Source organism: Haemaphysalis longicornis, unplaced genomic scaffold, assembly GCF_048455015.1.
Source record: "Haemaphysalis longicornis isolate Haplotype H1 unplaced genomic scaffold, Haemaphysalis longicornis Haplotype H1 scaffold_5, whole genome shotgun sequence".
NCBI lineage: Eukaryota > Metazoa > Arthropoda > Arachnida > Ixodida > Ixodidae > Haemaphysalis > Haemaphysalis longicornis.
Window position 1 is genome coordinate 24,692,523 of NW_027526385.1, and position 288,358 is coordinate 24,980,880.

General features: G+C 47.9%; 3 protein-coding genes, 1 long non-coding RNA gene and 1 pseudogene across 6 annotated transcripts; 1 reads left to right on the forward strand and 4 right to left on the reverse strand.

Annotated features, from left to right (window-relative positions):
• Window positions 1–19,711: 19,711 nt before the first annotated feature.
• Window positions 19,712–219,420, reverse strand: LOC144137959 (TNF receptor-associated factor 5-like). Of its 3 annotated transcripts, none has more exons than XR_013315774.1 (2): window positions 218,988–219,126; window positions 19,712–22,395 (listed from the first exon to the last, which is right to left on the reverse strand). XR_013315774.1 is itself a non-coding variant. In XM_077669996.1 (2 exons), the coding sequence occupies exons 1-2, from the start codon at window positions 219,270–219,272 to the stop codon at window positions 199,431–199,433; spliced, it is 1,452 nt and encodes a 483-aa protein (XP_077526122.1). In that variant the 5' UTR covers window positions 219,273–219,420; the 3' UTR covers window positions 198,987–199,430. The 3 variants fall into 3 exon arrangements, 1 of the variants encoding a protein (XP_077526122.1); XR_013315773.1 differs by lacking the exon at window positions 218,988–219,126 and adding an exon at window positions 27,066–27,815; XM_077669996.1 differs by lacking the exon at window positions 19,712–22,395 and adding an exon at window positions 198,987–200,597 and having other exon boundaries at window positions 218,988–219,420.
• Window positions 42,747–66,804, forward strand: LOC144139613 (TNF receptor-associated factor 4-like). The gene is made up of 4 exons (XM_077671909.1): window positions 42,747–43,211; window positions 52,832–53,047; window positions 64,037–64,161; window positions 66,720–66,804. The coding sequence occupies exons 1-4, from the start codon at window positions 42,927–42,929 to the stop codon at window positions 66,802–66,804; spliced, it is 711 nt and encodes a 236-aa protein (XP_077528035.1). The 5' UTR covers window positions 42,747–42,926.
• Window positions 107,404–109,026, reverse strand: LOC144139109 (uncharacterized; annotated as a pseudogene).
• A 20,942-nt stretch (window positions 219,421–240,362) lies between the features above and the next one.
• Window positions 240,363–254,054, reverse strand: LOC144139614 (uncharacterized). The gene is made up of 2 exons (XM_077671911.1): window positions 253,770–254,054; window positions 240,363–241,518 (listed from the first exon to the last, which is right to left on the reverse strand). The coding sequence occupies exons 1-2, from the start codon at window positions 254,052–254,054 to the stop codon at window positions 240,592–240,594; spliced, it is 1,212 nt and encodes a 403-aa protein (XP_077528037.1). The 3' UTR covers window positions 240,363–240,591.
• A 16,251-nt stretch (window positions 254,055–270,305) lies between these two features.
• Window positions 270,306–281,202, reverse strand: LOC144137960 (uncharacterized). The gene is made up of 2 exons (XR_013315775.1): window positions 280,411–281,202; window positions 270,306–270,856 (listed from the first exon to the last, which is right to left on the reverse strand). It is a non-coding gene; the product is annotated as an uncharacterized LOC144137960 (long non-coding RNA).
• Window positions 281,203–288,358: the final 7,156 nt, after the last annotated feature.

Consider the following 288,358-nt stretch of genomic DNA (forward strand, 5'->3'; position numbering starts at 1 on the left):
CCCTGTTTCGCTTAGTACGGGGGCCCACGAAGCGGTCTTTTGTTGAGCACTTCTCCAAGAGTCCGAAAGTAGAGGCCATAAATATTTTTAAAAGTCTCGCCGGGGCGACATTTAGGCAGTGTCCAACATTACGGAAACGCGCCATTAATTTCAGGTACTAACGATTCCCACGGTATTCGGTGCCTGCATTACACGCCTTTCGTGCTTCGTGTCCTGCTAATTGAAATCTAGATACACAGGGCCAGAGCTCTCGGCCGCAGCAAATATGGGTTAAAAAGCACCATTGTCGGCTTGTTTGGCTTGCTCAATTGCATTAGCAAAACAAATACATGCGCTTACAATTTCACACAAGTACAAATATGCACACGTGGCAGAAAAAAGAGTCTCACCTTCACAGGATTCGAGTCGTCGTAAGTTTCCCCAATTTTGCATTCCTTGTAGAGTTCGGTGTACTTCAGATGAAGTGGGTCGTAGCGACGAGCCTTCATGGTAGTTGAGACAGCAATTATTCGGTCCTTTAGGTCTGAGTTGTCAAAGGCTGCTTTGAATAGGAATGCGTTTTGCTTTGTGGAGAGAAAAGAAAAAGGCAGTTTGTTATATTAAGGAACATACGAACGAAGCTGCCTGATCCATACTAAATTACAAAAGAAAGACGAGCGTGAGTTTCCTGCGTAAGTCATGCAATAGATTAGGAGAGACGATCATGCCGACTGAGCAGCCCACAAAGTAAGCAAAAAATATATCTCCGGTTATTCGTCAGCGGGAAGCTCCATAATGTACTTGTTTGGCACTACTTGTACATTAATGCCATGCTTTAGGGTGTTAGAACAGACCTGGACGGTATTATTATCATCACAACAAATTTAGATATTTGATACTGCCGAGGGTACAAGCAAAGTGGGTGAAACATGAACAACCTGCGTAGCACTGCCAAAGTTTTTTTAGTAGACTACGTCCGGGTCGAGGTGGGTTAGGTTTTTATACTCAATTTTGGTGCATTAAAAAAAAGAAAAGCTTGGAATCTCGGTTCGAGTTCGCTTGCAGCAGTCGTCTGGTGTTGGCCGTACCAGCCTGGTTTGTCTTGCTGTTGCAAATTAAAAAAACATTGATGCATAAAAAGATAGCTCTCAGAAACGAAAAAAAGCAGTCTAGTCTTCTTTTTTACAGAGGAGCTGTCGCAGGTTACGTTGCTGGCTGTTTTGGTGTGTGTACATCACACGATCGTACGTCCTCTGTCTGTGGGCACCTTTTCACTTGGGGCACTTTGTATTTTGATATCAGAGAGCATAATTTGGAACTGGAAAACATTTACTGCAATACATTTGCGTTTCAAAGTGAAGCGGAATCTAAGAACATCACTGTAAGTTTGGTCAGACTCCTTTTTCTTGTCGCAAAACTTCCTCGCCAGTTTATTATAGGGCCAGCGCGCGCCAGTGCACGTGGAACTTTTACTAAGGGGGCATGCCGCCGCGACGCGCGCCGCAAGCCGCCGCGATAGTTGCTCGCTCTGGGCATGGGAACACTCACAGAATTTTCACAGCCCGCTTTGCTCTAGCTTGAACGTTTTGAACGATAGTCTTTCCGGCGGTACCTGGACTCGAAATTTTTGGTTTATGAGTGTGTCTTTCCATCGATTCTGCTGTCCTGCCAAAACCCAAGTATATTCTTGGGTGAGGTGTTTACATAGCTAAAGCTAATCCAAAACTGCCGTATCCGCTAGCAATGTTCATACTTGTTAACATTGGTTAACAAAAAATTGGCTCTAATCCAGGCGGTGGCGGTGGTTGGAAAGCATTGCTTTAAACGGCCCCCAAAGCAATTTCACAGGCGACGTCACTTGAATTTACACACGTGGCTCTACAAAGAGTGAAAGTGTGATTCCCAGCCGTTACCTGCCCCCGCCTCTAGAAAGAGTTACTGCCAGCCGTTACCGGGGGATCGCGGGGGCGCCGCCGCTACCGCAGAAGCGTCAGCCACGGCCGGGCTCGAGCGGCGGACGCAGACGCTGAAAGGGGCGTGTTTTGAAGGGTGAGACAGCGGATCCTAGCGATCCTGATGTGCTAGCTGGGGGCCACACCACCACGCGACGCAAGCTCCGACACCGAAGCAATCCGGCATGTGCGCTTAGTGATTACAATTTATGCAGGTTTAAATTAAATAGTTTCGTAAGTTTGATAATTGCAAGAAAGCTGGCGGATCTTTTATAATCATAATTTATCAGAACCAGTTGGTCGATTCGTCTTTTGTAATAACTGTTAAAACACAACCGAACCGCTATTCAGCAATTTAGAAAACGAAGTCCCATTCATGGCAAGCAGTGCGCCAAAGGTGGCGTTTCTGTTGCGGCCAGATGTCTGTGTAGTTGCGTCTACATTTTAAGTGCGAATGCATTTCTTAAGCGACCCTGAACCTGCGTCCACCGGCGATGTCCGCGCACGTGGAGATGGGCGCGCGCAGCCTGGCCGCTGACATGGCACATACACACGTGGGGGATTGGCCAGGAATCTCCTCGTCTTCCTTGGCAACGGGGGGAGATGGGCGCGCGCTGCCTGGCCGCTGACATGGCACATACCCACGTGGGGGATTGGCCAAGAATCGGGCGTGAGCAGGGCTAATTCACCTGCTTAAAGGAGTACTGACACGAAAGTTCAAAGCTGAGATCCGCTCTAGCAATCAAGTACAACGACAACACAAATAGGTGTCTGTGAATAAATGCATCTTTCTTTCTTTGTAGTTGTGTGTGTGTGTGTGTGATCTCTCTTTCGCGAACATTACCGAACCGCGCATATTCAACTCGTGCATTCGCACTTTCACATTCTTCCCCTCGGGGAAATGCGGGGAATTTTTGTTTTCCCGCCCTAAAATCAATCTTTAAAGGGACCCAGAAAAGCTTTGTAAAGGTGGCAATCAAATGCATTCAGGTGGTAGAACACATAACGGAGGATGTTTGAGCCAAGTGTATGTGAGCCCCATACGTTGTACGGATAATTTGTAAACAATTTTTGAACATCGCCTTTCTCAGCCGATGAGCGCGACGCCGCAGTGAGCCGATCGCGGCTGACGCAACGGCGAAGGCGCCCCCTCATTCCCCAATCGCGGGCGAGGTCGGCCGGCGGCAACGTCACTGTCATTGGCTTCCGGCTGCTCTTCCTCCTTCCTGCGTGATCCCGAGGCAAAGGCGGCAAAGGCGGGTCCGCAGCGATTGACGCTTGGGTAGGCGCAACAATATAGCTAGCGCAGAACGGAAGTCAAGCGTCGCGATGTCACATGGCTATTCCCAGTGTTTCCAGCTGCTTTGAAGGAAGCAGAGAGGGAGGAGGAGTCGATTGGCAAGTGGGGAGAGGTGCATTTATTTGCTTCTGGCGCAGCTAATACTGAATGGAGATCAATAATTCCAATGGCACTGCATCGCTATATTCACGCTACGCGACAATACAGGCCTTTTGTAACTTTGACAGAAGGCTTTTCTGGGTCCCTTTAACGTATCTTTGCCGTACTACCACTTAATTCCATCGGGTGAGGGTTACCCAGGAGGTGCTGTCAAACAAGTTCATCAAGTCCTGCGACGAAAGCGTGCAATGGGCGCGAAGCTGCTCGAAAACAGGCCCAACACCGTTGCTAAAGCAGATGACAAAGCCCACACAAGGGTCCCACCGACGCGCCCGAAGGGGTGAGCACGGGGAACGCTGGGTAATACCGCCCTATCGCAGCGCCATCTACGCTGTCCTCCGTGACTGACAAGCGCCGTCCGCCTCCCTAGTCACGTTGGAAGTTTTTTGTCACGCATGCCAGAAAAGAACCCTTGGCGGTACAGGCAGGAAGCTTTGCTTTAAAAAAGAACCATTGGGCCAATTTGAAGGAAGAAGAGAACACATACGTAATATTTCCATGGTTTTCTTATTTTAAAAACCTCAGTTCTCGATTCTTCCGACAGGAAGTAAACACACACCTTAAAATGTCTTCTCATCTCAATGTGCAAAACGAGCTCACTGCGCCACCTGGTGGCCGTTGCCTCACAATTGCGATTCTTGTTAATGCGAAGTTTATGCTCAGCGGGAGCTGCAGCCTTCCCGATGCTGTCCCATAGCTGCTGCGTTTCAAATAACGGCATCATCAGCCAACGCAACACAGTGCGCGAAATTCTCCAGTTACCCTGCTCCACAATGCCGCCGACTAGCATGTCTCGAGCAGCCCCGGGGTACCAATCTCCCCATGACACTATATTCATATTTTTCTGCTCGGCTTTCTGGCTGCTATAAGGTCTATCTTCTCTGTTATTTTCTTTAGCTCGGTTACGAGTCCTACGGAAACTCAGAACCACAGGAGTGGGGCGTTGTTGACCATCGCTCGAGCGGCCTCGACATACCACCATGAATATCACTATCGCCATCTTTCGGTGCCCTGTTCGTTAGCTCGGTTACAGCGACGACGGCGACGACGGGAAACCATAGGAATGGACAATTACGTGCAGCTCTTTAAAAGCAAATACGCATCGTTCAGAGTACTTCAGAGTACACAATTATTTGTTACACTACTGTAGTGGGTGAGTGGCCAAGACTTTACACTGCTAAGCGCAAGAACGCCGGTTTAATGACGACCACTGTCGCTGCATTCCTGACTGAGGCGCAATGCGAAAACTCTGTTATGCACACATTTTGGCAAAAGCTAAGGGTCCCCAGGTGGGCAAAAGTAGTCTGGAGCTTTTTATTACGGCCAGCCTCATACCCCACATAAACATTTGATGACATAATCCTCACCATCAATCACTCAGCATTTCATACTTCAATTGTGCTACGATGCAGAAAAATCTACCAAAAACTGATACTGACAAGGAAAGCACAATAATATTGTTGTTTGTGCCATTTGGTACATATTTGAAAGGATTTAATACAGCTGCAGAAAGATTAGGAATAGAAACATGGAAAGTAATGCTTCATGGTGTACCTCCACGGCAAAGCTTTTTACCGTTGGAAATGTCCAAGTCCAAAAGAGAAAAAGTATACTTTGTCACATACACAAAAACCAGCGCAACAGACACAGGACAGAAAAAAAGTAGAAAAACAACACTGAATTAAAAACTGGCGTGTTTCGGAAAAACATCATACTGATATGCTTTGCAGGTGAACCTGCAAACTGTGACTAACGTTAAGAAATGAATCTATAGATAAAAACTGATATTCTTACGAAGACATTACCACCAAAGAACTGCGTACGCATTCTTGCTGATTTCTGGTTGCTGACGAGGTTAAACTGGGAATAATTCAGGCAATCGCTAAACTGCTTCCCGTTCCCCAGCCTAATGTAGTAGTTGGCTGCCTCTGCCGATAATTACGATACCCAGCAGTTTGCGCGGTATGCATTTTTCTTCAGTACAATGGCATTGATTACACGGAACCCGCTGCAGATGCAATAAATCTCGTCTGAATGTTTGCCTTGCAAGGATCCGCTTCCGGCTGTGCAACTATGATTTTTCCACACAAACCAGAAAATTTACGGAGCTCTGGCACTCTTTACACGTAAGGCTAATTTGCTTCTGTGCCACTGACGAAAGTTGTTCGGCGCTCCTTCAGCCAATCATCAGGGCACACACTGCTTAGTCCAATATAAATCTTTGCCCAGAAAAATAGAATTCAATCAACCACAACCACTCCATGCCGTGTTGAATCTCGATTTGTGTTTCATCTTTCAAGAGTCAGCTTCTCTCTAGTTTCAAGAAATTTGGGCACAAAAACCAGACTATTTACGGCCGAATCTGGCAGATTTTTACACCTAATGGTAATTTGCTTCTCTTGCAAGTGCCAAAAGTTGCCCTCTGCTGCCTCATGCGATCAATAATGCACCCACTAGTTTCTGCAACATGTTTTCCACTGCACAATGCAGTTAAATTGATCACACCTACTGCGGACGCACTGAACCTCGTATGGTCGTTTTCTTGCAATGATACGCTTCGCGCTGTGCACCTGAGATTCGGGCACGAAAACCAGAAAGTTGCGGGGAGCAGTTTACAAAATTACAGTGTCAGAGTTCGTAAACTATTAATATTCCAAGTGTACAATGAGAGTTGCTGCAGTGTGATTCGGAATAAATGCAATAGATTCATTTCTTTCATTTGAATGTGCAGCCGTAGGTGAAAACAGAACACACAAAGTAAAAAGCGCAAAGACAGTTTACAAATGCTTTTACCGGTGAGCCTGGGAACAACGCAAGGTGAATTTGCAAGCACGTAAAGGTACTAATAAGGCATAATCAGAATTTGTTCTGCGACGTTTCATGCGATAGGTCGAGGCAGTGGTCGGTTGTTCCCTCTGGTCCTGTTCCACACCGTCGACTTTGCAATTCCCTTCTGAGTACTCATGCTCTCCCACTATGCATTTCCCTATTTTTTGTACTACGCCACTTCACTTCGCCTCGACACTAACTCACCCTTTTAACTGATACAGTTAAGTACTGGTAATGCCATGATGCACAGTAACTCTTCTACCTGATTCAAGTGTCAAGCAGACAGGCTGACAAATATACCGACAGCAAAAGAGACAGACAGACAGACAGACAGACAGACAGACAGACAGACAGACAGACAGACAGACAGACAGACAGACAGACAGATGAAGACAGACAGGTTAAGCATTTAGTGTTTAGGTAGTCGCGCAAAAACATCCTGGTAACTATACACAGCAAATGCACCATACATGCAAATTTGCGGATTTTGACACTTTGGGTACTTACGATATTATAGGTCAAAATATCAGGCAGCAATGGAGGATTCTTTAGAAGATAACTGAAGGGCTGCATGATGCAGGTTTTTAGTTGACTGCTAGGCACGTTCACATGGGCAATTAAAATTAGTACGTCGGGTACAAGTTGCCAACTGGAAAAGAATACGACACCAGTAAATTTTGCGGAAGTGAGATGCTGCTAAGACGATGTTACAAATGTGGGTGGCATAAATGACAGGCAAACGGAGGGAAGTGATGATCGGAGAGTGGCGGCCGGCCAGGCCAGTTGTGGAAACTATTTACAAGATTTGTTCACTAAACCCTAACTCCGTTCACGCCATACTCTAAACGTAAAAAGTGGCCACGAGGATCAAGAACGCGGCTGGTTCCCGCCTTTATTGACTACCGGCTACAGGGCCCATTTATGACACAACCCACCATGAAGAGTTCTGACAAATTATATATGATGCACTGGTTGCACGCACCTGAATGAGTGAGATGACTCAACGGACTTCTCTTGGCGGGACCTTTACTGAAACAGCGCTTTCGTAGAATTTTTACGATCACTTATTTTCAAGATACACGCATGTACTATTGACTACTCTGAACACACACCTTCTTTTCCTAACCAGACAAAGCCCGGAAATTAATCAATGTTTTATGTCGCTGAAAGAAAGAAAAGTCCTCCACATTGAGAACATGCGGATTAAACCCGTAAAACACATCCAGTGCGTATCAAGTCTTTATATTTACCCGTGCATTCCAGACCGCCCAACTTCCATACAAAATGAAACATGCAAAAGCGTCTCTTATATTTAAGGATGGTTACAAACTAATTATTGACATATCTGTCCTACTTGTACCATGTAATAATTTCGAGAACAACATTTTGGCTCTATTTCTAGGCTTTTTTTTACGCATAAAATCCTGTCGGGCGCCAACATCGTTTCCCGATATTTCTCCACCAAGTCTGCTCCCTTCTTACAGCGAGAAAAATATAAAAAATATAGAAGGATCTAATTACACTTTGAAATATTCGTCCAGTGCACAAAGGCATTTGATTCTCTGCATTACAAAACGATTCTGCAAAATCTTCCCAAATATAAATTGTGAGGTGTTTTGCTGGAGCTCCTACAATGGTATATGTCTAGTCGGGAGCAATGTGTGGTACACAAAAGCAATCAGCCTTCCTTCAAAGAGAAATTGTGTGGTGTGCCACAAGGAAAGGTTCTAGGACCGGTTCTATTCAATAATTATGTTAATGATGTGCTTGCTATTGATACACAAGCCGAATATAAATGTATGCAGATGATACTACTGTATTTATTTGCTCTCTTGATGTGTGTTATCATTTTCTGCCACCAATTCTACCTTAACTACTCTGCAAGTGTAGTCTTACGAAAACTGTTTCAGACCTAACGCAATGTAAACTAAGTGCGTTGGAAGGTGGCTTTACCGATTTAGCTGTTTTATTTTAGTATGGTAGGGTCGCCCGGTGATTACCCTCAGGGCCTCCAGGTACAAACTTTCCAATTTGCTAATCTGCACTTCGTAAGGCGGTAGTGAATGGCTCCGTAACATGCCTGCGATACCAGAGCTTTTCCTGCACTAGTGTACGTGCAACGTCGTTTGTGGCGCCCCAAAAACTTGTTACAGGTGCACTTGATCAAGTGTGCTAGTTTCTTCCACGTTGGTGTCAATTGGTCAAGCATGTTTTGCCTCCACCTTGCGCATGTGTCGGTATACCAAGGATTCGGATCCAACCGTAAGTGGGTTGTGTTAAGGTGCGACCCTGCAGTGTGAGGGCCACCTTTTCTTTTTCGATTGAGTAGCCCCCTGCCGTAAGAAAGTGTGTTTTTTCAGGTGAGACTTACTTGCATGCCAGCTGGGCCAGTTGTCTGTTCAACTATCAGACGTGCATTCTGGAGTTCCTCGCATGCCAGTTTCATACTTTCGTAATTGCCTGATTCTGTCCACAGTGTTATATCGTCCGCATATATTGTAAAACGTACTGTGGAATCCTTCTCAAGCGCTGTGGCAATTCGTCTCACGACCACGTTGAATAGGATCGAGGAAATTACCGATCCTTGAGGTACGCCGACATTGTTGCTGTACACTCGTGAGGTTGTGTCCTCATTATGTACCTCGTATGTACGGCCACATAGGAAGCTCTTCATGAAGTTGACCATTTGTTTCCCGGGGTAGGCATCTCCAGGAGCACTCAGAATGGCTTCACGAGTGACGGTATCGAATGCCTTCTCAAATCTACGGTGACCAAAATGTGCGGTATCTTTCTTTTATGTTTGCCCAAAATCCTTCGAAGTAGAAAAAGGCTGTCAGAGGTGCCCATGTTTGGGCGGAACCCGGTTTGTGCAGGGTGAAAGAAGCTGATACTCTTCCAGATGGTGGTCCAGACAATTGACACACATTCTTTCAATGAGTTGGAATATGGTGGGGGCAAAGAAAGTGGCCTCAAGTTAGTTACTGTGCTCGGATCTTTGCCTGCTTTAGGAATCGGCGTGACGACGGCATGCTTCAGGGGTGGTGGCAAGTGGCCAGTGACCCACACGTGGTTGATCGATTTAAGAAGGGCTTGTTTACTGTCCTCGGAGAGGTTACAAGAGTTGTCCATGTAATACCGTCTTCCGCAGGTGAACTTCTGACACGGACTTGATCCAAAGCACGGACTAATTCGGCCATCATGAACGGACTCTCTAGAGGGTTAGTTTCATCTACATCAAGGTCCAGAGAATAAGCAGAGCCAGGAGGGAGTGAAGCGGGTTGAGGGAAGAAGGCTTGTGCGGCGTCGTGCGTGATTTCCATGATCGATTAGTTTTGCTTCAGTGCAATTCTGTGAACGAGATTGTGAGTCTGATTTCCCTGCAAAGCCTTGAAGGTATTCCACAAAGTATGTAGTACTGTCTTGTTGCCGAATGATCCACAGTGGGTTTTCCAGTTGCCTTTAGCGACCATTTTAGCATCCGTCTTATCTGTGCATTTTTGGCGCACTTTGAGGAGATCTTTATACCTGCAGCCATTGACAAGATATTGCGCATGAAGTTGATTTGGTGTCTCCCATAAGTTTAACATGTTTTTGTCTGGGGTGGCAAGTTTTTCGGGAACGTCTATTTCTTGAGTTGCAACAATCATCGCTCGCTGCATAGCCTCCATGAGTGCACTGATCTCACTATAGATGCAAGAGGGGTCGGCTAGATGCTGCGGAAAAAGATCTCAATCCGTGCAGCGGACTTTGCATTTACGCTTTTCAAGCCCATGTTTTAGCGAGACCCATACAGGGTAATGGTCACTGTCCCCTGGGTCATTTTCACAGGACCACGAAGAACAAAGGTTATGCGATGTCCATGTGAGATCCGGTGTGGTACCCTTTTGACGAGAGTGCAGTGCCTTTCTAGTGGGAATGTCAAGATCGTTAATCAAGGTAAGGTTGGCTGGTTAGGCTTCACGCTCCAGCTGAGCTCACCAGGGGTTATTTCGAGGGTATCCCAGATAAAGTTAGGCACGTTAAAGTCCCCTCCAATGAGGATGGCGTCACCGGGAAAAAGAGAGCGTAGATGCGTCATTCAAGCGAAATCACCCCTGTTGGAGCGGCCCGTTTCGGGACGTCAGTATACGGACATTAAAATTACCTTTTGGGGCGAGTTCAAGTCAATGCGTACTGCTACGACTTCCTGGAAGGCCGTGCAGTATGCTGAAGTATCCAGCTGACAGTGCCGAATATTTCTGCTGATAAAAACTGCAGCTTGTGCTGTGGGTATTCAAATTTTTTTTATTATGAAGAATGCTTAGCTGAAAGTGCGCGGTATTCATTTATACTGCGTGTTGTACACCTGGTATCTTTAGGTAGAAGTGCCAGAGGTGGTGAATGCATGGTCCGTAACCTTTCGCTCAATTCAGCGCCGTTAGTTCGGAGGCTATGGCAGTTCCATTGCAGGACTCTATTGGCTGCGGTTATCCTGGCGGCGTCGAGGTGAACGAGAAAGGCTACCGTACGAACGCCGCGTTCCCGGCGTTCCAGGGTTGATTTAAGATGGCCGAATTCCGAAGTCAGCGTGTCCAGCTGCGTCAAAATCATTTCAAATTTGTTTCAAAAACTGTGAAGTGCTTCCGTTGCCAGTGCTTGCTCCTGAGTAAGATCTTGAAGCACTTGATCATGTTTCTGACGGGGGCTGATTTGCTTTGTACAGTCGGCACCTCAGAATTCAATCGTTCATTAACTATTCCTTCATCGTGTGTTTTTATATTTGTTTCAGGGGCTGCAGGCTGCGATGACGTTGACTTGTCATGGCTGTTCCATGATTTCGTACCTGCTCTCTCGGAAGTACTAGGTTGGTTCGGTGTAGAACGCCGTGGTTTTGACGAAGATATTTGTTCCTTCGCTCGCACCAGCTCAAGGGGGTCACCTTGAGGGCTCTGTTGTTCGGTGTCCCGTGTTTGGTGAGGTGTTTGTATAAATACCTGCTGGGACAGGAGCTGTGTGAGACGCCGAGGCGTTTCCTCTATTGTTTTTCGTAGAGCAGCGATTTCCCCTTTTATGTTGGCATGGAGGCCCATGGAAGCCACTGAGGCGTAGCTATCTTTGTCGTTCGCGAAGCTGAGTGCTTCGGGAGTTTAGACACCATCGCTCCGGAGAGTACGGGATAGCTATCAAGGCCTTGGGAGCCCTGCGGTGCCATTTTGGAATTGGTGGTTCTTCCACGAGAGCGGCTCCGAGAGCTGCGTTCCGGGCGGCGTTTGTTTTCTTTCAAGCGCTTCTTTTTTTCCGGGCAAGTGGCGTCTGTAGCCAGTTTACCGTTCCCCTTACACGTGACGCAGTGCTTATCTTGTCTTTCACACTGTTTTTCGGTGTGACCGGTGCCACATCGACTGCATATTTCGTCATTGGGGCAGTATTTTTGCATATGGCAACGGTATCAGATCAGCATGCGTGCAACGTATGGAGTAACGTTGCATAATTCGCTGCAGTATTTGATTCGCTTCGGCAATACAGGTGAATCAAATGTAAGGAGCGCCCTTCCGCTTTTGCCCATCTGCTTTGCCTCCAGCAAATTAGCATTTTCACATCACAGCACACTACGAAGTTCCTCGTTGGTATCATTAGGGTCAGTTGTGATGACGCGTATTGAAACATTATGGCCATAAAGACAAAATATTTCCACTTCAAGTGTGGTCCCGTCCGTTAATTGGAGGGTGCTTACATTGCACAAGTTGTCGGCGTGAAGTTCGTCGTTGAATCAACTTATGAAGCGTCAACCTTTGGAATGGCAGTTATGGAGCGCTGATCTTTCGGGCGGATGAGGACCGTTGTCCGTTGAAGCTTTGTGCGTTCCACATCTACCTTGCGGTAGGTCTGCCGGGATCGCCGGTGGCGACGGAATTATGCGTCCTGCCAGGGTCCGTCATCCACTTATTCTTCATCGCGTTGCTCGTTCATTTCTTCGTAGGTGGTTGCCTCCTTTTCGTAGACCTCGTCGGTAATCTTTCGTTTCTTTTCCCGTTCTTCAGATTCGCTGCGCGTGACGAAGTGAATCACGGCTGGCGAGCTGAAATTCGGGGATGAACTGTACTCGATCAACGCAGGAGAGGAGCTGCTGAAGGTCAATGGGAGAGACCTTCATCCTGCGATTTGCCTGAGTAGGTTTAGGATGATAACGATGATTATGAGCGCTTCAAGCGAACAAGTATTGTTTCATTTATTTCATGCACAACGCTTCATCCTGCGATTTACCTGAGTAGGTTTAGGATGATAACGATGATTATGAGCGCTTCAAGCGACCAAGTATTGTTTCATTTATTTCATGCACAACGCTTCATCGTAGCCTGCATATGCGTGTACGACGGGTACGCCTGTAGAATATATAATGCAATTTAAAAGCGAAGTAATGGGCGTAATAACGAAATAAAACCATCTGAATTTTTTATCGTAAACCGTGGAACCATTTCGCACGGTAAAATAGCAGACCGGTGTTCAGCGTGACTACGCATTTCCCTACGATAATACAGTCAGAAAAAACGTAGTAGCTGTTCGTCATATATTTGGGGGTGCTAAGGTAAAGCCTACTGCACACACGTTATTCAAGCAACGCTCAGCTCAGCAGCTCAAAATACCGCAATCCAAACAGTTAACAGCAATGTCCGATGCAATGTTGGAAGAACCTGTCCTGTCCTTTTTCTTGGGTTCATCTATTTTAGTGCTAAAACAACGTCGCAAACGTCCGATATGACGGGGGTGGGCCTCAACATACGTACTTGTTATTTGTAATCCTCGTTGCATGTTAAGGAAGCCTAATTTGATGAAGCACAAAGCGTTGGACTCCACTTTGTGGGTTCTAATGTAGGGGTAGAGGCCTTTTTATTGGCCGAATCTGTTTAATTGGACGATTCGCCGAACGCGCGGCGGATATTACTGAGAAAACACGTGTAGGTGAGATCTGTAGTGCGGCAGAGATGTCCCGCTGTTCACCATCTGCGATGAACTGGAGCGCCGGAAATCAGCCACTGCGTCCACCTCGGCTCGGCATTCCTTAGTGCATGAAACTATACCTGTTAGCCTGAAGAGGCGAAAGGGGGTCTATGCGGCCCATTTGTGCAGTCAACATGTGAATAGGGGACAATGAAGATTTCTGAAGGATGACCACTGCGCGATTACAGATAATGAAGAAAGCATGGACACACTGCACGGCGGAACCGAAACCGAAGCTGTCTCTGACTCCCCCAAAATGTACGACGAAACTACATTCCCACAATTTCACTTCATGCCTATAGCACTGGCTTTTTCCTAAAGAAAAAAGTAGCATTGACAAAAGCGCAATGGCGTATGCATGAAATTTAAAACGCTAAACAGCGTCCAATCGTATTTCAAGAGAAGTTGGCCTCACAGGAAACGTCACCCGATGAGCTTGGACGTTGCCCAAGATTTTAACCTTCTGTATACGCAGTTGTGCATTTAAAAGATATACGCTTCCCGTGGTAAGAATCTAACCTAGCTCCCTCGCGTTATGGTAACCGGCAACTATCCGATTGAGCTATCTTCGCATTCCGGATGCACAGCACTTCGTTTAGGTTCGTAGCCCCGGTGGTGGCTTTGGACTTGGCCGCGGGTATTAGTGCATGCTAACGAGGTACACTTCGGGAGAAATGTCAAAGCCTGCGAACGAAACGATACGGGCCTGCGGGTTATGGAGAAGTTTCAGCGGCAAGTTTTGATAGAAATGTGAGGTACAACAGCCGGGTCTCCGAAGAAGGCAGAGGGCCCTATACCTCTGCTGTTTCTCCACCCTTACACCACGAGTGAAAGCTGCGCCATTTTATTTGTTTTTTCAAGAAAACAACTTTTGGGTATGCAACTTCGGGTTTATGTTCCGAGAATAAAGTAAATGTAATTATATAAATGAACTCAAAGAAATTATTAAAAATTAGCTTTCTGCCATAAAGAGCAATGCTCTCACACTTACACACACAAGCAGCCAAATTATGTTTCCCTGCGAACCTTTTATCTCGCTTCAATTAGTGTTTTAATCGTTCACCTCCCAGGGAAAAGATTTTGCAGTAGATAGTTCAGTTTAAGAGACTCTGCAACACTTCCGATCGAAGCTTTCACTCTTTACTTCGCAGCTGGAAGCACTGCGAAAGATCTAGCTATCGCCAGCACAGAGCGGCAGCGCGTGATTTGATTGTCGCAGCAGACGCCTTCCATTTATGGTTTGCTTGCGTGGATTGCTTTTAACAGTTTAGCTGTTTAAGCTTGAACTTCGTCCAGTGGTGTAAGCAAAATAGAAATACCAAGAATAAAAAAATTCCCCGCATTTCCCCGAGGGGAAGAATGTGAAAGTGCGAATGCACGAGTTGAATTTGCGCGGTTCGGTAATGTTCGCGAAAGAGAGATCACACACACACACACACAACTACAAAGAAAGAAAGATGCATTTATTCACAGACAGCTATTTGTGTTGTCGTTGTACTTGATTGCTAGAGCGGATCTCAGCTTTGAAATTTCGTGTCAGTACTCCTTTAAGCAGGTGCATTAGCCCTTCTCACGCCCGATTCCTGGCCAATCCCCCACGTGGGTATGTGCCATGTCAGCGGCCAGGCATCGCGCGCCCATCTCCCCCCGTTGCCAAGGAAGACGAGGAGATTCCTGGCCAATCCCTCACGTGGGTATGCTATGCGGACATCGCAGGTGGACGCAGGTTCAGGATCGCTTAAGAAGTGCATTCGCACTTAAAACTGCTCCGCGAGTAAAGGGTGCACCACCGCAGATAGGGAGTTGAAACAATGCGGCAGGCTTCGCACCAGCTCGAATGGGAGCACATGGGGCATATGCATATGCGCACCCCCTATCACCCCATTTTAAAGGTAATAGCATTTCTTGCTAAAATATTGGCGCACGTTAAATAATTGGCGCAGCATACATTAGTGATGAAAGGCTAGAGAAATAGCTAAGCTGGTGGTCGACATGGCTTCTTCCTACCTTGAATCCGCTAACAGTGTGCATGGCGGGCCAACCGGAATGGCTTTGTGAATTTGGCTTAACTTGGCCTCACCCCTCAACACTCAGCCTAGCCTTGCAAGAACATCACAGAACAAAAGAACACGAACGAAACTTAGTAAAACGTAGCGAAACCGCAAGACGCAAGGTCGAACCCATGCTCCTTTCTACAGCCTTGCCCCACTTGTGCAAGCATTGCAATTTATTTTAAAAGTATAAATCGAATGCGTTCATTGCTGCAGCTGAAGGAAAGCTGGCCAATAGCCAGTTAACTGTTGTAATGACGTAATTTCAGCGGGCGAACAACGCCAGGACCAGAAAAAAGAGACAAATCTTTTAAGCATTTCCAAGGTATCTGATGGGCATAGAGCAGTAATTTTTGTCTGTGGCACTTTACGACCCCATAATCAAAATACTGGATGTGTTGATTGACTACGTTCTGGAAGCATTTGAGATTTCGAAAAAAAAATTCAAAAAAGTGTTCCAGGGCCCCTTTAATGTGGCCAAATCATAACATTTGCTGAAATAAATGTGCAATATGCATTTGTTTTTCTGCCGACAGGACACAGAAACGAAAACGCAGCACTAAAAAAATCGAACACATAAAACACTCCTGTTTTTTTTTCTCTGAACCTGTTTGAACCGGTTCGGACAGGAACAGAATGGTGCTCCGGAACCGAACCCGGAACTGAACTGGAAAGTCTGGGATTATCATCGCGCAGAAATTATGACTCGGAAAGTGATTATGTTGCGGTCAGCTTTCTGCGCTGTCTTCGTCCATTTCGCAACTTCGAACCGCCACACAGCGACGATGTGCTGGCTCGTCGGCGATTGCGCGCTACTGTGCAAGCATTGGCCCGAACCCGAACCGAACCTAAAAAAAATCCGCTTCGTCACCCTCGTTACACACCACAGGTGAGAGAGAGAGAGAAATATAAACTTTTATTCGGTTGAGCCCCATACGGGAGTCCCAGGAGCCAAGGCGTTGGAGCCTGAGCAGAGGGCCTCAGCCGGGGACTAGGTTGCCGAGCGCCCTCACCTCAGCGACCAGTGCGGGCGCGTCCAGAGCCAGGCGGACCGGTCTCAGTTGGGTCTCACAACGTAGGTCATCTGACAAGATCTGACAACATGACAAAGTAGGCCTGTTCCTGCTATTCAGCAAGATATGGCCCGTAGGCCACCCTGTCTGTGGCTGTGTAGACATCACGAAATACAAACAGATGGCGGAAACATATGCGTCCCACATTGGAGAATTCAGACTGCGTAGAAAGCACGAAATGTTTCGTAGCAGGTTGCAACTGGTGGCTGCTATCGCCCTGAAATCAGGCACAAGTCATTACTGACCTTCAGCACCGGGAAATCCCAGTGAGTTTGCAACAGGCGCAGCTGCGCACGATGAGCGGTTTAAAATTGTTTTGTATAAAAGACGCAACGATTTTGAATGTTTCCAAGTCAGCGATAACAGCGTATTAAAAGAAGGTCCCGTATTTTGTTCTTATCTTTGGCAATCTTCGATAGGATGGTGTACTGGATTGAAGCCTATTTACTGAATTGTACTAAGGTTGTTCAATGTAAATCTGTCTGATCTAACCATATCAGTGTCATATTCGGAGTTCCTCAAGGATCTGTGCTCGGACCATTATTATTTTTGATATTTATGAATCACATTGCTGCTGGTATTGATACCGTTACTGTGGAACTGTTCGCTGATGACTGTGTTGTTTATTCGGTTATTAATGATATCTCAAGCAAGATAACGTTAAATGAGAGCATTTGTAAACTTGCGGACTGGTGTGATCGGAGACAAATGCGGATCAATTTAACTAAAACAGTATTCAGGACAATAACAACACAACGAAATTTTCTACCGTATGTGTAGAAAATTGGTGAACAAATATTTCAGGATGTCTTATCTACGAAGTACTTAGGATTAATGTTTAGCAGCAATCCTAAATGAGATGCCCACATCGACAATATCTGCGCTAAAGCGTTCAAGAAACTGCTTTTTGAGACGGAAATTGAGAACATCATCTAAAAAGGAAAAACTGGAAGCCTATCGCACACTGATCAGACCAGTCCTCGAGTACGCCTCCATTGTATGGTATCCTTTCTATTACAAAGATATTGCCCGGGTTAAGAGGATAAAATGATTGGCGGCAAGATTTATAATGCATGACTACTGACCCTCGTCATCTGCTACAAACATGTTGGAGCAGCTGGAAATGGAAACACTTCACCTGCGTCGACAGGTTGCAAGGCTTAATTTTTTTTTCTTTTGTATAGCAGTAACACTGGTTTATGTGGAGATAAGTAGGTACAGTGGGGTCCACTGCCCGGAATACGTGGAGCGTTTATGCGACGAATAGTCGACGAACTTCGCCCGGCGGCGTCCGCTGGATGCCCGGCCGCGGAAAAACATCCTCCGCCGCCGATCTAGCCGGGGCAGAAAACGTTCGTCGCCGTCGACGGCAGCGGCAAAGCGTTGCCAAACATGGCGGCGCCCTCTCCGCCCGCTTCACAGCGATAACAGCTTCATCGCTAATCCCTCAATGCGATATCGTGTTCTAAACCATTTTCTTCGGATTAAATTTGTCCACTCTTGCCCTCACATCAATTTTCAAGCGACAAATAGCCTTCTTTTTTTCAGCTAGAAGGGCGTTTTTCTAGCTGTTAAGCCTGACGCAGTAGCGTTTGTCGTCGTCATAGCAACGGTCTCGCGAGATGTGGGGAGACATTCCGTTCTCTACGCCCGCGCCCCGACTTTCTGCTTCCGCGCGCGCCGCGTCCCGTCCCGTGCCGTAGCAGCGCAGCGGCGCTGCGCAGCACAGCAGCGCAGCGGCGAGGCGGCGGCGGCCGCCGTACTTTGCTACATGTAGCGCAGCCCGACGAACATTCGGCGTCGTGACGCGGCTGGTCTTCCGCCGCGCGAACTTCGTCGTGAAAGATCGCTCCATGTATTCCAGCTTTTAAGGGAAACGGCGAGCGCGTGGCCACTGCGCTCCGCGAAGCGCCGGCGCCCAGAAGTGGCGAGAATCGGAGACAGCCGGCACATGCGCACTGACTGCATGAGGTGGCAGAAGCCACTCTGTCGTCTGCTACGGCACTCCGCTGCGCCGCTCACATCTTTGAGTGCGAAATCCCTCAAGCTGAGCGTCACAGCGGAGTGCCGTAGCAGACGACAGAGTGACTTCTGCCGCCTGATGCAGTCAGTGCGCATGTGCCGGCTGTCTCCGATTCTCCCAACTTCTCGGCGCCGGCGCTTCGCGGAGCGCACTGGCCACGCGCTCGCCGTTTCCCTTTAACAGTGGACCCCACCGTACATCCCGCACCACTCAGATCAACCAGATTAAATCACTCTAAAGTTGTACGCCCCTACTTTAGCCGAAGTGTTTTCAAATGTCGTATTTGCCCCGCACAACTGAACAAGGGAACGCGCTACCTGAATGTATTGTTCAGTGTACTAATATTAACTGTTTTGAAAAATTGCGTCCACCACAGCTGCAACAACCCCTCTCCTGCTATGGCGGCAGTGCTCCATGCAGTATTTGTAAAGAAATAAATAAAATAGCAATTATTTGTTTCACGTAACCTCAATTTAGAGGGCAGTAAAAGCGTCTCCAGTACAAAAACTTAACGCATTGCGTTTGTTCACATACCTCCTAGTAGCCTGGTAGGTCACATGGTCGAATTCAAAGAACGAAGAAAACTCACTTTTTTATTCTATGCTGCGCTGATTGCGTTCCGGCGTGAAGAATGAGTTAATTGGAGGAATCCGTACGGACTGTTATCAGTCGTAGCGTTTCGCTGTCCTTACTGTTTTTTTCGGTGGTAACGAGATAAACTTGTAACATAGCAGCAGACGATGGCTGGCGGTGGTATGGCTGGGAAGGTGATAAGGTAACAAACACCTTTTAAGCTAACATTGAAGTAGAGGCCCAGCTATGTATATAAAAATGATTGAAAGAATAAATTGATACGGAAAGAATATATGTTGTTCTTTAGCCTAAGAGATGCATTTTTCTCAATTTTGCATCGACGTTATTAGATAAACTTGCGGTGTTGACGCCAATTTTCGCACCAAAAATATTTTTGCTAGCATCACGGGCCGTATTAGGTCTTTAAACTATGTAGCAAGTGTTTTTATATCATTTATCCGCAGTATATAGTATACGGTCATAATCCTTGTGAGCCAAGTGTCAAATTACACGACATTCGTCGAAGCTCATTACATGACATGTCGATCAGTGTACACGTCACTGATTGCTAAGTTTTTCCTATGCAAAAAACACAGCAAAAGCCCGGGGAATTCACTGAGTTGAAAATAGGGCACATAAAGCTTTGCCTCAACACCACAGAATATTTATTTATTTATTTATTTATTCATTTATTTATTCACTTATTTATTTATTTATTAAATTCATTCATTCATTCATTCATTCATTCATTTATTTATTTATTTATTTATTTATTCATTCATTTATTTATTTATTTATTTTGAGCACCCTAAGTGCCCGTCAGGGCATCACATAAGTGGAGGGGGATGTGGTAATACAACACAATTGCAAGGCAGAGGAAAGCAAGCAAAACTACGGTTGAATGAATAGGTGTAAGTGTGAATACATGAATAGCGCACCGAAATCACAAAAGCAGAGAACAAGGCGAACTAGGGCTGAAGTTTGAGGTGAGAAGAAGCTCAAAATAAGAAATTGTAAATATTTCCGCATGAAGGAATGCGAGTAAAGCGGCCTCAAAGCTGGATCCGTTGCAAACAGGATAACCTGATACTATGTCTATGGATGATAATATGCCCATGATATGCCCATAATATGCCCTGGTGGATGGTAATATGCCCACAATTCCCTGAAAATTTCCAGTACTGCTCACACAGCGGATTTACAGGGCATCGGGTAAGTACGCTTAGTGCTTTCTTCCTAGCTCTAACTGGGGCCAATCATGCATTGTGTGGTTTCTCGAAAATACCAGGATTGACCAAGATGTGCGATAATTTCTCCGAACATCACTGTTGATTTAAACCATACCCCCTCCAGCTTTTATATAGCTGTATTGTTTATTTGTGGCACGCAACCTTAGATCACGGGTTTAATGCTTTGGAGCATTTCTATTCCCGGTAACTGATTCGCAGCGTAGAGTGAGAGAAGCCTGGCAGGAGCCTGGTGTCCTTGGAAAGTTGTGCATGGTACTAGGAGTGGACGAGCTGTTAAGCGAGGTAATGTCAACCACGGTCGGCGAAGGCAACCGTTGATCATTACATTCCGAGTCTCCAGGCCTTTGTCATCATGTTAAATTTAGCGCGCTTTTGAGGGCACATTCTTTGACAGTTATTCGCCCTTCAAATGCGGCTCTCTGCCCTCCGTTCAGTCGAAATCACCAGAGTGCGACCGAATACGTTAAAACAGCTGTTACTTGCGTAAGTAGTACAAACCCCACAGTGAAAACCCATGTTGGCGCACTACTTGCACTATTTATCTCTATAGCCAAACACGGCTCGGAATTTCTTATAGAGGAATAAATATCAAAATGGATTTATGACGGATTGGGTGAAGTTCGGTGAGAAATACACGCAGAGATAGATAGGTACTTCCTCGCTTACCTAGAACAAGAAACAGCCTTGCCTTCGAAACTGGAAACCACAACAGTCGTGCTGCGGAGTCTGACTAATTCCCCACTTTAAAGCCAGCGAGTGACAGTTTAAACTGTGCACTTCTTTCTTCTCCGGGATACTTAGCTTTCCCTTCTCTTGAGAAGTAAGACATCACCCCTGAGAGGGCATATCATTGCTACAAACTTTATTTTGAGCAAGTCGATCTGAAGTACGTTCAATTTGAAGGAAAGCATTCTTTGTGTTTCACTGTACAATAATTTCTCAGAGCCGTGTTTCTACCATACTACCTGTGCAAACGTATTCTTAACGCATGAACGTAGTAAACTTGCCGATTATTTCTAAAATTATCTTCTATTCACGAGGCGTTTGGCATCAGCGGGGTTTCATAAGACACTGTGCGTATGGACATACCCTCACTAGAGCACCTCGAGCCTTAGTAGCAACTGATCCTCCTCAACATAACCATCACGTTCGATGTCACTTGACTGAAACCTCGCTTCGGGAAAATATACGGGTTGGTTGCTACTGCCCCCTATTGGTCTACAATAATTTGCCTTATTATCCTCCGCGGTACTAGGCATCCCGCCAACGTGCAGTTCCTGTCTCGTCTTCGGGTGGATGAGGCTGAGATTCATTGCTTTTGTAAATGGCCAGTCAAGGAACTCGTCCTCTGTACCCTCGTGGAGCTCAATGCGCAAAGCAATGTACACGATGTCACCCTCTTTAATAAAAATAATTCCCCAAGAGATTAGGTAGCGCTGGAGATAAACTTTGTCGCTCATGGTACGAGAGAAACCTTCTTTTAGTGCTATTGCTTTGAGGGCCGCATATCCCTTTATAACCTGCTGATGCGTTTTTGGGTAACTTGGAACCGATCCTAATACCGAGGTTATGGCGGTAATCAATGCTTCACATTTTTCATTGAAAACGGCTTTCATCTCAGCTGCGTTGCGATCTGAGGCAGGCCCAAACTGTTGTGTTAGCCGATTGATGTCCTGGCAAAGTTTAGTAAGTTTTCCGCTCTTAGAGTCAGTCTTCAAGGACAATTGAGCAAGCTTAGCGTCAAGTTCGCCTACTCGTTGTTCGATCGTTTTTTCCTGTGCTAGCAGCGCTTTTATCTCCGCTTCGTTACGATCGAAACGATCGCGAGTTTGAGTCGAGGCGGTCCCAAAGTGATCTGTTAGTGCTTCCTTTAAATGATTTATGTTGTGGCAAACGTTAACGAGCTTGTCATTCTGCGAGGCGCTCTCCATGGACAGTTGAGCAAGCTTAGCGTCTAGTTTGCCTACTTGCTGCTCTACCTTTCTTTCAAACGCTGCGAACTGTGTATTTTCGCTGTTATCTGTCCTCTGTTGTGTTAGAGATGCCGAATGCAATACAAGTGCTGCACATTGAGATTTCAGGTGTGCACAAATGTCGTGGCTCAGCACAACTGCTGAGCAGGTGGGGCAGCGGGTCACGTGGTGCCGGCAATCGCCGTTAACATGCTGGGCGACCTGGGAAGCCGGGAGGACAACACGGCAGCCGTTGGCTTCGTTCCAGCAGTGCACCTACGTGAAGGAGAGGAGAGAAAACGGCGAGACATATAGAAAACGACATAGTGTAAGTTTCAGTAAGAAAAGGTCCGAACAACTTCACCGCCAGCAGCGCAACTAGGAAAAATTGGATTGAATTCAGAACATTCTTTGCGTTTATCGTGAGACCAGTGAGACTGGAGGAGGGCAACAACGTGAGAGGTACGCGGGGAGAAACCACAAGAGTCAGATACGTGGCATAAGTCGTAGAACTCGTCGTTCGACGACATCTTCACTGACGTGTGAAGTTACGTGGACATGTTTTGCACGTGTCATTTTTGTAACCCTGCACTTATAGCGAGGAGCACCATTGGTAGCAACATTTACACAGAAATGCGAAGGTTAAGTTATTCCGCACCAACGGTCACAAACATTTGCCTGCCTAAATTTTCCTTGCGACGGGGTGGTTACAACGCCGTTTTGCGATCCAAATGCAATTGTGGTACGTGAATCGTATTTGTGGGCTGTGGGCTGTGTGACAAGTTATTCCAAAACTGGCGGCCAAAGTGAACGGAGGTAAGGTCAGGTCATCGGGTGTCTGTAAACATATATTACGGAAAGTGTGTGAACGGTCAAGTAATCTATTGCATTTAGTTGCAGCGAGAACATGCCGCATCTGGTTAGTTTTTTTTTTGTTTTGTTTTGCGTTAACACCCATTTACGCTATGAACAGGCCGCATAAGTGGCAAAGTGTCAGGTGACGACTTGTCGGCTCAAAGGTGCAGCTAAATACCGAAGACACACATGCACACGTTAGTTACTTTTAGAGTCCTCATATCCTTATTTCAATGTGCAGGATAGGTAAGCTGCCCGGATTGCGGCCTTAATGCCGGTTGTCATCTGCAAGCTCGTCGGTATTTCTTTCGTGGAGGAAAAAAGCAACGCACAACTCGAATTTTAAAGATGTGCAGCTTGCACGTTTTTTCGATGTATGAAAGGCAAGGATAACAACCATGTTAAGCACATTGCTTTGGTTGTTGAAAATTTTTACTCACAGGCCTGTAAACGTTCGCTGACATTTGTCGCACGTACAGTAGTTCATGGCCTGAACCTTCGTAGCAACATAGAACACTGCGAAAGCTGAACCTACACACGCTGATTAAAACATAATGGAGTCGAAGGTTGCACAACAGAGAACTAAGGGGGCGCGTGGCAGTCTGTGGAGGCGCCACCACAGCCACTGGATTTTTGGAGTCGTTCAGGTTGTGCGGGAAGGGGGCAACAGGTGCCTCGTCATGCGTAGAGGCCACCACAGTATCCACCTAGACGCCACCTAGGCGCCATTTTCCAGAACAGCGGGTGCCTAGGCTCATGCACGCTAGCCGGTGGAGACAAACCCGCGACATCGGCATGTGGCCTTTCCTTCGTACCAAATATATGTGTTTCTCTCAAAGCGCTCAAAGCGCGCTGTCAGCGATGTCTCACAAGCGCTGTCAGGGGCCGCGATTATGCTTTTCACATAGGTGGTTCAGTCTATGGGGGTCGAGCTTGTCCTGTACGACTGCACCCATCGGCCGAGATTCGCCGCACCCACCGTTCGTGTCTTTATCAATAAGAGACTGCCTTAGCAGCCACGAAAGCATTTCCAACAACTGGCTAATGCGCTGGCTAATGCGCTAACCTGCGGAATAAACGTTTGATTCCTCCATTCGTTCTCTCCTCCTGTGTGCTGATGGTTGGTTAGACAGACCACACCCGAGTCCTTGTGATTAACAAGCAGCGCCCCCCAATTTCGTTTTTGCTGTCTGGCGCCCGGAAGATACGCAAATCATGCTTGCGGCGGAACACGCTGCTCGAAAGTGACGAGCAGACTTTGGCTAAGGATCAGAAATCTCCCGTGTACATGCGTGCATCGGTGAAAGGAAGGTATAACCAAACAGTTTTAGCCGCCTCAACAAAGGAGACAGCGAGTAATAGTTATATTAAAGCCTGAGGTGCTCTTCCCAGTGTCCCGCCAGGTAATGACGTTACTCCTCTACAACCCTCCCCTTTCGCTTCCCTTCCACAAGTTCCTACGTACTAACCCGCCTTCTCGCCTCCCTCTACGACCCTCGGTCATTGTACCCTCTCTTCAACTTCACTTTTACTTCCTTTCTTCCTAATTATTCCTAATCATTCCACTCTCCCGCCCATAAACGCAGTCTCGCTCATATGTACCACGCAAGGCGAAACCAGGCTTGAACAATAAGGCCCTCCCCCCGTGCGCTTTAAGTCAAGGCTCATGTTTACTCCAGTACTTCACGAAGCTCGAGTAGAACACACGACTAGAATACACGAGTGATTACTGCCAGAGAACGTTTGCGGGGAAATACGGGAATCCATCGTAGGAAAGAACTCAGGCGGAGCAAATGAGATTATCATTTTCACGGCAACGGCTGGTAGCATCCCACATGAGTATGTTCTACGCCTTTAGTTGCGTAGGATGCTGCGTGGACAGGTGCAATTTTTAAAGCAAAGCTTTCTACCTTTCCCATCCGACGGTTCTTTCGTTGCTGCGGGACAAGAAACTCCCAACGCGGCAGGGGGACGGGCAGAGCGCTTTTCACTCACGGAGCATAGTGTAGATGGCGCGGCGATAGGCCGCTATTGCCCAGCGTTCCCCGCGCTCACTCCGGCGAGGGCATCGGCGGGACCCTTTCGTGGGTTCTGTCGTCTGCTTTTGTGACGGTTGTTTTTGGGCCTGCTTTGGCGCAGTTTCGCGTCCAATGCGCGCTTCTTTCGCACGGCTTGATTAACTTGTTCGGCAGCCCCTACTGGGTAACCCGGACCCAACGGAATTAAGGGGTGGTACGGGAAAAATACGTTAAGGATTGGTTTGCAGGACGGGAATACAAAATGTAGAGACCCCATTCAGACATCTGGCCGCTATAAAAATGCTATCTTTTGCGCACTGCCTGCAATGAATTGGACTGCGCTTTCTAAATTGGTGATTACCAATTCGGTTGCGTTTAAACAAGTCTTACAAAAGGCGAAAGGAACAACTGGTTCTTTTGAATAGCGATTATAAAAGTTCCCTCAGCTTTCTCGCAATTCTCAAACTTACTAAACGAACTACTGTAAATCAGTATAAATTGGAATCACTAAGCGCACATGGCGAATTGTTTTTGTGTCTGCGCTGGTGGTGTAGCCCCGCGCTAGACCATTAGGATCGCTAGGCTCCGCTGTCGCACCCTTCGAAAGACGTTCCTCTCCGTTTCCTTTCGCCGACGCTTGGCTAGGTTACAGCGGCGGCGTCCGCCCCTCTAGCCCGTCGCGGCCGACACTTCTGCTGCGTTCGGAACGCCGCCCCCGCGAATCCCAGGTAAAGGCTTGCAGAATATCTGGTTTCACTCTTTTTGGAGCCCATGTGTGGATTCAAGCGACGTCGTATGAGCAATTGTTGTGGGTGTCGTTTACAGCTTTGCTTTCCAACCGTGGATTGGAGCCAATTTTTTTTTTTTTTTTAAACCAGCTACGCCTAGACTGTAGAAGCGTCGAGAGATGGTGAAATTTTACACGACTGCGTGCATCGAAAGTCATGCCTAATAATGCTATGATGCCATTTATACAGTAGGGCCTGTAGACCGTACGCAGAATGTTGGCCGTTCCATGAAATTCAGTGAGAGCAAGTGCGTCGATTTAACCCTTTCAGCCCTGAATTTTTTCTTTCTACTGGAAAGATTTTTTCTATGTGGTTTCTTTAATATTTGTACCCTATTAGTTTACAAACAAAAAATTGAGCTTGTGATGCATGTAATTAGCGATCTACTGGCATGAGAACTCATTAGGTCATTAGGCAATTAAAATTTTAAATTCGAGTAGAGAAATATTTTTGCTTGTTTTCCTGAATTTTGGAAAGAACTTAACCCACATACAAAAATTGAAGATGGTAGTGCAAATATTTTTCGATTGACAGCCATGTAAACTAACTATGACTTCAGTCCTTGGAGTCACCCTGACGTCAATTTGGTCTTCACTGCAATGCCGGCCTCTTTCATGTGTTCAGCTATAGCAAAAAACGAACAATAGTTATATCAATCGGAAGGGGCATCCTTAAAGAACTATTTCCAGAAAACTATCTGTTTTCGTTTTGTTATCAAATTGCTAGAAGACTTTTGGTTAATGTCCTAAATATAGGACACCAGGGCCGAAAGGGTTAAATAACGTAGTTGTGAATCAAAACCTAAAGTAAAACGTTTTGCTTTCTCAAAACTAAACAAATATATCAAGCTAACTAACGCTAAAATGCTTAATTTTTCGCCTCATATCACAAATTCACTAGCGCAAAACCGTGGAACGGCGAGCATATCAGGGCTGTACGGCGGCTTGAAGTCGCGCAGTGGCCGCTGCGTTAGCCGTTTATAGAAATCTAGCGAGATATGATTGCTTTCTGAGTTCCCAATTTTTGCGCGATAATAATTACAGGGGCTTTACCGATCATGCCACAATAATGCATTCACATCCACACAGGTTGATGGATTCACAACTGCGCACATCCGCAGTTCTCTCAGGCAGTTTTGGATTGCGGTGGAACGATAAATTTTATGCCTGATCAACGGAAATTGAACAGTAAGGTGAGACCTAATGCTCGTTCTTGTTAGTATAAGAGCCAAGCCTTCCCCATAACAATCCGTCGTATGGATCCGCCCCCATCCATGAGTCCTCACCTTTCTCCTCAGCAGCTGCTCCGCCCGGTATTCCTTGCTGCTGACGTCGTCTCTGTCACAAACTTCCCCGTCTAGCGGACAGACACACTCGGATGGGGTCGCGCAGCCCTCGTAGCAAGGTTCGCAGAGGGTGTGGCCACACATGAGAGTATACATCAACCTCGGAATGTTGCCACACGCGCCGCAGATTCTGGACGGCGGTATGGGCTCCACAAACTTGAGGGGCCTCCTTTCAAGGTATTCCGAATACCCGACCAGCGCGAACTCCTGTCTGCCATGAGCCATGTTCAACGGCGTGTAGAGACCGTGGCCGTACGCTGTCACCGCAGTCGCTACGAGAGCGTCTGGTCAGCAGGACGGCAATCAGCCGCCCTCCTGGGTCTTCGCCGGACGCGGTTTATCTGCCTTATGAGATAAGCGCGTCGATATGCTCCGGTGGCTGCACCGTGCACGGCCAATTTTACTAGATAGGATAAAGGCCACTTGAAAGTGCCTGAACGATCGTACATGGCATTCTGCTGTCACTCACATCGAAGGCGTGAAACAGAAAAATGGGAAGCCAGTTCTACACCTGTGAAATATGGTGCAAAAGAGAAGCAGAGCGTCCCGCTTGAAACATGAGTCGGCGCCGCCTTGCGTCACGGGTATCTCAATGCGCTGGTGTTTCCGTCCCGTTTGTGTTGGCAAGGATTATCCGCTTGCGTTGCACTTCCGCTTGTTTGTTACCAACTTCCGGATTTGCTGCTCTGCCCTGGCGTAGAGCCTCCGCTTCGGTCTTCCTTGCTTGTGTTCGTTGCGTGGTTGTTGGCTGCGGAATTTGCCTTTGGTTCAGTTTGCATGGGAGAAGGCTTCGCGTGCAACCATTCTAGCTGACGAAATGGGATTTAATTTTTGGGGGGTTCTAAAGGAAGCCTAGGTGGACACGAATCATGATCTCTAAACGTTCTGACTTTTCATCATAATCAGCGGGTTGACTTACCAGCAGTGCGTTTCTGGTGGGGCACTCGCCATTACTGAGGCTACCAAAGCTTTGCTCTGGAGAATGTGTTTCATTCTAACAACAAATTCTATGGCTCATGAATTCGCAGGGTCCTTTCGTAAGTAAACCGTAAGCAATCTGTGACGTGTGCACATAAAGCTGTGATGACTTGCAGTGCAATTTGACCCTCCGCTTATAAAGATGACAGCCAAGTTATCAGATATGGGACATAAAAGATGTAAAAACACTTTGTATCCATTAAAAAAATTATGGCAGCAACCGCGCATGACCAAAGAAACACATTTCTTCAGGTTAAAATTGGCGTCAACATCCCAAGGCGACCAAGTAACGTTGATCCAAACGCAAGCAAAATTTAGGACGGCAGCTCATGCAGGTACGAAAAACACGTTTCTTAAGGTAAAAATGTACGTCAGTTCCACAAGGCGATCAATTGATGTTAGTCGAAAAGTGAGCGAAAGGCGAGTGTTGCGCTAGAGAACCTAAAACAATCTTTTAAAGCGAAGCTTTTCACCTCTACCCTCTGCGTACGTTGGTGTCAACAGAAAGCTACCGCGAAGGAATAAAAGAAGTTACTGGCACCGCCAAGAATTGAATCTGGAACAAAGAGAGAAACGTAGTGAAAGCCCGTTGTATTGCCGATTGAGCTACCAGTCCACGCGGAGACGGCGTAGACAGACAGCGCTCTTACCCAGCCCATCTGCAAGTTTACCCCTTGCGTTCTCGCTGAATGCCACGTGATAGCTTCATACGACCTCTCCCGCCGCTGTGCATTCTGCCCACGGCACGTGTAGCGGCCGCGTGCGCGCCATGAGTAATAAAAATTAAGGAAGCTCACATCAACGTATGGCATCTCACTTCTCCGTCTCTGCCGCCGATCTCATCGTATCCGTCGGCGGCGGCAGATACAGAGGAGAAGTGACATCGTCTAAGACCGGGTTTGAGGTTCCTTTAATTTAAAAAAGGTGTTTTCACTCATGTACTAAATCATCCACCGGTAATGAATCAAGCATTGATTTACCCTAGGAAAGAATATCTATTTGAAGTAATAAAGGGTTCGCATAAAATTCACTTCTCTCTGGTTTAACTCTTTTTAGAGCCATGTGTGCGAATTCAGGTAACGTGGCATGGGTAGTCGTTGTGGGTGTCGTTTACAGCCCTGCTTTCTGACCACCTTCACAGGGTGCATTGGCGAGCAGTTCTTGCGTATCTATTTCTATTATTAGCTTTTTAACATAATTTATCTGTCTTATTCAACGCAAGCTCTGCTGAGTTATCATCTTCCCTTCCGTCACCACCGCCACATTATCCTCTGCTGCTATGTAACAAGTTGACGGCGTGACCACAGAAAACGAGAATCGTTATTATCGGTTGTATTACGCCGTAGTGATGGCAAAACACTACGTCGGAAAACTTCAGAGAGTACTGCTGCCGCCGATTTGCTCATTCGTGAAGCTGGAACTCAGTTATCGAAGTAATGACTAAAACAGTCAGTTTTATTTGTTATCTTTCCCTCGAATTAGACCCCGTGACCCGAAAGCTTAGTAGGAGGAGTTTGGACATGTGCCATGTGTCGGGTTTTTTGAACAGCGCTTGTAGGAACTTTTTTTATTGCTGCTACGCCAAACTAATATCTTCTGTATTATTCCTAAACATAAAAGAAAACACGGGACGTTATTACTCCGTTATCGCTGACTTGGAACAAGTGAAAACTATTATTTTACAGCAAACCTGTACACCTTTACCTCACAACGATTTCATCACGTGGGGAAAAACGATATCTGTTGGCAAAACCGCCAAGGTACTAAGACCTAAGACGCCGAGCGCATGGGTCAGGCTAATAATGCATACAACATGCAGCTCAGAATTCATGTACGGAAACCACAAAGCAAGCATCCAAATAATATGGATGATAAGGCGCCTATGAACAATGGGACACCACCACCATGTGTTCCTGGTAAAGATTATGTTTGCAGAGTATCTCTGAAGCCTGCGCAGGACTAGTCTCACTAAACAGACCAGTTCTTGCCCAGGTCACCGCAAGCATGCGTCACGCTGGGTAGGGCCCTGCATTTGTCGCATCTTTGGACACAATTATGCTGCTGAAATTCCTTTACACGCGGTATCTTTGATTCGGATTTGGAACGACGTCAGTCGTGCGTAGCCGCAGAGCAGGGAGGACAAGCTAAGCTTACCATAGTTAACCGACTAATACGAAAAAACAAAAATATGGCGGCGCCCATGAACCGTATCTTTGTAAACAAATGTCACGTAATGCGAACTGATCAATTATCATGGCTGCGGCACGAACCAATACGAGATACGAGAAAAGAGCGCCGATACTCGGTAAGCTTATCTAGTGACACTAGCCGAGCGCAACCGACAAAAAAAAGCCTGCCAAGACGACGAGAAACATTTAATACCCTCCTCCACCCCATTTACAGTAGTTTCCAACCGCTTTGCTGGATATCCACTGTCGCACACCTTGATGGCCACCAACTTTTTCAGTCACTAGAAAAAAGTTTTACACCGCGTGACATGCGAAACAGCGCCAGCTGCTAATTCACGGGGATTTCAGGTCACCGATTGGATGTGAAATGTTTTGCCCTATTTCAAGGCGACTTCAGCCGCCATTTCGAAGCTGTTACGTAATATCATATCATTTTTATTCAGGCATAAATTGTCAATGTGTGCCGTAAATGTCTCTGCCAACTGAACATACTATGTCATTTCTAAGCCAGTCATGGAGACAGCGTGACCTAGAAGCCATATTGGGGCCCTGTGGCCCAGAGTTACTCAATATAGACAGTTGCGAAACTCCGCTTCAGAATCCGGGCGGCGCTAGCCCCCCCACTCCGTGGAAGCTGAGGGGCAAGTCGACGCGCGTGGAACCTAGGAGATAAAAACGGAACTTCGCTAAACTATTATTATTCAAAATTCTTCTGTAAAATCAAGATTGCTTTTTAAATTAAAACACAATAATTACGTAAAATTTACTTGTGTTTTTGCGGCTTTTCTTTTTATGACTTACGGCAGCAGCCGCAAGCACTTGAGTACTGCTTCAACCTCCTGCCGACAGACGACAGGCTAGTCAACTTGCCCCGTGCTTGCCCCGGCGCAGGGGGGCAACCGAAGACCGGCTTTCGATACATGGGGCCTATGGGGAGTTTCGCAACTGTCTATATCCAGTAACTCTGCTGTGGCCCTATTCTCGACTGCACTAATTCCCGGAAAATTCGCCAAGTTTTTTACGTAAGCACAACGTAAGCAATCAGTGAGGTGATGCACGTATAGCTCTGAGAACATGCAGTGTAATTTGACGCTTCACTCATAGAGACCTCACCCAAGGTGTAAAATATTGTGCATAAAAGATATAAAAACAATTGACATTGAAAATTAAGACTGTAGCAGAGGCTGGCAAGAGAAACACATTTCTGCAGGTCGGAAGTAGCGTCAACACCACAAGGCGATCGAGTAACGTTGATCCAAAAGGGAGCGAAAGGCAGATGTCGAGCTAAAGAACACCACACAATTTTTTTTACTGTACTAATTATTTATTTCAATCGCTTTTAGTAACATAGTTGCGATCTCTACTTCAATGCAAGCTTTGTTGCGTTATCACCTACCCGGCCACCACCACCGCCACGCCATCGTCTGCTGCTATGTTACAAGTTTATGGCGTGATCACAGAAAAAGACGGCCGCGACGATCGCTTGTATGACACATTAGATCAAAAAAGCGCTACGCCTCATAATCGCAGAGCGTACTGATGTCCCCGATTCACTCATTCCTCAAGCTCGACTTCAATCAGCGCCGTAACAAACAAAAGAGTCACTTTTCTTTGTTATTTTCTCTTGAGTTTGATCATGTGACCCAGAAGCTTACTGGGACAAGTATGGACAAATGCCACGCATTGGGTTCTCTTTGTCATGGAGAGGCTTGTACTGCCCTCTTATGTTTATTTATTTATTTATTTATTTATTTATTTATTTATTTATTTATTTATTTATTTATTTATTTATTTATTTATTTATTTATTTATTTATTTATTTATTTATTTATTTATTTATTTATTTATTTATTTATTTATTTATTTATTTATTAGAGTACCCTCAGCGCCCTTAGGGCATACAGAGGGGGTGGGTACAACATTTCATAACTGCAAAGGAATAAACACAAGGAAAAAAACAAAGAAAAGAAACAAGTGTGAGAAACGCAAATTACGAAGGCAACATAAATCAACTGAAAAAAAAAGAGAATGCCTTTGTAGTAAGAATTCAATGTAGTAAGAATGTAGTAAGAATGTTGTGGTTACGCCAAAAAATCATTTTTATTTTCATGCCAAACGTAAAAGCAAAATACTGCACGTTATTTGTATGCTGCATGATCGCTGACTTGGAAACAGTCGAAAGTACAATTTGTTTCGGTATAAAACATGCTTTAAACGGCGCGTTATGCGAAACTGCGCCTGCTGCAAGTTCGCGGGCATTTTGCGACGCCGAAGGTGGGAGAAATTTTTTGCGCTATTTCGCGACAAAAGCAGCCGCCATTTTCAAGCTGTTACGTAACATTACGTCCCTTTTACGCAGGTTAAAGTTCCCAATGTGTGACGTGATTGTTCCCCCCCAGTTGTTTAAATTACGTCACGCCTTCTCAGCCAATCACAGAGAGGGGTGTATTACAAGCAATATTGTTGTTGAATAGCAAAGACAGGCGTACGTTGTCATGTCCTGTGCATTTAGTGTAGTTTTTCGTTGGCGACCGAGAATTGTCCGCTTCACGTTGCGAGAATAAGGCAAACTGTAGAACTGTTGACAGTAAACTTCATAAAACGTCAAGATGACGACAGCACTCGCAACCGCTTTGTCAACCGGAAGCCCGTGACCAAAATTGAAAGCCAGTCAGAAAAAACTGCCGGCAAATTCCCCGATTTCCAAGGAATTTGTACAGTCAAGAATAGGGCCCTCGTTCTTGAATAGCAAGAACAGGCCTACGTTCTTGTGTCTAAAGCATTTCGTCTGTTTTTTTTATTGCCGGACAAGAATACTGCGCATTCAGTAGAGGAAAATATAAAACTTGGGAAAACTGTAAAGCTCTAGCAAGTAAACGTCACAAAACGTCACAATGATGAATGCACACAGGCGCATGTCAGCGGTAAGCACGCGACAAAAACTCAAAACCAATCACACAACGCTTCAAGCGAATTCCCAGTTCACGGCGCATACATGGAGTCGAGAATGGGGCGCCTTAAGGAACTCTGCAACTGTGGTAAAATCATACCCGCAAAGTTTTGTGCTTGAAAGCCGTCCAAAGATGTAGTTATTGCCTCACAAAGCGTTTCCGTGTTAGTTGCTCGTCGGAGAAGATACGCTTTCCAGTTTCTACTTTGCTTTTGTTGCGATATAATTCAAAGTGGCTATAAAATGCGTCCATTGCTTAAATATAAAATGAGCCGGCCAATAGCCGGCACATCGCTGGAACGACGTAATTAGTGCACGAAGACAGCGCCAACTTCACGAAATAGAGAAAAGCATTTCAAGCAAGTTTTTAAGGTATTTGTTTGGGATAAAGCAATAATTTTTACCTGGGGTACTTTGTGACCATCATTTATGCTGCATCCTCTTCTTGTCACCAAAGCAGCGAGCGAACACTCGTAATTTCTGGAAGATCTGTTCACTACTACCCTTCAATCATCGAAACCTGATCTGATTTTGTAGCGTTCGTTTTCACTGCCAAGAGGGATTATTTCCCCGGCCGGCCAGCACGCGCCTCAACATTACAGCTCAATTTTCGTAGCGGACCTCATGTTGTCAAGTCCATCGCAACCGGCACTTGACAAGGACAAACGAACGTCTCTTGCTGGCCCATCGCAACAGTTGCATCACAGATCACGTCACCTGGGCGCATCAATTTGGGCAAGGGTGACCGCCGGGGTGACGGCCACGGGGAGTAAGAGCCATCGGCGCAAAGTGCCTGCTCTGTCAACGCAGGATTTTTTCCGTGCTTTCGGACTGCCGAGAACCGCTCCATGATACGTCGCCCAGACGCCACCGAGAGAGCAGCGAGCGACTCTCCAGAGTGCACACGCTAGGTGAACGGATACTGTGTGCACAATTTTTCTGTCGCCGGCAGGATTTCCTTTGCATTCTTTTCTTTGTTTTTTTAATTTTCAGGTGGCAGGAGAGATTTTTAGTTGGTATATTGCGCCGCACATTGCAGATTCTGTTTCGGCATTATTTATATTGTTTCTATATCAGCCCCTCTGAAATGAGCCTCCTGCCGCATTGCGCTACCCAAATCATGAGAGCTTTCGTTATGTTCGGAGTGCAGCGGTTTGTGGCACCCTGGAAACAATGCTTCGGTATTAGTGAAAACACGTTCAAGGCTGTGAGATAGGTAAAACGTGGAAAGTGGCGTTTCCCTACATGCCGGGAGTAGCTCACGTCAAAGGACTCTGCGCCTCAACCGGTGGTAACTAGGCTAACTTCGGTTGAGGAAAAATTGACCAGAGTCCTGTAGACTATAGGACTAGGATTTAAAACTCGTTGCTGCTGCCGAGTCAGTTCCAGAGTCTCATCAAAACAGTTCATAGCGGCCAAACCGCTACGGCGAACGTAAAGGCATCAGCGCAATTCGTGTCCGAGCGATACGATCACCTTTTGGAGATTTGGAAGAACACGAAGGTAGCCAAAGATTTTGAATAAAACGTACCATCTCTCGCATGGAGTGTGGCTTTGCAGGGTATAATATTTGCCCGTTTTCTGAAGGACATAAGCGAAACTGAGCCAAACAGCTGCCTATTCGACGTGAAAATAAGACCGTTGGCAGTTGGTGCCGACGAGGATCACTAAAGTAATATGGCTGACATTTCTGAGAAGCTAGAAATAATTGAACCTAACAGGGAGAAGCTAATTTCCTTTCACTGGCACCTACACGGCCTGACCGGATTGCTACTTTCCATATAAAGCTTTCGTCTCTATCGGTGCGAGAGAAATGGCTGAGTGCTACGGGCCAGTTCCGTATGCTTAGTAAGTCTGGCAAATTGCCTGCAATCTTTATCAACGATAACCTCTCGCGATCAAACAGTGACTTCTTCTGGAGGGCCAGTGTGCGAGGAAAGAAAAAGTCGTACAGGTTCGTGTGAGTTTCCAAGAATCTTCGCCAGAACAAAAGACGGTGCTGCCTTGATCAAAATCTCTTCCCTTGACGACGTGTATCGCAACCTGTAAGGCTCAAACTCACAATGACGAAATCCACAAATTTCTAGTCTGTAGTTGAGAATTGTAAACACGATAAAAATGGGTTATTTACGATTTTGAGGGTTAATATAAAAAGCCTGAGGAAGTACTTGGACCAATTCAGGGTAATCGCTTGTACATTATACCATGACGTAGACATACTCGCATTCGCGGAAGGTAATATAAACGATGTTCAGGCTAGCGCATTCTGGCTTCCTGGTTTTGTGTAGTTTTAAAGCGAAGCTTTCTACCTCTACCAGCAAAGGTTTCGGTCGCGACCGTCGGCGTCAACAGAAAATTCCCGCGAACAAAGAAAAAAAAATATTTTCTGGCACCGCCTGAACCTGGACAAATGCACGTTGTCTTACCAACTGAGCTACGACCGCATGCGGAAGTGGGGGAGACAGACGGTGTACTCACCAACCACAGCTGCGGGTTTATCCACTGCGTTCTCACTGAATACCACGTGATACCGTCACGAGATCTCTCACGCCGCTGTGCGCTCTGCCACGGCACATGTAGCGGCCATGTGCGCCCCTTGCACATGCGCAAGAAGTTGGTAAAAAATTAAAGCAAGCTAACAACAACACATGGCATCCCACTTCTTCGTTTCGGCCGCCCATCTATGGGTTACTTGCGTTTCGGATATGCAGTAGACAGGCCAAAGATTCATTTGTACGAAACAAACTAGAAAAAGTTTCAATTGGGTTCGTCGCAGTCGACCCCCAGGTGTTGCGGAGCTCCACAGGTGCTACAAAATATAACTGTGGTGAAATCTCAGAGTCCGAGTCTATCCCACCGATCATAAGGCCGTTCTGAACGTCGTGCTGAAGTGAAATTAAATAGAGTGTGTTATAGGTACAGTGTAGCGCGCGATTACCGAAAGCTGGCAGTAGTCACCCTGTGGTAGGGGTGTATAAAGCTTCGCTGCACAACCACTTCCACAAGATGGATTAGGCGCACTTTTTTAGGGTCAAAGCCCCTTAGGGACTCGGGCTGTCCGTGTCTCGTGTCGTCGTCATCGTAATCGTCGTCTCATGTAGTAACGGCACTAAAACACTATGACACTCGTTTACGCCTCCCGTTGGAACGCTTCGTAAGGCGTACTAAAAATACCGGAACACTCGTTTTCGCGTCGGCCTAGAACGCTTCGTACTTCAAAGACACCAGCATTTATACCAAAGGTGTGCATCTCGACCCCCCAACGGTGTCATCTCCGTTGGCGAAAAGGCCAAGCCACCAAGAATACATTTGTAGACTGTATACTTTGCCTCTCACCATGTTCTACGTTAGTGGAGAAGGCCCGGGATTTTTTGAAACACAAAAAACTCGCACAGAGGGAGGATTCGCTTTCACTTAAAGGATTCTTGGTCAGTTTCGAAAGTGAACGTAAATTTTAATGCAGCGGAAGTTATAGCTTTTCGCATAAGAAATACCACGTGTCATCAACCGTAGCCCCGTTAAGGTAAACATATCGCCCTGCTTCCAAAAAATACCACAAACATTTGTTGGGCAGGTTGACTACGCGTGCGAAACCCAATTTAGGAGTGGTCACTTATCCATTCTTGTTGATATAATACTTATTTATTGAAAGCGGAGCAATTTAACACGTCGCCCTACCTTGTCATGCCTTCTGACCATGGTATTGAGTTACTTCTATCTCAAGCTTCCCGAGAATAAATTATCATTTCCAAGCTTTTTAACAGCTGCACTGATCACGCGAATGTCCCCTCAAGCTACCTTTGATCCGTCGCGGTGACTGTAATCACGCAGAAGTTGGCGAACTATCTTCTTATGTGTAATCTAGTAAAGGATACTGCCCCGGCCGAATTAAAGACTCATAAACAAGCCATTTTAATTTTTGACCAAAAACAATTCGACAGAACAGTCGCCTCGTTTGACTGTAATAATTTTATAATGAATAATAACTCAGAGACTCCCATGACCACTTCGTTATGATAATAAACAAATTGAAAGAAGAATGTAAAAGAACTGTATACATTGAAAAGCGAATGCCCAGATGCCCATGATTGTCATATGACATTTTGGCAGCTATAAAGGAGGGGACACCACACCGCTTCGACAATGGCATTCACCATTTGCCTTCAAGCAGGTCCCCCTACTATGTGCCATCCCTTCTTGGGATGCTGAAATCGGGATCACCCGCTCCGGCCAAAACTGGACAACCACGGGACAACTGGAGTCCTGGACGACACAAGCTGCCGAAACTCGACGTAAACGCAGTTCTCGGCTGGCCACACTGGCCAGCCACTTCAACGCACCGAAATGGTATCGGCGCGGGATTTACGTGCCCGCTACACCGTTACAACAATGACGCATTCACTATTTGGCTTCATGACAGTTAGTGACTTGAATCAAGAATGTTGTAAGAGTAACAATTCCTGTTTTATTGTGGTGTCGTGCCCAACCAAAGTGAGCGATGCAGTCAAGCGAGTGTTTGTCTTCCGACGACGTGTACGTGCTGCTTTTTTATGCACTGCTTGTGCCCTCAGGGGATGTTGAGACGAACCCGGGGCCTGATGTGGCCGTAGGTACTGACAGGCCTAATAAAGAAACGCGCTGTATTGTCTTTTAAACACTGTTCCCCGAATCGAAGCAGGGTAAGAAACAATATTGATTGAAGTAAAATGTGTTAACGCAAAGCAAAAAAGAAACCGATACCAAAATAAACAATTAACCTATAGGGTAGCTATACCCTTGAATTAAATTTCGCCTCGTTGAACCCTACCGCACCCAGCTGTCCTGATAATGCATTTTCTATCATGAACAAAGAACTTCATACTAGACAATCTTGGTGCGAATGCGCTGAGAATAGGCTGCGACGATCTAATGTGTTGTTTTTCGGTGTGTAAGGCGAAGACAATGAAGACTTGAACAGCTCTGAGGCAACAATTATTAAATTTTGCTCCGAGAAACTAAACATTAGAACCACTCCTACTCAACCAGAAAGTGTTCACACCCTGGGTAAATTTTCTCCCGAAATACCGAGGCCCATAATAGTCACGCTAACTTGCTTCAAAGACAAACAACGCATTCTCTGTTCGGCGCACAAGCTGAAAGGATCAACATTTGCCGTTTGTGAAGATTTTTCTTTAGATACGTGGCAAACGAAGAAAAGGAAGTCGAGTTCGCCAAATCGCACAAACAAAGCCTTTCACGTTGGCAGTCGATGGCTACGCATGGATAAGAAAACCCTTGCAGGTGACCCTGCTTCCACCGCTGTGCACTGTAAAAAATCGGTATTTTTATGGAGACAGCCTACGTAAAAAAACGTAAACTGCTTCCGTATTTCGGAAAACGTAGGGAGTTTCCATAAAAAAACGTATACAGTGTCGTATTTCAGAAAACGAAGGGAGTTTCTGTAAAGCAGGATGAGAGAAACAGAATTGAATCTGGCTTAACTGAGATAAGATGTTAGCAGAAGGTAATATACCTTTTTTTAGTAGCGTAGCCCTCTTGCGGCGGCCGCCCGAACACCACTTGGGGGATTCTAGAACATGCCGCTGATTTTTCCGCCTTTCCTGCGTGGTAGAAGGATTTCACAATCCAATGGAAGAGAATAAACAACGCCTTCATTACACTCAACAAATTGTTCCCGGTGTTTCTCCCAGTGCCTCCCACGTGCCACCCGGAGTTTTGGTGACAGCCGTAGCGCTCTCCTGTCGGCCGCTTCCATGGCTCAAAAAACGAAGCAGCACTTAGTTGGCTCAGCGCTCGCAACTGGCTAATCCAATATGGCGTCGTTTTATTTACATTTTGCCCCACAAGATTGGTGGATCGGTCGCTGGGAAGGAGAATAGCGCATGCGCAGGGCGCTACTGGTAAAAGGTCCATTGCGTAACCTGCAGTCATGATGTGTACCCCCTAAATGTATTGTCAAGTAGCGAACAACGACGCATTTGTCATGATGGAAAAAGTTTATTCGAGCGAACTTATGCTCCCCTAAAACGAACAACTCAATGAATACACAGGTGGCGAAGCAGCAGTCAACAAAGTGACGTGCGCAGGAGAGTGTAGAAATATTGAGTGCTGCGGCGACTGCTCTGCGGGCATTTATCTGTTGGTGCGGGTGTTACTCGAACCGTTGAATTACATGGGGAACACTGTAGCTCAAAGAAAACTATTCCAGGCAGTGACGCTAGGGCTAAAAATTCTCCCTATCGAATGGGATAACCCGTGCGGCATAAAAAAGAAGGAGTGGAACACGCGTTTCAATTGGGACGGAGACAACACAACCCCTTGCAGCCGGGCGTTAAAAAAACATAAATAAACAAATCCCATGCATGGTTCGCGGCAGTATTGTTTGTCTACAACGCTCCGCAGAAACAAAATTCAAACGTGACCTGCAATTGCGGTGACGCTGGTTAGCGCACCTCATCGCTGGCTGCACTCTAGGGCCCTATTCTGGACTGCACAAATTCCCAGGGAACTGGGGAATTTGCCGGAAATCTTTTCTGATTGGCTTTCTGTTTTGGTCACGTGCTTCCGGCAGACAAAGCGGTTGTGTGTGGCTTCGTCATTTTGACGTTTTATGCCGATTACTGTTTACAGTTCTAAAGTGCGCCTTATTTCTATATACTGAAAGCGCATAATTCTCAGCCGGCAATGAAAAACTAGACTAAATGCACAGGACATGACAACGTAGGCCCGTCTTTGCTATTCGGCAACAATGGGCCTTTTCGATTTACGGGCATTCTGGCAGCCCGCGGGGTGCCAGGCGCTTGCTCTCGGGCAGGAAGTTGCGTCATGATTACGTTGTTCAAGCGCCTCAGTATGCACCGGAAGCCGGGACCGAGCGCTGCACAACAACTTTTTTTTCGGTCGTCTGCTACAGTTTCAGCGGCAAAATGTCGGACGAAGCACGAAGTGCGCTTGCTGCTCTCCCCGACGACTAGTTTGCGGACCGCCGTCATCTTGAAGGTACGATTGCGATTGCGAAGAGTACGATTGCTAAGCCGAAGTTTTCTATGTGTGCGTCGTCCTCGCGATGGTCCAGCGGGAAGAACGGCGAGTGTTGTGCCGACCTACCCGGAGTTCGAGTTCAGGAGACTGTTTCACCTGTCGCGGTGTACGGTGGTAGCCCTGTTTGCCGAATTGTACCCCGAAGACCTGCGAGGACGCCCCGAAATGCCTGCCCAGAAGACAGTTCTGATTGCCCTATCGTAAATCGGTACACAGGGTACCGTCTACATGATCGCGAACTCGGCGTGAGCGAGTTATCTGTTCACGCTGCAGTCTACCGAGTCATCGGATTTGTAGATTTCTATCAGCGGGCGAGAAATATTCTGGCCCGACTGAGCAGTATTGACGCTAAACAAGCGGGCGTTCCACACTCTCGTTCGTCGAGGAAGCGGAGGACTGCCGGTCATGATCGGCGTGATTTATGGGTGCCGCATTTCTAGACCCTCCGAGTCCGAAGGACGCTACTACAATCGCAAGAAATGTCACTCCATCGTACTCCATGGGATCTACAATGCGAACATGGTGCTCATCGACGTGTTCGCCGGCTTTTCTGGAAGAGCCCACGACGCCAGAGTGCTGCGGGAGAGCTTTTTTTTTTCTTTCCGGAGGAATAAACGAAAACTTTCATTTATTGAATGCGAACAACCAATGTACTCGCAGAAGTAATAAACACAGACACGGCTTCATCTAGAATTGTGACGCCGTCCTCACCCACCAGCTCAAATAGGCCCTTCATGTCTGTCGGAAGACGAACCACAAATGACCGTTTAGGCGCGAATCATATGCCATTTCTCTTCTCGTTAAAAAAAGCGGGTGTTTGAATGCGAAAAATAAACTGAAATGTGCGCAAAAGTGATTTTTCATATCAAATAAATAAACTCCAAACCATCAAATCCGAAAGAACGAGAAATATTCGCAATTTTATTTTGAAACTCCCCGAGCCGCTCTCCTTTTCTCGTGTTCTAGCAGCGTCGTCTGCTATCTGCCAGATCTGTGCCCTCTCGCCGCCAGACCACCAACGCCCGGGCAGCTCTGACAGCTTGCGGGGAGCCAGAAGTGGCCCACTCAGAAAAATCGAAGACGATGTGGCGCCACCGGAAGTGACGTTTTGGCCTGCCCGAGAAAAACGAATGACCGGCTCTCGCCTCTGGCAGCCCGCGGACAGCCTCGGGCAGCCAGAAGTGGAAAATTAAACAGGCCGAATACTGCTTGTACTACACGCCCTCTCTATGATTGGCTGAGAAGGCGTGATGTAATTTAAATAGTGGACGGGAACAACCACGTCACACATTGGCAACTTCATCCTGCTTTAAAGAGACGTAATGTTACGTAACATCTTGAAAATGGCAGCTGCTTTTGCCCCGAAATTGGGCAAAAACTTTCCCCCACCTTCAGCGCTGCGGAATGTCCGCGAATTTGCAGCAGGCGCAGCTTCGCATGACGCGTGGTTTAAAGCGTGTTTTCTACAATAAGAAATAATAATTTCGACTGCTTCCAAGTCAGCAGTCATGGAGCGTACGAATGACGTGAAGTATTTCACTTTTGTGTTTGAAAATAAAAAAATTGCGTAACCGCAGCATAACAGGGCACGACAAGCTTCTCCATGACAAAGAGAACCCAATGCGTGACATTTTTCAACGCTCCTCCTAGTAAGCTGCTGGGTCACATGATCGAACTCAAGAGAAAAATAAAAAAGAAAAGTGACTAATTGCTGCATTAAAGCGCTGATTGAAGTCTAGCTTAACGAATGAGCGAATCGGCGACATCGGTGCGCTCCTTGGTTATCAGGCGTAGCGCTTCTCTGCTCTTATGTATCATACAAGCGATGTTAGCGGCCGTCTTTTTCTGTGATCACGTCATAAACTTGAAACATAGCAGCAGACGATAGCGTGGCGGTGGTGGCAGCCGGGAAGGTGGTAACCCATATCATAACGTAACAAAGCTTGCAATGAAGCAGGGAGCCCAACTATGTTTCTAAAAGCGATTGAAAGAAATAAATAGATACGGTAAAACAAATTGTGTGATGTTCTTTAGCTTAAAATACGCATTTCCCTCGCTTTTGGATCAACGTTACTCGATCGCCTTGTGGTGTTGATGCCAAATGTGACCTGCAGAAGTGTGTTTTTTTGCCATCCTCAGCTAACATCTTACTTTTTATCGTACGTGCCAAGTGTTTGATATCTTTTATGCGCAATATTTGATACCTTGATTGTGACCTTTATAAGTAACGCGTCAAATTACACTTATTGCTGCCATGTCTATACGTGAATTACGTCACTGATTGCGTACGTTGTGCTTGCGCAAAAAACATGCCGACTTCACTGTGAATCTATGCAGTCGAGAATAGGGCATTTAGTTCAGCATTGCCGTGTTAGCACTCGCCGCCTTCTCGCTGAACGGACACCTAATGGTTTCTACGATTGTTCAGAACTTCCCCGAAGCCCTTATCTCATCTACCAGGCATTGGGTTTGTGCACGGCACAGCCATCAAAGCATATCGACGCGCTTATCTGAGAACGCAAACAACTCACGTCAGCTGCACACCACGAAAGGGGAGTGATTGTTGCCGAGGCCAGACAGCAGCCCGCAAACGAGTACGATACATGTAGCGTATACGCCCTCCGTCTTTGCACGCCTTTGAACATGGCTCATGGCAGCGACGAGTTTGTACTAGTCGGATATTCAGAAGCCCTTGAGAGGAGGCCTCTGAAGTTCGTGGATCCCATTCCTGCGACCTTGATCTGCAGTGCGTGTGGACACATTCCCAGGCTGACGTTTTCTCTTCTGTGTGGGCACGTGTTGTGCGAACCATGCTACCAGAGCTCCGCTACAACTTCGGAGTGCGTCTGTCCACTGGACGGGGATGTTTCTGGGGCCGACCATGTCACCAGTAAGAAGTATCCACCTGATAACCAGCTCAAACGAAAGGTGAGACGTCGGGGTCGGCACGTGCACAACTGATTGTTGGCAGATTGGGGTGCGGTATTCACCACGTTGTAACAACAATAAGCGTCATAGGTGCGCAGTTGTTACAGCTAATCCTTGATTATTCTGTGTCCGCTGGGCCGTGTCCTGTAAGCCGTTCGTTCATTCTTTCTTCTTCGAATTTTATTGATGCTGCTCTTGAACATGTGCATTAAAAGGGTCTGGCTAGTTTCGGACAGTTGTGAGAATCTGGAGGAGGACCGGCTTCGCAAATGGCAGTGAGCATCTTATACTATTCGCTGATCTTGTAGGACATTTAAAAATCGCAGCTGGTCAGCAGTGAGAAGCAAGAGAGGCTGTGAATCTTTTCGTTTTAATAACGCCCGCTACGGCACATCTTCTCTGGGTGTGTCGGTGGGTATGCCTCTTCGTGCCCACGGAGTGTGTGCCGAAATACAGCGCATACGCCCGTTGCAAGGACAAAACTACTGGCGCTTCTCTGCTCCTTTACCCCAACCTGCCGACTGTACAGTTGACGCGCCGCGGTGGCTCAGTGGCTACGTTGTGCTGCTGAGCACGAGGTCACTGATTCGATTCCCGGCCGCGGCGGCCCCTTTCCTGATTTATTTATTTATTTATTTATTTTGTAACAAAGATAGTGAGCGACCGTTAGAGCACCAGTCTCACCGAGCGGGTATGTGTTCGGCTAAAGCGGAGGCTGACCTTCTGAGTGGCGTCAATCCCCCAGTGGGTATATGTCCCCGTAGCGACACAGCGGCAGCTCCATCGACAGTGCTTCGGCGCGAGACCTGCGCGCGGACGCCAGACCTCGTTTGGACTCTGAAACGGCCAGACCTCGTTCGTGCCTCTTGCAAGACCTGCCAATAAACCCCATTATAATTTATTTATTTATTTATTTGTTTATTTTTTATTTATTTATTCATTAATTTATTTATTTCAAAAAAACCCTAAATGCCCTCCGCTGGAGGGTATTACATGAGGTGTACACCCGCCCAATGTTTTACCAATATCTTCGGAGAGTCAATCGTTCGGTCGATCAGCGCCGCGGGATGGAGTGATACGGCAAGCTCGGCGAGAATAGCCACATGCGCATTCAGCAAAGGCCGCTGCTGCCTTCCTCTGCTAGGCTGTTCCAAGAGCCGAGGGCAGCCACCGATTTTTGTTATTCGCCTATCACACCGCCTAGCTATACGAGAAATCATTCTGCAAGACCAGGCGCGTTGCGCCAACTGAAAACAGCTATCGGCGTCGCCGAACGCAAGGTTCGTTCAGCGCAAGGTTCGTTCGACAACGCTGATTACTGTTTTCTGTTGGCGCCACGAAACAGGTCTTGAAGAAAGATTTCGAGTATGGCTAGGCAGTGTGATGAGCGAATAAAAAAAAACATCCCCCTCGCGAGGGGCACGATCAAATGCAGGGCATTTCCGCGGGGGCGCGCCTGAAAGTCGTATGGATTACGTATTGCTTGTTGTTGTTGTAGTAATTGTTGTCTTCCAGCGTAGACATTGTCGATGGTGAAACGTGCCGTGATCCCCCTGCCACGGCTATGACGCAACATGGAGCGGCTATGACGCAACGTGGCGCGGCTATGACGCAACACAATCCACTTTAATCCAATCCAATCCAAATCCAAACCAATCCAAGCAGAGCCAAGCCAATCCAAGCCAATTCAATCGAATCCAATCCAATGCCCCTCGCGAGAGTGTTATAGCGCCGAAATCGCGCCACCACACGAACGCGTGATGTTGACGTCACGATTACGCCACAGATGTTAGCTACCGGAGCGCGCGCGAACGACATATGTGGTTTAAGCGCGAACCTACCGCGGCGAGAGAGCGCTTGCGAGCGCCCCCACCTGTTCTTGCGCGCGAACCTACTGTTGCTCAGCGCGAACCCAACGCGGCGAGAGAGGGTGTTGCGCACGTCCCCACCTGTTGTGCGTCCGAACCAAACGCTGCGAGAGAGGGTGTTGCAAGCGGAGAGAAGGCGAGGAGGACGCGAGGGAGAGGGCGCACCTGTGGCCGACGGTTGAATGAGTCAAGGATATAAGGCGCGTGCGTAACCTTCCATTCCGTGTCGGCTTTGTGGCGCAGTCGTTAGAGCACCGTGTACCTTACGCTACGCCCGCAGAGTCGTGGGATCGAAACCTGGCGCCGGTAGGTATTATTTTTTATATAGTGTAGGGGGAGCGATGCGGACTACGGACGTCAACGCGGGTGACATCTTGAGATACTGAAATGGTCTGCATTTAAAAAATCTGGGGCGGTCCTCTGCTCTTGGATCAGCCTAGCAGACGACGGCAGCAGCGGCCTTTGCTGAATGCGCATGTGGCTACTCTCGCCGAGCTTGCCGTATCATTCCATCACGCGGCGCTGATCGACCGAATGGTAGACGCTCCCGTGATATTGCTAAAAAATTGGGCGGGTGTGCATTAGCATCGCAATGGTAGAACGATAAATCCAAATGTAATTAAAACAAAACACAAACGCAAAATGGGCAAAATAAATGACCGTGCATCACGTAAAAAAGAAAACACTCGCAGAGAGGACACACACATAAAAAGTTCTGGAAGCACCATGTCAAAATTAATACGTCGTCACAGGGACATTTACTAGTGTGCCGAAAGAAAGATCAGCAAAAAAAAAGAACAAATGAAAAAAAAAAATTATATATTAGGCAGTAAAATGGTGTTAGTTTTACATATTTCTGTTTAGAGCATCTGTACATTTCGAGACATTTTCGAAATTTCGAAATTTTATGGCCCCAAGTAATTAAAATATCCGTTGAATTCGAGCAATTTTTGGAAGATAGGTTCTGATTTGGCTGTTACTGAATTAAAACACTCAAGTTGATGCGCATTCTCGTAAAAACTTTGGTGCAATTGACTTTTGATAATGGTGCAATTAGGCCTTCGCGGAAATGCCTTTTACATATGTAGCAAGGCTTCAGAAACGGTAGAACTATCTATACATTTCATTTCATTTCATTTATTAGTTCCTTAAGGGCCCGAAGGCATTACATAAGGGGGGGCAAATACATATAGGTAAGACAACAAAAAAGAAAGAAAAAAATAGTGACTGTCATGCATCAGTCAGCACAACTAACAACAACAACAAAAAAAGCAGATCACAGAAAACTAATACCAAATTACCAAATACACATGTTCAGTTATAAGACATAAAATCACAGAAAAATGAAAGACAAGCATGAACAATTGTGCAGGTTCAAAGTAGTAAGGATCTATGTTATGAATCAACATTGATGTTCGGAGTGGTGATAATGGTCGACCAATTTGTTTCGAAAAGATGCGCGGTTAGTGCATGATACTATATTGTCGGGTAGCGAATTCCAAAGGGTTATTGCATTGGGAAAGAATGAACTTGTGAATGCCGATGTTCGACCGAGTAAGTGTGCTATTGGCTGTGTGTGATTTAGGCGCGCTGACGTGCGGTGGGCTGGTTTTAACAATTCATGCCTGGATTTTGGATGATAGTAGGCCCCATGAAGTAGGCATAAACGTGCGATATGACGGCGCGATACAAGTGACGGAAGGGAAATGGACTGTTTTAAAGATATGACGCTGGTACCGGAGGAGTATTGGGAGGTGATAAAGCGAGCTGCGCGATGAAGAGACGCTGAGGCCTATCGACACCATTCGCAGCTGTTTTAGCATTCTTCCGTAGGGCACTTTCTCGGGCACGCCTGAAGACAACCACGAAGTAAGAAAGCTCTTGATTCCGTTGCCAAGTATTTCCAAAACACTTCACAAAAAGCCACCTCATATCTTATTCTTCACCCTAATTAGGAGCCGGGCACCAACAGAGAGGGGGTATTTGTCATAGCTTGATAGACGTGGCCAATGTATTAAATACATAAGTGGTAAATGTGTGAGTAAAAATAATAATAACCAGATTTACTCTGTAGGAACGGGGGGAAACGAGATGTAACGATTGTTTCACATTTCTGTTTAATTTTATTTCCTCCTTCTGTTCACCTTGCCGTCGACATCGCGGACAGGTCCTTCGCCGACCACTTAATTGCTGTCTGAATTCATATACCAGCTCCCAAAAGCAAAACAAAAATCTTCTGAACACGCTGACCAAACAGGTCGAACAGTCAAGCAAATGCCGCAATTATCTTTACCACTAGAACCTGTCACATCACCGACACCCATACTCAATTCACACGTCTAAACCAACTGACAGTACAACGTACTCTCGACTGACTTGGGACAGTTGTGATCTGGCGTTGTCGCTGACGCTCGTTCGGGCAGCCAGGAAAAGCGCAGAACCACGTCGTTGAAAGAAACCCCGGGCCGGCGCCGGTGCCCGCGGAGGCCGCAGACGCGGCCGCGGAGACGCCAGCGCCCCCGCCGCGGATCCTCCCGCGGCGAAGTGCGAGGAGGTGGCGCTCGCTCGTCGGCACCCCAGCAAAGAAAGAACTGAAACTAAAGCGTGGCAAATTGTTCGCATGACGACGCAGTGAAACATCCCCCTTGCGAGGGGCACGATCAAATGCAGAGCATTTCCGGGGGCGCACGACCTTAAGTAGTTTGCGTTACGTTAATGTTGTTGCACTTGTGGCAACTGCTGACGAGAGAGCGCTCGTCAGCAGTAATTTGAATGAGTCAACGATATAAGGCGCGTTCGTAGCGTCCCATTCTGTGTCGGCTTTGTGGCGCAGTGGGTAGAGCACCCTGTACATTGCGTTCCGCCCGCAGGGTCGAGGGATCGAAACCAGGCGCCGGATAGTATTTTCTTTTATATAGTGTAGGGGGAGGGGTGCGGACAACGACTGTGCGGACTACGACGGGACAACGCGGGTGACATCGTGAGTTACTGAAATGCTCTGCATTTAAAAACCAAACCCCATTGGGGAAATAGGTTTGCCGTATTTTGATCTGCACCGCAGAAGGATATCGCACTTTTTAGATACGAACCACCATGTTCGCACACGTTTCCAGGCCATTATCTCAGCCATTTTCTTGCCACCTTTTTCCTCTGAGAAAGCTACCGAGTTTTAAAGACGATAGTCTTTCTTGGGCTACTTAAACCCAGAAATTTTGGTCTGTCTGTATGTCTGTCTGTCCGTCTGTCTGTCTGTGACTCGATTCAGCCACCCGGCCAATGTAAAATTGATATTGCGCCATAGTCTTATATACTCACCGCCACATGTAAACGTCTAAGCCCGGTTTATATGTTCATTTTTGTCAACTTTGTTGAACAAGAACAAGACATTACGCAAATATAAGACAGGAAATTACTACACAACGGATATTTACAGTGTTCCTTTATTAAAAAATTCATGGATGGTTAGTTTTTCGATAGCAAATGATATTCTACAGCTACTGCAGAAAACCGCCGCCTCCTGGCGGCATATGAAAAATCACGCGGCAACAGCAACGAAAGGCTCTACTAGCTATACTCCGTTTCATACATCAAGTGCAACGCTGTCAAAGCTAGCGCTCTTGTTTGCGCTGTGTGCTTGCGCGACCAAAAGTAGTGGGTTGCTTGCGGTGAGCCAGAAACAATAAATGCTTCGCCGGCAACCTTAATGCATAAATATTCATCATCAGCTTGACAAAAAACACCCGTATTGCCGGACAAACGATCGAAATATGCGAGTTTGTATTTTATGTTTGTCGCTTTCGTATCAGGTTTTCGCTCTCCGCGCAACCTTGAACGCCTTTTTTTGTTTACTCTTTGAGGCAGCGTTGAAAAAATGGCGTCCAGCTCTCAGGCTTCGGTCACGTCTCCTGCACGCATTTTTTCGAGGGTTTGCACATCAAGGTTGTCAAAGAACGCCAAGCAAGTAATTGCAAATGTGTACGCCCGTACCAGGATGCGTTTCACGGCGAAATGTGTGCAGGAAGTGCTGAGTGTTGTGAGCGAGGACACTGGAGTATCTCCCCGTACCGTGGCGAAATTGAAAGATGAGTGTGGGCGTGGGAATTTGGTGTCTCCAAAGAGAAGACCTTTTGACGTGACGATATCAAGCACGCGAACCGTCAAGCATGACAGCTCCATAGTCCATGCTATCCGTCTGAAAGTGCAGAGCATGTACGCCAAGAGGAAGATCCCGACACTGGGCAGTGTGCGAAAGGCTGCCAACGAAGGCGACGACTTGCCGAACTTCACGAAAACCACCTTGTAGAGGTTAATGAAGGACATGGGCTTCACCTATGATAAGAGAATACAGAATCTTGACATCATTGTTTGGCACCGCAGGTACCTGCGGGCGATCAAGGAATTCCGAAGACAGGGCAGGGGTAATCATTGCTGAACTTCCCAGGAATGTGTGACCTCTCAGTGGCGGCTTTGTTCATGAGGGGAAACTGGTGAAGCTGGAGCGTGGACACCTTTCTGTGGAGCCTCCTCGCGCTGCTTCATGCTGAGCCGATTCCCCGAGAAGGCTTTGTTACCGCGACAAAGCAAACTGTGTTTCCTCAGTAGCGTGGAAATTTGGGCTTGTTGGTTCCTCGTTTCCTCGTTGTGTGGTTTTGTTTGTGAAGTTTAACGTCACCAAGTGACCCGCGCTATGAAAGACAGTACATCGTAGTGCTGTCCTGTTCGGTCGTGAAGTGTATACAGCCGGAACAGTCATATAACTTCTGCAAAAACTGGGTGGAAGAAAGGAACGAAAGGAAGAAGTCGGAACCCACCAGGAAATCGACCAGAGGTGCTCTGCTATAAATAAAGTTGGAGTTTGTTTTTTAAACCGCGAAAGTCAGCCTCCTCTTGCAATATTTGTGTACGACACACAATCCGTATTGCCCCTGTATGCATTTATGTATGGCAACAAATCTCCGACTCATGAGCTAGTACTGTTTCTTGTCACAGCATTAACCTATACCATAGACATTTCCTTAACACAGAAAAAAAGGCCATATCAAGGTTCGGTATGTAAAAACAATTGACCTATCTATGATTCTCTTGCGAATAAGAGCCTAGCTTAAAGAGCTCCATTTTCAATCACAAAAGAAAATATAACTCTTGCTTCCGGGGTGAAACATTCTAGTGAAGAAATAAATAAATCACGCACAGGAGTTCACAAAAATGTTGCATATATTCGGACTGGAAAGGGGCGAATAACAAATTTAAAATATGCATTATGCGTTTCTGTGCCAGAAATCAGTATTCTAGGTACAGAAATCTGCTTTCTGGCCTTTCCCATGAATAACAAATGATACGTTATTCGCACCAAGTGCTTCGGGCTACTCCACAGTGCAATGCCAAAGTCGGTTCCACGCTGTTTCGGTAAAAACTGAACCCGTTGCTCTGCTGGCGGCCCGGTATAATCAATAACATGCTGAGTGTTTTAAGACAGGCCCAGAAAGAAGTGGATCATCAGGGCAACGGCAAAAACGAAAGTTGAAAGTGAACACCTGTTGGTAATTCACCCTGGTTGGAACAGCTGTGCTAACTAATCAATGAATTAACGTTTTTCTTGGTACACAAAGTTCCCGATAGTATCAACGAGGTAAACTGACGATCCTGCAGAATTGCGACAAAACCGCCACTGCAGGTGAAACATCGGTGCGAGCTTGTTTCGGCCCGCACAAATGAACACAGTATGCATCCAATGAACCCATACGTGCAGTTCATTTCGGCGTGTGCGCATTAAGTTACTGGGAACGAAATAAGATTTAGAATTGAACTCGCAGAAGATGTGATAAAAAAATAAAAAGAAACGTCGGAACGCGGTGTCGAACCCATGCACTTAAAAATTCAGCGTCTTTTCTGCAGAGCGACGCGTTAGACCACACGGCTACAAAACCGCGCGTAGCGATACACATTCTGTTTTTGCGGACTACTTGCGTAGCCTTCACAGCGTTGCACTTGATGTATGAAACGGAGTATAGGTTCCACGTTCGGCTTGGAACACACGTGGAGCATGGCAACGCGGCTCTATAAACCTTCTAGTCGACCGCATCCATTCACGCGCATCTCCGCCGTACTGCAGCGCTGACATCGGGGAACCCGGCCTGCAGCAGTGGAACGCGGTAAATTAAAATCGCCTTGCGCAAACCTTTAGTGTGTTTACCTTGGAATGAGCGCGGCGATACAGGAACAGCATGAGAGGTGAGCGGGAAAGCAAAGGGGGGCATTTCTTTGGCAAATGTCTACAAAGACTATCGTCTTTTGACGACATTTGCAACGAAAGTAGCAGATACGCGGCCAATTTTTTTTCTTCTGAGTTCAGTTTTATGACGTTTCTGTTTGTGGATTCGGTTTACTTAAAAAAAACGTCTTGCATGTATTCATGGAAGGCAGCAAGCAGGTTGGTAGAATCTTGGTAGAAGAGTGGGGCTTGCAAATAGCAACGAAAGTCTTCTCGCATATCCTGCTCTGTGCTGTGGTAGGGACTCCAATAACTGCAGTATCAGGCAGTAAAAAGCGAGAAACGGACGATTAATGTTCTCGTTTTAGCATCGCATCCCTACGTACAAAACGGCACATGGAGTCAGTGCGTCATTGGGCATATCATCTTCGTACACACGAGAAATGTGCCAAAGTACAGCGCGTAGCGGCGTTACAAGCCCAGAAATCCTCGCCCTTCGCTTCTAGCTTTTCCTTGCTGGCAGACCTGGGCAAGTTTATATCAGTAGTCGGCTATACAAGTATGGCGGCGTGTTTGACGCATCGCGTCATGATGCGAGGTATCACCTAGTTCAACCACTGCGCGGAAAATAAATTTGGGCGGTTAGCTATGTGGATACGTGGCTATCCTCGGCGGTGTCTTCCCTCCGATCAGCCATCAGGCTCTGGCACTGACACCTGTAGGCGCTTGTCGCTTCTCTAAAGGAATTGGCAACTTGCACATAAAGACATGTAAAGCTTCGCCTTAAATGTTTATGCGAAGCAGCAAACAAGGTTTAGGATGCGCTTCTAGTCTGATTTAGCAGTACCGAAACCAGTAACAACACTAAAGCATAAACGGCTTTTGACAGAGATGGCGAGGTGAATGGAGTTTCTGATCGGCTTTCTCCTTTGCGACGAAGGAGAAAACCGGCTTTGCCAAGATGGCAACGATCGAATGAAGTTGGAATCCGGCTCACTCAGGGTGTTTGTGACCTGCGCTTCAACGCACAAAAAAACAGGATAGGAGCGACGCACAGAAATGCAATCCCTTATTATTTATTCATAAAAAAGGCGTCCATTGGCGTCTAAGAAAAGCCGAGAAAGCTACGAAGCACGCGGTTTATTCAGCCTGTATTGTTTTTATTTGAACCACAGCTCACGCTGACGGTCCCGTTTCGTGACCTACAGTCGCACTACTACGACAATCACAAACTAAATAAACTTACCCTGTACGATGAATACTTTATGTGCCCAGCCAAAAGAGCCAAGGTATGGGGCATGAACAAACTTATTGAATTTATCGCAGGACCAAATAATTATGGCCACCTAGGCACCAAAATTTATGCCCGCTTGGAATTGTAACGTTTGCGCCCAAGTAATGCAACATTATTTTATTCTTGCAGCCCGGTGGCGTCTTTGGGTCTTTGCGCTACAATTACGAGGTGACAAAGTGCCTGAAAAGAAAACCTACACAATGTCTTATTCGTGTTTTCTTACTGCTTCTTTCTTTCCTTCACGTAGGTGCACTGCTGGAATGAAGCCAACGGTTGCCGCGTCGTCCTCCCGGCGTCACATGTCGCCGAGCACGTTCGCACCGATTGCCAGCACCACGTGACCCGCTGCCCGACGTGCTCTGCCGTGGTGCTGACCCTCGACGTGTGTGCACACCTGAAATCCCGGTGTACAGCGCTTGTATTCCTTGCAGCATCTGACCCACAACAGCGGACAGACAACAAAGTAACGACAGAGCTGGTAGCGTTTGAAAGAAAGGTAGAGCAGCGAGTAAGCGAACTAGACGGCAGACTTGCTCAACTGTCATTGGAGTGTGGCTTGCAGAACGAAAAACTAGTTGAACTTTGTCACAACATTAATCACTTGAAGGAGGAACTAAGACAACAGCTTGGGACTTCCTCGGGACAAACTCTCGATCGTTTGGATCGGAACGCTGCAGAGGTCAAAGCCCTGGTAGCACACGAAAAAACGGTAGAACACCGAGTACGCGAAATAGATAATAAGCTTGCTAAACTGTCGTTGGACAGCGGCTCTCAGAGGGACAAACTAGTTGAAGTTTGTCGCAATATCAGTGATTTGAAGGAAGCACTAACAGGACGGCTTGAGCCAGCCTCAGTTCGGAGCTTCGCTGAGATAAAAGCCCTTTACACCGAAAAAAGCGATTCCTTGATGACCGCCCTAACCTCACTATTCACAGCGGTTCCAAGTGACTGTAAAACGCATCAGTGGGTTCTCACGGGATATGCGGCGCTCAAAGAAAAGGCACTGAAATATGGTCGGTGTGAAAGCTGGAGCGACAAAGTGTACCTACGGCGTTACCTCATGTCTTGGGGCATTAGCTTCATAAAAGCGGGTGAAAGCGTAAATTTATATCTGATACATAAATTACACGAGGGTAGAGAGGACGGCTTTCTTGACTGGCCTTTTAGAAAAGAATTGAAGCTCACATTCATTCATGCCGACACGCGACAAGAAATGCATCGCGCAGGCAAGACAGATTTGTCTGAGGCTACTAAGCCATCTTATTGCAGACCGATAAAGGGCAGCAATATCAGCGTACGTTTTCTTGCTACTGAGGTTGCTTCAGGGGACATAGAACGCGATGGTTACGTTAAGAGCGATCAGCTGCTGCTAAGGCTAGAGGTGCTCTTGTGAAGGTAGTAAAGGTGGTGCCGTTGCTTGTGAAACACTGCTGAGACAGAAGAATCTGTGCATAACAAACTTTCTACACGAATCAAACGCTTAGAACGGAAACATGGTACACATAAGTTTGCATCGGTATGTTGATACAAATACCTAGCTTCCTAAATGTGACACATTCAAAATACCAAGCACGCTGTCACAGAATAGACGTGCAGGTGCCGTTAAAAGGGAAGGGAACGCGGTCTCATAAAAAAGCAGCAATTTCTTCTTCCGGAAACTGCTGGCTGCATAGTGGTTTATTTAAAGAAATCCTACCTAATCAAAAAACCTTCCTATAAATGGGTAATGACTGTCACATAGCCAGTAAGACAAATATTTTGTTATATTCACAAACGCTTCTTGCATTTACTTACTATAACCTGTACGTTTGTCCGCTTATTCTAAATATATTTTGTACTGTTGACGTGCTTTCTCCCGCGTGATTGTTCCTTCCGAAGCAAACAAAAAGCTTTGCGATTCCAATAAAAATAATAAACAAATCAAGCGCTTTCTCGCAATGTGTGTCTGGAGAATAAGTTGAAATTTTAATGGTTTATATCTTCCTCGGAGCAGAAATGACTTAAGGTGCCGGAACGAGGCTCTTGTGTCGAGATTTGAAAGACGATGCCGTTCTCTAGATTACGCGTAAACGATGAAACTACCCTCTATCTGTGCATATATTGCTGACAATTCATCCCATAAACAAGGGGTGCCATAGAATTGCAAGAACTGTCTATAATTGCACGGTATTGTTCGGCTAAGGGTCATTACTGAGTAATGCGTACGCAAGTCTGTGTGCGTTTGTTTGTGTAAGCATGGGTGTACGTGTGACGTTTTTTTTTTTTCTCTTATTGAATTCGGTCGTGCAGTACTGCATTCGATGGGTTAGAGGGCAAAGGCAGAGACAAGCAGGCTAAATAACTATCAGCAGCAGCCAAAAGATGTTCTTTTTTCGCCAAAGCAATCCCTTGAAATTCGGATAATTGTTTACAAATGCGTAGTATTCTGATGCCGCTTGTCTAGAGTGTGAGCTCTTCACGGACAAATCAATCAATCAATCAATCAATCAAAGTTTTATTTCCACGAATGTTTTTACACAGGTGAAAAAAGCGGACGGCGAAAAAGCTGCAACAATACAGCTTGACCGGGCACCGTCCGCCGACGCGGCAATGACAACAATGACGACACAGCAATTTACGGTCACTTACGACGTACATTGACGTACATTGAAAAAACGATTATACAAAATATATAAAACAGTGAAAATCTACAAGTAAAACACCTACAAAAACATATTCAATATGCGGGCATCATTAACAGTCACAATGTCAACGTCCTGTCTGTGCAAGTGATTTAGTGTATTTGGAAGTGTATGCTTGAGCAGCTGCATCCCATGATGAGTCCGTGATGATGGAATCTTCCAAGGTGGCTTATATCGGTGTGAATATACATTTACGGTTTCCTCTAAATGTGCTAGGTCCAGAAAAGTGTCTATTTTGCCTCGCTTAGCAGATCCATATGTGCGGATAAGTTTATATTGATATATGTATTCGGCCTTTACTATTTGGTGTTTTGAAAATAAGTCCTTAGTGTGTGCTAGAAAAGGAACATTCTCTATTGCCCGAATGGCTTTCTTTTGCAGTAATGTTACTCTGTTTAGGTTTTTCAAGGTGGTATTTGCCCACACTAAAGCACAGTAGTTAAGATGCGAATGAAACAGCGCCTGGTATAAAAGTCGCTTGATGCCAGTGGGTAGGAAATGACGACACCTATTTATGATTCCGGCGGCCTTTTGCGCTTTCGAGCAGAGCAATTTCACATGCTCGTTCCACGACATGTTCTCGTTAAAAATGATCCCAAGGGTCTTTACACACTTTACAATACTAATTTTAAATGGGCCTAAAAGCATACTGTGGGGTACAACCATTGTCGTGCCTAAAGGGCGGAAAAGTACACCTTTAGTTTTTGATTCGTTAAGAGTTAAGTAGTTTTTGTGGGACCATTCTTGTATTTTGTAACATATAGAACATGATATAGGTATTATAGTCTCTAAATGTTTCCCAGAAACAAATACAGTGCAGTCGTCAGCATATATGATAAATTTACAATTTGTCTGTATGCGCGTAATATCATTTATGTAGAATAAAAAAAGAATAGGTCCAAAAATGCTGCCTTGTGGCACACCAGTCTTAATGGGCTTAATTTGTGATTTATGGTTATTTATTTCTACGTATTGTAAACGTGTCCGCAAATAAGACTGCACGAGATTGAGGGATGCACCGCGAAAACCGTAGTTTTCTAATTTAGTAAGAAGTACTGCATGATTAACACGATATAACGCTTTACTGAAATCTAGATAAATACCTAGTGTAAGTAGTCTTTTTTCAAAATTTCCTAGGATAGTGTCCTTTTGCACTAATAGAGCACTTTCAGTAGAGCGTTTCTTTCTAAAGCCGAATTGGCAGTCAGTTATAAGGTTGTGTTTCTGGTAGAAGACTTCTATTTGATTACAAATAATTTTCTCAAGGCATTTAGAAAAAATTGGTAGTACTGAGATTGGGCGATAATTATTAAGTTCATTCTTTTCCCCTCCCTTATGTATTACGCTTACTTTTGCTGTTTGCATGCGTTCTGGAAAAACACCGGTTGAGAGTGCAGCATCACAAATGTGTGTCAACACTTCCGCTATTAGATCTAAAACATGCTTAACCGGTTTAATTTGTAGACCGTCAGCATCGATGCTGCGACTGTTTTTAAATTTACTGGTGGTATCTATAACTTCACGCATACACGTGGGTTGAAGAAAAGTAGTGTTAGGCAGGGATCCAATGTTTTCAATGGTTTGGTTTCTGTCACTATCATATCCGAGTTCTACGAAGAAATCATTAAATTTGTTCGCGAGATCATTTCCACTGACTACGTTACCATCTACCTTGAGACTATCTATTGTAGTACAGCCAGATTTTTTGTTCAGTAGTTCATTTAGCTTTTTCCAAACAATATCACTTCGCCTCAGACAATCTTCATCAAAAATACGGTTGTAGTACTCGCGTTTTATGTTTTCTTTTTCTTTATTAAGGTTGTTTCTAAAACGACTTGTATTCCGCCCACTTGTTTAGCTCACGAGTTTTCACAAATGAATGGTATAGCTTGTTTTTCTTCGTGATTTGTTTTCTTAGGTACCCAGTAATCCACGGCTTGCGCGACTTTCTAGATGGTCGGTATGTTAGAATTGGAAAAGACGCGAAGTAATGGGATTAAAAAAAAAATTCTTCGGCACTTTTGCGAGTGGGTCTGTCTTGTCGGTCAGTGAAAAAGAATATGGGCATGTGGTCACTGATGTCGGTGCTTAAGATTCCTGACGTAGTGTTTTCCGTGGCGTTGTTTGTGATAAATACGTCAAGTAATGATGCTGTTGTAGTTGTGACACGCGTTGGCGACGGGATGACATTACTAAAACCATGGCTTTGGATTATTGATAAAAGCTCTGTGACAGGGGGTGTGTTTTTTAATAGATCAATGTTTAAATCACCGCTGACTGTAAGTCGGAAATTTTTTTCATTTGCGTAGGACAATAAGCAGTCAAAGAATTCGAGAAAAACAGGAAGGCTACCACAGGGCGGGCGATATAAAACAGCAAATAGGTTTTTGTTGGCTTGTATACATAAAACTTCGTAATCTGCAGTGATAACACTATATTCATTTACTATTTCACATAACGGGAGCCTAGACTGAATTGAAACCCCACCTCCTCTACCTGCCTGGCGGTTCAGGCAGAAGTGAGTGTATTCAGGCAGCAAAAAATAATCTTCGTCGTTTTTGTACCATGTTTCGGTGAACATTATTACATCAAACTTTGTGTTACATGAATCTAAAAGTTGTGTGACATCGTCCCGTTTTTGCCGCAGTGAACGTGCGTTCATGTGAAACAGTTTAAACATTTTTGTTGGGTTATTTTTCACAACGTTCGTTATGTCTTCAGGGGAAATACAACCCGCGAACATGATTGCGTGAAGTTCTGCGTTTCTTTGCTCGCGGCCTGGCGCATTACACGGAGATATCGGCGCAGATTTTATTCAGATCGTTTTCACAAGTGATAGCTAAGATACGCGACGTCTCAGTCCGGCGCGCGAAGACGCTTCCATCTCGCGTCCACACAAACTTCCAACCATGCTCACGTTTGCATGCCACAGCCCTTCCCAATATTGCACTTTATAAGCGACCCCAAACCATCCACCGCCGGCGGCGGCGGCGTCGGCGTCCGCAGTGCTCCTCTATATTTAAAAAAGAAACAGCATCCGGCGCCAGGTTTCGATCCGAGGACTTTCCGGCCGCAGCGCGACGCTCTACCGACCAAGCCACGGACGCGACGCTGATATCAGTGTTAGTGACGCGCCTTATATCTTTAACGCATTCAAACTACGTCGTCAGCGGCGTGCGTTGGCGACTCAGCGGCGTTATAGCGGCTTGATAACTGCGTGGTGTACACGTGATACTACAAACCCGATGGAAGAGATGGAAGAGAAGGCGGCGAGGCGGTGGGCTGCGGGGGCCGAGGTCAAGCGCCGCAAGCGGGCCGACAACCGTGCATTCGCACTTTCACATTCTCCCCCTCGGGGAAATGCGGGGGAATTTTTTTCATAGTGGGGCACAAGTGCTCGTTTATATAAACGGGGAAGTCTTTGGGGAGGCCGAGAAGTGTTGTTGTTAACCGTTTATTTCGTGCCATTTGAAGCACTTTATCGCGCGTTTCTCGGCGCTGAAACTGCACAATGATGTTGGTTTTTCCTTCACCCCTTGTTGGAACTCTGTGGCATATGTCGACATCGCTTTCCGTTATGGGTTCCTCAAGTTTTTCGCCAATTTTTTCAAGTAGCTGCTTTAGATCCTCATTTTCCGTTTGCTCTATTCCTTTGATTTCGAGGTTCCGGTTTCGCGTGTATTGCCCAGATTTGAGAAGGCTTGCTTGGCTCTCGACCAAATCTTTCTCCAGAGTAAAAACTGTGGTGCGGAGGGATTCATTCTCTTTTTTCAGCTGTTTGTTTTCGCATAGGGTGACCTCAAGTCGACGATTTGCATCATCGAGACCCTTACTTATGAAGTTCAGGCTCGCCTTCATTTCGCCAAGTTCCGTGCGCAAGCTTCTCTCCTCTGACCGGACATTGCGCTCTACAGCGTCTTTGAAGTTTTTCAGCTCAGCTTTTAACTCTTCTTTTAACTCTAGAAACAGTTTAGCAAGGTCCTTGGACATATTCAATGCTCTTTCGTGCGACAAAGACACAAAGGCACAGCAAAACGATGCAGGGCAGCAGTGACAGCGGCAAGAGCAACGGCACCAACTACTTTCTAATTAAACTGACTAACCTGTAAAAATGCAGGAGTGGTTATCAGTCCGTGCGTACTGTCACTGTCACTGTCACATGCGCTGTCACTGCTGCCAAAATGCGGGGTTTCCGGGATGGCGCCGACTTTATAGCAGCTCGGTGGCTTCAGGTCCAGCAGTCTTCCGTCAGTCGGCGCTTTTCCTGTCAGCACGATGACCCGGCCACGATGCGCAGGAGCATAGCAGCAAACTTCGGACTGCGGCGGTACTGTAAAAATGCAGGAGTGGTTATCAGTCCGTGCGTACAGCGCTGTCACTGCTGCCAAAATGCGGGGTTTCCGGGATGGCGCAGACTTTATAGCAGCTCGGTGGCTTCAGGTCCAGCAGTCTTCCGTCAGTCGGCTCTTTTCCTGTCAGCACGATGACCCGGCCACGATGCGCAGGAGCATAGCAGCAAACTTCGGACTGCGGCGGTACTGTAAAAATGCAGGAGTGGTTATCAGTCCGTGCGTACAGCGCTGTCACTGCTGCCAAAATGCGGGGTTTCCGGGATGGCGCAGACTTTATAGCAGCTCGGTGGCTTCAGGTCCAGCAGTCTTCCGTCAGTCGGCGCTTTTCCTGTCAGCACGATGACCCGGCCACGATGCGCAGGAGCATAGCAGCAAACTTCGGACTGCGGCGGTACTGTAAAAATGCAGGAGTGGTTATCAGTCCGTGCGTACAGCGCTGTCACTGCTGCCAAATTGCGGGGTTTCCGTGATGGCGCAGACTTTATAGCATCTCGGTGGCTTCAGGTCCAGCAGTCTTCCGTCAGTCGGCGCTTTTCCTGTCAGCACGATGACCCGGCCACGATGCGCAGGAGCATAGCAGCAAACTTCGGACTGCGGCGGTACTGTAAAAATGCAGGAGTGGTTATCAGTCCGTGCGTACAGCGCTGTCACTGCTGCCAAAATGCGGGGTTTCCGGGATGGCGCAGACTTTATAGCAGCTCGGTGGCTTCAGGTCCAGCAGTCTTCCGTCAGTCGGCGCTTTTCCTGTCAGCACGATGACCCGGCCACGATGCGCAGGAGCATAGCAGCAAACTTCGGACTGCGGCGGTACTGTAAAAATGCAGGAGTGGTTATCAGTCCGTGCGTACAGCGCTGTCACTGCTGCTATGAGTAGCAAAAGACGCTATGAGTAGCAAAATGAGTAGCAAATTTGAGTAGCAATATGAGTAGCAAATTTGCTATGAGTAGCAAAAGACGTTGGACTATTTTATTATTGTAAGGTTTTCTTTGTTTACTTTCACCAAAAATGTAAATATATACCATTTTAGCGGTGAAGTGCCTATAATTCCCTAATTATGTTTTTATTCGCACTTGCAAGGCGCACTGCCGAGTTGGTCCATTTACGCTGTGGTATTCGTTTGCAATGTTCTTCTTAGGACTTCATTCGTTTATTCCTCCGTTTTAGGGGGTATGTATGAGATGCATAGTTTTGATTCTGAGAGATATATTTTGTCAATTATATTTTTGCTAGTTTTGTTATTTTGGGATTTTCCAAAATTCTGTACAATCACTTATCTCCATTTCGGCTACTGTAGCGGTTAACGGTAGGACTTTCACCAAATCTGCATTTTTGTGGACATGCACGGCATTACGTTGTTCTTACCTCTTTCGCCATTTTTTGTTTCGTATTTTAAGCGTTCGTTTGCGGACCTTTTTGTGTATTATTCGACTTTAAGGAGAGATGTTCAAGAAGCATATTTTTCATTTGTTATACCTTTTTGTTAACATTTTATATTTACATTTTTCTGATTTTTTTATTTTTCAAAACTCTGACCGACCAACCATCGCCGTTTACGATGTTAAAACGTTTGAAGGTGGAACTTGCGCGAAATCTGAAGTTTTGTGGAAATGCAGTGCTTTACACGGTCCCGGCTGTGCGGTCACTCGGGAAATGGTAGGCACTAAAACCACCCCGTATTTGTCATGTTGGTATAGATGTGCTTATCAGTGTTGGCGCCAGGGGACCGCTGTTTCCTTTATCACTAGTTAATACTTCTTACACTGTGTAGTGCAGTAAGCTGCGATAGTGCGCTGGGCCAGTTCAGAGGAACGCCACCTTTACAACTTATCGCTATTTTCGATTTTCTTTTCTTAATCTTGTACGGTCGCGTGAGTGTGTGTCTCGCTCCCTGCGCAAAAAGAAGTAGGCGCAGCTTGCAATAGTGGTGCAAGGCTGGAGAAACAGCAGTTCTGGCGACCCCTCTCCCTTCGTTGGAGACCCGTGTATTGCACCTATCATGCAAGAGGAGAGAAATCTGAGCCAGTTGATTAGGCTTTATTTTCAGCAGCGCAAAAAACAGGAGAGAGGAAGAACACACAAATTCAGCGCTAGTAACAACACAATGATATATTTAGACGGAAAGAACACACGAGGATGTGGGCGCAAGTAAAAAAATGAGAAATAAAGATAATAAATACCACACTGCCAAAATCATACTTTCTCAGTGAATGTCGCCTGAGAGTCAAGCAGCGTGATTGGAGGTGTGCTGATGGAATTTTTACCGTTATCCAAAGTTGCAAAGACTTCTTCTGTTTCAGTTGTGCGTGTATTGGCGTGTCCGAACTCGAAAGTTGTGCGGAGAAATTCAGGGCAGCCGATTTGCCTGCAGCAATGGACAGACAAATGGGAACGTGGCTTACCTTTATTGAGTTTTTCTACTCCCGCAGACGGAAGTAACGCAGCGCCCTGTCTAGCGCACATAAATGTTGCCGCAAGTCAAATGGAGGGAACACACTACGTTGCGTTTGCACGAAACAAACTGGTTTTGTTGTATACACCACACACAGCCCTCGTCACTTTACCAGCACCCAAGACTTCTTATCAATTCTTGAACAGAGGTTTTGTAGCTTATTCTTTGCAGAAAAACACATGTCGACGCCAAACTAATTCGCTATGTTTTTTAATGCGGTGCAAAATTTCATGAATATATGGAATCACCGCCAGTCTTCTGCACTTACTGTCTTTTTTTCTTTTTCTTTCGGCGTTCCATTTTGCATTTTCAGCTTACCGATAACCTATTGCGAATGAAACACACGGGAATCACCAGGAAAACTCGCATGTCTGAGCCGTTAAACCTTACAGCGATTGCACAAGACTGGCGGTGAATACATATATATTCATAAAATTTCGCATCCCATAAAAGAGATACCGAATAAGTGTGACGTCAATGTATGTTTTTCTGCCAAGAATAAGCTACAAAACCTCTGTTCAAGAATTGATAAGAAGTCAGCGTGTGCGCGTAAAGAGAATAAAGTTAATAGGCTGTGTGGGGTGTGAAACAACAGAGCCAGTTTGTTCGGTACAAACACAACTCCGTGTGTTCTCTCGCTTTCAGGTGCCGCAAGGTGTTTGTGGGGCAGAAGGGGTGCTGCTTTAAACTTAGTCCGGGGTAGCACGAAAGGTCGTTAAAGGTATGCCACGTTCCCATTTGTCTGATTATTGTTGCAGGCATGGCTGCTGGCCTGAACCTCTCGGCAGAACCTTGGAGTTTGGACACGCTGGTACAGGCACAAGGGAAATATATTCGAACCACGGTAATTCGAACCCTGAGAGAGAGAGAGAGAGAGAGAGAGAGAGAGAGAGAGAGAGAGAGAGAGAGAGAGAGAGAGAGAGAGAGAGAGAGAGAGAGAGAGAGAGAGAGAGAGAGAGAGAGAGAGAGAGAGAGAGAGAGAGAGAGAGAGAGAGAGAGAGAGAGAGAGAGAGAGAAATCTGTTCGAATTATCCGGAGTTCGAACTAGCGGGGGTCCCTTCGAACGGCGGTAAAGCGAACGCTACCACTATTATAAACTCACGCGCGATAAAGTCTACGGTATTGCACGCCCTTCGGAGTGCACTTTCAATAACAATTACCTGCTACGAAAGGACGGCATACATGAAAGTAAGGCGTTCGACCGCGCCCCCGCAAGAGCGCGAAGCGAGGCCGCGTGATTTTACGCCAGCTGCTTCAGTGTACGCGGAGCAAGCATGCGTTTACGAGTTTGGGAAGCTGTTCGGCTAGGTAAGCATGAAACTTTGGTCTTAGGCTTAGAATTTGAAGAAAGTAGTCTATGCGGATGGGCAATATTGTTCTAATTAACCGTGGAACGTGTTTCACTTTCGCATAATGAGAGTTTACCGCCATTTAAATGCACGTCACTTTCGAAGAACCAATGAACCAGTTCGAATTATTCATTAATTCGAATTAGGCGACTTCGAACTTACGAGGTTCGAATGCAGACAAGCCTTTGCAACCTTACAAAATTGTGACAATGTCTTCGAACACCGCCAATCATTCTGCTTGTATGTGAGGCGGCATTTCTTGAGAAAATTTCATTTTGTCAGTGTGATATTTATTATCTTTATTTATTATATTGTTACTTGCGCGTACATCATCGTGTGCTATTTCCGTCTGAATATATCATTGTGTTGGTAGTAGCGCTGGCCCCGTGTGTTCTCCAGCTGGTCCTGTGTTTTTTGCGGGGTTGAAAATGCAGCTCACACGCATGTCCGCACTTGCCGCTGAAAGTTTTCCAAGTCTGGCAGGCACGGATAGTTCTGTGCGCAGCCCTTCACTTATTTTCTGGAGTTTACCGAGTTAGCACGCGCTAGAGTCCGCAGCAACCGCCTTCGCGAACTCGGCGTCTGTAGAACTGTCTCGGCGTCCGTGATCCCCACTTCAGGAGCAGAGGCACGTGAACTGGCGAGAAGATATCCTCGCGACAGATCACGGCGCAAAGGCTGGGCAGAGTGTCTTCGAAGATCGAGGTGGCCGACGCCGGGCGTTCCTCACAAGGCGCACGCTCAGGTGCTGTCGGTATTTTTTCATGCGTCGGTATTTTTTCTTGCTATTTTTTCTGTCGGTGTTCTTTTATTTATTTATTTATTTATTTAGTCAGTTATTTATTTATTTATTTATTTATTTATTTATTTATTTATTTATTTATTGTTTGTTTGTTTGTTTGTTCATTGGTTCGTTTATTTATTTATTTATTGATTTATCTATTTATTTGTTTGTTTGTTTGTTTGTTTACTTTGTTAGTTAGTTAGTTGTTAGTTAGCTATCATACTCTAAACGTCCGGAGGGATTACGGAGGGGAGTGGCAATTATTACGAATAAATTCGTCGGCAATATTCTAGCAGTTAGTGGCGTGGGTAATGGCAGCGCGGTAGGCAGGAACGTGGTTCCAGTCATTCGTCATCTGTGGTAAAAACGAATGAAAATGAGCATTGGTGCGACGGGCGGGAACTTCAACCTTGAAACCATTATCTGTGCACCACGATGTGTGCGATCGCGGGATGCTTTGTTCACTCCTTGGGATCTCGTTGAAGTAACAAAAATGCAACCGAAAACATTTGCGATGTAACTCCAGATTTGGGAATCAAAGAGTTAGTTTCATCGACGAAACACTTGCACAGCGACAATAATTACAAACACTAAAACGAGCAGCTCGGTTTCGGATGGGATCCACAGTACTTTTCAGATTGCCATGACCGAGATTGCCATGACAAACCTCCAGAAGGGGTATGTGTTCGAGATTTGTGGCCCACGTTAAGGATCCCGAGCTGGGCAAAATTAATCCGGAGCCGTTAATCCGGAGCCGGAGCAAAATTAATCCGGAGTTGGCGCGTTAAGCCCCACAATCAATCAATCAATCAATCAATCAATCAAACAATCAATCAATCAATCAATCAATCAATCAATCGGATAGTTTGTGTACGTTTGAGGTAAGTTATGCGGAATGTAAATACCTAGATACACCTGCGAGGAGACAGATTCTATAGTTATATGGTTCATGCTGTACGTAGGAAGAGGGGTACTTTACAAGCACAAGAAATACACATTGTCTTACACTTAGTAATGCTAAGCTTCCCTTCTGATTTAGCGCACCACGAGGTTACAATGCCAATATCTGATTGAAGAGTATCGCAGTCACCAATATTAGAAATACCATGATAAATTAAAAATAAAAGCGGTCCTAAGACAGATCCCTTGGGTACTCCGATGGTAACATGAGTAGCGGAAGAGCCATGTTAGTTAGCATAAACGAACTCTGAATGATTGAACAAGATACCCTTACTTTAAGCAAGTATACACTTGGATTGATGTTTAGTTTACTTAACCTAGCCAGAAGTAATGTGTGTGAAACAGTATCGAAAGCTTTGGCGATATCTAAAAAAACTGTCTACACTAATGTTACTGTCCATCGGTAGAAATAGAGCACTTGTAAATTACAAAAGCAGGCTTAACAGAAAAAGCGTTTAATAATACATGGTATTGCAGAGTAAAAATAAGGTAAACTCAAGTATTAAAACCAGGTATGGATGGATTATGGGCTCCATTAATTTGCACGGGCCTATTTAAGGATATAGGCCTGTAATTAGGCCGAAAGAAACAACTAATAGATTTGTGTACGGAAATTACCATCCCTTCCTTTCACTCGCTCGGAAGAATGCCCGTTTGAAGTGACACAGCGCACATTTCTCGCAAGCTAACAGAGGAATTAGTAATGGTATCTTTAGTAAATTTCTAGTTGATACCATGAACACTAGAGCATGCATAAACTTTTAAAGTATGAATCAACTTGACGGTCCAACAAAATGAATAAAAATTGCGAAATTTTATTGTCGCGTATATCAGAAAAATCCGAGCGAAAGCAGTGCGCAGATTTTAAAAAATGCAGAAGTGAACGCGTGATTCACAACTTGACAACAGATGGTGCGATCCACAGGTACATTGTTAGAATCGCATAGTTCGATGACTCATTTTTTACTGTTGACCACTCTACGAAATTTCTGGGGGCTATCGTTTAAAACGACAGCTAACGCTTGCTCATAAAACGTTTTTGTAGACTCACCGGCAGCAAATTTATAGTGGTTCAAAGCTATTCTGTAGTCATTACAACGCTTATCACTTCCAGAGTTTTTTTGCACATCGGAAAAGCTGCTTTTATTAAGTAAACGACTAAGATGCGAGTTCAATCAGGGTGCGCGAGAATCAGAGGTAATACGTTTTTGACAGTATAAATTGTTTAATCCGCTAGTTAGGTTTTGCTTTATGCAAAAACATGTTACCCTTGACAATTTTTGAATGGAAATTTCTCATGTAGTCAGCGATGAACAATTCTAGTTCATTATTTTCCCGCATCCCACTCTTGCGCCGTACTGCTATCCAAAATTACGTATTGGAGAGAGCGAGGTCATTCAGGCCCATGGACACGCATTTCAAAGCGGATTAAAAGCAAAACAAATCTCCACATTAAAAATACGTACTTTGGTCATGCAGCCACAGGGCCCCAAAGGGAACCTGACCTTGTTGGCGCCCCCATGGAAAACTTGCTCTCTTTTTTTGCCGTAACCCCTTAGCGGCATGGGACTCGGACAGAATAATTGGCCAGGCATTTGCGAGTGCCAAAAGGTGCGCATTGGCCGCAAAAATCAGAATGAATGAATGAGAAAGCCCGGTCATCCCTTTTCCTGTAGTGCCACAAAATTGTTTCGCTATTACCAGGCAGGAGGGAAATCCACAACTGTACTAGTCTTAGCCGTAGGTACAAGTATCCCAGGATTGCAGAAGACCATATTAACAGCTTCGGCAAAGCTCGGCCAGAAAGAGTGGAAGCTGCCTTCACAGAGGACTCAAGTTGTTCGTTCTCAGTAAGGGTCGAAGGAGAAAACAAATTTAATACGAATGAACCAAGTTTATGTGACCCACGGCGACAACTGATGGCATACGGCTATGTGATTATTATGGTTTTAAATACGATATTCATTGCTCTAACCAATTCAACCAGAAATTTTTTTCTGCATATCAGTCCATCTCTTTTCCTGTACCCCGACTGAGCCGGCCAACAGAAAATTAAATGAAATAATTTAACGAGACGTTTATATAGGCAAAATTTTTCAGAGCTAAATTAGGTAACAGAGATAACATTGTCAATGTTAGTTAGCAAAAAGAAAACACGAGGAGTATTAAGGTAAACATAAAACTTCTACCCCCAGTGTTATTTTCAGAAAATATAAAGTAAATTTTCAACAGCCTCGTAAGATCGATGCTTGATTATGGTAGTCTAGTGTATCAGTCAGCCCCAAAAGCTGGTCTGAAACTACTGGATACTGGGTCCTGTCTATCATTTAGGCCTGCGGTTGGCGGCGGGTGCATTTTCGTACGAGCCCGATAAAAGTTTGTATGGGGGATCTGACATGTGGTCAATGGAAAACCAGTGCGCTTACACATCCTTGTTATATGGTGTAAAACAACCTCAGTCATAAAGCACCCATCAAACATCTTAATTCATGACACATCCACTGTATCTTTGTTCGTTAAGCAGCAGTATCTTCCGCAGCCCTATCCAATAACAGAAAATACAGCAGCCTCCAACTTTGACATTTCCTTCAAAGACACGTACAAAATCTCTCTAGCTGATGTTATAGCCCCATGGAAGCTATCGCCTGTAGCATGCGACATGTTTTTTGCAAGCATAAACAAAAACAAAGCACCTAGTTCCCTAATTCAACAGAACATTTTAAATCTTCAGCATAACTATCAATGTGCAGAGTTCTGCACAGACGCGTCCAAAACAAATTCTGCAGTGTCATGTGCCGTACTTGGACCAAACCTCTGGGCTTCAAAAATCCTACATCCTCGTAGCAGCTTTTTCGCAGGTGAAGGCCAAGCAATTGCCCTGGCAATAGAACACATAATACAGGCCAAAATAGTTTGCTCGGTTGTATACACTGATTCTCTCAGTGTGGTGACAGCCCTGTCGTCAGCGAAGCCGCATAACCACGCAGTATTCAATTCGCTCATAAACGCTATCATGGCAGCTTATTCGATGGGGCTCAAAATTACTGTCTGCTGGGTCCCTGGTCATTATAGAATAGCGGAAAATGAGGCTGCTGATAAAGACGCACCTGCTGCTCTTCGTAGAAGTGTGGACATTATCTCAGTTCCTTATTGTGACCTGAAATCGCTTATTAAAAGTAAACTCCAGGAACGCTGGCAGAAACACTGGGACACGCAAACAGAAAACAAACTCCATGCAATCAAACAACAAATAGGTATACGCATAACCAAACAACTACACAGGCCTGTAGAAGTTGCTCTCTGTCGTTTAAAGGTAGGGCACAAACATGGCACCCTTGGATACCTCTCCAGTGGAACACCCCGACCGACATGTGACAAATGTGGAGGAGATCTTTCTGTACTCCACATACTAATTGAATGTAAGTCACACGAAACAATCAGACAAAGACATTCGTTAGTATATACACACAACACATACCCATACACCCGGCGCACTTTTTCTCGGATGAAGGAATATTCAGTTAAAGAAAAGGTTTTGACGACTTACCGAGGTTGATTTTTAAGAAATATTTCTTATCGCACATGACCCCAGCATGTCCGTTAGTATTGAGGACACTGCTGAGGTACTTTTCCGTGACACTCAGGGGCCTCATCTTTTTTGTACTAGGCAAAACTCTTCCCGAGGCACCCTGATTTTTAGCCTAAATCTTGTTCTACTCTCTCAACTAGTTTTATTCGCTTTTTACTGACAATCATTGGCCCTATACCCCAGTTTTACATAACCACCTTTGGCGAAAGCTTGCAGCATATTGCCACGAACCATGTATTGTTTATTTATTGGTTATTTTTACTGCCGGGCCACGCCCGGCTGTGTTATCTGCGTTCCAAGCTACGCGTGGCTTCCATTCTTTATTTTTATGCCGCACGGGCTATCACATTCAGATAAGCAGACTGTTTCGCCCTAATGTCGCTAGCCCAGAATAATCATCTGTGATCTATAATCTTCTGGATGTGAATCGACGGTTCCAGAAACAATTGCGCCGAAAGATAAAAGCCTGCAGAGCAGACGCCGCGGCATTCGATTTGACGACACTCGCCTGTGCAAGTCACTTTGTTGTGCAAGTGCAAGTGCAAGTGCAAGTCACTCGCCGCCTCTGTATTCTTTTGAGTTGTTAGGGGAGCACAAGTTCTCTCCAATAAACTTGTTTCTCCTTGAAGACAACTGCGTCGTCCTTGCCTTCGTGACATCTGGTGGAGGTGCGGGGTACTACGCCTTTATGCTCTCTACGACGTCTGGAAGCCGCCAAGCCCGTCCAACCAGAGAAAGCCACCGACTGCAAGGATTGCTACCCGAGTTCGGTCGTCTGCCAGAAGGGCCCAAGGGAAGGAACGCGGCAACCAACACCATGGTGCAAGAAACAACGCCACCAATCGTCCTGCAGCAGCCCCGGGAACCGCTATCGTTCCGGGGAGCCCCCGCTGAAGACCCCGAAGAATGATTGGAGAAGCTGGAGCACGTCCGCATCTTCAACAGGTGAGACGACGAAGAAACTTTCCGGCTTGTCTTCTTTTACGTAGAAGATGCTGCTCGAACTTGGTTCGAGAACCATGAGAGCTCTTTGACCGACTGGACTCAATTGAAAAGGGAGTTCCTTAAGACCTTCACTACCGTTGTGAGAAAAAGTCGAGCTGCGCTTCTGCTTGAAACTCGAACGCAGCCCCCCAACGAAGGTGTCGTGATCCTCGTTGAGCAGATGAAGCGACTTTTCGCCGTGCGGACCCCAAAATTACCAAAGGAAGGAAGCTCAGGTTTCTAATGGGAGGAGTGAAGCAAGAGATGTTTGCTTGTCTAGTCCGTAACCCGCCGAAGACGGTGGCGGAATTCGCGTCTGAGGCGGCCGCGATGGAGAAGACGCTAGAAATTCGAACGAGGCAGTACGAACGCCCTATCAACGCACTGTTCTCGGACGGAGACCATCGGTGCCGCAACTGCCAGCTCCGATACATTGCGGGAGACCATCCGAGCAGTGGTCAAGGAGGAGCTTCAGAAGGTTTTTCCAACGACGCCGCAACCTCAAGTAGCTTCCCTGACTGACGTCATCCGAGAAGAGGTTCAACAGGCGCTGGGGACTTCTACGCCTTCAGAAGCAGCCCGTCAGCCCCAAGCGATTACCTACTCCGCAGCTCTTCGTCCACCCCGCCCTGCTCCAACTCGTCGTCAAGAGGCCGAACACAACACAATCATCATCATCATCGTCTGACGGTAAAAAGTGCGAGATCGAAGTTGTTCTGATATGATGCCTCGGTGATGGTGTTTCTTTGATTTTCTTCGATAAGAGTGAGCTGGTGGTACGACAGCCTTTGCGAAATCTGGACGATGATCAGTGCCTGCACGAATATTATTATTTCCACTTCTTTCATTCTTGTTCTCTCTTCGTTAAGTGTTTCATAATATGAGTAATTGATTGAAGATTTTGTCTATTTTGGCGAGGTTGATATCGGCTCTGCCGATTCACTGTGGAGTCATGCCGAGCATATTACTTGAACGTTCTTTTGGAGGGCTACGTGGCCAATTGTTGGGGTGATTTTTGACTTGCCCGCGTAAATCGACCGTCGTTTTACAAGCAGAGCTTGCGGCGGAAAAGAACCCGGTAAATATGGAAAAGTAGTTTTGAAATCTGTGTAGTTAGGTACGTTATACTGTATGTCATTTTAGTTCGTCTCTGCCAACACTCTATGCACGCGTTCGTAGACTTTCAAGAAACTGGCGCTAATCTTTAGCCCCATGTTTTCGTTAGGTGACCCAGTCTTGGTGCCGGCATCAGTTTCAACGAAGAACGCTGAGGTAGCTCAGTGGGTAAGGCACTGCGTTGCTGAGCCCAAGGGCGCTGGTTCGATTCCCGGCCGCGGCGGCCGTTTCCGTGATGGAAGCAGAAAACAAACAACACTCGTGCGTAAATATTTCGGTGCACATTTATCCGGAGCTTTCACATTTATCCAGAGCACTCCGGCGTCACTCTTCGGTAGGTGAATTACACGAAGTTAAAATTTTTGACCTCCCGGTGGAGAGGCGCTTTCTTGCAATGACGTCAGGTGCTGCCACAGCTGGGCGATGAAGTCTGTTGAGTGCACGACCACCGGCAGGGAATGCAAGGAGCTTCCATGAGCAGGCGCGGTGCCAGCTGAAACTGCGTAATCGTTCGGCTCCACTGTTCCGCTGAGCCATACTCCACGTTCAAGGAAGGCCTCACACATGCATGGCTGCCTTAGTCGTAGCTTGGGGATGGCAGCGATGACGTATTTCTGCCGACACTTCATGGGCACGGCTGATAGCTGACGGCTAATTGCAACAGGTAAATCGGAAAATAAGCTGAATTACTCAATCGCGTTAATAACGTTGTGCAGCCTTCACTCATCCCGTTTACTTAATATTCGCACACTACTTCAGCTTTAATAAGCTACTTTCACATTCAGAAACCAAGGACCCTACCAGTAATCAATTCCGTCGTCCAGTGCGGTCATAACTCGTCACACCTGATGTCACTAGACAAGGATGCAGAGTATCGGCCCTCTTTTCTCTTATCCTTCCGTGCCGTTGCCATGATCATTGGTCAATTCGCATCACGTGATATTTGTTTACGTCGTGGCAGTCCATGGGCGCTGCCATTTTGTTGCTTATGCGCTTTAGTCGGCCCACTCTGATAGGCTTAGCTTGTCCTCCCGGCTCTGCGGCTGCGCGTGACTGACGTCGTTCCGAATGCGACTCAAAGATAAGGCGTTTAGCAGCATTTCAGCAGCAGAAATGTCCAAAGATGCCGTTTTGCTGCACCTACAGCAGTGTTGTTAAAAATTACCCGGTCGAAGTTAACGGCCAGGCAGTAGATTCGGACAACTCGCAACAGTGGTAAACACCAAAATGGCCGCCGTTGCGTGCCTCAGCGGCGGCTCTCTGACACCTTACCTAATGACAGTAGTCACACACATTGAAAAAAAAAAGGCGAGGTGCCGTGCAAGCAGCACACTTTTAACTCGAGCGCAGTGCCGTAAACTAGTGGCCTTCGTCGACTAAATTTGTGCAATTAGTATATTGCCAAAGCACACTCCGAGGCATGTAACCTTCGCTTTTGTCTTGCTACCCCGTGCTGCCAAAGCGCTACTGGCTACGATTTCCAGACGACAAAACGACTAAAAAATTATGCTACGTTGTTTTCTTCCTTTCTCAATGCTTCCTTCCGTCTTCCTAGAATAGGTTCACTGCTCGAATGAAGCCAACGGCTGTCATGTCGTCCTTCCAGCATCACATCTGGCCGAGAACATTCGCCATAATTGCCAGCACCACGTGTCCCGCTGCCCCTAATGCTTGGCACCAGTACTGTGGGGAAACCTGCGGGCACGAATTCGGTCAAGCGGCATATATCGCGACGACTACGTTGAGATCAGTGCGCTGCTAAGGCTCGAGGTGCACTTGTGTTGGTACTTGCACAGGCACACTCTCTCATTAAATCCAGCTGACAGAAAACAATGCTTGCAGACAAGGTAATTTCAGAAATATACCCCTCGTTCAAAACTGCATTGCGTTAATCATGCGTTTGCAGAGATTGCACCGTGGAAGCAACAACTTACAAAAGTAATACGCACAGAGAAGACAAAACACGCTGTGGTTCAGAAAAGAACTACTGCCGGCAGTCTTGCTCAACATAGAGTTTGCAGTAATGGCAGCTCCTTCAGGTGTGATTTCGTATTTCGTTAGCAAACAGAAAACTCGGAATTCCGAACCAGAGATAAATACGCAAATTAAGCGTCTGCTTGTCGTGTGTACCCCGAGAATAAACGAAATTTGGAGTGCTTATAGCGGTCTTGAAGGCTTGGACCATTCTAGATACCGAAACAAGGTTCGCGTTCAGTGCGCGGACGCAACGCAGGCGATGAGGCGCGCCGTATTGGAGGGCTCCGGATTAGTTTTGACCACCTGGGGATCTTAACGTGCGCCGAAATCTCGAACACACGGGCGTTTCCGTTTTTCGCCTCCATAAGAAAAGCGGCCACTGCAGCCGGGAATCGAATTCGCGCCCTTGTGCTCGGCGGCACAACGCCCTAGCCACTGAGCCACAGCGGCGGGTGAAACACGGCTCTTGTGCCACAGTTGAGTGACTGCGATCTTCCATAGGTTCGGTGAACAATTAAATTCTGGTCTATCGATGCGACTTTTCCTCACCGTAGGCCTCACAAAAAAAAACGTGTGCTACATTTGTTCAGTTACTATGTGCAAGTGCAAATCCTTTTTCCCTAGAAAAAAAAAATAGTGTTATAGTGCACCCGCACGTGCTTCTGTATGTGTGGTACGTTCATTACTCATGCAACCACTGTTGCAACGTATCAACGCGCACTATGCTATACTCGAGCGATGGGAGGCCATAAGGCCAGATCGGCAGGCCTAGGTAATCTTATTAGAAGCAAAAAAATCCCCCTCCCCCAGAAAAAAGAAACAAACAACAATAACTCCATATCTCTGATGCTGGCATACGCTCGGGAAGAGGGAAGGTGTTGATCAGTGTCCAGCTCTCCGGAATGTGGTTGATACTGCCACTGCATGGTTAACGGCTCTTAGGCTCCTTAGCGTCTAAGGCTGCGTTGATGCCAGGGACGAATTCACACACACCTATTTTCACAATATTCTGCTACAGTGACTAGACGCGACGGAAGGCGTTGTACGGATGTGTTCGGATGACCTATGACAACTACACTCCTGAAGCAAGTTCCCAGGCAGTGTGGGGCCCATCAATGGTGATGTGCGCTGCAGAATAACTACCTTAGTGGGGCAATAACTTGCCTGGCTAGAAATTACTGAATGCATTATTTTGGCTTGGTAAGGCTTTTTTTAACCGGAAACTGCATAATGTCAGATATTCGAAATGTCAAGATCCGTGGTGTCAAGATCCGTGCTGGATAGCCTAGCCACGGCTATTAAGAAGGAGAAGGAACACACGCTGAGGCTGTTTTTCGCGGCGAAAACCCACAAGCCGGGGGTACCCTTCCGTTCTATCGTTTCAGAGCGAGGGTCGTGGCAGGTGGCTGTTTCGGATAACAGGTGGGGGATAACAGATTCGGCGTCAAGGTGGTGTTCTCGGCCAGGAACAAGCTGGGCAGTTTATGCGCCATGGTGAGCAACGGGCTCGATTCCCGGGGCGATTCCCCCCCACGAGGTTGTTTGATAAAACACGGGCTCCAATTTGTTCGTTGCATGACTAATGTTGTGTACTGCATTCCCATGTCATGTGGCCGGGTGTACGTCGGCCAGACCGGCCGCTGTCTTAATGTACACCTGAGGGAGCATCATTCCTCTTTGAAAGGAAAGCCCTACACACACCTGGCGCAGCACTGTTCAAAATGCGGTTTTCAGCCACGTTGTCAGCCACTCTTCACGGACACGGTAGTAGTTTTTAAGCACAGAGACCGTGCCACCAGGGAACTTGCAGAAGCCTTCCATATCCGGATTAAGGGTCCTGATTGCATGAGTCACCCGTCACTGAGTATTTTAGATAAAGAAGTGCAACTTCTCAAGGAGAGGGGGTAGAGGATGAGGGAAAGGAGAAGAGAAAAGGGAAGGGAATGAGGCGGTTCTCTTGTACGGCCGTACGCATGTGCGAAGGGCACACGTGCTGGGTTGTTCAGTCTGGGGGTGGTATAAATGTGTTTCGTTTTCATTAAAACTTTCAGTTGATAGTAAGATAGATAGTGTCGTTCCCTTTCTCGTCCCTGTGAAAAATTTTGCGCTTAAGTTTCACTCATGGAAATAGCGAACCAACTAGCTGATCTCTCCATTTTGCTTCAGTAGAAGAACAGTTTCATGGGCTTGAGTGAGTGTTTTCTGCTGGTTATTCTGGGCAAAATAAATGCTCACAGAGTTTATATTTAAGGTCTCCCGCACGGCTCACGTTTTATTAGGGGATAAAAACTCAACCTCAGAGGAAACAGTGAGCCAATGCGCGTTTTCGCCCTAATAATTGGTATTATACCCAGCGCTTGCAGTGTTTGCAAAGTTTTGTGAAAGCTCTAGAGGCGATGCACAAATCAATATATAGGAATTGTCAGGCGTGTTACCACTGATGTGCGGGCCAATTTCCAGTAGGGTGGGCAATTACAGATGTCGAAAAAAAAACTACGTGTACAACTTTTTTATGGTATGGTGGCCATGGCAATGTAAAGACCAATGTGTGTGGTATTTAAAGACTTCGCCGAAACTCTGTAATGCAAGCGTTTCAAGCCATCTGTGTGAGACTTTAAGGCATATATTTTCGCTATTTTGGAAAAAACAAAAGTGGCCATTAGTTCCAAGTGCGTAATAACGGGGGAAGAGGCCTAGTGGGGATGCTTGTCCATGTTTCAATCTGTCACGTTCGTTGCTCGATTCTCTTTTTCACTTCACATCTTCTAGGACACATTTTTACAGGTGATAGGGGGGTACAGTTCAAATTATGTAGATTTCTGTGGTAGTTAAAACCGTTTTCTAACGGGATAGGTACATGCTAATTACAGTAACATCTTCAACGACATTTGTTTTGCGATTTTCCTACTTCGTAGGAGGTGACTGAAATTGTGCTTCACCTTTTTCCCGTTTTGAGGTACTGTGGTTACGCCTGGGACTCAACGAAGAGTATAGACTTTCTAGGGTCATCTAACGCAACAATTAAGCAAAATGTTTGCCGCACACCGAAACTACGCCTGTGATGTTGGTTCGCGCCGCTACGGATGGCTATGCAATATTTTACCCCTCTGGGGCCCTTTCAGAGAAGCCGAAATATCGACTTCTCGCTTTTATGTATCCATTCTAAGAACGGTTACACCGGTTTGTCTCAAACCACATAAACAAATTCAGCAGCACAGCGCCTTCGCCATTCAGGATCTGTCTGTCTGTCTGTCTGTCTGTCTGTCTGTCTGTCTGTCTGTCTGTCTGTCTGTCTGTCTGTCTGTCTGTCTGTCTGTCTGTCTGTCTGTCTGTCTGTCTGTCTGTCTGTCTGTCTGTCGAAAACGTGTCGCAAACTTTGTTTTAACCCCACAATACAATTAAGGATTGGGCCGAGCTTCGTTCTCGTGCGAGGCCGGGCTCATACAGCGTGAACACATGGCAAGCCAACAGTACGATCGCGGGAAAACTTCATTTGCCTGGACGGAGACAGAATGAAATAGCATGAGATGTGCAAGGGGGACGGAGAGAGAGAGAGACAGAGGAGTGGCATTTACGCGGCTGGGCCGGCCGATGACTTTCTTCTTTCCGCGATATTTGCAGCGAAGGTAGCGGATGCGTGGCTCGTCATTGATTTGTTGATGCAGCATCAAGCAGACACCTGTTTGTTTTTATAACAATGGCAATGCAAATACTAGTTATGTATTGATGTTCTGTGTTAAGCCTGCCTGATGCCTTTTTTTACGAACCATTCTGCCATATATGAAGCATGCCTCTACATTTCTAGATTGAAAATATTTTCGCTATACAAACGTGTTCAAGAATTCATTTTAACTTTAATGTATGCGGCTGCCTCGAGGAACCAGAGTACGGGCAAATCTTTTGAGTTACCATAGCCTAAGACAGACTATTGTATGTATTAAATCCAAATGGAAAGAATGGGCCGCACCGCGAACATGCTAGCAACCGGCCACTAATCCCGTGAGGACTGCCTGGACCGAGTTCGCGTGATTGACAATCCTGACCAACTAGACGCACCAATACTGGCGCCATCTACTGGTTCGATTAGATCACTCCTGCTATTTCGTTGAGTTACTCCTCAGCGATTTCTGCCAATTTACCTCACTTGACTAAGGCTACAGTCGCATGTTTTCACGCTAGCATCCCGTATTCCAGCACGAGTGATAGATGTTTCGTTAAAAAGACAAGTTATTTTGATGGAACAGGTTTTTTTTTATCAACTTTGCGCATTATTGCGGAAAATATGGATTTTTTTTTGTTTTTCAGGTACGTTTACCCTACCAGCAAATTAATTACTTATTTGATTCTTCTAATACGTCGAGAAAATGAGGTAGACGTGGGGTTCGGCTAGGCAGCCAGGTTTTCTCAAACACATGCGCCGGCCGAAGACTGCTGGCGCGCGTCTCCCGTCACGAAACATCTAAAGACATGTGGGACATTGCCAAACATCTAAATCAAGTAAACTTCACACATTTCCGGCAGCTAAATGGTGGCCGAAAAGGAGCTTGCCTGTAAAGCGGTTCTTTTAACCCTTTACGCCCTGAATTTTTTCCTTCTGTATGAAAAACATTTTACGTGTGTTTTCTTTATTATCTGGATGGTACAAGCTTACAAACTGAAAATTGAGCTTCTAATGCAAGTATTTAGCTATTTACAGGCATGATATCTAATTAGGTAATCAGGTAATTAAAATTTAAATTTTCAGAAAAAACTGTTTTTTTGCTTGTTTTCATAAATGTTATAAAGCTGTGAGCCCACACACAAGAAACACGGCTGGTGGTGCAAGTGGTTTTAGATTTTCAGCTATTTCATCGAACTGGGACTTCAGTCCTTGGTGTCGCACTGACGCCAGTTTGGTCCTCCCTGCAACGCCTTCCTCTTTCTAGCAATCAGCTTTAGCAAAAAACGAACAATGGTGATATCTATCGATCGAGGCATCCTTGGAGAACTATTTCCCAGAAAACTAGCTGTTTTGGTTTTGTTCTCAAATTGCTAGAAATTTTTTGGTTAATGTCCTAAATATAGGACGCCAGGGCCGAAAGGGTTAAAAGGCAAAATAGAACGAAAGCGGTGCGCATAATTGTAGTGCGCCGCGAGAGAATGCAAGGAGCCTTTTTCTGTTAATGTGGATATATGATCTTACGCCGCGTGCGCATACCTATTTCCTGCTCTTACCAGGGAACAGCATACCAGCGCTGTTGTAGTCGCCCCGGTAATTATTTCTTTCAACCAACCTCCAAGGAGTGCGCCCGAAGAGAAGCCAAGAAGTATTGGGTCTAATTTCTCCCGGAGGTGCGCTCCTTGTTAAGCCTGGCTGCCGATGTTGTAACGTTGACATACTAAGAAGCCGCGCACATGGAGCAAATTCTACGACAAACTTCGCCCGGAGCCAGCAGCCGTCAGGACGCGGCGCCACGATTCTTTCGCCTATTGATTGATTCTGGGTTTCAACGCGCCGACGCTACACAGACGATAAGTCGCGTCGTAGTGGAGCGCTCCGGATTAATTTTTACCACCTGGGAATCTTTACGTGGGCCGAAATCTCGAACAAACGGGTGTTTTTGCTTTCCGCCTCCATCAGAAAATTTGCTTGAATTTTGAAAAGTCAGAACGTTTAGAGATCCCCAGTGCAGCAGGTGCGGATAGGCCCTATCCGTAGTGCATATACTAATCACATGCAAGGCACTTCACACAGCACGACACAAACACTTCAGAGACCTCTACAGACAACATATTCCCCTACATCCATCGTTTTTTCTAGGTGATGATGCCATTGTTTCCGTGAAACGTGTGTTTGAGTATTTGTCAGATGTCAAGTTTTTAAATCTCATTTCCTGTCACGCATAATGAAATCTGGCCCTATACACCAGCCATGCTCATTGTCGTTTTGTGATTTTACTTTTGTTTTCACTGACTATACTTAGTGTTTAAGGTTTCACCCCTCATATATGACTATTGTTTTGGCGCTCTTTGCCCCAGTTGGCCTTGCGCCATAAACATCCAACCATCATCACATTTGCTACCGCGGCGGAGAATCGGGCGTGCGATGCTATGTTCACCAGCACAACACCATAGCCAGTTATCCACCGCGGCGGGTTTTTCCGCTATAGTTCCGATATTCTAATTCACTCTACCATGGCGGAAATAATACTTTCTTCTAGGTATCGCGGACTAACTGCCCTTTTGGTTCTCCTAGCGGCGTTCGTCTATGTTTAGATTCATGTTCGTACAATGCGGCACCGCTTGGCAAGACCAATAGAATAACTTTTCGAAAACGTATGGAAATATCTTGTAAGAGAGGAGGATTCCGCATCCGGCTCCAATGCTGTTTTTTTTGCGACGATATAAGCTAGCCACGCAGTTCCGCAAAGTATTGATGACGATATTTTTAAATTCGTTCCTGAAATGTGAGCAAAACGCGGGTGGTTTACATGCTTGTTCAAAAGCTCTGCCAATGCTTTCGTCTTATCTAGGAGGCGTTGCCTGCACACGGGGCAGCCGTCGGAACATATCTATCCGCTTATCAGGAAACGAAAACAACTCCCATCGGCCGCAGTCATCGAAAGGCACCGATTGCCGTCGTGCTGCGACAGCGTTGCAAAGCGCCGGGTGGCGGCAGCCTGTGCCCTCCGCCGCTTCCCGCGTATTAACATGGCCCATGGGTGCCAAGAGTTTTCACTAGTCGGATATTCGGAATACCTCGAAAGGAGGCCACTGAAGTTCGTGGAGCCCATTCCGGCATCCAGAATCTGCAGTGCGTGCAACAGCATTCCGAGATTGACGTACACGCTCCTTTGTGGCCACACCTTCTGCGAACCGTGCTACGAGGGCTGCGCGACGACTTCGGAGTACGTCTGTCCACTGGACGGGGATGTCTGTGACAACGCCGATGTCACGAGGAAGGAGTATCCTGCCAGCAACCTGCTGAGGTGGAAGGTGAGGCGTGGGGGGGCGTATCTGCGACTGATAGCTTCGAAATAGGCGTGTCTTAAATACTAACAAGAACAAGGTGTTGAGTAGCGTCTGTGCGTTAATTTGAAGGCGTAAACAGCGAACGTATTGACGGTTTTGCACGCACAGGAACACGCTCATTCCTCCTGCTTCTCCTTATTGAACTGATTCTTCCTTCGGACGTGTTGAGGGAGTGTTCCATGGAAGAAGGCGGCCAAGCGCCGACCTCCGCCATGTCATCTACCGCGGTGTGCGAGAGGTTGCAGGGGATTTGCCTTTGTTCTGACGATGAACAGCCAAGTTCCGGTATCCTTTAATTCAGGGCGATTGGAGAACAGCGATGGTAAGGGAAGCAGGAAAACGATGTGCTTAAAGCATGACAACACGAAGGGGCAGAGCAACGCTACCATCAGAACTCGATAGAGCTCGAGCAAAGCGAGTACTTATTACAACCATATTTCTCAGCGATGAACAGGCGTTAGTCGTGTTGTGCACGGCACCAAAATGCAGAAAAGCACAAGACTATCTCGACAGGTTCCTTTAAACATAGCCTCCTGTGTAACGCCTTGTGCCTGCTCAGTGCTAGAAATTCCGCCGTTTTCTCTGGTGGCGCCCTAATCATAGGGTCTCCTGTTTGCCTTCACCCCTGGCAACAATGGGTGGTTTTTAAAAAAAAGTTGTCAAGGCAAACAAAAATATTTGTGTTGTATTGCGGAGGCTCTGGCTCTAGCACTGACGGGCAGCTCCTTATTGAACAAAAAAGGTATAAAAATTCACGAGGCCTTTCACGAAGCAGACAAATAAAACTTGACTGCGTTAATTACATAAGAGATGGTCTTTCTTGGGCTTCCTTGTTCGTTTGTAAATAATTTAACGCACAAGTGGATTTCTGCGTTTCAGTCGAATCAGCCAGAAATGTTACCTGTGAGTTCGCTAGTGGGTTTGTGACCCAGTGTGAATTGATTGCTTATTCGGTATCTGATTGGTGAGGGGAGAGTGAGTGTAACGGGGACAAGTATAGAGAGAAACGAGCTTAGTGCATGCTGAATGCTTATACAGGGGCCCTCGAACACTGAGTATCGCCTGAGCGACAGCTTGAAGTCGTCATTCCTTTTAGGCACCCCGGCATTGCCGAATACCGCGTCGTCACTATATCTACTACATGCGCGATGACAACGTGGACCAGCGGCGGTGGAGAAATAAAGGGGGGAGGAGAGTAGGCGCGTACGCCTTCGGGGACCGTTATTAGGTATTATCGGCCGAACGAGACTCAATAGACTTGTCAATAAAAAGGGGAGCTCAACGGTTTGGACTTCTTTAAACAAAATTTAATTCTGATGACTCAATTACCAGTAAACACCGAATCAAGCATGATTATTTTTCACTTATGAACCCCTATAGAGTAGCAGAAAAGTTAACTGCCTCTGATCGCAATGAAAACTACGAGGTCATGTATACATTTTGCTGGGAAACTGCCGTAGCAAACACAATGGGGCGAGCATGCAGGCGGAAACCGTGCACTGAACGCAGTTTAGTAGTTCTGCGACGCCGCGCATAAAGCTTCGGTCTTTAATTCTTGTTCATGAAGTTCAAAGTCGCCGTTTTGGGGACTTTTGTAGCTGGAAGACGCCTACGCGTAGCAGACGACGACGAGGTGCGTTTCAGTTCCCCTCCGCCTGAAACAGTGGTTCGCATCGGCATGGCCATCGAAAAACCTGGGAACTTGGCGCTCCCACAGTGAATAGCCTGCTGCAATGCGTTTTGGGGCGATAGAGCAGGCACAGTAGGTTATATGGGAGGCTATGCTTAAAAGAGGCCGGTGCACGCTGTGTCCGGGAGAGGGCGGGAAAGGGAGAGTACAGCTAAGGTCCCTAAAATTACTAAGGTAGCGCCAACTGCTTCCTCCTTCTCTGCTGCCCTCCTCTTTTTTTCCCCTTGCCCGCGGCGCCGCGGTCCCTTTAACTCCGTGGTGGTGCCGCCATTTTTGTTGGCTGCTTCAGAGCAGACGCAATCGCAACGCTTTGGGCCGCTCGCTGCAGCTTTTCGTGCAGTTTGCTCTTGTTTTCACGCCGAAATCGCTATTTGGTAGCATTTATAGGATTTCTAGACCCCCGATTTACCAACACGCGCTGATTGAGGGTGTTTTGTTGTATATTTTTGTCTACAAGGGGATATTTGCGGGGTGGATGCTACGCACAGCGCAGTTTTCGTTTACGTGTGCGGCATGCTGTAACATCTCAGGATAGCTCGTGGACATTTCAAACTGCTCGAGCGTGGACATTTCAAACTGCTCTGTTACGGTAGTTCCGTTCTTGCATTCTCGTGACTGTGGGAATGCAATCACTGGACAAAGGGCTTGCGCACGGTTCGCGGCAGTATACAGAGCGCTTCATTCGCAAATGCCGTCGTTCGAGCGCTGCGCTGGCGTCCTTGCATTCGCCTTTCTTGCGGTGGTTATGAATCATTAGCGGCGTTTACGGTGCGCACGCTTTTACTAACGACCTACATCCTTCCTTAATTTCGCGCAGTTTAGAGTGCTTTGCCGTTTTTGAAGAAATGTTTCTTTCACCTTCATGTCGTTATAGGCTGCTGTGAATAGACTAAAAAAATATACACATGCTCTTGTGCGTGTGCACGTACAGCAACGTGAAAAGTCCCTGCTTCCCCTACTTCGCAGCCGGGTACACTAAACTTCACTTGCGGCCGTATGTTCATGTGCGAACCGAATGAAAAACGCAGGCTTGTAATTCTCGGAATAGGCGCCAGAGAAGACTGCGATCAATCGATCGGGTAAACTGAAATTGCAGATTTGGTGGCCTCTTATTTCTCATACGAACCAGATATCGAGTGCCTGTAGGTACAAATTAGGCAACTAATTACTACAGTTAATTAATCATACAGTACGTTTGTTTTTACCGGGAGCAGTCATTTACAGCCGTTATAAATGGAGGCGCCTGGACAGAATTGTTTTGTGCTGGAATATATTCTGCCATATTTGTACACTGCACTAACACAGGAATACACAGGAAAGACATTCGAAAGAGAACCAATGTCACGATGATTTTCAAGAGAAAACAATAAGGTATATTACAAAAATGAATTGGTGCCACCAAAAAGATATTTTATTGGAACAAACGTCCGTAATGACGTCGTGCACGTGGGTTGCGCTGCTCACGTGGCTTCCTGCGAGAAAAAAATGAGGGAGTGGCATTTGGGTTTAGTTTTTTAACGCCAAGCTTCTCCAATATCCTTTGCTCAAATTGATCCGTAAAATAATCCTATTGAGAAGGGAAAAAATGTCACCAGCGAGTTTGAGATGCGCCACAAACACTCCGCAACTATAGGCAACAATGCATTGCAGAAGAGAGTTAGTGACCGTTCTACCGTAGCATGGTCAAATTCGCGATCGCGCATCTGCTCAGTGCCGCTCCCACGCTCAGCTCGCTTACACTAAACCCGTTTAAGAAGCGCTTTGCTGGACAAAAATAGGTCTGCTGGAAATAATATAGTCACCCAGTGTGTTTTGGTTCAAATATCAAAGACTGGATACGCTGCGCCGTTGAGTACTGTTGCGACCGGGCGGGGGCACCCGATCCGGGCTCCGTGGCCTCCGACATACGAGTGGTAGCGTGTATGATGCGAGCGGCCAGCCGCTGTTGCAGCCGTGAAGAAGTCCAGAAGCCGTCGGGTAACGTAACTGTTTACTTCATAGCGAGAGGTGAGCCGAAGCCAAAGAACAATGCCCCGACGGGCGAGGTTACAATACAGGACTCGAGCAGAGCGACAACATTGATTCGCTGCTCTAACAGGAATGGTTTACAACGCTTGGGAGCTGTATTTATACCCGAAAGCGGTAACGGTCAAACGCAACACGTGGGAACACGCACTACACTCTTTCCAGAGTTCGTAAGCTGTTCATAGCCTCGGGCACGTTGAGTCCGAGAGAGGGGAGAGAGGAGGACTCCGTTGCGATCACTGGGGCCTGCCTCTGTGTCCTTGAAGAGCGTGGAGACGAGCCGTGCAGGCAGCCGCCGAATGCGCAGAGAGCGAAGCGTCTGACGAGGCGACATGATTGCGCCTGTTTTCGAAGGAGCACGAGTGGCTTCGCCGCACAGCCGAGGAGTGATGCGGGGAAGTACTGCGGCGCTGGCCGATTCGTAACAGTACTAAGGTGAAGTAAGCGCGCACACTGCAAATGTACATCATCACGTGTAATGCAAACGTAAGATGTAATTAACGGTCCTCTGTGCATACAAGGAAGAAAGGGCGTATAGCCGTTTCGGTGCGAATATGTATTTCAAGTGCCCATTCAAACGTGCGCAAATTTAACAAACCAATAACAGAAATTGCGAATCAAACTTGCGTCAACGGCGCTGTCACTAGATTAGCTGACCTTAAATAATTTTACCTAGCCGCATTTTTTTCTCTCGTAACAGCCTCAATTTGCGCCGCACCGACCAAACAAATATTACGCAGCAAATCACTCCAATGTCATAACGACGGGATTATGATACCACCCGGGTCGCTAACACACAAAACATGACTTCACGCCACAAAGAGCTTACACGCACTCGGAACGCACACGCTACATGGTCAGGCGCAAGCTGCTGTCGGCCAAAACAAGCGCGAATTCAGGTGAACAATTCTCGCGTCTCGAAAATCTTACGACAACCGACTGAACATGCTACGCCGCTGATAAATATGCTAGAAGTTAAGCGCGCACATGAGAAATACCCGGCCTCTTATCCAAAGCAATGCTTACGACAGCGCGAACTCGCCGCTGCGCGCAATGCTTACTCAGAACAAAGGGTGGACGACGGTCGCGGAGGGAATAGGCCTCCTGCGCTGCCCAGGGGGCGCTGCGCAAGCGGCTTCCGGGCAGTACTTCCGGGTAGTACAAAGCTGCGTGGGTCCCATAGGATCCCGTGTTGACAGGAGCAAAATGAGCTCGACGCTCCCGATTATTTTGCGACGTGGTCACCAGCTCATCCCCGACGCATCCGATCTATTTCAGTGATCAACTTGGCATTAGGGGAAAAAGCTTTGCAGCGCTAAACACGTTTACAGCGCCGACGAAAGTGCCGGGACCGTGACGGCGTCTGCTACTCGCAGGTTCACCGATCGATGGTCGTACGAAGTGAAATTTTAAGTAAAATTTCTAGTTTAAACTAATACTCTAGGTGACAAAGACTTCTCAAAAAACAGCCCATCAAAAAAGAAGAGTGACACAATCGGCGATGATCACGCTTTAAAAAGCCAGCGAGTCCGGCGGACCGCAGGCTCGCCTGCTGCGGTGCGCCGCTCTTTTGCGTACCTGCACACTATGCGTGCACTTTCATTAAACAGTGCTCGTTTGCGTCACCGTTACGAATACACGGTGCAGCGTTAGCTTGCCGTTTTGTTGCGTGTCTCAGTGACAAATTGCCGCGACCGCCAGAAGCGTGAAATCTGTTTTGCGATTCCGAATTAGTGGCCGTAAAACAAAGTGGTCGAGCGAACTATATATATGAGGCCGCTCGCTTTCCTTGTTTGCTCTCACTTCACTTAATTACGCTCTTGCATCATATATTCCCAGTTCGCACTTAATAGCCTAGAATGAGGGTCAGCAACGGCCGAGTTCCATGCAGCCGACACGGCGGAGGGCTGGACGGCAAATCGGGGGGAGGGGGGGGGGAGGAGGAGGAGGAGGGGGCTTTGAATGCAAAGAGAAAAAAATCAGCGAATTTCTAATAATATTTGACAATATTCTGGCGAAGTGTGAACATGGGGGGGGGGGGGGCAAATTCAACTGGAGGACGCCAATTCTGTTCTTGTCTCGCTGTCTAACTCCATTTGAAGTCAAAACTGACGTGTCGACGTTAAGATTCGCCGACCCCTGCACTAGAAAACCAACACAGTCAGTGATGATCGTATGTAAATATTCGGGGCCCCGCGCCGTGTATGCGGCTGTGTTATGTTATGCTGTGCGTGTTATTTGGTGCGTGTTTTGCGTCCTTTATTAATAGCGCTTAATTGGTTTATTTAATTGGCGCTATTGCCTCACCTTCTCGCTAGTATACATGTACCCTGCCGTTCGTAAATCGTGCGGCGTAAACCGTTACGCAAGAATCATTTAGTTTGCGAAAATACGAAACAAAATTTCCACTCGTTTCAAAGGCAGTGCCAGGCAAGCGGTGTCAGCTGAGTCGGCTGCGCAATTCTTGCGTTCGCTTAAAGCTCCCAATGAAGCAACCTTTTGCAGTTACCTCAGGATCTAAGATGAGCAGCGCTCCGTGTTTATACTACTCGTGAACTTTCCTTTGTCGACCGCACGCAAGAAGAAAAAAACTGTAACTGCCGTCAAACAGTTAAACCACCCGACCTGGCGATACTGTCCCACGCCGCGACCACCGCGACAGCTCGCTCAAAAGAAAGCCGACAAATCGGCTTCTTTTAGGGTATATTATTTTGTTTAGCCTCTGCAGCTACTTTAAGGGCTATTTCATACAGTATGCAGTCATTTAAACACGCCGCAAAGCGCCACAACCAACTTTCATTCTGGCTTGTAATTGAAAACACATGGAGGGCGGCGAGGGTCGTCTGCTTTTGTACTACCCAGAGGCGTCGGCCGCTAGGGGCGCTGCATGTCGCCAAAACTCCAGCGCAGGAGGCCTATACTCATTTCTTCGTAAGTGACCGCTCAAGCTTGCGCAGAATTTAACAGAGCAAGAATAAGCAATCAGAAACTTACCTCGAAAAAGAGTGATGGCAGCGTCGGCCTGAAGTGCCGTACTTACCCGATTCTAACGCGCCCCCGATTCTAACGCGCACCCGATTTTCGAGGCAAAAAAACCGAAAAAACTTGCACCTCCTATTGTAACGCGCACGGAACTTTGCGAGCAAGAAAAACAATGCGAGAGAAACAGGCGATTTATTTCCCGAAATCTCACGCATCTCACTCCTCGTCGCTCTCCGAGAGCTCCTTGTCGCCTTCCGCTGACCGCGACATCTCGTCCTCGGTGCCATCAAGCGCATTCGCGATGTCACACTTCTGAACGAACGTCCACCCATGGTCGATGAGATCGTGGCCCACGCCTCGCACGCCCATCCTGCCAGCTTCTCCAGAGGCGCACGCTTCAGCGAACCGCTCGTTGTGAACGCGTGGGAGCCGCTCGTAAGCAGTGGAAGCGCCGCACCTTCGTTGCCGCTGCTCCCATTGCTGTTATCAAGCGCGCAAGTGGAATAATTTGACGATTTGTGTGAACGCCGATAGAAAAGTCTAGGCGCCTAGATGCGAAAAAGGGTTGCTAAAAGCTCTGGCGCCATCTTGAGATGGCGATATAGATGGGTGGTACGAAATTTCGGCAGTTTCGGTTTCGTATCCGATTCTAAGGCGCATGCAATTTTTCGGCCTGTTTTTCCGCAAAAAAAGTGCGCGTTAGAATCGGGTAATTACGGTATGCCCGAAGCTTGCGCAGAATTTAACAGAGCAAGAACAAGCATTCAGAAACTTACCTCGAAAAAGAGTGATGGCAGCGTCGGCCTGAAGTATGCCCGTTCAAATCTATGCAACCAAACTTTTCTCCTTTCTGCGTCGCGTTTCCCGGACGGGATAACGAAGTCTTTAGCCCTCCCTGACGATATTCGCGCTGCCTAAGGCACAACACATCGGCACCGGGAAGCAACATAAAGCGGCACCTATACGACATTTGTTCAGAACGAGCAGCTAATTCTTACTTTGCTATTCGCTGGCGCCTACGATGAAGCCGACACTGAAGCTTCGCTTCCAAACATGGCTTCCCACAAGCGGTGTTTCGCAATGTCCCCGCCGGCGAGCCGACCCAGCGGCGGAGACAGAAGAAAAAGACCAGGTGACGTTTGTGTTCGCCAATGCCGGGCGGTGCTGGCCGGAGAAAAAGGAAATTGCAAAACACAGAGGAGGGAAGGTTCGCGGATGAGGGCAAAAGGCGGCGAGATCATAGAATGGCGCTACCTTTGAAATTTTAGGGTCGTTTTATCGCGCGCTGCAAAAAAAGCTGCACTAAAACTATCCACGGGTTCGTCGCGACGAGCGTACGCTCCACTCTACGCCCATGAATTCGCTAATGCCCGGAACGCCTAACTAAATCTGTCTAATTGCCGGCAGCCAAGCGCTCAGTGTATCGCGTTTCAATCGCCGAGCGCTGTACATTTATTATGTATAATCAGCGATCGCTTAGCTAGTCACAGCCAATATGCATAACGTATTTCTTGGGTTCTTCTCTCTCGTACTAATGCGCATGGTGTTAATGAGGCTCCTACGCTTCCAAGTCGTAGATCATGCAGAGTTCAGGTAGAGGTATACAGCTTTGCTTTAAAAGTCCAGTCTTTGAAGCGCGAAGCATTATAGCGTGACGGCGTTGGAAAACGAGTGTCCCAGTGTTTTAGTTCCGTGAGTACAGGAGACGATGAGAGGAGACGCCGGCAGCCCGAGCCCCTAAGTTTTTTCGCCCCTAAAAACTCACATTCGGGCTAATTTCTTTTGTGTGTATACGTGGAGGTAAAGTGAAACGGTTAGGAATAGTGGACCGCCGGTATAGGCTTCAGTGCCCGAGAGGTAGAAGGAGGGGAGGAAAAAAGCGTTTAAAACATTCAGGGTTAGGATGGAGTATGGTGAAGAACGTGGAAGAGAAAGACAAGAAGTTAGTCGAAAATAAGAGGGAGATGTGAGGAAATTCGAGGTCTGCCGGAGACTCCGACCTCAGTCTCAGTCCTAAATTTAGGCAGGAAAAAGTTTTTAGACTGTTTATAGCTGCATCACGAGATCTCCGCCTTCATGTGGAAGCCCGATGCTGCCGTTAGCCCAATATGGTTACCAACGGGTCCGGGACAGTTCATCGAACGCCGTTTTATCGAACACCATTTCATTGAATGCATGTCTATTTCATCGAAGCCGTTCCATCGAACGTGGTTTTATCGAATCTGCGAAGCCTGTTTTACCGAGAAGTACACACATGCCATCGGAGCGTAAACATTTTTCACATGAATTTTTCCCGCAACCTTGCGGCTAAATTGAGACTGTGGCTTCATCCCAGTCTACTTCATCAGTTGAAAGCGTTTTGCTAATGCGACCTCAATGGTAACCGCGCATGGCGTCCTGCCAATACGATTTGCCGCAGCAAACCGACGAAGTTTAGACAGAAGTATACAATACATTGGTTTTATTAAAATGAAATGGGTGGTGTAAGAAATGACGCAAGATGGGCAAAAAAGGACCAGTTACAAACGAAGGGCGACAAAATTGACACGCGCAAAAAACTTGTACAGCGTTATTTTCTACTCCTGCCTCTGATTATTTTTCCATCTTTCTCGTAGGTGCACTGCTGGAACGAAGTCAATGGCTGTCCGGTCATCCTTCCGGCTTCACAAGTGGCCGAGCATGTGAACCACGATTGCCAGCACCACGTGACGCGCTGCGCCAGGTGCTTGGCTTCGGTGCTGTGCCTCGACATGGGCGCACACCTGAAATCCCGATGTACAGCACGTGTACTGGATACTGCACCCGAAGCGCAACCGAGGGCAGAGGACAACAAACGGAGACATTTTCTGGAATTTGACAGAAAGATTGATCAGCGAGTACACCAGCTGGATGCTAAACTTTCTCTACTGTCCTCAGAGATCGCCTCGCAGAGCGAAAAACTTGTTTCACTTTGCCACAGCAATAATAACTTGAAGGAAGCCCTAACAGAACAGATTGCGACCGCCTCAGATCAAACAGTCCATCGTTTGGATAGGAACGAAGTTGAGATTAAGGCACTGGTAGCGCACGATAAAACGATAGAAGAAAGAGTAGGGCAACTAGATGAGAAGCTTGCCCAACTCTCCCTGAAGAGTGACTCTATGGGAGACACACTGACTGAAATTTGCCAAAATCATACATATTTGAAGAAAGCACTAACAGAACAGTTGGAAAGAGCCTCGGGTCAAACGCTCGATCGTTTTGATCGGAACGAAGCTGAGATGAGAACAGTAGTAGCGAATGAAAAAACGGTAAAAGAACGCGTAGGCGACGTAGATGCTAAGCTTGATCAACTGTCCCTGGAGAGTGGCTGTCAAAGAGACCGAGTAGCTGAAGTTTGCCAAAACGTGAATAACCTAAAAGAAGCACTAATAGAACAGTTTGGAGTAGCCTGTTCTGAGCTGAAAGCCTCTTACACAAAAGAGCGTGAATCCTTGATGACCGCTATAACTTCAACATTGGCATCTGTTCCATGCGACCCCAAAACGTCTCAGAGGGTTGTTACCGGATATGCAGCACTCAAAGAAAAGGCACTCCAACAAGGCTGGTCTGATAGCATGAGTGACAAAGTATACCTACTGCGGTATGCGTTGTCTTGGGGAATTGCATTCAGGAAAGAAGGTGACGGCGTGTATCTTCATTTGTACGTCCAATTACATGAAGGTAAAGAGGACGATTTTCTTGACTGGCCATTTGCGAAAGAATTGAAGCTCAGCATCATTCACCCGAAGACACGAGAAGAACGGCTGCTCCGCCAGACGCCAGATGTATCTGGGACTGCCAGGAAGTTCTATTGTAGGCCAGTAGGAGGCAGCAATGAAGCTCTATATTTTAATATTAGCAGAGTTGGCACAAGCGACATAGAAAGTGGAGGTTATGTTGAGGGAGATCGGCTGCTTGTGAGGCTGGAGGTGGCCTTGTGATTGAATCTGAACAGAAACACTTGCCTATGAATTCCTGCTGGATAGGTCATTTTAGAAAGATTCACACGTTTAACCAGTTGCGTGGTCAGCAGAAGTCTTTTTTTTTTTGGTAGAAAGATACAAACTCGGATCTGCACAATGTACACCAAATGCATAAATCACGCTGATATTCTGCATGGACGTATACTTCGGACCGACCTGTTCGCAATAATGTTCATAGTAATGATGTGATATCGGTAGTGTCAATTATTTTTTCGCAAGCAAAAAATAAACTTGACGCTCTGCACAATAATGAAATTCACAAATCTGGTGTTTTCTGGCTGTGTATTTATAGAATAGGACTTGCATTGGCCCTGCGGCAGGCGCGATGGTAAATGGCAGAACGAGGCTGGTGTTTGAGTAAGGTTAGAGAGACTATTGTGTTTAATCGGCTATTTAGAGTAAAACTTTCGGGATTTCTCAGCTGAATGCTCTTGAACAAACAAGAACTACACCCTCAATTGGATTTTTACCCACTGGCTAGTAGAGTACTGAAAAGCGCTGTTTTGAGACATCCAAATAATAAAGTAGCGCATTCGCATGCGGGGGTGAGCGTGTTCGCGCATGCGTGAGTGCGCGCGTGGGTGCGGTACATTAGTTACTGCAAAAAGCTTCTATGACGTATTTGACCGCACTTCGATGTATGTGAGCGATGGGAGGCCAGACAGCCAGATAGTCTGGTTTTTGAAACCCGATTACTAACCAAAAAATTCAGGGACGCTTGCACTCAGGCGCAAGACTTGAATGACGAAGCTCTTGTAGGGGTGCATCGCCGGACACATAGTTAAGTTTGTGCATCACTGTTTGTTTGCATAGTTTCCGTTCTACTAATCGTCGTCAAATGCACCGAAGAGGTCGTTGTCGTCTTCGCCGGGAATGGTGGATGCGGAATTATGCTCAGCATTGTAAACTTCCACCAGCTGTTTGTCATCGACTCAAGGCAGCGGTGGCGGAATCTGCAGCACGTCTCGAGAAGGATTGGGCCACTCGTGGCCACGTCTCCAATTATCCACAATGGCTTAATGCTGCAGCCGCCGTGACCTCTTCAAAGCTGGGTGTTTTGTCATCTTTAGCATTAGCTCTGGAGTTTTTTTTAAGATTCCAGGTAGCGCTTGACGTCACCACAAAGGTTTTTCTTTTTTTTTGCTAATGTCACTGCGCGAACCCGGGGCTTGGCGGTCACCGCGGGGCACGCGCTCACGTGCGCTCGCCATTTTCTTCGCATCTTCCTGCTGCCCCGAACTTACGAATTGTGAAACCGCCCCGCTGTTAAAATTGCTGCGGAAAAACAATCGCTACATTTGCTATTTCGGCAGGGGCCTGGAGGTACAGAATGTGTTTAACAATGGTTAAAGAAACCCCAAATATGCTAGCGTTGCGCGCATTCCTGGAGGACGCAATCACGCTCCTCACAAGGAGCTCGGATACACCCGCACAACGCTCAAGGGCAGGGAACTACAGACGAGGCGGCGGACGCGGGGTTCACCTTACACACGGACCCCTCGGCTCCTACCCGAATCGGCACGTCGGTGACCAGGGACACGAACCCGGACCTCGCGTTCGTCCGCGCGGCCAACACAACCAAAGGAGGCGTAAAGTGGCGAAACACGGGCCAGAACCTGGGCAGCGACCACTTCGTGATAGAGATCGAGCTGCCGACGTCCGTACGACACCGAGACGAGCGCGATCACCGCCGATAAATGATTACGGATTGGAATCTCTTCCGCGCGCGAGTCGAAGAAGGGCCCGCACGAGACATCACAGACATCGAGAACTGGACCAGCGATGTCGTTCGCCTAGCGAAGAACGCGACGACGGAACACGACTTAGACGAGGACTGCCCCGGCATGGACAACCGCCTGGCGCACATGCTGGAAGCCCGCCGGTCGATGCAGAAGAGGTGGCGGGGAAGGCGCAACAACCACCGCCTCCGCAAGAGAATAGCGACGCTCGGCGGCGAAATCGAGAAGTACAGCAGCGAACTCTGCACCCAACGCTGGCACGCGGTATGCAACGAAGCGGACGGCCAACTCCACAAGGGGAGAACGTGGAAGTTACTCCGCCACCTCCTGGACGCGAGACCGGCACCAAGGGCTACCAGCAACACCGCCTCGCGCAGGTAATAAACGCGGCAACCAAAGCGCTGGGAGAAGATGAGACGAGAAACCGCATAGATACCAAGTACCTCCCAAGCACCCCCGTTGAACGACACGGCGAATACGCGGGCATGGACAACGCGGCTCTCGACCGCCACAACGAGGAGTGGGAGGTCCGGGCTGTGCTCCAGAGCATCAATTGCAAGTCGGCGGCCGGACTGGACGGGATAACGAACAAGGAGGTCCTACGAAACCTCGGCGACGGAGCCATCGCGAACTTGATGACATACTTCAACCGCTGTTGGCGTTCGCGAACACTACCGAAGCAGTGGAAGACGGCGAAGACGGTACTCATTCCAAAGCCGGGCAAACCGCCGAGCATAGAGAACGTGCGCCTAATCTCCCTAACGTCATGCGTGGGGAAGATCCTAGAACACATACTGAAAGGAAGGTGGCAACGATACCTAGAATCGGAGAGACTCTACCCGGACACGATTCTCGGCTTCCGGGAGAGACTGAGCACACAAGACGCAATGATTCAGTTACAACATGACATTCTGGACGCGTCCGTACGCAACCACGACAACAGGGCCGTGCTGGGGCTGGACCTGCAGAGTGCGTTTGACAAAGTCAAGCACTCCGCCATCCTCGCGCAGGTCAGCAGCCTCGGCATGGGCAGAAGGTCCTATGAATATATTCGGGACTTTCTTTCGGAACGAACCATCACAATACACGCGGGCGACCTACAGATGCCGCCCAAGAAGCTAGGGAGCACGGGAACCCCCCAGGGCTCGGTGACATCACCGCTGCTCTTCAAGCTAGTCCTGATCGGCGTGGCACGCAGGCTCTCGGAGATCCCGCAGGTCCGCCACACCATCTACGCGGATGACATCACGCTGTGGGTCGCCGGGGGCAGCAACGGCCACATCGAGGACGCGTTGCAGACAGCGGTGAACGCCATCGAAGACCAGCTCATCGGCACGGGACTACGGTGCTCGCCGCAGAAGTCGGAGCTGCTGATCGTCCCACCACCGGGCAGGTACCACAAGAAAGAGGCAGAAGAATCGGCAAACATCCACATACGAACGAGGGACGGCACAGTCATCCCCAGGGTCGCCACTCTCCGGGTCCTCGGCATGCACATCGAGGCCAGAAAAGCAACAAGACCGCGGTGGACCGCCTCGTCACCAAGATCGGCGCGGCGGCCCGACTCATCCGGAGGGTGTCGACACGGCACAACGGAATGGAGGAGGCCAGCCTCCTCCGCCTGCGCCAGTCCTTCGCGATGAGCCACGTCGCCTACGTCGGGGCGTTCCACTTCTGGCTGCGCCAGGAAAGGGACCGCATCAACGCGGCCATCCGCAAGGCGTACAGGACGGCCCTGGGCTTGCTAAATAGCACCAGCACGGCCCGGCTGCTCGAGCTCGGGGTGCACAACACCCTCGAGGAGATCAGCGAGGCCCAACGAACGGCGCAACTCGAGCGCCTCGCCACCACGAGCTCGGGAAGGCGTATCCTGGAACGCCTCGGGCTGGCGGGCACGTCGTCGCAGTAGAACGAGACAGCGCAGCAACAGAAGCAGCAGCTGCTCCAGCCGGAGGTGATGGGGCGACTCCGGATCCACCCGCTGCCCCGCAACGTCCATCCCGACCGCAACCGCGGTCTCAGAGAGGCGAGGGCCCGCGCTCTCGCCGGAACGCACGCCAACGACACGGACGCCCTGTACGTGGACGCCGCCCGGTATACCGACCGACCCGGCGCCTACGTAGCGGTGGCAATCCGCGCCACCACGGAGAAATATACAGCGCCTGCAGCGTCCGCGTGCCGTCCGCCCGCCAGGCGGAGGAGACGGCGATCGCGCTGGCGCTGACGGATCCGCAATGCACCACAGTGCGCAGTGACTCGCGGTCGGCCATCGCGAACTACGCCAAGAACAACGTATGTGAAAGTGCAGTGCGCGCGGTGAAGTGCAGTGGGGTGAGCAGTGGAGCGGTGCCGGCCACCCACCTTCGGTGGTTCCCGGCGCACACCAACATCAGAGGCAACGTGGGCGACGGTCTCCCCAACCGCAACGAGACGGCGGACGCAGCCGCGCGAGGACTGACCAACCGCGCGGCGGCGGTCTCTTCCCCCCTGCCGAGCTCCGCGACAGAGGGAGGCCAACGCGTAGACAACGAAGACGAAGACGACAACGACGACGTGGAGTGGGACCGGGAGCCCCTCCTCACGTACGGGGAGGTGCTGGAGTGGTACAGGCTCGGCCGGCGCCCCGCTCCGGCGCCCCACCCGGAACTAACACGACAGCAGGCAGTGCTACTACGCCAACTACAAACACAGTCAGTGATCACACCGGCGCTCGCGCGTCACGTGTGGCCGGACGTGTACGCCAGTGACGTGTGTAGTGTGTGCGGGCAACATCGCGCAACTCTGGGCCACATCCTATGGGACTGTGCAGTGCACCCCGTGGAGGCTGCCGACCTCTACGGCCGGTTGCCGGACACCATAACGAGTGCCGTATATTCGACTGACCTGGACGCACAAACTCTAGCCGTCCAGCAGCTCGAGGTTGCTCCCGCCAGGCAGAAGCGGAGCGAGTCGCAGGAGGGGGCGGGGGGGGGGGGGGGGGAAAGGGACGAACTCCCGAGTACCTTTCGCGCACCGCTCACGCCGACGCCGGCGGGGCCTAGTCCCGAAGACGCCGTGGACGTGGGTGGGATGTGGAGGCTCTGCGCATCTCGACCTCCCACTCCCTGCTGGCCATAAATAAAATCTTTCTCTCTCTCTCTCTCTCTCTCTCTCTCTCTCTGTCTCACACACACAACATATACCAAATATTGAACCTCGGCGTAATTCAGGCGACGCACAAACGTTCAAAAAATATCTTTCTTTCTTTCTTTCTCTAACTGCGATACCTGCCCAAAACCATTGTTCCCCAGCGTCTGTTACGTTGCTGGCGTTGAAGTCACAGCACCGCTATTAGCGGTTTCGGGAAGATGCTGCGGCCTGTCACCTTTTCAGGCCCCCAGAGAAGCCGCTGGTAATTCAGGTGATTGCGGCCGCCGTCTGTGCGAGCGACTCTCATTCACGGCGCCTATTTTGGCAGGGACCAGTTTCGGTCTCCGCTATCTGTCACAGCAGCTTAGCTGAGCTCGAAGATATGGTCGGTCGTTTACACGAAATTTATATCTCTGAGAAGCATGATACGTCTTTTCGGGCCGGAAACGTCCACGTCTGCGTGCGACCGCTGCAAGCATCTGCCTGTGCGGTAGGCTTGTTCAAGCTCGAATGGACCTAGGCCGCTGCAGCTTAAACTTGCCGCCAACCGCCAGAATGATATTGGCGAAAGCGAGTTCACACATGCGTGAAACTAGATGATAGTGTGTGGGAAAAATATCGCTATGAACGGCCGTGGCAGTGGCTCGTGAAAGCGGCGATCAAAAAACAGCGGGGACTCTAAGCCTTGTCAAGGCTGCCAACTGCCGCATGGACCGTATCGGCGCAATAACAACGGATGTGAAATGGCTGCTAGTTGCTGGTGGAAGTCTTCGAAAATGGTCGTGAGCGGCCGGGTTGTGTTTACAAACCCCTTTTCTCCGTCGCGCATCTGCCGCTAAAATAATTCGCCCACAATTCGAAAACTAATGTATCTACAACCGGTCGCAAAAGTTTGCGGGATATGGAGTGCGGGGCGCAACGGCGAAAAACTGCATTGCTGCGCCATCTTCCGCCACAGACGGCCGGGTAGACGCTCAGGAAACTTGCTCGCCAGGAGTGCGTTGTGCATGCCTGTCCTTCCTTTGTTATGAGCATCTCTGGTCACTCGCTTTCCCGTGCCATGCTTTCAATATCCACCGCAGCAGCTGTGGCGCCGCGTGAACGTCGCCGCGGGTCAGCCTTCCCAGGTGCCGAAGTAAGATGGCAAGTTGGGCTAGTTGGTACAGATCAAGATTCGTGGTAAAAAAACAGCGCAAGGAACACATCGACAAAACAAGAGTGGACGACGCAGAGCGCTGAACTCACAACTGAAAGTTTATTACAAAGAAAACACGTATTTGTACACAAAACACCATAGTGTCGCGTGAACAGATAACAGGGACAAACCGTGTGAGCGATAACAAATTGACAACTTTAAACAATGTGGCACGCGACGAAATTCGTCATCCAAGAAGTTACATCATCTGCTAGCGTATAAGGAATTGAAATTCCTTGTCAAGTAGTGACACAGAAGGAATACTAACGCACATGCCCTCGTTCTTTCTACTATATGGAAAGCCTCTATTATCTCTCGGACATGCCTGTTTTTATGATTGGCTCCTACTTTTGTGTCCTTAAAACCGGGAAACAACCTTTACATTTTTTGCAGTGTTGTGCGACGTGTAAATAGTCATCACTCTTCAAAGAACGTCTGTGCTCCATTAGTCGAATGTTAATGCTTCGGCCCAATTCTCCGATATAAACTTGACCGCAGACAAACACGATAGTATGGGTTTTGTGTATAAATGCGTGTTTTCTTTCTAATAAACTTTCAGTGGCGAGTTCAGCGCTGTGCGTCGTCTACTCTTCTTTTGTCCCTGTGTTCCCTGCGCTGTTTTTTCACCATGAACCTTTCCTGGTGCAACAAATCGCGTAGCCCGCACCCGTCTTTTAAGCATTGTCGAAATCTATGTTATTTACCAAGTGACGGGCTGGTCGAACATGTAAGTTATAGAGCTGTTATATTCTGGGTTCTGGCGAGAACTGCGTGCATTTACAGGGTGTGCAAAACAAAATTTATTATTGCGGCAAATCCAGCTTTCTGGTCAATGCTCTGTGGCTAAAAATTTAATGTACAGGTCCGCGCAAAAGTAAACGGAGCACGGGAGCGGTGGCCGAACTGCATCGCTGCGCCGCGTATGGGCGCCGAAGGGAACCATGGAGCGCCGGTCGAAGAGTGTGTTCGCACTGCCCCCACCGCCCTATCTGATATGTTTAATCGCCGCTCTGTTGGCGTGTCATGCTCGGCGAGGCGGTCTTCAAAAGGCAGCGCTGGGCTATGAGAGGGGCGCTGGTTGCATTGGCGCTTTCAGGCATCAGCGGCGACCGAATCCGCTGCTCATGAGCTGGACGAAGCTGGCGCTGTTGCGACGCTGATTCCCCGAAAACCTGCCGTTGACCCTCCGTCATCGACTTGCCACGAACCGGCGTATTCACAGTGGCGAACTTTGCGCCTACTTGAACTATGAGCCTTTCAGCGACCTCGTGGCTTCTCAAAGCGCCAACCGGCCAGCGGCGGTGCTAACAAAAGCAATGCTGGGAGCCCTGCACAACAAGCCTCGGCGGCGTGCCCGCGCCTCATTGTCATGCCCTCTTGTGGCGTGTTGTCTTCAATAAGCCACTCGAAGAATATTTCCACCGAGGGATGCAAAGCGTCTTCGTGGTAGTGCAACATCGCCAGGACACAGGAGGGCTCTGACCACGGCGAATTGCCACGGCGGGAGCAACCTGGCGCTCACCTGCCAAGGAGAGGAGGGGTCTCTCGTGCGTGTGCGCGTGTGTTTTGCATGGTGGCGCTGCTATCAGTGCCATGAACTCCGTGATTGGTGCCTCCTGACGTCAGCTGGAGAAAAAGGGTGAAGGGGAAGGGACCCAACGTGCCTATTTAATCTCGCGCGCGCAGGAGCGCACTGCCCGCTCTCATACCAAGATGTAAATACTTGTATTATTGTATATAAAGTTTTCTTCTTCGTCAACTTGCCCATCATGACTGCCCCGGCACTTCACCAACCTCGGCCCACATCGACCACGCTACCATGGTTCGCAACAGTGGAGTCAGCGGTGAAATTCCCAACAGTGGAGTCAGCCCCTGGCTTCCCAATAGTGGTGGCAGCGGTGGGATCGGCCAGCGTCGGCACCTTGGTGGGGTGAGTGCCTGAAGTTTTACCTCTCGTTTTGCCAGACCTTGCTAGCGCAGCGTCGTGCGTTCTAGGTTTTGACTTTGCTTTCTACTTTGTTGTAGCGAGTAGGCGAGGGTAAACTATTCGGGGTGCAGTATCACGATGGACAAGTTCAGAGTGCGGGACCTCCTCGAAATTTGCGAGAAGTTGGGTCTTTCTGTTGGCCCCGCAAAGCGGAAAAAACAGATCCTCGAGCTCATGGAGGCAGATGAGGTAACTCTAGAGGAGGTCCAGGAAGCTCATGAGGAGATTCAGCGGCGGGCTGAAGGCCAGGCGCGGAAAGGGCAAGAGGAAATTGAGGCCAGGGAGAGAGTTGCCGAGAGAGCGCAGGAACTCAAGATGAAGGAGTTGGAGTTTCGGATGTCCGCCGAACACTCTGCTCCATCCTTAGGGGAGTCCGCGAGCCTAAGAAACCAAGACCTTCTGCAGCCGTTCACGGTTGGCGAGGACATCGCTGGTTTTCTGGTGGATTTTGAGTGCGCTTGCGAGAAGGCAGGTTTCTCTTCCGACGTTTGGCCCCAAAACCTTTTGGCGCTACTGCCGTGTTGTGTCGCCAATGTAATCGGGTGGTTGAGCAAAAAGGATGCCAAGGTGTATGACAGGGTCAAAGCAGCTCTCCTGCGGAGTGGGTACCGCCTGTCGGCAGATCCCGCAGCGCGAGCTAAACCCGCACCCGCGCAAGAAAGTAGCGAGTCGACCGCAACGGCAGATCGCGAAACGCGAGCTAGATCCGTAGCCCCGCACCGAAGTAGCGAGCCGATTGCGTCGGCAGGTCGCGAAGCGCGAGCTAACCCCGTATCCGCTCAACAACGTAGTGAGTCGACCGTCTCGGCAGATCGCGAAGCGCGAGCTGAACCGGTAGCCGCGCAGGATAGTAGCGAGCCGATTGGGTCGGAAGATCGCGATGCCCCAGCTGTATGCGATGCCGCTCGAGATAGACGCGGTCTGATCGCGTTGGGAGATCGTGAAGAGCGGCTTGAGCCCGTAGTCGCTCAGACTAGAAGCGAGCCGTTCGCGTCGGCAGATCGCGAAGCGCGAGCTAACTCCGTAGCCGCGCCGGATAGTAGCGAGTCGGCCGCGTCGGCAGATCGCGATGCCCCAGCTGTATGCGATGCCGCTCGAGATAGAAGCGGTCTGATCGCGTTGGGAGATCGCGAAGAGCGGGCTGAGCCCGTAGTCGTTCAGACTAGAAGCGAGCCGTTTGCGTCGACAGATCGCGAAGCGCGAGCTAACTCCGTAGCCGCGCCGGAGAGAAGCGAGTCGGCCGCGTCGGCGGATCGCGAAACGCGAGCTAACTTCGCAGCCGCGTCGGAAAGTTGCGAGTCGGCGGCGTCGACAGATCGCGAAGCGCGCGCTAACTGCGTAGCTGCGCCAGAAAGTAGCGAGTCGGCCGCGTCGGCAGATCGCGAAGCGCGACGTAAGTCCGTAGGCGGGCAGAGAAGTAACGAGTCAACTGCGTCGGCGGATCGCAGAGCGCGAACCGAACCAGTAGCCGCGCAGGTAGGCCCGGGCAGCCAGAACATGCCCCACACGTTTGACTGCAAGTCGCCTGGGATCGGGGCATTGCCGCTCGAATGCGCCGCGATACCCAAAAGAAGAAAAAGGAGGCGGCAGAAAAACAGTCAGCGTAAAAAGGCAAAGAAAGTAGGCGAGCCTTTTCACTTTGCATTCAAGGCTGAGATGGCCAGAAGCAGCAGAGCAACACGAAAGGTCAGACGTCTGAGGGAAACAAAGAGGCCGCTCCCTAGCCGTGACAGAGGCCGAGGGGCACTATGCCAGAAAGGGCAGAAGGGGGTGACTGGGTTCCGCAGGAATTCTCGGAGAGCGAGGGAGAGGACGTCTCGGGGAGAGTGCGTTCCCCGCCGACGCGTTCGTCATGGTCGGGCGTCCCATTCTTCTCTGGGTTCCCTTCACTTCCGTACTCTCCCCACGCGTTGCGCTCATTTTCCCCCTCAGTGTCAAAGACCTCCCCCGTACACTGTGTGGTGTACTTTGCAAAAGATGAGTAGAGCCGGTCGGCCTAAGTGGCAGCACCGTTTCAGCAGGCCACACCCAGAAATGTTTGTTTTGACGAGGGCTTAGGATTTTTCCAAGGATTCAGACGAACCCACGTGCGCGTGCGTAACTGCGTACTTTACTCATTCTGTTTTGTCATTCAAGTGTTTACCGTGTTTCCGTAAGAGGAGGACGTTAAGCCTGTGTTTCGTTTGGTTACCAGTGTGTCAATCGTCATGCTTTAACGTCGCGTAGTTAGACTTGCTTGGCGTTGTAGAAGTTGTTATTGTTAGTGATCGAACTCACCGGAAGTAAGCGTAACTTTTGTGTGTTTCGATTGAAGAAGTGGTTCATGTGCGTGATCTAACACTGCGTAGTTATACTTTTTGTTAGGCGTTAGAGGAGTAGTTATTGTTCGAGGTCGAACAGAGCGTGAGGTAAGCGTAAATTTTGTGTTGTTGGTTGGAGAAGTGGTTAATGTTTGCGACTTAACGCCACGTAAGGTAGGCGGAATCTGCGTGTCAGTGTTCATTTCGTCTCACCCTGTTGGAGTGTACGAAATTGTTGTATATAAACACCGGAAGTAGTTGCGTTTAGTACTAAGTGTTTATGGTCAGTTTTGAATATTGAGGCATTTGTATGTGCCAGTTTGGTTGTCTTGCGTAAGGGTGAGCCCAGCGCAATTTTATGGTTCAGTATAAAGAAGGAAGCTACAGATTATTGTTGATTGACGTAGCCGAGCTCTGTGAGCTAGCTATCTATAGGTCATCTTTCAGATAAGTGTTCGTATATCTGTGGACTTCCATGTTATGACAAGTTTCATTTTCGTAAATGTATGTGCGAAATGTTATGTTTTTCAAAGAGTCGTGTAAAGTCATACTTTGTTTTGCTGTACCGTCGTATCGGTCTCGTAGTTTTGACTTTTGTGCTGTAGACTGTGGCGAAAGGCATGCGTTGCCTCGGTTGCCTCGAAGTACGGTAGTTGCAGCTGAGTAGTTTTGACAAATGGTCACGGGCAAAAAGGGGAATGCCTTTAGAGCTCCTGTTGGCTTCTTCGCTCGTTTGCGTCATCTGCCTCGTAGAGCTCCTATAGCCCATTCATGATTCTTTGGTACTGTTGTAGTTGTTGTTTTAACAACACCCAAAATTGAGGTCTGATTCTGAGCTTGTGCCAAGAGATGAGCGCTTCGAATCGTTTCAAGGGGTGTAATGTTTTAGCAGTCAGGTTGGTTTTGTTTTTTTATCATGGTCTGGCATTTCGAGTGGTGTTCAGAGGGCGCTTTCCGCATCGAGTGTGGTTCGACAATGGTTGTCCTGCCGAGTTCGTCATTTCTGCAGGAGCCTTGTGTTCGTGCCTTCTCTGGGTTCACTGAGGAGACCACAGAAAGAAGGCAGCACTTCGGAGAGCTCCACCTCAAGCCCTGGATGGACCTGCTGACTACCCGCATCATTCCAGCCGAGCCGCGATGAGCCGCTCGTCATCCTGATGCATTGTCTGGCGGCGGGGGTGCTGTTGCGACGCGGATTCCCCGAAAACCTGCCGTTGACCCTCCGTCATCGACTTGCCACGAACCGGCGTATTCACAGTGGCGAACTTTGCGCCTACTTGAACTATGAGCCTTTCAGCGACCTCGTGGCTTCTCAAAGCGCCAACCGGCCAGCGGCTGTGCTAACAAAAGCAATGCTGGGAGCCCTGCACAACAAGCCTCGGCGGCGTGCCCGCGCCTCATTGTCATGCCCTCTTGTGGCGTGTTGTCTTCAATAAGCCACTCGAAGAATATTTCCACCGAGGGATGCAAAGCGTCTTCGTGGTAGTGCAACATCGCCAGGACACAGGAGGGCTCTGACCACGGCGAATTGCCACGGCGGGAGCAACCTGGCGCTCACCTGCCAAGGAGAGGAGGGGTCTCTCGTGCGTGTGCGCGTTGTTGGGAAATGACTATCCCACCGCTGCCACCACTGTTGCGACTGGCCATCCGAGCGCAGTCACCGGTGTAGCGATGTTGCCTTGCTCCGTCCGCTATCGACGCGGCGCAGAGCAGAGCGACGAAGTCCTCGAGCCGACGAAGAGTTGAAGTAACATTTATATACAGTATTTACAGGGTAAGCAAACGTTACATCATTCGCACAAAGGCGACAGCACCCTTTCACTCGGTGCTTCCGAAGAGACTGGTGCCGGAGAGAAGCCGCCGAGGAATGCCGACGATGAGAGCCTCCGGGCTTCTTTTATAGCCCGGGAGTTCGTTGTGGCCCCAAGAAGTTCGAAATGCTCCAATCAGGGCTCTCGCTGCCTGAAGTTTGAATTCCGACGAATGGTAGCGAAGCGGTGAGTCAGCTGCGCCGCCAATGGGGAAAGGGAGAGCGATGCCGCCGCCGTCTCCGTGACCTCGCCTCCGGGCGTAGCGACATGCGCTTGTTTGGGTCGTTCTCCGCTGAGAGATTCGGCCGCGCCGCAGCGTTTCGAGATGCAGGAGTCGGCCGCGCCGCAGCGTTTCGAGATGCAGGATTCGGCCGCGCCGCAGCGACAAAGGGAGAGGCGTGACTCAGCCTCGCTGTTGGCGCGTCGCCTCGTGCAACGCCTTCGGGCCAGGCGCTCTGGCACAACAGCACCCCCGCCGCCAGACAATGCGCCGTGAAGACGAGCTGCCTCCACGTGGCTCGGATGCTGGGCGCGCTCGTTCGCCAGGCTCATCCAGGTACACCTCCAGTGCCCCAGGAAAAAGGGCGGCTCCACCAAGTTCCTCTCCTTGAACAGGTACCACCTGCTAGGTCCGGATCACAGGTACCTCCTCGCCGTGCTGCCCAGGTGTCTCGACCAGCTTCGTCCGGCTCTTCCGGTCTGTCCTCAGCACCGGTTGCTCATCGTTCTGGAGCTTGCAAAGAACCGACTGACAACAGGCAACACCCAGCGCAAGCAAGCACCCTCTGTCCTCCGTCAGAACACCAGACTCTAAAATGTGACAAACTCTCCTAGCTAAGTGTCTATCCCCAAATTTGGACCCTCTACACCAAGAGACCAATGCAGGATGTAAAACTCTTAAAAGAAGAACTCACACTAAGTGTCAAACGTAACACACGACATTAAGTGATCTCAGCTAAAGTTGATTACTTGAAATCACGCGGTGCGGAAATAATCAACTGAGGCAGCAAATGAGGGCAATAATTTTGCTCCCATCTACTTGCTACGCTAAAATCTGCTCACGAAGAGGCGAAACGAAAGACACGAGGAGGACGAAGGCCCGGCTTAGTGCGTCTGCGTTACCGGCTACAGAGCACGCACACTTCTGCACTGCCACACGACGCAGCCACATTCCTTTCCGGAAGTACTCTGAGCCTCTTCCCGGCAAGTGAACTTGCAACTTAAGTACAAACTGGCGGTTCCCGGCCGTTCGCATACTCTTGGCATAGTACAGCTTCCACGCCACGATCGCTCGATCGAACTGAATAACGAAACTTTCGAAAAGTCGGGGACCGTTAGAGCTGGCTCCTCGCTCAGGCTCGTTTCAGCGCTTAAAACGCGTCCTCCTGCTTTGTACCCCATTTCACCTTTACTGGCACAGTCGTTCTAAGAGCATCACTAACGGACTAGCCAGTGTGCAGTAATCTTTCACATATGTCTAGCCATATCTAGTCAAACCCGAAAAGTCCTTATCTCTGACTTAGTCGTTGATCGGCGATAGTTTACGACTGCGGCCACTTCGATTTCCGACGGTCTTCGTCGGCCGCGCTACCACAACCACCTGCCTTACTTCGGCGCAACCTATGTGACACTGACTGTCTGACTGATAGCCCTGCTTTGAGCCTGCTCAGCACGACTCGCAAGTGCTCTACTTGCTCCTACCATGTGCTAGAAAAGCTGGCGCCATCGTCGAGGTAATGGAGCGCGCACTACGACAGGCCACAAAACACCGATCCATTAGTTTCGAAAAGCAATACGGCGCGTTCTTGAGACCGAAGCTCAACATGACGGGACGGAATGTTCCGAACGGGGAAACGAACGCAGCGTATCTGCTGGCACGCTCAGAGAGGGGCACTTGCCAATAGCCTCGTACGAGGTCTAGTGTGGAAATGTAATTCGCCTTGGATACGGTCTCCACCCGCTCCTCGAGGTTCGGAATCGGATACGTCTGGTCTCGGGTTATCGCGTTGAGGCGCCGGTAATCGACGCACGGCCTGGGGTCCTTTCCAGGTACTTGAACTAGTATTAGAGGGGAGGTGCAATCGCTCTCACTCGGGACAATGACCCCAAGGTCACACATGCGCTTGATCTCGTCCGCCATAATCTGTTTCTGTACGGGAGAACATCGGTACGGCTTGCTACGAACCGGCTCGTCCCGCGTTAACTCAATGTCATGCTCGATTATCGTAGTCTTTCCGGGCCGATCAGAGAAAACATCCTCAAACTCGAAAATTATTTTCTCCAAGTCCTTCTTTTGCGCTTCACTTAGAGAGGGCTCTAACCTCACTTGCTCCCGCAGGAGATCCGAAGTGCCTTCCTTCAGGTCCGCAGAGGTCAGAATATCTGCGCCTTCCTCATCCTCGGCATTCAAAGCTATGTTCACCACAGCATGACGCTGAATGTAGGGTTTCATCAAATTGCTGTGGTAGATTTTGTTCTGCCGTTTGCCTAGCTTTACTTCGTAGTTTGTGTCAGATAGCTTCGACACTACTTTTGCTGGCCCCTCCCAATGAACTTCTAGCTTATTTTTCTTCGAAGGGCGCAGCAGCATCACAAGGTTACCCACTTCGAACGTACGTTTCCTAGCCGACTTGTCGTAGTACGCCTTCGACAATGCTTGTGCCGCCTTCATGTGGCTCTCAACAAGGTCTTTACTTTTCCCGAGCCTCTGCAGAAGGTTAAGAACGTACTCCACCACGTTTGGGTCCTCACTGTAACCTTCCCAAGACTCGCGCAGCATTCGCAGCGGGGTTCTGAGACTCCGGCCGTACACCAACTCCGCAGGGCTAAACCCCGTACTTTCGTGTGGAGCAGACCTCAAAGCGAACATAGCGGCAGGTACGCATGCTTCCCAATCACGTTTTCGCTCAAAGCAGAGGGCTCGCAGTATTCGCTTTAACACTGAGTGCATTCGCTCCACTGGGTTGGATTGCGGGTGATAGATAGAGCTGTGCACCACTTTGATCCCGCACCTTTCAAAAAAAGTCGAGGTTAGGCAGCTAGTGAAGACGCTACCGTTATCGCACTGAATTTCAGCAGGAAATCCGACACGAGCGAATATTGAAAGGAGCGCGTCAACCACTTGAGGAGAATTGAGCTCTCTGAGTGGCACTGCTTCCGGGAACTTTGTCGCGACACAAAGGGCGGTTAGAATGTACCTACAGCCGTTCTCGGGCAGAGGCCCAACAATGTCGATCACCAGCCGACGGAATGGTTCAGTTATGACTGGTACCAACTTCATAGGCGCCTTCCACTTATCCGTACTCTTGCCGACCCTTTGGCATGTGTCGCAAGAGCGCACAAAGCCTTCGATGTCTTTCCAGCATCTAGGCCAGTAGTACTCTAGCGCAAGTCGAGCTTTTGTCTTTTTCAGACCGAGGTGCCCTGCCCACGCGTTTTCGTGCGCGAGTTCCAGTAGCTGACGGCGATACTTTTCCGGGATCAAAAGCTGCTCGTACTTCTGACCCTTGGCATCCGTGTAACTGCGGTACCACAAGCCGGACTTCTCATGAAATGAAACGTTCTTCTTCTTTGCGCCCCGTTTCACATTCTCCAGCAAGGCTTTTATCGAGCTATCATTTTGCTGTTCTCGAATGAACGTTGCTCGATCCACCTTGATTAACTCATGCCAGCTGTCGGAGACTGGGGACAACGTATCGTTCGCCTCACACGGCGGCGCCGCTTCGGCTTCTCCGCCGAAAGGGGTGACGCAATCCGCTTCGGCCGCTGGCGGTTCAACCAACCTATCGCGAGAGTGTGCGGTCGGCTCGCAGCTCGGGCTACATTTCTCCCCCGCCTTTATCGTTTCGCTCGCTGGGGTAGTGTCAAGTTCCTGGGAGAGCTTCCGCGCCTGCGATCTCGTGAGTGCCATGCACGCCAAACTGGTAAAGAACGATTTTCCCTGTTCTTTGAGCAGTTGCTCCGAGCTATTAGAGAAGAGATAAGGGAAATGCTCGGGGAGCGCTGCGGACACGGCCGCCTCGGTGTTTAGCTTACCAAAACCGCCTTCAATGACGACCCTCGCAATCGGCAAGCAAACGCTCTGCTCCTCGGCAACTTGCCTTATCCACGCGCATTCTCCTGTGCAGTCGTTTGGAGAAACTAGTGACGGGTGGACTACGTCCATAGTTGCTGCGGAGTCTCGGAGTGCTCTGCACTTCTTGCCGTTCACGTTTATCTCCTGCATGTAGGGCTCGAGCAACCGCATGTTCTTTTCGGTTTCTCGGATCGTAGCGAATGCAACCTTCTGTTTACAGTTTGCCGCGATGTGCCCTTCCTTTTTGCAGTTGTAGCAGATTATCTGCTTCCGCGACTCAAATGCCCGGGCGGCATCCGCGCGCTGCTTAGCATCGCTGTTCGATTTTCGAGACTCATCTATGCCTTCCCCAACAGTTTCTTTCGTAGGAGGTGAGTCTTTTCGAAAACTGCGACGCTCTAGCTGTTTCCCTTCTTCAGGCTTCTTCCTAAAAGCGTCCTTACCGTGCGCTTTTTCAACGCGCACCGCCTTATAATGCAACTTTCGGCGGGTGTAGTACTCCTCAGCTAACTCTGCTGCCTTGTTAAGCTTTACTTCTTGGAGCTTATCCTGCAGCCACAACCTGACGTCGTCTTCGACGCAGCGGTAGAATTGCTCAAGCGCTATGCACTCAACCACTTTGTCGCGGTCGTCATAGGCTTCCTCGCCTTTGAGCCACTCAATTAGGTCAGCCTTCAGACGAAATGCGAAGTCTATATGCGACTCATTGCCCTTTTTCGCGAACCGAAACCTCTGTCGGAAAGCCTCAGGCGACAACCTGTATTTCCTCAAAAGAGCCTCTTTGACCTCGTCGTAGCTCTCGAAGGCCTCCTTCGACAGGCACGTTATCACGTCCGATGCCTCTCCAGGAAGCAGGGCTAACAAGTTTTGCGCCCACAGAGACCGTTCGATATCGTTTCGCTCACAAACGTGCTCAAACTTAACGAGGTACTTCGCCATGTCCTCGCCAATAACGAACGGAGGCAGTTGGTCCCGAATTCTCGGACCGTTCGCAGGAGCCGTTGGAGAAGCTACGCTAGGCGCCGGCGAGCCCTGCCGGAACTCTAACCGCTTCAACTCGAGCTGCCTTACGGCTTCCCGTTCCTGCCTTTCGGCTTCTTCCCTGCGTTCCTGCCTTTCGGCTTCTTCCCTGCGTTCCTGTCTTTCGGCTTCCTCCCTGCGTTCCCGTCTTTCGGCTTCCTCCCTGCGTTCCCGACTTTCCGCCTCCTCGCGCTCACGGCGCTCCTTCTTTTCGGCTTCCTCGCGTTCGCGGAGCTCTTTCTTTTCGGCTTCCTCGCGCTCACGGCGCTCTTTGATTTCAGCCCTGGCCTCATTGACTTCCTCAGCCGTTACGTTCTCCTTCCGCATGATCTCAAGGATCGCATGCTTCCGTTTCGCACGGCCTAAGTCAAGGCTCAGCTCCTCGCAAATTTCGATGAGTTCCTTCACTTTAAGGTCCTCCATCGTTTGCACTGGCCTCTTGCTGCTTACCCGCTTTAGAATTCCCTTGCCGTACCTATACTATCGAGCTACTAGTAAGGCACGCGCAAGTAATTCTCTACGCTCCTTTGTTTACCTCTCGGCACTAGCTCTGGTTTCAACACACTCTCTAGGCATGAAACAATCAAAGCTATACACAGTGCTTTACACAGCCCTTCTCTAAACTACTTTAACCTGTGCTAGAGAAGTCTGGTGAACTGAGAGAAAACGTCGAGCGCTTACCACACCAGGTAGTAGCCGTTGCCGGTCGATCCCACCGCTGCCACCACTGTTGGGAAATGACTATCCCACCGCTGCCACCACTGTTGCGACTGGCCACCCGAGCGCAGTCACCGGTGTAGCGATGTTGCCTTGCTCCGTCCGCTATCGACGCGGCGCAGAGCAGAGCGACGAAGTCCTCGAGCCGACGAAGAGTTGAAGTAACATTTATATACAGTATTTACAGGGTAAGCAAACGTTACATCATTCGCACAAAGGCGACAGCACCCTTTCACTCGGTGCTTCCGAAGAGACTGGTGCCGGAGAGAAGCCGCCGAGGAATGCCGACGATGAGAGCCTCCGGGCTTTTTTTATAGCCCGGGAGTTCGTTGTGGCCCCAAGAAGTTCGAAATGCTCCAATCAGGGCTCTCGCTGCCTGAAGTTTGAATTCCGACGAATGGTAGCGAAGCGGTGAGTCAGCTGCGCCGCCAATGGGGAAAGGGAGAGCGATGCCGCCGCCGTCTCCGTGACCTCGCCTCCGGGCGTAGCGACATGCGCTTGTTTGGGTCGTTCTCCGCTGAGAGATTCGGCCGCGCCGCAGCGTTTCGAGATGCAGGAGTCGGCCGCGCCGCAGCGTTTCGAGATGCAGGATTCGGCCGCGCCGCAGCGACAAAGGGAGAGGCGTGACTCAGCCTCGCTGTTGGCGCGTCGCCTCGTGCAACGCCTTTGGGCCAGGCGCTCTGGCACAACAGCGTGTGTGTTTTGCATGGTGGCGCTGCTATCAGTGCCATGAACTCCGTGATTGGTGCCTCCTGACGTCAGCCGGAGAAAAAGGGTGAAGGGGAAGGGACCCAACGTGCCTATTTAATCTCGCGCGCGCAGGAGCGCACTGCCCGCTCTCATACCAAGATGTAAATACTTGTATTATTGTATATAAAGTTTTCTTCTTCGTCAACTTGCCCATCATGACTGCCCCGGCACTTCACCAACCTCGGCCCACATCGACCACGCTACCATGGTTCGCAACAGTGGAGTCAGCGGTGAAATTCCCAACAGTGGAGTCAGCCCCTGGCTTCCCAATAGCGCGCCCGCAAACGTGCCTTGTTGCGCGCTGTAAAGGGCGGCATAAAATTGTAGGCCGCTGCGGTTTGGCATAGCATGTCATTGCGATATAATTAATTGTACGCTGGCAACAAAATTGCCATGTACAATATAGAAAGCACATTCACAGACATTCAGACATTTTCCTTGTTCGGAAAAAAAAATCTCGCTTACAAGATTTCTTCTTTAATTTTGGGTTTGTCCAAAGTTATTGCTGCCGGTCAGTCCTGGTGTGTTCTGAAGAAAGGAAAATAGAAAATGTCCATGCGGTGGAAATTCTGTATTAGAGAACACCGTAAAGAATAGGTATAATCGTTGGTGCTATTACAGCGGGCCTCATACGGCGCATATTTTGTTGTCGCATTACCCCTTTCGCTCCCATTGACGAGGATAGCCGTCATAAGATTTTGTACCAAATTAACCGATTAACAATATGGTGGCCATCGGCCATGACGACTAAACTCGTCATCGGTCATTTTGGGGCCTTGACGGCGCTTTTTGCAAGACATTGAGGCCACGCGGTGAAGCCATCTTTCAATTCAATGCGGAGTTTTATTTAAACCTGCAACACTTTCTTAAATAATATAAGGTGCTCGTTAAAAATAACAACGTCCGTTTTAACGCGACCACAAAATATGCGCCGTATGAGGCCCACTGTATAACGGGCAACGATTGTACCTATTCGTTACGGTGTTCTCCAATACAAAATTTCCACCGCATGGACATTTTTTTATTTTCCGTTCTTCAGAACACACCAGGACTCACCGGCTGCAATAACTTGGGACAAACCCAAAATTAAAGAAGAAATCTCGTAAGCGAAAATTTTTTTCCAAACAAGGAAAATGTCTGTGAATGTGCTTTCTATATTGTACATGGCAATTTTGTTGCCGGCTTACAATTAATGATATCGCAATTACATGCTATCCAAACCGCAGCGGCCTACAATTTTATGCCGCCCTTTACAGCGCGCAACAAGGCACGTTTGCGGGCGCGCCCAGCTTCGTCCAGCTCATGAGCAGCGGATTCGGTCGCCGCTGATGCCTGAAAGCGCCAATGCAACCAGCGCCCCTCTCATAGCCCAGCGCTGCCTTTTGAAGACCGCCTCGCCGAGCATGACACGCCAGCAGAGCGGCGATTAAACATATCAGATATGGCGGTGGGGGCAGTGCGAACACACTCTTCGACCGGCGCTCCATGGTTCCCTTCGGCGCCCATACGCGGCGCCGCGATGCAGTTCGGCCACCGCTCCCGTGCTCCGTTTACTTTTGCACGGACCTGTACATAACGCGTAAAAACGGGATACTAAAATTGTTCGCTAGGACGACAAAATGGCACTGAATTACGGACTGATCACTACGATACGAACCACTTCTACCTTCCTCCGTGTTTTGAAGGGAAAATGGGAACTCTTACATGTGCAGTAAAGCCCGCTTATATCGAACAGCGTGAGGATTGTAAAATAGTTCGATATAGCAAAAATTCGACATAGAAAGTGAAGCAAAAAAATCTCACATGAGAGCAATCTTGCCCACGGAGTCACGAGCTAACGCCGGCTCTTACCACCCTGCAGTTCACTATTGAAACGCCACTTTCTCGGAAAGAAAACAGTCATTTATTGGGGCGGAAAAAATGCGTGAGTGTAGCCTGCTTCTTGGAGCGCAACGCGTTGCTGCTGACCACTTGCTCCACGGTATGTAAAAAGACGACAAGCACAAGACCGCTGCCCTCAATGGCACTGCAGCATCGCCGTAGCAGGGCCACAGCAGCGACGGCTTCGCTCGCGCTCGGAAGTAATACGGAGTCTTTAGCATCTTCGACAGAGTGGAGACAAGCATGGATACAAGCGTATAATGGCGAACCCAGCGAACCGGGCAAGTTCGGGCAGTGAGTGATCCCGCAGCGTCTAATGTAGCGCTTTCGGCGCCAACGGCATGCATGCGTGGAGCTGGGGCCCTATTCTCGACTGCACAAATTGCCGCCAATTTGCCATGGTTGCCAGCAATTTGCCGGAAGTCTTTTCTGATTGGCTTTCAATTTTGGTCACGTGCTTCCGGTTGACAAAGCGGTTGTGTGTGTTGTCATTTGGACGTTTTATGACGTTTACGGGCACCAGTTCTAAACTTTGCCTTATTTCTCTTTACAGAAAACGTACAATTCTTGGCCCGCAATGAAAAACCAGACTAAAAGCACTAGTCATGAAAACGTAGGCCTGTCTTGGCTATTCAACAAAAGTAATGCCTGTAATACACGCCCTCTCTGTGATTGGCTGAGAAGGCATGACGTAATTTAAACTGTTGGCGGGAACGATTACGTCATGCATTGGCCACTTCAGCCTGCGTAAAAGTGACGTAATGCTACGTAACGCCCTGAAAATGGCGGCTGTTTTTGTCGCAAAATACAAGCAAAATCGGCCAAAAAATTGCCCCGGCTTTCGGCGCAGCGATATGTCCGCGAATTTGCAGCAGGCGCAGTCTCGCATGGCGTGCAGTTTAACGCATGTTTTCTACCGAAAGAATTAATAGTTTTGACTGTTTCCAAGTCAGCGATCAGGGAGCTTACAAATAACGTGCAGTAGTTTGCTTTTGTGTTCGGAAATAAGATAAAAATTATTTGTTTGGCGTAACCGCAACGTAAGAGGGCAGCACAAGTCTCCCCATGACAAAGAGAACCCAATGCATGGTATTTGTCCACGCACCTCCTAGTAAGCTGCTGAGTAACGTTATCGAACTCAATAGAAAAATAGCAAAGAAAATTGACTCGTTTGTTTATTACAGCGTAGATTGAAATCGATCTTGACGAATGAGTGAATCGGCGACATTGGTGCGCTCCGCAATTATCAGGCGTAGCCCCTTGGTGCTCTTATGTGTCACACAAGCGATGGTCGTCGCCGTCTTTTTCTGTGATCACGCCATAAACTTGTAACATATCAGCAGACAATAGCGTGGCGGCGTGGGAAGGTGATAACGCAACAAAGCTTGCATTGAAGCAGACAGCCCAACTATGTTACTAAAAGCGATTGAAAGAAATAAATAGATACGGTAAAAAATTGTGTGATGTTCTTTAGCTCGACATCCGCCTTTCGCTCGCGTCTGGATCAACGTTACTGGATCGCCTTGTGGTGTTGACGCCAATTTTGACCTGCAGAAATGTGTTTTTCTTGCCAGCCTCAGCTACCGTCTTAATTTTTATAGTACATGCCAGGCGTTTTTATATCTTTCTTGCGCAATATTTTATACCTTGATTGCGATCTTTATGAGTGAATCGTAAAATTACACTGCATGTCGTCATAGCTATAGGTGCAGCACGTCACTGATTGCTTACGTCGTGCTAGTGCAAAAAAAGAAAAAACATGGCTGAATTGCCGGCAATTTGTGCAGTCGAAAATAGGGCGCTTGGTCCACTCTTCCACGGCCGGTTTGGACGCGCTCCAGTGCGCGCGGGAGTCGCAAGCGACTCCCGCAAGACCGCTGCGCGCCGATGTATTGCGGGAACGCCTGCCGCATGCCTAAGCTAGGAGAGCGAAAGTCCGGCGTGGGAGAGTTCGATATATTGTCACCTAGCCAGAGACGACGCAGCTGTCTTAAGGAAAAAACAAGTTTATTGGAGCGAACTTGTGCTCCCCTAACAACTCAAAGAATACACAGACGGCGAAATAGCAGTCAACAAAGGGACGTGCGTAGACTGGTGTCGGCGATTAGAATGCCGCGGCATCTGCTCAGCGGAAATTTATCATTCGGCGCGAGGGTTTCTGGAATAGTCGAATAGAATCCAGAACACTGTAGATCAACGAAGATTATTCTAGCAGTTTGCATTAGTTCGGAACGCTCTCCCTATCAGAAGAGATAACACATGCGGCACAGAAAGAAAGAACGGAACACGTGCCTCCCTTGGCACAGACAACACCGATAACACAGACCGGCGCGGCCGGATGGCAAAAGCAAAACACAAATAAACAAACCCAATGTATGGTTCGTGGCATTACCCCCCTCTAAGAGTGCATCGACCCGATGCTAACACAAGCGACAGTCCGAACAAAAAATTCCCCGCATTTCCCCGAGGGGAAGAATGTGAAAGTGCGAATGCACGAGTTGAATTTGCGCGGTTCGGTAATGTTCGCGAAAGAGAGATCACACACACACACACACAACTACAAAGAAAGAAAGATGCATTTATTCACAGACACCTATTTGTGTTGTCGTTGTACTTGATTGCTAGAGCGAATTTCAGCTTTGAAATTTCGTGTCAGTACTCCTTTAAGCAGGTGCATTAGCCCTTCTCACGCCCGATTCCCGAACAATCCCCCACGTGGGTATGTGCCTTGTCAGCGGCCAGGCAGCGCGCGCCCATCTCCAACCGTTGCCAAGGAAGACGAGGAGATTCCTGGCCAATCCCCCACGTGGGTATGTGCTATGTCAGCGGCCAGGCTGCGCGCGCCCATCTCCACGTGCGCGGACATCGCCGGTGGACGCAGGTTCAGGGTCGCTTAAGAAGTGCATTGCACTTTAAAAAAATACAAGTCTGTCATCGTGCGTAGAAAGGTTTTAAGCGAACCACGTGGACGACTTCGGGCCGCGTGCATCGTCGTGATGTTCCGGAATCACCATCGCGGATCACATCGTAGGTAAGGTGGCCAACCCGTTGTAGAATCCGGTAGGGTCCGAAATACCGTCGTAGAAGTTTCTCGCCGAGTCCGCGTCGTCGGGTGGGAGTCCGAACCCACACACGATCCCCTGGGCTGTACTCGGCGTCTCGGCGTCGGAGGTTGTAGCGTCTCGCATCCACCAGCTGCTGGTCCGTTGTGCAACCTCGAGCGAGCTGTCAGGCCTCCTCCGCACGCTGAAGGTATCCTTGGACATCGGCGTTGGGGTCACCTTCTTCCACGTGGGGAAGCATGACGTCAAGCATCGTATTCGGCCGTCTTCCGTAGACATGCTCGAACGGTGACATCTGTACGGTTTCCTGGATAGCTGTGTTGTACGCAAAAGTGACACACGGAAAGACTTCGTCCCAAGTCTTATGTTCAACGTCGACATACATAGGCAGCATATCCGCGATTATCTTGTTCAGGCGTTCCGTTAGTGCGCTCGTTTGGGGGTGGTATTCCGTAGTTCATCGGTGATCCGTGTTGCTGTAGCGTAAGATTCCTTGCATAAGCTCCGCAGTGAAGGGCCTTCACTGAAGGCCGTTGTGCGGTCCGTGATTAGGACTTCAGAGGCTCCATGTCGCAGCACAATTTGGTTTATGAAGAACTTGGCGACTCCTTGTGCAGTCACCCTCGGAAGAGCGGTTGTCTCTGCGTAGCGCGTCGTGCACTCTGTCGCTACGACAATCCACTTGTTGTGTGATTGTGACATAGGAAACGGGCCTAGAAGGTCCATTCCGATCTGTTGAAATGGCCTCGACGGGACGGTGATCGGTTGCAGTATACCGGCTGGTCTTGTCGGCGGCGTTTTTCGTCGCTGGCAGTCACGGCAGCTCCGGACGTAGTGGGTGACGTCGGATGCAAGGCAGGGCCGGTAGTACTTCATCTTGATTTTCCCAATTGTGCGAGCTGTGCCGAGATGTCTGGAAGATCGGTCGTCGTGGCACGCTTCCAAATTTTCGTCACGAAGATCTGCAGGGACGACCAGAAGGTAAATCGCTTTGGTTCAGGGGCTGAAATTCTTCTTCATGAGGACGGAGTTTTTGAGGCTGAACGCTCGTCAGTTCCTCTTGAACGCCCTAGGCACGGCGACGTTGCGTCCTTCGAGGTAGTCGATCATGACGCCCAGTTCGGGGCCGGCACGCTGCTTGGCGGCTAGATCGCTCTCTGTCACGACTCCGAAGACCGCGCTGTCTTCATCGGTGTCTTGTGGTGGTGGGTCGACGGGTGCGCGGGACAGGCAGTCGGCGTCGGAGTGTTTCCTGCCGGATTTGTAGACTATTGTAACGTCGACCTCTTGCAGGCGCAAGCTCCACCGCCCAAGACGGCCAGAGGGATCGTTCAAATTGGCGAGCCAACACAGCGCATGGTGGTCTGCCCATATGATAGCCAGACACTCTTTTTCGGAGGCAGAGTAGTTTTTTTTCTCCTTCGACAGACCACGGCTTGCATAGGCGATCACGTTTTCGCAACCGAATGGCTTTTGGACGAGGACGGCAACCAAACCTATATCGCTGGCGTCCGTGTGCATTTCCGTTTGGGCGTTTTAGTCGAAATGAGCGAGCACGGGCGAGTTTTGCAGGCGTTGTTGCAGCTCGCAGAATGCTTTTTCTTGGGCGTTTTCCCAGGCGAAAGGGGTACACTCCTTTGTCAGGCTCGTGAGTGGCTCTGCAATGCGTGCGAAGCTTGCGACAAAGCGCCCGTAGTATGCGCATAGTCCGATAAATCTTGGCACGCTCTTTTTGTCTTTCGGTCTTGGGAAGTTCGCTATGGGTGATGTTTTCGCCGGGTCAGGCAGGACTCCCGCGGCGTTGACGATTTGTCCCAAAAACTTGAGTTCCTCGTAAGCGAAGTGGCACTTTGAGGGCTTCAGCGTTAACCACGACGAGTGAAGAGCCTCGAGTACAGACTCGAACCTCGCAACGTGTTCGTCGAAAATCCGGGCGAATACCACAACGTCGTCGAGGTATACGAGGCAGGTGTGCCACTTCAGGCCAGCTATCACAGTGTTCATGACCCTTTGAAACGTTGCGGGCGCCTTGCACAGCCCAAACGGCATCACCTTGGATTCGTATAGAGCTTCTGGGGTTATAAATGCAGTCTTCTCTCGGTCTCTCTCGTCCACTTCAATTTGCCAGTAGCCCGTCTTCTGATCCATCGATGAGAAGTACTTCGCGTGGCAGAGGAGGTTGAGGGCGTCGTCGATTTGTCGCAGGGGGTACACGTCCTTTTTGGTGATTTTGTTCAGTCTCCGGTAGTCAACGCAGAACCTTAAAGGGACACTGAAGTGATATGTAAACATTGCGGGATTACTAGCGCAAATGGACCCTATGCGAAATTGCTTGGTGATCTAGCAACACTGATGTAAACAAGACCGTCCGCCATATTGGTACGGGCGACGATCGCGAAGTCTCGCATTGTTTACTGTGGAAAAGTAGGTGACGGTAACGCGGTATGGCTCAAACTGGACTGCGTTTTTCGGGTCCCGACCACGGATTGTGGACGAAGGACTCGTCTGCGCTGCCGACTGTGTCTGAGGACTCACACCACTCGTGGTGCCGCGCCGAAGACCCATCCGAGCCCAGCGCAGCAGGCATGCCGCCTAGCCACCGAGCCGCATTGCTCGCCTTCATCGGTGCGGACAAACACGTGCGACTCGCAGTAAGTAAATCTTTGTTTTTTACTTGACGCGAGTTAACCGGTATGAGCATTTGTACAGCACTTTGTTCACCGTTGTTTACCATGTAAATGCGTAGCGGGGACCCTGTTGCAGTAACCCTGAAAGAGGAAAGCGACAATCGCCAGACCGTACCGCTAGTGGGTGGATTAGGTATTTTCAAATGCTGTACATCGAATTTACGGGACGATTTTTGGCGAAGATGTTTACGGAAAGGTTGCGGCCGTTTTCCGTGACGGTCGTCCGCCCGTGCGTTTGCCGCAAAGCATTCGTGCTTTGCGGCGAAGTCAACTACAAAAGTGCACATGCGCCTTGAATTTTCGTTTTTGTGTGTGTTTTCATTATTTATTGCGCATGTCCTGCCGCAAAAATCTGTTTGTGCGTCTGGCTTGTCCTTTTTTGGCAGTGGGGTGGTTGTGGTAGCTTCTAAAGCGCATGTTTTGAGTGTGCCCGAACAGATAATACCGTAAAACCTCGTTAGCTCGAACTCACTGAACTAATTTTTTTTTTTTTTAAATTCGATGGGTCATCGGTATAGCCAGAATGTTTACCTGTTTATCTGGAAAGGTTTTGGAAGTGAGTTCCAGATAATCATAATATTGCTTGCTTAAGTTATGACGAACACGAATATGCGGGTACTGGTATCATTACCCACGGTGAGGTTCTCTTGAAAGTACATTAACAAATCATGCAGCGATACTTGCACGCTCGAACTTGAAAAACAATTCTGACATCATTGCTGTTTGAGGTGTAGATTATTGCCCTTGCAACAGTGTTAAGCAAGACACCAAATCTGGTCATTTTGAGTCGAGATGTTCCTTGCGGCCCCTGCTTTCTGCTCTGTCTCTGTAGCATAAACTGTAGCGGATTAGTCCTGTTCTTCCCTGAGTGCTATTTACTGTTACTCTCTCCGTTCTTGCAGGTTGGGCCTCATCCATGTGGTCAGCAGCTGCTTTCGCTCCCAGAGAAAAATTGACCGGCCCTATGTTGTGTGCCTCACCTCTGAGACGGACAGTGGGGCGATGGTGGAGGCAGCGTGCGAGTGCCCGGCGGGTTGCAGTGGAGCATGCAGTCACATCCTGGCAGCTGTACTCGTCCTCTTGCAAGCCCAAGGTTTTAAAGAGGCGCCACCGGAGCTTGCGTGCACAACTGCCACAACAGTGGGGACGTCTGAGACAGCAGGGCATCAAGCCAGCGAGTGTCCAAGACATTGACTGGAGAAGCCCGCAAGAAAATGGCCCCTCCCTTCCCTTGCCAATGCGTCTGTTCGGCGCACGTCAAGTGCAGGAGCAATGCGAGCAGCAATAAAGTGTCTTGCAAGCGCTCGGGAGAAAACTTGGTAGCCTTTGGAATGGGTTTTTTTGCCTCAGTTTTGCTGGCCTCACCCCCCCCCCCCCACACACACACACACACAGTAACAGAAACGAGGACTGGCATGTCACCTGGAGGGTCACCTATGAGCTACCAGCTAGCATTCAAGCAACATCACGCCGTGGTCATCTCGCGAGCACGCAGAGGCTGGGCAATGTCGTGTTTACTAGACCGCTGCATGCAGGGGTGCGCGAGAATGCTGTTCCATTTATATCCACAGTTTGCTATATTGCACGCGCTATAAATCAGCGAAGTATTTTAATTTACTAGGATTTTCACTGTGGATACAAAAAAAGCAAAACCACTCAAGCTGATGCGCGGTGGACTAATGCAACTCGGGCCGTTTTTTTTTTTTTTTTTTTGATGAAAACTTGAACATTTCCTCACCTACCTACATCAATGGCCACTATCATTACGCCGGAGGCATGCATGCAGTATGTGACAAACTAGAGGAGTGAGTGTGTATTTTAGTCGCAAAATATTCGACAGTAAATACATCGCGGCTGAAATGACAATGGGCAACAAGTTAACTTGACGTAAACAAACCTGTCAGCCCGGCAAATCGGGAACCAAGTGCAGAAACTCGAATTTTCCAACGTCAGATCATCATAAAACAGTGTACGCCACTTCCGCAACGACAGGCGGTTAAATGCACCGAAAAGAAACTAACAACTTACTCCGATACCGTGCGCGCCCGCCACAGAGGAAATTTTCAACCGCGCCGTGACGGCGTAGTGCGGCAAGAAAAGTTTACAGCCCTAGGTAAGATAAAGGCTCGTGTAGGGGCTAAGCGGTACCATTTAACAATGAAATGAAGCGGGCGTAGAGCCACAGGGACGAGTGAAGAAATAAAGCCTAATTTTGACAACGTGTGGTACTGTTTCCCCGCTCGAGCGCCGCTGTCAGTCATAAATAGGTGACGCACGCTCAGGCTTCATTTATAATACAAAGGCTGAACCACGGAACTCCAACGCAGCTGTATTTTTCATCCGGACAGCGACTACGAAATCCCGCGCTTAGCGAACCAATGACAAATACTCGCTCCCAGCGCAACGCGCTCAGCGTGTCACAAAGGTTGCTCGCGCCGGCGTAGTTCGCGTCAGAAAGTTCGTTCAAGAGCGTGGAACTTCACGTGCCTTTTCTCCATCTGGACCGGTATTTCCTCGTTGCGTGCACTGCGGCACGCAGCAATGCTACGGCATTGTAGTCCATCAACAAGTGCGGTCAATGCCCGCCTTCTATGTTTTGCTACTTGGTTTCGGTTTCAAACGACCGTACCAAAATGGCGGACCTAGTTACCGGAGTCGACGTGAGATGGCGGGGCGCATTTTGCATAGGGTCTATTGTAGTCCGGAGTCGCCAGGCCATGTTTCGACCACTCTAGGCGCGTTTACGCGATTTTGTTTAGTAGAAAAACTAATTCGAAAACGCTGTCCTCCTCTCTTTACGCTCGCCCATTTTCTGTGGCGTTTTCGTGTGACGTCAGGAGGGGATGAGCTGGCAATTGGCTGCGCCACGGCTGCGCTACTGCACGGCTCCCCGGCCGACAGAGTCAGTCGGCCCAGCGTTTCGTCCGCCGGCCGCCGGCGGGTCGTCGCAATCAAGGAAGTTAAAAAAAATTGCTTGGTCGCAATTCGTTCGCTTAGTTGAAACCAAGCCAGGACACGTTTGTGAATGGAAGAATGTGCCTTTCTTTACTTGGTTTGTTTGTACACTGTATCTAGCTCCAAGTCAAGGTCGCTTCACACAAGCGCTGCACATGCGACGCTTCGCTGACTGGTACGCCAGTAGGAAAATATAAGGCCTCTTGAAGGCGGGAGAAGAGTCAGCGAAGTCAATATAGGTACTAAGCAAATAAAATCAACTGATATTTTTACCGTACAGCGTAAAACTAGGGCGCGGGAAGCACTTTTTTGCGCTGGGCGAACAAGCACAGCGGTCAGCAGCACGACTACGCATCTGCGAACGCTTTTCCGTCTACGAAATGCAATTGCTAGACGTGAGCTACTGTGGAAACTCGGGCGACGCTTACTGCACGATCGCAGTACAACAAATAGTCACCTAAGCGGCTTGAAATGCCAAAACTAAATAAAAGTGTAAACCGGTTGTACAATATATACCCTATATTAGCAAGGCCTTCGCGTCCCGCTCCGTAGCCTAATAGTCTGAGGCACTAGGAATTCATTGCAGATGTTTTGCGAGTCACGAGTTCGAATCCCCGCGGGTAAGTGCTTTTTTTTTTTTTTTGTAAGTTAACTTTTTTGTTTTCCGCCGATGTTTTCTATATTGAGTTCACCTTTTTTGGGGCCGCAACGTTCATGGCTACACGAACTAGTTCACAAAACGCGCGCAGGCTGGCACTGGCGCGCGAGCGAGTTCTCGTTGGCGTGCTGTTGCCATAAGCACCGACTGCTTGCAGGCAGTGGGCACAGGCCAGAATGAACAGACCCTTGGCCTGGTGCGAACACGCTTTTTACGATACAGGCATGAGGGAGGCAAGCTCCAAATATGGGGGAAAAGCGCATGACATTTGGGCGTCTGCGGGTACGCGGAGGGCGTTCATGCACTGCGTAGGTCTCGGCTAGTGAATGCTACGACTACAAGCCGTCCTGGGAGGCTTATCTTGTGCATTTTACAGCCGACAACATGGCAGAAGCGCGGTACGATGATTACTGAGATATTGAGAATGCCCATCCAACAAAGCCATTGGTTATGTTTTACAGAACCGAAACCGAAACCGAAACTTGTGTGATTGCTAACCTTGGGCATCGTCCAATCACGGCGCCCCTCCTCTCAACGTCAAAGCCTTAGTTGGTCCGGCCGCCGTAAACCGCGCATGGTAGTTTTTCTTCTTTCGCGCTTTGTAAAATAATTACCGATTTGTCAACCGGATAAACGATGAAAAGTGTGCTGATTTGAGCCAGTCTACGCAGTGCAAGCAAAAACGGGAGCTTGACAAATTCACTTCAGTGTCCCTTTAAAGGGACCCTGCAACACTTGCCATCGACTACTAGTAATGTATCTTGGGATAAAGTCTATTGTCCCAGAAATCTTCTGCCGCAAGAGATATGAAAATCCGTTCACAATTAACGAAACTACGCGCGATGAGAAATCGCGCATAATCGTTCCCTCTCAACTCGACCGCGGATAACGCGACGAAAGCTGCGCGCTCTCTCCCGGAGAGGGGTGCGGCTCGCGGCGTTCTCTTCGGCGGCCTTCGAGATATCACATGCCGGGTAGTTTTCTCTTTTTCTCCGCAACGCGGAGGGGCCTATTTCCGGTCTGGTGCCACAAAAAAGCAGGCATGAGTGCCTGCTCGCAAGTGCGCGATCGGGCTGGTAGGGCGCTTTTGAAGCAATAAACGTTTGTAGTCCAGTGGTCCCGTGAAAGGGAAGTATTGAGCTCATCACTCAAACTCCGCGCGCACTCAAAACACAAAAGAAACGGCAAAACTGTGCCTACAGGTTCAGGCATAGAAGAGGTTCGTACACAGCTATGACGACGACGTAAATGGGAGAATCTAGTCGCGAAGTTGACCAATGACAGCCGATCGGGCAGCCATGGCCTATGTGACGTCCCTTAGGCCATGCCAGGGGTTGCATAATGAGGACAACTGAAGAGAGAGCGGTTGGTTTTTCCGCGTCTTTCACATCGATTTGCGCGCTCGCCGCTTCACGTGCACGTGTAATATTTCGCTCAGGTATTCCTGGCCGTGTAATCTAAACGTCGCGCAGGTTTACTTGCACTGCTCAAAGAGTGTTGCAGGGTCCCTTTAAAGTGCCGTCTTTTTTCTTCACGAGTACAACGGGCGCAGCCCACGGACTTTTAGATGGCTGTAATATGTCGTCGCTGAGCATGTCGTCTACTTGAGTCCGGATGGCTTCGCGCTCGTGTGAAGACAGGCGGTACGGTGTCCGTAGGGTAGGTCGGGCTCCATCTTCAGTTATTATCCGGTGCCAGAGGTCTCTGACGTAACTTTGAGTTCGACGAAAAACACTCGCCGTAGCGATGACGCAAAGCACATATCTGGTTCCTTTCTTTTTGCGGTAGCGACGGATTCAAGTCGAAAGGATGCGGGAGCTTGAAGGTATCTTCGGGTGCGCGTTCAAAGTGGGCGGCTGCGATTACGTCACTTGCTTGTTGCGTTTCTTCGAGGAATGCAATTGCAGCGCCCTTGTTTAAATGCTGGCACTCCTCGGTAAAATTGGTGATCAAAACGTGGGATCTGCGTTGCTTCAACTGCACGATGTCTCTTGCGACAGACACACTGCGGTCGAGAAGCAACCTTTGGTAACTTTCCACAATAGCGTCGACGTCAAGAGCAGCACCTGCAGTAGACGGTGATCATCAAGCTTGCGCGAGGTGGCAGTTGACATGATCGTCGGCGATCCTTACAGCTGCACTGTGTTCGGGGTTCGGTTCCGGCGTCATGGAGTGATCGGAGGAAAAAGGTATCGACTTTGTCTGCAGGTCAATTATTGCGCCGTTGTCCGTCAAAAAGTCCATTCCGAGAATTACGTCGCGGGAGCAGTTAGGCAAGACAACGAACGCGGCAGGGTACGTCGTGCCGTCTATGGTGACGCGGGATGTGCACGTTCCACTTGCCGTCACGAGGTGGCCTCCTGCTGTGCGTATGTGCGGTCCGTCCCATCTGGTCATAACGTTGTTCAGCTTAGACGCGAATGGTCCGCTCATTACTGAGTAGTCGGCTCCCGTGTCTACGAGGGCGACTACATCAAAGCCGTCGATGGACACCTTGACGTCGGACGCCGCCTTCCTCGAGTTCCTGGTTCGTCGGGGCGTCACATCTCGGCTTCTGCGTGCGTGTTGACAATCGGGGACTGTGCGTCGTCGTTGTCGTCGTCTTCTCAGGGGCAGGCTCGGTCATGTCGGGTACGCGTCGCGCCTTGTGGCTATTGTTGTGTGCGGGTGTCAGGTCAGGGTTAGGTCGGGTTGTCGGGAGTCGTGAGTCCGAGTCTTCGGATAATCGTTGCGTCGTTGGAGGGTTTTCGCTTTTCCGCCGTTGTGCAACTTCGCTCCAGAAGTTGGTGCCTTTAGTTTCCCCCGCGTGGGCTGGGAGACTTTCTACGTGCAAAGTCAGCACTGCTACGGCGGTCGGGCGACTGGAACGGGTAGGGCGACGGCGAATGGTTGAAACGGGCTGGTCCACGGCTGGTGTTGGACAGGTATTCTTCAATCTCAGATGGGCGCTGGCCCGGTCGGGGGCATAGTGCGGCGACGGAGAAACCACGAAGTCCGAGTCTCTTGTATGAGCAGCGACGGTAGATGTGGTCGCCCTCTCCGCAGTGGTAGCACAGGGGATGATTATCCGGTGTTCGCCATACGTCAGTCTTCCTCGGCATCTGGTTTGGTACTACAGGGGGTCGGGCGGGCGACAGTGGGTGTCGGTGGGTGGGGCCTCTTGACAACGTGTTGGAGCAGGGCGGGGTCGACGAACATCCGCGGAGTACGTCATAGCCTGTGGCTCGCAGAGTACTTCGGATAGCATAGAAGTTCCTGAAGCGTTTTGAATTTCTTCCCGAATCACGTCAGTTAGGTAGGCGACTTGGGGTTGCGACGTCGTCGGGAAAAGTTTCCGCAGCTCCTCCCTCACCACTTCACGGATGGTGTCATGTAGTGAGTCGGAGTTAATAGCGTCGGCACCAATCGTCTCCGAAACCAGCACATTGATTGGGCGGTCGTACTGCCTCGTTCGGATTTCGAGCGTCTTCTCCATCGCGGCGGCCTATGACGCGAATTCGGACATGGCTTGGGGGGGTTGCTAACAAGGCACGCGAAGAGCTTTTGCGTCACAGCTCGCATCAGAAACCGTAGTTTCTTTTCCTCTGTCAGTTCTGGGTCCGCACGGCGAAAAAGTCGCTCCATCTTCTCGACAAAGATCATGACCCCTCCGTTGGGATGCTGCGTTTGAGTTTCCAGCAAAAGCACTGCGCGTTCTTTTCTGACCACGGTAGTAAAGATCTTCAGGAACTCGCTTTTGAAGCGAGCACAGTTGGTCAAGGAGCTCTCGTGGTTCTCGAACCAAGTGGGAGCTGAATCTTCCAAGTAAAAGAAAACATGCCGGGACGTTTCTGCGTGGTCCCACCTGTTGAAGATCCGGACGCGCTCTATAGTTTCTCCAACCATTCTTTTGGATCTTCTGTGGGGGCTCCTCGGAAGGATGGTGGTTCCTGTGGCTGCTGCAGAACGATTGGTAATGTTGCTTCTTGCACCATGGTGGTTTTTCAGTTGTCGTTCTTTTGGGTCCGTCTGGCAGGAGAACAAACTCGGGCGGGAGGCCTTGCAGGCGGCGGCTGGCTCTAGTTGGACTGGCTTGGTGGCTTCCAGAGGTTGTTGGTAGCATAAAGGGTGCGTACCCAGCATTTTCACCAGATGTCACGTAGCCAGAGACGACGCAGCTGTCTTGAAGAAAAAACAAGTTTATTGGAGCGAACTTGTGCTCCCCTAACTACTCAAAGAATACACAGGCGGCGAAACAGCAGTCAACAAAGTGACGTGCGTAGACTGGTGTCGGCGATCAGAATGCCGCGGCATCTGCTCAGCAGGAATTTATCACTCGGTGCGAGGGTTTCTGGAATAGTCGAATTGTATCTGGAGCACTGTAGATCAACGAAGATTATTCTAGCTGTTTGCGTTAGTTCGGAACGCTCTCCCTATCAGAAGAGATAACACATGCCGCACAGAAAGAAATAACGGAACACGCGCCTCCCTTGGCACACAAAACAACGATAACACAGACCAGCGCAGCCGGACGGCAAAATAAAAACACAAATAAACAAACCCAATGTATGGTTCGCAGCAACATCTAAAGACAGGCACGAAAAATTGCGGTTTTAGGCGCCCATATTAGGCACTGAAAGTGCGATTTAGCTATTTATAGGCACCAAATACTGTTGTTAGGGCACATGTAGGCTCAATTCGTATTTAATTCAGCAGCATATTTTACGATAAATTTATGACTTGCAGTAAAAACAGCAGACAATTTAAGTCTTGTACAGTGGGAAAGTAATTTTATTTTATTCATGAAAATCAGCCACACAAGAGTTGCTATTTTAACAGATTTGCGTGAAATGCAGGGTGATTCGCCCACAAAAGAAAAACATAAAAGCAATGGCACGGCACAGCAATCCCAATTATTTGCAGCCTAAAGTTGTACCTCATTTCGGTCGATAATTGTGTGCGAAAAAACAACTGAACGTTCACTGAAGTTGGAGGAGCGTGCTTGTTCTTCGGGATGCTTCTTGAGTCCATCTACAATATAATTATGTTTGGTGCTCAGAACCTTCGGCAGCTCTTTTAGCACAGGGAATCCAGGAATTTTTCGCCAGACAGAATGGCAGATTCTCATGCAGGAATGGCTCTATCGGAAACCGGTCCTTTGGGGTTTGTGGCGGGTATGCCCTCGACCTTCGAATTGAGCCCAGCATTCTTAGTCAGATTGGTGCAAAAGCTCTCAGCTGCGGAAATGCTTTTTGCTAAGAGTGTGAAATAAGCACAAAAAAGTACCAAGTCACGTTCAAGTGTAGTGGGGTGTAAACAATTTCGGCTGCGACGCTTTTGTCGCCTGCAATGGTGTTAGAAGTACCGGCGAGTGTATTTATAGTAAATTTCCGCCCTTAGCCGAATTTTTAAGTCGTAGCAATAGGACATGTGGCGGAACAGGCACATTCGGTAACTGCTTCTTGAAGACACAACTGCAAACCGAAGAAAAATCTTAACTGCAGGTATTTATTCGTTGACAGAGCAGAACGACCTGACCTGCTCAGCTGTTCAAGGCACCGTTGAATCCCATTTATTCGACGGTGCCGTGGTTTTTACTGCGTTAGCAATGGAGGGGGCACATGGACAAAAGTTCTCGCCGTTGGTCCGCGGACACAGCGCGTCAGAAGGACATACAACAAAACAGCCCGTGTGGACAAGGGTGACGTCTGGGTAAGGTTGGCTGCGGTTGGCTGCGTACGGACCTCTGGCAGCTCGGCCGATGTGACGAGGTCTAGGTGGCGGTGGTTTGTGCACGGCTTGCGTTTCTGGGCTTGTTTGGCACAGCTCGCGTCTTTCTTTTGCAAACGGGGTGTGACAAACACTTTTTTGCGGGTTCCTGAAGCGAGAACAGTCCGTGCAGACCAGTGACTCGAAAAAAAAAAGGCACATATATCACAAAAGCATTTTTCGGGGCTAAAAAGCCCATATAGACCCTTAAAGGCAAAATAGGCGCTAAAAAGCCCATGTAGTCAAAATAGGCATTATAGGCACAATAAACTATTTCTTAAAATGCTCCCCTTCGCTTAGTTCATGTTTATATGTTAAATAGGCTTGATACGGACTCAAGAAAAAAATAGGCATTATGCCTAAAGTTCCGGTCTCTAGATATATCCATTGTGAGCAAAATTACGTTTGATATAAAAAGTTCAATATGCATGTAATTTTTATCGGGTTCGATACAAGGAATAATTAGATATAACCGTGTTCGATATAAGCGGGCTTTACTGTATAGCAAGTATTCCAGTTCGTACGCAAGGTTTTTCCTATGATAACGAGAATGAGCACGGGTTGTAAATGGAGGAACACACACTTCAGCTTAGTTGAAAATACACAAATAAAATCAGTGCTTTTGCTCACGGTGAAAAAGGATAACCACCATATCTGGGAGCAGTCCAAGAAGTGCACGAAACGAACAAGTTGTTTTTTAAGTCATGATTGCGCATATTTTCTGGATAATTAGCTAGATAAACTCTGACGAACTAGAGTTTCCTTAGAGTGGACAAATATGGGGCTTTACGTTTTCCTCCCCAAGAATCCCATGTATTGACAATTGACGGTAATCGCACAATAGTTTCTACTACACCATGAACTGCGTTATTATATAAAAAGTCAAGGAACCTCGGTGTATTGTTAGAGTCGCCTTTACGGATAATTGCCGTGTAAACTACGTTATTATGAAAACAAAATATAAAGGAAAGCGTGGCGTAATGTTCCAGTCGCTTTTGTGGTTAAATGTGATATAATTCGAATTTGGATAGTTATACGATAAACTAGTTACCGCCGTTTCCTGTAATCATACACATTCCGAAGACTGCCATAACCGACACGGATTGTGTAACGTCTATATCTTCACTGTGAACTAACGGATTATGACAAGGAGTAGTAGTAGCAAGTATTGTTGAATAAGGCGGACTTAGCCATGCTTAGCGGCCGGCAATTGCTCCGCCTAATCGTCCCCAATATCATATAAGAGACTCTCAAAGTCATCACACCTCACTTAGCCTTAAAATAACAGACACACAATGTCACCACACCTGACTTATTCCTGTGGACTGCAAGAATCCGAATAGGAAATGAGACACATCTCTTCGCACAATCCAGTGGTCCCTAGAAAAAATATTGCCCTCCGATGTAGCATGGGGCACTCCTAACTTCTGGAGATCACGAAAAAAAGTTCGTCGGAGCAGCGACTATGACAAGTAGTTCAAACTCGGCAGGATAACAGTGTTGTCCTAGTGGACAATTTTGGTATGACTTTTTTTCAAGGATATCTACATTAGATTTTCGACCGACAGAGCAGTCACTGGAAAGTTGGCTTTGCCGAAATAAGGAATTTTGTCGACCCGTCTTTTTTCTGCACACCCTGTAAACACACGAAGTAAAACAGCTCGATAACGTAAATGTTCGACCAGCACATCACTTGGTAGATAGCATATATTTTGACAACGTTAATCCCCGCGTAAAAGGCGGGTGCGAGCTACGCAATGTGTTGCACCAGGGAAGGCAGACCCGCGGCGCTGGTCACGCGGCGCACAGTTGCTGCCGCGGATACTGAAAGCATGTCACGGGGAAGCCAGTGACCAGACATGATGATAGCACAGGAAGGAGAGGCATGCTCAATGCGCTGGTGGACAGGAAGTTTCCTAAGCCGCAATCCTGCCGACTGTGGCTGAAGATAGCGCAGCAATGCAGTTTTTTTTTGCCGCTGCGCCACGCACTCCACATCCCACAAAATTTTGTGGCCCACTCTACACCCTTTGTCAAAAGTTTCTAGGCCAATCCTGAGACCTCGCGACAACAAAGAATTAAATGAATAACCTTTTAAATTACCGTTAAATTTGTCACAAATATTTTATGACGGTAAGATAGAACACCGCTTTCTCCAGCTTAACGGCATAAATTGTTTCAGCATCACACGGGACACAAACTTCTGCATTGAATTTTTCGCGGCCTCCTATTTCCTGCTTGGCCTAAAAAGTTTTGCCAAAGACGGCACTTATTTTTTATTTATTTATTTATTTATTTATTTATTTATTTATTTATTTATTTATACATACTGCAGCCCCATGGGGCTATCGCAGGAGTGGGGCATACAAAGCATACATCCCTCGTACAACGTACACGGAAATCGTTCAACAGAACCACAGAAATGAAAAGATAACAAGCTCTCCAAATACACACTATAATGACACAGTGACGGCATGGATATATTGGTGCGTATTAAGAAACAGCAGATAGAAATGCAGACAAAGAAACAGAGCGGGTGGAGTCAGCAAGTAAGTTCCATTGCTCTACAACACGTGGAAAAAAGCTGTATTTGAAACTGTTGGTGCGGGAGAAGTAGGGGGTCAGGTTTAACTTGGACTGGCTTCTAGTGGTGCGTAGTTCGGAAAAAGTTGTAAGGGAATCCTGTGAAAGGCGACGGGAGTTATTTATGATGCAGTGTAGAAATTTCAGGGCTTCAATGCGCCTGCGCTCCGAGAGTGGTGTCAAATTCAAAGAAGACAGTGTTTAGGACGGAGAAAAATAACGGTCCTAGTGGTGGCAAATAAATCGTACAGCTTTCTTCTAAATCCCCTCAATTTGATTAATTGATCAATTTGAATAACCTTACGCCAGCACGTCTGCGCTCCCCTGTAGTAGGCGGACGACGCGTGTCAGCTGCTTTGAAAAAAATTACCCCCCCTTCCCGAGGGGAACCCTGAGTAGGATGCGGAGCATCGCGGGGTTCACCTACATTTCCCCCAAACCCAACTACTAACACAACGGAACGCAACGGAACCCCCGATGGGAATGTAGACGTTGTTGACGTTTACAAACGGCTTCCCGTTCTCGAAGGTTCGGTTCCGCCGCTCGCTTCGTACGTTTGCGTTCCACTTCACGTTGTCGAAGTTCCGGTACCGCCGCTCGACGTTCTCGAACCGACGCTGCTTGACGTTGCCGAAGCTCAGGATCCGCTGCTCAACGTTGACGCTTCGAAGCTGCTTCGCGCTGACGAAGTTCAGGGTCCGCCACTCGCTTCAAGCGTTTGCGTTCAGCGTCGCGTGCCCTTCGCTTCGCAGCTTTGTCTTGAGTGGACGTAACGTTTCTATTTGTGTTTGGGCTGATGCTGAAGCGGGCTTGCATCAGCCCACTCACTGACGGGACTGTTGCTTCCATCACACTTCATCGGAAGCATCAACGGAGTCAACCGAAGCAAGCGCTGCACTGAACGCGCGCAGCGCTCTACCCGCTTTATTCACACTTGAAGGAGAGGACACTAGAGGAGGAGAGTAGCTCATGCGCCGCGAGAGCAGAAGCGAGAACGCAGGAGAAGCGCAAGCAGGTGGTAGGAGAGAAGTGGAGAGAGTAACGCGCAGCTGTTGGAGAGCGGGAAGGAGGAGAGTTGCGCATGCGTAGTGTGACGCCGGACGCCGACGCCGCGGGACATACCCCCGAGAAAGAGATGCTCCGCATCTAAAACGGCGCAGCTTGCACTGGTGTTGCAAGAGGGGAGAAGAGAAACAGCGGAGTGGGTTGACGACCTACCTGCTTGCAGTTTTGCATAGTTGTGCTAGTCTGCGGCGCGATACTCGCGGTTGGGTCGCAGCCATCTCGTATATTCTCAATTTTCTCCATTAGGATAGCGTACGCGCTTCGCTTATCCTATCTCGGGAGTTATATACTTCTTCGGCAAAGCAATGTTGTGCGGCAGCGTAACCTATGTGCTCGGCGCGGAGTCACGAGTCACTGTGGGTCGCCGACACAGTGACACCAAGACGCATTTCGCGGCTGTTAGGTCATGGCTAGGCGAGGCTTGGCTCCGGCTATGGAGCTGCTCGTTTATGTAGAAGACTATGCAGCGTCGGAACCATGCACAATCATCAACTTATCAAAATTGTATACAGCTCTTGAGCCCACCTCTGGCTAAATTTGCTAGCCGTAAAGATGTGGAGAGTTTTCACAGAAGGTACCAAAAGGACGTTCTGTTTGTAGGTCCCATGCACGTGCTGCTGATCCCTTAGGTTTCACGCCACACGTGTCTGGACTGATTGCCGGGCAACGCATGCACTGGTCTTTACTGTTTCTTTTTTTCTGCCAGGGTAGTTGAAAACCTCATCTTGCTCTATGTATGGAAAGTGGGCGCACTTTATTCTCCTAGACAACAGTGGCATGTTTCTGGCCGTGCGTCTTACAATTCCTGAAACCTTGCTCACGTTGCATGACGTTTAAAGATTCCCACAATTACGTCGCATTCATTCTTTGCAAATACAATCCTGATTCCGCTTAGGTTCAAGTGCCTTCTATATAAAGTCGCCCGGCTCCCACTAGGCAACCACAATTACCCCCTGACGCCTAAGCCTATCTTATCCAAGAATATTCATTCTTTCGAGCATGCGAGACTCACCTTTTGTGTACTTCTTATTCGCCCCAAATAGCATTGATTTGTTTGTGCGCTGAAAATGAACGCACAGTTCAATGCACTGGCATGAGTAGTTAGATTCCTGGTATTTTCCGTGCATGCAACATAAACGAGCTAGTTGTCTCTACACTTGTAGGATCATATTTCTTGCTATCGATTACATCTGACTCATTTAGGTTTCAAGGAGTAAGACATTGAACTTGGTTCCCCCAGTGCTGTAGTAAACATAGCGTTGCTTGTACATGCGGAGAGTTTCCCCAATCAACTTTGTCTTGAAGTGTTTCTTCACGAGTTTTCGCACGCCATCACGTATAACCAAGATGATGTTCGGTTTGGCTTTGCGTTGAGAGCTCCAGATATGTCCAAATGTGTTCAAAATGTGTCAAGTCCTCCTATTGTCAAATATTTGAGTTTATAGAGCGGATGCAGCGCAGGTAGACTTCCGGTGTGAACCGATCGAGCGCGTTGGTGATATGGATTAGCAGGGTAAGTTAAAATAGCATATCGAACTGAAGAGTTTCCGCATTTTAAAAATCCCGCGGAAGGTCTAAAAACTAAGTCTGAGGGAGATCATTCCCTGTTGTTAACATCTGCATGTATTTTTACAGTACGTTCCAGCGGTACTGGATTTAGAAGTATGGAGCGCAGTACATACCTCAGTATCAAAAATGATGCGAGAGAGAGAGAGAGAGAGAGAGAGAGAGAGAGAGATTAACCATTATTCTGCAGCTCAATTATGAGCTGCGGAGTTGTCAGTCCTTGGAGGAAGGGGGTGTTCCACGGTCCTTTGACGGTGGCGGGCTTGGCGGGGGTGCAGAAAGAGTTTCATTGTGGGCAGCCAAGAGGGACCACAGGGCTGCCCGCAGGTGTTTTGGGGGAGTGCCCGATCTAGACCTAGAGTAGAGATTATCAGGGGGCAAGGGGTTGATGGAATGAAATGTGGAAGACGCGGTCGCCCGTACACAGAGGCAATATGTATGTTAATTGTCCGGATAGCCACCGCATACCTGACAGTGCGGACTAGCCCGGTGACTTCTGTATGTAGTGGAGAAACAGATCACAGGGAAGGGACAATGTATGACCCTGTCTAATATATGCAGCGTGTCTTCGTGAGATCAATTTAGATGGGGAGGGAAGTACCATTCTTGCTGTGCGGAGGTTGCCGAGATGTTCGCGGTGCCTTTTGAGATGCATTCCTCTATCCTCTTTTGGATTGTATTCCTAGGGCTGCCCGGGAAATTAGTGTCACGGGCCAGAGCCTCAGTTCGTTCATTACACTCTATGTCATTGTGATCAGGGAGAAAAACGTGTACGTGGGAATGAGCGTTAATTCAAACCAAAGTAAATTTCGCTGTGCGCATTTTGGGCGAGTTTGAAAAATATTGTATTAGCGCGTTTTTACTGTTTAGCTGACCTTAACAGGTTTGTCGATTTTTCACCCAATCAATGGACTTTGAATTGGGCGCAGGATGGTTGCTGTGGTGGCAACGTGGACATTAAAATTACATTTTTTTATTAACTTCTCGCCTATTTTATCCGTAAAGGGATCACTGGTGTTTTACACAAAACATACATAATATATACAAATCGGACGGAAGTCGCTTTCATTAGAGTACGTCGTGAGCTCTACGCGCATGAGCCCTTGCGCGCGAACTGAATCCTTTCTCGCACTGTGCGCGCTCCACGGGCAAAATAACGCAACGTATATTTGATGATTATGTCTCAGTGGCTAAGGCGTTGCGCCGCTGACCACAAAGTCGCGGGTTCGACTCCCAGCCGCGGCGGCCTCTTTTCTGATGCAGGCGAAAAGCAAAAGCGCCCGTGTGTACGAGATTTCGGCGCACGTTAAAGATCCCCAGGTGGTCAAAATTAATCCGGAGCCCTCCACTACGGCGCGCCTCATCGCCTGCGTTGCGTCGGCGCGTTAAACCCTACAATCAATCAATAAACTCAATGTTTATGTCGGTACTTGTAAAGACCTATATCTTGGGAGAATGTTAAATAATGCGAAATGGTATTTTTTGTTATAGCTCCTAAAATATGTGTTTTTTAAGTTTTTTCTTCAAATTTGCGTGCCCGTTGCATCTTAACCGGACATTATGCAATTATACTATTCAGTGTGTTTCTTTGCAATTTCAAAGAGCACACGTGAGTAAAATTAGAAGGTTGTAATTCAAGCACTTTTTTGTAAAATTTAGACGCAAATTTCGAACAAAATTTGACGAATTTGACATTTTAGTCAGAAACACTGACAGAAGAAATCTTTTTAAATAAACGTACACCAGGCATACATTGGGCATGAAATTTACGAATTGCCCTTCACAAATATTTTCGTAGCTATACGTCGCTAAAATTGGCCGAGGCATATGGGCGTGTAGGGGGGGTGTAGGCCCGTTCGTCACATGGCGTTTCGTCATACGCCGGTTCCTAATAGGCCGTTTGGTCACATACGATCGTTCGTCATAGGCCGGTTCGTAATAGGCCGTCTGGTCACATAGGATCATTCGTCATAGGCCAGTTTGTCACTTAGGAAAGTTCGTCACAGGAATGCAAAAACAAAATTCGTGGCTTTTTGTTAGACGTAAGTGGTGATGAGGCATGACTATAGCTACTTTGCACACCTTTTCGCAGTACCGGTCCTCTTTGCGGCCGCTACGGCGACCTTATACTTGCAGTAAGGCACGCCCCAAAAAAATGTTTGGCTTTCGGGGAACCCGTGCACGAATTATCCTGGTCCTGCGGTCCAGACCGCTCCTACCCGTTCCCCTTGCCTTTCACATGAATGTCAGGGTACCAGGCGCACGCTCGCGTGACTAATTTGCAGTGGCCGTAGCACTCCTTTTACTTCACTTTTTTTTTTCATTTTCGTTGCTCCCTCACTGGTAGCCAAGTGCTCACAGCGTGGTCATTTTTGCCCCTTTCCTTGGAAAGCCTTTTTTCTGTGCACATAACAACTCACTCGAACTGTCCGAAAGGAGGGTATAAAAACGCGCATATCCGCTCCCCAAGCAGCTAGCTGAGGGGGCGCCCTTTTGATTATTTTGCCCGAGAGCTACTGCCAAGAAGGGCGGACCGGCGCCCCGCTTATGCGCAGATGACTTTAGTTGCACTACTGGTATTAAACCACTAATAAGTGACACAAAATGGAGCATGTGAAATTTTTAAGAATGAGCAGGTCGTTGCTACCACTTTCCCTATTACGGGACCACTTAGAACTAGACGCCTGGCCTGTCTTCCCAGAACTTTGTTGGGCTACGTCCCTGTTTCACTTTTCTGTCTTGGGTTGCTGAACTCGTATCTATAATCTTGTCCGAACACGTCACCCTACTTGCCCACTCTGGCTTGCATTGTTTGTTGAGCTTTGCTAGATGTACGGCCCAAAGTACAAAAAAAGGACTAACTAAACAAAAACCTGTGCCTCGCTTCTCTTTTTCAAGTCGAAAAACAACACGTAGACATTCATTTTGTGCACCTGTGACGAACTTTCCTATGTGACAACTGGCCTATGACGAATTATCCTATGTGCACAAACGGCCTATTACGAACCGGCTTGTGGCGAAACGCCAAGTGACGAACGGGCCGTATCCCGTGTAGCGGGTGTTGTGCCAGAGCGCCCGGCCCAAACGCGTTGCACGGGGCGACCACACCGATAGCGGGGCGACTCACGCCTCATCAGAACCAGACCAAACCTACCAAACCGCCCGCGGCGGACAGGCTCAGACATGCAGCGCCGCAGTAGAGTGAACTAGAAGTATAGAGTGGTTCAAACGGGCCCTAAAATGTGAGTAAAAAAATTACGCCCACCTCCCCTCGCGGGAACCCTGGTGTGATGCGACGCTCAGGGGGTCCAATCGCATGCGGAGAGCAACCGTCGACCGAAAGGCCGCCGGAAAGCGGCACACCGGTTATATGCGCAGCGCGCCCGAAGGAGAGAAGACCGCGGAGAGAGAGAGTACTGCACATGCGCAGCAACGCGCGCAGCGACGCCCACCGGCGGAGAGAGAGCGCGCTGGGCCGCACACCCGCAGATGTTGAGAGAGAGTGTTCGCTCATACCTGGGCACGCGCCGGCGCCAGTGCGTCTGCCACGGCTATGACGCAACACAATCCGACACAATCCACTTTAATCCACTCCAAATCCAATCCAAGCCAAGCCAAGCCAAGCCAAACCAATCCATGCCCCTCGCGAGAGAGTGTTCGCTATCGGAGAGCAGAGGGGGTAGCGGAGGAGAGGGCAGACGCCGATGACGACGACGACGGACGCATTCAGGAAGGAACGGGCCGCCGACAAGCGATGCTCTCAGCGTCGCATCTAAAAAAAGGGGTCGAACCGTTTAGGGCGCTGCTAACGTTACCCCTCCGTCGTAGCTCAGCGGATACAGTACTGGGCTCCTACGCACAGAACCTGGGTTGAAATCCCGGCTGGGCTGTCGTATGTTTTTTTTTTTTTTCGTGATACCTCATAATGCATACCAAAGCGCCTAAGCTGTACCGTATATTGTTGGTGTGCTCTAACTCATTGCCTTCTTTATATTGGGTGAGTGTTAGTTGAGGGGGCGGCCATTTAAAACAACCAACAGATACTAAAACTTTAAAAATAGCTACACCGCGAAGAAAAACAAGAACAAGTACAGTCGGTAAAACGCTTGTCTATAACAGCGATTTCAACTTCAACCAGCTACATCCGAAAACTGCCGAAACATACTCGTTCCAAACATGTCGGAGGCAAAAGCGAAGGGCTAAGAGCTCAGTATTCCGCAGTAGTTTTATTCAAATCCCGTTCCGGCGGGGCAGGGTAGGGCTGAGAGTACGAAAGCTGTGTTATAGACAAGCCTTTTACCGGCTGTACTACCACATTGGCCATGAACTGGCTGAAATTACTTCTGTAGCTACCCTGCCTACTGCAAACGCGTACATAGCCAGACTTTTATAGTTCATGGAACCATCGGTGCAGCCGCATAGGCCACGCGTTGCTTATCACTTGTTGCTATAAAGCGAAAAAAGCTGTAAGAAAGACATGCAGCATAAACGGAAGGTTCGGTCACAGACGAGGGCGTGCCAATAAAGTTTTATCGCCACTAATGAAAGGCTAAAGACCCAAGCAATATCGCATACTTCTTCTGCTACATCTAACCCGAAGAACGCTGCAACTAATAAATAAAAAATAATTCCGGTATTGCTATGAAGAACTCTCTGTGTGAAATATTTGTCAACTAAATGATGTGAATAAATCAACCGGAACAGGTCTTGTTACGCTGTAACGTTTGATATTGTGCTTCAGCCATGAACTCGTCGTCTGCCTTTGTATGTGCTTCCTCGCTAACGCAGACAACACATGTTCTCGACAATAAGAAAGAAAACAGAAATGCACAATTTGTGTTTGTGTGGCCAAATTATTTAATACTATGAGCTAATTGCACTAGAATTCGCTAAATGAAAAACAAATTGAAGATTAGCTCATCTGTACTCGGTGATGATCGTCTGCTTTGTCCGCATGGCATGCGCAAGCCGTGCTATGGCAGTCTGTTCATTTCACATATCGCCTTTGCAACTGACTGACAGAATGCAAGGACAATCTTGTCATTGTAACTCTAAATAAAAGAGAATGCCCTTGTTTAGGGTTCTGATCACCGTGTACGCTGTATGTAACTCGGCGCGGTTACATTAAGCAACTTTTAATTAAGCTATAGCTTGCACGAATCGCGAATTTTTCTATGTCGATGCCAGTGGTCCCGTTTGGAAATTAAATGTTCGTGTTGTCTCTGTTCGAATTTGTGTAATTTCAAAAGTTTACACATGCTTCTTTGGTGCGTATAGAGACGCAGCTTAACCAGGCACATACAGAAAACAGTGACAGATATTGTTTCGCAGAAACGGCTTCATCACTAAACTCTTCTATTGAAATGTGTACCGTGATATTCGTTTGTAAGTGACGTGCATGAATTCAGATTTTTTATACCTTTCAAAAAGGCATTAGTGTAACTGTTTTGCTACACAACACCGGTTGCATGAGCACCGCAATCACGGCACACGCTAAAGTTATGTTTCTGAAGACAGAATGCGAAAGGCCGCATTTTGATTTGCATATGGTGTGAGCTTATGTTATCTTTCGTCCATAGTAAAATAAAAGGCGCTGGCTATGTTACAGATTTAAAAGTTTAGACAACCAAAAAAGAAAAAAAAATGTCCTTGAGGGGGATTTGAACCAAGGTATTTCGCGTAGGAGTCTTGTACTGTATCCGCTGGGCCACGATGGAAGGGTCACGCTCGCAGCGCCCCTGAACGGTTCGCCCCTTTTTTGCCTCACTTTTAATACGTAGGCCCTATGGGCGTTTGAACCATTGTATCTTCTAGTTCACTCTAGCCGCAGAGTCGGCTCATCCTTCTGCGTCGCGAGTGCTCGGCCGAATCTGCCATTGGGTGAACAACCGGCAACCGACAGGCTGCTACTTGCCTGGAGGCGGCGTTGCGGAGACGGCGTGGGCGTCGCCCTCCATTTCTCCATCGTGGCGTCTCGGCTGACGCAACCGCTTCGCTTCCATTTGTCGGAATTTCAATTTCGGCCAGTGAGAGTCACGATTGGAGTGACTCAAAGTGTTATCGCCTTTGTGCGAGCCCTGTAATGTTTGCTTAACCTTGTACATACTGTACATAAATATTGCTGCAACTTTTCGTCGGCTCGAGAGCTTCATCGCTCTGCTCTGCGCGGCGTCGATAGCGGACGGAGCAAGGCATCGCCGCTACACCGGTGGCTGTGCTCGGATGACCAGACGCAACAGTGGTGGCTGCGGTGAGAGGATCTACTACTCCTAACAGCGGTGACAGCGTAGGGATGGCTGATTCCCGACATCGGTGACAAGCTGGGATGCGGGTCGCAACATTGATGTTAGTGCTGGGAAGGTCATTCCCAACACGGCGGGGATACACCTTGTCGCGTTCCAAATTTTTTCACAACTAGACAATATTTTTCCCGTGAAGAATATTGCTCAATCTTCGCATTAGGATATTCAGGATATATTTAAAAAAACATGACCACATTGAAGAGCTCCACCGGCCCCGTTCAGTTCGATCTTGTTTTAACTTACCCGATGGATGGTGGATCTAATCGAGATTGCTTACGGCTCTTCCAATCCGTGGTGAAGTAAGCTGTGGTAGTGCTACGGAACACTTCACAGAGACACCACCAGCACGGCTCGTCCCTTTTTCTCGACGAATCGGTTAGTGCGACTAAGAGTGGCGGAAAATGTTGTAGGAACATTTCGCCACTTCCTTTATAAATACACGCTACAGCGTGTTTAAACTAACAGGAAGTGTAGCGCATACCAATTTGCGGTAAATGTGTCATACCAAGTGGAGTACTGGATTTAAAGAAATGTATGGATGCGCGTTTTCGGGCTCATTGAAAGCATGCATGAGGTGCGTAATGCATTCGCCCGTTGTCGTGTGAAAATTCATTACGGCAGAGTTCAAATTTTCAGCACCTAACAGGGCCAGATTTGAATGAAGTATTTCTCTCTCTATCTATCTCTCGCACGCGCTACTCGCGCCATTTGCGAGCAGTGCGAGTGGTAAGGGTGACTGGTGAGCGTGAGTGTGAGTGAGTGCGTGAGTAAGAAATGGCTGCGGCTCAGCTCAGCTAACCTTGGATATGCAAAGCAAAAGCGTGGATTTGTCTGGTTCAGTCTTGGCTTCGCTTGATTAACCTTTGATGTAGTTGTATTGCCGACCATGCCCCAAAGCCGTTCGGTTCCGTGCAACGCTCACAAGAGGACAGCGGGCGAATGCGGCTTCATTCACGGCGAATTCACCCGCTTCGCCGGACGCGAGACAAGTCACGTTGCCGACACGACCCAGCGCGGCATGCCTGTGGACGCTGCGGGGGTGGTCAGCTGCCTCGGCCACGGCGGCGGCGGCGACCGCTGCTTGTTCTGCGCAGAACGACTGAAAACGTGGCCTTGTGCGCCGCGCCGACAGCGGGCCCCGCGAATCAGGCAATGCGCTTCGACGGGTGTGTCGCCGGTGCGTCTCTGGGCAAAACGTGACCTTGCACATCCTCCGCGATATCGCTGGAGGCATGTGGTAAAGCTTTACTTTAAAATATATTTTTCTGGGTGAGTCTGAGTGAGTGGCGCGCAGTTTTGCCGAGGTATGGCAATGCCTGTAAGCATTGCTCACCGCTTAAGAGCCAATGATAATCGGGCAAAGTGGTTGTCTGGGCGGTCCACCGGCAACACCGACTGTGTCTGTTCTTCCTTCTCAGCCTAGGTAGGAATGTTGGCACAAAGGGATCAGAAAATTGTGTCATTCTTGAATGGAAGCAGTTGTTTTAGTTGAGTACGGACCGAATTTCAAATGTACGCTCATTTTGTACTCATGTCAAAAAATAATTGTGAACACCCATCGGTGGATCCTTAGAAATGCGTTTGCATCGTGTTCCTTGTGACTCCCAAACATCATGCCGTTTCTTTCGCCAGGTGTACGAGCCGAAGACGTGAACTGTTCGAACTGTGCTTTGCGTTCGGCAGTTCTGGCCTGTCGCTTCTTTCGTTTTATAGTTGTCTCCAAATCCCGTCCTTCCCATTCCAGCGTCTTTTGGCGTTTCTTACTACATTTGAAACCACGTACAAAGTGTATCACCATGCATCAGGACGAGCCCGACCAACTGGTGTCGCATACCCTGGGGAGACGCCTAGCCCAGGCGGCCGCTACATCCTTGTCAATGCTGCAGTCTTTCTTGCCTCTCTTGACGTCAGGTGTCCTCACACAACAAAGATTGGCTGTTCCTGCCCTACGTCACTCGCCTCTGCAGTAGTCCCACTCCCCTGCTTTCCTCTCCTCTCTCAGCTCTCAACACTCGCTTATTTTATTTTAAGCGAAGCAATGATATTTTGTTGGCACGATCGTCCTATTACTAACAAATGAAACCGCCTACAATTGATCCAAAGACTGAAGACTGAACCACAGAGAAAACAGTACTCCCCTAGCATGTGCAGTGAACTAGGGCGCTATTCCAGAATGCCCGAGATAGCCCGGTCCCGCGTTTCCAACTGCTCGAGTTAACAAAGTAGGGATAGTGCAGCATCCGATAAACCTCAAGCGATACCGGCGTAATCGCGCAGAGCACGCCTAGCATTATCAGCGCGCACAGTTGAGGCCGCTGACGTTGAAAATCACAGCTTGCACGAACATCCGCGTGCAGGGCCGTCTAGAATCGAGTTGCAATATTCACTCCGTTATGCAAAGTAGATAACCCAGCTATTCCTCTTAAAACTCCGGCCTGGCCCCATCCTTCTTTTAAAGCTCCACTGCAATCTGTTTTCTACGTGGTTTGAGGGTGGCTCCACTGCAGCTCAACACAAAGCCAATACCAGTAAGCGAGGAAGTTCACTGCAGTGAAAGGAACGCGCCCTTCTCCCGACTGTCAGACCGACCGGCTTTGTTTACGTGCGGACGGCGAACGTAGTATCAGTACAGTGAACTAGAATATAGGCCTCCTGCGCTGCCCAGGGGGCGCTGCGCAAACGGCTTCCGGGCTGTACTTCCGGGTAGTACAAAGCTGCGCGGGACCCATAGGATCCCGTGTTGACAGAAGCAAAATGAGCTCGACGCTCCCGATTATTTTGCGACGTGGTCACCAGCTCATCCTCGACGCGTCCGATCTATTTCAGCGACCAACTTGGCATTACTGGAAAAAGCTTTGCAGCGCTAAACACGTTTACAGCGCCGACGAAAGTGCCGGAACCGTGACGGCGTCTGCTACTCGCAGGTTCACCGATCGATGGTCGTACGAAGTGAAATTTTAAGTGAAATTTCTAGTTTAAACTAATACTCTAGGTGACAAAGACTTCTCAAAAACAGCCGATCAAAAAAGAAGAGTGACGCAATCGGCGATGATCGCGCTTTAAAAAGCCAGCGAGTCCGGCGGACCGCAGGCTCGCCTGCTGCCGTGCGCCGCTCTTTTGCGTACCTGCACACTATGCGTGCACTTTCATTAAACAGTGCTCGTTTGCGTCGCCGTTACGAATACATGGTGTGCAGCTTAGCTTGCCGTTTTGTTGTGTGTCTCAGTGACAAAATGCCGCGACCGTCAGAAGCGTCACTGAAATCTGTTTTGCGATTCCGAAATTAGTGGCCGCAAAACAAAGTGGTCGGGCAACTAAGAGGCCGCTCGCTTTCCTTGTTTGCTCTCACTTTACTTAATTACGCTCTTGCAGCATACATTCCCAGTTCGCACTTAATAGCCTATAATGATCAGCAACGGCCGAGTTCCATGCAGCCGACACGGCGGAGGGCTGGACGGCAAATCGGGTGGGAGGAGGAGGAGGCTTTGAATGCAAAAGAAAAAATTCAGCGAATTTCTAATAATATTTAACAATAATCTGGCGAAGTGTGAATTTGGGGGGGTGGGGGGGGGGGGCAGTTCAACTGGAGGACGCCAATTCTCTGTTCTTGTCTTGCTGTCTAACTCCATTTGAAGTCAAAACTGGCGTGTCGGTGTTCAGACTCGACGAGCCCTGCGCTAGAAAACCGACACAGTCAGTGATGATCGTATGTAAATATTCGGGGCCCCGTGCCGTGTATGCGGCTGTGTTATGTGATGTTATAGAAGTACACATCTCTGCAGGCAGCGGGCGTGTGATTTGGTGCATGTTTTGCGTCCTTTAATAGCGCGCAATTTGTTTATTTGGCGCTATATATTGCCCCCCCCCCCCCCCCCCCTACTCGCTAGTATACATGTACCCTGCCGTTCGTAAATCGTGCGTAAAACGTTACGCAAGAATCATTTAGTTTGCGAAAATACGAAACAAAATTTCCACTCGTTTCAAACGCGGTGCCAGGCCAGAAGTGTCAGGTGAGTCGGCTGCGCTATTCTTGCGTTCGCTTGCATGCTCCCGCTGAAGCAACATTTTGCAGTTACCTCAGGATATAGGATGAGCAGCGCTCCGTGTTTATGCTACTCGTGAACTTTCCTTTGTCGACCGCACGCAAGAAGAAAAAACTGTAACTGTCGTCAAACAGTTAAACCACCCGACCTGGCGATACTGTCCCACGCCGCGACAGCTCGCTCAAAAGAAAGCAGACAAATCGGCTTCTTTTAGCGGATATTATTTTTTTTAGCCTCTGCAACTACTTTAAGGGCTATTTCATACAGTATGCAGTCATTTAAACACGCCACAAAGCGCCACAACCAACTTTCACTCTGGCTTGTAATTGAAAACACATGGAGGGCGGCGATGGTCGTCTGCTTTTGTACTACCCAGAGGCGTCGGCCGCTAGGGGCGCTGCATGTCGCCAAAACTCCAGCGCAGGAGGCCTATTGTAATAGTGGCAAAAGCGGCACAGGGAAATTGAAGCCAGAAATACGGAAATCCGCTAGGGGCGCTGCTGCGGAATACTGGACGGGGCGTAGTGTAGTGGATAGAGTGTCCGCCTTCAAATCAGCATTCATGGGTTCGAATCTCGGTGTGCGACAACTTGTTTTTTTTTTTTTTGCATATGCATGGGGCGCACGAACAAGATGCCTAAACCACACTTCAGGTCAGGATGATATGTCCTTTTTCATAGCGTAGCTGTATTACGTTACGATTTCATACATTTTTCGATGCCCTACGTCGCGGGCACTGCATGTCGCGGCGGCCCTATGAATTTCCGCCCCCCCCCTCCTCTTCCTATTTTTCCTCTCTCTCTCTCGATGCCCTCACATCAAGACGCCATGCGGCAAAGCCAACTTTATGCGCATGCTTTTAATGCGCGAGGCGTCAAAAAAGCGAGAAGTTCATGGCTGTGCGCCTATTTCAGAGGCTCCAAATGCGTTGAAGCGCGAAACTTCCTGAAACACGTGCTTGAACCCGGCAATGGCCTAAGGAAACAAGCAGCGGTGTAACGTGTAGGAGATTGATCGAATGCATTTGTAACCGGAAGGTGGAAGGAGATCGCGAAGCAACCTTAGAGAACTTGGGGCGGTTAAAGATGATTCAGAAAAAAAGAAATAATTTTGAACAGAATTAAAACACGAAACTATAAATGAAATCAATTTAAACCTTAGATAAAAACTTCGCTCTGCCGTCGATGTGCGTTTCAAGTCATGTTTTCTTAACACGGATTCGTTCATTGGCGCTCCTTCGCGCAGATATCTTGGCGCCGCTAACAAGAACGTTTTGTACGATGACGGATCAAATTGTGGTGGAAGTAGGAGTGTAAGCTCTCTTTTGTTGCATCGATTTAAAAAAAAATAAGCCTCGGTCGTCATAAGGATGGGCGTGCCATTCTTCCATCCACCCCCGAGAAAACCAAAAATTTCGGGAAACAGAGTGACCCGTCGCCCCTGCAAAACTATTCCTCCATTAGGTAGAGCTCATCATGCTTTGTGAAAAAAATGCTCGTGCCTGCTATGGGATGTCACAAGAGCTCAAAAGCCTGAACGTGCGTGCGCCCTGAGCCACCATTGCTGCGAAAAAGGCTGCGCGGCCCAGTGTTCCTTTCCCTCCACTTCATTTTTGTTTCAACGCGAGAAGGAAGGCAGATTGGGAATGCCACAAAAAATGTAGGCTATCCCGAATGAGAGCTTGTCATAGGAGGCCCTGAGGATGAATTTTCTTCCGAGCGCAACTTTGAGAAGCGAAAGCTGCTTGGGAACAGTTCAGTCAAATACTCCATATCTCTTACAAGTAGGCGCCATTGGTAGGGGAATAGAGGCAATGGCAATTGGGGAAAGCGTACAACCGTCGTATCTGCTTACGCCCCACTAGACCACTTGGCCGAGAGCAAGACTATGCGACTCTCAATGCCCAAGATGTAATAGCATTCTTTGCTGAGTACCTCCGCAGCCAGGACCAAGTAACCCCCTGCATTCCCACCAAAATACAGATTTGTCGAAAAAAAAAAAACAACTTTCATTGTTACAATAGCGTAAATGGGGATAATTTGTCGGATAGCATTTCAAAAAACAAGATAAAAAAATAAAAATAAAATTTTCACAAACATTATCTCACAAAATCAAAAATATGCATCTTATACATTTCCTCCCACAACCGAATAATAAACTAAAAAGCCCGCAAAAGAACGTCAGAAATGCTCATAAAAAATAGCGTAAACGCTCCAATTCTGCAGTACGCCTTGCACCTTCGGATAAAGGTATTATCAGCCAGCTATAAGGCGCTTCATCACTATAATACTAAAATTTGCATTAATCGGGAAAAGAAACAAACAAAACTTAAAAATAATGAAATAAACCAACGGCTTTCGCTACTCATACTCGTATTTGGCTACAAAGAACTCGCACTCAATACAAGTAGCACAAGAACGCTAGGCATTAAAGGGACACTGAAGTGAATTTGTCAAGCTCCCGTTTTTGCTTGCACTGCGTAGACTGGCTCAAATTAGCACACTTTTCATCGTTTATCCGGTTGACAAATCGGTAATTATTTTACAAAGCGCGAAAGAAGAAAAACTACCATGCGCGGTTTGCGGCGGCCGCACCAACTAAGGCTGTGACGTTGAGAGGAGGGGCGCCGTGATTGGACGATGCCCAAGGTTAGCAAACACACAAGTTTCGGTTTCGGTTTCGGTTCTGTAAAACATAACCAATGGCTTTGTTGGATGGGCATTCTCAATATCTCAGTAATCATCGTACCGCGCTTCTGCCATGCTGTCGGCTGTAAAATGCGTAAGATAAGCCTCCCAGGACGGCTTGGAATCGTAGCATTCACTACCCGAGGCCTACGCAGTGCATGAACGCCCTCCGCGTCCCCGCAGACGCTCAAATGCCATGCGCTTTTCCCCCATATTTGGAGCTTGCCGCACTCATGCCTGTATCGTAAAAAGCGTGCTCGCACCAGGCCAAGGGTCTGTTGATTCTGGCCTGTGCCCACTGCCTGCAAGCAGTCGGTGCTTATGGCAACAGCCCGCCAACGAGAACTCGCTAGCGCGCCAGTGCCAGCCTGCGCGCGTTTTGGGAACTAGTTCGTGTAGCCATGAACGTTGCGGCCCCAAAAAAGGTGAACTCAATATAGAAAACATCGGCGGAAAACAAAAAAGTTAACTTACAAAAAAAAAAAAAAGCACTTACCCGCGGGGATTCGAACTCGTGACTCGCAAAACATCTGCAATGAATTCCTAGTGCCTCAGACTATTAGGCTACGAAGCGGTACGCGAATGCATTGCTAATATAGGGTATATATTGTACAACCAGTTTACACTTTTATTTAGTTTTGGCATTTCAAGCCGCTTAGGTGACTATTTGTTGTACTGCGATCGTGCAGTAAGCGTCGCCCGAGTTTCCACAGTAGCTCACGTCTAGCAATTGCATTTCGTAGACGGAAAAGCGTTCGCAGATGCGTAGTCGTGCTGCTGACCGCTGTGCTTGTTCGCCCAGCGCAAAAAAAGTGCTTCCCGCGCCCTAGTTTTACGCTGTACGGTAAAAATATCAGTTGATTTTATTTGCTTAGTACCTATATTGACTTCGCTGACTCTTCTCCCGCCTTCAAGAGGCCTTATATTTTCCTACTGGCGTACCAGTCAGCGAAGCGTCGCATGTGCAGCGCTTGTGTGAAGCGACCTTGACTTGGAGCTAGATACAGTGTACAAACAAACCAAGTAAAGAAAGGCACATTCTTCCATTCACAAACGTGTCCTGGCTTCGTTTCAACTAAGCGAACGAATTGCGACCAATCAATTTTTTTTAACCTCCTTGATTGCGACGACCCGCCGGCGGCCGGCGGACGAAACGCTGGGCCGACTGACTCTGTCGGCCGGGGAGCCGTGCAGTAGCGCAGCCGTGGCGCAGCCAATTGCCAGCTCATCCCCTCCTGACGTCACACGAAAACGCCACAGAAAATGGGCGAGCGTAAAGAGAGGAGGACAGCGTTTTCGAATTAGTTTTTCTACTAAATAAAATCGCGTAAACGCGCCTAGAGTGGTCGAAAGATGGCCTGGGGACTCCGGACTACAATTTGCGCTAGTAATCCCGCAATGTTTACATATCACTTCAGTGTCCCTTTAATAGACAATTCTGTGAATTTCTGCAGATTTTTTCGCTGCCAATAATCAACAGAAGCATTAAATCAGTCGGTGTTTAGCACAGAGCATTTGCTTTTATTCGTGTTCCTGGGTTTGAAAAAAGAAAAAAAAATGGCACACGCCAGGATTCGAACCCACGGACAACGAGTGGCAGGCGGTGACTGTATCCACTACACTATTTACCCTCTAGTAATCGATGGGAGCGCCCCTTGCGGATTTCCAGTTTTTCGGTCTCACTGCCTCCCATTGAAAATGCCCTTGCTTTTGCCACTCTTCCAATATTCTAGTTCACTCTAGTATCAGTGTTGTACGGAACGGCGTTACAAGGAACGGCGTTCCTGGAACTATTTTCTTTTTGGAGGAACGGAGGAACGCCACCGTTCCGTGTGTACTACAGAGATATAGTTATATATAGGTATATTATATATAGATATATAGGCTAGTGTACTACAGAGTTATAGTTGACCACGATAGACTTGAAAGGGGACAATACCCAGCCCCAGACAAGACACTGAGCAAATGGCAATCAGTAGCGTGGCGACGGTGGCAGACAGATTGTTTCCCAATCCAGTGGCTTACAGCGGATGTTACCCAGGGCTCTATTCAGATAAATGCAAGTCGTGCGGTGACAGGGCTGACCTACATCACATGGTATGGTCTTGCTCTCTCCGGAGAAATTACCCGCAAAGCACTAAGGCAGGACAGCCTGCACTCAACATAAGTTCGAAGGAGCAGTGGGAGACCGCGCTACTCAGCTCCGACCCGGGTGTCCAGACCCGGCTCGTCCAGATGGCCACGACCGCCGCCAGGGACCAAGGACTCCTGACCGACGCCGTTAAAGCGGGATTCACACGACGGAGAAACCCTCTTTCTGGCCCGCGGGACCCGCCCACGTGAGGAGTTTTAGGCTCCGCCCCTCGGTGGGGATCGTCCGCGGATGCTCCGGGAAACAAAATGCCTCCGCATCTTTTCGCTTGGGATGGAACCTGTTTTTCGCACATAGGCCGGCAATGAGTCTGGTAGCGCGTGGTCATTGCGGCCACGTGGTTTTATGTCGAAGCGGGCGGAAGGGCGGCTTTTTCGACGTGGTGTGGTCGACACGTTGTGAAGTGATAGGTGCGGGCACCGCTTGGAATATCGCTATTACTGCCGGTGCTGTTGTCGCGAAAACAGGGACAAGAGCGCCTTGGCGTTTGGGGGCGCTATGGGTGAACAAAAGCAAGTAATTCTTGCGCGTAGGTTTCATGTGAGACTACGCTGTTGACTTTAATTTTTTTCTTGTTATCGTCTTCTGACTTAAACTTGTATTGCGAACCTCGTAGCCATTACTTGTTCTGCTGCGTTTTGTTACTCGCAAATTAGCGCTTTATGACCCGCAAAGCTCAGCTGATCCGCAAAGCTCAGCCATCGCCCCTATTTAGCATGTCATGGGCGTGATTCACCATTTTACAAGTGCGTTTTAGACGTTGAAGGTGTGTCACCTGTCGTCGATTGTGTGTTTGCTGTCTATGAATACGGCTGCCGTGGGAAATTCTTGTTGTCTTGGACGCTCCTATCGTCCGGACTAGAGCGAGCACTTCGTTCGGACCGAACTCCCCCCCCCCCCCTCCTTCCCCCCTCTCCCTCGCACTGTGGCAGCATTTGACTGACGGTGGCCTGAGGACGACATTCGTTCATTGCTTTCTGCTAAGCTTTGCTACCGGAGCATCTAATGCAAGGCCTTCGTGGCTGCGTCGCTACCCAATCGGCGATGTGGACGCCATGGCAGCCATAGGTTGGTGGGGCTTCGGTCGCTACGCCTCGCCCATGAATGGGCTGGAAGTGGGTGATTGACACGAGAACTCGGAAGAAACTCGGGAGAGATATTGCGCGGCCGAGTTGAAATCGTGACGCTCGTTTTGGCTGCTGCTGCGGCATAAATCATGGTTCACGGTCGCCGTAGCAGACATACATCTATGCCGACACAGTTTTTCCTTAAGCGGAGGAGGAACTTCACGCCCTTTTTCGTCTCTCGAAAGTACTGTGCATTGGCTGGGCAGCCATCTGACACCCGACCCCCTTTGCGACGACTTTAAGGCGGCTTTCGCTTCATAACTGCCGAGGAGCAAGTGTTGCGTGTGCTGCGGTTTTACGCGATGGACACCTTCCACGGAAGCGTTGGTAGTTACCGCACCAGCGACCGCCCTCAGTCGACAGTCAGCCGGTGTGTGCGCTATAGGATTACTGCAGACAAGTTTTTCGCCTTTTTTAGGTGGTTAGCCGTGCATGGCTTCCGCAGGTTCTACCATGCGTTTATCCGCCTACAGCCACAGCGTACGCTTCACTCTTGACCACGGTCGCGACCGCTCGATGGAAAGAAGGCTTCCATTGAGTGGCCGTGCGTACTTCCGTTATCGTCTACGAGCAAACCTTTCCGATGTGGCGTTGCATGACCTTGCGCTTCATTTATCGCCAGCGCGGCAGACGGCTTTATTGAGGTGTTTCGTGTCATACCCTTCTTGCGAAAACTTTACTCGCAGGATATACATAATCAATGGCGTGTGTCTATTATCGGAGGTGATCTTTACGCCTTTCAAGGGGTTTTGTCCAGCTGCTTTATCGTCTGGCTGAAAGCGGATCATGAAAACCTTGTAAAGGGAAGATTGAGACCGAAAGGGACAGCGTGAAGGTATAGTGTCCATAAAAAAAAAAAAAAAAAAAAAAAACTACTGTGGAGAGCTTCGTCAAACAAGAGCTGTGAAGAGCAGAGTGAAATAAAGGAAACAAATTTGAAAAGCTGTGGTTGTTACACTTTCTTTCTTCGTAGCACATGGCCAAATGGGTGACTTACCCGCAATTGAGAGCTTTGAGGAGCGAATGGACTCCGTTTTGAAAATTCACAAAACTGTGAATTTGAAAATAAAAGTTGTACAATAATCCGTGACACGTGAACGTGATGGCACAGGAGAATGACAGGTACACACCAGCCGCGCAGAACCACGATTGTAGGGAGGCTGTGCTGTGTGTGTCTTCTGGCTGACGAGTTCACTACGAAATGAAAGAGAACAAACTGCCGGAAACGCGGTATAGCAGAACAGAAGCCCGTCGAATGCCAAAATTCATGCCGAAAGACAATGAGAGGAAAAGAGAGGAAAAATACGCAAGTGCAATATATCAATTAAGAATTACCGCAAGTACAATTATCAGTTGCTAATAAGTATCGCAAGTACAATGTATCAGTTGTTATTAAGAATCGCCAAGCTTTCACCTTCAAATCACGTAAGCAGGCTGAAGTGGTTCTAGGACATTTCGTATCTGAAAGCGGGCGGAGGGTTTCGATAGCACCGAGCAGAGAGTAGTTTGAATGTGGCGCGTTTCCATCACTCGCTTTCTTTTTTTGCAGGTCGGCATTAGTCACGTGATTGCATTGTCGGCCACCGACGGCAGAAATGGGCAGAAACCGCTGCTTAGGACGGCAAATTTCAAACAAAAAGCTCATAGGAACGCCTAAAATAAAAAAATAAATGGACTTTGTAGTGAAATACAGATTAATAAAATAAACGCGCGGTAAAGTAATGTAGGTGGATTTTCTTTCCCCAAGTAGCCACCGGTGCAACAGTGGAACGAGAGACAGCAGTGAAAAATGCGCCAAGCCCTAGTCGCGCCTCCTTCGAACGTGTGGCTCTGGACCGATTACGTCACCCCAATAATCAGCAAATAGCATGAATTGCCTTTTTAAAGCGCTTAAACTCCGCCTCGAAATATTATTATTACGCTACGTGGGCGTCGCTAGAGCTCGTTGTTTGCAGAATTTCGCTCAATCTCGGGCCGTTTGGAATAACACCCCTGCTTAAGGTGTGGCGGAAAGCACATCCTGTTTGGCTGCCCGATCTCCTGCTTTCCGACTTGCGACAGTCTTGAGAGACGCTCGGAAATAGGCGGCTTGCTTCACTACAATCCTAAGATGCCTAGCGGATTCAAAAGAGTGGCGTTAGGGCGTCTCCAGAGATTTGTTTTCTCCATCACGGCGACTATCCAGTACGAGCATTGCCGTTTTCGGCTGTGCTTTGTTTGGCGCTGACAACATTCAGGTTTTACAATGAAAACTGGCCTGCGAGCTCCCAGCTTGCAGCGCGCATGTTCACGACTCTGACGGTTCTAAATGCTGTTCGAGAATTACAGCAACTTCGTTGTTATTCCGCCCTCACGTTGCAACTTTTATTCGTTGTTCCTTTTGCTTTGGTCCGTAATTAACGATGAAAATGCCTTAATTCGAGAACCTCTCCATCTTCTGACCTGTTACTCATATTTATGGGGTGTCGTTGCTTGCTGCGAAACTACGGTTACAAACTTCGCGCTGAAATTGTGGGCGACTGAGTGCTACATATCTAAAACACACATAAAGTGTACATCCAAAGTGGCATCGCTTCCAAGAATAGCCATTTGTTTCCACGTGGATTGGCTTCTCTTAACCGGGCGCAACAAAGTAGACGCTTTGCTTTTTTTTTCAAGACTATGCGTCGTGGTTGCTTGAATGGCTGTAATATTGAAATGCATGCCAAGTCAATGTTTTCGAGCAACGCTACAGAAGTGTGAATGTCCAGCCAAGTTGCTTGCCGAGCGGCTTGATAGTTTGCTAAGGTTAGCAGTCTTCGAAGGGGGTAAATGGCGCTCCGTTTCCATAGCTGGCTCCTTTCCAAGCAAGCGACGATTTTCTCGGCGCCGACATGTGCAATGATGGTCTCAAGGACATGGTAATTACGAAGGTACCCTCTTTGTACACGTGCCTCATTGGCAGTCACCCCAGCGCCGGTTGTTTGCACTACCGGGGATGATTATGATGATGATGATGATGCCTTAAAGGATGCTGCTGGGATCCCGGGGGGAAAATCAGGAAACTTTGCACTCGCGCAAGAATTCAATGGCGAAGCTGTTGTATGTGAGCGTTGCCGGATACATAGTTAAGTTTCACTGTTGTCGTTTGTTTGTATAGTTGCGGTTCTGTTAATCACCTTCATACGTATCAATGAGGTCGTCGTCTTCTTCGCGGCGAGTGGAGGATGCAAGGCCATCCTCATCATTGTAGACATCCAACAGCTCTCCATTAACTCAAGGCATTGGTGCGGGATCTGCAAATCGACTTGGGAAGGAGTGGCACATCCGTATCCATGTCTCCAATTATCCACAATGGCTTCGAGAGATTGCGGCAGCCGCGGCGACCTTTCCCAAGCGGGATGTGTTTTAATCATAAAAATAAGGGCTGGAGTTTTTCAAGACGCGGGGAATTGCTTGACAATATCGCAGGAGGGGTTTTTCTTTTTTTTTTTTTTTTTTTTGCTGCAAACACTGCGGCAGCCGGGTACTGGGCAGTCTCCGCGAGGCACGCGCTTGCGAGCGCTCGGAGTTTTCTCAGCATTTTTTTCCTGCAACGGCGAACTTGCGGCTTCTACAATCGTTCCGCTGTTAAAACCACCAGCTATATAACTTACTACGATATGATACGCGACAGCCGAGAGGATATCTAGGGAATGCGATCCTTAAAGTAAGCAAAGAGATGTTGCACAACAGTGCCAAAAATTGCACAAAACTTCGAATTGTCAACTAATCCGTAAGCATGCTTCCACCCGCTGTGCTACACACCGAGATGTTTTAAAGCCACATTTACTACAATTTACCAATGCATAGCTGCCAAAACATTTTCTCAGAAGCAATCCGGTGCGCCACAATGTAGGGAAGCCGGCAAATGGCATTTAGATGGAGTGCAGAAAATTTATATTATCTCGGGATTCATATCGCAGGGTTACTTAAAAGAAAACGACCTTTGCTTAGTTTTGTTTGTGGACAATACTAAGCAACTGTCGGTTTTCCACATGAAATTCGCCGAGGAAAATATTTCAAAATGTTTTGTGCTTCTCAAAATTTTTAATTCATGCCCGAACTAGAGGCTCATCTGACTAGTAGCACAACTTCTAAATCAAGGTGGCGGCTTTTTTCTGCCTCTTATATATTCTTTGCGGCCTTTCCAAAGAAGTTAAAGCTCTGCGCAGGGTGCTGCGACGGTCTCCTTAAAACTCCGTAGTAGATCGGCGGCGACTACGACGGCATGTTGATGATGATGATGATGTCCTCAAAGATTTTGGCCCGTACCCACAAGGGGGGATTGGCCATGGCTCAATCGGCTGTTGAAATACGTGGGGACCTTAAAATACTAAATTATTTCCGGAAAGATGCCGTAATAAAATTAGTTATGAATAAAACCCCATTACCCATTAATTAGGAGCCTTCAGCAATTCATGTGTATGTTTTGATGGTATATTTCAGGTGAGAGACGTGAGGGCATTGTTCAATATTGCGTCTTTCGGTAGAATGTACCATACTGCGCCTTAATGCACATAAGGAGTATAATTGCCGTAGTAAACTCTACCGACGAACTCGCACGCATGCGTGAACACATGCACATGCGTAAGCGATACTCGTAGTAATTCTCACCAGCCGCACAATGCCTTGCACATGTAGACGATTATTCGAAATGACTTGACCAAGTATTTTTTCCCTGTTCGGAAGAAGAGCGCTGAGAAATGGCCGCACAGACAGATGGGATTTCTTTCGCTTACCTATAACTGACGGAGAACCACCATTTCTCACTCCTGGTCAGAGCTGTATGTTTATTTTGCGGTCTGCAATGGTCCCTGCCTAGCAGGCCGTTACAATCCGTTGAAAAATCCCACCATTCTCTAGGTTCACTGGGCCAGAAAGAGCTTAATTTGGTTACTTTTTTCTTCTTTTAAATGGAAAGGTTTCTCCCATATTGCGAAAGAGGGTGTCACACCACACGAACAAAACATAATTACGAACTTTATTTCGCAGCAAGTCGGCTAAAATGTACGTCTTCTCTGACTATCAGCGTGCTTTATCTAATCATACTGCTGATGTACACGTACGTGTACAATACCGACGCACACGTATCCTTTACACTCTGCCGTCTTACAGGTGTGAATAACTGTAAAATTTTCTTTCATGAACACACGCTCTTCCCTCCCCAGGATTTGATTACCGATTGTATACCTCTATTATTACACTCACACGAGCACCTCGAACCTTAGCAGCAACTGATCTCTATTAACGAAACCATCACGTTCTATGTCGGCCGGCTCAACCATGGTCCCGTAAAAACGTATGGGTGTGTTGCTGCTATCCATCGGTCTACAAAGAGTCCCTGAATTTCCCAACAAAAGCTGCTGTCCTTTCAACGCGATGCAGTTCGTTGCGCGTCTCGGGATGAATGATGCTGAGCTTCAATTCCTTGCCGAACGGCCACTCAAGAAAGTCGTCCTCTCTGCCCTCATGCAATTGAATGCACAACTGAAGCTTCACGCTGTCACCCTCTTTTTGAAAGTGAATTCCCCAAGAAATAAGATAGCGGCGTAGGTATACTTTGTCGCTCATGCTCCGAGACCAACCGCTATTCAGCGCCTCCTCTTTCAGTGCTGCATATCCCTTCAGTACCCATTGATGCGTTTTTGGGTCATTTGGAGCCGACGTCAACACTGACTGTATGGCGGTCATCAAGGATTGGCTTTTTTCGGTGCAAAGGGCTTTTATCTCAGCTGCGTTACGATCTGATGCAGGCCCAAACTGTTGTGTTAGGGCGTCCTTCAGATTGTTAATGTGTCGAGAAACATCAACTATTTTGTCGCTCTGAGAGCCGCTGTCCAAAGAGAGCTGAGCGAGCTTAGCATCCAACTCGCCTACTCGCTCTTCTATTCTTTTTTCGCGCATTGCCAGAGCTTTCATCTCAGCTTCGTTCCGATCTAAACGATCAATAGTCTGAACTGATGCTCGTTCAAACTTTTCTGCTAGTGCTCCGAACTGTTCTGCCTGTGCTTCCTTCAAATAATTAATGCTGTGGCAAACTTCAACAAGTTTGTCGTTGTGGGAGCCGTTCTCAAGGGACAGTTGGGCAAGCCTGACATCTAGTTCGCGCACTCGCTGCTCTACCCGTCTTTCCAACGCTACGAAATGTGAATTTTCGTCGTTGTTAGTCCCCTGTGGCGCATCAGGTGCAGTGTGCAATACAAGTGTTGTACATCGGGATTTCAGGTGCGTACACACGTCGCGGCTGAGCACATTTGCCGAGCACGTAGGGCAGCGGGACACGTGGTGCTTGCAGTCGTGGCGAACGTGCTCGGCGATCCGCGAAGCTGAAAGGATGGCATCGCAGCCGTTCGCTTCGTTCCAGCAGTGAACCTGCACGACAGAGAGAAGAAAGAGGCAATCAGAACACATAAAAACGACATATGGTGTGTGTTTTTTCCACGTGTCACCTTTCTCGCAGTGTGTTCATAGCCAGGTGGGCCAATGGTTGCACGAGGCCATCGTCCAACCTGCATGGGTCACAAAATTTTGCCTGCATAATTTCGGTGCCGACGGGGCCCTGATGCTGCTGTAGTGGGAGCAAGTTACAAGTGGGGCGCGGAAGTGCAGCCCTAACGTAAAATTTGCGCTCCTCTTTTCATTAATCACGGACGAGTCCGAGGTACCTTGCGGCCGGCGTACGCCTGGTCCGGCATTCGTGCCTTCGTCATTATGGAGCTGCCCTACGAGCACCACCAGCGTTTCCCCCAACAGATTGAAGTGCGCCTACACTGAATGAAAGCTTGATTTTGTCAGCCATTTCTGTCCCTTATGTATAGCAGACAACGTCAGAGTCCTTTTCTTTAGACGGCAGAGTTTCCCATTTCATTTTCGCTGCCTGACGCAACAATGCTGCGCCAACCGGGCTTGTGTTGTGACGGGCAATGCAGAACTAAAAGGGACGACTATACTTTGGCCAAGTGTTAAAAATCTCCAACGTACATAACTACTTCTTCGGAATGGAGGTTGCCGGAAACAGCGCTTTGGCTCCCTTTACGAGGGGTATAGAGAGTAATCTTTGCTTTAAAGACTGAAGTCCTAGTCTCATGCGGACTCCTTTGCGAGGTAATGGCGCTCCTGGAGTACGCTCTTCCTCTTCCTTCCACCTCCCTTTTTGTCCTTTCCATCTGCGGCTTCATCCTTCCTACCCTGCCTTCTTCCTTCGTTATTGCCTTCCTCAGCCGCACTACCCTCCACCCTCTAATTTGTTCCCTCCCCCTACCCTTCCGGCATTGATCCCCTCTTCTAGACTTCACTTATACCATCTCCAGTCATTTCACCTCACTCCCTAAAAACGGTTTGGTCGCTCACAAAAAGCGAAACCAAGGGCGCAATTCTCTAAAACGAGAGGTCCTCGTTTTGAAACGACGGGGTAGCGCCATGAAAATGCATGTGTTTTGGTGTTGGGGCGCCGCTTTGAGCTGTTTCAGGACGTGGGAATCCCTGCAAAAACACTGTGGCAAGGGCGCGAAAGGACAAGCGAAACGGCGGGGGCCAATCAGTGTACCTTAGCGCCCTTGCCACAGTGCTTTTCTGCAGTGATTCTCGCGTCCTGAAACAGCTCAAAGCGGCGACCCAGCCCCAAAACACATGCATTTTCAAGGCGCTACCCCGGCGTTTCAAAACGACTTACCTTTTTTACTGAATTGGGCCCGAGGCCTATACACCGAGGCAAGACCAGGACGCCGACCACGAGTTCTTTCGAGTTTAAAAGGAATTAACGTTTCGGCTTCCACGCGGAAGCCTTGGTCACAATAAAATCTTGAAGGGAAATATTCGCCTTAAGTACGTTTCACAACTCTGCGCAGACAACTTGCGTAGATTGAAGGCAGACTTCCAGCGTTTCTATTCAGCGTTCGTTCTGTCGTCTGTTTGTGAAGCGATTCCAGTAGCAGCCGTGAGGTAGCATTCCTTTCTTTTGCGAGGACACGTGCAGCAGACCACTTGATTGTGTGCGATGTAGTATCGCAGTGCTCGGCAAGGGCGCTTGTCGACACGTGGTTCTTATTTACATCATTTCGATGTTGCTGCAGGCGCGTTGCAAAGTTTCCAGACTCGCCAATACACACATAATAGCAATCTGCACAAAGAATCACGTGAGAACTCCCGGTTACCTCTCTGTACGGAGTTTGTCCTTCACGTTGACAAGTTCATGCCTTAGTATGCGAGACGGCACATGCGCAGTTTGCACGTTGTATGAGCGGAGTATGCGTAACAGAGCCTCGCTGATGATGGGCGCGTACGGAATTGCCGCCCGCTTATGAGGTCCGACGTCGCTGCCGAGGGCGCTGCCCCTGAACCGAGTCGATGAGGTAACCGCAGGGTAACTCAGGGTAACCGCACGATGAAAGCTCGTAGCGAACTGGCGCATTGTCCGCCATCCGGTCCTCTGGCTTGCTGCAAATCCTGTCCGCTCTGCGGAAAGGGGAGGAGACCACAGACCGCTTCTGTGCTGCTGGATGCCCCGAATTAAAGTGTAGGTACCGGCCTACAGAACTCGTGGTCGAAAGAAAGAAAGAACTCGTGGTCGGCGTCCTGGTCTTGGTTCTTCAAAATGCATCCCGTCCAGACGGGCTTCCGTCATACCCTTGATTTCAACTACACAGAGGCGTCGCTCCCTAGTGATATACACGTGTGAGGTTAACATCAATCTACATATCATCACTCGAATGAATGAACGAGCTCAAGTGTAATAAGCGATATTATAATAAAAAAATAATGTTGCCGGAAATACAGAAACAGTGTATAATAAATCAGCTTAGTTAAAAGAGAGAAGTGAGGTGATCATTTCTACGCCAATCGCTTCACGAGCCCCTCTGGTTGAGCTTACTACGCCCCGCCGACCCCGCTGAGAGCAAGGTACACGAGACAAGCCCTTCCGCATTCCTCCAGTCAATAACTATTCACTATAGGGACCGGGCAGCCGGACGGGTGGCGCCACCACTCGGCTCTCCCCTCGTCAGTGGAATGAGCCGGTGCATTGGACTACACAGCCTCCCGTTGTTTTTGTCGTATTTGCTTCGGTGCTTTGAATGTCTTGATGGTGTTCTGAGCGTATATGTGCGGTGAAACAAAGTCTAGACAGATTTGTTGGGTTCTTAGATGCAGTAATGACTACGTAAACTTGTCGGACGCTTCTAAAGTTGGGTATCGGCTGCAATGGCATGAACGCATTTTGCGGCGATTGCGCTTGGCTACACCCGTTATGAGTGCGAATAAAACTTCTATTAGTAGTATTATTTTCTTCTTAAATGCACTAACGGCTACGCAAACTTATCGGATGCTTGTAAGGTTGGGAATGGGCTACATTGACACGAGCGCTTTTTGCAGCGCTCTGCGCCTGGCTCCGCGCGATCTGAGTAGGAATAAAACTATTAGCAATATTATTATCCATTTGTACAACTTTAAATTATCTTCACTGGTTTCAATGACTACGGTTTCCACACCAGCCTTAGCGCTGGGATACCCCGATACATGTGCTTTAAATGAAAGGCACCTGCATACGAGGTGGATTACCGTGTAGCCGTAGAAATGTTGCGGTAGTTTACACTTTCTGTAACCGTGAGCTTTGTGCCTTCGGTTTTGGTGAGCGACACTGTGACAGCATGGGAGCCTGAAAGCTGAAGTGTAAATCCCACATTTGTGGTGGTCATTTTATCAAGAGCCAAAGTTATTCACCAACTCAACAGCCCAAGCTACAAACCATCCAACATCCCTCCTCTGCTTCCCGTTTTACCACCTGCGTAGAATAAAGGCTGGCACCGATAGTTAAAAAAGGTATACCAGCGTTAACGTCAGCCGGTGTTTTTTAATGCATAGGTATTCTTTACAGAGTACCTAAAATCAGCGTGTAATGCCTAGTGAAGACACCAAAAACGCGGGATTAGTTGCCTCAAATATGGGTGCATCAGCCCGAGTCCTCCAGCACAGACACAGTTCCGACACGCTGGACAAAGTTTAGATTTGGAGAGGGGGGCATGGAAGTTCAAAATTAAACAGCAATATCATCTAGCCCTGCGTCTAATGACTATGATGGTTGAATGCAAAGCTTTCTTCCTGCGAAATCGAATGGGAAATGGTCAAAGTCAAAGACGCTGCGATCAAAAGACCAAACTGCGTGCTGGTCAAATTCGACGCTCAACTAGTCAATGTTTAAATCCAGAAGGCAACCAAGGATACCCATACGATAGAGCTTTGCGATCAACCCTGATCGTCGTTACACGAAGGTGTGCATGATTTTTCAAGAGTAGGTGGCAGCTTCTAAACCGACCGCAGCATATTCAGTTGTGAAGCTGAGTACAGGTTTCGGGCACACTCCTGTCTTGCGTCCTTCAGTCACGCAGGAATTGGTTTTTGAAAAACCATTTACCAACTAGCCAGCAACCATTGCAATTCTTGTAAAGCAATGCTTCTCCACGACAAGCAATAACGTTCTACTATCATGCGGTATTTATTCTATCAACGATTCCCGATGACTGTAGTAAGAGCATTTCTGCGAAATTAAACACGTTTCAGCCGTAGGTAATAAAGTTACGGAAGCGTCGTCCATTACAATTTCTGTTTTGAGGTAAATCTTAGAAGACACCCTCCCCCCCAACTTTGTCTTTCGCTTGTGCACGACGTCGACGCCGTTTCGTCATCAAATGCCCAAGGCAAGCGCCGCAGCATTCCTAGATCGGTTGCACACACCGGCTTTGTGGGAGCATTTAGCTGCAGTATACTCCTCGATGCGCGAAACTACATGCAGGCATTAAAAATTGCATGAAGCAACGAACTTTCACTTCCAGCTTGATTTCCAGCTTGGCGCATTGAGCGTCGTCTGCTATTTGTAAATACTGAGTATGGGCGTAAATCACACACAAGGCATGCCTCGTAAAGGTCACATCCATGCTCAAGATTTACCGATCTGAAAAATGCACGTGGGGTTACGTACGCTTTTCAAGCCGCAAAGCAGAAAAACGACAGAAAGCCATGCACAGTTACGCTGCGCTGACCGTCACCGGCATTCCACTGACGAGCGGTTCGCCACGGGCGGCGCTGTTCGCTGAAGCGACGGTGGTGCCATACAACGGCCGCCCGGTCCCTATAGCCGCTTTTCTCTTAGCCTTTTTGGAACTTACGCACGGCGTTTTCTCTGTCTGTCTGTCTGTCTGTCTGTCTGTCTGTCTGTCTGTGCGTTTGTGCGTGCGTGCGTGCGTGCGTGCGTGCGTGCGTGCGTGCGTGCGATTCTGGCAGCGGTTCTGGCAGCCTTGATGCCAAGGTAGCATAAGAGAGTTTCCCGCCAGTTACCCGCTTATGACAGGCTGTAGACGTTCGCGTCACGCCCCGGGGGTTGAAAAGAAGGTCCCCTTCTCCCCGTGAAGTCTGAGTGGCGCTGGCTACCACCCTCAAGCGTCAGATACAGTTGTAGTAAATATAAATACCCCAGAAAGTGAAGGAGAACACAGTCGCCCAGATAGCCGAATTGGTAAGGCATTCGAGATCTACGAAAGGCGTGGGTTGGGTCCCCACTCTGGGCGCGTGTTTGTCTTTCTTTCTCACGTAATTAATAATAATGAAAAATAATAATGTAACGTCACTAACGGTAAAAAAATAGTCTAACCATTCCCCTATGCCTTCTTTGGTGTTGTATATATATATATATATATATATATATATATATATATATATATATATATATATATATATATATATATATATATATATATATATATATATATATATAATTTTTTATTATTTATTCCTGCATAAAAAAAAGGCAATCATACCTCATTCGGCACTATAAAAACACTGTTAAAACGCCAAACAGCACTGACAATAAAGACTGCAACTTTGATATGTGTCCTTACGGAATCCCTCGTCCCGTACGTCTCTGTTCTACAACAAATTGCATTACGAGGGTTCTGGCTTCAGCAGTCTGAAATGTCTTTGGCTATCCCCGACTTCCGACCACGTCTTACGTGCGGCCGCTGGGAAAAGACGTTCTACTTCTTCCCGCGGTGGTCGAGGGGCGGCGCTAGTTAACCGGGCTCTGAGCAGTCGTAAATACAAAACCCCGCGGTATAGTCGAGAGGGGAGTCGCCGCGGAACTAGCTCAATGGTAGAGCACCTCACGCGTTATGCGGAGGTTGTGGGTTCGATTCCCGCTTCCGTAAAAAACGGCGCACTTTTTCTCGACTTGAATTTTCTATTTATTCCTGCATAAAAAAAAGGCAATCATACCTCATTCGGCACTATAAAAACACTGTTAAAACGCCAAGCAGCACTGGCAATAAGGACTGCAACTTTGATATGTGTCCTTACGGAATCCCTCGTCCCGTACGTCTCTGTTCTACAAAATGCATTACGAGGGTTCTGGCTTCAGCAGTCTGAAATGCCTTTGGCTATCCCCGACTTCCGAGCACGTCTTACGTGCGGCCGCTGGGAAAAGACGTTCTACGTCTTCCCGCGGTGGTCGAGGGGCGGCGCTAGTTGACCGGGCTCTGAGCAGTCGTAAATACAAAACCCCGCGGTATAGTCGATAGGGGAGTCGCCGCGGAACTAGCTCAATGGTAGAGCACCGCACGCGTTATGCGGAGGTTGTGGGTTCGATTCCCGCTTCCGGAAAAAACGGCGCATTTTTTCTCGACTTGAATTTTCTATTATTTATTCCTGCATTAAAAAAAAAGGCAATCATACCTCATTCGGCACTATAAAAACACTGTTAAAACGCCAAACAGCACTGGCAATAAGGACTGCAACTTTGATATATATATATATATATATATATATATATATATATATAGAGAGAGAGAGAGAGAGAGAGAGATATAACGTCACCCACGCGACTCACTCTGCAATCAGCAACCCTTTTGTACCTATTTAAAAAACCAGTTTCTATCACTGTCTTGTTAAAAACTGGCACTGATTCACGACATTAGCGACAACCTAGCTACATTTATGTTTGTGAGTCAATTAACCAACGCAGCCAAACTAGTGCGTTCGTAATTTTGATATGAATTCATTACTCCTCAAACACTAGTAGCTTTTAGAGACTTTTTAAGTGTAGGAAATTGGAACGATGTTTTCGCGGTTAGCGATTCCACTTAGCACGTGACTCGTTTATCATAAAGTTCACGAAACTATACTTTGAGTGTTTTCCCGTCAAGACGTTTTAAACATGCAAAAAGTCAGAAACCCTGGAATAATCAAGAATTCTTCAAGCTTATTTGAGAATGGGACCAATTGTTTAAACCGTTTATAGTGAGTAAATCCCACGAAGCTCTCAATGTATTTCAGAAGTATAGGTATTTGTCAATAAACACCTCCGTGATGTAAAAAGGCAATATTTTGCCACGCAAGTTAGCTAAACACAAGGACACACAGCAAAGGTTTGGAAGGCACTTAAAACAGCAGCAATGCGGTAGAGACTAACCAAAATCGTTATAATGGTGTCGACATTCTGGGCCATCAATTAGTCAATGCATTTAACAGCTTCTTTGAATCAGTTGGTGACAGTAGCACCACCCACTGTGACCCAACGTACATTACGGACAGAATAACCACAATTATTGTTTCAGAGCCAGTGTCTGAGAGTAAGTAGCAATAGCAGAGCCGTGGACGCTGACTATATTCAAATGAAACCTGTGAAATTCGTCATTGATATACTGGCACTCTGCCCTACCTTTATTTTTAATATGTGTTTAGCAACAGGCATTTATTTTTTTATTTATATTTAGTACATACTGCAGTCCTCTAAGGACAAAGCAGGGGGGCAGAAGGGAAAGTTACAGGTATCGCATGGTAGCGGTGAATACATATCAATTACCATGCTTTGGTCACACGCACAAAAAGTATAAATATATAAAGAAATACACACATACTTTTTATTTAGTATTATTATAATAATACGCACATATTATTTATTTATTTCCCCCGTAATATGTCGAAATCCAAAGTAACAGCGGTGTATAAAAAAGGCAATAGAAGTGAGATGTCTAAGTACAATCCCGTATAAGTTCTGCCAGTGTTTTCAAATGGGTTCGAAAAAATAATTTTGACACGCCTAACCTCTTTCACTAACCTCTTCAACTTGATAAATTCTGCACAGTATAGTTTCCGCAGGAAAACGTCTACAGAACATGCGCTTCTGGCTCAGAAGGAACTAATTCTAGGCAAATTTGTCCTAAAAAATATTCTACTTGGGCTGTTCCTAGACTTCTCAAGAGCCCTCGACCTCATTAATAAAAAATTTCTTCAAAAGCTTGATCATTAAGGCATAAGGGGCCTTGCCACAAGTTTAGTTTCTACATGCAATACAGCACTCAATTTATTGGCACTGAAGGGAAGCCTTCTACAATAAAAGTAATCAAAACAGGTGTCCTGCAGAGGGGCATCCTAGGTACGTTTTGATTTTATACTTCATGTCAATTAAGTTGTCCCAATTGGTAAAACGGTTCATTATGTAATATATGCAGATGATACTATTTCACTCTTTTCATTCAAGTCATGAGTTGATTTAGGTAATAGCGCGAATCGTGCGTTCGCTGAAATTAATTCAATGGATATAAAACTGCCTAAACCAATGCACAATAAAACGATGGCTGTTTTATTTCATCCCAACCACACACCCGTTGAGTAACCCAAAATTAAGTTAAACACACAAAGAACAATTGCAATGGTGAAAAACTTCAAATCACTCAGTTTGTATTTCAACATAAAATTGTACATAAAATGATCACGTGCACTATATTGTTAGTAAACTATCTAGGAATTGGTATAATGCGTCGCCAAACTAACTATTTGCCTACCTTTGTTATCATACTCGTATATAACGCCTTATTTTATTTTCTGCTATATTATCCGTTCATTAAATGGCCAACAACAACATCTGAACATTACCCGCCGCGGTGGCTCAGTGGCTAAGGCGTTGTGCTGCTGAGCACGAGGTCGCGGGTTCGATTCCCGGCCGTGGCGGCCGCTTTTCTGATGGAGGCGAAAAGCAAAAACGCCCGTGTGTACGAGATTTCGGCGCACGTTAAAGATCCCCAGGTGGTCAAAATTAATCCGGAGCCCTCCACTACGGCCCGCCTCATCACCTGCGTTGCGTCGGCGCGTTAAACCCTACAATCAATCAATCAAATCAACATCTGAACATTTGTAGGCTTACCGTCTCGCAAAAAATAGCTTTAATTTTAGCTTGTAAAGTGCCTTATCTTAACCAAACCGGTGACTGATTTAGGCAATACCACACAATTCCGGTTACTTCAATGTATGAATATAAACTATTATAAAGTAGGTTTATTGACAAATATTGATGCCGTAACCGGCCTAGCAAATTTAGAGAAAGTAACCACGCCTTATAACGTACGCCATCCTGAAGTGTGCATGTCGCTAAATGCGGAAGAAATTATAGAAATCAAATATTAAAATTTCAATTACCTACAGTTTTAAACCTTAAAGTAACCGCAAGAAACAGACGTATCCTGTATATGAGAAAACTAACTCCGCCTACCCCCATAAAAATGTTTACCGAGATTTAATATACTTGTTATAGAGATTGCTCAAAAGAATCCTACAAACATTTTGTCAACTTTCTATAGAATATTTCTATTGAGTTTCCATTACAAATTGAACACCGCGTTTTAATTAAAAGTCTATAGAGCCAAGTCAACAGACCCTATCGGTTTTGAATGTTGTTTCTTATGAGTTTCTTACGGGGTTTTTATAAAAGAAATTCAATAAGTTTTCTGTTTCCCAAGCCTGTTCCGTGGGAGTCAGGTTTGAATACAGCTTCTGGCGGATTTTTATGAAATATATGAAAAATTGTTCTTTATAAAATTCTTATTGAGTATAGCCGCAACATCCTGTTGCGTGTGAATAAAGTTTGAATAGAATTTTTGATGAGTTTTTATTAAATTTGCTTGCATTTGCTTTCTAAAATTGTTATTGAGTATGGTCGTAACAACCTGTTGCGAGTGAGTCCGCTTTGAATATAGTTTCTGACGGGTTTCTATTAAATTTATCTCAATAATATTTCTATAACATTCTTATTGTGCCCAGTCATCACAACCTGTTGCATATGAGCTAAGTCTGAACAGAATGTCTGATGAGTTTTTTTTTAAGTTTATGTATATTAGCTTTCAATAAAATTCTTATTGAGTATAGTCGTGATATCCTGTTGCCTGTGAGTCATGTTATCTTGCAAGTTTTAACAGAGGAGCTTTGTAAGGGCTCGAACTGTTGGGCGGTGATGTCCGCCATACCAGGCGCCACCGCTCCCAAGTACTCCCAAGACGAAGTGATTGGACGTCCATCGCGCGATCTTGGTTGATGGGGCGGGGCAGGCGGCGCAATAGCACCCCACATATATGCACCCATGAGCTACCGGATCTCCGTGGGTAGGCTATAGAAACGCAATACAGAGTCTATTGAAACTCAACATAATGGAGGCAATAAGATGCTTGCTGCGTGTTCGTTAAAAAAAATTATTGCCTGTCTAATGACCACAGTCCACACATTAGGACTTCGATCGACCCTATAGAAAGGCAATACAGAGTTTGTTAAAACTCGATGTAGTGAAGGCAATAAAATTCATGTTGCATTTTTGCAATAAAAAGTTCATTGATTTTATATTGGCCGCAGTTTTTAAGATGGCAGATTTGTTTCACTCTATAGAAACGCAATATGAAGTGTATTAAAACTCAATGTCTTGAAGGCAATAAAATGTTGGTTGAGTTTGTGCAATACAAAGTTTGTTGGCTTTTTAACGAGCACAGTCTATAAGCGATGAGTTTTAATTGACTTTTTATTTACTCTATAGAAACACAATAGGGGGTCTATTAAAACTCAACGTCCATTTTCATGAGGGTAATGTTTGTATAATGATATGCTGTGCAGACTTCTTGTGCGTGTATCTTATATAACTGTTCAAGTGACAACGCAACACCTCAATAAGTTTCCCGAAGTGGGCCAACATCATTTAGCCGCATGCTTTGTATGTCGACCCGTGTTAGGGGGTCAGGGCCTATTAAGCTCTTTTCACAGCTTTTACATGTACTCTTCGTAACATTTTATTGTTGCGGAATCAATTTCAATTTCAACTTGAATTTCGGCGCAATGCTCACACTACGAGCTTTAAGTGGTATGTCGCGATGCGTTACATGTGCGCTTGTCTATTCCGTTCATATTGCAAAGGCACCCGTTCCTGTCATGCAGGGGCATACCAAGAAAGACGAACAACGGAGGGCCAATTTTTTGATGCATAGCGCACAACATAATTGACAGAGTTATAAATTCCCGGCTTCTTCTCTGGCTGTTGAAACTCCGACCTTCTGCTAAATCTAATGCTTGCACAAAGGAGTGACACTGCATACTTATTTAGTTTCGCATTTCGGTGCCAAGCGAATTTAGGTCCGCAGCATGTATTTACGACAAACGTACCCTAATTTCCGCAACTTCCATTTGTACTCGAGTGAGGAAAAAATTAGCAAACATTATCTTTCCAGAAACAAGGGTACGCGCGACGCCTGACCTAACTGAAAACGAAAACGACAAAAATCAAAACGCCTATACCGCAAAAAGAAAACGTGAGCAATTCTGCGAAAACAACAACGCTATGACCGAAATGAAAATGCGAACCCACCGATCGGCCAAAACGGAAGCATTTATTTCTGAGCTTCACCCAAACGCTAATTTGAAAACATTATTGTTTGGTGTACGTTATTGTAGATCATTCTTCTGCGATTATCGGGAACGTTTACGTTCTTCAATGGCTGCCTGCTCTATCGCGTAGCGAACCGTGCGCGGCCTACCCATTCTCAACGAGAGTGAACGACCGCACCTGCGACGTGGCTTAATTGGAGCTACCAGACTGACTGGCTTGAATTGGGGCGTGATATAGCGGAAGGCTTGTGCACGCACGCACGCTCGCTCACGCCAACTGCGAACGGGGATCTAGAGCGGCGCCCGCAGGGCACGTAAATCTATAGGCTGCAGCCAGGGCACAGTCAACACTTTATGACTGGCCAATTCCATCGTGTGGGTGCATGCCAAACAGTTTAGGAAATCATTATCATCGTCATTAGAGGACGCGAATAAAGTGACTTCGGCCTAAGTAAATCATAGACTCAAACACGGGCACAGTCAACAGTTTATCTCTGGCCAGTACCCCAAGTGGGTGCGTAAGTAACTCTAAAATGACATCATCATCATCGTCGTCGAGTCAATTAGAGCACGTGTATAAAATTTGCTGCGGGGAGTTTTGGCGTACGCAACCACCGACGGCGCCAGCCAGCCAGATCGACCTTCGCTCAAAACGCGGGCCCAAACCGTACGCCTAACTTCGCACTCCGGTTTTGAATAAAGAGCAACAGAACAGCATTTGTGCGAGAATTTCAAGGTAACTACGAACTACTCCCCGCTAGGGCCCACGGGCTCCTGGCCGCTAGGGCCCACGGGCTCCTGGCCGTGGGCTAGGGGACTGCAGTGTGCCGGTGCCTCATTCTATCCAGCTTTGGATAAACAAAGTTTTTACCACCACTACCAACACAACTCCTATTTGGCCCCGCAAGCAGAATATACTTTTTCTGATACGAATAACCGGTTGGCCGGAAGCTTGGCTTTGCTGTTGCGCAATGCTTTTGCAATGCCCGACTAAAGAGTTTCAAGGTCATGGGTTCGAGTACCGGCAGCGGTGTCTGCTTTTCTGATGGGGGCGAAAGGCAAATACGCTCGTGCGTGTAGATTTTGGCACACGATAAAGATCCCCACACAGTCAAAATTATTCCAGAGCCCTCCACTACAGCGCGCCTCAAAGCCCAGGGTTAGTTCCGGTGCGTTAAACCCCGTGAATAATCGACTAAAAATCACCCAGCGTCGTTCAATTATGAGCAGTTATTCGCTCTCATATTTGGCCGTGATCTCAAGAGGGTTAGCGGCCAGCGCATCAACAAATATATCGAATTTGGATGCAAGAGTACGCATACGTTTCCCATTCTCTGAGCTGTGTTCGTATTTTTTCAATACACTCTGTACGCATGGAAGCACTTCAGCCTCGAATTCATTCGTTTTCCTTCTGTCGTGAATTTACAGCAGCTGATGTTCCAGTGAGTACAAGCCGGTAAGAAACAAATACTTCCACAGCGAAATTGTAGTTTTTGTAAGGCTCCATAAAAATACAAAAATCATTTACAGAAAAGCAAAATTGCTGTAGGTCGTCTTGTTGGTTGTGGTTTGCAAAACCAGAACTTCGATTTTGCTGTAAACACGCGCCTCGTGTACGAAGATTCTCCGTGTTCCCGTTGTCCTCCACCTGCTTTTCCTCAACACCTGCCGAGCCAGCATCAGCTCAATAAGAAAAAACAGCTAGAATGAGCGTCTTCTCAGACACACAAAATCGTCACTACTTTCTCTGGTGTCGCCAAAAAAAAAGAGCAGATGCAAGTGAAACACTTCCTACTAAGTCAACGTGGCAAGCCTATCTCTAAACTATCAGTCGTGGATCCGCCCACATCCTTGCGTGCTCACCTTTCTCCTCAGTAGCTGTTCGGCCGGGTACTCGATCCTGGTGACGCCGTCTCTGGCATAAACATCCCCGTCCAGAGGACAGACACACTCCGAAGTGGTCGCGCAGCTTTGGTAGCATGCTTCGCAGAAGGTGTGGCCACACACAAGCATAAACATCTGCCTCGGAATGTTGCCACACGCACTGCAGACTCTAGATGCAGGAATGGGATCCACGAACCTCAGGGGCCTCCTTTCAAGGTCTTCCGAATAGCCAACTAGTGCGAACTCTTGTCTGCCATGAGCCATGTTGAACGGCGAACCGAGACGGACGGCGTGTGCGGTCTCCGTACTGGTTGCGAGGGTATCTGATGAACACGGCGAAAATCAACCGCCCTTCGAGCTCTGCTTCTGACGCGACTTGTTTGCCTTCCGTGATAAGCGCGTCGATATGCCCTCGTAGCTGCACTCTGCGCAGAAAACAACTGGTAGATATGATAAATGCCTGCTCGACGAGTCTGAACAATCATGCACAGCATGGTGCTTTGGTTCACAGTGAAGGCGGGAAGCAAAAAAAAATGTCATTAATGCAATGTGAACTAAATCATTATCTAATTCTTTTTAGAAAAAAAAAAAGCGAAGCAAGGATACCGAAGCCTTCTTGCCTACAAGATATTCGCATACCGTTGAGTAACTCTGATGCTCGGCATGCGCATAACCGTTAATATCATTTCCTTTCGGCGACGAAGCATTCAGCCTCATCCCGTCAGCTCTATTATAAGTTTGAACAGAACGGCTGTACATTAGACCATTATACATGGCGCCCGCTTGGCCACGGGGAATTTTGGCGTATTATTCGGCTTTGAATGTTGTGTGAACTCTGCAATGAATCCTTTCTGATTGGAGCTTTGAACACAAACTGCACTCCATTTATTTAGATATTCTTAAGCCGCAATAATTTCTGATCCAGCATGACCTTTTGCGCGCTTTGGCTAAGGCGTTGCGCTGCTGTGCACGAGGTCGCGGGTTCGATTCCCGGCCGCGGCGGCCGCTTTTCTGATGGAGGCGAAAAGCAAAAACGCCCGTGTGTACGAGATTTCGGCGCACGATAAAGATCCCCAGGTGGTCAAAATTAATCCGGAGCTCTCCACTACGGCGCGCCTCATCGCCTGCGTTGCGTTGGCGCGTTAAACCCCACAATCAATCAATCAATCAATCAATCTTTTGCGCGCTTAGAACCCGGCCGCGTTGGCCGCTTTTCTGATGGAGGCTAAAAGCAAAAACGCTCGTGTGTTCTTGATTTCGGCGACCGTTATAAGTTCCCAGGTTGTCAAAATTAATACGTTAATCCACATTAAACCCTCCAATACGGCGTGCTTCATCGCCTGTGTAGCGTCGGCGTTTTAAACCCCACAATCAATCAATATCACCCAGTAGCGATGATATTATTACTAGCGTACATTATTAGCTTATTTTGGTAGCTGTTCTGCTGGCTTATAAATCATACCAATGTAATGCCATGGCGCAAAGGTCACCTTTGCTTGTTAAACCAAGCACGGTACGCTGTTACCTACTCTACTAAATACGTTTCCTGGTTTTGTTGCAAACACATGGGTGTAACGTCTACAAACAGGCGGCGGAATACGTGGTCGAACGGTGAAGGCACCCCGTTTGTGATGCTCTCCAACGAAACCTTAGTACGCCTAAGAAATAAAACTTCCTGAGCTCCCTAATCGACCACAGTAAGGGTCGGAGCAAAACAGGCAAGATGATGCGAGTTTTACAACAATTTTAACGGCACATCAAAGTCCTCATGCGGGAGCGCAGGCTAGATATATAACCCCTACACCAAGGCTGCAGCCGCCAGAGTCCGTAGAAGCTTTCTATGCAGACACTGGAGGTCTTATGGTAGTACTATTGCAGCAGAAAATTTCGGGGAGACCGTGAAGGTAGTACTTTCTGCGCCTTGTATTCTGATATCTATATGTCGTTAGGCGTAGAGGCCGAAAATTCCCAGCTGCAATGATGTCTTCGGGAAGCCATAAAGGCGAGTGCATTTAGAAGAAAGTATATTGTCTAAGGTTAAATCCACGAGCAGCAATGATACGAGCCTGGGGACTAAGTTGACGCTGGTAATCTTCATGACGGACGCGTTTGGACGTTGCAACCAGAATTTTCACATTTTCGTCAGCACATCTGCTATGGAAGTTCTAATCCTTTCGTACTACTTTTTATAAAGTTTTAGAGCACCTTTGTACCAAATATGAGCATCCTAGCACGAATAGTTGTAGAGTTCTAAACGTTTTTTATATCGCCCCGTCGGTGGCCGGACACACTCGCTGTATCACAGGCCAGCAAAGAAAACCTAGCAAACTCCTGCCACGGGGTGACCCCTTGACGGCCATACTCGCGTTATCGCATTGCTGTTGCGATAGTTTAACAAGTTAAACCAGCTCGCTAGGCGCATTTTTGGTAAAGCTACTGTCAAAACCCGAAATATAAAACATGCCACAGTCGCCATAGCCATAAACGGGGTTGCCGCCAGTACAAATTACCGAATAATCAGGGACTTTTAAACAAATGCGATAGTCTAAAAAACGCTTCCGCTACATCGGACAGGCACTCAAGAACAACGAAAGGCCGAATAATACCAGACGATGTATAATTAAAATTAAAACGCGATTTATATATAAAGACGATATAAATAAATATATGAACACGATATAAACAAACAGCCGCAAGCCTAAGCGAAATTAAGCAGTGTTTCCTGTCTCACCCACAAACAGTTTCTACCCCTGTTTTCGCGAAGTCGGGAGCTATCGACTGACCCCAGACTTCAACGAAAAGGAACGTTTTTCACCGAGTTATTGAAAATGAAATATTCGACGCCGGCATGGCTAAGCTAAAACGCACTAGCGGTTCGCAAAGCCTACCACTCGGTGTTCTCGCCGAGCACGATGGAGGAAGGCACGGCGACGACGTCATCAGAAGACGGGCCATCGAACCAGATGTGCGTGCAAGTCGAAGGGGAGGAAATATCGCCAGAAGACTTCAAGAGCTCGGCCTGCTGGTTATATATGGGCGACCACGACAGGAAGAAGAGGCTGCAGCAGGGCCCGGAGAAACGAGACGCCCAGGGTGAGCCGATCGACAATACCGATAAAACCGAGTGTAACGACAAGTTTCACTGATTTTTCTTTCCTTGGTGGGCAGTGGAGGGAGGGGGGGAAGTGTAACGCGCCGGCAGAACGCGGTTAATGAGGTGCGCCGTAGTGGAGCGCTGCGTAATAATTTTGACCACCTGGGGATCTTTAACGTGCGCGGAAATATCATACACACGGGCGTTTTTGCTTTTCGCCTCCATGAGAAAAGCGGTCACGCCGGCCGGGAATCAAACCCGCGACCTCACAACATCTTAGCCACTGATCCACCACGGCGGGTTCGTAACAAGTCTTCTAGAGGCACGAGCGGAATAAAGGAGGGGATTCAGCCCGCCCGCATTCGGAATATTCCAGCGGAAGAGATTGAGATTGTACTCAGGCTCCGCGGTGGGCTAGACATCGCGACAAGAGGAACCGCGTGCGTCGAGGGGAGACATCATGGCGGCCGCGGGCATAGAGAGGCCGGAGCGAGCCGAAGACATGGCGTGCCCCAACGACCAGCAAAACATCATGGTGCTCAGTACGCCGAGCAGAGAACGCGCAGGAAAATATGTCCGAATCCGCCAGATTGAAGTGCAGGAAAACAAGTACGAAATTAACGCATACGAAACGGCTGCCCACGGTACAGGGAAGGGAGTGGTCAGAGGGATAACAACGACCACAGTCAAAAACATGGCGGCAGCGGAAGACCGCTGCGCTAGGCTGAAAGAGGTGCTCTCCGCGCTGAGGGCGTCTCACTGGAACCTGTGCGAGCTCTTCGATTTGTCGAACAGACGCAGGAGATAATGATACGCAACCCGTTTTTCGCGCCACAGTTAGTCGATCATTCCTACGTACAAGAATAGGTGCAGCAACCGACGATGCCATAACAACAATGCTAAGACAACGCACAGTACAGCCGCAAACCAAGCCGTTTACGATCTGGAAATGGAACTGTCAAAGGTTCGGAAACAAAGCGGCGCTGCAGCAACACATGGGAGCTCAGAAAATTCTTGCGTGTTTCGCTTTGTTTCAAAGCAAGAAACGCAAATGCTTGCGGAGTTGTTAACTAACTAACTAACTGAATGACTGACTGACTGACTGACTGACTGACTGACTGACTGACTGACTGACTGACTGACTGACTGACTGACTGACTGACTGACTGACTGCAACGGCTTACTTGCACGAATGCTTTGCTCTGTGGACAGCCAATATACTCGCCATTTGTACAAGTGCGGCACGCACACACACAGCTGGCTGGTGCCGCATCTTTTCAAAGTGTTACGAGTTGTGCCGCGCCTCCGCAAGATGGCGCCACGGGTCCCGCGACCGAGAGAAGACGCAGTGAAACATCCCCCTCGCGAGGGGCACGATCAAATGCAGAGCATTTCCGGGGGCGCACGACGTTAAGTAGTTTGCGTCACGTTAATGTTGTTGCACTTGTGGCAACTGCTGATGAGAGAGCGCTCGTCAGCAGTAATTTGAATGAGTCAACGATATAAGGCGCGTTCGTAGCGTCCCATTCTGTGTCTGCTTTGTGGCGCAGTGGGTAGAGCACCATGTACATTGCGTTCCGCCCGCAGGGTCGAGGGATCGAAACCGGGCGCCGGATAGTATTTTTTTTTATATAGTAGGGACAACGACGGTGTGGACTACGGACGTCAACGCGGGTGACATCGTGAGTTACTGAAATGCTCTGCATTTAAAAAATTACCCCCATCTTCCCGCGACAGAACCCTGATGCGATGCGCCGCGACAGGGGGGAGCGTTCGGACTGACGCTGGTATTGGATTGCGTCAGTCCACTCGCTGAAGGGACTGTCGCCTCCATCACGTCTTCATCGGAAGATCTTGCACGGAGGTATCGTCAAGCAAAGTCAAGTCAAGTGCGAGAGCGAGCGCTGGACTTATCCGGCACCGTGCGCTGCCCCGCTTATATTCCAGCTATTGAAAGGAGAGCAACCGGGGGGGAGAGTCGCGTGCATGCGCACACATGCGCGCACCCAGAGCAGCGAAGCGCACACACGCAGCTGTTGTTATGATAATGAGACAGAGTGAGAGTGTTGCGCACAGCTGTCGGAGAGAAGAACGGAGGAGAGTTGCGCATGTGCAGTGAGCGTGCGGACAAAGCCGCGACGACGACAACGCCGATGGAGGGACATGCCCGTGAGCAAGACATGCGTCGCATCTAAAAGCCGGACATCATCACTGTGCAGCAGACGGTGGCGCAGGGCCCGAAAATATTGGGGTACACAGCCCACGCCAACACGTCCGGTCGACGAGGCGCCTGCGCCTTTGTACAAAAGGATCTGACCGCAATAGAAAGGAAACTGAGCAATAAAACCAAGTGCGAAATCGTCTGCATCGAAATCACCCCGGGAAAAGGCTGCAAACGGGGTCTGTACCGAGCAGTATTAGTGCATTACGGCGTCAGAAGGCCATCCAAATGATATGCCTAAATCAACACACCACCAGAGAATTATTTCTGGGGTCCTCCATAGCAGGAGATCAGTGACGAGATATTTCCGAAGCTAAAAGCAATCCTACCGTTAGCAACCATCGCCGCGAGCGGTTTCTGCGACTAATAGCCAATAGCGAGTACAAGCACTATATAGTAGCGCTCACCGCGGTAGCCTCCACCAATAGGCACTCGCGAGTGGAGAGCGGGGCTCACTGCGCGTAGGGCTCGCACTCACTCTCACCTCATAACACTCATACTCGCCAGTACAAAACCATGGCGAGTCTCACTCACCACTCACTCATGAGTGGTGAGTGGAAGGTGTGTGAGTGCAAACGTGATTGATCTTGTCGCAACGGCGACAGAGAGATGCGAAGACACACGTCTGCACGCTACGACGCCGTGGACCCAAACTGGGGTCCCCGCTTTATTCCACGCTCGTGCCCAGCGCGCACCACAAGCGCGTGGTCAGCACTCGTGGCTCAGCCCCAGCGTCATCGTTCCTGGAGCGTGCCCGTTTGCGGCAGCAGACGACGCAAGCTGCTGGGGCGCCGCCACATAGCCCCCCCCCCCCCTCTTCAGACGAAGTGGCGGCAAAACGGACAGTCTTTGCGCTGGGATGTTCACTGGTGGGGCTGCGAACGGAGGGGAGAGTGGTGGTGTTCAGGGTGGAGTGGTGGATGGTGGTGTCGAAGGCAGGCGGTTCGGCCTCGGTGAAAGCGGGCTTGAGGCGATCAATGGAAACGACAGTGTCGCGGCCGTTAACGCGAACTGTAAACGTCTTTTCGCCGCGTGAAATGACGAGATGAGGGCCGGTGTAGGGCGGTTGAAGTGGCCGGTGGGCACTGTCGACACGGATGAAAACGTATTGGCTGACAGAAAGACTTGGGTGAATAAAAGTGGGTTTTGTGGAACACGGCCGTGGCGGTTGGGGACGGATATAGCTGAAAAACCGGGCTAAATCCTTTACGTAGGATGGGCCAGGAGAGGAAGGGTTATCTTGAGGCTGTGGAGGGACCAGGAAGTCTGCCGGTAATCGCAAAGACGTGCCGTAGACCATTTGGGATGCGGCACAACCAAGATCAACTTTGATGACGGTGCGTAATCCTAGCAGCACAAGAGGAAGGTGAACTGCCCACTGCTCAGGTGATTCGTGAGCCATCAGCGAGGCCTTGAGCTGACGATGAAACCTCTCGACCATGCCGTTGGCTTGAGGATGATAGGCCGTTGTTTTTAGGTGAGTAACACCGAGTAGGCATGTCAAGCGGCGAAAGAGTGTGGACTAAAATTGGCGGCCACGGTCTGTGATAATCTCCGACGGCACGCCAAAACGGGCGATCCACGTCGACATAAGCGTGGAAGCAACAGTCTCAGCCGTAATATCGTCGATTGGAAAAGCCTCCGGCCAGCGGGTAAAACGGTCGATCACTGTCAAGATGTAGCGGCAGCCCTTAGATGGTGGTAGTGGGCCAACAAGGTCCACGTGAATTGTGGAGAACCTTGAGTCCGGTAGTGGGAAAGTAGCCAGAGGCGATGTGGTATGCCGAGAGACCTTGCATTGTTGGCAGGCGAGGCAGGAACGGGCCCAAGCGCGTACGTCAGTATTCATGCCCGGCCAGACGTATCTCTCGGCAATCAAACGCCGTGAGGCACGAACTCCAGGATGAGAGAGACGGTAAATAGAGTTGAAGGCAATGCGCCTGAGAGACGCAGGAAGGTACGGCCGTCTGCGGCCTGAGACCGGGTCAATGTCGCAAACGATGCTGATTCCCGAATCAGGGCATAGAATGTCCTCGAGTTGCAGAGAGGAGCTGTTTGAAGAACGTAGAGTTCGGAGCTCCTCGTCATCGGTTTGGGCTTGGGCCAACTCCTGAGAACTGAAACCGGAGCGCTGTATGGCGGAAATACGGCTAAGGGCGTCGGCTGGAATGTTGTTAACTCCCTTGACATGCCGAATGTCTGTCGTAAACTCTGCAAGATAAGCCAAATGTCGCGTCTCTCGGGGAGAATATGTAGTCTTCGATGACTTGAAGGCGTTCGTAAGAGGCTTGTGATCGGTGAAGATCACGAAGCTGCGGCCTTCGAGGAAAAAGCGGAAATGCTTCACAGCGAGGTATGCCGCCAGGAGTTCCCGTCCGAAAGTGCTGTACCGTTGCTCAGTGGGAGAAAGCTTCTTCGAAAAGAAACCGAGCGGGTGCCAGCTGCCGCGGATGTGCTGCTGAAGTACACCTCCAATCGCACAGTGGGAAGCATCTACCATCAGGCTTGTGGGAGCGTTGTGGCGCGGGTGCACGAGGAGGGTAGAAGAGGCCAGGCGCTCCTTGGTGGTAGTGAATGCGCGATCAGCAGCTTCAGACCATTCAAGACTGCACTCGGGAGACTTGGAAGTTTGAAGGAAAATTTCGAGAGGTTGAACAATGGCCGCACATTCCGGGATGAACCGTCGGTAATAATTCACCAGCCCTAGGAAACGGCGCAGTTGGCGCAAGGACTCAGGTCGGGGAAAGTCGATTATGGCCTTCACTTTGTCTCGCAGAGGGCGAATTCCATTGCAGTCAACGAAATGACCGAGAAACTCCAACGACGGCAACCCAAACGCACACTTTTCGCTATTAAGGATGAGGCCATGCTCTGCTAGGCGTTCGAAAACTATCCGCAGATGGTGCAGGTGCTCAGATAGCGATGAACTGGCGACAAGAACGTCATCTATGTAGGCGAAAACAAAAGGTAGACCACGGAGGACGACGTCTATGAAGCGCTGAAAAGTCTGAGCTGCGTTGCGTAACCCGAAAGGCATCCGAGTGAATTCGAAGAGGCCAAACGGTGTAATGATGGCAGTTTTCTTGACGTCATCCGGGGCTACGGGGATTTGGTGGTAGGCTTTTTGGAGGTCAAGCTTTGAAAAGACGGTACATCCACTGAGGTTATTGGTGAAGTCCTGTATATTAGGTAGGGGGTACCTGACGGGTACCGTGGCCACGTTCAAGGAGCGGTAATCACCACAGGGTCGCCAGTCTCCTGATTTCTTCGGGACCATGTGTAACGACGAGGACCAGTTGCTCGATGACGGGCGAGCAATGCCGATTTCAACCATGTGGTGAAACTCCTGTTCCGCGATTTTATGTTTCTCTGGAGCCAATCGACGCGCCACGGCGTGCGTAGGTGGACCGGTGGTGATGATCTGATGAACGACGTCATGCTGCACTGGCTTTGTCCAGTCTGGAGGGGCAGTCAGGGAAGGAAACTCGTTCAGCAATTCCCGGTATGGAGAAGGTAGGTCGCAGAGAAGCGTAAATGCGAACGGATGGACTGGAGACGATTTTCCGATAACAGAAAGGCCGGTTTTGGCGTCCAGGATTCTTTTTCGGGCCATGTCAACCAGGAGGCCGAAGTGCGAAAGGAAATCGGCTCCTAGAATGGCGTGACTCACGTTGGCCACGAGGAAAATCCAGCGGAACGCACGGCGTAGGCCGATGTTGACCATCAGGGATTTTTTTCGGTACACGGGAATGCTGGACTTGTTAAGAGCTTCGAGATGGCACAGTGGTGCTTGAGTGCGGTCACAGGAATTAGCGGGGAGCACACTCACTTCAGCACCAGTGTCAACTAGGAAACGTTGACCACTGGTTGCATCTGTGATGTAGAAGAGGCGACTGTCGCTGCCTTGGGAATCGGTCGCCGCCGCTAACGATCCCTCGTCCCGTTTCCCGGCCAGCCGCAAGGACGGGTGCAACGTTGCGCCGCTGCACCGAAGCGGCGATGGTACCAGCACAATGAATCAGGGTGTTGAGGTGGCTGGCGCGTTGTGCCTTCCCGGCGAAATACTTGCGGAGACGGGGTACGGCGAGAAGGGCCAAACCGGCGAGCTCGAGGGTTGCGAGGCGGCGGCGAGCTGTAACCAGCCGAGGCGACAAGCTCCTCCAAGTTTTGCATGCGCTCTCGGAGAGCGGCGAGGTCGTCGGATAGCGGTGAGGGCAAAGGAGTAGCAGGCGCCGCCACGGTGGTATGGTCGGAAGATTGAGCGGATGCCACCGTGGACAAAGGCGGATGCAACGTGGCGACTTCCATTATCTTGTCAGCATGCGCGGCCAACGCGGATAAGGGAAGGTCAGAAGCAGTCGCGAGGATCATCTGCACAGAAGAGGGGAGCCGTCGCAGGAAAAGTTCCTTCAACAAACGGGAGTCCGTGGCAGAAGGTGCGTCGCCGAGCAGGGTTTGCAGTTCGTGAAGGAGCTGCGAAGGTCGACGGTCACCCAACTCCTCTGCAGAAAGCAGCCCTTGTAAACGCTGCCGTTCCGAAGGGCTCGTGCGGCTCAAGATGGCAGCCTTCAATGTGTCGTAAGGGTTCGTGGTAGGCGGGTTGGCAAGGATGTCACGAACCTCAACCGCGATCTCAATAGGCAGTGACTGTTGTAGATGGTTGAAGCGGGTCTCTTGCGACGTGATGTGACTCACTCGGAAGCTTGCCTCGGCTTGAAGGAACCACACGTCGGGGTGCTTAGCGCTGAAGGGGGGCAAATGGCAAGCGACGGCGGAGATGCCAGGTGAAGAGGCAGCGGAGGACACAGAAGGACCGCTGGCGTCGCGGGGAGGGTCCATTCTGAGTACGTGGCTCCGCTGCAACGTCCGGGTCACCAATGTCGCGACGGCGACAGAGAGATGCGAAGACACACGTCTGCACGCTACGGCGCCGTGGACCCAAACTGGGGTCCCCGCTTTATTCCACGCTCGTGCCCAGCGCGCACCACAAGCGCGTGGTCAGCACTCGTGGCTCAGCCCCAGCGTCATCGTTCCTGGAGCGTGCCCGTTTGCGGCAGCAGACGACGCAAGCTGCTGGGGCGCCGCCACAATCTTATCAACCTATGGGACTCTTTTCTCAGTGAAGTTATAGACATTTCATAACTTCCGTCTGCTCTCAGTTCATTGCCGTCTAGGTAGCGAATGTCGTGTCAGAAAAAGGCTTTACCTCTTGTTTTATTAAAACTATCTCGAAACAGCTCATATTTTAGTTAAATTAGAATTATATTAAGCGAGTTGAGTGATGGGCCCTTATTCAGTCATATAATAGGTCACGTACATAACTCATTATAGCGGTCCACCAACATCCTATCTGCACAGCAATAAAAGCGCCCAAATATTTTTCAGACAGAAATTGCCACCCCCCAACTTGTACTAGTGCACCGTTATCTTAAGAGTGTACGGCTCATTAGTGGCCCTTCACCTAAACTTTTCCACACGTTTCTATGCGGAAACATGTCCACAACTTTGAAAACGTGGTGGAGACGAGCAAGTAACTACACTGGATCGTATTCCCCAGGTTTCCAATTAGGAATGGTGCCTTATTGCATTGTAGCTCTGTTGCGTGCCCAATTTGTCATCCACGACTGTTATTGGCGATATTTAGCAAAATGGCGGAAGGCTCGCAGAGATTATTTTTGAGGGCTCATGTGACCATCGCAGTACCAGCACGCGTTGTCTTCCGAAATTTGAGGAGGATAGCGTCATTGGTGGTTTGTCGGCTAGCCAGCACTTTAAGCTCAGGGTTCAAGTGCAGCAGCTGCAGAATTTAATGACTTCAGTACAAAGCTGCTTGCGGAAGCTTTTATTTTAGATACCTCGTGCACTTCATTGATGCATTGGTAGACTAAAAAACTCTGTAACACTCCACAATGGAAAATTTCGTAAGGTATGTGTAAATTCATCGCATACAACTGCAAACATTTTAGCTGTTATGAAACTCGCACACATCGCGTACGTACATTCAGGTACTGGAGGCAAAAGATGATTATGTGCATACCTTTATCAAAGTTGGTCCTTACGTTACCACACATGCTTAAAAAATACTATTTCAATTGTCACACTAAATTACATTGTTCTAATTTGCGTTGGGTCGAAGGCCACGCGAACACAACTGAAGCCTCATTCACAATGCTGGGTTGGCGGGTTATGCCCAGGTCATCTGCGTTATAGGCGAGGTCACAAGCACTGACATGCCAAGGTATACATCTTTGTTAAACAGTCCAACTGTTGCGTTTTTTTTGCTCTGGCGCTTATGCGTTAGTGGCTCAGCTTCCCTGGGTGATCAAATCTCCTACCAGGCGGAGGAACAATGCAAACGTCATTCCCCGTAGAAAAAAAGTATTGTTTGCCTTGCAGTAACTATGGCTTACACCTCATAATGTAGGTGGGGCTCAGAACCGTTAAAGAATAAGCAAATACTGCATTACGTCTTTCAACATCACAGGTGCGCACCCAACCAAGCGTTGGAGCATTATGCAATGCAAAGCATCAAAAGGGGCTGCTGAAGCGGAACACAAAATTCTGTCCAACCTATCTCGCGGGCAAAGCACCGAATCTCTCTTCCATGCAGAAGTGCAAATAGCATGCAGTGCTCACATCACTGAATTATTGGCCCAAACATGTAATAAACGAAGGATGCCTGATAACCGCGACGACGGCTGTGCTGTGCTGGGCCGGGACAACCTTGCAGCGCGTCCATTGAAGGTGTTTTAACGAAGCAACAGGGGTGATTTTAAACAAACATTCCCATGAACACCAGCCACGCGTGTCCTTGTCTTCAATGCTCGGCACCGAGGGGCACGTGAAGGGACAGATAATTGCTTAGCACAGTTCCAGAACTCGTTCAAATGCCCGCGTGATGAACCTATTGATAAACACCATGACAGCCTATATCTAGCTTCGATAGTCAACCACACCGAGGCTGTGAAAGACTAACATTTGTTCTACATCCTTCATGATCGAAACCAAGGGAATCATCGCGTGATTTTCTACCGTGGAGTAAAGTCTGTAGCATTGGGCTGTTATTTGAAAGACTAGAAAACATGCAGCCGTATTCCGGGGACCCTAAAACGAAAAAGAACGTGTTGCTGGTCGTGTTGCTTCTGTTTCTTCTTTCTTGTGTGCTGTGTATCTGCGCCATTCAGCATGTTCGTCAAGCTAAAACGAAAGCCTGTACTGAGGGCTTCATGAAAACTGCATCTACCCTTAAGACACTCAAAAACTTTTTAGGGAGAGCAATTTCTGTCCAATTAGGGCATCCTGTGTCTGGAAAAGACATAAAGAGTGAAGAAACTTGCATAACAATTTAAGACACGAAGGCGCAAAAAAAGATTTTCAACCGTTAAATCTAGCGTACTTTTACATGCGCCTCAAAGTTTAGATAACCTCTTAACTCGCTTCGTCTTAAAATATTTCTCTGCGCTCATTTCTAGTCATTTGATTTAAGGATTGCCCCAAATGGAATCACGAAGGGTTAACTGATTTTCTTCAAAATGCATGCTGTTTAGTTCGGAGCAAGAACGCACCATTGCGTCGCCAACAACCCAGAGAGAGAGAGAACAACTTTATTAAGCTTCCTGCAGTAACCCCTACCCCACCCTCTTCGGATGGAGTCTTGGGTCGACGAGGCCGGACGTCTTCTTAGCGGCGAGAGTCGCTCCCGGTGGTCTTCGGCGTACTCGGGTTCCCCCTTTCTGCCTCCGGCCCGTCCGGTCGCTGCCTCTCGACCGCCGCTAGAATCTGCTGGACGGCCTTGCGTTGCACGCCGTAGTCGTTGGATCTCTTCGCCTCCTCTATGTGGGGCGGGAGAACGTCGGCATTGTTGGCATTGTTCGCGCTTATGCAGTCTTTTAGGATGTGGGCCAGCGTGGCCCGCTCCTTCCCGCACAGTCTGCACACATCAGTCACGTAAACCTCCGGCCACAGGTGCTTGGCTAGCACTGGGGTAATCACTGAGTTTGTCTGCAGTTGACGGAGCACAGCCGCCTCTTCCCTAGTCAGTCCGGGGTGAGGCAGGGCCATCGTTCGTCTTCCTAGTCTATACCATGAGATCACCTCGCTGTAACTGGTCATGGTGTCCTTGTCGGGGCGATCCACTTCGTCGGCGACCGCCGTTCCCGTGGCACGGCCGGCTAATCCTCGCGCCACGGCGTTGGCCGTCTCGTTGTGGTTGGCGAGCCCCAGCGAGCTCGCCACCCCTTCGCCCGCATGTGCGGGGAACCACTTAATTACCACACTGTCGTTGTCGCTGTTGGTTTCGGCCTTGCGTAGAATACGCGCGGCCGCACAGCTCACCCGGTTCTTCGCAAAATTGCGCACTGCCGTTCGCGAATCACACAGCACCGTCTTTGTTCTTGGGTCCGCGATGGCGAGTGCCACCGCCACTTCCTCGGCTTGGTTCGGCGACTTGGTCTTCACACTTGCCGCAAGCCTGGTCTCGCCGGTCTTGGCTTCGACCACGCTGACGCTGAAGACGCCGTTGATGTTTTTGTAGCTGGCCGCGTCCACGAATACCGCCCCTTCGTCGTTTGAGTGAAGTGCTATCAGCGCTTTAGCCCGTGCTTGTCTTCTTTCCTTGTTGAACGTTGGGTTCATGTTCCGTGGGATCGGGCTTACGACGATGCGTTTGCTCGTCTCCCGCGGTATCTGCTCCCCCGTCTGCAGATCTTCTCTGACGCTGACGCCTAGTTGTCGTAGTATTTCTCTGCCGGTCTTGGTTTCCGATAGTCTTGTGAACTGCGCCGTCTGCTGGGCTTCCGCTATTTCCTCCAGGCTGTTGTGGAGTCCGAGGGCTTCGAGCTTCTGCGTGCTCGTGCCTCCTAGGAGCCCCAACGCCGACTTGTATGCCTTGCGCAGCATCGCGTCGACTTTCTTCCGCTCGCACTGCCGCCAATTGTGAAAGGCGGCGACGTATGCGACGTGGCTGACCACGAAGGATTGAACGAGTCTTACGAGTCGTTCCTCTTTCATCCCACCTCTTCTGCTCGACACTCTTCTTATGAGTCGCATCGCCGCGCCGGTCTTGGCGTCGAGTTTGGAGACCGTCTCTCCGTTGACCCTGCTGCGTTCGATGAGCATTCCTAGGACTCTGATCCTGCTTACTTGGGGAATGGTGAGTCCCCCCTGTGTTCTTACTGTTATATTGTCGCCGTCTCTGGTGGGCTGCTTGTTGCGCCTCGCTCCCTTGGGCGGGATCACTAGGAGTTCCGACTTTGCGGGGGAGCATACCAGTCCCGAGCCCCTCAGCTGGTCTTCTACTGCTTCCAGTGCTTCTTGTAGTTTGCTCTCGATGTGGCCGTCGCTTCCGCCGGTGACCCATAGCGTTACGTCGTCGGCGTAGACTGTATGTCGTACCCCTTCGACGCTCTGCAGTCGGTTGGCGACCCCGATCATTACTAGGTTAAAGAGCAGCGGTGAGATTACCGCTCCCTGCGGCGTTCCCTCGCTGCCTAGTGTCTTCTCTGGTAGTTGTAGGTCTCCCGCGCAGATTCGGGTTGTGCGGTCGGTAAGGAAGTCTCTGATGTAGTTGTACGATCTTTTTCCCAGATTCAGGCGCGATACCTGGGCAAGGATCGCCGAGTGCCGAACTTTATCGAAGGCACTCTGCAGGTCCAAGCCCAGTATTGCTCTGTTGTCGTTGGTGTTGATGTCGTAGTCTACGATCTCTCTCTTGAGCTGTAGCATAGCGTCTTGGGTCCCTAGCTTACTCCGAAACCCGATGAGCGAGTCCGGGTATAGTTCTGCTTCTTCGAGGTAGTGTTGCCACCTGTTCATGAGTACGTGTTCGAGCAGTTTGCCTACACACGACGTCAGCGATATCGGTCTTAGGTTCTCGACGCCGGGTGGTTTGCCCGGCTTCGGTATTAGAATCGTTTTGGCTTCCTTCCATCGGCGCGGTAGCTTTCCGGCCCTCCAACATTTGTTGAAGTACTCCGTCAGTGCCGCGACCGTTGCGTCGTTGAGGTTTCGTAGTGCCTTGTTGCTTACTCGGTCGGGTCCCGCCGCCGATCTTCTATTGAGGTCTTGCATGACGTTTCGTACCTCCCATTCTTCAATGTCCCGGTCTATTTCGGCGTTTTCCGTTCCCTGATATTCTGGGTGTTTTTCTTTCGGGGAAACCGGGAGGTATTTGGCGTCGAGTTTTCTCTTCACCTCGTCCTCCCCGTCCTTCGCGATCGCCTTGTGGATGATTTTGCCGAGTTTATGCTGCTGTTCGCCCTTGGTTTGGGTTTCGTCCAAGAGGTGTCGGAGCAGTCTCCACGTTCTACCCATGTGGAGTTGTCCGTCCGCCTCCCTGCATGTCTGTTCCCACTGTTGTTTGCCGAGCTCCCTGCTGTGTTTTTCTATCTGTCTATTAATTTCGGCGATCTTTTTTCTGAGCTTTCTGTTCGTACGTTGTTGGTTCCATTTTCTTTTTAAGGCTTCCTTTGCTTCGATGAGGTGGGCCAGTCGGCTATCCATCGTGTGTACGTTTCCGTCTGTCTCTATCTCAATCGTTGCTTCCTCGGTTGCTTCCACGATCGCTTTTGCCCACGTGTCTATGTCCTCTATTTTCTCGTGCTGAGTTGGGAGGTGGCGGCGAAACTCTTCCCAGTTCGTGTATTTGTGTTTTTTTTTCTCTTGGCTTGTGTCGTTTCCGAGTGGGACTCGTATCTCTATGATCATGTGGTCGCTGCCGAGATCGATCTTGGTGTTCTTCCATGTCGCGTCCCCTCTGCCTTCGATCCTTACGAACGTCAGGTCCGGGGTGGTGTCTCTGGCGACCGATGTGCCCGTTCTCGTTGGGGTCTCAGGGTTCGTGATCAGTATTAACCCTGCGTCCGTCGCGTCTTGCATTAAGTCTCTTCCTTTTTCGGTGGTCTTGTCGTAGCCCCAATCGTAGTGTGGTGCATTAAAGTCGCCCCCGATTACTACCGTTCCTTTTTTTATCGTTCTTAGCGCTTTCTGCATGAGCGTGCGAAACTTCTGTTTCCTGTGCCTCGGACTGCTGTACACGTTTACGGCGAGTGTGCTTGTCTTCGTCCTCCTCCCAATTATCACCTCCACCGCGCAGCTGTCGGTCCAGTTGCCGGTGTTCAGCTCGTGCTCGACGAAGACGATGCCCTTACGGACGAACGTGCACACCCCGCCGATAGGCCTGTGTGCTCCCGTCTTGTTTTCGCTCAGTGTCTTTGCAGCTTTGGCGTGTGCTCTGTACCCTGGTAGTTTTGGTGTTTCTATGCAGTGCGTTTCTTGAAGCATGAAGATGTCTGGTTTCCTGTCTATCCCTTCTAGGTGTTGTATTATCGTTGCCCTTTTACTTTGGTAACCATTACAGTTCCATTGCCAGATTAGGAGGTCCCTGTCCGGCTTCTGGTCTTTTACTGTCTTTCGGTCTGGCTTGGTCCTTGTACTTGGTGTTGTTGGGTCCATAATTGTTGCAATTTAGTGTTGATCTGGGTCTCCACGTTTTGCATGAACGCTTGTGTTTGGGATTCCATGCTCTGCATGAATGTTTGCAATTGGGTTTGCATCTGCCTCATTCCGCTCTGCAGATCCTGCAGCGTTTTCTCCATCTTGCTAAACTTATCCTTCGTCGTTTTTGCTAGCTGTTCGCGCTCCCTGTCCATGCGGTCGAGACGTGCCATGAGTCTTCTTTCCTTGGTGTTTTCGATGATCCTTTTCTTGTTGCTGGGTTCCGTGGGGTGTTCTTCGTCGCTCTCGATGTTGCTCTTCGTGGCTTCTTCTTCGGTGACGGCTGTTTCCTCCTTCCTCATCGGTGCTGGTATCTCTGGGGCGGCTTGCTCCTGTTTTTGCGCTTGGGTCTGAGCCATCGGTTGGATGTTGGACCTCAGTGCCTCAATTAGCTTGTCGATCTTATCGTCTATCATTTTGAGCATCCGTTCGCTGCTTTCCCTGATCATGTCGTAGACTTCCTTTCTCGTGGGCTTTTCTTCGCTTCGTTGTTGTTGCTGTTTGCCCCTAGGCACTTCCTCTGCTTTGGCTCCCTTCACTGCGCCCGACCACGTCAGCTTTCCTTCGCGCTGCGGCGGTGGCGGGGGCTCCTGTCGGCTAGCATTTCTTCCACAGCTGGTACTGCGCCGTCTACTCTCGCTTCTCTCCTTGCTTGCCTGCAGGTGCGGGAAGTCTGACGTCTTTGGTGGCTTTGTCTTCTGCAGCTGTTGTTGTTCTAACCCTGTCCTTCGCTCCCATCGCCGCTTCGTAACTACGAAGGGCACCTTGAACTTGTTTTTGCACACCCTGTCTCCCGTCGGGTGCGCACCCCCGCATAATTTGCATCGGGGCTTACACACTCCTTCGTGTTCCGCGTTAGGGTTAGCTATTCCACAACCGAAACATACTCTGGCCTCCGGGGTCGGGCAAACATCAATTCGATGTCCAACTTTGCCGCAGCATCGGCATACTTCGTGGTGTTTTCTGTAGAGTCCGCATTTTATCAACGCCGCTCTATATTTCACGTATCTGGGTACCCTATGTCCTTCGAAGAGGACGATGACTGCCGTAGAGTTTCCGATTCTGTGCGCTTCAAGCGCTAGCGGATTGTACTTCGTCACAATTGCTTCGTTAATGTCCTCTGGTGTTTCGTCGATCGCAATGCCTCTAATTACTCCTTTGACCGTCCCTTCGGGCGCGGTTCGGTATGCATAGACTTCGTACTCCATGCTTCCGAATTCTATGGTCTTGACTCTGGCGTACACTTCGGCTCTTTCCTCGCTTGGGGTGCTAACTACTAGAATGTTCTGCGCCGCGTTGACGCACACCGTATCTTCCCCTTCGTGTTCCCTCACCGTACCTGCGGCCGCCATGATCGCGCCCGTGACAACCGAGGTCTCGATCTTGGCCATGTTTAGGCCTCCCCTCGGTCTAATTACAATCTTGTGGTCTTCCCTGGGTATCGTTGCCGGCATACGGGCAGCTCTCTTAATGTTTTCCGTAACGCGCTTGGTGAAGTTAGCCCGCTCTTTAGGTCTCGATTGTCGTTCCGAGGCGAGAGTTGGTCGCTCACCTTGCTGGTCCTTGGTTTTACGCATTCTTCTGCTCGCCGCGATCCATCCGCTCGACTCGCCGGGCGTCGCGTCGCGGCCTCCTACTTGAACGCACGTTCTTCCTCCGAAGTTGCCGACGGTAGTTGCCGGCATGGTCTCGGGTTCCTTGGCCTCGCACACCTCCATCGCCGGTGATGACGCCATCTTGGTCGTACGCGTCGTTAGGCCTGGCTCCGGGGAGAGTGCCCCCGGGGGCCGTACTCGTGAGCTAGGCCTAAGGCTTAGCTCGGCGTGCACATGGCGAACTTTCAAAGTCCAGAAAACGGTGAAAGTTCACGTACCACTTGGTCGATGGTAGTATCGGCCGGTTCCCCGTACCGTACCGCTCACTTTGGTACTAAATAAACTTTCGTAGCTGGCAATTACGCTGCATTAATCGTCACAATTGCAGGAGCTGCAACGAGACACGTCCGCTCCCTCCGGCGATCGCAGCGCCACCTCCCCAACAACCCAAATATTGTTTTTAACATGATGCAACAGTTCTTTGTAGTCTGCTACAATTTGGGCCTCAAAGTGTTATGAACAAATCTGACCACATTCTTCGTACAACTCCCACAGCCTTATCTAGTAAGAGAAGCTGGTTCAGAATCTCGATCGAAATTGACAGGTGCTATTCAATCTGACACGTGCATGTCATAGTTTTGGCGCAGCCCATGCCAGTAGATGACAGCGCAGTGATGGATCCTGTACCATTCTGAATTTCGGCAGGGCGAGGTGAGTTGGTCGCTGATTTGTAGAGCCGAATTATATGATTTCAGGGATCAGCCATTGTGCCGCCTGAGGTATAAACCGTTTCATGCAGGTGAAAAAGGGCATAAAATATTGCATTTTCAGGATCAGTGAACGTTGTCAAGGAAGAAATTAAATAAAGTTAACACGTCCCCTCTCTTTGATCACGCTGTGCTACGTAGTGTGAAACATGTCTTGCCTTATGTGCAGCTAATTCAGGTGCAGCATGTCTGTAAGCCCGCTGCGGAATTCTCGTTTTGTTTACGGGAGGTACACGAAGTTGGGGGCCGCCGAGTGCATTCTTTGTGTTCCTTTGTTTTGTGTGGCAAAGGAGGGGCTTTTTTAGCCGGAGTACCTTTGTTGCGCTGGTATGCGGTAAGCTCTACCGGGATGTCTCAGTGAACGGCACAAGGGTTTCGGCGCGGGATTACGCTGCTATTACGCCGCTATTATGGCTTGCCGACATTGGGAAGTGGCTCGGTCGTCGTCAAGAATGACGAGCTGACGGGAAAAGAAAGGATGCCGTCTCGTAGTGTCGAAAAGGCACGCGGCGTAGGCTTTGAGAATTTGCGAAGCCGGCGTAGGTGCTGTTCGGTTAGGGGTCATTCGCCTCGAGAATGGTCGCCTGGGCTTAGAGCAGCTCTTCCTGCGAGTCAGGCGGGGGGCAGCGGTGTCCCTTAGTCTGAGGAGGGGATTAGCCACGACTCCCTCATTGTGCCGGTGAGCGCGCGCGGACAAACCCGAGGCGGCAAGGCGAGGACACTGTAAGATGTTAGCCAAGACCGCTCTAAGCGTTCGGCTTTGGCTTTCGAGCCGATTCCGCCCGCTCAACGTAATCGTGTGACCACTCCGCGCGGTCAATGACTTTGGGTAGCCGATGTCTTGCATTTGCTTGTCGGTTGGAATAACGTACGCGGGAAACGTACTACACTGTAAACGCAAACTAGCCGGAAATGAATTTTTTAACAAGTGATGTGCCCTCAAAAGTACCTATAGCAAAAAATGTACTCCCTAGACACGGTTTAAAAAAGTGGACGAACCTCCGTGGTAGTACCGTTGCCCATCCGTGTAGCAAAAGAGAGGCTTTAGAACGACTTAACACCCTTTGTGAGATGGCGTTGGGTTCCTTGTGTACTACCACGTCCACAATAAACTCCCCATCTGGTGTAACCATCTCAAGCGGGCGGTCGCCATGTTAGTCTTGTGTTGTTTCCGTGTATCAGCACTTCAACCGTGGCCTAATGCTAATTAGAACGAGTAAGCAGAACACGACGGTTGCATGCAGCTACAAAACCGATACCGTACGTATCCCCGTATAGATACTTCAGCCAGCGCGATCACAGGCAAACAGCGCGGCCGTGTTGTTTCAATCTGTTTATTTTGGCGATAGGTGTTGTCAAAATCTGCTGCTAACAAAGAGACAGTGCTCGCCGTTGCAACAATTGCAATGTTCATCTGCTTCGCTTGCTCGCGCATATATAGACGATTTAAATTATCGCGTCAGCGCACCAACGCACCCGACTGCAGCGACTCAACTTGCCCTGGCGGCACGACTTGCCGCCCGGATGTAAACAACCTCCGTGCTACCAACGCAGCGCGGCCAGCGCGGCCGGTGACTCAGTGCGGCGTGCGGCCGGAGTTTCAAGCCTCGCCTTGGGCCATCGTTTTTTCTTTTTTGAGAAGGACTAGTAAGTGCCATTTGGTGAAAAGATTTTCATGTGCCCCTGTCACACGAGGAACGGCCGCTAACAGCATTTGGATACGGCGACAGCTGTGGACAGCTCGCTGCTGCGTGGTCTGTCATCAGTCGGTGCGTTTGTCAAACGGTTGGGTAGGGTTAACTGCGAAGTACCCGTGCCGCACACAGCACGTACACGCACAGGCAAAGGAGAAAGCCCACAATCGTTTTATTTTACTTGTTTGTGGGTTTTGGGGTATGCATTCGCATTCTTTTGTAGGCCGGTTTGTAACAGGGCATTCGAGATAAAATCGTTTGTCGCGCGCGGCGTGGTTTCAAAGCAACCTGAGGGTTACTTCGTGCTGGCGAAAATCGTAGAGAGGTCGTAGAGAGGAACGTGGAGAGGTCGTGGAAGAGGGTGCTCATAGTTAAAAGAAAGCGTCATGCAAGACGAGAAAAGGAGCGCAACCCGCCTGCGTTTCTCCGAACTTCAGGACAGAGCCGCACACGGGTATGTAAAAGATGCTATGAGCCTATCGAACGATTAAATGCATATAGTGTGGTCCACGACGGCGACGTGGTTCGAGCCCGAAATGTTTTTATTCCCTTTCGGGTGATAATGAGGGGTCGGTATACAATCGGGGCCCGTCAGTCGCCAGCTAAGGAAACAAATTCATGCCCTTATGGAAGAGAACCGAGTTTGTCTTAGCATGACGCAAGTCTGCCTGGCATGAAAAGGGATATCATTTTTTAGAAGCGCAATAGATCAGGATGGCTAGGTTCCGCTGTCTCACCCTTCGAAAGACGCTCCGCTCCTTTCTATTCCCGCCGACGCACGGCCGGGCTATACACCAGCGGCGTCCGCCGCTCTGGCCCGGCGTGTCCGAACTCCTGCCTTCGGGACGCCGCCCCCGCGAATTCCAAGTAACGGCTGGCAGAACCTCTGGTTTCACTCTCTCTAGAGCCACGTGTGTGAATTCAAGTGGCGTCGCATGGGCAATCGTTTTTGGTGTCGTTTCAAGCTTTGCTTTCCAACCACCTTCACAGCGTGGATTGGAGCCAATTTTTGTTATCTTTGGCACACACTCTTTTGTTGGTTATAACTTTATGCCATAATCAATAGTAAGACCATACACAAAAAATTACTGGAATCATCTGACACTCGATTTTGACACGGAGCTTGCAGCTACAAAAAATGTACTGTGGCTTTCGTGACGGATACTTCTACAATCACGTTAACATTAACTAAGGCAGGTGTGTGTGGCCTGCAGCGTTGGTACGTTAGCAAGAATAGCGTTTCCATTGCAACTGTTTTTTTTGTTGCCATGAAATCATAAGTAATTCGAACCATGAACGAGGTTTACGTTAGCTAACAAGACTGTAGTAACGGTTGCGACTACAAATTACCTTATGCACCAATCATGCTTGTGAGCATGGTGACACAAAAAAATTAAGGTGTCGGAATACGGATGACTCAGTCGCCTATTTTATCACTACTGTAAAAAAAAGAAAGTGTTTTCTGACCCAGTGAAGGCATTTCCTGTATGACGAACTGTGTTACGACAGATGACCATACTTGATGACGCAAAGCCGTAACAAATTAGCTTTGGATGTAACACCACGAGGGAAATAGGTGGAGGTATCTACAAGTATAAATGAAACAGTGTGCGCCTGTCCGGCATGAATTCACTATTTGCTGACACGATTTTCTTCTGCAGATCCTGATACATTATCGAGTTGAATGACTTCATAGATCTTAAGGCAGGGCAGGCTGTGCTGTACAAGGCAAAGCTGCAGTTGGGAAGCAAGTTGGTCCCTCCAGCAGAAGTGAGTATTGCCACGGCTAATTACCTGCACTTTTTCTATGAAAGTGAGCCGCCGTGATAGGGGAGAGGCAGTGTAAGGGTTTGCATCTTTAACTGTGTGCCCACTCACTTGATTAGATGCAAGCTGGCATCTTAAAGCAAGAAACAGCAGTTGACAAAATCATGCAATACCAAAGTGTTTTTGAGTCAAAAACAGAAAACCTTGCACGTGTTCTGAAAGGACCCCATGCAACCTCGAAAATGATAACGCACGTTTGTCTCAAACAAGCCTGGCAAGAATTGTCAGGCCGAAATAGACATGAATCACGGTATCATTTCAGAGCATACTTGCAGCGCTGCACTTTTTTTGCATTCAAACGTAGAACGAAATCATGGAAAAATTTCTTGCAGGCACCTTCAAGGGCTTTGCATTTGCCTTCCTTTTTCTCTGGCTTGCTTAATTGGAAATGTTTGTAGTGTGTCTTGGAACGTGGTCACTTTAACCCATACTAGGGTGTCTTTATGTCACTTGTGATAACCACATGGTGCGGTCAGGTCCTGAATTATGAATGACTATACCGAATTACTATACCGAAAAATTAAAGTTCATTTAACCATACTGTCTGTTTTGAATTTTACGTGTGGGGCATTTTTTTTTTTGCTTTTTCAGGCAGATGCTCCTCTGACTCCCTGTCTGCATTCCGTGAACGGGGAAATTAGCCTCCACATCGATGGCCAGCGTGTCTTGACTGCATCATCTTTACTGGGAGGACTGTGTAGTCTGTTTGCATCGTTCTGGGTTTTCAACATTCAATATCCCAAGAAGGCACACAGAGGTCTAATGTTTGTGGATCATGCCTTTTTGGGTCTTGCCAGCACCAAACCCCGTGTGAAGGCTTTAGAACTAATTAACGTTTACCGCATCAGTATCGCTCACTAATATTTTAGTTGTTTTCAATCCTGTAATCATTGGAATGTAGTCAAAAAGAATTGTGTATTATGTTTCTGACTTTTTTTCTGTTATTTACTGAACAGGGGATATTTGATGGGCCATTCTGTATGCTGATAATACTATCTTTAATGAAGCAATAATATTAACGAACTAACTTTAACTTGAAACAATTATCTAAATAATATTGGCAACTGGTGCCAAATGAAACAATTAAAAATTATCTGAAATACACGAATTTCATGGCTTTTAGTTCTCACTCTAAAGAAGCTGTCGTATACCACCCATTCTGTTCTATATCCTTGCAATTCACTGGTCGTAACACTGGTCGTAACAGTTTCACCCATCGGACTCGGTCACTTTTCTTGGCGCATTTGTGTCTTGATGAAAATGCTCTCGTATTTTCTGCTGCATATTTTTCGTTCTTCATATTACTCATTTACCCATAGCCATCTCATTGCTGCCTGTCTCCTACGTCATTTATCTCTCGTGCCTTTACCACCTACAAAATGCTCGTTACCTTTCTACATCAAATCGTTACACAGCTCTCGCTCATTTCACCACCAATTTTAAAAAAAAATTTGTTGTTGTAAACCACGGCAACCATTTTTTTACACTTTGTGTACTGTGTACTGATGCGTACTGATACGTTCTGATAAGTACTGACGCGTTCTCGATCCGTAAGTATTATAAAATGATTTCACTTACAGTGCGGTTGTGTTTGTGCCTATCTTTGTTTTTTACGTATTTCCAGTTCTTGTAGTAATATTGTTTCTACAGTTTGTTCAACTAGCATAGTATTGCTGTCCTCCATTCCTAACTGGCGTGTTATTTAGCAATGCACCATTTGTGCTTTCTTATAGGATGTCGGCCTAAGTTTTTATTTCGAAACCTCCTTGTGTACACCATGTACCCTGAAAACTTGTATGCGAAAGTTCGTTTGAAATAAATCTGAAACCGAGAAAAACCGTGTGATATCAATACTCCCGCTGGGAATTAGAAATTCTCCCCTGTCGCCTTGAAAAAACTCCTTTCAAAAGGCCTACAAAAGCACCCAAACATTCGTAAAACTCCTTTCAAAAGAAATATTTGCTTCCCTTGAACCCCCTAAAAACGCCCCTAAAATAACAATAGTACTTCCCAAGGGAGCTAAAATACTCCTATTCAACCGCCTAAAAATTCCATAAACATCACTTAAAAATGCCTTCAGGAAGTAAAAAATACTCAATTTTGATAGCCTTAAATTCTCCCGAACATTTCTTACTGTACTGTGTGTTTTATTGGCGCAAGCGCGTCTGAGGCCAAAGAGCACCAAGACAATGTTTGTTCACGTTTATTGCTAAAATACCATGGCGATGATGGTGATGTACTTGATAAAAATAGTGTATAGAAGGGTGTAAAGGGCCCTTACTCTAAAAAGGGAAGATGATTAAGATGAGAGGTAACAATGATAATGTTTAAGTGTGACAGTGCTGGGGGTATCATAACATGACCCTAGCTCCAGCGATGGCAGTGACGCCCCTGAAACCTGTTATGAAAACGCTCCGAACCACCCTCACTGTCAGCGGGTGGCCCTGATGTCACACATGGTATGAGATGAGTGCTAAAAATCCAATGTCAGCGAGGTAGGCTAAAAGGCGTTCACTTCCGATCGGGGGTTGATCGGATAAAAACAAAGATGGGTGCAAGGGTATCGTGTAGGTGTATAGTTCGGGGAAGTGTCGTTTCCTTGCTTCATGGTATGCCAAACATTCAGTCAATACGTGGAGAACTGTAAGTCGTCGTCCGCACTTCTCACAAGCAGGTGGTGCTGTTCCGTTTAAAAGGTATGAGTGAGTAGCATGTGTGTGACCTATCCTTAATCTACATATTGATATTTCTGTGAAGCTGTTCCGTTTGTCTGTGTTGTATTTCCCTATTTGTGGTTTTATAATGCGTAGTTTGTTTTCGATTTGTGTGTCCCACTGTAACTGCCAGCGCCTCCGAATCCTACTCCGAACTAATTGCTTCATATCTAGGTAGGGAACATGTGGGATATCTACAACACTGCGGAGAGCCGCCACAGCGGCATTCTGGTCAGCAATTTCATTGCCCGACCCGAACATTTCTTAACACTCCCTAAATACTTCCTTCCTATCACCTAAAAACGCCCTGTTTTGAGGAGGTAAGCAAAACCTCCCTGTTCTATGTAGTAAAAAAACTCCTACAAGGAGGACCACTAGAGGACAGGCGAAAAAGAACCTCTAGGGAGTATATGGGAGGAAAAAAAGTTTAGAGCGTAGGAGTTGCATGAGAGAGAGAGTGTTGGGTCATGTGACCGCAGGGGGGGCATGTTTAGGATTGGTTGGTTCTTTTTGTGCGTGTGTTTTATTTGTTTGTAGTAAACCAATCTGGGCTTTAATATCTGATATACCCTAATGTCAACCCGGATATCCGTCTGACTTCATGTGAACGGGCACGAACGAAATTCTATAAATACTAGGAAACCCATTACCGGGGGTTGGATTTTACTTCTCGCAGGCGCTACGCGCTGTCGGCTATGCTGAGCGACTTCCCTTCTAAGATCCACCACTTGAGTCCATTCTCGTTTGCAGGTACTCTGTACCTTCGGCAATGCCGAGAGTTGTAATTAGTTACCCTATTTTATGTATATACTGTAAATTTCGCGTTTAAATAGTGCTACCCATAAACTTCCAGTTATACCGTACCCAAGCCTTCGTCTCATGGCTGCCGGAGGCCAGCAACCATTGAACCCATCGACTCCTCGACGGCCGCCTCCGGCGGCTTAACAGATCTACGGCCGCAGCTGCGAACATCTCGCCTGGTCCTCATTGGCTGACGGTGGTACCAGCGGATCTACGTTTGGGGGAGGAAGTCGAAATAAAACTTTACTGTTTTCATTTGCACCTATTTCCCGTGCTCAACCACTTGGGAAATATTTATTTCACGGAAACATTTACAGATGCTTCGCCAATGAGCTCTCGCTGTTCAAAAACTTTGCGGCGTAACAAATCGTAGCACCGAAGAGCCTACAGGGTGCAGACACCCGTTTGCACGTTTCTGACATTTGTTGCCTCATTACACAACTGCTAGTCGCAAGAATGATGTATTTAGATTCTCAGCATCGTAATCTATCAATCAATATAGGACAACTTCTTTCCACCCTCTATTCTCGCCTTTAACATGAAAACCCCCCTTGAATAAGCAGCATCAGAAGAGTGCACGGATCTTACCTATAACGGCGAGGCAGTCCGTCGAACCACTCTTTTTTAGCCCCGCAAGGAAAATAAACCTTATACGATACGAAAGGTTTGGCCAGCAGCTTCCCTCTCGCTAAGCTTAGCAGTCTTAATTAAATGCGCGACAGAAATGTGATACACCGGCGTTGCACTGAGCAGTCAGTTTTACGGTCAGGCCGTACTTTTTAACCTTTTAATGGCAGTTTCACTGGAATGGCCAGCACATACGCAGTTTTTTTGGACCTGGTACACAGATGACACAGGATGGGCGCTCCATTGTTCGTATTTTTTTGTATCCCTCTTTACGCAAAAAGGTCCTCCTACCTAGAATTTGTTCGCTGTCCTGTTATCCTTTAGCTTCAGGAGCACATTTCCCTCAAAATGCCAAACGTTAGGAAGCAAATGAAAGATAACCGAGTAAAACTGCACTTTGCTTTGGACCGAAGGAAAGTTGAACTCAATTACCGAAGAAAATACCCCAATCGTCTGATTTCGAAATTATTATCATCACGGGGACGTGGATTTGGGTGTGAACGCCCCGGTAATTTCCAAAAGTTCTCGGAATTGCCGTATTTCTACCAGCTGCTACCCCAACAACACGTCCGAAGGAATCATCGCTTCAATAAGAAGAAAGAGCGACATTGAGGCTGTCAGGAACACAAAATAATCCATACATTCGCTATTCACGCCACCAAATAAATGGACAGATGGGACTGAAAAAAACTTGTTCTTTTAAGTAAAGCATCATAACCTATACGCATAAAAATTAGTCGTGACAGTCTAAGAGGGGTTGCGGGAAATTATGATAGATGAAAATGGAACAGACAGCTTAGGAAACGACCGCAAGCGACCACCTTGCACTTCGGAGGCGCAACTCGCACAAATTAAGAAATAGGTACGACCGGAGGGACTAATTTGAACAATGAGGAGTTAAACATCATCGCTGATAGGATAGACGATGAAATGAATAAATATCCAGACAGAATTGCGATTACGACGAAATGATTGCGTTCATAACGGGTAACATGAATGAAGCAAAGCAACGAAACCGATGGAAAGGAAAGAGAAAGCCGAGGAGCTGGTTGAATACGGAAATAAAAGAGGCTATTGAACAGCGAAAAAAAGGCGTCGACAGGACATAGAGAGGCAAAAAGAACTGGTATAGAACGGGAGCTAGTGAAGGAAAAATGGGATATCTACCGGCGAAAAAACTAGAAGTGCAGAAAATGGTGCAAGCAAAGATAATGAAGAAAAGCGATCAATAGATGGCAGAAATACGGAAGAAGGACAGAAACACATGCAAAAAGATTTGGAAGCATTCAAAATTACTCAGCTCAAAAAACGATATCCATCATAAATTCGTGATTCGTGAGAAGGAGAGCACGCGTTGGCGCATTTTCATGAGATGATTTGTGAGAAGTGTAGGTCAATAGAGACACTGAAGGCTGCACCGATAACATCAGCGCCACAGAAGACCGCGGAATTGGAAACCTTGATTGGAAAAAAACAAAGCAAAAGGTTCTTTCCCCCCCCCCAAGACAGCCGTGGGTCCCGACGGAATAACAATGCAACTGATAAACCTGCTTGGATCTAAATGTAAGGCACCGTTTATGAGGGCAATAGATAATGTGATACAAACCAAACAAGTGCCAGAGAACTGGCTACAAAGTAGGGCGAATTTATTATATAAAAGCACAGCCAACAAATCCACCATTAATTCATACCGACCACTCACAGTAGCGTCAGTTGTATATAGATTCGTAATACAGGCGATAAAATCACAAATTCAAGCATGTGTTGAAGAAAATGAAATCCTTGGGCAACAGCAGGATGGATTTAGACAGGGCAGGCGATTTGATGATAATTTCTTCGTAATAACGCAGTGCATTGAAATTGCGAACGCGCAGAATAGACAATTATGGATTACGTTCTACGGACATTAAATGGGCATATGACAACAAAAACAGAACTGCTGTGGAGAATATGCTGAAATTCCGGGGATTTGATCGCGAGTTAATACAGTTCCTAATGCAATCTATAAAGATAATAGAGTGCACCTTAAATGGGAAGGACAGAAATGCGCCCAGCCAATCCACACCCATAGGGGGCTGAAACAGGGATGCCCTTTGAGCCCAATACTTTTCATGGTTTACATGTGGTTAGAAAAGAAACAGGAGGAAAGTCAAGTAGGGCTCAACCTAACCCTTATTCTGCAAGGCGAAGTGGTACAACAGCGTATTCGGGAAATGGTATGCGCAGACGACATTGTTCTTTTAGCTGGTCACCAGACCGATATCCAACTTCTCATACATTATTAGCGGCTAGGAAGCCACCTACCTCGGGTGAAATTTTAGAGTAGAAAATCGCCAATAATAGTTTTCAATGACAGTACCACTGACGCAGTGTCTATCCAGCATTGCGTATTACCCAGAGTGAAGGAATATAAATATTTTGGAGTGTGGATAAACGAAGGGGATAACTACTTAACTCACGAGGAGCAACTTAACGGTAAGTGAAAGCGAAACGCAGCTATAATGAAACATAGAGCTCTGTGTGCGTATAACAAATATGAAGTAGTGAGAAGAACGTGGAAATGAGTAATGGTTCCGGGTCTCACATTTGCGAATGATGTACCCTGCTGAAAATCAGGCGTTCTATGAGGCCTTGAAGTGAACCAGAGAACGGTAGGCCGCTTGGCCTATGGCGCGCACGGAAAAACAACTAGCGGAGCAGTGCAGGAAGATATGGGCTGGGCGTCGTTTGAAGTTAGAGAAGCTCAGAGTAAAATATGTTTTGAGAGGAGGTTGAGAGCAATGGATCAACGTAGGTGGGCAGCTAAGTTTTTAAGTACCTATACTTGAAAACCGTGGATACGCGGCGGTTAAGGAAGACTAGTAGTCTAACGATGACATACGGAAAGAACAGTGGAGGATCCAAAACAGCCAAGGTAACCAAAAAAGAGCCAAGGCAGATAGAAACGAATAAACGGACAGACACAATGGTAGCTAAAACGTCGTTATAGATGTACAGGGCTGAGAAATCGGACATCACAAGGGAAAATTTCTACGATAATTCCTATGGCCGTGTTTTGCTTTTAGAGGCTAGTGCAGGCTTCTTGCGAACTAAGAGCTTTGTGAGGAAGTATTCACAAAATGATGGGGTATGTGTGGTCTGCAGACAAGAAACTATGCCGAACATAGTGCTAGAATACGAGGGTATCCATCCTCGTGTACATGGAAAAAATATTCGGATTCCAGAAGCCCTAGGATTTAAGGTTATCAGAGAGGAAGTTTACTTCAAGGCTGTCGAGATGACGAAAAGAAGATTAGAATGCTGGTGGACGAAAAGCAGAGAGGGGAATATTGCCTAAGACAGTTACCACATGAAACAGGAAAAAAAGTATTTCGTGCCTAATAAGTTTTTTGTGCCAGCTAAGCAGAGCTAGTATTAAGCCATGAGAATAAAACAGGTATAATAATCCTTTCTGGTAAGATGACAAGTTATCACCGCGCTAAAAAGGGGAAATCAATAGCAATCATCATCGTCGTCATCATCATCATCATCATCAAGTTTTATAGGCCAGCCTATGCGGGTCTCTGCCCTCCCATCCTCCGACTGCATATTTGCACAGTCTGATAACGTACGTTTCCGTTAGAAAAAGCAAAACAACACACATACTCGCGCTTGCCGGCGTCCGCGAATGCATGCACTAATTCTCTCTTGTCAACCACCGTTTCGCACCTATACACAAATTACTCAAAAAGGATTAGGCGCACATGCATTTATATGAAGGGAGGGAAGGATCGCGGTCAGAAATACAGTCAAATCTCGGTACAACGAACCCCACATTAACGAACTTTTCAAATTAACGAGCATTTAAGAAATCCCACGCCGACTGCTTATAGTTTTAATGTAAAATTATTTCACTACTACGTACTTCAGAATAGCGAACATTTCAAAATAACGAACGTTTTATTTAGTTCCGTGCCATGTTAACAACACCTCAGTATTACGAACTGATGATTTCATTGCCGGAGATTCTTAGATTTCCGTTAAACCATCGCGGCAACCGGAGACGCGTATGATAGCAGACGACACGGCAACGCGATGCGCAGAAGAGGACGTCTTGAAACTTGCTCCACGGAATGCGCGAGCCGATGCGAGGGAGATAAAAAATAAGGTGATGAGAAGGCAAAAAAATGAAGCATGGGTGGCCTCCTCCGTCCAGAAAGCAGCGGCCGCCCCATTCGCGCCCCACCTCGAGTTTTTCCACGTTCCGCCGCTGCTCGGGTTGCTTGCTGGATCTTCACGCACATCAACGGAGCTGACCACAGAGGACAATCTTCAGAGCATGAGCGCTCAGGATGAAGGCGGCACCGAGGACGGCATGAACGACGATGCCTCTGAGGGTGCCGCGGCAGTACTCGTAGACTGCGACCATCACGTGACGACTGCGGATGTGCGGGACAGCATACGAAAACTCCGCACATTTCCGGGGAAAACCGCACGGCCACTGAGTCAGTCCACAGGAATATGGAAGAGGTGGAGTACTTCGTGCTAGGAAGCTTGTGCAGCACGCACCAGAAGAAAATGCCCAACTACTTTAAATAAACGTACATTGTTTCGGGATCACTTGTGCATTTTTTCTGACAAATGACTTCAAGGATGCACAGCTCTACAGGTAGGTCGTTTTAGGCATTGAAATGTTATTTGCTGTCTTAAATTTTGCGATTTTCGCTACAACGATTTTTCAGAATAACGAGCACTTTTTCGCGGTCCCCTGAAGTTCGTTATATGGAGATTTCACTGTAGACGTACAGATAGAGCGATATTTCCCGGCTGTCCAACAGTCGATGTATTACCGTCACCTTTACATCCGAACAGCTTCGTTCCGGCGAATAGAATAGCCCCCTATTTCAAGGCCAAAAAAATCTTAAATCTCCGGCAATTCGTTAGATGCACAAAGCGCGAACCCACGTAATTTATGTATTTACTTAGTCTTATTGCTCAATTTCCCACTGCTTTGTGAAAGAAGAAATCATACCATTGAAACCAGTTCATTATTACGAAATTTATTTTGAGCACGTCGGTCCGAAGTAGGTCTATTCTGCATGTTCAGTAGGCAGCTCCATGTTTGTACGGTACTGTTTGTTCAGAGGTATGCTTACCACACTGTCGTCTTAAAAGTGCTTAATATTTCTAAAATTATCCGTTAAGCACGAAGTGTTCTATCTCATTATAAGGTGACGAGGAATTCTATCAAACATCACAGGACCACCTCGAACCTTAGCAGCAGTTGATCTTCCTTAACATAACCATCACGTTCAATGTCGCTTGACTCCGCTCTGACTTGACCAAAACGTGTGGCTAAATTGCTGGTTTTTATTGGCCGAGATAAGTGCTTCCCACTAGTGTCACACGGTATTGGCTTCACGTTAAGATTCCGTTCTTGTCGTGTTTCCGGGTGGACGATGCTGAGCTTCAATTCTTTCCTAAATGGCCAGTCAAGAAAGTCGTCCTGTGTACCCTCGTGCAATTGAACGCATAACCAAAGAGACACGCCGCCACCCTCCTTTAAAAAAACGACTCCCCAAGACATATGGTAGCCCCGTAGATATACTTTGTCGCTCATGCTCCAAGACCAACCATCCTTCGATGCCTCTTCCTTCAGTGTTGCGTATCCTGTTACAACCCGCTGATGAGTTTTCTGGTCACGTGAAACCGATGCCAACGCTGAGGTTATGGTGGCCCTGAACGATTCACTTTTTTCGGCGTAAAGGGATTTTATCTCAGCTACGTTGCGCTCTAAGGTTGGCCCAAACTGTTCCGTTAGTGCTTCCTTCAAAAGAATATCGTTATGGCAAATTTCACTAAGTTTCTCGCTCAGAGAGTCGCACTTCAGGGACAGTTGATTGAGCTTAGCATCCACGTCGCCTACTCGCTTTTCTATCGCTTTTTCGGGTGCAACCATAGCTTTCATCTCAGCCTCGCTCCGTTTAAAACAATCGATAATTTGAACTGAAGCTCCTTCAAATTGCCTTGACAGTGCCTCGAACTGTTGTTTTTGTGTTTCGTTCAAATGATTAACGTTGTGGCAGAACTCAACAAGCTTGTCACTTTGCGAGCCTGTCTCCAAGGAGAGTTGGACAAGCTTTGCATCCAGTTCGCTTACTCGCTGTTCAACTTTTCTTTCAAAAGCTACCAAATTTCCCCTTTCGTTGGCATCCGTCCCGTGCGGTGCTTCAGGTGCCGCATGAAATACAAGCCCTGAACACAGGGACTTCAGGTGTGCACACACGTCACGGCTCAGCACTGCCGCCGTGCACGTCGGGCAGTTGGTCACGTGGTATTGGCACTCCTGGCGATAGTGCTGGGCGATCTGCGAAGCTGGAAGGACGACACCGCAGCCGCTGGCTTCGTTCCAGCAGTGTACCTGCATGACAGAGAACCAGGAAGCAGTGACGAATAGAGAAACTGACACGTTTTAACGTGTTGCACACGGTGTAAAGTTTAACAGCGCGGCTGTTTAGGCTGAGCTCTGTCCATGCGAATCCGTAACAGAAAGAAAGAGAGAGAGAGAGAGAGAGAGAGAGAGAGAGAGAGAGAGAGAGAGAGAGAGAGAGAGAGAGAGAGAGAGAGAGAGAGAGAGATACTTTATTTTATGATGCAGTTAAGAGGGCGGGGTGGCCGGTGGCATAAGCCTGACGGTGACAGCGGTGGCTCCGTTCACCAGGGAGATTTGGATCTCTGGATTGGAGCTACTCAGCGCCCCCTCCCACTGCTTGTCACGCGCTATGGAAAGAAAGGGATCATTAGGACATGCCCACATTAGGTGAAACACGGTGGCTAGAAAACTCTGCTCGGTGAAATGGAGAGAGAAAATACTACGACAATAAGAGTGAGAAAAAAGGGCACGCAGGAAAAAATCTACGATTAGGCGTTTGGAGTGCGATACTCAAAAATATTCGCGCAGCTTGCGCTTGGAGTTTAGCACTCGAGAAAAAGCAGAGCTTGGGGTCGACCTAGCTTTTCCTCAGACTGACAGCGGACCCCAGGTGAGAGAGAGCAGAAGGAGCACGTTTAAGCGAATTCCTACAATGAAGAGAGGCAACCCATGTCTGTCACCCTCGATATTACCGGCCGCCAAGACGTCGTCCCTGCCGACCGAGTCACGCCCACTTCCGTCGCCTCCCTTGCACCCACCCAGGGCTTCCTGATATCCAAGACCCCGCCCCGAAATTTCCAAGTTAAATAGAGCAAAAATGTCCCGTTGGGATCACAACGTCCTCTGTCTCAGCCTCTACGGAGGAAACCCTGTAGCCGCTAGCGCACTGTTGGTCCGCCGCGCCGAAGACGACGAGGACGAAGGCGGGAGCTCGGCTCATGCCTGCGGCCATGAGTATCCTCTGATCTATGAAAATGCTAAAAAAAATGTGTTTTCTCTCTCTCTGCCCCGTGGCACATACTAGCCACACGCTCGCGTGCGCTCGGTTTTTTTTTGTTAGTCACTAGGCGACGGTCGTGCCGGGCGCCCAGCGGCAGGAAATTTTTTTTTTCATCAATTTTTTCTTGTTTGTTTTGCTACGGCAAACGGACCAAGCTCAAGCTCAAACAGCTTTGCTGTTAAAAAAACACTTCCTGTCGTCATAATAGAATCTGAGTCCATCGCGTTATGAAACCGGCGTCTATTCGGTTGTGCTGGCATCGCATTTGGAGCGCACATAATTTTATTTGGGTTTGCAGCAAGGGCGTTGGCTTTGTGTTTTTGGAAAGATTAGTGCGCTTTGGCTTTTCACTTGGGCAGTTTGGATGTTGGACCTTAGGAGGGTAGGTTTTAGACTTTGATTTAACTCATTTTACATGGAGAAAGTTTAACGTTTCAGCCATCTTTTTCTTAACAAATCGGCTGATCTGAAAAACCAAGTGAAAGCTAGTGAAGACCACCAGCTGCGCTATTTCTTCAGTCTTCGCATCTCAATTGCGGAGGTGGCTGAATTTTTTCAGACCCTTTTTGTCTTGCGTTTGTAACCACTTGTGCTACTGACAGCAACCAGCCGTAAGAAAAAGACGATAGTTAGTGTCTCGATGCCGATGCTGACAAATGCTTGCGTACGTAAATACTGTTCTGATATGGCATTTCTGAATGTAAACGTCAGTCACGGAACGGGCATAATTGCGTAAGTAATAGGCGGAGCTTTATCGGTGATCTTCGTTCTTCTGCAGAGAGACCACGCTGCGAAAACATGCTGATACTATTTGGCTGCTTTGCGTTAACCCGTCTGAATTCTCGAAACGGGCCGAATTAAAAGTTCAGTTTCTGGTGAAATGTTGCTCATTCAAAGCAACTAAAAACCCGGCATACACAAGCACGCAACGTAGTACTATTCTGTTCCTGTAAGGTTCCCCATAACGATATCTGTAAATGTCGGAAAGGTACACCGGCGGGATTTCGGCGTTATCACCTGATATCACATATGAGATCCGACATTAGCTCTCTCCTGGAGGGAAATACAAAAACTTCCTTCGAGTACAAACCTTCCCGGTACGCTTATACCATTGCATGGAGAAAATTATCCGCATTTGTACATCCACCGTATAAGCAACATTTTAACGAAAATAGAAGATTTAAGGCGGCTTCTTTTCTCGAGATATGGAAACCAACAATATATTCGTGTTCAAAACATCACTTCAGTGTCTAGCATTGTCGATTCATAATCCCTAACACGAAGGACGACAGCCACCATCCAGCATACATAATCATCATCATCATCGTCAGCAGCAGCAGCAGCCTGCTCAGGTCCATTGCAGGACGAAGGCCTCTCCCATTTACCTCGAACCGCTCCTGTGCTGCGCTGCTTGAGTCCACAGTTTACCCTGGAAGTTCGGTATTTCATCCCTTTATCCTGTTATCGGACTTCCCTTTCTATACCTATCTCTGGATATCCATTCTGTTACCTTAATCGTGCACCGGTTGTCGGTTCGCCTTACTACTTAGCCAGCCCAAGAATATTTCTTTTTGGTTATGTGAACTATCATATCGTCCACTCTAATTTGTTCTCTGATCCAGGTAGCTCGCTTCTTGTCCCTGAGTGTCATTCCTGGCATTATTCGTTCCATGGCCCGTTGAGCCGTCCTATGTTTGTTTTCTAGTTGTTCAGAGGCGCCAAGTTTCACCTCGATATGACATAACCAGCAGTATGCACTGGTTGTAGATTTTTCCCTTGAGCGACATAGGTAGCTTAGTTTTCGTTATTTGGGAGTGCTTGCCGAGTACTCCCCAACCCATACCTATTACGCGCCAGATTTTTCTCTGGTGGCTGAGGTCAGCCCTTACCATCTGTACGAGGTAGTCATTGTCTTTTACTTCTGGTGTTTCGTTTCCTAAGATAAAGAAGACGTTCCCGGCATGCTTATACCTCGTTAATTTACTTTATTCTTGCTTATTTTTAGCCCAATGGCCGTTCTTCATGACTGTAGTTTCTCAAGCATTGTTTTCATGTGTTTTGCTGTCGCACTCAGCAAGAATATGTCGTCCGCAAACCCGAAAAGGCTCACGTTTTCTGTGTTTATCCCTAATCATATGTTTTTCCTGTCACACTGTCTAAATACCTCCTCGAGACATGCTGCGAATAGCTTTGGAGAGATGGTATCTCCCTGTCTTACTCCCTTCCGGATCGGAAATTTATCGGTTCCTTTGAGAAAGGCTATTCCTGCATTGCATGATCCTTATAATATCTGTCCTATAGAAGTTTTATGTAGGTTTTGTCTGTTCCCTCGTCTTGTACGGCTTCTATAACGGTGGTGGTGAGTACAGAATCAAACGCCTTCTCGTAATCTCTAAATGTCAAGAAAGGTGGTTTAGTGTTCTCTGTGGATCTTTCTAACACTTGGTTGACGACGTGCATATGATCTATGGTTGAGTACGGTTTATTAAACCCAGCTTGCTCACTGGGTTGATGAGAAGTCAGCCTGTGACCTATGCGGCTAACTATAACTTTGGCAAACAGCTTGTAAACAACTGAGAGAATGCTGATGGGTCTAGTTCTTGAGGTTCTTGGGATCTCCCTTGTTGCCAGGTAAAATTCACGAATATCCTCGAAGTGAATCATGGCGAGTTGGCGAAGCACTGGGGATCGTTCTTACCATAAATCATTCTGGAGATCGTTCTTACCATGCCCACTCACGCATGTAAATGAGTGAGAACACGTGTCTACAGTATATACAATTCTAGTCCAACCCAATCCGATAGAATTCAATTTAATCCAATCCAATCGAATCAAATGCTCCTCGCGCCGGCGCAACACTGCGTACATGGACGCCAATGGACAATTGCCACGGAGAAAGCGAGGTGCTAGGTGCTTCGCGCCTAATAATACTTTAGTTTTTCCAGGCTATGGACTCTTTGAGTCATTAATCATTCCTAAAATATTACAGCAAGCTTCTCCATTATAACAACTCCTCAAAAAGTGTGTTGGTGCGGGCTTGTTGGTACATAACTGAATATGAAAAAACAGCGCTAAAACGGGACAAAAGAACGTGACAAGACTGGGCGCTGACTAACAACAACGAGTTTTATTTCGCCGTGGCGGAATATATACCCTCGGAAAACACGAAAAGAAAGAAAGGGGGACAAATATTCAACTAATACACAAGGTGCATGTGCGAAAATAACATTCATTGATCAAGATAACTAAGTTCTTTTTTTAACAATTCAATGGATGCCTTACTGACAAACGAATCACCCCGATTGTGGATGACATGTGCTTCGTAGATTTCTCTGGCACTTTTTCATTTGTACTTTCTTAGCACACGTGTCTGCTCGAGAAGAGGGGTACATTTACAATCCGCACAGTCCGCACAGTGAAGAGCCAAATTACTGCCAGTTTTATTTTTCACTGTGTTCGCGTGTTCTCGCAGCCTATCGTTCAGACACCGCCCTGTTTGGCCCGTGTATGATTTATCACAGGACAACGGAATGTTATAGACTACACCAGACGAGCATTCAACGAAACGCTGGGCGTGGTTATTCAAGCAGAACTTGGTACCAGTTCCTTCCCGTTTACTCTAGCGCACAACCCACTTAGTTTGTTCGGAGCACTAAACACAACTGTCACTCCGGCTCTTGCTGCAGCCTTTTTTAGCCGGTGGGAAACACCATGAACGTAGGGGATCACTGTCAACTTCTTCCGGTCGATCACTTGCCGTTATTTTGTAGGGTTTTGGCTGCGTATTTCCTTCAGGAGGGTCTCACACACATTGAACAACAAATGTTCAGAGAAACCAGCCCTTGTCAACCTCTCAGCTTGCGCGGTAAAGCTGACCCCCATTTGATGAGAGCACGACCTAGTGAGGGCGTTCCTGAGTGCCGAGGTGACAATGCCTCTTTTTACGATTTTTGAGTGGGCAGATGTGAAGTGCAATAAATTCTTCTTCGAGCGGGTACAATATTTCCAGCAGACGTGGTCCGGATGCAGGGTCAATTCCATGTCCAGAAACCTGAGGCGATCATGGCAAGGCTCCTCCGTCTCACGTGTCTCTTTTCGCGCAGACACGTGTGCTACGAAAGTATAAAGGAAAAAGTGCCAGAGAAATCTACGAAGCACATGTCATCCACAAGCGGGGTGATTCGTTTGTCAGTAAGGCATCCATTGAATTGTTAGAAAAAGAACTTAGTTATCTTGATCAATGAATGTTATTTTCGCACATGCGCCTTGTGTATTAGTTGAATGTTTGTCCCCCTTTCTTTCTTTTCGTGTTTTCCGACGGTATATATCCCGCCATGGCGAAATGAAACTCGTTGTTGTTGGTCAGCGCCCAGTCTTGTCACGTTCTTTTGTCCCGTTTTAGTGCTGTTTTTCCATATTCAATAACTCCTCCCTCCTTCATACTATCCAGGGTTATGCCGTCGTCTACAGCAGCGTTTCCCATTTTCAGGCCTTTGAAAGCCGTTCCAGCTTCACCTGTAGTTACTAGTCAGCATTGCAAGTTGAGCTTGTACTCTAAGTAGGTTCCCCTGGTCTAACGTCACTGGCATACAGCCTGGTGTAGAATCGTTCTGGTACCTCTATTATCTCGTAAAAGTCGTGCGTAATGTTAAACCTGCTTGTTTCTGTGTGCGTATATCTAGTCTGTGCCGATGGCTAGCTTTCTCTTAGTTGCTTTCAAGCTTCCCCATATTTGCAAAGTTTCCTCGATCAATGCCTTTTTATATGCACCAATGGCTTCTTTTACTTCTGTTAATCACTTTTGACAGCTCGGCTAATTCAATCCGATCCACCGTACTTGACACTTGCATATTCGTACGCTTGGCAATTAGTTCCTTCGTTTTCATAGTTAGTTTTCCAGTTTGTTCCCTGGATGCTGCCTTTCCCACAGCTACTGCTGATTCGCTGAATGCTGATGTTAGGCTGTCATTTGGGCTGTCTAAACAACAAGCAAGAATTTGTTTTGAAGAGTTAATTTAAACTTCTATCTGCCTCTGACTCACTCCAAGCGGGGTTTCTTCCATTTCACGAAGTTTGTTCTTTCTCTTCTGAGGTTCAGCCTTAGGTAGCATTTACCCATCCTATTATCGCTGCCCTGAATCTTGCTTAGCACCTCTACATCTCGCACGATACCCGGGTTGTCACCTAAAATGAAATCCATTTCGTTTTTGGTTAGACCATCGGGACCTTTCCAAGTCCATTTCCTATTATTTCGTTTGGAGAAGAATGTGTTCATCGACCTCAGGTTATTTCTCTCAGCAAATACCGCCACTGTATCTCCTCCACTTTTGCGACTGTCTATTCTGAAGTTTCCTAATGACCTCTCTCCCGTTTGCTTCTTAACGACCTTTGCGCTAAAAGCTCACATGGCAATCGTGCACTGCGTTGTTGCCTTCTTCATTGCTAATTCAATGTCCTTGTAGAACCTGTGTACGGCTTCGCCATCATAGCGGGATGTTGCCGTATAGGACTGCACTATCTTTAACCTGTATCGCTTGTTTAGCTTGCTCACGACAGCCGCGACTCTCTCATTATTGCTGAAAAACTCCTCCACGTTTTCTGCTATTCCTCTATATATTAAAGATCCCAACTCGTTTGCTGGAATAGAATTTACCCGCTAGTGAGCTCCATCAACCCTGCTCCTGTCCTAACATCGCTTTACCCTATAATATCCCACTTAATATCCTCGAGCTCCTCTAGTGCGCACTAGGAAGCTAAGCTTCCTAGTGCGTCCGTTAAACGTTGCCAGGGTCATGTATCAATTGCGGCCTGTCCGGACCTGGAGATTCATAGCACCCTTTGGTGTATCGCTGTTCTTACCGCCGCCGTGGACAGGTGCTCTACAGCGGCTGGTGACTAAGGGCCGACAGTTGAGCTGGTTAGTCGTGGGAGGTGGTGGCCAGCTACTACACCATGGTGGCCAGATCATCCTCTGGTAAAGAAGTGCTGTTTATATCTTTAGAGCCTTCCTAGCATGGCTTAACCTTTCTGGTGTAGCCCCCTATTTCTCCGGGATGATGGTCACTTCCGGAGCAGGCAGCACCCCATACATACATACATACGTTCGGCATAGAGAGCCAGACGAAAAGGAGCGAGAGAGAGCGAGAGCTAAAGAGGAGGCTAAAAATTAGTGCCCTTCCACTCTGAATAAGGATGACCTGCAAGGCCGGACGCAGTCCACGGAGTGCACGAAACAAAACACGTCTATAGTAATTTAGGATGGAGCATACTTCCTGGCAATTAGCTGAACGAACCTCTGTAGTATCCAAGCTTTGTTCTTGCAGATAAGAATGAAACTGCCTTTGTCCCTCTGCGTCGTAAGCATCTTACTCTATGTAAGGCCGGTTTCAGACTGTTGCCGCAACTGTCGTAATACCTTTAAAGAATGACGTCATTTTACGTCTCAGCCAAACCGTACGAACTGCGTGACATGCCGTTTTACGTCCATGGATCAAGATACGGTTTTGCGTCGGTAGTGTGAACATAGCGTAACACAAACCCAATCCGCTCTAACACTAAGGACTCCGGCTTCTATCCGGCATGTAACCGCCCCATAACGATTTAAAACAAGCCAGCCCTTCAGCTCTATTCTCGGGTTTAAACATGTGGCTGTTCGTTTTCCTTCCGTCTTGTATGCATCTTACTATTTGTGTAAGATGTCTGGGTAACACATAAACCCACACCCGGACCACTCGATTAAGGAGGACAGCCGACTAACCGCATTGAGCCATATCATTTCGACGTTTCAATCTCCCACCACCAGAACCGGCATTCCATCGGTGGTGACATGAAGCCTAGCTGTGCGTGTACGCGCCCCTTCTCTACCCGCAAACCGTGCACGGCAACGGTGATGGCGCATACTTAGGCGTGAAAGACACCGGCGAAAATGTCGATCAGAAGGCCTTCCAAGCTCAAAAAGAAATATGACCTCCAGCAGGAGTTCCAAGTGGGGAAGTTTCTCTTCTACCGGGAGGGATTCGCAGCTACTTGGCGGGGTGAGCCCTTTGGCAGCCATTACCTGGGCTTCGCGGGGAGCGGCGTTTGTTTATGTCCGCGTAACCGAGTGAGCGAACGTCGCAGCGACGAAAGAACGAAAACGGAGAGGAGCGTCAGGCGAAGGGTGAAGTGGGGTACTACACCTGCGGCTACGGCGTTATCTCTATCGCTGCCTTTTCCTCACATGCCTCATGCGCCGCCACAAAGGAGCGCCCTCCCCCTGACACTTTCCCCAGACGCTGTTCCATTCTCAGCTATCCAAACCACGTGACGTTTGCGCGAGGGGTCCAAACAGTATATGCAACAACATGCGCGCTGCTCTCTTGGCTAATACGAACCATGTCACATTTGCGCGGGAGGTTCAAACACGATTTGCAACATGCTGGCAGGCGGCGGCGGCTTACTGCGAGGTAGCAGCAGAGTAGCGCACGCCGCCGTACGTTCGCTGATAAGGTGAACACTTCCTGAGACGCAGCAGAAAGGCTCCGTTACCGATAAGACTGCAGCTCGCGCCGCACAAAAATTTCATGTTAGGGAGTATAGTAATCGTCGGCGCATTTTTGACGCATATCGATGCTTCTGTTTGTTTTTGTCGCAATCATCTGATAACCGCCCTAGCGCCGTTAGCTGTCGACTGCGCAACTTGCCAAAGGGGCATCGGGGGAGGCGAGGGGGAAAATAGTTGTGAAAGATGTGTCAGCGGTGGTGAGGAGGAGTCCCGCAGCGGCGCCGGGTAAATCGATGACACCGGAATGAAAACGGGGGGGGGGGGGGGGGCATACACTGATTTGCAGTAAAAAACGTTGTACAGAATTAAAAAAACATTCTCTCGTAAGAAAGTGCAAATAATCACCCCTATCCAAAGGGTACAATGAATAAATCAAGCGCGGCAAACGCACCTCAAATGCGAGGTGTAAAGTTTGCACGTATTTTCAAGCTTAACGTAGGTATGACATTTGCCTTCCGAAACATACTGTTTTCAAGAACAACGTAGTACTGAACATGCATCTTGTCCCTAAATTATGGGCCCCAAATGTAATCTGTACTTAACATATCTTCCGACGCGCTCAACTGCTTCTTTTTCCGTCCAAAATTGTATACACTATGACAGCCGTTTATCTGAGCTCGATGGTTAGGTGGTCGTGCGAGAAAACTCGGTAAAATGGAAATAATGAAGTGTTTTCAGCACGCAAAAAGCTGCAGCACCTCAATTAATGTGAAACCTAGGGAGGGGCTAAGCATACAGTTTATACGTGTATTCTTGGCGCCTTGGCGTTTCTGCCCACTGAGATGACACCGTTGGGGGGGGGGGGGGGGGGGGTTAGAGGTATACAGATTTGCTGTAAAAGTCTCGATTCTTTGAAGCACAAAGCGTTCTAGCGCGAGGCGATTGAAAACGAGTGTCTCAATGTGTTCTTTTAGTACGCGTTTTTGCCCACGCAGATGAAACGTTCTAGCGCGAGGCCTTCCAAAGCGAGCGTCCCCGTGTTTTGTACCGTGACTACATGACACGACGACGACACGAGACGCCGATAGCCCGAGCCCGTAAAACAAATCCGTGGGCACTCGTGCCGTCCTGACGCGGCTGTGTACACACTTGTACGCCCGACCGTGCGGCGCGTCACGGCGCTGCATGAGCCATCGCCATAGCATCGACGCAGGCAGATATTTGCGCCTGCAGTTTATTGCTGCTCTCGAAAATGAAACTCATGGTGAAAACAATGTTGCAGATGTGAGAAAGGATGATTGTGGGGTGATGAAGATGAATTGTCTTTCTTCTATTTTAAGCGAGAATTTATCTGCGTAAAGTGGCCACGGATGGAACTGGCGTACTTGTCTACGGGTATACATGCGTAATACCAGCCACATGCCGTATATGAATTCGCGCGATAGGCTCGTTTCCAGGTGCCAAATGTTGCAGAAAGGCTGCATTATGGCATAGGTTTGCTTCCTGAACACGAGGGTTGCGCTAAGAATGTGAAAAGTGCCAGCGCATACGCTTGTTTCTCTAAAACCCAGGTGTATGGTGACATCGTTTCGTCTCTCCCTGGGTGCGTGATAGAGTAATTCCTATTTTAAGTAGTCAGGTCCAAGTTTAGGCGGCCTATCTCTGAGGAAGTGCTGCTCCTTCTGCACTCCCCTCCCCTCTTTATCCTCTTTCAAACCCCCTGGTATCCTCCCCTCCTTTCCCTCAACTTGCCCTTCCCTGACCCCCCGTTCGCCCTCCCCGACTCTTCCCGTTTCCCCTCGTTAATTGAATTCATCTCCTCCACCTCACATCTACAATACTCACCCTCATTTCTAATCGTCCAGTTAATCCTCCATTGAAATCTGAATGCCTTTCCTGCTCATGCCAGACGGAGCGAGGGTTCCTAAACGAGGCGTTGGGGATAACCCAACTCGTGTACAGTAGATAATGTCACATGCACATTTGAGGCGTCTAGCGAAAATTGAAATAAACAAGCCTATTAATGCCGGACCGGAAATTTGAGGAGCAAATACAGAAAACACCCTCCACGAAACCACTGGGTGAAGGCAAGAATTATATAATGGAAGTACCATTGATAAATCCCTAAGTCTGCGCGAGCACTTATCCTTTTCCTTCGAGAAAAAAAAAGGCTCGGCCTGATGTCATGGGCAATTAAAATACGAGCCGCGGACATCACGGCCGAAAATACCGGTGCCTTCACCTGACAGGACCCGTGGAAAACACACGGACGTGCGCAGTAGAAATGTCTGGAGCGTACACGTGTCCCACTGCGATATGTGGCCCTTTCCTCGCTAGCATACCTGCTTTGTCACCATGCCGCAAAGTGCTGGAAACAACTGTTAATAGAGAGTTTTATCTGACCGTTTCTGACGGCCCGCTCCACTCATACAGCTCGCGGGAGCGCCATTGCGCATGCGTGGCGCGCAATGCCGCTAGCGGTGATACCGGACCGGGGCCCCGCGCCGCTAACCGGGGCCTCTTAGCGGACAGTCGCGGCAGCTTACCTTACCGTGCGGAAAATCAACATGGCTCCCCGCGATGCGAGCGCGCTCCCGCGAACTCCGTTTCTTCAATTGGAACGTCAGCGACGATATCGCGAAAGCTCTTCCGAATAGGCAACGGTGCCACACTCCTAAACGACCTTTAAAGGAGTACTGACACGAAATTTTCATGTTACGTTTTTTTCGCTGCTATGCGTGCCTACCAGCCCACTAATCATAGAATGACAGATTAGACGGTCGAGCGCAGCGTAAACATTCATTTACGGCGTCGTTTATTCGTGCCAGTTTCGGTTTCGACAAAAAAACGCCGAGCGGCCGCCATGACAGCATGTATCACATGGCGTCACCATTCTTGCCGTATCGCTGCCTCTCTGGAAGCGCGCGCGAGCGAGCGCACGCGCGCGCCCAGACCGGCCGAGGTCTTCGCCGTCCCCACAGGCCCGGGCAGCATGACGTCAGTCCCAAAACCATGACGTGTACACACGCCCGAGCAGCGCGCGCCAACCACAGCCAGCGCGTCGGCTTCGTCACGGGAGCCCCGACGTCGGCAGTTTGGGGCACGTAGCAGATGATGTCACGTCGACCCGCTCTGGCCTTTCTCGTGCGGGCGAAGATTAAAATGGATTTTAAATATGTTTCGCCGAACGGTTGCTGTTGAAACTTGCTGGGAGATATCTCCTGATAAAAAGGAAGCGTTTTACATACTTATCTCAGCTTTGAAATTTCGTGTCAGTACTCCTTTAATACGGAAGCGAAAAACGTCGACCGAAGCGCGGAGCTGCTTCTATGCAGCGCCGAGAAAAACAGCCTTGTCTTGGCTATTCCAAAGTTTTATCAGCTTCTTTAAAATAATTTAGAACCACAATGCCGTGTAAGCAACTACATTGTATTATAGAAGGTTAAATAAGGCAGTAAACACGGCAGGTTACATTACTTGAGCGACCAAATTCTAATTCGTATCTTTAGGTTTGCCATGACGTTTTGGTTTGCACACTCACAGGCCACAACCAGTGACGCAAATCAATCCCCGTCGAGGGAGATACGGTTATCGCTTAGCTAAAAGCCTTTCTGCCGCTGACTGTGCTAAGCGGGCCGTCGGAAGCATAGCGGAGCGTCAAAAAAATCGCGCCAATCCACCCCGTGAATGTGGTTGGAAAGCAAAGCTGTAAACGGCACCCATAACGATTACCCATGCGACGTCACTTAAATTCACTCACATCACTCTACAAATAGTAAAACCAGAAGTGGAAACTTTTTTTATAAAATCAAAGTAAGCTCCAACCCGGTGTTAGGGGATCTGACTTCTCCGTCTGTACGCCGCGGACGGAGGCGACGAGATTCGCGGCAGAGAATGAGGAGGAAGAAATACTTCTGTTCAGATTTCTGAACGGCCCAGAGTGCAGCCCTGGGGAGTTATTCCTCTTCTGTGGGGCCCATATGCAGTCCGCGCGGCCTGTGTTCTGTCCACCCGCTGAAGCTCGGTTGGTAGAGAGGGTCTGGACAGCCCCATCTCCCATTGCTCTTGTTGGGTAGTTGAGGGAAAGAGAGGAGGGTTCTCAGGGCTAAAGTCGCACACCCGGATTACGGGGCGGAGTATTCCTAATTCCGAGCAAAATTTACATTCAACGGCGTAGCGATTCGGATGCATTAAGTGAAGGCGCGCAGGCTGTGGGAAGGAGCCCGGATTGTATGAGCCGTAGGGTAGTTTGTTATTCTTTGGAAATGTCAGGGTAAGGTGAAGGTATGGTCTGTCTCAGAAGGCGATAATCTGGGTTATCTCCCTGAACGTGACAAGCGGGTGACTGTCCTCGTGCTGCTCCATAGCACGGGAAGTAAAAGCGCAGGCTTGTTGGGTGGGCGTATTTGTTGCCCTCCGTTGAAGCGTGAGGGGGTGTCCAGATGAGCTGAATGGAACCGTTTCGGGAGTGGTTTTTTAGCACGCGCAGTGCAGGTCAGGACACCCAACCCGACTGGTAATTCCAGTAGGCTTGCTGGGAATCGATGACTACCCTCCGAACCCCTGGTTGAGTGAGAGCCAAGGTGATAGCTGCCTCTTCTGCTGCCGTCATTTCTTGGGTCCTAAGTGAGGTACACGCAAGGAGGTTGGTTCTGGAGGTAGCCCCGATGATGGCGTATTGCTTCCCTCGATGTTTGGAGGCGTCTGTGTAGATAACTGCATGATCCCTACCGAGGGTGGTGTTTAGCCCTTGAGCCCGTGCTTTTCGGTGACCCTCGTCATGTGAGGGGTTAATATTTCTAAGCAAAGGGAGCATCCTTAGTTTTAGTCGCCAAGAGTCTGGGAGTACGTAAAATGGAGTGACATTCTGGGCTGCCCAGCCAAGCTCGTGAAGCATGCGGTTACCCACCGCAGTTCTGAGTCGGACCTTCTGGTTAGAAAGATGGCCTTCTATCAGCTCTTCCACCGGGGTGTGGAGCCCCGTGCTAACCAGCCTCTGTGTGAACGCACTCATGAGAAGACCAATGGGCTGCTCAACCGCCTTTCTAATCATTATATGTATAAAGCATCTCTATGTCTTCCTTGTCGAGAAAAAGACAGGGGGTTGACGTAAGTGACTCTCGAGAGGACAAAAGCTTCAAATAATCGAAAGTTACCGAATCCCTTTAGACCTCGCTTCTTCGTGACAACTCGACTGATCATGTGTATGATTTGATTAATGCTGTTTTTGAAGCGCGGCAACCAGACGTCACTCTTGGTGTTAGCCTCGAGATGTAGGCCCGGGATCTTGATGCTGGAGCTTGGAGTGATGGCCTGGCCATCAAGGAGTATTTGAATGTATTCCTTCGTTTGGCGTGTGGGCGGACGACAAGGAGCTGTGATTGTTTACGTGAACACTGGAGGCCACAGGCATTAGCACATTGGCGTACTAGTAGTGAGATGCCATGAATTGGTGTGAGCTTCGTTTAATTTTTGTAACTCCTAGCACATGAGCAAGGTGCGCACAGGGAGGCTAGACGGGCGTGAGTGGTCGCGTGACGCTTTCACGTGGCATTCCGCGAGAACGCAGGGGGTAAACCCGTAGATGCGCTTGGTGAGTACACCACCTGTTTTCCCGGTCTTCGCATGGGGTCGTAGCTAAATCGGTACGACAACGGGCTCTCGCTTTGTTAGTCTGTTAGTTCCAGGTTCGATTCCCGACGGTGCCAGTAAATTATTTTATTTGTTCGCTGGAGTTTTCTGGTGACACCAACGGTCGCGAAAGAACCCTTGGGGGGTAGAGGTAAAAAGCTTTGCTTTAAAACGGTCAGCTAAAACTATCTAATGATGCGGCGCGAGATAACTGCGGGCACTGCGTGCTCTCAGCACACTAGCGCCCTCTCCGCGTCGGTGCCGGCGTCACATTGGTGATGTACGTAGCTTTGCGTGTGTGGTGCAGTAAGCGGAACAAATAACGATGGACATCTGGGTCACTCCCAAATCATGCTCAGTGCTACCCACTCGGGATATTTCTACAAACACTGAGGTTCCTGCGGAAACAAAACGAAAAAATCGGGCCGCGAACATTGTTGTGCAAGGGCAACGCACCTCAATAGAACGGTTAAAGCTGGATGACTTCCTAATTTTTGTGAATACTAGAATTCTGCCAGGGATTATCCCGGCCCACACAATGTTTGTAGTAGGTATCATTAGAGACTACTCCTGGTGGCATATTTACTGTTTGCACCCGCCAAGGTGGCTCAGTATAGCTAAGGCGTTGCGCTGCTGAGAACGAGGTTGCGGGTTCGATTCCCAGCCGCGGCGGTCGCATTTCTGATGCAGGCGAAAAGCAAAAACACCCGTGTGTACGAGATTTCGGCGCACGTTAAAGATCCCCAGGTGGTCAAAATTATTCCGGAGCTCTCCACTACGGCGCGCCTCATCGCCTGCGTTGCGTCGGCGCGTTAAACCCTACAATTAAATCAACAAGCATCGAATACGCGAAGTGACTGACTGCGTCAAACAAAGGCGTGTTCCTGTCGGCGAGCTCATTGTTCAACTCCCGAGCCACTGCACCACGATCCCGAAATGATACAGTGCCATCCGAAATAACGTGGCATTTTTCTTTTTTTTTTGTCTCCATTTCTGTGCGCTGGTTTTCTTCAAGAAAGCACGAGAAACTCAACAGTATGCGTTCCGAGAGCGTGCACAAGTTTCCCGCGCATGCACTGGCCGCAATTGCAAGAAAATACGCGCCGCATTGCTCTCCCTACGACCAACACTCTCCGCTGCGGCGGCGGCGGTAATACTTGCAACGCTTGCAGAGCTCTTGCGGCATGGCGAGAAGGCAAGCATGCGAGAGAGGAGAGGGCAACATATTACAGTGGGCACGCACCCTGGCTCCCGACCTCTCAACTGAGCAGGTCCGTGTGTTTTCCTGCGCCACCGCCAGGTGATCGTACCGGTACCTTCGGCCGTGTGGTCTATGGTTCGTATTAGGGGCTAAGCCCCTGAGGGGCTCGGGCTGTCGGCGTCTCCTGTCGTCGTCGTATTCGTCTCATGTAGTCATGATACTAAAACACCGGGACACTCATTTTCCAATGTCTCGAGCTAGAACGTAACGCGTACTAAAACAACACACCGGGGCACTCGTTTTCTAACGCATCGCGCCAGAACGTTTAATCTGTGGGGGCAAGAACGCGCACTGAAAGAACACACCGCGATAATCGCTTTACAACGCATCGCGCTACAACGCTTCGTGCTTCAATGACAGGAGACATTTTGCAGCAAAGTTGTGTAACTCTACACCCAATGGTTTTGTCCCCTTTCCAAAAACGCCAAGGCGCCAAGAATATACATATGCACTACATGCTTCGTCCCTCCCAGGGTTTCGCGTTAGTGGAGATGGCACGCGATTTTCTTTATTATTTGTCCATTACTGTACACCCGCCCATTTTTTGTTATCAATATCACCAGAGCGTGGACCGTTCTGTTGATTCGCGCTGAATGACGGAGTGACACCGAAAATTCGGGTAGAGTTTCGGCATGCGCACTAAGAACTGCCTGCGACGACCGTTCTCTCTAGACTGTTTCAAGGGAAAAGTGCTGCCCCGGCTATTTTCCTTCGGTTGTCACAATGCCCGCAACATACCCAACTTTGCAAAGAGAGCAAGTGAAAGTTACTAATGCCAGCAGGTTAAGCATTCCACGAACAAATCTCAAAATCTGTTTTTTTAGCAATTTATGAAGTATTGGCGCATTAAGCCTTGCATGCGAAGCAGTGCGATACGGGAAGGAAACGCTTCGCGGCTGCGCTCAGCTCCTGGAAGAGCCTAGCAGACGGCGGCCGCCGAATCCAGTGCTTACTGCGCAGGCCGCCACTCTCGTCGCGTTTGCCGTGCTACTCCGTCGTCAGGCACTGATGAACCGAACAATCGACGCTCCCGTTATATTTCCAAAAAATTAGGTGCGTGTAAACGCCGTACTGGATTTGGAAAGCCCGCAATACGGCGCTTCTCTCACGCCACTTCCACACAGTACCAACCGTGCTTCGTGTGCGATACGCTTCCATAGCCAGGCTTGCTAACAATAGCAGCGGCATTGGCTACCTGCAGCTCCTTTCGTTGTCACCCAGTATAGCCATTTTGTAGCCATCATTCTCATTATATCCCCTTCTGCGCCTACTTTAACTTCACTCGCTTCACACTACATTTGACGATGGGATGCCCGGAGATGGTTTTCACGAAATAAAGAGAACGCATGTCCGGAGTACTTAGTAACAGGTTTCTGAACGTCACGTTGCAGCAAAAGCAGTTTGCCTCCATCAATAACGCATTGATACGAACCTACTTAACCTTAAAATAAGTATTTATTACGTAAAGCGGGCCAATTTTTTAACAGTAGCACACAATCGTCGACCGGCCAGCATGGCGGCTCGCTAGCAGCAGCGAAACGGGCGAGGTTAACTAACATCCAAAGCTACCGTGGCACCACTATCACTTTGGGCATCTGGACTTTCTGCGAAGTACTTTTTCTGCGCTCTTTCCCAACTTTCTGCAGTGATAAAAAATTGACGTACCGGCCTGCTTTTTTAGCCACAGACTGGCGAATAACTGGCTGCCTGCCCTTGTCAAATCCTCCCGCTTGGAATTTACTCCTTGTCCTGTCAACCATCATATAGCTCGAAAAGCTCATCAGCCGGAGAATTTCAGCCGCCAAAAAACCAAGAGATGCTCCCCTGCGGAAATTTATAGCGGACGTGTGGGGGAACGCAAGTTTAATTCTGATTGTAAAAAAATTCACGACCGTTTTGTCATTTGCCATTGTAAAGAAGTGTGCGCGTAGACGGTTTTGACAATGTGTGAAGGTGCTTTAAAAATTAAATGGAGCACGAGAGCGATGGGCGGACCTGGCAAAACTGCATATCAACGCGATTTATGAATAGATGCGCCGCAGATAGCCTGAGTGCGTGATCACATCCGGCTGGTCCATCTGATATCCTGACGCTCGCCTTACCCCCCGCTCAAGCGAAGCTGCGCTGACGCCATCGATGCTGGGCAGGGGCGACTCTAATGCTTTACGCACGAATCTGTTTCTCCATGTCTCATCTTCAGTGGCGTAGGTTTTCTGCTTTGTTAGGAACTTCACCGATTTGTCCACGTCAGTGCCGTGTTTGGAGGTTATCCCGGCGGCAAGTTTGTTGTGCCTCGAGGTTTTCACGCTCGTGAATCATTCAGCAGCTGCAGCCATAACCATGCGTGTCTCGAGAAAACGGATGCAAAATGAATAAAAACAGTTCAGGCGTGCATTGGCTGCATTGCTTCCATGGCTTTATGGGGCTCAAGAGAATTGAGGAGGTGAGCCTGTCAGAAGACAGCTGCTTCAAAAAAAATTGGCTTTATTACACATACTTAGTAGGTTATGTTGGAAAACAAGAGTATCCCAGCTTGACACGTCAGCATTGGAAGCGCCCCTGGCGAGCGAGGATGGTTGCAGCGCGGCTTCGCTTGTGCCGGCGATACAGCGAACGCCAGAAAATCGAGATGGGTCAGCCGGATGTGCCCAAGCACTTTTGCAATCTGCGGCGCATCAGTTCATAGATCGCGCTGGCATGCAGTTTTGCCCGCTCCGCCCATCGCTCCCGTGCTCCATTTAACATTTAAACCACCTGCACAGCCCCTCCCAAACCATTCCCTCCAATCCTATCCTATTCCTGCCCCATGTCCCTGCTTGAGATGGTAGAACGCAGCATAAATTCATTTGGGAAAGACAGCGAGATTTAGTGGTTTTTATAACACAAAATAGCCCAGCTCTTTTACGATTAGCGCCACCAAACAAAAGCACTCGCGAAACTGAAATATGCGCTACGCCTATATTTCAACAATGGGTCGTACACACACCCCCGGTGCATGCTTGCCTTTCGACTCAGCAGGTTGTCGGCTGGATACTCCTTACTGCTGACATCGGCTGGGGCACAAGCATCACCGTCCAGTGGACAGACACATTCCGAAGCCGTGGCGCAGCTTTGGTAGCATGGTTCGCAGAAAATGTGGCCGCAGAGAAGAGTATACGTCCACCTCGGAATGCTGCCGCACGCGCTGCATATTCTGGCCACAGGAATGGCGTCCACGAACTTCAGGGGCCTCTTTTCCAGATCTTCAGAATAGCCCACCAGTGCGAATTCCTGTCGGGCATGAGCCATGTTCAAAGGCTTACAAAGGGCACAGGCGGCGAGCGTGCACCTTGCAGCACCGTCTGAGCGCGACGACAATCGCTTATCCTTCGAGTTCTGCAGCCGACACGGGCTGTTTGCGTTCCGAGATAAGCGACCTTCGATGGTCGTACGGTGCGCAGACAACGCCTACTTGATAGGAGGGATTCATCCGCAAAGTGCTGTGCGTGTCGTCTCCATCGCCCTTTTCGAGGCACTGCCAGGGGAGTGAAACTTCCTATACCTTGCATGGGACGCGATATTCGGTCGCAGCGCCGGACAAACTCCTCGTGTTTGGGGGCGGTACTAAAAAAATGGCGGCGCGTTGCAGACATGCGTTAGAGGACGCCATCTTGATTAGGACTGAAAAGCCGAGCGGGGAGTGGATTTAGCGCCAATTCAAAAGGCATTCAGATGGCCAGCGCACGACCTTGTTCCTGTTGCGCAACCCGCCACATTATCAAAAGGGTAATTGTTTTGTTCTAAATGATAGAGTGTGGCGCGTCCACATCTTTTCGCACCTCTTATTCTAAGTACGACGTTGTTTTGATTTATTACTAAGCACCAGGGTGTCGCACCGGAATTTTTTCGGGTTCGGTTCGGGTTCAGTTCCGGAGCACCATTCCGTTCCGGTTCGAACCGGTTCAAATGGGTTCAAACGGGTTCAAGCGGGTTCGAAGAAAAAAAGCAGGCGTGTTTTTTTTTTTTTGAATTTTTTGCGCTCGTTTTTCGTTTCCTTATCAAGTCGGCATAAAAACAAAGTCATAATGAAGGTTTCTTAGTCCAAATATTTTGTCTTCGCCAAACTAAAGCGACCCTGAAACACTTTTTTAAAGTTTTTGCTAAATCTTAAGTGCTTGCAGGAAGTAGTCAACCAACACATTAGATTGTGGGGTCGCAATGTGCCTCAGCCAAAAATTACTGCTCTCTCCTCGTCAGATAACATAGAAACTTGCTCGAAATATTTTTCTCTCCTTCCCGGTCTTCGCGTTCTTCAACCGCTGAATGACGTCATTACAGCGGTGTCGCGGCTGTTTGCCGGCTTTCCTTAAGTTGCAGAATAGAACGCATTTGATAGCCACTTAAAAAAAGCCACAAAAGCGAAGCAGAAAGGGGAGGTATGTTCGCAACGACGAGCAAATCACGCACTGTTGCTCTGTGCTGGCAATAGCTATAGTTTTCGCAATGCTTCCAGATGCGAAGAAGAGTGAAAGCGTTTATCGAAAGTGTTGATTTGTTTAGTTACTGTCATTTTTATTTATTTATTTATTTATTTATTTATTTATTTATTTATTTATTTATTTATTTATTTCTTTATTTATTTATTCTTGGGTTTAACGCACCGCCGCAACGCCGACGACGAGGCGCGCCATAGTGGAGGGCTCCGGGTTAATTTTGACCACCTGGGGATCTTTACGTGCACCGAAATTTCGGACATACGGACGTTTTCGCTTTTCGCTTCCATCAGAAAGCGGCCGCCGCGGCCGGGAATCTAAACCGCGTATGTGTGCTCAGCAGCTCAACGCCTTAGCCACTGAGCCACAGCGGCGAGTTTATCTAAAGTGTTGAAGAGCTCCTTTAACTGTACCTGCAAACTGTTTTCTATGGCAGTGTGACGAGTATGTGGCGCCGACTGCCAAGCGTAGCAGGTAGCATTTAGAGAAATTTCCTTCTGCTCATCATTTATCTGCTAACAGAGCTGTTCGAAAGAAAGAATGGCTCTAAAGACTCATTGGACGGCGTGTATAGGACGGCATTGGATAGGTAACCACCGGAGATAGGAATTTGCTAATGTCCCTTCAGCGACCGGTGACAGCGATTGGGCTCTAGGAAAGATGATAGCCAAGTGAAGTCACAAGCAGCAGTAATGATCACTTGGAGAGAGAAAGAGAGAGAGAGAGAGAGAAAATGAAGTTTAAATTAATCGAGTCAAAGTTTCAGAGAGGCGTCCTCATTCGAGGGGGCCGAATCGACAGCCGTTTCCATTAAGAACGACTGATCTTCCAGGCCGGAGCTGGCCATGGCTGTCTCCCAATTCTCTATGGAAACGTGCAGGTTGGATGGTTCTACAGCACAGTTGTCGCAGCCGCCTACTATGTGTATGAGGTTCCCAGGCTGTCCACAGAAGCAACGAAATGTAGAGAGTTGTGTTCCGTCGAAGAGGTGAAGTCTGGTGTAGTGTTGGAAGGTGTATGCCCACAGGGTGAGGAGTAATCTTTTCTGGTTAATCGGTAGTGATTTGTGCGGGGAGGAATACGTTCTACAGAAGAGGCCATAGTGCTGAGTAACTTCCTGGTCTGTGACTGCAGTATGCATGCACTCGGGCCGGGCTTCATCAACGCTGGCTAAGCGAGTCAAATCTCGACCCACGAGGTTGGGGATCTTGTTTGCCGGGGATGCCAGTATGAGCTGGTGCCCATACAAGCGTGACTGGCTTCCTTGGTGGTCTCTGATTGATCATCGGAAGTGTTGTAACATACGATCGACCGTTGGCAAAGTTGGACCACGCCTGCTAACAGTCTGTTATGAGAGTTTTCGCGCCGCTTTGGCTAAGCGCACGTGCTATCGCCGCTTCCTCAGCTTAGAGGGGGATGTGTTCGGAGGTTGATATGCCACACCTGTGGGAGGCTGCAGAACGGTAACACAAAGAAAGAGAAGGTATTGAAGAATGCTATCGGGCGTCTCTTGTATCAAACCAGTTTATCGTTCCTCCCTTTTCTTCTTGGAGTTTAGTTTCTTTCCAACTGTCTCCCCTCATATATATACACAGGTTTTGAAAACCCTTTGATGAATATAAAATATGCATTAGGCAATTAGTTATTACCTTTAGTGCGAGATGTCAATTTTATTAGAGCAACAACATAATAGCGCAATACGGGCATAAAGAAAGACCTTTTATAGCATTCAGGCGGTCGTCACATAATTCCGCGGCTACTTTGTGAGTGAAAAAATTTCCTGATTGGTCGAGAAGGAGAACGCTGCAAAATTTCCAGATGCCAAGGACCCCAAAGATATCATGTTTGGTCCGACCGTCGAATCCGCCTTAACTGACCCCCTAATTCCTTTAATCCAAATTAATCAACACACCAGTCCCACTAATTCACATTAGCTCATTCACTCACCTAACTAGTTCACCACAGTCTACTCGCTAACCCGCACTAATCGACTTCAATCCATCCGCCTCTTAAGTTTACGGTTGAACAAATTCAAAATAACATGAAAATGCTATCAAATATACTTTAAAAGTGTAAATTAGGATTCCCCATTTTTTTATATCTCATGTTCTCTTAGAGCAGTAACCAAAGGACACAACGGCAGTGTATACAAGACAAACTGACGTTAATTTTTAGAACTGCGAGTGTGTGTGTGTCTCAGTGGTGTTTGTATATAACTGCCCATTTAAACTAGAATAAGTGAAAGATATGGGTTTATTGTTGATGTTGTCCCTGAAGGCCTTCACAAGCGGGCAGGGATGCATGCGAATTAACAACACATTGAAAACTTTACACGATTTTAAACACCATAAAGAAAGAAACCATGAAGAATATTTCATGATATGTTGCCTCGTAATATGCGTTATAATTTAAGTTATGCTAAATGTAAAAGATAATTGGGAGAGATGGGCAGTACCTAACGCAAACTGATAGTATATAGGGACAACTTTACATTAAATTGAGGGCAATAATTAGAAGAGAACATGATGGGCCTTGGGAACTGCAGACTACGCAAAATATTTCATGTTTCTGTCTGGCGGGTGGCATAATATCTTCAGACTCAAGGTAGGGTACCGGAATGGAAAACTAGAAATCACATTTCTGAGGCCCCGGAACCGGTTCGGAACGGTTCCTTCGATTCGTTCCGGTTCGGGTTCAGTTCCAAAATGGCGGAAAAAATACGGTTCCGGTTCAGTTCCGGTTCCGGGCAAAAATTCGAGTTCGGTTCCGGTTTTCGGTTCGGTTCCGGTTCCGGTTCGACACCCTGCTAAGCACAATCCAGACAAGAAAAAAGAGCGCAGTTTTTTATGTTTATTGCCTAAATGTACCATTCGTACAGTAAAAACACAACTTGGATTTTTTGCGCTTTTAGTCGCATACAAAAGTGTATGGCCCATGGCCGCATGCTAATAACTAGGTATCCAGCCAGTGCATATTTGTCCAAGGTCCGCGTAGACTCTGCTGGGGAAATGGGCAGGACACAGCCGGTAGCTGCTGTAGGTCTGACGAGGTGGTAAATGGGCCAGGTCCTGCCTTCTCGTCCACTGCAGCCAAATGCGAGATCTGAAACATCAACAAGAACGTGTGCATATTTGAGTTAGAATGAATACTAGCTTTGTTGCTGCTTTCTAGCGCACATACGATAGTTTTGAGTGAAATCTCTGTGGCACCTGTATTCGAAATAAACGTTATCTGATATATTAGGAATCTTTATTTCTTAAATTGATTTTGGCTACAAAGACGACTTGTGACAACGCCAATCGTAAAGGCAAATTTTAAATTAAAATCAGCCTCTATTATTAAGAGACGCGGATGCGTTTTTCTATCTGTGCGATTCTAGTGTTCGGTGGAAACGACCCAGCCTTGCTCCTAATCCAAAATATATTTCTCCAGATGAAAGCAGCCGTCCCACACCAGGATTACTAAACTATTATTAAGGCATATATACTTTCGCGCACTATGTATTCCTCAGGTATTCCTCGAGCCCTGTAATAAACCGGTTATTAACACCTTATTTAAAAACCTGTAATAAATTACTAGGACAGGTTAAACCTGCACTGTCTAAATATTTATCGGCTTATAGCTGCAACTGCGTTCTTTTGAATATAGCGTTCCTGTACTGAAAGCTGAAACTCGAAGCACGGAACTGAAGCGTAAATTATAAGTTATAAGTGGTGGAATTATAGTTATGAAGGAATTATAAACATATACAATAATTGCTTAGTTTGTGTATTGATTGCTACAAATTCATTCTGCTATATGCCATGGATTCACGTGAATACAAAATGCAGAACACACAATTGAAACGCAATAAAATAATTAATGTAGTCACTACTTAGTTAACCTTGTGCTAACAATCCGATATGAACCTTTGAGCCAAAAGTGTATGGGAGATGCATTCCTCCAGCTGTGAGCATAAATAGGCTGATAATAATAACGACAACAATAATACTGATAATAATTATAATAATCACAATAATATTATTAATAATAATAACTACAACGCATGCTACGAAAACATACTAAACGCAGGCAATCAAAAGAAAATAAAAAGACTGCAGATAAGGTCACACTGATGAATTAGTTATTGTATAATTGCCTCATATACACTTTGCTGCATACCGTGCATTCACGTGCGCTAAAATGCAAAACACACGATCGAAACGCATTAAATCAATAACGCACGTGTAAACAAACCTGTGTAGCTAATGTAGTCATTGGATTAATTGCCAGATGCTCTGCCACGCATTTCATGCGTGATTCAAGAGGAAAAGAAGACAATCAGAATGGAATAAATAAATAGTGCACGTGTATGCTCACTTAAATTACAAATCTGCTGCTGCAACCGCGTCCTGCTATGGCGTGCAAGCGTAGAAAAGCAAAACGAGCAGCATGCAGACCGTACCTTTCGTCCGCCGGGGTCCAAAAGAATTTTGTGCGGCCTGGCGTGAAGAATTTTGACACCACTCAGTTCAGCACGATCTGTGATGACGGTGCGAATCCATTCATGCGTCTGTTTCGATGAAACAAACTTCACGGTGGTAAAAACGGCCCTCGGAACACCGTGATCGTAGCATACCTGCGGGCGCGACAAGAAACGCCCCTTTTCTGCGGTGCGAAGCAGAAAGGCGTGGTTTCGGTTTTCCACTCCGGGTGGCGCTCGTATTTTCGCAGTCTAGAACCGCAACTTTTAAGTTCACTTGCATATTAAAACTCCGCAATTAATAAGTAACCTGTTAATAAATATAAAATGCAGCAACAACGTTCATTTATGCTCGTATGTAGTACAGCCCCCAAACGTTAGGATCGTTGCGTTCACGGGACAGAAAAACGGCGGAGTTTCATCCCCCTGATAAAAGCGCAGGATAATTTCACATACTTTTCGGGACGGTCAATTTCGGTCTCCGGGATTGCTGAGCAGACTATAGCGCCAGCTTGCGCCCCGCACTGATTTCCAAAATGGAGTTATCCAACGAGGCGAGCGCTGTACTGCGTACTCTCATTGTTCAGATGAAACATCACCGACCGAATTACCACAGCCCAGTCCAATTGGCGGCTATCACATACCTCAACTAGGTTTAAAACGTAAGCGAAAAAATCCTGGATGATCTCCCCTAGCGTGAAACGTGAGCAGGAGCGAAGCATGCTCAGTAGGCCTCCTCGACTTACCATTCCTGGACAGTCCGCGGGCTGTCCGAGGACGGCGTTCGGACCGTAACTCCCACAGGAATAAATGGAAGATCGAGCCCCTGAACGCGTCTCGGGCAGTCCGCCGACAATCCAGGACTGATAACTGAGGTGGCCAGGTTATTCTTGGCGCCTTGGCGTTTTGGCCAACGGAGATGAAAACTGTTGGGGGTAGAGGTGCACAGCCTTGCTGTAAAAGACTCGTGTCTTTGAAGCGCGAAGCGTTCTAGAGGGACGCGTTAACGAGTTTCCCGGTGTTTAAGCACCGTGACTATATGGGACGACGCTTATGACGACGACTACATGAGACGCCGACAGCCCGAGCCCCTAAGGGCTTTGCCCCTAAAACATCACACGAAGCACCTCCTCCACAAAGTGAGCCTTGTCCTGGCTATTCTAAAGTTGATGAGCTTTTCAACAGTTACTTGTAACAATATTATAGAGGTGTTGCGAATAAACAACGTGAAATTAAATAAAAATACACAGATATACGGTATTTTGTTTCATTTGATTGACTGAAAAGTCCATTTTCATACATTTTTTTGGATGCAGTTGTGGTATACATGCCCCGAAGGCATGACCAGCGGCGCGAATGGTTCTCCCTCGAGGCAGAGATGGTCCGATACGGCTATCGGTAAGCTAAAAGCCTTTCTGCTGGCGCTCCGGTTGTGCTGAGCGTGTCATCGGGAGTGGAGCGGACCACCAGAAACGGTCGGCCGGAACCCTCTGCTATGAAGCTACAGTGGAAGGTCGTTAAACCGTACCCGCATAAGCCATAGTGTCTTTTTAACGCAATTAAGCCGAATCCCCGGCTCAGTTACCCTTTAACCAAAGGCATTCGGATAAACCATAGTGCCGGTTAGAACGTACTTCTTTCGCCTCTCCATCAGGTACGGTTTAACGAGGTTTCACTGTGTTTCCGTCACCCGAAAACATCAACCGAGAGGGATACGCAAGCTGCCGTATCTGGGATGTTTATACTTCCGAGCTACGTTTACGCCCTTACAGTGCGAAGAGCTCTGCGTATGTGTCCTTTATTCCGTCGACATTATACACTTCGGCAGACAGTCGCAACAAGGAGAGTCGTTGTGATTCATTTGAAACTGCAGTTGATTTTCTGTGGGCGGCTCCGTTGGGAGAACTTTTGAAGAAAGATAGATCAAGGTGGCAACAACATCGACACAGAAGGCAACACGGTATGCACGTAGAGATGATCCTACGTATATGAGTTCGTCGCATTATCTCTCTCCGCAGGAAGTAGGGTGGCCAATTTTTATCCGTTATTATGACTAAAAAAAAAATTCTGCAGCTTGCACTAGTGGTGCAAGGCTGGCGAAGCAGAAGAGCTGGCGGGCCCTCTTCCTTCCTAGAAGACGCAGCTGTTGCACATCACGTGCATTTTTAAGATTTCCCCTGAAAGTGCACCATTACTTGTAGGCCCGGGTCGCTTGGTCCGCAGCTTTTAATGTCTCTTCCAAACTGAAGCGCGTTAGCACGTGGTAGCCCATACAAAAATATTGTATGGTCGGCTATAGAAAATCCTTTTTATGGTCGTCTTTAGCTATTTGGCCCAATAATCTTTAGACTTTTCTATGGCTGTCTTTAGCGATTCGTATCGCCATTCCTATGGGTGTCTTTAGCTTCCTCTATAACCGGTTCTACGGCTGTCTTTAGCTATTCTTATCGACATTCCTATGGGTATCTTTAGGTTCTTCTATGGCCGGTTGTATGGTTGTCTTTAGCTATTCGTATTGAAATCCCTATGGGTGTCTTTAGCTTCTTCTATAGCCGGTTCTATGGCTGTCTTAGGTCTTCTTTGGATATCGCTATGGCTATAGAAGAATCTAAAGAGACCCATAGGAATGTCGATAGGAATGGCTAAAGACAGCCATAGAAATGTCTAAAGATAATTGGGCCAAATAGCTAAAGACAACCATAAGAAGGTTTTTCAATAGCCGACCATACAATATTTTTTACATGAGCTGCAGCCAGAAGAGAATCACCACTACTTGAAACACAGCGACAGCAGCAGCCGCTGAGAAATTATTAGCACGCTGCCATGCCGGCATAGAGCCTTGCAGATCTCTAGAACTTGTCCTGTGGCACTCAGGTGCATTATGTAATATATGCTCCGTGAACACTTCAGCGATATAGGGGGATTGCGAGATTGCGATTTTGCAAACACTTCGCCAGTTTTCATTCACAAAAGGCTTAAACACAGGCATTCAAGGAAAGCAAAATCAAGGGGTTTATTCATTCCATTCATCACATAAATGGCTACTATCTACGCTACTCCACCACCAGTAAACTGTTGTTCACATACGCCGATCGAAAAACACAGCACACGCATTCCAACACCCTGGCTCACGCTTAAGTGACTCGCTCGACAGGCACACTACGCGGCACATTCCCCGCGAACGTCCACCGAGACACAAATACCTACAGGTGCTGGGTAGTCCATAGAAAAGAAAGCACTCAGAAGACGTTCATTACACTCAGTACTCAACGCACACAGCTGCAAGTTCGGTGGCTAAAATGGAAATGCACTCTCAATAAAACAATGAAGATGGTCGCACACAATGCAATGAAAAAAAAATGTTTTTCCAAGTTCACTCAATTAGTTCCTTGTAAGTTTTCTCAGTTCGCGAAAAAATTATTTTTGTCATATCACCGCGGCCAAATCTTCACTTCTGTCTACGTTGCAGTGCCCATGTGGTGCAGGGTAGTTTAGAAAAGTATTCGTGAACACCAAAAAAAAGTCCTGCATTTCTCGCACTATAGAGTTTCTTCAGTTCGTAAGATCACTCACCCTAGAGTTTTGCGTACGATGAAATTCCTGTCACAGTATCGCAGGTATCATTTTCGCATGACTTGAAGTTGATGTTGAATTAATCGTAACACTGTCACCGTAAACACCGAAATTCACGACACCAAAAAGCGACACATTTGCTTGGCGTCACACCATCTACACGAGCACATTGCCGTCGAGTCGAAATTCCCAGCACCAGGCAACACGTGCCATGCCCGCGCACATGAGCAAGGAGACGAAATGTGACTGACTGAGTACATCCAGGTATAAGCAGGTCCATCGCGATAGCAAATAGTGCGGAGATACATGCCCATCTTTCGATCTTTTTCCAACTTGTTTGCTGGTAATTTTTTTTTTGGTAAGTACAAGATCGTTTAACGTTTTGTTTTCTTCAATGGAAAAAAGTTGTATCTGTTTTCAGTACTCAGGGAACATTGTCTGTCACTAGCATTGCTGCGCGCAGGAATACTAACACAGCGCGGGTCGCACGGCCGTGTCCTTCGGTACCCATCGCCAAAACCGGTATGTCAAACAAACAAAAAAAAATAAAACAGGAAGAAGGGGTGTCCCCTCTACCCTTTCATTGCTTCCCAGAATTTCTTCACCGCGCCTACTTCGGTCCGGCGTGGGTCGCTCTCCCCCTTTCTCAATGACTAATCTGAAAGTGGGGTCCGCGGGAAAAAGAATGCGGTGTTCGCAGCTTCCACCATATTTCTGAAAGAGAGTACTGTGGGCCGCGAAAGTTATTGCCAATCTGCTTCGACTCTGTGAGGGCCGTTTTCAGAGAAGCCCGCTTTTTCACTTGACCGCGGCAGCGAAGGGCCACAGAGGAATAATTCTACGAAATTATACGTCTTTCGGTCAACGTTCATTTGCAAGCTTTGCGGACGCGCAGTATCCAAAGTTGCAACCTGAATTTGAGCGTTAATCAGTAGCTTCTTTTAATTGTACTTTTCCCATATTGTTGGTATAATAAGTACCTAACCTTATTGAACAAATACGTTCATATAACCGGCCGATCAACCTCATCATCGTTATCCAATCTGTGTTGTAGATGTAGCTAGGTAAATCATGAGTATATGAATTTCGCGTCATTAGTCATATTGAAACCAGCAGAATAGGATTTAATGGTTGCTCGAATTACACCTTTATAGGCTAACACTTTTCGATTAGCGGCTGGAAACTTGGAGCCGTATGTTACTATGTAGTTAGTAAAAGAAGCCTTTATGGATGCAGGCTTGTAAGTTCTGTGCCAAACACTTTCTTATGCCTGCAAAATGTTGCTTAATTATCACACATCTAAAGGTTTACAGTTATATATTGTACTGTACCCAGCCGCAGAAGCTTTTATGGCTGCCTCACTTTAGCTTTAAAGCAAATTCTCTCCAATAGCTGGCAGAAGACATCCGTATGGTTCCAAGTTTGTAGACTTAGAGCTAAACAACGGCCCATAGCCAGCCAAATGAGCTTTTATGGCTTTCTCTCTATAGCTTTAGGACGAACTCTTTTCAATAGCTGGCAAAAGACAGCTGAATGGTTTTGAGTCTGTAGACTTCAAGCTAAAAAATGGTCTATAGCCAGCCAAAAGAGCTTTGCCGCGGCTGGTCTATAGAACTAAAGCCATACATATTTCTTTAGCTGGCTACAGTTACCTGAATAGCTGTGACTCTATAGACTAAACACATTAGGATGTTCTCATCATCATCATCATCATCACCAGCCTATCTACGCCCACTGCAGGGCAAAGGCCTCTCCCATTATTCTCCAATTACATCGGTCCTGTGCCAACTGTGACCAATTTATCCCCGCAAACTTCTTGATCTCATCTGCCCATCTAACTTTTTGCCGCCCCCTGCAACGCTTGCCTTCTCTAGGGATCCACTCTGTTACCCTTAATGACCAGCGGTTATCTTGCCTTCGCATTACATGCCCTGCCCACGTCCATTTCTTCTTCTTAATTTCTACTAATATGTCTTTAACACCAGTTTGCTCTCTGACCCACTCCGCTCTCTTCTTGTCCCTTAATGTTACACCTATCATTTTCCGCTCCATTGCCCGCTGAGTCGTTCTCAATTTAAGTTGAACCCTCTTAGTAAGCCTCCAAGTTTCTGCCCCGTAGGTGAGTACCGGTAAGATGCAGCTGTCATACACTTTCTTCTTCAGCGACAATGGTAGGCCGCTATTCATTATCTGAGAATGTCTGCCATATGCACCCCACCCCATTCTGATCCTTCTAATTATCTCTGCCTCATGGTTGGGATCTGGGGTCACAACTTGGCCTAAGTAGATATATTCGCTTACCACTTCCACTGCCTCGCCACCTATCTCAAACTGCTGTGCTGTCCCGAGGTTATTGATCATTACTTTAGTTTTCTGCATATTAATTTTCAGGCCCACGGTTCTACTCTGTTCGCCCAGTGCGGAAAGCATGCTTTGCAATTCGTCCCCCGAGTTACTTAGCAAGGCAACGTCATCAGCAAATCTGAGGTTACTGAGGTATTCTCCATTAACCCTTACTCCCACCTGTTCCCAATCCAACGTTCTGAATACTTCTTGTAAGCATGCTGTGAATAACATTGGAGAGATTGTGTCTCCTTGTCTGACACCCTTCCTTATAGGTATTTTACTGCTCTCCCTATGAAGGATGATGGTAGCTGTAGACCCACTGTAGATATCCTCTAGTATTCTTACATAATGCTCATCTACCCCCTGGTTCCGTAATGCCTGAATGACTGCTAGGGTTTCGACCGAGTCAAATGCTTTCTCATAATCTATGAAGGCTATATATAGGGGTTCAGTATACTCAGCGCACTGCTCTATCACCTGATTGATCGTGTGAATATGGTCCATTGTTGAATAACCTTTACGGAACCCTGCTTGTTCTTTAGGTTGACTGAAATCTAAGGTTTGAGAGATTCGGTTAGCGATTACCTTGGTAAAACCCTTGTAGACGACTGACAGTAAGCTGATCGGCCTGTAATTATAGGATGTTCTATAATCGTCTAAAGAGAATTGTATGGTTTACAGTCTTTAGTGCAGGATCTATAAAAACTTCAATAGCTGGCTATAGCATAATTTATGCCTTTTTATGGGTGACCATAGAGACCCATAGGCGGCCATAGCTCACCATACATTTTTCAATAGACGCCCATAAGGCATTTTTGTATGGGAGTAGCCGCGGCAACCGGCTTCGCGAGCTCGGCATCTGTGCTCAAAGCTTCAGGCGTGAACGCACGTTAACTGGTGAGTAGAAGAGCCCGCGAGAGATCATGCCAGCGGCGTTGTCATAGGGCTCTTGAAGGTCGAGCCGGTTGACTCCGGATGTTCCCCACGAGGCGCTCGCTTACGTGCGCTCAATATTTTTCTTTGTAGTTTTTGTGCGAGCTCCTCACGTGGCCCACGTCCCCCGTGCAAGCCTGGACTTCGCCAAGCGCTCCTCACGAGGTGTATGTTCAGGTGCGCACGGCTGGGCTGTTATCGGGTGAGCTTCCACGGCGGAAGTAAGAGCTAAAGCAGCTCTGCTGTTAAAAAAATGAAAGCCTGCTGTTAAAAAAATTAAAGCCGTTCCACTCAGTGTGAAAGCTGTCGGAAGTGCATAGCAGTGATTCGCCATAATGGGCTGTACCGCCGTTATCCGCTTACTGTGCCCACCCCATGCAATTCAAATTTCCGCCTCCGCAGTGCTCGCGCGCCCCCTGCCTGACACTGCGCCAGCGTGAGTTCTGGATTGGATTTATTTGAATTGGAATGGATCAGGTTGGGTTGGTTTTAGATTGGATTGGGATTGGATTTGGATTAGATTGGGTTTGTATTTGGATTGGATTTGGATTTGATTTGGATTGGATGATAAGCAGCAGTAAGCATGATAATCAGCTAATCCTAGAAAACCAGGAAAGCTAAAAATAACCAGCTGAACCTTAGCTCACGCTATGTATATCCTGGTGGCATAGCCGCTTGGCTTTCGAAGCCTCTGGGTTACGCCGCGGCGAAGGGACCGTGACAGGCTACACCGTAACGCCGTGACGATATGCTTGGTTCCAGCGAGCGAGCTAGGACGATAAGGCCAACGCCCAAAGTGCTCTGCACTTACAATTAAACCTGGTTCCAGCCAGTGTGAAATCTGCTGCAACAGTGGAGCGGGGTTCTCGTGTGGCGGCTAGACGTTCGGTCAAACTTGCACGTTGTAAATTTTGGTTATTTCTTCTAATTTCTTTCGTGAATATGTTAGTGTTTTTCCTTATTATAATAAATTAGGTTCTTGAATTCCTTAGATGCGATGGCGTCACTTCGTGATCCTCCTCCGCAGGTGACGTGCCCGGGCGCCCGCGTAAAATGCTCGTCCTCCTAGGCGTATTATTATTTATTCCAGCATACCGATAAAATATGCGCACAATGCTTACATAACACGTTCAAACGCTTTCATTACTCATTTTCCCGAATCTTTTAATTTACCCACACATCTTAGAGATTGCTTCAACATCAACCACAACATGGCCAACACAACCTGGAAATTCAAACTTGCTGCCTCATTGAGCACTCCTTAAAGCACGCGTGTATCATTTTCGACTAGTTGTATTGGTAGTTTTTTCTACACTTTGTAATTAATCACGCAAATGGAAATGGGCCGGCATAATAATGCACTATGACGCAAAGCGCCGAAAAAAGAAGTACAATGGGATAGGAACAAATTCAACATGATTGCGCGCTATTTGTTCCTGGCCATTGTAGTCATTTATTTTGCGTTTTTTTTTTCATAATTCCCTCTTACCAACTTGACCATCTTTTCTTGTTACTTCAGCACAATAAAGATAGCAACGGGTAAATCACGTTCACATACATATGGAAAGTGCGCAAACATTGCATGCACGCAGTGACAGTCCAACACAACTATCTCAGGGCAAAGACGAGCATTGACTAATATTCCACAAAAATGTTCAATTAAGCTCCAGATATTAAATTTACAATGTGCTACGATATTTTTTCTTGCGTTATTACCTGAACATCTATAACGTGTGCAGCATGTGTACTTTTTCTAGCATAGCAAGAAACCTGCCTACCACACACTTAAAGCTTTGTTTCCACATTCACCGATGATAGGCCCCGCTTTCAGTCATAAGTTTTAATGCAGTTACACGCCAAAAGTGAGACAGAGAGAGGCAGAGGCACTTTTGTTCGGTTGATCTCCTTGCGGGAGGCCTAGGAGGAAAGGCTGTGGAGTCTCAGCGGAGGGCCTCAGCCAAGGACCATGTTGCCGAGCGCCCTCACCTCAGCGAACAGTGTAAGAACAGCCCCCCCCCCCCCCCCCCCCCTGCTACAGCCCCACACAGATTATGCGTGCGAGTGTGATTTCATCAGTATTGCAATCTGGACATTGGTTGGTATAAGTTGAAATGGTTTACGGCATTTGTGTAATGCATCTAGCCAGGCCAAAAACAGACATTGAATAGTTTCTCCCAACACATGTAATCAACGCACTATGTTTGATACTTTGCCATCGCTCCCGCCGTACTGTTCATTAATTTAAACTTCCTGTACAGTTTAATTCTAACCTGCTTTCAGAAAATACCCGCACAATGAAGTCCGCCACCTCCAGTCGCACAAACAGATCTGCTATGAAAAGAGGGAGCAGCCGCGCCGGCGCCGTTCCTGGGAAGTGGTCCATTACAATAACGCCCCTCGCTATGGTACGGGGCGGAATTACCGGTAATCAGTACGAATGTTAATTCCGGTCTGCCGAGGTCAACGATAATCAAAGTACTCCGTGCTTCCTGCACTATGTGAGCATAACGCATAAAGCGTATTTGTTTTTACAGGGAGCCTACACTACACCTTCGCGCCCCGTCGACCTTAAGCCGCCAGCGCGCAAGCTGAGCCCTTCTTTTTATCAGCGAAGCTGTTGATTAAATCGTTAGTGTATGGTGCCCACAGTTAAAAATACCCAGAAAAGAGCGCGCACTCATGTGTGCGTGCCCCGCGGCGACCACCCTGAGTCCCCGGCGCATGTTTCTCAAGCGACGCATACCCACTTAGGGAGATGGGCCAATATTGGAAAACAATTGGTCGCCATCCCGTCCGGCCAAACTGGATGTCCAGCAAAGCTGTTGTAAACCACTACAAATGGTGATGGAGAGGGTATAAAATGTTTCTCGTTGCCTCGGCGGGCTTGTCGCTTACGCTTGCCTAAACTACCATAAACTATCCTTCGGCAAGAAGGTATTCTTGCTCAAGCTTGCCGACGTCTGTCTCACATAGCCTCTAATGGGAGTTACGCGAACCTGAACTTGCTGACAAGACAACATAAATACAGTGAAACCCCTATAATACGTCCCACGGATTCACAACGACCCGCTTTTTACGGCGGATCCCCGCGGTCCCGGCAAACTCCCCATAGAAACAATCCATTAAAAACCCCGATGATGCGACGCTTGGGAGTACGTGGTCCGCTTCATACGACGGGCCCTGGCGCGGATAAACCGGCGTTTTTCCCATATTTCACACCGCTTCGCCGCCTCGCGCCGACCTTCTTTATTATGAACCCTCGTTTGACGCTGCTTGATGTACAAAGGTCCGCAGGTGGGTCACACCACTTGCTGAACAGATTCCATCAAGCAGGCGGGTACTCGTGAGCGGCAGTTAACCTGCGACGTCCCCACGCAGTAACAGTGCGACGACGCGCCAACCGCGAAAGGTCGAAGTGCAGGTGGCAGGCGGACAGTAAATTTGAAGCTTCTGTCGAGCCGCCGACGAACGCCGAAACACATACGACGCAACCCCACGGCCAAGAACGAACAGCCGCTTTCGCCACCCGCTCGATCTAAGTTTCTTCCTTTCACGACGCTCTCTTTCTCAAATCACGCTATTCCACAGCAAGGGTGGACACACGTACCATTTGGCACCGCCATTTTTGGTCACTCGCTGGCCGCCGCAGCAAGTCAGCGTAACTACTGTAGTAAGACTACGCTATAAATTTCGCCGCCACACGGCTTACTCGCGAAGTTTGAATCATCGTATCTATTTCGCGTTGGTTCATGTTGTGAGAAAAGAAAAGTGATGTATTGGGCACTTTGACCCAATAGCCACGAATGTCATTTTTGTTCAACTCCGCCTTGTACTATCGTTCGTTCCGCATGGCCTTGGCAGTTTCACAGTCGCGTTTTCTTTTCTCTCTCAGTATCCGCGATCACTACCACGTCGGCCTCATCTCGCGCGCGCAAGGCGCGTGGCTTTTGGGTTAGCTGGACGCCATGAAAGGGAGGGGGGCACAACAAAGGCGTTGCTTTTTTTAAACTTGAGTTTTGAGCCAGAGTATCGCAAATAATGCGAGAACGCGCTAATTATAGTAGTTTAAATACGTCTTTAGCCCAGCTATCGCGTGAGACCGTCTACTAGGCCGGAATTTAGCGGCACCCCGGTCGTACTACACCCCGATAGTACGACGATTTCTCGTGGTCCCTTGAAAGTCGTATTATCGAGGTTCCACTGTAACCGAAAGCTTAAAATGGAAATTTACTACCTGTTCACGTTTATCAAACGAACTTCGAGCAGTCGCAAAGCAAAGCCAACCCATTCTTTATTCTTCAAGAACCAGTGATACAGCGCGTCGCTAGCAATTGCTTTCCTCCAATTAACAATGTGGTTAACGTTGTTTCGTCAATGGAATATGCTCGCTTACCGCTTAGTGCAGGAGCCTTCAACATTTAGTTGGCGGTTGAAGCTCAGGATAGATTAGAATTTAAGAAAATAAATCGGAATGAAGGCCGCAAATACGGAGCTAATTTTACCCAGCAGTTTTTACCCACGGGCGCCGTTTCTTTTTGTGGTCTAGTGGGTTGAGTTTCCGACTTCAATGCAGTCTGGTCCTGCCGCCGCAAGTTGAAATCACAAGCACGGAAAACGTTTTTTAAAGAAGATAGTCTTTCTTGGGCTACTCAAACCCAGAAATTTTTGTCTGTCTGTCTGTCTGTCTTTCTGTGACTCGATTCAGCCACCCGGCCAAAGTATAAGAGAATCTACACAATAGTCTTATATACTCACAGCCAAATGTAAACGTCTAAGCCCGGTTTATATGTTCATACTTGTCAGTTTTGTTGAACAAGAACAAGACATTACGCAAATATAGGACTCGAAGATAGTACACAAGGGATATTTGCAGTGTTCCTTTACTAAAAAATCATGTATGCTTGGTTTTTCGATAAGAAATGGTATTATACATCTACTGCAGAAAACCGCCGCCTGCTGTTGCCCGCACCACCTCCTCGCGGCATATGAGAAATCAGGCGGCAACAGAAGCGAAAGGTTTCACTTGCTAGGTTCCACGTTCTGCTTGGAACGCACGCGGAGCACGGCAACGCGGTTCTATAAACCTTGAAGTCGGCCGCCTTGATTCAAGCGCGCCTCCGCCGTACTGTAGAGCTGGCATCGAGGAACCCGGCGTGTAGCAGTGGAACGCGGTAAATTCAAATCGCCTTCAGCAAACCTTTAGTGTTTTTACCTTGGGATGAGCGCGACGGAACAGGAACAGCATGAGAGGTGAGCGGGAAAGCAAAGGGGGGCATTTCCTTGGAAAATGTCTACAAATACTATCGCATTTTGACGACATTTGCAACGAAAGGAGCAGATACGCGGCCAATGTTTTGCTTGAGTGCTTTTTGATTCATTGATTATTGAGTGCTTTTTGATTCATTGATTGTAGGGTTTAACGCCCCGACGCAACGCAGGCGATGAGGCGCGCCGTAGTGGAGGGCTCCGGATTAAGTTTGACCACCTGGGGAGCTTTAGCATGCGCCGAAACCTCGCACACACGGGCGTTTTTGCTTTTCGCCTCCATTAGAAAAGTGGCCGCGTAGGCGGAAATCGAACCCGCGTCTTTCTGCTAAGCAGCACAACGTCTTACCCTCTGAGCCACCGCGGCGGGTTTATCTCGGAAGGCAAACAAACCGCTTCCGCCTCAGAGCGCGAAGGCCGGCAGGTTGCCGTCATGCTGCTCACAAACTCTTGCAACGAGTAGGCTGTGCATCATACAACCTCCGTCTCTGCACGCATTTCAACGTGGCTCACAGCAGACAGGAGTTCGCTCTGGTGGGATATTGGGAATACCTTGAGGGGAGGCCTCTGAAGTTCATGAGCCCGTACCTGCGTCCAGAATCAGCAGCACATGTGGCAATGTTCCAAGATGTATCTATACTTTTATATGTGGCCACACCTCCAGCAAACAAAGGCTACTAAGCATATAGGATTAAGCCATCTTAAAAGTGTCAGAACCATCGTATACAGCACGCTGCTCGCGCTCACACAGAAGACAGGGAATAATTAAATGCAACGATATTACGGCAATGTGGAACTCTATAGTCATGTTGCATTGACTCTTCCGCCCAAGTAGCTGCGTGGTTCGTGGCGTCACGAACCACGAACCACCAAGTAGATGGTGGTTCGTGGCGTCATTTCTATTTTGAAAGATGTCATCTTGTGGCGTCATCTTCGTGGCGTCGCATGGTTCGTGGCGTCACGAGCCACGAACCACCAAGTAGATGGTGGTTCGTGGCGTCATTTCTATTTTGAAAGATGTCATCTTCATCCAGCCGTCTATTAGTAGCAGACAAGTCACGTAAGCTTCGGACCTGACCCTAACAAATGCCATGATTAACCTAATGAAAAAAGCGGCTCGGGTAACGTCATGATATGGAAAGAGGGTTGTGTGTGTCTATTTCATTCGTGGTGTGCACAATCTAGAGGGAACGCTTCTATGACCATTGGCGCTTTGGGTATAAGACCCCTCCCTCCCCCCCCCCTCCCCCCCAAGCGCTGTAGTTCACTCCTGTTTGACCAGTGAATCAATGCTGTCACTCTGCTCGAGTCCTGTACTGTAACCTCGCCCGTCGGGTCATTGCTCTGGTCTGGCTTCGGTACATCTTTCTCCATGAAGTAAACAAGCTAAGTTTGCCTTCGGCATCTGGTCTTCTTCAAGGCAGCAACATTGGCTGGCCGCTGTCTTCACCACGCTACCACACGCATGTCGGAGGCAACGGAGCTCGGCTCCGGTACGCCTTCCCGTATGCAACAACGGGTTGTCAGCGGTGGGATGGCAACGTCGCAACACCGCTCACACGGCACGCCGCAGGAAGTAGGTGGTAACTGGTTGGGAAATCGCCACTCGTTATTGATGCCCTAGTGTGCGGTACCGGGAACTCTATTATGTATAGCGCTATGGTCACAGCAGCCTGTGTCCAGTGCAGGGTTACTATTGCTAGAAAATTACCACCTCGCCAGCTAGTCATAATAAGCAGCATACCTTACGTATCAATCAGAAGCGACTTTTCTGGGTTTGCCGTCGGGTGGCCCCCTTGAGGTCAGTTGAAAGAAAAAAGTCCCGGTAACAACAGCAGTAGGGAACTGAATTACGAATGGCCGCACAGCCCATCCGCATTGGTTCATAACGTCTGCTGCAGGATTAGTAGCATTGCCTCCTAGCGAAGCACAGTTATCCTTGCCCATCAGTCCTATTTTACGTTTGAAAAGAACCGCTGCACAATGTACGGTTTACTTCTCACAGGCAACCGTAGAACTCCCGTACAACGCGTTCCCGTCCCTTTGTGTCCCACTAATTGTTTCCTTGGTAAAAGAGCGAGGTGCCGTGAAGGAGCCGTATCTTGGAAGTGCTCCACGGCACTACTGCAGCTCACTACGCTACGAAGAGTGAGAACCGCAAAGCGGTGTCGCAGCCCGCCACCACTGTCCACCGAGGTTATCGTTGATCGCCGCACTTCCTCCTTTTCGGTAAATATGTCGGCATAACAAATATGGTGGTTTTTTTTTTTTTTTTTGGGGGGGGGGGGGGGCATTTTTTTGTCGTCTGGTCGAGTACTGCACGCCCGATTAAATGATAGCTGTTTGCCTGAAAATAAGAAACACGCGCACGTCTGGATGCGTGAATACATGCAGTAATTCTCTTTAGCCAGCCGCTGTTTTCCAACTGCAAATTACACATAGACGTTAACACGCAGTCATCTTTTGGAAGTAGTGGGAGCATTGCGATGAGAAATAAACGCACATACAGGGTGTTGCGGCGATAACTGGAACACTTTAAAAATTTTTCCTGAGCGATCCGCCGCTCTGTTCGCGCTCAAACTTCACACAAAGGTCGCATTTTGTGGTCTGTTTTGTTTGACACCGGGAACAACAACGGTACTTACCTGTTTATTCTGAAAATAAATAAAAACGATTTTCGCCTATGGGAAAATGGCCGCTGATTTGGACGTGCGAGCCAGCGCAAGTTGATGTTGGAACGACGGAACCACCTGCAGAGTGAAACGCATGTTTGGGATTCACGTACGGAGCCAAATGGTGCAGCAGACGATCAGAAAATGCACCTAGAAATGAGCTAACAGACGATCAGAAAACCCGGTTTTCGGGCTCGCACGTCCAAATCGCCGCCATTTTCCCATAGGCGAAAATCGTTTTTATTTATTTTCAGAATAAACAGGTAACTACCGTTGTTGTTCCCGGTGTCAAACAAAATAGACCACAAAATGCGACCTTTGTGTGAAGTTTGAGCGCGAACAGAGCGGCCGATCGCTCAGGAAAAATTTTTAAAGTGTTCCAGTTATCGTCGCAACACACTGTATAGACTGGATTTTTCCGTTCACCAGTAGTTCATGGAAGTCCAGTTCCTGTCCCCACCAACAGCCTCGCTCTGGAGACTAGAATCTGTTCCTGATTTGATGGCCAGTACAAATCCTTGAAATTTGAGGCCATTCTTAAGGCACACAACGCCGTAACCCACTTAGTTCACGTATTTATTTTTTGCTCGAATCGTCGACTTTCCAGCTTTCTGGCGAAAAAAAAGTCAGACCGGCGAGAACGAAGCTTTTTTACAAATTTTATTTTCACTACGTCAGCAGAACCATGTCTGTTCACGAAAGCATGTTTCCTCTTTTTACGGTATATTATTTACACAGCTGGAAGTTTGTAGCGAACTATTTGTGCAAACGTATGCTTAGAATACTGTCGTTTTAAACGAGTTATTGTTCCTAAAGTTTTAATGTATCACGCAATTCCTCTCTCTGAGCAAGAATTTATAAGGAATGGAACATATTTACAACCATCATGGGAGCACCTCGAACCTTACCAGCAGCTGATCTTCCCTAACGTAACCATCACGTTCAACGCTGCATGACTCAACACCAGTGTTCCGAAAACGTACGGGTGGATTACTGGTTTTTATAGGTCTAGAAAAGTGCTTATTGGGAGCCTCCGACGGACTTCCGCGAAGCAGCCGTTCTTGTCGCGTCTCGGGGTGAATGATGCTGAGCTTGAATTCGTTTGTAGCTGGCCAGTCAAAAAAGTCGTCCTCTTTGCCCTCGTGCAGTTGGACGCACAACTGAAGATGCACGCTATCCCCCTCTTTCTCGAAACAAAGACCCCAAGACATTAGGTAGCGCCGTAGGTATACTTGGTTGCTCATACTCCAAGACCAATCATCTTTAAATGCCTTTTCTTTCAGCGCTGCATACCCCGTTATTACGCGCTGATGCGTTTTTGTGTCATTTGGAACCAATGTCAATGCTGAGGTTATGGCGGTCCTCAAGGACTCGCTTTTTTCAGCGTACAGAGCTTTTATTTCAGCTGCATTGCGATCTAAGGCTGGTCCAAACTGTTTTGTTAGTGTTTCGTTCAACTGATTAACCTTGTGGGAAAGCTCAACAAGTTTCTCGCTCTGCGAGCTACTCTCCAAGTACACTTGGGCAAGCTTAGCATCTAGCTCGACTACACTCTGCTTTACCTCTCTTTCAAATGCTAAGAACTGCGTGTTTTCATTGCCGTCTGCAAATTGCTGTGCTTCAAGCGTACCATGCGTTTTAAGCGCTGTACATCGGGACTTCAGGTGGGCACACACGTCACGACACAGCACCGCCGCCAAGCACTTGGGGCAGCGGGTCACATGGTACTCGCACTCTTGGCGAACGTGCTGGGCGATCTGCGAAGCTGGAAGGGTTACAGGGCAGCCGTTGGCTTCATTCCAGCAGTGCACCTACGGGAATGACAGAAAAAAGACGCAGTGCAGAATGCTGAAAACGACGCCTTGTGAGTTTTAAAGACGATAGTGTTCCTTGGCCTACTTAAAGGTCAAGTGCACTCAAATGTTCGCGAAAGATAGTGCCATCTGATAATACATATAAAAAGAGTGCGAACTGGAAAGCGCTGTGTTTCAAACAGGCACGCGGGTGACGCAAACGGCTGGTGACAGAGAGAAAGAGAGAGGGAGAGATAAACTTTATTTCCTGCAGGACCAAAGGAAATCGAGGATCGAATTGTAAAATCGTTTGGGGACCCCATGCATGGTTACAAGGCTACATGAGGCACTGAAACGTCAAACGTTACTGTCGTTTGGTACTTTCAGCAGGGACGTATGCAGTTGATAACATTTTACTTTCAGGTAAACGAAGTGTGACACTCCGGAAGAGTAAATACTTTTTTTCGCACTTGAAAAAATAATGTATTTTACCTTTTAGAAGAGCAGCTATTCCGTTAGCTTTCGCGCTTTGCGAAGACAACGGCAGATCTTTTTTTGCGGATAAATGTGTTACCATGCGCAAGGTTGGCTTTCGTTTACTTAGCGACGGAAACAAAAGTAGGAGAAATGTTTAGACCGGCGCGTAGAACAACTCATGTCAGATCTCCCAGCTTTTGGAGATGTTTAAGGGGTGGAGGTGAAGCTGGGTCAGCACAGCGGCAGTAAATACAGTAGAACACCGCTCTGACGTTCGTCAGTGCTGCGTTTTGCCGGTTGCGACGTTGTTTTTGTCGAGTCCCAGTGTCGCTCACATAGAGTCCCATTTATTAAAATCCTCACTGTTACGTCGTGGTTCAGAGTACGTTCCCGGATCATCTGTCGTAATCTCACACTACGAAGCCGCCCGTGCAACACGGGTGGACCGCCATTTTGACGTTTGACGAGCCTTGGCTAGGCTTGGCTACGGAACTGACTGCATGAAGCCGCACGCGGATGCGATTCGTCACCGCTAGATGGCCTTAAGTTTCTCTGTACTATCACCATGATGACTGCGCTTACAATCATAGAGTTTCATACTAATATATACTAGAGGAAAATTTGTCGCTGCAGTCGCGGGCCGCCGTTGGCGGCGCCATTGCCGCTAGCGACGCTCCTCGCCTCCTTGGCTTAGCTAGCCATATGGCTTTCTTTTTTTCTCTATGCCAAAATTGACAAAAAAGGGCAACATTTTTTTCTTGTTATCGTGCATGAAGCTTCTACATAATCATTGACCAATTAATCTTTCTGGAGCTTCAAGTTTATAATAACAAAACAAATTTGATGAACCTGGTACAGTAATATTCTTGCTTTTTGGAGCCACAGCCAACTTTTAGGCGTGTTGATGAGCCATGTCAAGGACAAGTTGAACGTGCCTGACCGGTACATGACGGAACGCTCGCCGAAGCGCGGCTCCCCTACACAGTGGCACCAGATTTCGCTCTAGTATATAAGTGTGAAACTCTGTGCTTACAATGTATGTTTCACTTGGGAATGCTGAAAGAGCGTGTTTGCCTAAAGCACTGTCGCAAGAATGGCACGCGCTCTCGCCGTCATCGTGCGCTTCAAGATTTGAGAACACCGGTCAGCTTGCAACCACGAACTTAGTCGTGCCTTGGTAACGTGACGAAAACGGGAAGCGCTTTTCCTTCGGGAAAAGCTGACTTACTAAACGCAGTAGACAAGATGCCAACGCTGAAGAGAGTATACATCGCTAGAGACCCTGCACTGCCACGCGTGCTGTTTTCCAGCGATCGCAAAAAGCGGCAATCCTACATTCTCGATGTTTTCTAAGGTTCGAAATCCAAAGTTGTAGAAATACAAGGTTGCAAGTCAAAGCTACGCTGTTTTCGTTCATTTTTGAAGGTTTCCTCACTGCTTGCGTTTTCCGGGTTTTTACGTCTTTTATTCTCGATCCGGTGAAAAACGTATGAACGGGGTTCCACTGTATTGGCAGCAGAAGTGCAAGTGATGAAAGATTTAAAAAACATATTTCTTCTTTGACAGATGGCATTAGAATGATAAATATACAGACATGTGCAGGTTTAGCGCTACTTTTATGAGGAAAATATTATTTTCATGTAGACAAAGCGTTGCTAACTTATCAAGCATCGTAAGTGCGCGTATGGTTTGTTGGCTTCTAATCGTACTGTCAGCTTCTTTCTTTGTCCGTGTCTTTCATCGCGGGTATTATGGTTTCAGGTCAGCACTAATGAGCTCAACTTTAGGCCTTAATTATAATCTCCTTTGTTGCATTGAAAAAAAAAATGCCAGTGTTGCTACCTATGCTGTTAGTGTTAATCCATGGATGCAGACGGCGGTACAGAGCGGCAGCAAAGCAGAGAAGGCCCCAGCGCACGTGTCCGTGCGCACGGCAGTGCGTTTTGACATTCGCCGGAGAAGCGTGAGCTACACGGGACAGGTCCTTCTCTTCCGCCACAGGCCCCTCGAAGCTTTTTTCGGCGACTTTCCGCCAGGTGCAAACGTCGTCTGCTCGAGCGACTTTGAACGCTTGTTGTTATTGCGCAGGGGGGGGGGGGGGGGGGGGGAGGGGGGGAGGTGTCGGGCTCAGAACTTCACCATGGGGATTTTTAGAGCATAAACAACTTATCTAGATCAAATTTGGGAAAAGAAAGTTTGAGGGAACTTAGTGTCTAAACGCCAAAATTTTGACCTGTTTGTCTGTCTGTCTTTGTCTGTCTGTCCTTCTGTCTGTCTGTTGTGTCTGTCTGTCTGTTGTGTCTGTCTGTCTGTCTGTCTGTCTGTCTGTCTGTCTGTCTGTCTGTCTGTCTGTCTGTCCCGCTTTTCAGCCGCCCAACCAGAAGTTAAAAGAATTCTTGAAAGAGATGTTTATACAGGCATAGTGTTTCTACATTTCTAATCTGGTGGCACTGTTTATATTGGTCAACATTGTTGAGGAAAATGAAAACATTCGGCACATTAGACAGGCGTCGCCTAGCTATGAAATCTTCGCACGCGCCGGCACCCCTCAACCTTCAAGGACACTCTGGCCAGCGTTCAGGGCGTCATAACTCGCGTGATCTAGGTCAAGAACGCTCGGTAGGCTAGGCACAACCGCCTTGCTGCTGCCACTCCTGTATGTTCCCTGCATAACGCCCCATCACTAGCTCGCCCTGCCGAAGTTTTTATTAACAAATATCGCTCGAACGCCGCATTGACCCCTCCCCACATCACACCCAAATGGCATCACCTGGCAGGCGGTACTCCGCCCTACTGTGACACAGCGACACTAGCAAATCTGACCCACCTTATTTGTTCGTGATTTGATCACCAATCCTTCCGCTCCACTCTGTTGAACGCCCTAACCAATACAAACGAGACACCTCCTTCCGCACCCAAACCCTGAGCGACCCCCACCCCTAGGCGCTTTGGTCTCGTGAGTGGCTACTCAAAGTTAGTGTAGCCGAGCTCGACCACCACTTATTTGTGCGTTCAGCAACTGTTCATTCCTGTCCAGGATCTTCAAGTGAACATCACCTCTTCTACACCAGGTTCCGACCCATTCCGGCTCCTGGGCCCTGCTTGTGTAATAAAACTTTAACTCACTTCTCGTCGGCAGCTCACTCCCTTCTCCTCACTTCTCGCCAGAACAGCTCGCGCTACAGACGCCGAGTTAGCGAATCCGGTGGCCGCGGGTTCCAGGATGCAAACGCGGTAAACGTTGGCAGATGTGAAATCCTGCGGACATCTTGAAGAGATCCTAGCCTTCATTCCTTCATTAATTCTGTGTTCCCCGTAAGAAAAAACAAAGAAAAAAATTGATGATGATGAATATGGTTAGTGTTTAATGGCGCAAGGCCAACGAGGACAAAGAGTGCCTGAGAAGAGGTTATTTCATGAAGAGAAGTGATTACCACACAAGGGTAGGTATAAAAACGTGTAAACCGAACATAGTAAAATCAATTAAAGATAATGGTGATGGCTGGTGTATACCGCCAGATTTGTTAATGGGTGATAGGAAACGAGGTTTAAAAAACTTGACGCCTGACAAATACTCAAACACACGTTTCACCGAAACCATGGCATCGTCACCTAGAAACAATGATGGATGTAGGGGAATATGTTGTCTGTAGAGTTCTATGAAGTGTTTGTGCCGTGTTGTGTGAAGTGCCTTGCATATGATTAGTATGTGCACTACGGATATGGCCTCTCCGCACCTGCTGCACTGGGGTCTAGAAGACCCCGTCAGCAGATACGAGTGCGTTGCACGGGTGTGCCCTACCCGCAACCTACCCAAGGGAACTTCTATGTGTCTGTTGTGTCAGTCAGATGTGTACAGTCCCAAGTGTGGCTTTATTACATGTAGTTTGTTGTCTGTCTGTTCATTCCAGTGTGTTTGCCATGTTCTGCGCAAGTGTTGTCTTATGTGTGGCTTGACGTCTGTATAGGGTATTGTTGTAATGTTTACAGTGTTCCTGAGTGCAGCAGCAGCGGCCCTCTCGTCTGCCAACTCGTTCCCAGCCATCCCAGCGTGTCCTGGGACCCAGCAGAGGAGCAGCTGATGCTTTTGCGCATACACAGACATGATGGTGCTGAATACAAGATTAAGTATGTGGTTTTTGGGGGGCTTATGGGATGACAGTGCGCGAACAACACTCAAGTAATCTGTGTAGATGACAGACTTTGGAATTTGATTTTCAAGTATGTGTCGTACAATCATAAAAATTCCATACGCTTCTGCTCAAAAAATTGTGTGCACGTTCATGGTTCTGGCTGCATTGAAATTCGGACCATGAGCAGCGCAGGAGACCATAGTGGAGGTTTTAGAAGCGTCACTGTAGAATTCTGCAAATGGGTATTTAAACTGCAGAGACAGAAAGTGCTGCAGTATTGTAGCTCGCGGTACGCGATTTTTGTCAAGTTTTATAAAAGAAAGGTCACAGGACACAGGGCGAACTTGCCAAGGCGGTAAAATGTTTAAAAATGGTGACCTGTACACATCTAAAAACGAAGCGCTGAGACCCGAGGCTCGCTCTCTCAATCGAAGTGAAAAGGGCAGACGAACGGATGGGCGATTTACAAACAGCACAGATGTGGATGTGTTGTTAAAGACAGGATAAAAATGACGTTGATTCAGCGATCAAATCTTAAAAGCATAAAGTAAGTCTATGTACGTCCGTTGGTTCTCAAGGCTCCACTTATTACACTCGACATACAGACTCTCGACAGGGCTAGTGCGAAAAGCACCCGACGCAAGCCGTAGCCCCAAGTGCAGCACTGGGTCAAGCATTCGCAATGCTGTTTTAGTCGCCGACCCATATACCACATTGCCATAGTCTAAACGAGAACCAACCAAAGCAGTATAGAGCCGTAGTAGGAGTCCTTTGTCAGCCCCATAGGATTGGTGGGAGAGTACCTTAAGGATATTAATTGTTTTCATACATTTATGCTTAAGTTTTTTATATGTGGGATGAATGTGAGTTTGTGGTCAAAGACTACACCTAAAAACGTGTGCTCCTTGTTCACAGGAAGAGACACGCCTTTAAGAGTAATGTCTGGGTCCATATGGACCCCGCGCTTCGTGGAGAACACAACGGGAGAGCTTTTTACAGGATTCAATTTAAAACCATTATTGTCTGCCCAGCCGGCAAGTTTTTTGACGCCGAGCTGGACTTGACGTTCGCATATTGACATATTACATGATTTAAAAGATATCTGCACGGAATCTACATACATGCAATAAGAGATTGTAGGTGGCAGTGCCTTTCCAAGGGAGTTCATCTTAACTATGAAGAGGGTACAGCTCAACACGCCACTTTGCGGTACGCCATTTTCTTGCACGTAAACCTTTAAGAGTGCACAACCAACTCGTACTCGAAATGGTCTTTCCGACAGCTAACTAACAAGGGTTTTTAACATGTTACCCGAGACACCGAATGACTTGAGGTCACTAAGGATCCCATAGCGCCAAGCGGTGTCGTAAGCCTTCTCGAGGTCGAAAGACATAGTTACGCAATACTGTTTATGCACAAAGGCGTCCTTAATATATGATTCAAGAGCTACGAGTTGATCATTCGTGAATCGCCCCGCCCTCAAGCCTACCTGGCAGGTTTCGAGAAGACCGTTGTACTCAAGGAAGTACACGAGCCTGCGATTTATCATCTTCTCGAGAAGCTTGCACCAGCAGCTCGTCAAGGCTATAGGACGGTGACTTGAGGGGGACGACGGGTCCTTTCCCTCTTTCAAGAAACCCACTACTATGGCCTCCCTCCAAGAATGTGGGATGTGCGCCGAAAGCCATATTTTATTATATAGATTTAGAAGTGCTTCAAGTGTGTCTGCGTGTAGGTGTTGTATCATTGTATATGTGATGTTGTCTGGGCCTGGAGCTGAGGGTTTGCACGTGCTCAAAGCAGCCCTCAGCTCATGCAGTGAAAACCTTGAATTATAACAAGATGTTCATCTATTATTATCTAATATAGGCTTCTTTTCGGCCGTTTGTTTGTGTTTCATGAAAGTGTTTGTGTAGTGTGCTGAACTGAACACGTGTTGGAAGTGGTGTGCGAGTGCGTCAGTCTGGTCTTTGAGTGTGTCCCCTGTTCTGCTGGCCAGAGGCAGGCTGTGTGTTTGTTTTCCTTTGAGTTTGCGTGTTCTTGTCCATACTTTCCGTGTGTCTGTGTAGGAGATTATTGATGTTATGAAGGAACTCCAACTCTCTCGTTTTGCCTCACGGCGCACACGTTTTCCTAACGCCTTGGCCCGTTTGAACAAAATGAGGTTACCCGACGTGGGGTACCGACGTAGGATACCCCACACCTTGTTCTCGGCTTTTCGCACCGTCCTACAGTCCTCATTCCACCACGGCCTCCGCTGGTTGCGCGGGGCACCAGAGGCGTGGGGAATGGACCTTTCGGCGGCGTCGAGGCTGTGCGCCGTGAGCACTTGGGTAGCTTCTTCAACTTGTAGGTGTCCTATGGATGTGTGGTGTAGTTTAGATGAATCTGTAAATGTATTCCAGTTTGCTCTTGCTTCAATAAACCTGTTCTGGGAAGATGGACTGCTCGGGCCTTTACCTATATATGTTAGTGAAGTGGAGAAGTGGTCACTACCGTATGGGTCCGTGCCCACGCCCCACTCAAGACAAGGAAAAAGTACTGCGGACCCAATTGCCAAGTCTAGGTGTGAATAAGTCTTGTGTCCAATATTATAGTATGTAGGCTGTTTCTGGTTAAAAAGACATGCTCCCGACAATGTTAATAATTTCTCAATGAGGCGTCCTCTGGCATCTGTGCGAGCAGAGCCCCAAAGAGAGTTATGTGCATTCCGGTCACCTATGAGAATGTATGGTGCGGGTAACTGATCAACCAGACCCTCAAAATCTGAGGTGGAGAGCTGGACGTCAGGATGGATGTACACAGAACATAGTGTTATAAGTCTATTGAAGATTATCGTTCGGATGGCAACAGCTTCAAGAATGGTCTGTAGTTGGACAGTGTGGCACGCCAAGAATTTCCGGGCAATGATGGCCACACCACCTGAGGAAGTACCACCACCACCAATGTCCTTCCTAAATATAATGTTATTCTTTAAGAAATTTTTGTGTTTCGAATTTAAATGCGTTTTTTGGAGGCACATCACACTTGGCTGTTTGCAATAAAATATTTCATAGATATCATCAAGATTTTTTATGAGGCCTCTGCAGTTTCACTGGGTGATGTTTTCTCTTCCCATTATGTAAGTTTAGAGCAACTGGAATATGTGTGTTTATGTGTCAGGGGCTTGGACTCTTGGGAGGGGTTTTTCGACTTGTCTACTGACTTGGACGCCGGCGCCCGTTCCTTTCGCTGCGATGAAAGTCGGAAGGGCTTGGCGTCCATGTCGTCATCTGAAGGCAAGGGGTGCCCAGCTTACCGGACCCCCCAGACGTGGCACCCTCTCTTGTGCCCTTCGTTTGAGCCGTGACCGCCGAGGGCGTCAGGAGCGCCCCGGGTGGCACAGGCGTTGCGGCGGATGTTGGAATTGCTGCAGTTTTCTCCGTCTCCATCTCCTCCGGGCCCTCGCGTGTGCGTCGGGCCGGTGGAGAGGAGGAAACGGTTGGTGCAGCAGCATCCCCACCGGACGCGGATTCCACGACAGCCGCTGTTGGCTCAGCGAGCGGTGGGGAGGCGGGTTGGGCTGCAAGAGGCAACCCGGGAGGGGGGGGGGGGGGGGGGGGGGCAGAAGGCGGGACGGGACCAGGTCCGACTCTCGGTACTTGGACCCCGCCGAAACAAGACGCCGCTCCGCCCCCCGCCGAGCTGCGTCGGCGTACCTCCCCAGGGGGAAAGAGGCGAACCTCTTTCGCGCCTCTGGGAAGGGGAGGTTTTCGTTGACTTTCAAGGCAATCATCTGTTTTTCCTGTTTGAACTTTTCACAGCTCCCAGAATAGGCAGCGTGCGGTCCCTGGCAGTTCGCACAGGTGAAGTTCTCGGATTTACAATTGTCAGTTAGATGATCCTGTGCTGCACATTTTGCGCATGTCAATTTACCACGACAAGAGGTTGTGCCGTGCCCAAACCGCTGACACTTGAAACAGCGGCATGGCTTCGGCACGTAGGGTCGGATTGGACATCTCAAGAAACCTGTGTTGACCGACTCAGGAAGTTTTGAGCGGTCAAGTGTCAAGATTGTGTGCTTGGTTGGAATTATTTCATCATTTCGGCGTATGGTGATTCGCCTCACTGCTGTCACGCCCTGATCTCGGAGGCCCTCGAGCAGATCTGCTTCAGTCTCATTCATTAGATCCCGATCAGAGATCACGCCCTGGCAGCTATTGAGGCTGCGATGGGGCGTGATGTTGATGTCAACATCTACCATGCGCGTTTGCTTGAGGAGGTTAGAGGATTGTTGTTTGTTTTCTACTTCTATCAAAACTTCTCCCGTTGTGAGTTTCTTAGCCTTGTACGACTTTCCGATAAGGCTTTCAAGAAACTTGGAGACTAGAAACAGACTGGGAAGTGCTCTGCTTTGTCTTGTCAAGAGATTCAATGATCAAAAACCGCGAGAAATTATCTGGCTTTGGGAGAGAGATTGATTGCAAAGGAGGAAAAGTAACTTCGGTGCGGCCCCTTTTCGGGGGCCGATCACGTTTGGGGGGGGGGGGGTCAGAAAATGCCATATATCATAGTATAGAAGCCGGGGATATGGGGTATTTCTTCTTTGACTATACCCTGATGGTCAAAGAGGTCCCGGAGCTCCCTGCCTGGTAAACAGACAGGGAGCCCATCCGCCGGAGCTTGACCTGGGCTCCGACGTCCACCGTTTGTGGTTTCTGCCCTTCACCTTACAACTCGTAGCCACGGTAGATTACAGCAGGAGTATGGGGGCTCGGGGTCCGCGGTGTCGCCAACACCGTCACCAAGATTACTCAAGGTGCAGTGCGGGGAAAGATAAAAAAAGGAAAAAATTGGGGAACAAAACTCCCTTCAGCCAAGCCATGGGAGGTTAACAGCCAGTTAAAATAAATAAAGAGCAGCGAACGTCCAAAGGAATTTCTCCAGAAAAAATTCACCCGCATTTCCCCGAAGGGGAGCATGGGGAAGTGCGAATGCACGGGTGATGCGAAGGAACTCTTCTTGGCCAATCGCCCTAAGCGGGTATGTGGTGGGGTCGCTTTCGCACTTAAAAACTCTTCTTGGCCAATCGCCCTAAGTGGGTATGTGGTGCGGATGGACGGACGGCGGTGGACGCGTGATTCAGGGTCGCTTAAGAAGTGCATTCGCACTTAAAAAAACAATTTTGTAGATAAGGCAAAAAAAAAAACTGACACCCAGCACAAATCCAAACTCTCCACACCTAGCCACATCGCGGGCAGCAGGGGTAATGGCGAACATGTGAAGCACCAATGAAAAAACTGAAACAGAATCAGCACAAATAAAACAGACACAGTAAGGTAGCCCCACACACTGCAAAAGTAAAGATGACCAGCGCACATACTATGAGTCCCGTACAGTGCAGAGAAGACGGCCTGCGAACATTATGCAGCCGCACACACTGCACACCCTATACTTGAAAAGCCTACTCATATTGTATGGCAGCCCCACACACTGCCAAAAACAAGAAGTGCTCACACTAAAAGTACACATTACCACGCTTCCTTGATGAATGAAAAATAAAATTAAAAAAAATTAGGCACATCACACGAGGTTAAGTCCGGGCATGCCAAGGAGAACTTTCAGCGGCAAGTTCGGATATCCACCATGTGAGGTGCAACAGTCGGGTCTCCGGCCAAGCGATAGGGGCCGCCTGCTGTGCTGTTTCTACAGCCTTTCGCCACTAGCGCAAGCTGCGCCGCCTTCTTTTTTGTGCAGACCCTTTTTTGGCTTGCTTTTGTAACCTGGTGGGCTACTGGCACCACAGAGCCGTAAGACATGGACGAAGCGTATGTCACTCTGCGCCAATGGTCGAAATTTTTTTTTGTGCCTAAATTACGGTCCTGACATCTCCTTTCTGAATGTGAAGAAGTAATACAGAACCGGCATAATTGAGTAAGTAATGAGCCGACCTTTATTGCAGGGGTTGGTTTTTGTGGGCGGAAACAAATTGCAAAAAATGGCTGCGCCTCAGCTCAGCTAACCTTAGGTAGGCAAAGCGAAAACTTGGCTTGGCCTAGTTAAGTCATGATTTACTTGGTGAACGTTTGATTTTCTCTAATTACTATACTATTCGTACAAATCCTGCCTTTGTCAACGGTTGTGGTACCGCTTCAGGTGTTTTCCGAGCCAAACGGCTCGCCGGGCGATATCCGTGGCGTGGTCGGACGCACCTGGCTGACGACGGCTCAAAGCGCCACTAGCGAGACCCGTCAAGATTATCTGGGTGCCTGCACATATTGGAGCTTCAGGAAACGAGATAGCCCATCTCAGAGCTCGAGAATTGACCGGCCGAGCACCTGAAGACGAAGATCTGTCCGCTTCCTCTAGTCTCGTATCATGAGATTACCGCGCACTATCGGCTACAGCGACAAAAGTACGCTCCACCGCACAAACAACTACCCAAGGGCCATGACAAAATACTTCGCGCCCTGCAAACTAATACTTACCCCCGCCCGAGCAGATACCACTACATAGCCCCCACCGTGTATCCCCTTGTTAAATAAAACGATTGCGCTAAAAAGGGGGACACGGACGGAGCAAGGACAGACACACCCGGTGTGTGTCTGTCCTTACTGCGTCCGGTGTGTGTCTGTCCTCACTCCGTCCGTGTCCCCCTTTTTAGCGCAATCATTTTATTTAACAATGGAGTACCAACGTGCCCAGGACGCTACCCTTATTACGTGTATCCCCGTTTGTGCCGCTTCTGTGGGGAACCCGGGACACTCTCATATGGTCGGCGGCTGTACACGAAGCCCACTTGACCCGCCCAATCCCTTCCGCACTTATGAGTTTTGGGATAACGCCTTGGCCAGCTGTTCCCTCGACTTCCAGCGCAAGTTGGTCGAGAGGGAAAAAGACGCGGCCCATGCCAATGGACTCCTGGAATCAGGAGGCCACCCTTAAAAACTCTTCGCGAGGAAACAATAAATGTATTTAGTCTCTCTCTCAGCTCCCGCTGTGCGCCCAGAGAAGATTGCTTCACTTAGTCCTTTTTTACGGCCGAACAAGCATGCGCGCGGCGAATCACGTGGTCAGGCGCAAACCAGCTGCGGAAGCGGCGAATGCGGCCGTCGGCCTTTCGGTAACAGCAGCTGGCGAGATTTCTGGTTTGCGTTAATCTCGACAGCCGAATAGGTGACTTCAAATAAAACTCGAAGTCGCTTCTACGTACAAAGGCCCTCAGCATCAAATTTTCTCGCTGCCGTGATGTCGTTCAGTGCGAGCACCTGACATGCCGGCGACTGCCATAGGCAACATGGAATTTCCAGGGGTAATTTCTAATAGGCGGGAGACGAAAGGCCAGTGTACAGTACATTTACTGAAAAGCAAAATATACGTCATTCGTGCCGTTCGGCGTTTTTGAACGGCTGGAAGACGAGTCCGCAAAATATTCCATTGCCCTGTGTAACTTCCTTATCCTTTCGCTGCCTTCCGCACACGTTCGAAGGAAGTATGAATTCAATAATGAGAAAGAGCGACAAGTAGTAGGCCCCAGGCTGCACAGAATCGTCAGTGCGCTCGTTTTGACACCACCAAACACACGCGCAAATGCTAATGAAAAGAGTTATTCCGCATTGTAAATTACACACGCCTACCTCCGAACGATCGGCCGTAAATACGTCCCACGCGCGTACTTACCTTTCGTCTCAGCAGGTTCTCAGCTGGATAGTCCTTGCTGGTGACCTCGCCTGTGTCACAAACATCACCGTCCAGAGGACAGGCACACTCCGAAGTGGTAGCGCAGCTCTCGTAGCACGGTTCACATAAGGTGTGCCCACACAGGAGATAATAGGTCAGTCTGGGAACGTTGCTACAAGCACTGCAGATTCTGGCCGCAGGAATGGGCTCCACGAATTTCACGGGCTTCTTTTCAAGGTCTTCGGTATATCCGGCGAGTGCGAACTCCTGTCGGGAACGAGCCATGTTCAAAGGCCTGATGACACAAAGGGCACAGGCTGTTACACCCCTACTTGCAAGCCAGAGGGAGTACGACGGAAAGCAGTTGTCTTTCGAGCTCTGCAGCCGACGCGGTTTGTTTCCGCTTCTAGATAAACGACACGATACGCTTCGATAGCGGTACGGTGCGCAGACAGCGCCCCTGCTAGATAACAGCGATTCATACGCGAAGGGTATGAGCAATCGTATGAACCAAATGGTTTTTGTTCATCATGAGGGCAGTGAATAAAGAACGCCACTACAGCAATTCGGGAACCTTCTTGTCGATTTTAGTACCAAAACACAGCAACGTAGTGGTAATACAGAAGCCATTATATTATCAAGCGTGTTTGTATCACCGGGTTAACTAACATCAATATGTGGCAAAAGGATTTCCGCAATCTGTCTATTATTCCGTCAACGTTGTGCATTCGGGAAGCGTGCCTTCGGGGCAAGCGACTGGCAGCGGGTTTTTATTTTCTGGTGTGCGGGCCCGTTGAGGTGACTGTGAAGAAAGATAGACAAGAGCGGCAGCAAAATCAATGCAGTATGAACCATGCCCATGTAGCTTATCACCCATAATGATTCATGTTATCTGTGGAATGGTTCGAGAGCAATACCCTCACCGAAGTTTTGCTATTTCATGGCTCAAATAACGGCTGAACGTCGAATCTTCACCTGAAGAGACCGCTGATCCGCCGGGGCAGATTAGTTCAAATGCTCTTTTTTGTGTTACAGAGATGAATATTATACCACGCCACTCGTATCCAGCAGCACAATAAGAAAACTCTCGTTCTTTGTATCCAGAAATAATTTTAGGCTCACAGTTTTGTTATTAATTATCATGTTTTTTTCTGCTGGTGGAAACAAAACCAACTGCATTAGTGTGACTACGGTTAGCGAAATTTTGAAATCTCATCGACAATATACAGAAATAAAATGACGGAAAAATTTACTTTCCATTGGTCGTTTTCTAGGAGCGTTAGCCCGCTTACGAAGAGTGCTTCCCGATGCAACGTTACGCAGAAAGCGGGATATTAGGAATTTTGCGCACACCCTTCAACTTTTTCTTTGCCTGCTTTAATGGCCACAACTTGGATAGAAAGTTTACTCTGGCTTGCAGATTTCGCCACTGCAGGGTACAGAAACAGCAAAACTGCTGCAACACAACCGATCATGCACAATTCGTAACACATGAGGATTCGCCAAAAAAAGCGGAGGGAAGGCATACCTTAATTCGGAAAAGCCACGTGGTCGAGGCTGTAATTTAAGTGAACAGTTAGGTCCACCTAAACCAGATAGCGCCAGCGCCGCAGCTGCATACTGGCCTTTAGAGCACGTCAGTTTCGGTTTCCGCCGTAGACTGCCATGGTCCGCTGAGAAGTGCGTCGTTCGTAAAATATAAAAAAGAGGCATAATTTAATACTGTCGACACCGTCGTTGCTCATGTCGGTCGCCGCGACGTGGAACAGTACGTTCGCGGGAGCGCTCCAAGGCAAGAAAAAAATGCGAAGGCCCATTATAGAGTAGCTCGGTCTTTCACTCCTGACAGTTATGATTACCATCGTAGACAGACGTGTCGTGCTAATTAACAATCAGACGAGGTGAGTAAAATCACCAAGATAATGAAGGAAGCTCAGACTAATGCGTAAGACCTGAAAGTAGCGAAGCTGTACGCAAACTTTACGACCATCACGGCGATTTCAGTTCACCGTGAACAAATGTAGCGCAGCAGAAACACAAGGGACGGAAAGAATACACACGGACACGGACACACGGAAAGAATACACGAGTGTGTATTCTTTCCGTCCCTTGTGTTTCTGCTGCGCTACATTTGTTCACTATGAAGTACCAACTAGCCCAGTCTACAGCTTTATTAAGTTCACCATTGCAGCCGATTGTTTTTTTTTTTTTTTTCGCTGCCGCAACGATTTTTACTCCGTCGTTGTTCCTGTCAGTCGGCGTTTCCTTCATTTTTGAAGTGATAGTCACAGGACACCACATTGGAAGGGCACTGTCTGCAAACGTCACGACCATCACGGCGGTTTAAGTCCACGATTGCAGCCGATTTGCTCCTTTTTCGCGTCCGCAACGACTAATACTTCGTTATTGTTGCTATGTGAGCTTCCTTCATTTTTTGAAAGTAATAATCATTGGACATCACCTCGGAGGGGCGTACGCTATGACGGGTCTTTCTCATTCCGACCAACTGTTGCCATGAATACGGTCAACGCTGGAATCTTTCTCGTTCCGAGCAAGTGATGCCACGATTACAGCGAACGCTCTTTTGTAGCGTAAGCTACACTGGCCGAGGTTGAGCAGTTTCACGTGTGGAGTGAAGGTCTGTACGGCGGAAGCGCGAGGGACATTGGCTTGACTTGGCTTGGCTTGGCTTGGATTGGATTGGATTAAAGTAGATTGTGTTAGATTGTGCTGCGTCATAGCCGCCGCAGACGCACTGGCGCCGGCGCGTGCCCAGGTGTGCGCCTGAATTGCGCAGTAGCCAAGTCTGACGCTGCACCGGAGCCGCTTAATAGCCGTTTCGCGTGGCTCGTGAAGAGCCGTGCTGAGCATGCACGAGGAGCAGTTACTGGACAGGACTGGACTGGACTGAACTGGATTAGACTGAATTGGACTAGACTGGACTGGATTGGACTGGATTGCTGTACTTTAGCTCACGCTACGTATATCCTGGCATAGCAGACCTAAGGCACTACTAATTTTGGGGGGCTGGGGCGGGGGCGGCAAGCTTGGCCAATCTCTCTAAGTGGGTATAGTCGTTTTAACCAATCTTGGCCAATCTCTCTTAGTGGGTATTCGCGGCCTTCTTGGCCAATATCCCTAAGTAGGTGTGCTCGGCATGTCTTTTTGCATTTTTAACTGCGGACATGAAACGACGATTTTCTAAACGGGCTTCCTACTAAAAACCCTTGCATTTATTGTTTTAATCTGTGTCTCATAACCTATGCCCTCCATTCGCGCCCTCAGCGAGCATCACTCACCGTGCGAAAGCCGCGCTCGAGGGAACCATTACCTGTGAAATCTCGGTTGATACATTTGGTCGTGCGAGCGTTACGAGCGCTCGATTTAAGGCGGTGGTGGTGGCAATGATGTTGATTAACGGAGAGACCTAGCCTTACGTGCTATGCCGGCAACTGCTCCCCCATGCATCTCCTTTTTTCTCTATGCGCGGCAAATCAGCAGGAGTCACTGAGGCTTGTGTCCCTTAAAAACCAGAGGATCTGGCCCAAAATGTCTCTCCTTGTGATCCAATGGCCTTTAGGCAAAATGACATCCTCCGAAGAGGCATGCGTAGCGGCTGTACTTAGAAGTTCTTTAAACAAAGCTAACTGCCCCGCTGCATGCTCTCCGCAATCTATAAGAAAATGTCCAATGTCACCTGTTACGCAACACGTTCCGCACAGAGTATAAGATATGAGGTTCAGCTTATGAAACCACGCCCGTGTCCGTGCTGAGCTGGCTGAAATTTAATTATGCTCCAACCAATACATAGGCAAATCCCAACGTTTCGAAGCCGCCTCGGCTTCTTCTGGGGTGACTGGGGCACACTGCAGCTGCGTCTTAAGACTATAAGACGCAACTGCAGTGTGGCCCCAGTCACCCCTGAAGAAGAAGCCGAGCCGGCTTCGAAACGTCGGGATTTGCCTATGTATTGGTTGTAGCATAGTTAAATTTCAGTTTAGTAACTTCCCAACCAGACAGAAGTCCGTCAAAATGCGTCCTTCCGTGCTGAGTTGGTCCGGATGCGGAACAATAAGGATGCTTCTGTCCTCTTCCTCCCTTTGGTAATACGAGGTTCATGTTGTGATCGCCAAACACATCGGAAGTGTTCTTTAATGATGGTTTGTAATATGCCCGTCCGTGTGGAGCCACTTTGAGAAAACGAGGGAAAGATGTCACTCCACGGGGTCCAACTTGGCGGCGGCTTTGTTTCCAAGCACTCCTACGGGGGAAAGAACCCACTGGAAGCGTACACTAAGTGCGTTTTCATTTAGATGCTAAAGAAGACGTAGGGCCCGGAGCGTTGGCAAACTTTATCTGCGGGAACTCATAGCTGCAAAAGTTGTAGCGCGGACTTGAAATTCATTATAATTACAGCAGGCCGCACCCGAAGCTATTCGATCGTTTTCAAGACCAGCTGAATCGCTATACACTCTGCCGTTGTTGAATGACGTCGAATGGTCAATGCGAGCCGATCAGGCAAATTTCATGCGGGGAATCACAAAAGCCTCTGCGCTGGCATTTATTTCGCTGTCGACAGATCCGTCCTAAAATAAATACGGCACATAAATTTGCAATGACATAAACGCACTTAAGCTATAACAGTTTTCAAGTAGTTAGAGAACAAAGAAAAAGTGCTCTGGAATATATCAAGACGATCAGAATATTTATTAAATGCACATTGTATTCTGCAGATGGACGAGCGTCTTCTACTTAAAGCATCTGTTCTAAAAGTTCGAAATGTTCAGAAAAGTTTGTTCAGCAAGTTGACATTGATAAGTGTAACCAAGTCGTCACACAAAATATCCCCATGGAGAAGTTTAAAAAGAAAGGGAATATCAGCTGGAATTCGTCGACACCGAAGGGAAGGAAGACTTTTCAGAAAAGGCACACTGCCGTTACCGTCTTCTTGCACATGACGGAAGCGGTGCCTAAAGATAAAGAGGAACTTATTTTGAACTCTTTCGATACGATCACTATTGGACTTGCAAGTTCCATTCCAAATAACGGAGCCGTATTCGAGAAGAGGTAAGCAGAGAGCTGAATACAACTTTAAGAAAGGAAGAGGACCTTTAAACTCTCTGGAATACCCGCAAACAACACCCAAAAATCAAAGAGAGCGAGGGGTAATTTGTGTAACGTGGGAAGAGAAAGTCAGAGAAGAATCAAATAGTACTCCCAAGTCTCGAATTTCAGTCACCCTCGGCAATGCAGTGCTTGCAATTTTATAAGAGTATTGCAGCTGTTGAGTTTTTCTACTATAGGAGACAACTTTCGTTTTTGAGGGGTTCAAAATTAGGTCGTTTTTGGTGCACCAACGATGGAATGACGCGATATCAGCCTGAAGATAATTACAGTCTTGAATATTACGCACTTCTCTAAAGATTTGCATATCATCAGCATACAACAAAAAAGAAGAATTTTGAATTACAGAAGCTACATCGTTAATGAAAATGGAGAAAAGAAGGGGACCCAGAACAGATCCCTAGGGTACACCACTGGTTGCTTTGTACCTAAATGAAGTTTGACCGTTCACACTTACATAGCAATATCGCTGCTGGAGATAGCAACGTATAAGACCCACCAAAGAAGCGTGGACATTAACAGAATGAGCTTGGCAAGCAATAACGACTGGTTGACTACATCAAAGGCCTTGCTCATGTCACAGTAGACCACATCAAGCTGGCTTCTACCAACGATTCCTGGGACAGCCTGCTCCATGAAGCACGCGAGGTTTGTGGAAGTTGAACGACCACGCATTAAGCCATGTTGATTAGGAATGAGGGCGTGTTTAAGTGAGGAAGACAAGACCATATGAAGAGATAACTCGAATATTTTAGAGGCAGAACAAAGGAGCGAGACTGGCCTATAGTTTATGGCGTCAGTTTTTGGGCCTGGCTTGAATACAGGGAATACGCGAGAGATTTTCCATGAGCGAGGGAACGTGCCAGACCAGAGCCAGTTATTAAACATTGAAGTGAACACAGGAACGAATATGTTTGTATACGTTTTTAGAATGGCGGCAGGAATACCATCTGGTCCACAAGAAAGCCAGGGCTTTAGCCGCTTGATACTGGTCCGCACGATGTTCTCATCCAGTTGGAAACAACCACAGTTACCGCCCTGGTGACAAGGGGCACTACTGTTATCACTGCCACCGCCAATTCCTAAAAAAGAAGAAAACTGACGAGCAAAGCAGTCGGCCACCTCCGCAACCTCATTGCCGTTGGAGTGTAGTACACGAATAGATTCTTTAGTTTTACTAGATCTTGAATGAATGTACTTCCAGAAGGCTCCCGGTTGATGGGTTGCTTTAGCTTCTACTGACGCCAGGTACGAAGCATGATCAGGCTTGTGCAATATTTTGCATAAGGCACGTAGGTGCCGAAACTCCTGAGCGAACTGGTTCGCACCAGAGCACTTCATCTTTCTGTGCGCACGTTCTTTGAGTTTACGCAGTGTCTAGAGTTCCGTCTGACGGAACCCAAAATTGAAAACTAGAGTTACGTCCGACAGAACTTTAAGCGAGTTTCTAGAGTTATGTTTGACGGTACCCAGAATTGAAAACTAAAGTTACGTCCAACGGAACTTTAAACCAGTTTCTAGGGTTACGTCCGACGTAACCAAAAATTGAAAACTAAAGTTACGTCCGACAAGAGTCCTGGTCTGACGGCACTTAGGCCACTGTTTTAAGTTACGTCCGGCGTAACGTACAGCACAAAAAAGTTACGGTTGACGGCACCAAATACCCGGACGCTCTATATGTGCAATCCAATCAGTCCAGGATCATCCAGAGACTGCCCGAGACGCAATCCGATGCTCGATTTTCCCATGTATTCCTATGGAAATTCCGGTCCGAACGCAGTCCTCGGACTTCCCGGGACTGGTAGGTCGAGTGGGCCAATTATTGAAATGGTTGCTTGTACGATACATGACGTCAAAGTCGAAAACACAAATGTTGCTGCTTTACGGCCAAACCGGTTCGGAATCAGTAAATCATAGGTAACATGTTCGACAGCGCCGTTTCCCAGTCAGTCGAGTGGTCAGGAGCGGGATGTAAGCGCCCGCACTACTGCATTGATCTGGGTTCGAATCCCAGCTGGGTTGATGGAGTTTTTTTAATTAAAAGGTTCAACTTTTTCTGTACTAGTCCTTGTGCACTTCTTTCCACATCTAACACATGCAAGCAAAGGACAAGACGGGAATAACAAAATAGAACTTCCTTACGTTTTTCATTAGTCAGACAGATCAATTAGCTAAAATTTATCGACATTTATTTTTTTCTGTGAAGAGAAAAAGGACCACCAGGACATTCCCTTTATTACCATTAATCAATTAATTATTATTAGGGTTAGGTTATTGATCGATTAACCTTCCGATTAGTCGATTAACGCTTTAGCCGCGATTAATTGTTTTAACCGGTTAAGCTGGTGAGATAACTCCATAATATTTCATTGACAACTTTTAGACTTTATACACGAAGTCGACTTGTTCGTGTACCTCTGAGTTCATGTATCTTCATTCCACAGGGCAAAATTTTGAATAAAACCTACAAATATACACGCACAAAAAACGAGTAGGCAATTATATATGCCGTTTTGCCGTTGTAAAAACTATTTCTGCGGTAAGCAAGGCACGATTAATCAGCGGCATCTGCACTCACGGCGGGTGCTGATGTTCCCGATTCTAGAAACGTGTGTGTGACGAACGAGCTGATAAGCGTCTCGCCCTCATCATGCGCCGTGACAATGACCTACTTACCTCATCTGGAATGCGTGTGAACAAGTGTATGAGCATATTAATCTTATCTCTGCTACTACATAATGTTTTTTGGTCATCTGTTCTTCCAAACCAACACAAGCGAATAATCGATGCGAAAAGCCAGGCGATTAATCGGGTTAAAACATTAACCTACGCCTAGCCCTATTAATTACATTTATTAAAAGACTCTTGGCCCATGTAAATTTGTTTTCGGCAAACTGCAGACGCTACAAACTGGGACTGCGCCCACTGCACGAGGTTGAATTTTGTTAATTCCTGTCTTCTCCTTGTTGGATATGGAAAGAAGTGTACGTGGACTAGTGCCGAAAATTTTGAATCCTTCAATTAAGAAAAAACACCACCAACCCAGCTGGGATTCGAACCCACATAACTGCAGTATATAGTGTGGACGCTTATATCGCGTTCCTGTTGACCGACGGGGAGCCGGCACTGTCGAACATGTTACCTATGATTTACTCCTTCTCACCCGGTTTGGCCGTAAAGCTGCAGCATTTGTATCTCTAAATTTCACGTCATTTATCGTACAAGCGACCATTTCAATAACGTTGCGTCTAGATTACACATGTAGAGCGTCACGGTAGCTGGTGCCGTTAGCTGTAAATTTTTTTTGTGCTTTACATTACGCCGGACGTAATTCAAAACATTGGCCTAAAGTTCCGTCGGACGTAACCTTAGAAACTGGCTTAAAGTTCCGCCGGACGTAACACTAGTTTTCATTACTGGGTTCCGTCGGACGTAACTCTAGAAACTGGCTTAAAGTTACGTCGGACGTAACTCTAGTTTCCGATTTTGGGTTCCGTTGGACGTAACTCTAGAGACTGCGTTGAGTTTAAGGGCATCCCGCAATTCAGAAGAAAACCAGTGTGGGAATTTGAACTTCTTTGGTAAATATTGCGGGACGTATTTCTTCATACCCAAAAGTACAATCTCAGTAAAACGGTCAACTTGTTCATTGACATCAGTTTGGTCAATTACTGTCGACCAAGGGGCAGCAGAAAAGTAACCATACAGCCCAACGTAACCTCCCCGGGCGAAAGAGTAGCGAGGTTGCGTGTTGCAGGAACTTACGGAATGGTGGAGCATTGTGGGAAGGGAACAGGAAATAGAAAGAGGAGAATGAAATCTGTCAGGTCTAACTAAAGGACAATCAGAGTGTGACACACTAACATCATCAAAATTCGAAAAACACGGGTCCAAAATGTTTCCACTGCAGTTTTCTATGTGATTATGATGCGCCATGGAAGTGCAAAACGAAACATCTAGTAATGTATTACCCTTCTGTTCAATGTGGTGGTTATGGTGGGAACAGGATAGATGGCTCTACTGAACGCCAGGAGCGTTAAAGTATTCAAGAAGTAGGACCTTGCGGTTGCAATGAGTAATAAGCTCCTGTTCAATGGAGGAGACTAACTGACTGAATGCGTCAGGAGCTACATCAGGAGGAATGTAAAAAACACCATCAAGAAGTTTTTCAGTTTAGAGATAAGAATTTCAACCCATACAGACTCATCTGCGTTCTGAATATCACTACAAAGCACACTTGGGAGATATTTGTCGACGGCAAGAAGGACCCCACCCCCTTTTTGTTTGCTTTTCGTCAACGCACGATCACTACGATATACATGGTAATTTTGAGGGAAATCATCACTGGACAGGATATCAGGGCACAACCAAGTTTCAGAGATAGCTATGAACGGAAAACAAGAAGCCAGAACATTACCAAAGAAGTCAGTTGCCTTGGTACGAAGACCGCGCTCATTCTGATAATACACATCCAAAGTACTAGTCATCATTGCTTTTCTTATGTGATGCGCTCAGAGCTGTGAAGCACGCCTTCGCGAAACATGCCTCGAAACTCCTTAAAGAGGCAGTCTTTCGGCCAAACAGCGGTGTCATTCAAGCGCTCGAGAAACTCTTCACTGACGGAAATATAAAAGGATGCGTACGTGTCAAATTTAGTCTTCAGTGGGCAGCAGCTCAAGGACGAGACACCTAAGGTTGACAGATGGGCATTAAAGGGCCCCTGAGATGGGGTTTTTTGGGGGGTCGATGGTATCGGAGCGCAACGGCTATTTCTTGAACTAATCGTGACGTGTTTGTGCGCTCTTGATTTAATCGATTTTTTACGAGCGTAAAAACATCAGAAAGCTACAAAAAACATCTTTTGTGTGTGGGTGCTTTTACACAGTCACACATATTTGTTTTATACCGGAGTGTAAAGCACTTACACACCGGGCCAAACCGGGCTTGACGCTCCTCCGTTCTCGGCGGAAGGATACAGTGAGCGCAGGAGCAACGACGCTTGCAGCCAGCGTGATAGCTCAGCGCTCCGTGTCTGGTGTTAGAGTATCATCAGTTGTCTTTACATTTGCTTTCTTGGGCGCTGTACCCGAATAGATTCTTTGCACCATCTGTGTTTCGAGCGTAGCCTCGACGTTGTTTCAGAGGTGGTAACGAACGGCGCGCCAAGGGAGCGCCGCGCCGACGACGAAGGAGGAGCTCCGCACGCAGCGCTTGGACGACGCCGGCCACTGCTCGTGATCACGAGGCGCACGCTCAAGTGCGCTCACGCGGGCTGAATAAATCAGTTCAAGCCCAAACGCTGTCGAAGCTGATTCTCTGCGGCGGTCGCGACAAGGGCAAGAGCATGCTCATCCCGTAACGACAACTGCCAAAGAGTTTCATTTCATTGCTTCCCATCAAGTTATCATCGCAGGAAAGTGTGGTTTGCTGCACCGGCCTTCTGAATGAACCTGTTGCCTAGTGTCCTTAGCTCGCTTTACCGTTTACCGTGTTAAATGAAGCAAGAGCAGCCGTTTGCCGCTGCAAACGAAAGAATTGCACTCTGCGGTTTCTGCATTCCTGCTCTGCCAAGTAGCGACATCTGGCGAGTTTGTCTCAAAGCAAATGACACAAAAGTGTGTTGTCCAGAGTGGCCCAGAGCTGTTTGCTGACGCTTGAAATAGCTTGAATCTTGGACGTTTCAGATTGAACTCTCACAATAGAATTATTTTCTTTTAAAAGAGCCGTATACTTCTACCTACATAGTAAAGATGCACGATAGGATAGTGGTAGGACAAAATCTGCTGAAGTTTTATTACCTATTTTCGTGTGTACAACTAGGACATATTACTTTCTGATCGTAGCGGTGTCGTCGAGACACAAGTCATCCCAATGCAATACCATGGCGCAAAGGCCACCCTTGATTGACAAACGAAATCGCCATTAACTAGTTTACCATATCGTTTTCCTAGTTCTGTTGCAAACCCATGTGCACACGATCTACAATGCGGCTGCCGAAAACGCGGCCACCTGTGTAGAGAGATTTGAGGTGCTCTCCAAGTGCGAGCGATATATATATATATATATATATATATATATATATATATATATAGGAATACAGTTTTCCTGGACGCGGGTAGAATATACACAAAAATAGTTTCGACTACGGTAAAAAAAGAGAACAGATTTAATAACGTTTCGGCCGAGGGACCGGCCTTCGTCAGGGACCGGCCTTCACTGACGAAGGCCGGTCCCTCGGCCGAAACGTTATTAAATCTGTTCTCTTTTTTTACCGTAGTCGAAACCATTTTTGTGTATATATATATATATATATATATATATATATATATATGAGAGAGAGAGAGAAAGAGATGGGGAAGTTCATTGAACAATGAAGAGGCTAGCCCTACTAACGGCGGAACGTGTGCTTCAGGTGCGGGTAAAGACACTAAGGCGACAAAAGAAAGGTAGAAATGGTGAGATAGCGGGTAATAAAAAAGGGAGGGTAAAAAACACAACGTTGACTTCAATTTTACAAAGATCGGTAACTAGAGAAACTTTCTGGGGACGCGATAGTTCCAGAACCTCAGACAATACGGAATACTTAAAAAAATGTGGTTCATCCTTCGTTCATAGGAATCGATTAAACATGAAAGGGAAATGTGCCTTCCCAGCAGCATTTAAATGTTTATTGTGCATCGATATGAACTTGCACATCGCTATCTAAATTTCGTCGGTATGGCGCCTTTAGACGCATCAACATTAGACCATAGATTACACACGCTGGAGCATTGCGTACATCCGATGGAGAACCCATGCGCTCCCGAACCGTGCAAACGAAACCGAACGGGTTGTCAGCGGATCCTTTGGTGAAGTCACGGTCCGCTACAGCGAAAGGCATGTGATTTGCGGGTCGGCAGCTGTCCCGTGGGTGTGCTTGGCGAGCGACGTCCTCCTGGCGAGCGACTTCCTGCTGGCGGGTCGCTTCGGCAAAGGTGCGACCACATTGGTCCTGCTCTGTGGCCTGTACGCCAGACGCTCGCGTTGCGACGAGCTCAGCTTGTGGAACGCGAGGGCGGCGTTCCACAAATTGAGCAGCGTTCCTCATAGGCGGCGGACGGATAAGCACAGCAGCTCCCGCTGCGATACGCTGCCCTATCGAGGCGCCAACTCTCGGTGCTCATTAGCGTCAAAACGGACTACTTCGCGTCACCTCTCCTAGACGGCAGCACCATCCGAATGGAAAATTTGCAGGGAAGGACATGAGGCGCGTTCGTAGAGCCATCCGGGCATTACTTAATGGCTCAGTTGGGAGGATGTTTCGGACCTGCCGTTGCGACCAGACTGATGGTGGGGTCAAATCCTAGCGCCGCCGCGGCAATGTAACTTTTTCTGCTGATGTCATTTCCGTGACGAATATGGTGTTGGGGACGTTTGGGTACTCTGGCATAAAACATTTTCTTGTTAAAATTCAACACAGCCTTTGTCCCTAACGCAGCATCAGAAGACCTGCAAGATAGAATAACTACGTGCATATACGTACAATATGCTACGCTACGTTATCCACCCCACTAAAGGTCGAATTGCAACAAGCGAGAAAATGTGAGTCATAATTCACCAATTATTTACAGATAAAATACCTCATGTCGAAGATACGGCTTAGATATTTTCTCCTACATCCTGGGTCAAATGCCAAAGTACGCAGAACATCCCAATGCAGGTGCTGATAAGCCGATCGTTTTTCTTTATGAGCAGTAAGTTTTGCAACGGTAGCACGGAGAAGTCAGCGCTTTCCGGCGATTTGCATTCGGATATCAATGTGACGTCTCGCTGTTGACGCTGCATTGCGCACTTGCGCAAGGCGTTTGGCGTAGATGCCGTAAATTCCGAGCTTTGATTAAGTCTTCAGGAGTCGATATTGGGGGGTTCGCTTGGAATTTGAGAGGATATTCTCTTACGGTATATTCGCGAGCAGGATCGACGCAAGGCTAGTGAAGAAGTCCTCTGGGAAGCCAACGAAACAATATTTTAGTGTCAAGCCGGGAGATAACACTCTAATTGTAGCTTCTTTTCTCTGGCATCGAACACACGGCAGGGAAATGTGGTCGGTCCTTTGTGGCTCGCCATTGCAGTGTTTCGATACTCAACTGGATGAGGCTCATGCTAGCAAAGGATCCCTACTACCCTTAAAGCTCTTCCATACTACTTGCCCTCCCTCTAACAATCTTTCCTGGCCTTTTCTATGCGCATGTGAGGCGCTGCCTGCACCAATAAGGCGTCTTTTTCTCTCCCGAAATTCGTGCTCGAGCACTGGCATCTGGGGGCCGAGCATAGACGTGAAAATACCTTGAACCTAACCGCTGTGGGAACGTTCATTTCCGTGTGGGGTTGCACTTTCTGGAGCACGCCGGTGGCTAATTTTTTATACATAAGCATTTCTACGTGCACTCGACGAGCAAAGCCTTCGGTCCATGTGTAACGCTTGACGTGTCTCGCTTTTGCCGCATACCAAAATGCTGTTTATGAACCACCCTCAGGCTACCATATTATGATGTACGACCACTTACAAGGCGCCTAAAACAAATTCCAACCAATGCGTTTTGCAGTAATGAAGCCTACCTACAGTTTTCTTCTACTACGCTGCCCCCAAAAGATCAAGACAAGAATATTTTAACTACAACAGAAAGAGAAAGAGGAAGCACACCCTGAGAAAGCAGCGATCGTGTAACACCGTGTATCCCCACGAAGAGGCTTGATTTGAGAACTAAAGGCCTTTATTCGATATAACAATGTACACGCGGATCATTTGTAAAGACGCCAAGCGAAAGAAATTTTTAGTGCACTGGCCTAAATTGCGAAATTCGCAAAACAATGTTCGGGTAACATTTTATGAGAAAGCTTCTTACAAAATCTAGAAACCGCTTCAAGGACCTTGCAATACTAGAAAGTTGGAACTTTGCGAATCCCCCCCTAACATCTGTGCTAAAAAATTGCAACTGAAAAACGAAAGCGGCAACTGAACTTCCGTTATGCAATCTTTACGATACATCACCCTAGCCCCTCTGCTCCTATTACCTCGTACTACAAAGTAAAGGCCACGTTTACTTACGCCAGGGCGCAGATGAAACATAATTAGAGAGGTTGTATGCCGCCTTGAAACACTTTCATTCCACATTTGCCCCACAATCCTGGAATTTACCCGCATACGTTTTACTTTCCCGTGCATCCCAAACAACAAGCCTGCAATACCCACGTTGAATCTTGGTGCTTCATCTTGCACTTGGAGAGCACATCAATGTTGACATGGCTCACATTCCCGGCATATTTGTTTCGTTAAACACATCCAGTTATTTTAAGACAATATGTACGGATTGCAGCTTCTTAGCATAATACGATTAATTGGGGTGAAAACGTGACTAGAAAATTTTCGATACAAGCGCAAATTTTGCTTTTAAGTACTTGTAACATACAGCAACCCTTAGATGACCGCCATTACATGAGAAGAATCGATGCCGCATTCATTTCGCCCCGGACAACAAGCAGAAAACGGTGCGTACCACGCACTTCAAACTAATATGCTTCTGTATCAACCGTAGTATGCTCCCCATTTCCCCGACATCTCAACTATTTGCTACAAAGCTGATTCACAGCAAAAATGGGAAATACTCCAGGTGCTTGGTATAATGTCGCAGGAAGTCCGAAAACATGCAATAAAGAATTTCTAGCAAAGCGCGTAATTAACGCATTAAGTGTGATACCTCCACCGGACTCCACCATTGATACCTACCGTACACCATATAAATCTAAACTTGCTGTGCGGTTTATTTTCATAGCCCATCGGTACGTACAACACTTTCCGACGCCCATTAATCCCGGTATAAGGTTCTGCGTGAAAACAGGCAGGATCCGTGAGAGGGGCGTACCAGTGAAGCGGTCACGAAAATACCGCGGCTCGCTACGCGAAGGAGCGTATTAACCGTTAAACAGAAATGTCAACAACCGTCCGCCGAACTTAACACCGGCCAATACATTCCGCGGTTCCTCGTCAGTGCCGGTATGGCGAATCTAGCAGTTTTGCGTAGCATATTTTTATTACTTATCATGTTCCAGAATACTGCCTACGTGGCTGTCCGGCCTCGCGTCGCTCGCATACCACACATAGCGCCCGAATACGTAAGAAATCTCTCCTTTCCAAATTCTACCTATGCAAGCAATGCTCTTTACTTATAGACAATCACTCAAATAAAATTTAACGCGTACTACTTTTTTTAGTTTGGGAGGATTTTTGTGATAAATACAGTAACAGATAGAGAAGACATCGCTCAAATAGCCCATGAAGAATCCCCTTTTTTTAAAACAAGGCCACAAAAAGAACCTCTTGTGGGTGCCTCCGATCGGGACTCCCTTCATCAGTTAAACCCTTCGAAATTTCAGTTTTTCTAGATACTTATGTCGAACTACCACCGGTTAATTTGTCTATTATCTGGTAGTTTTGGTAGTTATCTGGTAGTTCTAAACCCTACAATCAATCAATCAATCAGTTCTGGTTGCTAATTTTTCATCTTGTTTGAAAAAAGAGAAATCACACGCGAGAAAGCACATCATTGGTAGGAAGTTTATTTTGAGCAAGTAGGTCCGAAATAGGTCTGCTCTTCATCGCAGGGTTTTTTTGTTTTTAACACAATATTTATGCAGATTGATTTTGTACGGTAATACCGATGCAAACGAATGTAGAAACACGGTTGTATAAAACGTGCAATTATTTCTAAGGTTATCTTGTATGCGCGAGTTGTTCTGTGTCCCTTATATTCTTATAAGGAACTATTGCTGTTTCAAATCAACCACGGGAGCACCTCGACCCTTAGCAAGAGTTGATCTTTCTTAACGTAGCCATCACGTTCCAGAACTGTTGAGTCAATCTTGGTATGAACAAAGACTCCCGGAGTATTGCTCCTGCCTACTGGTCTACAACAATACTTCCTGTAATCTTCACCCGGAAGTGCCTGCCCTTTACAATGGAGTTCTTGTCCCGTCGCGGGGTGGATGAAAATGAGCTTCATTTCGTTGCTAAATGGCCAGTAAATAAAGTCGTCCTCTCTACCCTCGTGCAGCTGAAAGGCCAGAAATGCATTCACCCTGCGACCCTCCTTTACGAAATAAATTCCCCAAGAGATTAGGTAACGCCGTAGGTATACTTTGTCGCTCCATCTAACACTCTCACCATCTTTCATTGCCTTTGCTTTGAGCTCCCCATAACCCATAACATCCATCTCATGCGTTTTTGGATCACTTGCAACCGGTGCCACTGCTGAGGTTACGCTGGTTTTCAAAGATTCAATTTTTTCAGTGTAAAAGGCTTTCATTTTAGATAATTTGTGATCTAGGCCTGATCCAAACTGTTCTGTTAGTGCTTCCTTCACATTAATAATGCTGTGGCGCATTTCAATGAGTTTCTCACTCAGAGAGCCAGTATCCACAGTTAATTGAGCAATCTTAGCATCTAGTTCACCTACTCGCTGTTCTATGATTTTTCCCTGCTCTACTGATGCTTTTATCTCCGCTTCGTTCTGATCCAAACGATCCAGTATTCGAACTGAGGCTGTCCCAAACTGCTCTGTTAGTGCTTCCTTCAAATGATCATCGTTGTGGCAGATTTCAATAAGTTTGTCACTCACAGAGTCAATCTTCAGTGACAGTTGAGCGAGCTTGGCATCCAGTTCGCGTACTCTCTGTTCAACCTTCTCAAACATTTCCAAATGTGCCTGTTCGTTGGCATTAGCCCTCTGTTGTGGTTCAGGCGTATCATCAAATAGAAATGCTGTACATCGAGATTTCAGATGTGCACACACGTCACGGGTCAGTACCGCCACCGAGCACGTGGGGCAGCGGGTCACGTGGTACTGGCAATCCTGGCGAACGTGCTCGGTGATCTGCGAAGCTGGGAGGACGACAAGGCAGCCGTTGGCTTCGTTCCAGCAGTGCACCTACACGAGGGATAGAAAAGGAAGCAGCGAGAAAACATTGAAACAACATTAAGTTTCATCCAAATCACGGAAACACTACGCGTGTCGTATCCCATTTTGGTTTTGTTTGACGACCAAGGATACCTTGTTTGTTAAGCATTGAACTATTTAGGGTGGCATTACTCTTTGCCGTTTTCGTGTGAATTTTTCCGCAAAGACTGAATGCCGGACAGAAAGAGCCGGAGGGAGCCGCGGCCTGAGTTTATTCTATGGGCGCCGTCTCCCTGAAAGCTTGTGGTCACTGGCTTTTAATGTTGTCGCACAGATTGGAAGTCAAGAAGAAAACTTTCCTTTCAAAGCTACGTCTAAATCGTGGCTTCAAGTCTATATTGTTCATCAAGCCCCAACAGTGTATGCAATTCCTTAAAGGATGTGCTGGCGCATGGAGGGCAGTGTAAAAAGTGCATGCGTAAGTTGTGGCTGAAATGCAGTTTCCGACTTCCCCCTCCTGCTAGCTAGCCGTTTTTCCTAAAATGTATGCTTTTGTCGCCGGCTGTGGCATGTACATACACAAATCTGGTACCAATGTGTAGGCGCGGTGTTTTCTGGGGTTTACCCAAATCCACCTTTTGGCTCTGCTTGTACAGACAGCCAAAACATTTTAAGAAAATCGAAACTGAAGCAAAGCCTTCGCGTGTGGTGACGCACCGTGTCTCGTAATCTTTGGGAAGCGGGTGTTGCCCATGTAAAATCCACGAAGTCTGCAAACTTTCCACATACAATCTCACTCCTGACACTCGTTTCTGTTATCCCTCTGTTCCTCGGAGCAAGAAGCAGACTGCGTTCGAGGTGGTCAGAGTGAACGAACGTTTATACTTCAGGCTGTCTGCATTGATCCTGCGAACGCCAAGACTACGCCAAGCAATGCAACACTACTCCCATCTACATACAATAAGTAAAGCTTCACCATGAGAACATGCATATTTTGGGCTCTCTGCTTTGACTGATTATGACGACGATGACTACGACGACGACGATGACGATGACGACTAGATCATCAGAGCATCTCTTCCACATTTTTTTGTTCGAGACCAATCTCTAACCCGCACGCAACTACGCATTCTTCGGCGCGTACACTTAAAGGGACACTAAAGGCTGCATTAGATTTTGCTTTAACTGAATGATCATACGTTTCACAGCTTTCTCGGCTTTTTTTGAGCGAGCGACGACGGCTAATTAAGTGCAGAGCCCTTTGGGATCCCGCCTTGTCGTCGTAGCTTGTTCACTGTCACAAGGTCTAGCCACTGCCGGAATCGGGCGTCACAGCGAGATAACGGAACCAAGTAGAGCCCTACGGCTTTTCGGCGTAATGGACCCAAACAGAGGCTTCAAAAAACAAGCGGTCTAAAATGTCATAACCGTGGGAAACGTCGGAACCGCTGGCTCTTTTCATGCATCGCCTCGTTGTTTAGCGCAAAGAAAAGTGCGGGTACATTTGAGGCGAAATCTTTTCATATAACCGGCAGCTCTCGCGTCCATTTAGTTAGGAACACCCGTTGGATTGTTTTTCAACGTAGTAAGCGAAGCAAGTGGTCGCCAAAAACGACGTGCTGCAAAATGCGCAGGAAGGGGCCGGCACGGGGAAGATTCCGCTCGCGCTGTTTCGCAGGGGGCGAGCTGGCACTGCCAAAAACGGGAAATTTGAAGTCTATTGGACAAACCCCTGCTCAATTCATCGAGAGCGCAGTGAGACAGGGAGGCGATGAGTGTTGTTGGTGGTAGCAGTAAGCGGAAAAGAGCGCCACAGTCCAATAAGGCCAATCACTGCACTTGCAACAGCTTTCCCGTTGACTGGAACGGCTTTAATTTTTTGCGGAGAAATAAGTAAATAAAGCTGACATTCCTCTCTCCCGCTTTCCTTTCATTTTTTAGGAACGTCGTTACTGTGTCACAAAGTGGGAGCGAGGCACTGGTTTAGTCTAGAGCGTTAACTGTTCGCGATAGGCGCTCTCGTGCTGGCGACAGCAGCTTTGACTTCGCTAAGCCATGGACGGCTCCCGAGAACGTTTCTCTGGCAGATGAAGCTGGCTTGGAATTTTATTGTTTGTCACCGACGGAACGAGAAATGCTTTTATATGATCGAACAGCCGGTGAGCTCGCCGACCCCGGACACCCGGATCCCATTAAGCCGGTTGCGAGCGACGCCTCTTCTGAAGCGAGAAGCGCCCTTTCGAATACCATGCAAGCGCGGCGGCCGGGCTAGCGCTATTCTGGCGGCCGCTTTCAGCTCTCCTCGTTAGGCGATCACAGCCATCTCATATTGTTAGAGTTGCACATTGTGCAGCGCCAGACTCGAGCGTCTGATTTCCACATGCCGCGGCTTCCACCTCACGGCAGGAACGCCTGCTTTCAGCCCTGCGCACAAGACCCCGTTTCCCGTCAGTTCGGCTCAAGTGAGCGGTGGCGGTTGCGGTGGCGGCCGCCGCGGGAGCCACTCAGATGAGCAGCACCCGACTGTCCATATAGGCTTGGCGCCCGGAAGCTGCAGTACTGGCACACCCCTGCGCCGCTGCCACTCGCCGCCGCAGCCACTGGCCTGGCAGCGGCTCCTACACGTGTTACGGGTGGTCTTACCGCACGACGTTCGGACTAAAGATGGCGTACGGACGCACAACTGTGCTCCCCTAGAGGAGGTATATACAGGTACAGTAGTAATTATGTTTCTCGTGCGAACCTGGCGTGAAATAAAAACTCTTCCCGGTAGCTGTGTCGAGTAGTCGCCGTTGCCCGCGCTCCCTTTCTCCCTCATATGTTAAGGAAATAACAGCTTTCTTTCATCCATGTATTATATTAAGTTCCATATTAAGCCACAATCGGCACGATGCTTCGACCGATAAGGAGGCTTGCGAAGTCCTTGGGATAAAACTGAGTTGCTGCATGCCCTAGTACGAGCTAACACTCGCAGCAGGACAAGTGCTGACGAACAATGTGTCGTGCATCTGTGAAACCTTATGAATAAACGCAAGCAAGTTTTCTTTTTTGATGAAATTGAATCCATCTGAGACCGTGGCGAGCTACCAGTAATATGAAAATTCTCGATCGTGAAATCCATGATTAAACCAATCTCTACCCAACCTTCGTCCAATCGCCTTGGTATCGTGCTTGCCTAAAATCATGGAGAGCATGGCAAACTTGGTGTCTGCAAGAACGCGAGCCGCCGGAACCGACACAGCTTTACTTACAATCTTGACTGGCTACGCTATATGTGTTGGACAAGCATCCTAACTAGCCTCGTGCACGTTTTTGTTTTGGGAGTAGAAAGGCGTTAAACTTCGTTCCGCCTAGGATGGTTTTAGCAAACACCCAAGAGCTCCAGATATGCGCGAGGCCTTATAGCATCTTAGCAGCCGTCTTGTGAGGCCGCACCTATCAAACCGCTTATGCCAGGCGACCAGCACTGCAAATTAGAATGCCAGAGTGCCCTGATCAAGGCTCACTTTTATAGCTAACACTATTCAACATTGCCATGTAAGCTATTCAGTGAAAGTGGAAGCTCAAGCTTCGCTTAAAACGGACCTGCAGACAAAACACAGGTTTGGTTGATTCGAAAGACTGCCGCGTTAAAAGTATGCTGGCACAACTTTTAACTTAAATTTTGCTTAAATAGGCTACATAATTAGGAACAAGGTGAATGGTCATGCGACCCGCTAGCTCATTTCCCCCAACAGAGCCTACGATGTCATCAGCCCTGCTGTGCGCTTGGCTGAGGCCGGCAAAAACAAACGCAAATTAGGCAGGGCTTATAAGCTTACCGAAAGAGCTATTTGCGCTTAAATGTAGGGAACATTTTTTATGGCAGTCAGAATTGCGGGGTGTACAATTAAAGTTACCAACGAACACGTAAACACAGAAGCAGTTAGCGCGGCACGTTGCACGCTGACACCGGTAACACAGCTGTCGGACGCGCTGGACTTGTCTGAAACAACGCTGGCCAACCGACACCAGTGCAGGGTCGCTTACGTGTACCTTGTTTGTCGAGTCATAGCATAAGTTTTAGGAAACGATTAGTATGAACCGTAACAAAAATACGGCAGGTGTAAAAGTCCGATCAGAAGCAAAGTGCGAACACTGACACTTCAGCAGCATTGGAGCGTCATCTCTGAAAGTGGGCGATAAACAAGATAATCAAACCATGGCCTCTGAGATCACCCCGCGCTTGTTTTGCCAAACACGCGCGGGGGGATCTCGAAGGCCATGATCAAACTGGCGTGTGTGAGAAGGTAGCAGCTTTGGTCTGCATGTTATACTTAGTTTTAAAGACCTGCATGCTCTCAATATATCATTGTCGACGCCACGAAAGCGCACGATTTAGCGGGAGAATTGATATTTTGACTTAACATAATTAATTTCTCTGTGAATAAAGCATCGTTTGCAGCCAAACAAGCGCTTAGGGCCCTATAAAACACTGAATCCTTCGGAATAAACAAACTTGTATTTTTTCCGCATGGCTCCTTTCAATTAAGTACCCCATTTCTGCTGACCACGTCACCGTGCGGACGTACCAAGCCCAACCTCACAGCGTACACCCGGCGTCAAAATAGGCCGGGGCACGCGAGCGCGTGGCAAAATTCATCGCCGCGACATCTGACGTTGCACTTCTGGTGTCGAGACACCGATGTGCGCGTGCGCGTCCAACCACGCTCGCTAGCCTGTCTTTTCCTTCGCTTCAAACGGCAACGCTGGTCACATTCAGCGCTTGGCGCCAGGGGTCACCTTCTTTGCTCAACCCGTCTTCCTCGCACACGATTCAGCGGCCGAGGGAGAGGGTGAACGTGCGTTGCTCGCTCTGCCCTGCTCTGACAAAGGATTCATTACAACGGGACTGCTATCTTTGATTTAAATGCTGAATTCTTTTTTTTTCGCTATGTAAAAGCAAAAATGTTGGTCTGTCTGCGTGTCAATAAATTTAACGACACTGCCAAGAACAGTTGAAAAAATTCTTAAAGGTAAAAAAAAATACAAAAACCGTTGCATACTTCAGCTTCTCCCATGGCTCATACAGGTTCATAACACAACGATAATGCGAGAGTCTTTTTTAGTGGCTAGTGTAGACGCTGGGCTAGTGTTTACGACATCGAATAAAAATCAACGCGTCAAATGATGTTTCGGAAATCTGAGACAGTAGCAAGAATTAAAACTAAAACTATGATCTGCGCTGAAAAAATAAAAAAAAATGCTCGCGCACTCCCAACAAATTGTGAGTGCTACCTGCGAGCGGGGAAAAACTTAATTTAGGTGAGGGAACGTTCGTTGCATTGAGTAAAGGAGAAGTGAAAGGGAAGGAGAACCTGGCAGGCGCTAGGGGCGGAGAGGAGATAGCGTTAAATTGCAGGTGTTGCAGGAGGTAGTGGTCTTTGATTGATTGATTTGATTTGATTTGATTTTTATTCTTGCACGAAAAACAACAAACAAATCATTTTCGCGCAAAGGGAGCCGGGAAAAAAAGCCGTAAAAACAGCTTGATTAGCTCCAATTGTTGGTTTTAACCCGCCGACGCAACACAGGCGATGGGGCGAGCAATAGTGGAGGGCTTCGGAGTAATTTTGACCACCTGGGTATCTTGAACGTGCGCCGCAACCTCCGAACACACGGGCGTTTTGGCTGCAGTCGTCTTTCGAACACACATGCTCTGAAGCGGGTGAATACTCTGGTAATTTTTTACGTTGCACTGGCGATATCTTCGACCCCGTGGCCATGTTACCTCCCGTATACCACGCAAAACGCGACATAATTATTATGCCATCTAGACTCGAGACATCTGCTCTGAAATTTCGAGACCAGATTTTACATTTTAGCCGACCGGCTGACAAGATCATTCTTTCGCGGCAACACATCAGGTCTAGCGCCCTGTAAATCCCTGAAGAAAAAATAACAAAAACTACTAAAGACTGGCGCTAAAGGTACCCGATAACATGAGCATTTATCTGCATAGTGAGCATGTTGTTTTCAAATGTGCGGCACGGACGCAGCAGTGACGCTATTTCTTGTCATGCGGTCTAGCTTACGATTGGCCGCTGCTTCCCCGCAAAACGTATTTCAGTTTAGAGGGCAGAACAAGGGTGCTCAGTATACCAAAATGACACCACGTGTTCCCGTGGAAGATCGCAAGCTAATAACGAGACTTTTCCTGGAGGGGCTGCCGCAGCGAGTCATATGCCAACGGGCGGGCCGATCGAAGACCGCGGTGAGGAGGATAATTCGTGCCTTTCGCGACGAAGGAAGGATTGCGGATGCCCAGAGGCCTGGCCGACCAAGGGTCACGCAACACGTCGAGGACGAACTCATTGTTGCGGCAGTTGTCGCAGACCCCTTTCTGAATGCGAGGGAAATCCGTGACGAGTTGTCTTTGGAAGTGTCGACGCCGACAATACGCCGGCGTTTGAAGGAAGCCGGGCTTTCGAATTGTGTGGCTGCGAAAATGCCGTTCCTGACTGGGCGACAATGCCAGCAGCGGCTGCAATTTGCACAGGAACACCAGCATTGGAGCCAAGAAGAATGGGGCGCCGTCATTTTTTCGACGAATCCACCTTTTGTACTCGCAGGGACCAGCAGCGGCGGGTATGGAGGCCCTTGAATTCGAGGTAACGGCTCCTCTCACTTTCTCATGTCAGCATCGTTTACTTGTTCAGAAATGGGGAAAGCTCTCGTGGAATAACTGTTCCAAAAAAATTTCAGAAATCCTTTCCGTGAAGGCTTTTTGGTAATGCCAGTTTATATCTAAGTACTCGAGGTGCAAGGTAATTTGGAATATTTTCTTGTTAGCATCATATCTAATGCGTGCTTTTCAGGCTGTCTGCATGAAATAATACACAACGCGTGTCGTAACCTTTATCATGTTCCGCTACATTTTCTTATGTTTTTAGGTATAAATGCGGTATCTTCTAATTTTCAGGTAAAACCCGGACTATATCCACAGTGTCCTTTCAAGCGGCCGCTGCGCAGTTTCTGTGTGGGGAGCCATGAGCCGGGAGGGGCTAGGACCTCTTGTCCGCATTGAAGGGAGATTCACGGCGTCCTGCTACAGTGCGCGACTGCAAGACACCATGATCCCCTGCGTGCTCGATCGGCGTTTCCCCGACGGATGCTTTATCTTTCAGCAGGACAAAAGCCCCGTGCACATGGCACGTCAGGCGACCGTCCTGCTGGAGGATCTGGGCGTACACACTCTGCAGTGGCCTCCGAACGGTGCGGTTGCAAATCCCATCGAGAATGTGTAGGGGGTCATGAAGTCGCACCTCTCCAAACGCCACTTGTCAGCAGGCACAGCGGACGCGCTCTGGACCGCCATTCGGGAAGAATGGGACAGCCTTCGCGCAAACCACGAGTTTGTGGTTTCGCTTTACGAGTCGATGCCAAGAAGGATGAGCGACATCATTTCCGCAGGCAGCTACTTCACCCACTACTGAAGTTGGGTAATGGGAATGAGCACAGCAGCGCACCTCACGGATGATTTTTTTTATTGCTTGCCTTGAGCGGTGCTTTGATTTTTAGCTGGTGTAGAATACCGGCTGTCATTTTGGTTATTTTTTGTAAAACCCACGACCAGGCCGGTCTGTTCTTCCGTTTTCCCTCGTTTAATTGTTTCAGAACGTGCGCAAGGTGAAGTCTCATCACACTTTCATAAAATAAATTACTTCTCTCTTCAGTTAGTATTCTGTTTTGGTGTGGTCATTATCAGTTCACAACCAACTGCATGTTTTACGAAAAAATATCAAAACTCGTTCCAACGATTGTGATTGATATCTACGGAACAAGCGCGGAGCCGCAGTTACAACCATTTTCTCCAATACATGGCAATCTCTCTCCTTAGATTTCGTTATCATGACAACAAGCTAATTCTCCATCGTTGACAACTTCACTACCTAATTACGACAAGTGAACAAAACTCAGCATAGCGCTATAGTCGACTTATCAGCAAATTTTAATAGAATTGCTTTTTGGATACATTTAATAACACGAGTTAAAAAGGGTCATGGTTTGGGCCTGTTCGTGATGCATAAAGGGAACTGAAGGCGCAAATGAGACACACACAAAGAAAGGAGACAACAGAACGATCACTCCTGTTGCCTCGTCTCGTGGTCTCCTTTCTTTGTGTCTCATTTGCGCTTTCAGTTCCCATTAAACATGAGTTAAAGCCGTTTTCTTTAATCACACTCCCTCCGTAGATTTCCGTGCTTCGCTGCGCGCCAAGCTATGTCAGAAAGCCATCTTACAAAACCCAAGCTTCCGCCGATCTTCATAAAGTCGGCTTTACCTGTAAACACGAACGCATTGCTGGGAACTCCAGAGTTAGCGTAAAACGACACAAAGCAGGCTGTAGTCAAGCCCAGCCCAAGAACAGCGCCGCTGTTAGAAATGCCGAAATGGGAGAGCATATGTGGGGAAGAATTCTGTCAGCGCGAGACGGTCAATATTAGTTATCTGTCAGAGCAGGGCAGAACAAGCAACGCACGTTCACCCTCTCCCTCGGCCGCTGAATCGTGTGCGAGGAAGACGGGTTGAGCAAAGAAGGTGACCCCTGGCGCCAAGCGTTGAATGTGACCAGCGTTGCCGTTTGAAGCGAAGGAAAAGACAAGCTAGCGAGCGTGGTTGGACGCGTACGCGCACATCGGTGTCTCGACACCAGAAGTGCAACGTCAGATGTCGCGGCGATGCATTTTGCCACGCGCTCGCGTGCCCCGGCTTATTTTGACGCCGGGTGTACATCAAGTATCGCTGTGAGCCGCGCCGAAGTGGAGGCCTCCTAATTGATTTCAGCCACCTGGGGGATATTATTCGTGCGCCAAAATCTCTGCCTACGGACGTGTCCGATTTGCGCGTACCTAGGAAAAGGCGCCGCGGAGACCGGGGACGAACCGGAGTCCTTGCTCACAGCAGCAAAAAACCTCACCGCGGCGGGTTCGGTGCTTCTTCCTGGTGATTTCTCTACTTTACGTCGCGATGACACATGAACGCATCACCGATATGATAAGCCGACTGCTACTGAATAAAAGGACGCCTGTACGCACAAATACCCTCCCGTCCGCATCGAGTTCGCTCCCTGTCCTGATGTCCTTGAGATCGAGCAGCTGATATGCCGACGAGTGGCAACCCCTATGAGGAAAACGCGAGTTCTTCAGAGAATAATTATTAGCGTAAGACAGAAGGCCAGTTTACACTAATGTACAAAAAACGCAAATTTTGTGTGCGGCGTTAAATTTAGCGTTATTCACAACAGCAGTAAAAAAAGTGAGCATAATCATAGGCCATGTGTAAACGCCTTATCCTTTCCCCAATTTCTCGGAATAGCCGCAGATACGCGCCAGCTGCTTCACATCAGCACGTTCGAAGACAGCATCAATTCAATCAGGAAAAACAGTGAAAATGACTAGAATATAGGCGTCGTAGATGCCCATAAGTTCGCTTGTGACACCCCCAAGAGACGCACAGTTGCAACTAAAAAACTTTGTTCGGTTTAGTAACTGAGAAGCACCTATCTCCTCGGAACCAGTCGCAAATCCGCCCCCACGCCTCACCTTTCGTCGGAGCAGGTTCTCGGCTGGATACTTCCTACTGATGACATCAGCTGGTGCAGAAACCTCACCATCCAGTGGACAGACACACTCAGAGGGGGTCACGCAGTTCCCGTAGCATGGTTCACATAAGGAGTGTCCACACAGGAGGCAATACATCAATCTCGGAATGTTGCCACACGCACTGCAGACCAATGATGGTGGGATGGGCTCCACGAACTTGAGGGGCTTCTTATCGAGGTCGTTTGAATATCCGACTAGCGCGAACTCTTGCCTGGCATGAGCCATGTTCAATGGCGTGCAGAGACGGAGAGCATGAGCTGAAACTGCTCGTAGCAAGCCTAGGAGAGTACGACGACGAACCGGTCTGTCGACGCCTGCTGCCGACGTGAATTGCTCGCGTTTTAAGATAAGCGACGCGACGTATTCCGATGGCTACCCTTTTTCGATGCTGCGCTGCGGCATAGGCGCCAAGCTCAGCGCAACCGGAGCCAATGCTGTTCGTTGCCAAGCCCGCCACGCATGCGCAGTCGCGCTCCCGCTTGCTATCGCAGTGGATCGGACCGTAAAAAAACGGCCAGCTAAAAATCGCAAATGTTTGCTAGATAGGAGGAATTCGTCCGCAAAATGTCTGAACAATCATATGGCTTGCGCATGACGCCACCTCCGCCCTTTCGGATACACTGCTATAAGCGTTCTCAGCGCGGTTCGAGATAAAAGCGGCAGATAAGTTCACACTTCCCGCGACAGTCTACATCCCTAGCCGGGCTTGCTGAGAAGACCGTCGCAGCAGCTTGCGTTCACGCACGGAATTGCGAGATGGCTGCCCCTTCAAGGCGAGCACTAATGCGAAGGCCGTTTATTCCAGGGTGTCGAATAGGAACCGAACTGAACAAACACAGTCTTTCTAGAAGTGTTCTTTGTACTGCCATTGCTGACATCAAATCGAAGATCAAGAGGGCCAAATGTGAATATTTCAAAAACGTCCTTCCGAGCTTTATTAAAAACTCTCCCAGTAAATTTCGGGACTACCTGAATCGTAAACAACTTGACGCCAAACCATCCACAGGACCAAACCGCATAACAGTTGAATCCTTGAATACATACTTTAGACGCGTTTTAACTATCGATGACGGTAATCTACCTCACGTTATATCATGCGATGAAAACCAACATGAACCAGTCACTGTATCTGAAGCAGTCGAACTGAACCTTTTGCAGAACCTTGATGTAAGAAAAGCCCTGGCCCTGACAAGACACCAAACCAGTTTCTTAAAAGGTATGCCGAGTGGATAGCAAAGTATGTGTGCGTTATTTTCAGCAAAACTCTCCTGACACGTGCTGTTCCAAGGGAATAGAAGGCAAAAATAATCCCAATACCTAAATCTGAAAAAACAATGATGACGCAAACTTCACAGCCATTTTTCTAACATGCACGGTATGCATTATTTTGGAACACAGAATTTTTAAACATTACCTCATTCTTACTTACCTCGAACGGAAACGTTTTATGTCGTCGTCCCAACAGGAATTTCGTAGATGGCTATCGATGGTAACTCAGCTTGTTGAACTTATACACGACTTCTCTTCTTGCATTGATAACCGAAACAGGTAGACCTGATTTTATTAGACTTCTCAAAAGGTCTCGATCGTGTATCGCACAAACAATAATTAAAAAATTATAATCAGCTATACGAAATTGCTCGGATATTGGCTGGATTAAAGGTTACCTCTCAGATAGGACCTAGTACGAGGGGATAAACAATGAAACGTCTTCAATAGCAGCAGAAACTCACGGAGTACTTCAAGGTAGCGTCGTAGCACCTTTGCTGTTTCTTATATTTGTGAATAACTTGCCCCTAAGCACTCCCGTGAACTTAAAGCTTTTCGCAGATTATTGCATACTATATAATGAAATCAACTCCCACGACGATCACATAGCGTTAAACAATGCCCTCGAAGCCGAATCCAACTGGTGCACTAATTGGCAAATGAAAATTAACGCTAAAAAATCCGCGTTTCTGACAATAAACAGAAAAAACACAGGTCTAAATTTTCCTGCGCCATTATTAACATATACTTGACGCGAGTATACGAACATAAATGCCTCGGTCTTACAACAACTCAGAATCTTAGGTGGGAGTGACTCTCACATATCAATAGTAACTTGGGCCGCGTTACGGCGATTGATGTTTCTTAGACGACGCCTTTGGTTAGCCCCTGCAGAAACAAAGCTAATTGCATACGGAAGTTTCATCACACCTGTGTTAGAGTACGCCAATATCGTTTGGTTTCCTTTTACTCTCACTCAAATTAAGAAGTCAGAAGGCATACAGAGGAAAGCAATTAGGTTAGTTTACAATAAGTACCGGCTATCTGAGTCGCCCAGAGAACTTATTAAAAAGCTACAATACTAACAGTTCAAAAGACAGCCAAACTTTCACGATTAAGATTCATGTATCAGTTGATTGATGGCGAGATAAGAATTTATAAATCGAAATACATTTCTGCGACACAAACACGAATGACTCACCACACACATTCCTAATGCTTAACGATTGTTCCTTTCACACACGCTCGTTTAGATATTCATTCTGCCCATTAGCAACAAGACAATGGAACAGGCTAAGTCCTTTCATAACAAACTGCACTTCATTCGATAATTTTACCGCATTAGTAAGAGAGCACTTACAATACGACAACGTTTAACCGATTCTTCTGCGAATTCCGTCAATTATTCATGTTCTGTGCGTCTTTTCATATTTGTGTAATATCAATGAAGGAATGTTGTTGTTATTGGCTTGTCACGGGCTGATGCTGTTATTTTTGTTTTCATCTACATATTGTGGGATTTGTTTTTTTCACGCTACGTCGTAGTAACTGCGATACGAAATATGTTATTCTTGCACCTACTTACTTTTTCTTTCAATGTGGAAGTTCTGCCCCAACAAACGATTGTCCGGGGGATTGGCACTGTAAATAAATAAATAAATAAATAAATAAATACACAAACAAACAAATAAATAAATAAATAAATAAATAAATAAATAAATAAATAAATAAATAAATAAACTGGAACCGAATGGCTGTTTGGGACGGAACAGAACCCATACTAAAACCGCTATTTTTTGAGGACGCTCAACCCGAATTGGAACTGAACCGAACACGAGAAATAATGGCTACAGGTTCCGAACGAATCGTTTGGACCATCTGTTGTTGATACAGTCAAACCCGGCTATAACGAACCCGGATAGAGGGAATTTTGGTATATATTGAACAGAAATAATTAGTTACTGAAATACATGGGAAACATATTCCTTATAACGAAGTTCACATCCGATATATCGAACTCTGGGTGCCTAGAATGGCCGCCGAAATGCATGATCTCGGAGCGGCGATTGAGATGTGGATTGGCCGCGACCACGAAGCAAGCGCCGCGACTGAGACATTGCGCCTCGTACGGAGCGACGTGACGCCCAATACTTTCCGTAACTGTTTCCAACGCGCGGGACTCGCGGCAGAACCCGCCCTGTCAGCGAGTCCGGACCAGACAGCAGCATCGGTGAACTGTGGGAAGAGCTCGCCAGCGTTCCCGATGATGTCACGCGTGAAATCCGTCCGACGCTTATAATGAAGCGCTTTCGGCAGTCGATGTTCTCCGCCAATGCTTCTTAGATTTTTGGGGACGAGGACTCGAACTGGTGCAAACAATGTTTCGTGTAGAGAATGCTATGCTAGTTGAAGCCACCAAAACGAATGTTCAAACAAAAATCACCGCTTTTTTTTGCAACCTGGGCAGTTAAGGCGGAAAGTAGCTTTATTACCTGGAATAAATGGATTATTTTGTTATGGTAATGGCTACTGTACTGTGTTCGTTTCTGCATACGCGGAGGGCGGAATTGGTGAGGGTAAGGGGGGGGGGGGAGGGCGGAGGAGGCGGGGCTCCCGCGGATTGCGAATTCGTAACAATAAGCTCGTTATAGGCGGGTTCGGCTATATTGAACTATATCGGCGGGTTCGGCTATACCACCTCCTCGCGGCATATGAGAAATCAGGCGGCAACACAAGCGAAAGGTTTCACTTGCTAGGTTCCACGTTCTGCTTGGAACGCACGCGGAGCACGGCAACGCGGTTCTATAAACCTTGAATTCGGCCGCCTTGATTCAAGCGCGCCTCCGCCGTACTGTAGAGCTGGCATCGAGGAACCCGGCGTGTAGCAGTGGAACGCGGTAAATTCAAATCGCCTTGAGCAAACCTTTAGTGTGTTTACCTTGGGATGAGCGCGACGGAACAGGAACAGCATGAGAGGTGAGCGGGAAAGCAAAGGGGGGCATTTCCTTGGAAAATGTCTATAAAATGTCTACAAATACTGTCGTATTTTGACGACATTTGCAACGAAAGGAGCAGATACGCGGCCAATTTTTTGCTTGAGTGCTGTTTGATTTATGGATTATTGAGTTCTTTTTGATTGATTGATTGTAGGGTTTAACGCCCCGACGCCACGCAGGCGATGAGGCGCGCCTTAGTGGAGGGCTCCGGATTACGTTTGACCACCTGGGGAGCTTTAGCATGCGCCGAAACCTCGCACACAGGGGCGTTTTTGCTCTTCGCCTCCATTAGAAAAGTGGCCACCGCGGCGGAAATCGAACCCGCGTCTTTCTGCTAAGCAGCACAACGTCTTACCCTTTGAGCCACCGCGGCGGGTTTATCTCGGAAGGCAAGCAAACCGCTTCCGCCACAGACCGCGAAGGCCGGCCCGTGTTCGTCGTGCTGCTCACACACGCTTGCAACGAGTAGGCTGTGCACCATACAACCTCCGTCTCTGCACGCATTTGAACGTGGGTCACGGCAGACAGGAGTTCGCTCTGGTTAAACATTCGGAATACTTTGAGGGGAAGCCTCTGAAGTTCGCAGAGCCCGTTCCTGCGTCCAGAATCAGCAGCGCATGTGGCGATGTTCCCAGATACACCTCCTGCAAACCAAAGCCTACTTAGCAGATAGGATTAAAACATCTGAAAAGTGTCAGAACCATCGTATACAGCACGCTGCTCGCGCTCTCATAGATGAAAAGGAATAATTAAAGGCAAGGATATTACGGCAATTTGGAACTGTATAGTCATGTCGCATTGGTGTTTCCGCCGACGCAGCTGCGCCATTTTCCCTTATATGGTGGTTCGTGGCGTCATGTATATTTTGAAAGATGCCTTCTTCATTCCGGCGTATGTTAGTAGCAGTCAATTTACGTAAGCTTCGGGCCCTGACCCTACCAACTGCAATTGATAACCCTGTTCAAAGAAGAGTCTTGGGTAACGTCACGATATCGAAACAGGGTTGTGTGTGTTTATACCGTTCGTGTCGTGTGCACAATCTAGAGGGAACGCTTGTTTGACAATTGGCGCTTGGGGTATAAATAAGACCCCCCCACCCCAATCGCTGTAGTTCATTCCAGTTTGAGCAGTGAATCAATGCTGTCCCTGTGCTTGAGTCCTGTACTGTAACCTCGCCCGTCGGGTCATTGCTCTGGTCTGGCTTCGGCACATCTCTCCCCATGAAGTAAACAAGCTAAGTTTGCCTTCGGCTTCTGGTCTTCTTCAAGGCAGCAACATTGGGTGGCCACTGGCTTCACCACGCTACCACAGGCATGTCGGAGGCAACGGAGCTCGGCTCGGATACGCCTTCCCGTATGCAACAACGGGTTGTCAGCGGTGGGATGCAAACGTCGCAATACCGCTTACACCGCACGCTGCAGGAAGTAGGTGATAACTGGTTGGGAAGTCGCCACTTGTTATTGATGCCCTAGTGTGCACTACAGGCAACTCTATTATGTATAGCGCTATGGTCACAGCGGCCTGTGTCCAGTGCAGGGTTACTATTGCTAGAAAATTCCGCTTAAAAAAAGCGGCGGTGCCGTGGAGATGGGGAAACCTCCCGGCCGTTGAGGTATTTTCATATCAACGCTTATCATACGTATCGAAAAGTTATTCTGACGGCCCTGTTAGTCCGTCAGAGTTACCACCTCGCCAGCTAGTCATAATAAGCAGCATACCTTAGGTATCAATCAGAAGCGACTTTTCTGGGTTTGCCGTCGGGTGGCCCCCTTGAGGTCAGTTGAAAGGAAAAAATCCCGGTAACAACAGCAGTACGGAACTGAATTACGAATGGCCGCACAGCCCATCCGCATTGATTCATAACGTCTGGTGCAGGATTAGTAGCATTGCCTCCTAGCGAAGCACAGTTATCCTTTCCCATCAGTCCTATTTTACGTTTGAAAAGAGCCGCTGCACAATCTACAGTTTACTTCTAACAGGCAACCGTAGAACTCCCGTACAACGCGTTCCCGTCACTTTGTGTCCCACTAATTGTTTCCTTGGTAAAAGAGCGAGGTACCGTGAAGGAGCTGTATCTTGGAAGTGCTCCACGGCACTACTGCAGCTCACTACGCTACGAAGAGTAAGAACCGCAAAGCGGTGTCGCGGCCTACCACCACTGTCTACCGAGGTTAGCATTGATCGCCGCACTTCCTCCTTTTTGGTAAATATGTGGGCATAACAAATGTGGTGGTTTTTTTTTTTTTTGGGGGGGGGGGGGGGGCATTTTTTTGTCGTCTAATCGAGTTTTGTTGTATAGCCTGTCAGGATATCTGCCCTCCAATGTTTCCAAGGCACTACTGCACGCCCGAATAAATGATAGCTGTTTGCCTGAAAATAAGAAACACGCGCACGTCTGCATGCGCGAATACATGCAGTAATTCTCTTTAGCCAACCGTTGTTTTCCAACTGCAAATTACACATAGACGTTAACACGCAGTCATCTTTTGGAAGTACGGGAGCATTGCGATGAGAAATAAACGCACATATAGACTTGATTTTTCCGTTCACCAGTAGTCCATGGAAGTCCAGTTCCTGTCCCCACCACCCGCCTCGCTCTGGAGACTAGAATCAGTTCCTGATTCGATGGCCAGTACAAATCCTTGAAATTTGAGGCCATTCTTAAGGCACACAACGCGAAACCCACTTAGTTTGCGTATTTATTTTTTGCTGGAATCGCCGACTTTCAAGCTTTCTGGCGAAAAAAAAGTCAGACCGGCGAGAACGAAGCTTTTTTACAAATTTTATTTTCACGACGTCAGCAGAACGATGTCTGTTCAAGAAAGCATGTTTTAGTCTTTTTACGGTGTATTATTTACACAGCTCGAAGTTTGTAGCGAACTATTTGTGCAAACGTATGCTTAGAACACTCGTTTTAAACAAGTTATTATTCCTAAAGTTTTAATGTATCGCGCAATTCCTCTCTCTGAGCACGAATTTATAAGGAATTCTACATATTTACAACCATCACGGGAGCACCTCGAACCTTACCAGCAGCTGATCTTCCTTAACGTAACCATCACGTTCAACGCTGCATGACTCAACACCAGTGTTCCTAAAACGTATGGGTGGATTACTGGTTTTTATAGGTCTAGAAAAGTGCTTATTGGGAGCCTCCGACGGACTTCCGCGAAGCAGCCGTTCTTGTCGCGTCTCGGGGTGAATGATGCTGAGCTTGAAATCGTTTGGAGCTGGCCAGTCAAGAAAGTCGTCCTCTTTGCCCTCGTGCAGTTGGACGCACAACTGAAGATGCACGCTATCCCCCTCTTTCTCGAAACAAAGACCCCAAGACATTAGGTAGCGCCGTAGGTATACTTGGTTGCTCATACTCCAAGACCAATCATCTTTAAATGCCTTTTCTTTCAGCGCTGCATACCCCGTTATTACGCACTGATGCGTTTTTGTGTCATTTGGAACCAATGTCAATGCTGAGGTTATGGCGGTCCTCAAGGACTCGCTTTTTTCAGCGTACAGAGCTTTTATTTCAGCTGCATTGCGATCTAAGGCTGGTCCAAACTGTTTTGTTAGTGTTTCGTTCAACTGATTAACCTTGTGGGAAAGCTCAACAAGTTTCTCGCTCTGCG

What these genes read in the sequence shown, in the direction of transcription:
- LOC144139613 (XM_077671909.1), top strand. Translation starts at nt 42,927, where the DNA reads ATGGCTCATGGCAGCGACGAGTTTGTACTAGTCGGATATTCAGAAGCC. An exon ending in ATAACCAGCTCAAACGAAAG is followed by an intron (nt 43,212 to 52,831) that starts GTGAGACGTCGG and finishes TCCTTCACGTAG; the next exon opens with GTGCACTGCTGGAATGAAGC. An exon ending in CTCACAAGGCGCACGCTCAG is followed by an intron (nt 64,162 to 66,719) that starts GTGCTGTCGGTA and finishes GTAACCCCTTAG; the next exon opens with CGGCATGGGACTCGGACAGA.
- LOC144137959 (XM_077669996.1), bottom strand. Translation starts at nt 219,272, where the DNA reads ATGGCTCATGCCCGACAGGAATTCGCACTGGTGGGCTATTCTGAAGAT. An exon ending in ACAACCTGCTGAGTCGAAAG is followed by an intron (nt 200,598 to 218,987) that starts GCAAGCATGCAC and finishes TCTGTCATGCAG; the next exon opens with GTACACTGCTGGAACGAAGC.
- LOC144139614 (XM_077671911.1), bottom strand. Translation starts at nt 254,054, where the DNA reads ATGGCTCGTTCCCGACAGGAGTTCGCACTCGCCGGATATACCGAAGAC. An exon ending in AGAACCTGCTGAGACGAAAG is followed by an intron (nt 241,519 to 253,769) that starts GTAAGTACGCGC and finishes TCATTCCCGTAG; the next exon opens with GTGCACTGCTGGAATGAAGC.